Here is a 288,358-nt window from a genome sequence, read left to right as displayed (position 1 = left end):
TTAACTGTTCGTGGTGGGGTCATAGGGCATTTTGTCTATTTATGTGTCCGTCAGTTTTTCCATTTCCTTCAGTGCTTTCTCTCCCTCATAATAATAATGAAGAGTATGATAAGAAAATGTTACAGACGTAAATTTAGTAGTATAAGCAGATGAAAACTTACTTTATCGGTAAGACCATGCTGAAAATCAGCTTCAAAACACACACACACACACACACAAATACGTTTTAGATGATTCAAGTGATGAATGAAGGAGATTCTTTAGGACAGTTGTTATCATCTTTTATGTTCTTTAACCCTAAAAAGACTGGGGAGGGACTGTTTGGGCCCCCCTCGACATTTTTCACGATAAATCTGTAACGTAAAAATCTCGCGCCGCGGCGTTTTATGACTTTTTAAAAAAGTCTTGCGCAACTTTTGAGACCAAATTCGCGACGCCCGGGTATGCGGTTATGAAGTTACGCAATATTTTGTAGTGCATGTCAGACCCAAAATTGCTCAAAAACGTGATTTCTTGTATAATAAATACACTCAAATCCAATGCAAATTCCGTTTCTGACCAAAATTCATAAATGTATCATTATTTTTACTTTTATTTATCAAAATCAATTAATTTCATGCTGTTTATGATCGGAATAGTGTCGCCGATGATTTCCATCGAAAAGTCAAAAACGATGAAATGCATAAGAAATTAAAAAAACAATAAAGAACACAAGAAAAAAACTGATACCGCCGTTTTTTTGATGTACATTCAATAAGAATCCTACAAAGAGTACCTAGACCAAAAATTGGCAGTTTTGGGCCTTTAATTACAGATTTACAGCCAATTTTTAATTTTAATGCATAAATTAGCATAATTGATTTATTGAAAATAAATGTGAATAATTGTGAAATAATTAGTTATTCAGTTTTGTAGATTACCGTGTGGGTGACACGCGTGCCAATTTTCCTTGCAATCACGCGGTCAACGGCCAAGATCTTGCCCCTCCCCCCCCCCCAAGTCTTGCGAGGCATCAAAGTAGCCCAGTCTTTTTAGGGTTAATGTTTCATAGAGAGGGTTCAGACGTTCATTCGACTCTCTCGCCCGTTTTCCACCATTCGCTTGTTTCGAATGTGTACACGAAATCGTGTCTTTGTATTCCGTCGTGTCTGTTGGCCTCCCGTGAAGCGTGTATTCACGGTTCACACTGTGCGCCGTACCCGCCAGTGCCAAGTCAATGCAGTTATGTTTTGATATTGAAAAGGCATTGATAATCGTCTTTTTGCAATCTTTTCAAGCACGAATGCTTTCAGGATTTGTATAATGCGCCCCTTGCCCTCATGCTTTCCTGCGGTGATCGCGTGAATTTTAATGGGGAAGATATTCAAACCAAAACGTGCGTGACACATGCGATTAAAATGGGTAACCTTCTGCCAATTTCAAGTGTCTTCGAGTGATATATTATACATCTCAATTCACATTCACATTAAAAAAAAAAGTCCGACCGTCTCTTGGCATAATTTATTATCTAGTTTAACAGCGCTCCTTCGAAGTTTTTCAAACGCTGTCCATATCAAGCTTCTATTCTCAAATGTATAATCTGAGAATTGTGTCTTTTTTTCTTTCTATGTCGTTTCTTCCCTGATATATTCATATCTACAGAACCCTTCAAAGTAATGACATTGAGTATATAGAAACAGACGCATTCGATGGACTAATCAGCCTTAGAATACTGTAAGTATCAGCATTGTATAAGTCTTGATATATTCCTATATTTCTACTCTTATTCTGAAACGTTTTCCAGCTTTCCTATGCATCTTGTCTGTCAATTCATTCATGAACCTTTCATTGTTTATCATTGTCTATTATGATGCATTTCTTTGTTTTTGATGCGGAATACAGTCTCTAAAATGCTAAATGTAATTCCATTATTCTTCGATTAGCAACATGTTCAAGAAGCTTTAAGTCTCAGTACATCTCTCAAGTTGCCAAGTATTAAAACGAAAAAGTCTATATTTGTGAAATTTTAGCAAATCATAGTGAAATTCTACCAATGTTTCTCCCATATTGATATTTGGAAAAGATTAACAATAATCAAGATTAGTCAATTTATGATGATACTATAATTTCTACAACAAAATCCCACAAGTATTTCTTGGTTCTAACTTGTAAACTACTGTCTCCTCATGCGCTAGTGACCTCGGAGGCAACGAAATCTCCCGAATCGACTCGGGAGCGTTCTATTCCCTGATTCGAGTCGACGCAATGTAAGTTATGACGAGAAGCATGCAGTTCGAAATTACTACAAATGTTTGCTTCTCATCCTTGTGTATCGAAAATGTAGTAGGCCTACAAGAGCTTGCATCTTGCAAGATCATGTGGCAGACAAATGCTACAAAGATTTGGACAAAGTGTATCGGTAACTTCAGTTCGCCCAGTTGCCTATAACTAGAGGACAGAATGTTGAGCACTCTTCGAAAAGACTTCCCGAAGTTAAACTCTGTAAAGACTTCCCTAAGTTAAACTGCGCAAAGACTTCCCCAAGTTAAACTTCGTGAAGACTTCCCAAAGTTAATCTTCGCAAAGACTTCCCGAAGTTAAACTTCGCAAAGACTTCCCGAAGTTAAATTTCGTAAAGACTTTCCGAAGTTAAACTTTTGCCAATGTGACCGCGGATATTGAAAATGACCATTATCAGACATGGCACTATCTGCATGCTATACAACTAGCATGCCACTTTTGTCACATACAGTTATGGTTCCCTTTCCACTTAAGTCTTTCATCGACCTGCACACAAAATCCGACCTAATGTTTCGTGAAAACCAAACAAAAGAATGGATGTGTCACACTTATGTGATTGGTAACAATTTTGCAAAGATGATTTTTGATAGGAGGGATTGAAAATGCTTACTTACCGAATCAAGAACGTCAGTTGTTTTTTGCATGGTACAAACCGAACGTGAAAGTAACTTAGTAAAGGAATCAATGCTCCATTTAGCTATTTTTGATGACCTTAAAGGTCCAGTTTACCTTTGGGAGCAGTTATTTGAAAGATGTTCAGGATATCACATTTGACGCATATGTGTATGTCTGTTTATAACAAAATATCCTGCCTTATAAATTTTTGCAATAAAGCCTGAAATATAAGGAGATATCAATATTTTTCTCAATAAACCTAACAGTAGAAGGTGTAGTCTAGAAACATTTCTATTATAGCTATTGTTCACATTTTATGTATTTGACACTGCTGTATATCGATTAAACGGACTCAAATTTTTTCAGCGGTTGTTTCTATCCCTAACTCACATTTTGGAACTATTTCAAAGCACTATATAATGGGTTTTCGTTTCATAAGCGAATGATAAATTATGTCTTAAACCTTGCTAAATATAGCCAATATTACTATCTTTATCATATTTATTATCTGATTATCTTTCCCAAGAGTGTTGACAGAGGCTGAGCTGATCGAGCTTCCTGTCGATATTTTCGAAGGACTGGATGGACTCCGAGACCTGTAAGCATAACTTACTCTGTATTCATTTGATTAATGATTACAACACCTCAAAGCTTCACTTCTATTTAATTTCTTGGCTGAATGATAATCTCCTTGTGAATGAAGCAATAGTCTCAGTTTAAAAAAAAAGGAAAGGAAACGAACAAACCCAAACAACCTGAGCTGCATGGGCCCTTATGCTGGCAATGTAGGTCTCAATGATTCAGTAAAAAAAAAAATAGGCCATTAAAATTATTTGCAGCTAGATATCATTATTAAATGCTTAAACGAGTACATATCTATGAGGAATGGGGTATACCATACATATATATCAAAGTTGTTACGACCTTATCGATGTAAAGGTTCACAAGCAAAGCATCCCGTCCTTCTTATGTAAGATTTTCTAAATACCCTGCCATCTCTATGACTTTGCCTGTTGGATTATTACGACTATTACTTTTTCTTTACTTACCTACGACAGTAATCAATGGGCAGTAATACTACTTGAAGATGAAGAATTTGAATGACAGTTTTAATTTTTCCCCAGTCCTGATAATTAAATGTTCACAGTGGAAACCGTGAGACATTCTACGTCGGTGTACGTCGCTCTTCGGTGTGAGGAGTACGTGTTCAACCTAATCAAGTATTATACATGATGTTTGTATGCGTTTTTATAGATTCTACCTAATCTATGATTGTCATCATTTTCGTCTGTTTGGATTCCACAGATACGTAAGCGATTTCCGTCTCTGCTGTCGGGTTACGAATCTAGAGAACTGCAATGACTACGCACAGACCCGCTTCTCAACCTGCACAGGAGGTCTCCTCCAGTACCAGGTCTTGAGCGTCTTCATGTGGATCCTAGGCTTCAGCGCCCTGCTCGGTAACGCCTTCGTCTTGGTGATGCGTCTGCGTGAAAAGGGCGGCCGCAGCGAGAAGGCCCTGATCCAAGCCATAATGATCATGAATCTGGCGGCCGCCGACTTTCTCACCGGCGTCTACATGATCTTTCTGGCGTCCGCTGACGCGGCGTACGGGAGTAATTACTTCGTGCATGCCCACATTTGGCGTAAAGGTCCGCTGTGTAAGGTAGTCGGAGTCATCGCGGTGTTGTCGAGCGAGGCCTCAGTGCTGATGATCACCCTTATCAGTCTAGATCGACTCCAGGGCGTGGTCTTTCCGTTTTCCCGGTTTCACCTCACTAAGAAGTCGGTGAAGATCTCTGCGGCTGTTATTTGGATTGTGTCGGTGATAATGAGCCTCATCCCTCCCATTGTCACTCACGTCCTTTCCAACGGGGACAGCTTTTATATCTACTCTGACGTGTGCCTCGGACTTCCCCTGATTCGTAGCACAGAAGTAGAATTCACCTTTCAAAATTTTGACAGTACTGCCAATGAGAACAATCAGCCGGTTGTGTCAAGTGCGGCAGTGGGAAATTACATGTACTACAGTATCATTGTCTTCATTGGAGTCAATCTTCTTAGTTTCCTGATAATTCTGTTTATTTACGTCACTATATTTGTGTACGCCCGGAGGTCTGCGCGGAAGGCTCAGCGCACGCCCGAGCGAGACCAGGAACTTCGTCTCGCCGCACGCATGGCGCTGATTATCGGCACAGATTTCTGTTGTTGGATGCCCATCATAATAATGGGGATTCTAGCGCAGTCCGGCACGTTCGTGATACCGACAGAGCTGTATGCATGGTGCGTGGTGTTCATCCTCCCCATCAACTCGGCAGTCAATCCACACCTTTACACGCTTGGAGATCTGTACACTCGCAGACGTGAAGAGCGAGAGAGTCGAAAAACCTCGTCATCAAACTCTGGTGTTGAATATTTTCCAAAAGAGAAAAAGCCACCACAAGCTTCTAAGGAGTCAAACTTTTAATACATTCTTTAAAGTGATAGAGGCTAAATGGTGACACTGTCACTTACACCACTGTCACTTTTTGCCAGAAAAGTTCCTCTGAAATGTAGTTGAAACACACAAAAGATATGAGAATAGAATGGATGACGTGGACCCATGCGACTTTATAAAAATGTTGCATGGATTCCAGTTTATCAATGCATAGGCCCAACCTGTACGTGTGCTTATTAGTGTACATCCTATGTCCTAGTGATCAGCGTTAGCTGGATACAAACTCTCCATTCCATTCTTGTAAGACACTTTCATCTTTCATTGTATATACGAATATATATTTATGGGCAGCAAATTCATCTTTGCAAAATACTTGTGACACGACTAAGACAGTAGATGGAAGGGGGTTATCCCGTTCAGAGACGATTAGCTGTTAATCTTCATATAGAACAACGATCTTTTATCAAGATTCTGTGGAATAGAAAAAAAAATGAAGCTGAAGTGGAAACCTTTCAACAAGATCATTTCCGGCACGAAAGGTCTTGGATTAGATATCCTTATCCTTCATTGGTAATGGTATCATTATGATTATCACAATTCAAGGAAACAAAAATAGAGTGTGTGTGCATTCTGTAGTAATTTCATTGGTAATACCCCTGACGCCCTCTACGAACTGCGGAGACAGAGAAAAGAGAACATGTATTTAGTGCCTATGAGGATAGTGTTGACATACTAGTGATTAGTTTAATAATAGAAATTCTATTTTATGTCACTGATAACAGGGTACTACCTGTAGTCTAGCATTGAAGACAAGAATGCTGAAATCCTCTATGACGCTGTATACGTTACAGATCATAAAAACATGAATCACAAGGTAACACCCATATAGAGAAATCACTAAGAATGTAGTTAACGTCACAGAACACCGATGCAACTGTTTTCAACTGCAGCGGATCCAGGCAATTACCCCCGGCTAAATACTGGTTAATGGTAAAGTTAGAGTAAAGATTAGGGTTAGGGTAAGGATTAGGGTTCGATTAGGTTCAGGATTAGGATTAGGATTAGGGCCACATGGAAGGTCCGGGGTAATTGCCCTAGACCCCAACTGCAGACTGCTGGTGGGTGCTAACTTTGATGAATAACCGCTGGAGTCTCTGGCAGTTACAATGATCTATGCAAATATACGACACTATATACATATCAGCAAATAATGCCATCTTCACCTTGTACCATTGATTGTCAATAATTGTTTGCTCTCTCTCTCTCTCGCTCTCTTAATACTCGCCGCACACTACGATTCACGACCGTACGACTGACAGACTTTGAATCCGAAATAAATCACAATAGCTTCACAATACAAACGCGTATTTTTTCAGATCCAAGGTCGTGAGTTGTAGAGTGTGCGGCCGGCTTTATTCTCACCATTTTTCTCTGTCTGTATGTGTGCGTATGTTGGGGTGTGTCTGGTGTGTGTGTGTGTGTGTGTGTGTGTGTGAAAGTTTTCTTATGCAAAGTTTGTGTTGTAATTTTGCTGTACCATTTTTATTCATTTGTTTTAATGAAAAATGAAATGTGTGTTTCAGTCATTCTATACCTTAACCCAGTTAATTGTTTATTTCCAAGTGCGACTTCGTCGCACCGGTGGGCGCATTTTGTAAAAGAAGTCCAGTTGGCCAAGGGTCTGGAAACCAGACTACTGTAAACAGGGTCATCCCACAAGCCCGACACCCACGAGTCATACGGCCCACGAGTTCGACATTGAAAAAAAAGTCCATGAGTCATACAGCCCATGAGCTCGACACTACGCTGGGCAAATAATAATAAGATCCCTGAGCTTAACACTGGGCAAACAAGGTCCATAAGCCCGACACCATAGGCAAAGAAGGCACACGAGACCAACACTTCATACGTACATTAAGTCCCATGATGTAATGTCTGTCTCGTGGGCCTTTTTTGTCTCGTGCAAAACTCATTGGCCTTGTTTACCTAGTGTCGGACTCATGGGCCTGTTGATATTTGCCTAGTGTGGAGATGGTGGACTATATAGTCAGTCGTGGGTCGTATGGACTATCATTTTACACAGTGTCAAGCTCGTCTGCTGGACTCGTAGGCTGTATGACTTGTGGATGTCAGACTCGTGACATGTGCTCCAGTGTACACCAACTGAACCAATAAAGAATGTAGCAGTATGTTTATGACAACGTCTATACTCAGTTGGTCAATGGGATGAATAAAGTCAGTAGTGATGATATGATGTTCATAGAATCAATTTCTTGTACTGTGCATTATTTTCTTTTTATTTGAGATTGTGTAGAGGCAATAGCGTGCCCACGGTTTGGAAGTCCGAACTAACCAGCATCATGGAAGAAAAAGGTCATGCAACAATACTGGTCTGCTTATCCCTTCTTTCTGCAGAGATTCCAGAATCGGGTCATCCCAAGAGACCGACGCCCAGGAGTCGTACGGTCCAACGACATTTAAAAAAAAGGTCCATGAGTCATACAGCCAATGAGTTATACCAAGGAGGTACTAGCTTGCCTAGTACCTCCTTGGTTATACAGCTCAAGATTCTGACACTAGGCCAAAAAAAAAAAAAAGCCGATGAGTCCAACACTTGGCAAATTACAAGACCGATATCACGTCATGGGGCTTTTGATGAGTCGGTCTCTTGGGCCTCTTGCTTCTATGTCGAAATTGTGGGCTTTGTTAGTGTTGGAATCGTTGGCCTTATTTGCCTAGTGCCGGCCTCCTGGACCTTATTGACTATAGTGTCAAGCTATTGGGCTATATAACTCATGGGTGTCGAACTCGTGAGGTGCACCTGTTTCACCTATACCCTTCGTGCATTTTGTGCTTGAAGGGTACACCATGGTAGTAAACTTGTTTTACAGCATTCAAAGCATGAACGGATGAAAGCGATATCATTAATTCAAGATGTTAAAATCATCAATTTATGATGTTAACTCTATGTGAAAGAGGAAATCCTGTCCAAATATAAGTTAGTCTGATAAGAAAGAGTGAAATATTACGAGTTCAACGGTATAAATTCGATCGAAATCGGATGAAAAATAAGGAAGTTATGACATTTGGAAGTTTCGCTATTTGGGGGGAAACAATTCTTGAACAATCAATATGAATATGCAAATGGGAATGTGAGCATGTCATTCCCTCACAACTTACCATATAGTTTGTACATAAAATTTTGAAATTTCCAGTTTTTCATTCAAACACAATACATATTATGCCCGAGACTAAAATCCTCGCATGTCTAACTGATCACCAGGAATAACGTCATGTTTCAGACTTCACTGCCAGAAATATTGATTTTTTTTGGTCATTTTTTCTTGTACATTATGATCAATGGAAAATTGTGAGGGTATGACATGGTTAGCTCACTCATTTACATATTCATATCCACTGAACGAGAACTGTTTTGCAGAAATGAGCAAGACTTCAAAATGTCATAACTTCCTTATTTTTCATCCGATTTCAGTGATTTTTTTTTTTTACCGTTGAACTCGTGTAAGATTTTACTTTTTTTTATCAGACTAACTTTTATTTGGACTGGATTTCCTCTTTAGCAGTTTCAGGTCAAATTGTTTTGCAGGCAGCATTTTTCTCTTTTTCTGTTGATAGATCGTAATTTAGAGAAGAGTTGAGTGTGTAAAGGAAGCTTCTTCACGTTTAGCACAAAAATGCGTAAATGACAATTTAATTGACTAACTTAAATGACTATAGTTAAGGAAATGCTTCTGTAAACCATGTCATCAGAGTCTCTGTCTCTCTTTATCTCTATCTATCTATCTATCTATCTATCTCCATTCTATATCTATCTGTCTATCAATCTATCTATCTATCTATCTATCTATCTATCTTTCTTTTTATCAATCTATCTATCTATATCTACATATCTATCTATGTATATCTATTCATTCGTATCTATCTATGTAGGCTATCTATCTTTCTATCTATCTATCTTTCTATCTGTCTATCTATCTATCTATATATCTAGCTATTCATTTCTCTAACCACATACTGGAAGGTACTGTGGAGGTTGTAAATTTTAAAACCCTCAATTCCAGTTTTTCATTCAAACACAATACATATTATGCCCGAGACTAAAATCCTCGCATGTCTAACTGATCACCAGGAATAACGTCATGTTTCAGACGTCACTGCCAGAAATATTGATTTTTTTTGGGTCATTTTTTCTTGTACATTATGATCAATTGAAAATTGTGAGGGTATGACATGGTTAGCTCACTCATTTACATATTCATATCCACTGAACGAGAACTGTTTTGCAGAAATGAGCAAGACTTCAAAATGTCATAACTTCTTTATTTTTCATCCGATTTCAGTGAATTTTTTTTACCGTTGAACTCGTAAGATTTTACTCTTTTTTATCAGACTAACTTTTATTTGGACTGGATTTCCTCTTTAGCAGTTTCAGGTCAAATTGTTTTGCAGGCAGAATTTTTCTCTTTTTCTGTTGATAGATCGTAATTTAGAGAAGAGTTGAGTGTGTAAAGGAAGCTTCTTCACCACGTTTAGCACAAAAATGCGTAAATGACAATTTAACTGACTAACTTAAATGACTATAGTTACGGAAATGCTTCTTTAAACCATGTCATCAGAGTCTCTGTCTCTCTTTATCTCTATCTACCTATCTATCTATCTATCTATCTATCTCCATTCTATATCTATCTATCTATCTATCAATCTATCTATCTATCTATCTATCTCCACTCTATATCTATCTATCTATCTATCAATCTATCTATCTATCTATCTTTCTTTCTTTCTATCAATCTATCTATCTATATCTACATATCTATCAATATATATCTATTCATTCTTATCTATCTATGTAGGCTATCTATCTTTCTATCTATCTATCTTTCTATCTGTCTATCTATCTATCTATCTATCTAGCTAGCTATTTATTTCTCTAACCACATACTGGAAGGTACTGTGGAGGTTGTAAATTGTAAAACCCTCAATAAAGAAGTGATATAGTACAAATCGAAAATGTTTCCGCATGAAAAGTTAATGCTAATTGATTTGCTGTTGTTCGGTGAGTGTATCCCACTGCATGAACGGGAAAGCTATTGATCCCGTGCGTGTATGAAAGGAGCGCATTATCATGTTTATTCGAGTCTTACCAAGTGCATACGTCCTTAGACAAGATGTCTTTCAAATACGCGATATTATGCCTCCCTCGACCCAGGTGTATGTACCTGGCGATCGGATGCTGGGGCATGCAGTAATGGTAGGTCCCTCTGACAGAACAATGCTGAAGAGGCACCCCTGGGTAAAGAAGATCATCCTTCTATTTTCATCATAATATAGGCATACAGCGGTGATGTAGTTTCAGCCAATATCACTTTTCGATGAAGCATGACGGGGAAACTTTAAATCTTAGTAGTTCCTTCTTTTTTCGGAACTCCTATACAATCTATTCCTCTGATTTCACTCTCTTTACTGAAAATCAATTGGCTTATGTAACTTGATGCCATAGCGTAATATGCCGAGATATTCCAGTGCAGCACGTACACACTTGAAAAGCTAATTCGCTTTAAAGGGCCTAAGCAATTGCAAATGGATTCTGACATAATTGACGCATAGTACCTGATCATCACTTAAGTGGCCAAAAGAATATGTGACATATACAACGTACTAGTATGTTTTCCTTGCCGAATATCAATATTGATAGCATCTAGGGAATGTACATTCAGATGTCTTTTTGTTTATCTATAATGTCACTGGCAGAATCTGAAGACTAAATATTTCCTATATTAGAAAAAATATTACGAAATATGGCACGTAAGTAGATATGCACTTGTCCACATAAGTGACATTAAGTGCATACCGGATGAAGTCAGCAGATTTGCATTACATCATTCAGAGGGACTCCACTGGTGTTCATGCCTTTACAGCGTGCATTCGCTCCTTACAAGTTGTTTCCACATTTTTTCATAACAATGGGTATATTGAAGGCGACTGCAGCGAATTGTCTACATTTCCATTCAACAATTGAAAGCTGAATTTAAGACGAGAATGTGAATGAAAGGGAAAAACCCCCTCACGTGGCAGGAGGGTGTGGTCTGCTACTGTGCATAAACCCCCGCTCTCTGTCGAAAGAATAAAATCAAACTCATAGTTTAGTTATATAGCTTTATTGGAGTAAAATAAAAGATATGAATAAATGATGTAATCTTGCAGTTTCACTAGTTGTATTGAATGAATATCAGTCACAGTTTCATTGTCATGACGCAATGATGTCAGAATTCTCCCACGTGCCCCCATTTTTTTCTTTTTATACCTTTAGTTGATTCTGTTGATTCCTTTACAGAAGTAATGAAAGAAGTAGAATTTATTGGTGAAAATGCTGGCCCAAAAATTAATTGGTCAAAATCTCAGTTAATGAGATTGAATTTAGATATTCAAACTATTGGAGAATTAAATCTCACAGAAGACGCCATAAAATGTCTCGGTAAATATGTTGGGAGATGTTATAAAGAAGTTGAAAACCTTAAGTGGGAAGGCAAAATAGGGAAAATAAAAAATACACTATAGATTTATGGAGAATGAGAAATTTGACATTGTATGGAAAGGTGACCATTATCAAACCATTAGTTACATCTCAGTTAGTATACACAGCTACAGCAGTACCTGTGCCCTTAAAAATGATTAGGTCAGTAAATAGATTACTGTATTATTTTTTTGTGGAATTCTAAACGGGAAAAGGTAAAACGCACCGTATGCTGCAACCCACAAACAGGAGGAGGACTTAAAATGGTCGATTTGTTTTTAAAATGCTTATCTCTCCATTTATCATGGATTAAGAAGTATTTTTCTGGGGAGCAAATGTCATGGAAGATTTTGTTTCAATATTGGACCCAGAAAATTGGCGGAATGCATTTGTGTTGGAAATTTAATTGCAAGAAAAATGACATATGTGACCCGCTACAACAAAATGATCCTAAAGTCGGGCGAGGTCGATTATTTGAAAATTGCATGACACAATTCCCTAATCTTTCTGCTTTAAATTGATATGTAACACGTCTTATAAAAATAATCGGCTGCGGAGATATCGATGTTTAAAAGAGAGCATGTCAAGACGTCTGGGAAATCACTGTTTCAAGAAAAGCGCCCTAAAAGTTCTCCTTGCAACACAATCACAATCAAGAGACACGCAAGTCAGTATTCACCTCCGGACAATAGAAGTTAAGCCCTAGCAACCCCCTAAATGCTCATTCAAACACAGCGTCGGCGGTCTCCTCACCGACCAATCAGTGACCAGGATGTCAGGAGAAGCGGCTAGGCATAGCGCAACCCGCCTGCATGCACCAGTCGACTGGGCAGTGTGCGAGCTTCACACTTCGGTTAGCGGCAAGCAGCAAACTGACCAATGATATCACTCTGGTCGTTGTTAGGGGCGGAGCCTATGTGTGGCGCTCAATCCAAATGTTCGAACCAGTTTCTGCTTCGTTGAAACGCCAAAAAAACATGGCCCAGAAAAACGCTATTTTTTGGTCTTTCCTTTCATCATTTTGCTTCAAAATTTCGACAGATGATAGAAGACATGTCAGACTCTAAAAATATGTCAAATTCAGAAAATCATAAGTTTTGACCAATTTTGATGCTCTAACTTCAAACTCGATTTTCAAGGCTTCGACCGTGCGCGACTTTAGGACCATTTTGTTGTAGAATATTGTTTAAGAATATGCAGAACGAGAAAAATACCTGAGTTTTACATTGACCTTTTCTGTACATGGTCTGAGTTAAAGTACATAGATATGTTTAATGCTAATGATGTAAAGAAAGAAGTTGTTTGGAATAACAGTCATATTAGATATGAAAATGAAATGTTATGTTTCCAGAGTTGGATAAATGAAAATGTTATCACAGTGAAGCAGATTATAGAAGATGGGGAGTGGAAAGACGTTACATCCATAAATGAAACCTTCCGGGACAGGCAGCTGCTCGCCGCATTTGAATTGTCTAAGTTAAAAAAAGCATTTCCCAGGTTTTTGGTTGGACAAATTACGTAATAACAAACAGACTTCTGTGCTGCTGCACACAGAAGAATTTGATGCTATTGAGTTGTCAACAGGTGATAAAATCAGTGTACAGAAAACGTCAGCTAAACATTATTATAAGAAAAAACAAGAACCTTCATGTCTATACTTCTGGCAAGGTTATTTGAATTTACCCTGTGATTTTGATTGGAAAAAGGTATTGCAACATAAGTTTCATCAGATTAATGATAACGGAATAAAACAATTTAATTTCAAGCTTTTTCATCTAATACTGCCCAGTAAAGACAATTTGTTGAAATGGGAAATTTTGATTGATAATTTGTGTACTATATGTAATTGTAAAGAAACCACTTGTCATTTTTTGCTGAAATGCAAAAAAAAAAAAAAATCAAAATGTATTGGAAAGTGGTTTCGGTTTTAATGCGAAATATCTTTGACCTTGTAATAGATATCAATGAAAAAGTCATTATTCTCGGATATGATATAGGTAACAAAAAGATGAAATTATTAAACTTTTTTTTTAAAAATTATGTCCAATTCATTGTCTACAGAAATTATGTCAGAGAACGCAATGAAAGAAACAAATGTTTGTTCAATGTACACCATTTAGTATAAGATTTGAAAGCGGAATTAAGATTTTATATCAGTTTTAAGTGCAACCAAACAAGATTCGATGATATTGGATTAAGAAGAATACGTAATCATTTTGGTTGGTATCATTGATGTACCCTTTAATCATTTTTCCCCTGTCATAATGATTATGTTGAACGCCTTTGGATACTTGCAGATAAAGTGATTGTAAATATGCGAAGTTATGTGGAAAAATAAAGTACCGCGGGTGAGGAAAATAGAAAAAAACCTTTTGTTTTAACAAAAATTAAAGAGAGAGAGAGAGAGAGAAGGGGGGGGGGGGACGCCCAAAAGGTGGCGCGCGCCCTGTACGCCTCCTCTGGATCCGCCCCCTGGTGATGGTGAATATTTCGCTTTCCGTCGGTAGACCCTGATCATCATCTTATATACATTGTACATTGAGCTTCCTCCTATCTTCCCTGTGAAATAAGAACTGCTCAGCTTAACATTGATTACATTGATTTAAATCTAGAAAAATCGTCTTCTTGATAACAGTTCAAAACGAGAATACTCAAGCACAGATATAGTGTCATAACAATTGATTAAATTAGTGTATTTTGCATTAGTGCTTGTGAGATAATCTTATTCATATAATCTCTGTTTTATGTTAACATTTACATGTTTTAAATGAAACTGGAATGTTTGAATGAAACCGTTCCATTTACTTAATTCATATATTCCATTGTTGGTACTATTCTTATAATTCGCTCTAGGTTCTTATCATTATATTAGGTAGGCCATTATTCGATCATGGTATTCCACATTATGCTGCATGGAAACTTAGGTATGGACATGTAACTAATCCTGTTGGAATCCCATTTTCTTTTTACCAATAAATTTAAATGAGCTACTACTTCTCACTCTGTTAGTCATTGATGCAAAGGGGGCATAAAGTCGCTTTCTTTTCAATTACACCGAATCTAAGCTACTGTAAATTCTATATTTTGTATTTATTCTTTTTTTATAGAGACAAAAATGTGTACCAGCAGTCAGTTGCCTGGGCACTATACACTGCAAAAAAGTCCGGTGTTAAATAGTGAACACCGAGCTGGTGTTAAATTTTCGGTGCTCATCTATGGTGTTAAATTAACACCTCCGGGTGTCATTTCCAAATATAAAACTGTTTTTTGAAGAGTTTCTTAGTAACTGCACTTCTTGCTGATTTTTAATTTAAACAAGACGATCAAGAATTTTACATTAGAATACTAGATTTTTGAACAAATGTGAAAATAAATTTACACCACAGTAACACCAGCTGGTGTGGTCTCTTATTGAAGCTGGACGGCTGTTAAACCATTGATGTTAACACCAACAAATACCAAATCAACACCATGTGGTGTAATTAACACCAGTACAGTGTCAAAATAACACCAGGTACAGTGTCAAATTAACACCACGAAGTGTCAGGTGAGCACTTTTCAACACCATCACAGTGCATTTTCTACACCTGTAGGTGTGGTCCTCTGTTGAAGTTTGATCGGTGTTAGATTTAACACCCATGGTGTTAAATCTAACACCGATGTTTTTACAGTGTATGGTTTGGTGGATAAGATTCTAGACCAAGTTTGAAACGGAGGTTCCGAGTTCGAGTCTTGCCAAGTGCGTACGTCCTTGGGCAAGATCTTTTTACGCACGCACGATATTACGTTTCCCTCGACCTTGGCATCTGCCTGGTGTATACCTAGCGATCGGACGTTGGGGCATGCAGCAATGGTAACCTCTCACAGAACAATTCTGAAGAGGTATCCCGAGGTAAAGGGGATCATCCTGCTATTTTCATCATAATATGCTCTGCCAACAATGTGGTAATTTCAGCCAATAACACTTTTCAGATACGCATGATGTTACAACTTTAAATCTTCTTACTTCCTTCCTTCTCGGAACTCCTATACACTCTATTCCTCCGATTTCACTCTCTTGACTGAAAATCAATTAGATCATGCAACTTGAAGCCATATCAAAGAGCTGTGCTGAGATAATCCAGTTCAGCACGCACACACCTGCAAAACTAATGCGCTTTAAAGGGCCTATGCAATTGCAAATTGATGCTGGCATGTATTGATGCATAATACCTGACAATCACTTATGTGGCCAAAAGAATATGTGCCATACACAATGTACAAGTATGTTTTCCCTACCGTATAATGATATTGATAACATATGGAAACATGCAAGTTCATTCTCGGCAGTGGCGGATCTGGAGGGGGCGCACCGGGCGCGCGCCCCCTCTTTATTTGTTGATAAAACAAAAGAAATAAAAAGAAAAAAAATGAGATGAAACCCGGAAGTAGCACCAATAATATTGTTTGCGCCCCCCTTTACGGAATTCCTGGATCCGCCTCTGGTTTAGGGGATGTGCATTCCGATGTCTTTTGTTAATCTATATAATACGTCAGCAATGATTGGTATTAATGTCACTGGCAGAATATTGGTTTCAAATGTGTTTTTTTTAAAACCAAGTAATCTGAAGACTTTAATATTTTCTATATGAGAAATATCATTATGAAACATATGCTACACATTTATATATTCACTTGGCCACATATGTGTGACGTTAAGTGCATAACGAATCAATTCAGCAGATTTGCATTACATAGACCCTTTAAGAGGGAATCGACTGGTATTTAGGCCTTCACAGCGTGCATTCGCTCCTTCCAAGTTTTTACTGCATGTATATGATAACAATGGGTATTTGAAGGCGACTGCAGCGTATATTGTTTACATTTCCATTCAACAATTGAAAGCTGAAGTTAAAGGACAAGTTCACCTTCATAGACATGTGGGTTGAGTGAATGCAGCAATATTAGTAGAACACATCAGTGAGAGTTTGAGGAAAATCCGACAATCCGTTCAAAAGTTATGAATTTTTGAAGTTTCTGCTCAGTCGCGGCTGGATGAAAAGACTACTATAGCTTGTGATGTCACATGAGTACAACGATATAAAGACAGAATAAAGAAAATTCAACATATTTCCATTTTTCTCGCATAACAAAAGAACACTCGACTTTTCTCTTTCAGAAGGTAGGGGGAATAAAATTACCCTTAACATACGTCAGTAGCAAGTCGAAGAAATGTGCACTTTATTCAAAAAGCAACGTTTTTTGAAATTCTCTTTTTTATTTTCCTTATATAGTTGTACGCATGTGACATCATACACTGTAGTAGTCTTCTCTTCCAGCAGTGACTGCGCAGATACTTAAAATATTCGTAACTTTTGAACGGATTGTCCAATTTTCCTCAAACTTTCACTGATGTGTTCTACTAATATTGCTGCATTCTCTCAATCCTTATGTATATGAAGGTGGACTTGTCCTTTAAGACAAGAATGTGAATGAACGGGGAAAATCCCTAACGTGGCAGGAGGGTGTGGTCAGCTACTGTGCATAAAACCCGCTTTCTGTTCACTACATTGTCGATGGGGGTAAAATCAAACTCGAAGTTTAGTTATGTAGCTTTACTGGAGTCAGATAAAAGATATGAGAACATAATGGAATCATGCAGTTTCACAGCTTCCATTGAAAAAATATCAGTCACAGTTTCAGGGACATGACCCAAAAATGTCAGAATGCTCCTATTACAGAAAGGAGGGAAATCCTGATGAGGCAACAACATGTCACACATTCTGACACCAAAACAAATCACCACCACTCGGATATAAAACTTAAAGTAACGAAATCTTTATTCTTCCCTCGCCTCCTCAGACGGCATGGTCCCAGCCTCGAGCCATCATGTCTTCCACCGTGGGCCAAACAGGCCACACCCACTTTGTACCAACATGCATATTCATGACAGCTCCCATTACATTGTTCATGGTGAATATTTCGCCTTTCGGTCAGTAGGCCCTGATCATCATGTTATTATACATTGAGCTTCCTCCTGTCTTCCCTGTGAAATAAGAACTGCTCAACTTTACATCGATTACATTGATTTAAATCCAGAAAAATCGTCTTCTTGATAACAGTTCAAAACAAGAAAACTCAAGCACAGATATAGTGTCATAACAATTGATTAAATTAGTGTATTTTGCATTAGTGCTTGTGAGATGAATTTATTTATATAATCGTTGTTAATGTTAGTAATAATAGTAGACATTTATAGAGCACCTTTTCCACTGGATACAAAGCGCTATGACATGTCATACCTGGTCGCCACAGGAGATAAAATATATACAAAATACCAGGCAGCGACAGTCCAAGTCCAGTGCACACACGGACATCAAAATGAATAAGTCTTCAAGTTTGGTTTGAAATGATCAAGTGTTGGTGATGATTTGAGAAGAGGAAGGAGCTTATTCCACAGCCTAGGAGCAGAAGAAGAGAAAGCTGCATCGCCAGCTAGTTTTTTTCGTGTGTGGTTGAGTAAAGCCTAAAGGTAACGGATGATGAAAGACGAGTGCGCCTAGAGTGAGAGTGTCGTACCAGACACTCCCCAATGTACTCTGGAGCTTTATTGTTGACTACTTTGTAGACCAGTAGGAGAAGCCTGAATGATATTCTTATAGACTGGCAGCCAGTTGAGTTGACGTATCGGAGTGGCATGAGAACGTGAACGAACATGGTACACTAATCTAGAGGCAGCATTCTGAACTCTCTGTAAGCGATCCACATCAGCCTGACTGATGTTAACATGTACATGTTTTAACTGAAACTGGAAAGTTTGAAAACGGTTTTATTTATTCCATTTACTTACACTCTGGGTACTCTTGTACCTACAATTCACTCTAGGTTCTTGTCATTATAGGTAGGCCATTATTCGATCATGGTATTCGACATTATGCTACATCGAGACTTAGGTAATGTATACATGTAACAAATCCCGTTGGAATCTCATTTTACTTGCTCATTTTTCCACTAATGAATTACAATGTGTATATTCATTTCTGGTCAGTTTCCTTCTGTTTGCGCTTGTTACATACTCAAAAAGCTGCATCACTTCGGTGATCCCTCGCATTTATCTCCAAGTTGAATTATCCTTCGGGTTTACGTCAGGTTTAAATGTGTCACACACATACACACTGCTACAGCTTCTGACCATTCGAGCATTGAGAATTAAGGGTTTTTGTACTAGGGCTTGCTATAGCTCAGTGGGTAGAGTACCGGGCTAGCTATCCGGAAGTCTCGGGTTCGAATCCCGATGGAATCCCATCTTCTTTGCTCATTTTTCCACTAATAAATATTTATATAATATTGACTGGCCCTGAGGGAGGTTCCAGAAAATATTGCCCAAACTGAAAGCATATTCCCCGAGTCGAAGACGAGGGCAATATGTTTTCAGTGCGGGCAATATTTAACTGGTACCTCCCGAAAGAAAGGCCAGTCAATATCATAATTATTACCATCCCCTAGGTAAATTAAGAAAATATGTGAATACGGCTATACACTATGATACAGATCAAGCCATATTTGATTACCTGTAGACCATCAACATGTTGAATAATTGCAAAAATTGTTCATCAATGTATATCATTCAACTTCAACTTCAAAGATACATATGTAGTTGTAACAGGCAAACTTTAAACTTCTGATCGCTCTTACGCTTTATTTTTACTTCTCTGTTTAAAGTTGCAGAGTTGTTAAACTGAAGGTCACTGTGCAATTACTGAGCACAAATGGACTAGTCATTGCCTAACTACTGTGCTGCTGTAAAGGTGCGATCACACATCGCCGGTTTAGATGGCGGTTCATGGCGGTTCTCAAACCGCCGTGAACCGTGTCCCAATGATGGCGGAAAGCGATGCGACTACGTTCTCGACACGTTTTGATGAACACGGAGCAAACGCGGATCCATTCTTACTTCGTTCCTTCGGGTGTTCGCGTTCGCGTCGGGTGGTCGCGTTACCCGACATTTCGTAGATTAGGTGCCCTAATATACGAAGGGTCGGGTAAGGAGGGGTAAAATAATCACAATTTAATACAGATAATCCTTGACATAAGGCTAATCGTTTAACGCGACTATACGTAAAAAACTGTCATTCAAGTGACGAAGTATCGGGTGAATCAGGGACGGCGAAACCAGTGAATAAATCAAAGCACAAGACATCAAACAGGCCACAAAATAGCACAAAAATGGCAATAACAAATAAAAGAGTAATAAATATCTTCAGAAACATAATTCTATGGCTAAATAAAGCAATAGCATTACAGGATGGAAAATATGAATATTTCAACTTCCGATCAAACCAGCAAATCTGCCTAAGCGTTAACATAATTATGAAGAGTTTTATTGTAAACGCGCTAACTCTATTCTTGTTAATTTGATTGATCGATTGATAACATTGATTGACTAATTGATTGACTGATTTATAGCTCACTCTGGAAATTCTTTGTACATCGGATATCACAGCAAAATAAACATTAGATACATCACAGGTACACCACAGATATATCACAGAATGCGAATGAAACTAACTCATACTAACATACAATATGTAGCATATTCCATATGCAGGGCTCCACACTATAACTTTTATTTTTGGCGGCCCGATCGGATTGAATTTTTATTTTTTGGTGGCTCGAAAGTAAAATCTGGTGGCCCGAAAAAAAATCAAGAAAAACTAAATCGTTCCTACTAATTATATAGAAAAAGAAATATTAAGTATTACTGAAGTGATACAGGTACCCATGGCGTGTCTGAAATAAATGAATAAAAAATTAAATCATCTCACCGTTATTCTGAGTTCTAAGATTTAGCAAATGGGCTTATAGATTATTATAAAAGTTGATGCCTATGTTAAGTTGTCAAAACTTACATTTGAAATAATAAAGCGGGAACATTGAAGATATTGGTGAACATTCGACATTTTGTTTTGACATTGTAAAGAGCCGAAAGTTACCGTTATTCATTTCTGCTTGTAAAAGCAATCATCCAACATTTAGTAATATTTTAACACCTTACGGCAGCCGAATGCTGTACCGTTAATCATTTCAAATGTAAAAGCAAACAACTGATATTTCATTTTAGCATCATACGGGGCTGAATGTTATCCTTATTCATTTCCGAACGTGAACGGTGAAAGCAAATATCCGCTTTTTATTTTAGCATCTAACTGAGCCGATTGATACCGTTGATTATTTCGAGATGTAAAACCAACAATTTATTTATTCTAGCATCGTCCGAAGCAGAATATTATACCGTTATTCATTTCCAAATTTAAGAGCAAACATCCGACATTCATTTTACGGAGCCGAATGTTATTGCTGTCCACTTCCGAAAGTGAAATAATCATCTGACGATTATTTCAGCATCGTACGAAACCGAATGTTACTGTTTTTCATTTTTGAACGTCAAGGCAGATATCAGACATTTATTTTACCACCGAACGCCGCTGAATGTTACTGTTATTCATTTTGAAATGTAATACAAATATCCGATATTTATTTTAGCATCGTGCATATTGAGAAGAATATTACTGCTATTCACTTCCGAATAAAACGTCAAAGCAAACATTCGACATTAATTTCAGCATCATCCGGAGCCGAATGTTATCCTTATTCATTTCAAAACGCAAAATCAAATATCTGACATTAATTTTAGCACCCTACGGAGCTGACTCTTACCGTTACTCATTTCCAAAAGTATAAGCAAACATCCGTCATTTATATTAGTATCATCACGGAGTGGAATATTACCGTTATTCATTTCAAAATTAAAAGCAAGCATCTGACATTTATTTTTGCATCTTACAGAGCCGATTGTTACCGCTGTCCATTTTCAAAAGAAGAAGGCAAACATCCGATTTTTTTTTTCATCTCTGAAATTTTGGTGGCCCGACGTGCTTTTTTGGTGGCCCCGGGCCACTGGGCCACCGTGAATGTCGAGCCCTGGCATACAGCTGTATCTACCATAACACCATGATACATTAACCCGATCCACATTTACAACTATACAAAAACTATTAACATATATCATTTTTATACAATTATTCAACGCATAATCGTATATTCATTACTATCGTTTCCTGCATCATCATTATATTCACCAAACAGTATATCACCTACATATCGCAATGTATGTGTTTTTTTCTGATTCACTCCAAAAAAAAAAAATATTCCAATTATATTTATACCGCTGCCATGGCAGCGCCTTATGAAAATAACACAAAGTGTGTCTTACATAAGTACATATATAAATCATTGCGCATTCCAAATTTAAAGTAATATTACTTAAATACTGTGGAAATATTCACCACAAAAATATTTTAGGAAAAATGAAATTACCATGGCGATGGTTTCTCCAACAAACACACACGAGAACCATATCCTACAAATCTACACACGTCTCAATTTCATCATATACACTAAATTTAGATCCACTTACTTCAAACTTGTGAAAATAATCACTCAATATTACCATATACCCCAGATTTTATCATAATTAATTCAGAACTGATAAAAAAACCAAAAACATCGCGACGCAAACTTTGCGACGAACCGCCCGAACGCCCGACCAACCACTACACAGATTCAGGACTATAGTACCCTCTTATACACTTTGGGTATGCGGAAGTATAGTACAAAATAGGTACACATAGTAGTTTCACATTTCATTACATTTCCATGATATAAGAATTTGAGTTTGCAGATTGATATTATGATAGAGAGGTGATACTAGAGGCAAAACTTGTTTGAAGTTGGGTCAAAATGACGCAAAGTATGAGATGGTACATTTTTGAAAAATGTCGTTTTTTTCCAATTATCTCTAGACATCCATGGTTTGATGCTTACATGTATATCACAGAAAAAAAAATAAAGCAAATAATAAAAAAAAACATTTCAGGGCCATTAACGGCCGTATTTACTTACTATTTTGCTAATTAAGCACATTGCAGCCAAGAAACCCCCATTTCATCCTCTATTAGGTCCTATGGAACAGTACAGGCTAAAACGCGCAAAAACTTACAGACATGGTTGTCAGTGTACGCTCGCTATGGCAACCAGATACATGTATGGACATGGCTAAATTATGTTAAAATGTTTGCAACAAAATCACGTACCGGTACACAGGATCTATGCTCATTCAATCCCAAAGTTTGCAATTTGCACAGTCTATAGGGTCGACAAAACATAGAATATACATGGTAAAGCAGAGAACATGAACTGAACCAATTAATCAGAGTTCTGTGAGTCTACTTTGACCAACCAAACAAACTAAACAGTTTTGAATATATCAGAAAGGGATTAAAAAGTTTTCACAATCTTATCAAATTTTGAAGGGATTCTTTCATGCACCGGTAACTAGATTCTGATCATATCTGAAAAGAATTACAGTAAATCTTTTCAGTCAAACAACACAAGTATTCGCAGTGATCTGAAAGAATGTCTCCATAAATGATACTATGTGGTTTTGTACAATAAAGGACATTTTATCCTGAAATAGGTCCCCACTCCATTCACCGCCAATTCAGTTACACGTACTGTTACACAATTTGTATTTCGTCATAGTGCAGCCGGTGACTGCTATCAACCTCCATAGACTTTGCACATGGTAAAGACACACGCACCTAGAGGGGACCGATATCACGATTCAGCCCAATAAAGTCCATGGAGGTGGTATGAGCTAGCTGTCACCAGCAGTGAAGAAATGAGTGGAGACAGAAGCCACGATAGTATCAAGATGTTGTAATCCACGAGTCGAGACGACTAAAACCTTCGCCGCAAATACATGTACTGTACAATATGAATGGCCGTCCATTGAAACCTGCATCATCACTTAATCGCACGCGAGCGTATCGCTTTGCCATAGTTATGCACGGCGAGCGTTATGTGCTGCTAGCCTTGTATACAAACGCTTGTGATAATTTTTTCAGAGTAAAAACATAGGAATACAATCGCGTATTCGGAGATAAAACACGCGAACGTTCGTAAATTTGCACTGGCTTTTTCTCGAAGATTCGGGTAAGCTGTACCCGATACTTCGTAAATAATAGGGGTCTAATTCTCAAATGCTCCACCCAACCCTTCGTATATTAGGGCATATAATCTACGAAAGGTCATGTATCGCGACCACCCGACCCGAACGCGATCACCCGATGAAACGAAGTAAGCCCGGATTGACGCGGTAGGAACACGGATCTCCCCGGAAGGTGGAGGAGTCCATACCAAGCCCATGTAGTTGGATGCAATCAGAGCCCTTTCACTTGTCCTCAATGGCTTTCAACAAGGAGCGTTTTGCTTTGTTAGTTAAACACAATTTTAAAGAAATTATGAAACGTTGTAGCCCCCTGTGTTTTACAGATTGATATAAGTGATGCAACAATCAATTATCTTCAAGTTTCAACGTGCTCTTTCTCTCTTTTAATTTTTAAAATATCTGTATTAACTGTCATTAAATGACATACATATCAAAGCAGAATCCAACAAAGTTTTCAAAGATTCCTCTTCATTTGCAGGTTTATTTATCGAGTGATGTACAAGTACTTGCTTGTTTCAACATCTTTCTTTTTCTTTATTAAATTCTCACATAATTATTTCGCGTATTGAATTTAAGATCTTGTTGCTTGTTTATCCATGTTTTCACAAAATTGCTCTTTCTTACCTTTCAGAGCTCCTTGTGAAATGTGAGCCTATGAGAGTTCCTAAATCGTAAGGGGAATCTGTATGTGATACCCTCGATCCATTACAACAAACTACTATGACAAACGTAGTTTATGCCGCCCCATTCGGTCGCGTATTTACTGTGGAACAGCATCCGAAGTGATAAAACATGCAAGTTCCATCAATAAGTCCAAAATGTTTTTTTAAAAACTTATGTTAAAATAGTAACATAGTGATTGTAGATGATGATTAATGCAGCATGTTGCTGTTTCTGAAATTACCTTTTCCTGTTTATCTTCTTGTTCCCCCTCTTAAGCGCATAGAGACCTTGCCAAAGGTATTATGCGCTTTATAAGAACGGCAATGATGATAATATAATAATAATATCTTTAACAATAGTCAATAAAAAGACATAAGCATATACAGTATGTGTGCATAGTTTCCTCTTTACTTACAGGTTCACGTAACACAATAATGGTGATTTTTTTTTCAAGTTTCAACATTGCTTTTCCCTCTACTCTCTTAAGTTTCAACATAATATTGTCTGTATCAACATAACACATTTACATAAGTCTTCTGTGTATAACTGTAAGCTGTTAAGCTTTAATAAAAGTTATGAACTTACCTTTTAATGTGAATGATGGTTTTAATGTAAATGAGGTAATTCAACATACCTAACAACTTTTTGAACATTAAACTTTATTTCTTACTGTATATGTGTTAAAGAAGTAAGGAAACTATAGCATTCAATATATTTACTCGATCTTGGATTATTGGTTCATCTTTGCTTCTTTTTCCTTCATTTTTTATTGCTCCGCCACGAAGTGTCGCCGGAGCCATTATTCTCTTTTAAGTTCATTGTTTCTTTTCGCTTGAAAATTATGGCGGTGTTAACACGGTATTATCACGGATCTTGCGGTGCAAACACGGAGGATGCCGTTCTTTACACGATGAACGGCGATGTGAACACGGTCCATTTCAAACCGCCAAGACCGCCACGAAAAATTAAACATGTTTAATTTTTCTGGCGGTTCCCTGCGGTTCCTCGCGGTTCTCGGGGTTCATGGCGGATGAGTGACGGATGACCACGGTTTGTGTACGGTGTAAACACGGTCTTTGGCGGAGCACGGCGATTTGCTGAACTGCCATGAACCGCCATCTAAACCGGCGATGTGTGATTGCACCTTTAGTGGTCGACCTTGTATGAGTTGATTTATCAGCGTTCTTCTGCAGTGCGTGTAACTGACACCCCGGACGTCCTGGAATGTTTTCTTTCCGTGGTCGATCGGAATGTTTACGTTTAAAGCAGGGAGGTGGGGAGAGAGATTCCACTCTTTCTCTTCCCACCTCCCCAAACCGGAAGATTGCACTGCTTGCTCGTATAAATTGTTTTGTGTACGGTACGGTGTGTGTAACCAAGGAGGTACTAGGCAACGTACCTCCTTGGTGTAACCACACGCAGCGACGTGGAGAAACGAATATTGACTGCTGACCTCTATGTAACCCTGCAAAATAACAACTGCTGACCTTTAACCCTGCAAAATAACAACTGGAATTCCCTCGCAAAATTACCTCGTATAGGTAATAATATGGGTTATTGGAGTTAGACTTTGAAGTTAATCGTGATTATGGCGATTGATCATCATTATTTTGTCCAATTATTATCACCTCCTGGTTGACATCTCTGTATATCATATCTCTTCTTGTTTCCTGAGCTACAAAAAGAAATCTAAAGGCTGTTTTTTGACATTGATTGTTCTATCTTATGAACAACAATTTCTACACAGAACAGAAAAGTCGACAAACAATGTTGGATCAACAAATCTCTCATCCTTTTTCTGTTACTATAAGATCCTAGCCATGATACGTAAAGTTTGGTCTTCATTTTCCCCTTTTCGTCTGTTTTTTTTTTATCATTTGGTTTCTCTCCCCTTCTCCGTTCCTATTCTGTTGTGCTTATTTCATATTTGACGCCAAAGAAAGTTCGCCTGCATGTGTATATCATGAATCCTGCTGAATTACGAGTCTGATGATATTCTACCTATAGCGACACATTCAATGTACTTTGACCTTGATCTAGACGTAGTCTCTTGGACATTTAGGCGAATAAATACTGAAAAACGCAAATTCATCGCCGTTAAAGGACCTGTTTACCTTTTGGAGCAGTGATTTAATAAATGTTCAAGATATCACAAGTGACAAGATATAAGTGTGGGTCAGTTGTCTCACAAAACATCCTACCGTATAAGATTTTTTTTTTTTTGTGCAATAAATCCTAAGATATACGGAGATATCACTATTTTTTTTCATTAAACCACAACTGTAGACGGTTTAGTCTGGAAACATTTTTAATATAACTATTGTTCACATTTTGTATATTAACAAGACATTATATCGATTATAACTGGTTCAAATTTTTACATTGGTTGTTTCTATCCCTAAATCACATCTTAGAATTATTTTAAAGCAATGATGTTGGGGTTTTGTTTCATCTTCAAATGGTAAATTATGCCTTTAAAAATTACCTACGCAAAAGCCTAGACCCCCTTCCTATAAACATGTTCTCATCATGATTTCAGCGAGAAGTATATATGCCTAATCAAACTAACTTACCCAGCATTTGAAGTTTATAGAAACTCAAATTTGCCGTTGATATAGACAAATTTGGAAAGAGGTTTATGTCCTCCACTTTTTTTTTTGTCAGCAGAACAGTGTAAACAACCCACGGACGTGACGGAAGTGCAAACACACTCTGCTAGTTTACATAGTTTGTGTGTGTATGTTTTCATGTTAATATGAAGAGGAAAACTTGGGTTGAAGCAGCAGTAACAACAACAACAACAACAACAACAACAACAACAACAACAACAACAACAACAGAAAACAAAGAGCTGAAAGTTGATCCATACAGGCATGGTAAAAACACGTGGGAAAATGCCTTAAGGATTAACTTCCGCGTTCGACATTAATGATTAAGTCAACGTCCATGTATTTTGTAAGGCTTCAAACGCTAGGCAGCAATGAAACGGCATTATAACAAACATATCGCAATGATATCTTCTCTACATAGGCAGGTTTATAAATGTCTTTGCCTGCTGCACTCTGTATGGAACCAATGTTTGTCTCAAGTAAGGCAGGTACCAAGTATGTAAAGTGAGACGTACCAAAGGGAACCGCAGGGCCTATACCACTACACGTGCAGTTAACAGTGGCTGAAATAATAATTGTTCTGGCACGCTTCGCTCATACGAGCAATGTTTTGTAATAGCTCATTGAACATCGATGAAAAGAGGGGGAGATTAGCATGTTTTGTATAGAATTCAATTACCACATTTCATTTGCTGAATCCAACTTGCAGTATCAAGATTTTTTTTTTTGTCAATCAAGGTGCTCTAATCATGTTTTGTTTTGTTCTTTAACTCAGTACCTTACCTGCAACTGAGAGCGAATTCGCGTTTGCCCAATATCTGTGATGAGTTATTTAGGTGTCAATTGCCCCAAAAAAGAAAAATGCTCTGAAAATAGTATGCTAATGACAAACTGCTTTCGGAGCTATCATAGATACGCTCCCTTATGTATTCCTTTATTGTCTGTTTTGACGAGAAATGAAAAGTACTCATGAGGTAAAACAGTTGACATTGATTGTCAATTTTCAAGAGCAGGAGGCAGGGAGCTAAGTTTTGTATTTTAGATAGGTTTGATCAATGCTTCCACAGAACAATATTTGTCGCATATAGGTATGTTCTTATTCAAACTGAAATTGAGATAATCTAACTAACGATGTCTTTTAATTTGTATATCAATGTAATGCAATTTTTGGACCATGAGAATTGTGGTCTTATATTAAAGTATACACTGTTGAAAAGCATTCGCAACATCTATGTATGTCTACATCGATATATTGTGTAGGTCCCTCGAAAGGAATGAATTGGATGAACAGAAAATGTGAAAAGTATTACTTTGGTTAGAGTTAACATCTGCAGAGTGAAAGTAAATTCAACTGCGATTTATTCCAATAGACTTGAGAATCATTTTACTTGATGTCAGTCTTTATGTTTTCTATCTAACTCGTCAGACCTCTCAGCTATAAGATATAACTTCGCATTTGATTTGAAAAAGGAATCATTAGGTAAATTAATGTCATTAGAAATACAAAGTTTTCTTCTCTGACACATTGTCGTCCGAAGGCATGGCATACTCGACAGACCTGGAAGACAGCATACATTGTTTGGCGACTCATTTCGGGGGCTGCGCAATCGCGCGGAAAAAAGAGAAACTTCGTTTAGAGAAATAGGCTGGTGTTTGATTTCTCTTCTTATGCTCACATACACACACACAACACACACACACAACACACACACACACACACAACACACACACACACGCACAAACAGACAGACAATAACAAAGCATGTCGCAGCTAGAAAGGCAGGGGTTCGCTACTGAAGAAAACATTAATCGTAACATGTTCGCCGATCGGGACACGCATCACAAAATGCAGTGGGTGTTCAGGTCTACTCCTTCAGCAACGCATCCGGGAATTTCGAGCTCTTTCCAATTTGGCCGCGTTGTTATTGTGAGCGCCGAGACCAATCGTCAGAATTTCTGCCTTGACTGGAAGACACAATTCGGCCACCTTCATTTCTTCATTCCATCGATTAACGACCAGAGGTTTGCAGGGTGTCTCGGGCGTCGTGCATGTTACAATTAGGCGGCTATGGATTGATGTAACAACTCTTCCGATTAATGTATTTGTCTGGTAAATCCTTCCGGATTAAGAGGACTTTTGCCGGGTGAACACCAGTATTTCAAGCAATCATTTACACTGATATTACGGAGAGGAACTCATGCACCGAGTGTACGCAACTGGGTAAGTTGTACTTACAGTGTGTGATGTCTCTACTTACATGAAAAAGAAATAAAGATTAGAATGTCAACTTCATTTTGATACAAATGTTATTTTGTTCTAAAAATGCAAGAAATTTGTCACTTTGACACAGTGGGTGCGAATATTGGAGTGTCGCGCCCTTCCTTTTCTTTGTTAACCTTACATCTACTTCAATTGATGGACAACATTATAGTCATTGTATGAAGGCTGTTAACGTGGAACTTAATTATCACCTTGATATAGACATGCACATGTAGTTTATATACCATTCCGGGATAGTATGAATGCAAAGAAATAAAAAAAAAAAAAAAAACAAAAAAAAAAAAAACCAGATCAAATCGAAAATTTTCAAAACTTACGCATATCTTAGCCAACTGTAAACCAGAACGTATGACAGACACTAATCAAGCCTAACTTTGGTGTTTAAAACATAGTGTGTTTATCATTAATGATCTTGAACTAGTGAAAATTCATTTTCAGTCACTATGACTTGACGTAATTATCATATACATCAAGTTGAGTGGCACATCAGTTTAGTACGGTATGCATCAGTACGTTAGAGGGATCGTACAGTTTTGGTTGAGACCTAATTTCAGGTTTCTAACATTTTTTGGTGAAATAAGGAGAAACCTCTTATGAAATATGAAAGAGCACGTAATTCTATGAGGAATTCAACGTTTATTTGATAAAAATTGGTTTTGAAATGGCTGAGATATCCAAAATAGAGCGATTCTGATAAAGTGTGGGACCCACACTTTATTACAATCGCTTTGTTTTACTTTGTTTTTGGATGTTTCAGTCATTCCAAACCCGATTTTCATCAAATAAATTTTGAATTCCTCTTAAAATGGTATGCTCTGTACTATATCATAAGTGTTTTCTCGGTATCTCGCAAAAAGTTGAAAGCCCAATTCTCATCTCCACCAATACTGTACCATCCCTTTAACCTAAGAAATAATCATTTGATAATCTTATGTTCGGCTGGCCTATGACATAAAAGGCGTAGCTTGTGCCGTGGGTAATACAGGTTTAAAGGCACCGGTAAACGAGCAGGATATCATTGTAATTACAAAAAGAAATACGTTCATGCACCTGTGCAAATATTCCGTAAAATGAGCTTTAATTCCTCTCGACACGAAGATATCCTTGAATAATATGACATATTTGCATTTTCTGTCTGTTTACTAATTTGGTTTTCATCATGTTCATACGGTAGACTTTTACCGTCAATATTCATCAACCGCTACCATAGTGGCTTTTTAAAGGTTCTCTGAAATACAAATGCATGTTGATTTGTTTCGATTTATTACACCCTCAACATCACTTTCGCGGTGAAACGAATATCTAAAAACATTACATATATTTTTAATTAACTTTTCTTCTATATGTCTTCAGATTACTTGGATATGCTCATAAAAAATCCTTCCAAACCAATATTCCTGTTGTGACCTCATCTGTCAATCATTGCTAAGTACTGATGTGTTTAACAAAAGACATTGGAACGCACCTTCCCCTCGACTCAACATAACTTGCATGTTCCCTCGCCAAGTCTTTCGCTAGTCACATTAATTTCACAGAAACATGCAAGTTATGCATTTGTATTTCAGAGAACCCTTGAGTCTATTCTCATTCATTATCTTATTTTACTATAGCCCGCTAATTCCTAAGCATTCAAAGAGGGATGAATCAGTTAGTTAAAATCATTATTTTGTTAGAAGGATCACGTAATTGATATATTGTTGATTTATTTCGTGTTTTTTTTTTAATTTGTACAAGGGCACAGATAAAACTAAAGAGTTATTGAACTAGACTGTAGTTTAAAAACAACAACTAATGGTCTTTTTTTGGGGTTCAGTTCCAGATGATTATGCTATCTCACAAAAATGTAAAATTACAAATATAACATCCTGCGACGTATGAACATTTAAAAGGAATGGCATTTCGGTTAACCATGATTATGTGAACGTGATTATACAATGTTTGACAAGTTTGCAAGGTGTACTCCCTGTGGGCGGACGTCCACTTGGGCGCGGACAAGCCCCGGAAGGGTTGCGGAAGCAAATTTTGTTATTTCGGCATCCTGTCCGCGACAGACGCGGAATAACTTTGTGAATCGGCTTGTCCTGGGACATTCCTAGGACTGTCCGCGGACTGTCCGCGGACTGTCCGCGGACTGACTGCGGACATTCCTAGGAATCTCTCCGGAAGAGCGCGAAATACCTCGGAATATGCTAATCGTAGCCGGGCAGCGCGGAAACATCTAGGATTACACCAGGAATGAACGCGGACAATCAGGATGCCTTCCGGACAACACAAGTTAGGCATGCGGACAAACTGCGGACAATACCAGGAAAATGGAAAGGTATAAATTTGGCGCTGACTTTGACTTTTCTTCATTTGACTGCTAGCCGTCGTTGATGCTCCTTGTTGTGCTTCCGCAGTAGCGGCTGATATTATATTAATATGATTGGTCAATATCATTTGATAAATGTGACCACCAAAAGTCGAAGAATAGGATTGTCTGCATGTCGGCTGACGACTCATTTTTTTTTTTTTTTGTCTCATCTGGGAGAACAATTTTTTCTCTGCCTACAGTCACATGGATGATATTCGCAAACTTTTTGAACCATATATATATATATATAGGGCTATATATATATATATATATATATATATATATATACATAAAAATGTAAATGTATATACATATATATATATGTATATATAATCATGCTGATAAGGTAGTCCACGTGTGGGCAAGATAAAAAGATAAGTAACAAAACTGCAACAAAGTTCATGCTGTATTCACCAACGATGTATTTCTTCACAAGAAATAAACCGTTGGTGAATACAGCATGAACTTTGTTGCAGTTTTGTTACTTATTATATATATATATATATTCTTTATTCCCTTTTTTTAAGACATGTGCTTTATCCATCGTGAGGTATACACATGTTTTGTCTGATACTTCTGTAGAGCATGCCAAAATGATCCTAATCATTACATTTTTTTCTTTCTCTGATATTTACCCTTGTGCATCTCTAACCCTCTCTTATTTTGATCACTTTTGAACATTTTCAAGTCCGAGAATTTTTTTTTCATGCTTAGAGCTTACTTGCCTATTGTCAATGAAGTGTAAAAATAGGGAAATATTTTTAACCTACTTTAATTTACTTTTTTTTTTTTGGGGGGGGGGGGTTCAGCTGGGCTGTCAAATTGGACAATCGAGTTTATTTGCAACTAAAACAAAAAGAGAAGAAAAAATATTAGATAATAACAACTACGAAAATCATTCAGGTAAAGAATATTTCTGAAATGATTTGTGATGCCTAATGTGTACTTAAATATGTACACTCAGCAAAAAAAAAATAAGACAGACATTTAACACTTTTTCGAGTTCATGATTTATTGCTTTTTCTCTCATTTCACTTGAATTTTGAAGTGACAGAAAATTCTTCATCTTCCTCAATCATCTTTATCTGTCATTGTTATTTTGGGCTTCAAAGATATTACATTGTAATGAGACCACAGGTATATCTTTGCAACTGAATTCATGCTTTTCAGTGTGATGAATTTGTCTTTTGTTCTAATATGTTGTATCATTAGAAAGCATTTACGTATGAATAACAACTTGTTCATTCAAATTCATGATTTTCTTCCGTCGAGATGTTTTCATTGCAATTGATTGACAAATTGCCCTACATCGACGTATATAATACATTAACATTTGGCCAAAAATTCTATGCTTTTTTTCTGAGTGTACTTCCACCTACTTTTGTGATTTTTCAGCTGGGCTGTCACATGGGACAACCTAGTTTGTTTGCAAATAAGATACGAAAACAACATAAAGGAAAATGTACTATAGTAAGTAATAGGAACCAGGAAAGTCACCCAGATGAAAAATAATGTCTGAAAAGATCAAATCAAAACAAACTTACTAGGAAGTTAGGGGGCTGATTTCACTTCTTTCTGGTTGCTTTTGGCACAGTCTCTACTACCTTATTCTTTGCCTTCTGGGACCGGAAATTCCTTAGATTTAACTGTTCTTCATCACTAGACGAAAGGTGTGCCTGTGATGGGGATATTTGCATGGGGGCCTCGCCTCCCTTCTTACTCATTTTACGTTTCATTGGCATGACGCTCGCGGAAAGTGTCGACATTTTCGAGTCTTGATCACAAAATTTCCGCATCGGTTCCGGACACTTGCATATATAGATCCGCATCGGCTCCGCGCTGTCCTAAAACATTCCTGGTGTCTTCCGCTTTCATTCGGGAAGCTTCCCCACACCGCGGGATTCTTTCCGGAGCGTGTGCGGAAGGAGCGGAAGGGTTCCGGACAAGCGGGACATCCTCAGGACATCGTCAGGACAAGTCGCCGAAGGTGTCAGGAAGTTCATTTCCGCGTCCAAATTTTGGTCTCGATCAAAATTTGGACGCGGAAATTTTTCTCTCTCCCGAAGGTGCGGAAACGCCCGGACATGTTTAGGACAGTGATCGGACACGTTCAGGAACGTGCGGACAGGTTCCCGAAGGAGTGCGGAATACCAAATTTGCATTCCGGAGCTTGTCCGCGTCTTGTCCGCGCCCTAGTGGACGCCTGGTCTTAAGTGACGCGTAAGAGAAATAATCTACTTTTCGACAGAGACACAAAAGGAATATTTGTTAGATTTGTTTTACTTTAGATTTGCCTGTAATTGTATTTTCTGTATACTTCAAAATGATTACGGTTTGAATAATATATATAACTTATCATGTTTTGAGTGATCCAAGTATTACAAGAATATTTAGTGGATCATTCTTTTTCCATACCTACTCTACTGTTATCCTTCAAAGCATGCGTAGGTGCTCTAGTTATACTATACTTATCATCTTAATATTATGCGATTCACTTTTCGTTTTGTATTTCTTTTTTCTTGATTGTGATTAATCAAACAATGTGATTGTTTTACTCATGCTTTCATATCATATCATATTTTGTTTCACTCCTTGCTGGATGGAAAAATAAAAACTGAATTGAATTGAATTTTATTGAACTGAATTGAATTGAATTGAATTGAATTGAATTGAATGCATCCAAAAAGAAAAGAAAGAAAATCATGAAATAGAGACCCAAAATTTTCACTGGACATGACGGGGTGAAATTAATCTGATTGTGATTAATCAAACAATGTGATTGCTTTACTCATGCTTTATATTATATCATATTTTGCTTCACTCTTTGCTGGATTGAAAAATAAAAACTGAATTAAATTGTATTGAATTGAATTGAATTGGATTGGATTGAATTGAATTAAATTGAATTGAATTGAATGCATCCAAAAAGAAAAGAAAGAAAATCATGAAATAGAGACCCAAAATTCTCACTGGAAATGACGGGGTGAAATTAATTTGAGTTTGTGGCTCTCTGACTTCAAAGTAATTGTATTATGATACATGAAATACGAACAACTTCATATCTTAGAGAATTGTCTGTTTCCCCCATAAAAAAAAATGAATAAAAAATATTCAGAATTATATTAGTATATGCGTCTACTAACAGTGTTGACGTAGCTTTACAAAATAATGTTTATCATGTGCTTTGAACCCTTTTAAAGGGATCGTATGGCTTTGGTTGAGACCTAATTTCTAGTTTCTAACATTTTTGGTGAGATAATGAGAAACCTCTTATGAAATATGAAAGAGCATGTAATTCCATGAGGAATTCAACGTTTATTTGATGAAAATTGATTTTGAAATGGCTGAGATATCGAAAACAGAGCGATTCTGATAAATTGTGGCACCCATATTTTATTACGATCGCTTTGTTTTACTTTGTTTTTGGATGTTTCAGTCATTCCAAGCCCGCTTTTCATCAAATAAACTTTGAATTCCTCTTAAAATGGTATGCTGTGTACTATTTCATAAGTGTTTTCTTGATGTCTCGCAAAAAGTTAAAAGCCCAATTCTCATCTCCACCAATACTGTAACTGAAGCTTCAACATGTCAATAATGTGCCATTGTCTTTTGGTGTTTGTACAAGCAAAAAAAAAAATGATTGTATTCTGGCATTCACTGTAGTAATGAAGGCCAAAATTACATTTCTGTTCACACATGCACACACACAAAAAAGTTTGTGTGTTGCAGAAGTATATAACTAACATTGTAATCAATGTCATCATTATCATCATTGTTATCATTGTCAATGTTGTTATGATTATCCAAAGTGCTATGTTTATGTATAGATTCCATTCCCAAGAACTCCCCACCAACCAGTCAACCTGTTGAACATGTTTGATTTTAATTAGGCTACTAGTATTCGATAGTTATACAACTACCCTCGACGAACGTGCACCTAGAAAATCTGAAAACTGCCCTTGCTAATCGATCCATACGACATGCCGGTCCTGACATCTGGAGTTCTCGTTCTCATGAAAAACAACGGTGCCAGTCAGAGCATACATTTAGAAGACAAGTGAAAAATACCCTTCTTTGCAAATATGTAGGGGAGAGCGGGGTGAGTTGGGACGCGGGTCAAGTGGGACACGTTCTCTGAATCAAAAACTGTTCAACAAATCAGCGATTGGCTTATATCTACAATAAGCCCCTAGCAACCATACATCACACTAAGAAAGCCATGCAGTTCGGCAAATTCTAAGTATGTATAAATTGCTATTGAAAATTTTCCCCAAAATATAATGTTTTTTTAAAATCAAGTTAATTAACCTGTTGTCTTTGTGTTCATGATTTCAAGGGCACAATTGAAGCTGGTGGTGAGCCTTATTAATATGCAACTAATATAACTTGTTTTTGACAAATGCCTGCATGGTTACTGAGCAGTCGTACATATTTATGTATATGTCATGTGAGGGACAGTTGGGACAACGTGTCCCATTTGTCCCTCATAATAGCATTACATGTAAAGCAGTTCAGATTTTCAAACATGTTGTTCAAACTTGTTTTGTTGAAGTAAAGATCATTTTAAAGCATGTTTGACTGTTTTCATTACCAATGTTTCATTATGCCTTCCAACTTTGACATTTCTATAGACCATCTAGGATGTCACACTTTACCCCCACAGTCCCATTTCTCCCTTGCCGTTGTCCCACTTCACCCACGGGTGGGTCAACTTCTCCCCCAAAATAAGTTTTTTTCTTTTCATTAACTGCAGAAAATTGAGAACAGTGCTACCCCCAGCTTATAGCTCTTTATGTAACCTACCATATGAACCTTCATGCAAGCCCAACAGGAAATGTAATAATCTCTTCTATAAAAAGATATAAGAAGAAAATCGGCGAACTTGAAATAATGTCCCACTTCTCCCCGCTCTCCCCTAAGCAATAATATTTGTATGGTTCTTGCCTGCACCCCAGGTTCACAGGTTCATTTTGTCATACGTGCATCGCGTACATAAAAACAGCGAGTCTTTCTATGTCACCAGAATTATCAGTCTTGTCTACCCTTAACCACCATGATGTAGAGTACCCCTCTTCTAATTTTTCTCCTCTTTTTTTCTGTCTTTCTTATTTCATTGAATGTTCATGAAAATATTTTTTGAATGATGTTTATTTACATGACCATGTGTTAGTTATCCATACTTAATGTCTCAGTCAAGATTTTCATAGCTTATGACGATCCACACAACATGTATAATAACATATTTCATGTACAAACTATGTGCATATTCGTGAATAATGTATGTATAAATATGTATATATATATATATATATATATGCATTTTGTGAATAAATCAATTCAAATCAAATCAAAAAATGGTTCTGGTCATTACTATTTGGCTATATATCGATTTTACCGGGTTTGCAAGTGGGAATCTAAATGGATACGGGTGAAAGCCTTTTGGGATTCAGAGTATCATAAGAAATCATCTGTTGTCGTTGCTTTAAAATACATGTATTAGTAAAAATCATTATTATTTTAACAGATAATTACCAACATGGGAGGCCAGAAACTACGGAGGATTCTGTGTCTAGGGTTGCTGTACTTGCTTGGAGTTTTTGTCGGAGTTCACAGTGGTAAGTTGAATTATTACTTAGCAAAATTCTGATAGGCTCATTCATTTCATCAATCAGCCGTATTCTATTTTCGATACCTTTAATTTACAGACGTAACAAACTACGTAACTTATAGTGATGTGGCGGTTAATAATGTAGCGTAATTGTATAGGATGATATGTAACATTGCCTTCAAGTTATCTTCGATTGACGATTAACAAAATCTGTTTTTCCTCGCACACTGTATATATCTAATTCAACCGACTTTAATTACTGCTCTTAATAGAGCTATTAGTAAAATCTTACGCAAAAACAAAGCAAAACAAATGAAACCCATTCATCTTTACGAGTAAGATAAGAAACATTTGTTTTCATTCATAAAAGTTATAAAGTCTTTGCCGTTTAAACGATATTTCCCACAAGTCTCATCAAATTTTGACAAGACCGAGCAAAAGATTTTCTGCAAAGCTGACGAATTTCTAAGAAAACATAAATAGAAGATAATCCCGTTGAATTCGCTAATTCACCTTGTACAGGATTTATTCCGAGGGTCGATGTTCCGAAATAATCAAAGCCCCTACTCCGGTGTATACCTAGATACTTATTTATCCGAAAATGAAATAGGATTCGTTGTTAATTCGAAAAAAAGAGTACTGCGCACCTTTGGAATTACGAACCTTATTTCGTTTTCGGATTACCGATCCTCCGGAATAACGCACTGTAACCAGTGTAAATGATATTGACATCTGCAGACGGCTGTGCTATTTTGTCGAGCTGAGCTTAGCTGACTGTAGGTACCGTTTACGCCCATTTCAAAGCTACCCTTGCTGCTAGGCACTACATGTAGTAATCTTGTCTTGTACTGAAATTGACAGAGGAGAATTACCTTACTAACACTTCAGTTCGCGCACAGGATCTATAGATTGATTCTCACTCTCTTCCTGTATGACCACCCGCCAGAAAGTGTTTACTCTATTTCTACTGTTAACACTTTGGGGGAAAATATTAAAGGGCTTGTTAAGATCATGTTTGCGCGTCGTCTGAACGCTTGTTGCTAGGCGAGCGTACATTTAACTAATGAAAAAAAAATCGTTCAAAATGACATTTGGACTATGAAAAAGAGGAAGATAACACGTTGCTATATTTCTTTCGTTCATCTCATTCTCAGGGGTTGTTCATCAAAACATTGACAGGTATTTGAGCTTGATGTTTTTTATGTAGAAAGACTTTATTCAATTACTTAAAGGACAAGTCCACCTTCATAGACTTGTGAATTGAGTGAATGCAGCAATATTAGTAGAACACATCAGTGAAAGTTTGGAGAAATTAGGATAATACACTTTTAAAAAGTTATGAATATCTAAAGTATCTGCACAGTCACTGCATGCTGGTTGAGAAGACTACGACATGATGTCACATATGGTAGAACGACAAAAGTAAAATATAAAGAGAATTTCACAAAATTTTACTTTTTGAAAAAAAAAGTGCACATTTCCTCGAGTTGTCACTGACATATGTTAAGGGTAATGTTACTCCCCCTGCTTTCTGAAGATGGAAGTCAAGTGTACTTTATCATGCGAGGAAAGTGAAAATTTGTTTTATTTTCCTTTATGATAATTTCTTTATATCGTTGAACACGTGTGTGGCATCCCAAGCTGTTATAGTGGTCTTCTCATCCAACAGTGACTTAGCAGGAACTTCAAAAATCCACAACTTTTTAACAGATTGTCTGATTTTCCTTAAATTCTCACTGATGTGTTCTACGAGTATTGCTGCATTCACTCAATCCACGTGTCTATGAAGATGAGCTTGTCCTTTAATTTCGAGATTTTCTTCCTGACTTTGACTATGATGTACTTTGGTTAATCGTTGCAGTATTTTCGATGGTAAAATACGGTTTAAACAACTTCAATTACTTACAATAACAATATCTTACTCTTATAAAAAAAACCCTTCCATATCAAGCAGTGTAGCCTTTCAAGATCACACACAAACCTTATACAGTATAATAATTAGTAACACTTATAGTTACTGTTTCGAGTTCAGCAAAGAACGTTTTTCATTGTTTCACTTATAAGTATAATTATGTGAATGATATGATATGTTGGTCAATCATTCACGTCACATATCTCATTGTTCCGATGAATAGGATAGTTTACTCCTACCCAACATCTCAACCCTATTCATTTCACAATATTTATATTCATGCTATTTCATTTTTAAATCATTTCATGTAAAGCAAATTGAAATAAATAGCTCTGATATTTCTGAGACATATTGGTTCAGAGGACAGTATGAAAGTCATCTCGTGCTGATTATAGAACCTTTCAGTTTCCTTGATATTATACTGTTATGATTAATTATAATATCAAAGAAAAACGTTGAGCTCAGGTAAGAAATTTGTGACAAGCAGACATGATATCAATGTCGTCAATCTGGACAATATACCGTATGAAATAAATACTGCACGCAAGAACGCAAAGCTCCATTCAGAACTTTTATTTATTTTGGATTACTTACCGTATATAAAGAGAGTCTGGCCAACTCGCTTTTCGGCTGCAGTTTTGAAGCCTGTGATTGGTCAAAACTGGTTCCGTGTCGTTTCCAAAGTGCGCTCATACGCAGCGCCCACTGTTAACTACACCTTATTTGGCTTGGTCATGAAATTATTATTGTTACGTCTGAGCGTACACGCTAACCCGGTAAGGCATAATACGCGCGGTAACGACATGGCGTCCAATTTCGTAGTTGTTCAGACTCTCATTATATACGGCACTGAGCCAATAGTTTGTGCAGCGACCTCTGGTAGGAGTCATCGAGTCCTTTGGCATTCATGACATTTGAATGGATTGCGTGATTTCTCTCAAACTTCTCTGAAGTGTTCTAATGATATTGCGGCATTCATTTCAATCAATTTGGGAAACCCCTTTTATAGTACAATATATCGATAAACATACACCGGCGGTAGTGCTGTGGGCCTATGCTCTATTAATGTTGTTCGTCACATAACCACATGTTTCAGGATTAAGTTCATGTGATATTCGCAATCACATATTACTCTTTGAAAAAGACTTGTTTTAAGAAATCATTCCAATGAATAAAGTCGTTTTCGTTGGTGAAGATGCTGCAAACTATTCACTCCCTGATCGGTGTTTGTTTAGACTAGACTGCCAGGTCTATTTCCAAGACACAATGAGTGACACGCAGTATACTATACATTTTCAAAAACTTGCGTGTCTTTGCTTTCCTCTCAAAAATTGTTATGAGCCCATAAAGTCCCCAACCAGGTTGCATGCAAGTACACGAATATCATAGATATTCACAAAAGTATTTACACTTTTACATTGTTTCTCATTTAGGATATGTTTTATCTTTCATAGTGAAGTCGCAGTTCTAAAGTGTCCACTTTCAATCGTAGATGATAGGTCTTGAAAAGTCACAGCAATTATTTCGTGACATGCGATAAAATACCAGGCTAAAATTTCATACGGTCAAGTCCGAGGAGCGGAATGAAACATACTTCTTTTTCTTTTATCTATCTATTTTGTTTTTACACGACCAAAATGTAACCAAGCAACACCACCGTTACGGACAGGCTTGTATTTCCTTAATCGATAATAGTAACTTTTTAGAGTTCTTGAATTACTTCAACATAATGACGTTCACCGTCAATTTCCACTATTTTCTTGTGCATTGTCCGATTTAGATTGAACTTTTGATATTCTGTTAGTCTGAGTGACTCTATCCCGAACGACCAACTATATCTTATAGTCTATTTTCTATTTGCACATTTCGCTGAAGATTAATTTGCCTAATTCGGAAATGCCATATATGAAGTTACATCACCACGAATTTTGTCTACTAGTATTTTCAGTGATACCATCTTTTTCATTACGTCCTCTCCAGCTCATATTCTCTTCGTTGCCGACACATCAGCCGCGGCAATCGTAAAAATTGAGTCAAATGTTACCAGCTTTAGCCAGTCGCCGTTCGAGGTGCTACCCATCGCTGGACTAGCTTCGCCCGTAGGTATTGACTATGACTACCGAGATGAGATGATATACTGGTCGGATGAGGGCTCTCATACAATCAACAGAGCAAGCATACACGGAGGCTCCCAAATGGTCCTTGCTTCATCGGCCTCAAGTTTGTTTGTTAATTTTCTTCGAACTCAATTTCATGCATAAATCAAGATTCTATTCAGTAATATCACATAAGATACCAGTGTGCAGATACAATATACATGATGACTCGAAGAAGAAAAATACATGTGTGAGTTAATTCCATTAAAAAAACATATGTCGAATTAACATACTTCAAATAATTACCTGAGAAATTACAGGGAAGAAGGACTACCACTATATAATCAGCAAAAGCTTGAACACGTGGCAGCCCAGGAAACCTACCTACATTATACACATATTTTATTCAGCAGAATGGGGGAAATACTACTGAACATATAAATGCATCATGTTTTACATTCTAGTGCATAAATACGAATAGAAATAAGTATGTTCAGTCGTCAGAAGTATGTTCAGTCGAAAGTCAAGAGACAGGGAGAGAGGGGGAGGGGATCTATACGGTCATTTCAAAATAAATCAGAGAAGCAAAGATTTATATCAAAGGATAACATGAAAATAACAAAGATACTAAGAATCTTGCTTTAGGCAGAGAATCGTAGTGCAGCTGTAAATATTGTGTCATTATATAATAGCTTATTGCGAGAACGTGTCTCGATCTTAAAAAAAGGTCACAATGAATCCGAATGAATTAGTTCACGATAAACTATGATATATCCAGGGACGAAATGTTCTTTAATATCTCCTGAGACATTGGCAACCTGTATATCCTTATAACTGAAGGAAAATGTTTGGGTAAAGACAATGAAAAGGCTCTCTGGGATAGGGCCTAACAATGATTTTACCAAAGACAATCTTATTGCTATTCATTATTGTCACTTGTCCATGATTACATTTTATTATCAAATAGTACCTTCTTGCTTTTAAAATAAACTAACACATACACACACACAACAGCAACAACAGAACAACACAAAACAAGAATTCGTGATATCATTTTACCCTATGTTATTTATTGGTATACTATAATCATTCTGTCCTTAATGGTGCGCTGGAAAATGGAAAGAATCGCTTTTAGTAATACACATTTTTTTTTTTTTAGTTACTCTTATGACAAAGGCCGTTATACACACGTTGCCACTAAATTGAAAACTGCACTGCCCTGATGTGGTAACTGCTTGCTTTAATAGTTTGAACTTCCTTTTCCTCTTTCAGTTTTTGTTCATATTTGCACTAATTCATTGAGGCTTGCTATTAAGGTTCTCGAATAAAAGGTTCATTTTTTGTGTTACGTCATTTCTTAAACAATACAGCGCCACATGGCTTGGCACTGAATCTGGCAGACAACAAGATATACTGGGCATCAAGGTTAAGCGGGAACCTTGAATCGGCAAACTTGAACGGAAGTTCAAGGTCGACTCTTCTTTGTGGGATTTCAGAACCCCGTGCTGTGGCCTATTCATACAGCAGACGGTAATTGTTACAGCCGTTCTAATTTGACCCCGTCCGTTGCTGCATGCATTTTATCACTTATTGGTACATTGTATATATGCGCATGAAACTACTCAAGACTCATATGTTTAATACTGTTGTTGTGCAAAATAACTAGTATTTTCTGTCATACTGGTATCAAGTGTTCCTGTATTGAGATATTACGTATATTCCGAAATATATCAAATATTTCATATATCCTCATAATAATCATCAATGCGCTTAATACAATATTTCTAGGCGCAAGGGGAAGTGAAGATAGGAAAGGAAAGGAATAATGAGAGATACCTGGTAAACTTATATAAAGAAAAAAATGCTAAATTACACCAAACAAAAGAAGACCAGTGAAGAATATGACATATAATTATACCAGGTGATGATACGCCAACATGTATCAGTAAACCGCCAGGTGGTATGATTAGACCTAACATGAATATATTGACCATCCGTAGGGGGCGGGAGTATTCAATTCTGATCAAATATGATTTTATATAGTGCAGAATCTTATAAGATGTATGTACATGACGTTGAAATTGCCGATATGACACGTTATATATAAGACTTATAATGGCCATTATAATTTTCATTATTACAACCTAAGTATTTGCCCTTTCATTCATTTTTTGTGTCTTGTTTCCACACAGAAAATTATTCTTCACAACAGCTGGTAACTCACCGAGCATCGAAAGTGTTGATCTGAATGGACAGAATCAAGAAACACTAGTTGACACTGACGTCATAGCCCCGAATGGGTTAGCTTTTGATTTCACAGGTAGATTCCTTAAATTACCTTTAGATCATGAAATAGACAAACAGCACCGAATCGTATAGACCAAAACAGAAAAAAAAAGAGAGAAAAGATACAGAAACAGATGGATAAGCTGGGCTTATACATGGATTGGGAAGTAAAACAAAACTCCCTTTTTGTTAAATTTCATTCGAATTTGGATGACTAATAAGTACGAGATATTTCGGAAAATGCTGTTCGGAGAAGAAAATATCGGGACTAGCGATCACTTACACCAAATAGAAAGGAATCGTCTTTTTTGAAACTTTATACTAAGACAGAATTTTCACTACCAGCTTCTTTCCAAATCATTAGAGTGCCTACACAAGAACACTGTGAAGATTGTGCCAATCAGAAATGAATACTAGTATACTATTGTAAAGTTGAGTAAACTAGTAAATTTTGTCCCGATTATGTATCATACAGCTATAGTAAATTTCATGTTTTTGTTTGTTTTGCAATACGACAGAAAAATGTAAGTTATTTAGTCCTTAAAGCCGGTCTGCACTAGCCATTATTTTGATGCCAGAACTTTTTTTGCAAAGAGCGCCATCTATCAAAACTTCCGGTGGCCGGGTTACATCGTTATTTTATCCTGTGGCTAATCGCCGCCTGCCGGTCAGCGCACGATCTCACAGCAGCTGTGCGCAGAGCCGAGAGAACAGACACAAGCAGTGCATAATGGTGGGGTACCGAGAGCCCAGCCCGGCCCGCCCGGCGCGGCCTCGATCTTTCGGCCGGATCGCGAGGGAACGGGTTACTTGTCGCGAGAGAGATCCACGACAATCCACTCACTCAGCCCAGATACTCGCTATACACCAGCGCAGCTCGCATCTCCTCCCACTGGATCCAGCATTTACCAAGTTGTATCCGCGACATAATCGCAGATTGAAGTTCGACACAACGATCAGAATAAACGATATGAGTGTTGAAGACAGTGTTTGAAAGCACTGAACAGATCGCGAAGTGATAAGTGACAACGTATAATGGTACGTACCATGGTATATACTATGGTACGTGGTATACATACGTATACACTGGACTGCGCAAGATAGTGCGGGATCGAAGCGAGCCGCTGCGCTGCTAGGCCATCCCCTACGTTTACGGGAACCTGGTGATCTGTGTGTTAAGTCTATGGGGATATCAGAATTCAATATGGAACGGGTTAATTGCTGCACGCCGCTTGGCATTATGGGAGAAATGCTGGGCACCACAGAGAAAAATGAGCCTTATGATGGCGCTGGACATGTTTCTTTCCAGTGCAGACCCACTTTAAAGTAAGAAAATATTACATGTTAATTATGCAGATACCGTTTCATCTGTCATGCTAGAATATCGACTGTATTGGACGGACACTTCTCGTGACGTCATCGAATCCATGACGCCCGATAATCCAAGCCTACGTTCCGTCATCTTTTGGCTTGAGGCCACCTCCACACTGGACATCTACTCTCTGGGAATTGACATCTTTTATTCTGATATCTACTTCTCCGACAACACCACAAATAGAGTGCACAGGATAGACAGCGCCACAGAGTCTGTAGACGCCCTTCAAATAAATTTCCCGTCGCCGGCCATGATACACGTATATACGGGTTAGTGTGTCAGATCACTGTAGTGAAAACAAACAAACAAATAAACAAACAGAACAAAGCAGAACAGAACATATCAACCGATCGTTGAAGGCTTAGTTTGAAGATGAAAAAAGAAAGAAAGCAAAGGTCTTAACCCTTCAGTTCAAGTAACGTCCTCTTTAAACGTTTCAGAATTAATTCATAAAATAATACGTCTTGCTTTGCTGATGTTAGCAGGAGAACTCATTTTTCACGTATTTCATCTTTTTATATCTTACTGTAGCGATGAATTTTGCTGCACATAAGTGATTTTTCTTTAGAAAATTTTGGATCTCATTATTTTCACTACAGATTGAGTAAAGACTTATGTTGCTGTCAAGGGACGAAAGTGTTCAGTTCCAAAAAGTATTTGTTTAATAATAAGAAAGTACACAAATAAACATCCAATCACACCCTAACATGCAAAATAGAAAGTAACAACATCAAGAGAAGGAATATGACACAAAAACATACTCTTTAGATTCACTTTATAAAGAAATAAAAAGATGCACAACATTCTTATTTTCTTACCAGTCTTTCCCCATCTGTGAGTTTTTGTTTTCCTATTTTTCACATAGGCACCAAAAAAATGCATGTAAAATGCTGTGAAATAGAAAGTTTGTTAGTAAAATGCACTGGGAAGTTGTTACACTGACAATCATGATAATGATCTCTATCGAACACTTCATTGACGGTTGGGGGTTTCCCTTTTCAGATGTGTGCTTGCAACGATGTCAAAATGGTGGTGTCTGCACGAGATCGTTCGCATCTGTGACCTGTACGTGTCCACTGGGATATGATGGCGAATTCTGTGAGACAGGTAGGAGATTTGTAGCAAGCAAAATGATCAACGAAAACAAACAAACAAACAAACAAACAAACAAACAAACAAGCGAACAAACAGAAAAGAAACAAAACTTCCGTAATGAATTAATTTGCCCTATGTCTTAAGAGAAGTATAATTTAGGGAGAAGAATTTACTCTTTTAATGGGCTCCTATATAGGTTGATAAGAAAAAAGATTCCAAAACAACCCATCAAACTTACAACGCAATGTCACGAACGGCATGCAGATTAGTGATCCATTAGATTTTGGGTTCGGCAGTGTCGTAACAAAATATTCATTGTCACGTAGACTTTGGTAGAGGAAGAATTAACTTCTGGTATACATCGTTTGAATGGTGTGTGTGTTTTATTTGTCTCCAGCAAAATTGCCGGACCCGAATAAACTAAATTTTCTGTTTCCTACAACATGTAGCCAAAATCGCACTTCGCTATGTTAATTTGTTGACATCTCGGCTTTGCTAAATTACAATAGGGTTTTACATGTCATGCATAACTAGACAACCACACGTATTTTATACGTATGACGAAAATATTTCTTGCCTTAAATTCAACTTTACGTGCTGCTTACCACCGTAACTATACCTGCTTCAGGAGCCTTTGACATGACGATTTCTTTTTTCTTTTAAACACACGCAAAGACGCAAAGTGATGACTGAGTCCTATTTCATTTGTTTTATGACAGATGTATGTGCTGACAGGTGTGTGAATGGCGGGACGTGTTTTCGTATTACTCAAGGAGCGACGTGTCTTTGTCCCGATGACTACGAGGGAGCAACTTGCGAAATTCGTAAGAATACAGCACCTTTTGTTTTAAATGATTTTGATGTCAAATCATTTTCATATTTGTCAGGAAAATGTCCTTCATCTGAATGTACAATGTATTGTGTCAATATGAAAATTAACATGATGTTCTGTTCACATTAGACTAAAATCTTGAAACTCAAAGTAGGAGGAATATGATGGGGCCTATGATAAAAGCATGCTCCTCAGTCGTTGGTTCAAGAATAAAATCACGTATAGATTCAAAAACTATAGACAAGGCATATAACTTTTTGAATCGGCACGTGTGACTTTTCATGAATTTACGTAATCCCATTCCTTTCTGCTTCACGCCTGCCCGATTGGGCATTTTGGATGAGGTAGCGATGTCATGAATACGAACGTCCTCGTATTTCGTCCACAACGTCTTCCCTCGGACCCCCTTTCTCTCTTGTTTGTTTGTTCATTTCCATCATTTTCAGCTACGCTAAGCTGGTCTTCAATGGGGTCTAGTTGGATGTGAGGTGGGACCACTTCACCTTGTTACACACCCTGCTCTTTGCGATGAATAATTGAACAAATGAAGCGGGATCTTTTACTTGCATGAGTTGTGACTCCCTCACACACGGGACCTCCATGTTATGTCCTATCCGAGGGACAGCGTGTTTTGCCTCTTGCTAGAGGGGTCGAGGGGACGGTATGTTTACACACAACATTGCTCAGTCCAGACTCGAGCCCGGGTCGTGTATAGGATCGTGAGACATACGCGCTACCGAATGAGCCAACTCACCGCCAGCTTTGTTTTGAGAACATCTACCTCTCCTCCTCCCGCACATCAATTTCAAAGCTTTGCTGGTGTGTATGGGTGATGTTCGTTATTCCGAGGGTTTTTCATCCTTTGTTTCGTTAATCCGAACATACAATTCCGCTTACCTAGATTTTTGTTAGTCCGAAAATGAAACGGGGTTCGTTAATCCGAAAATTCGTGGCTTGATAACGATTCATTATTGCGAGGATTCCTAAGTCAAATATGACATGATGTTCAGTTACCCGAAAATGGACAAAAATGCGTACTATCGAATCTTCGGAATTACGAACCTTTTCTTATTTTCGTCTTAACAAGCTTTGAAAATGACATTTTTTTTTTTTTACATTCGCGGACTAACGAGCGTAAGGAATGATGAACCATCGGAATAGCGAACTACAAATGCGTACATTCTCTTCATGTCTTCTTTCTACATGTCCAGCCCTCGCACTGCCGTGCCTGCTTTAGCTTTTATATTTCCAAGTCAACACTCTCAGTAATGCAACCACATAAATTAGTGTCGTGTGGCACCTTGAAATATCAAATATCTGCAAACATCAAATATCTGCAAAAGCATGTGTGCAATGGTTTTTTTTTTCTCAATCAGTCACGATTGTTTTCTCTTAGTAATTCGGCCGACTTCGTGAATACATCAACAAGTTCGGTGCTAGTGCAATGCTGGTGTTAACCCTCAAATAACAGCCTTAAATCGAGCTCCAACACCGACAGTCAGATTACCGAGGCGATACAGATCAAAATTATCGTTCACCAGCAATTGGTGTTGGAATCGTATCAACGTGTAGTCCCCGGCGTGTTTTTTTTAGACGGCACAGATTGGGGACCCTAACCCTAACCCTAGCTCTAACCCTAACCATCAAACCCTAACCCTAACCCTAAACCTAAACCCAACCCTAACCCTAAACCTAAACCCTAACCCTAACCCAACGTGTTTCCCATAGGTTTCATACGTGCCATGCCCCAATCTGTGCCGTCTATAAAAAAAAAAAAAAAACGCCCCCGGGAATAGGGCGACGAAAAAAAATTGATGGCGTATATAGTTAAAGTCAAATATAAAAAGATGTAGCGGTGGCTGCTTAGTTTTAGACATGTAACGAGGAAGACTGATTAAAACGGCACAAATTTCACCCCTTCTACAAAGCACAATTATCCTAATTTTGCTTTTAGGCTCAGATTTATGAAACCATGTCGAGAGTGTTCGTGTACGTTACGTGGGATACCACTGCATTGGCATAGACTTTGCACGTAACGTGCATCTATTATGGACGTGAATATGAGTCTCGCACGGCAACGCTAACACCAGCACCGAACTTGAAATGACGAAAATGATAATCCCTAGGGGCTAGTGTTAGTCAATGGGGAAAAAGCACGTAAATCGCTTACACAAACGGCGGAGCTCGGTTCAGCAGACAACATTCAACACCGAGCCCAGCACCAGCAACCGAAAATACGTCATAATTTTGAGGTCAACTCCCAACACCGACGTGATTTCAAGTTCGGTTTTATCGCCGGTGATGGTGCTGAGATAGCACTAGCACTAGCACTAGCACTATGTATAAGAGTATGAATAACATGGCCCCCGAATATATGAAAGATATTTTTAAGTACAAGACATCACCATACTCTCTCCGTAATCAAAACGATTTACAGTTACCTCGGCCAAAAACTAATTATTGTAAGAGATCTTTTTCATACAGAGGTGCATCAGCGTATAACAACTTACCCAATGATTTGCGTCAAATTTCCTCTTTACCCGTTTTTAAGTTCAATTTAGTTAAAACCGAAATCCTTTCTATTTGATCTTTTTTGTGCTTCAAACCTTTGAACAATGTGTGATAATATGGTATATATGTAGTTACAATGTAGTAATGTATGTACCGTTCTATTTGTGTTTGTGTATATTTTATTCTATCATCATCAGTCCCTGATTGTATGAAAAATTTGTGTACAGGGCCCCATGGAAGACCAGAAGTGACTGTCATTGTCACTACTGAAAATGGGCTACCCTCCGTATGTGTTTTTTTTTCTTTACTGACCTTTATGTATGAAATGTGTTGATTTTTTTAGTACGGAAATAAAACAACAACAACAACTAGCACCGAACTTGAAATCACCAATTTACATTCTTCTACAGACGCACGCCACCCACCAAGGATCTTTGTTTGTGACGAGGACAGGGGACTGATATACGAAGGTAGTCTCGATTCGCTCCAGTTCAATCCAATACCTCTTTCAAATGTCAGTCGCCCTATTGATGTCGGGTACAGTGCGGACAAAGACGTCATTTTCTGGATCGACGCTACCTTCCAGACCGTAAACCGAGCGTTCAAAAATGGCTCCGGTACAACCGTTCTTCTAACGGGACGAGGTAAGTTTAAACATGTAGTACACACTTTTTTTTTGTTGCTGATGAATGGAAATTTGCTCCATAAGCTGTCTACATGAGACATGCACCATGGCAAGGTGGATAAGACTCCTTACTTTCACTCGGAGTACGAATCCACCCAACTGCCAAAATCCTTAGGCGAGATGTTTTAAAACGCTATGCATATGTCCATTTCAAACCAGTTGAATAAACGGGCAGCTGCACGGCAACGTTAGGGTAATAACAACAGGGCCCTGCGATAGAGCAGTTGCAACACTGAAGAGGCTACCCTGGATAAAGAAGACCTATAATCATTGTTATCAGCATTATAACTTTAAAGTGACTGAATGCTCATTGTGCTCTTAGTGAGAATACTCATTCAGCTTCACGTATAAATCTTTCTTTTTGTCCTCTGCCACCTTTCTTCCTTTTATCTTAATACCGTCGTCTACCGTAGTCCTTGCAATAATCATTTTTCATCTTCGAATATAAATACACTACAGAGAATGAAATTGACAATTTAGAAAATTGCTTTTCGATGGTAATGGTAATGGGGCAGTATTAGATGAATTAATTGAAAACAATGATCTCTAATCGATCTCATTTTTAGGCCTTTCCTGCATTAATACTTCAATTCTTTTATCATTGAGTGAGTTACGGTAATTTTGATCTTAGATAAACCTAGGAATATACACGAGCTTCTGTTCTTTTGATATTTGAACCAGACTACAGGGGATTAATCGTGACTGCTACGCCTCCATTTATAGTGGTAATAGCCTCGGATGGATTTGTTGGACGGCTTGACTCCTCATCTGGCGCACTATCACAATTTGTCTACCAGACTAGCAACCTGCAAGACATCATAGAATACCAATATTTCGGGTAGGTACGCTCCCTATGACAACGATGAGTATGAGCAGGTACTATAATCGATGAAAGTTCATACTGTGTGATTGTCGGTAACAGGATCATAACGTCAACATACTTTCCAAGAGTATCAAACATAGCACCAAGACAGTTATGGATCAATACTGTACTCTTTATGTTCTCCTTAAGCATTTGAGTATTCAATGTAAATCGTTCCGATACTTGTTTTTCTATCTTTATGCATTTATCTCAATTGAGCAAGAAAGAATGAAAGACTGAATAAACAGCTATCCATGTCGAAGTCGATTGCAAGGACGATGTGGCATTACAAGGATAATGAAAATGAGATCGTGAAGATTTTTTTTTTTTTGCTGTTCGGCAGTTCGGTGTTTGCAGTATTAGGTAATGTATTCGCGCTAACATCACGCCAGACCTACCTTCGAATATGAAAGTAAAGACCTACTTGTCAAAGCTGTGTGTTAATCTGATCCTCAGGCAGTTCTACTACGCTTTAAAATCTCCGGACGAGATGATAGTTTTGGATGGAAATCTGAATCGAGTGCTGGGATCAAGTTTGTCTTCTTCGATGGCCACCATGTCATTGAATCGACAAGGTTTGTAATCATTTACCCTCGTATAATAAAAACAGGTAAAGGATCATTGAGATTCGGCCACTCATACACATACAACCATCATGACCATCGACAATTAACGGGCCACCAAACCACGAAATTTGCCAAAAAATCGGGGACTTTAGTCAACAGATAAGTTACAGACACGTTCCTGACTTGCTGACGAAGCGCATTGCAACCGTTTTTTTTTAGCTCATTAAAACCTTGTCTATTGTCTATAGACATACGACCACTCGCACAAGGATTGGCATATAAAGTCGACAACTGTTTGACAACTTTCTATAAATGAAGACCACTATGGCAAAGATGCTGAGTGTCACAGGTTGTAAAAAAAAATTGTTTGTTTGCTTGTTTTTAAATCGGCAAATGGTTGTCACCGGTCCGCGACCAATTGTCAACCGGTTTTGGTCGGCTAGAGGTTTTGATGCTGCATCGAAAACCTTTTGCCGAACAAGCTGGTAGGTGACAGTTTTTATCTAATTTGACATGAAAAGGCGGGGAACTTGTCCGTCAGGGAGGTCTAGCCCTTTCCTAATAGCATGACGATTTTTGGACAGCAACTGCAATGACTAGTCACGACAAGTAACCGACCGAGTTAAGACTGATCGTTGGTTAATTGATCTGATATGATTTGATATGATTTCTTGGTTACTGATTTATTGCTGCTCACAAAGCGTACTCACGTTTTTTGTTTTTTTTTCTAGGAGATGAACTTCTCATCGCCGATCGCACCACCAACGTTCTCAGATCCTGTATTCTTTTTGGCTTTAGTTTCTCATGCGACGAGATCTTAGCCTCGAACAACACTCACCAACTGCAGACTGTCTCCTGGTACAGGGGACTACCTGTGTGGACAGACACAGTATGGGATGGTTTCGGATATCTGGACGAACGTAGAGGACTTTCACCAGCAATCACAGGAAGAAATGTGTTCAGCAATCCAACGGGTTTACACATATACCCTGGTAAAAAGTAGCAAATTCCGAGACTTGAGCATATATATCTTATACTGCAGTATACTTTAGAGTATAATTATATAATCTATCCTGGCGTTTGTATTTTAAATGTGTTTTTGCTTGCGTGTGTGTAAATGCTTTTATTTGCAAGACTTTATCCATTTTGTCGTAAGTTTCATCCTTTTTGTACAATTATGAAATGTGCATGAGGAATGTTGAATGTGAGTTATCAAAACTATCACTACCAGTATATTGTTGTAAGGGCTGCAAGCACCTTCAAGCCCTGTTTAGGTTGTATCACCTTAGTGATAAAAGTACAGAAATTATCAATTGATTATCAATTGAAATTATTGTCATATGCTCAGGGAATTTTTATTGCAATTCCTCACACAAAAACAAGAAATGAATGAGTCTGTATTGATGGCGTAACAATGTTCACTTGTTTTTTTATTTGCGCACAGGTAAAGCGTACAGCTGTTCCCCAGGACAGGCATGTTTAGGGGACGAGTTTCAGTGTCATGGCCAAATCTGTCTCCCGTTGTCATGGAAATGTGATGGTGTTCAAGACTGTCCCTCAGGGGAAGACGAGAATGACTGTGACCCTGAGATTCCAGGTTTCTAGAATGACCATAGCAGTAACAGCAATTAATCTGCCGTATATCCCATCATTGCCGCACGTATTGCATCAAAGATGCATTGGATATATCTTATTACATACATTGTACGCATGACTAGTTCTTGAATGAAAGATATTGACACATATAGGCCCTACATAACTTGACTATACATCTGTAGGTGTATTCCAGGGATGCCAAGTTCAAAAAATTTCTATGAGTGAGATTTTCATAACTCGGCATCTAAGCGCACGAATGTGCGCGCGACCGAGGGTAGGAGGGGTTTTTTACCCCTTCCAAGGTATTGAGCTTTTTCAATCTTTAGCTCTTATGGTGCGATCAGGTGCATATATACTTAAGTGACTTTTTTTACTTATTTTGAAAGACAAAAGGGAAATATACCTTCAATTGCAATTATCACTTTAATCCTTTGGGCTATATAGGTCCAAGTTGCAGACTTTGCCCAATACGTGAGAAAAATGGATGCCATGCGTGAGATCGTGAGATGCCCCCTAAATGCTTGAGTCTCACTCAGAATGCGTGAGACTTGGTAGCTCTGTGTATTCATATGTGTACATTTGCATAATCATATTCATATTGTACATAGGCCTATCCTACAGCTATAATGACAAGTATGCGCATATGAATTGCAATTGACTTACATTTGTCTTTGGTTAACACCATAAACTACTGCTTTTGATAATTTTGTCTGTTTTTACTGTCACCAGTTCTTTCTTTTTTTATACACTGCATGATCAAAAATTAATCTTGAAAAGAGAGTGTCGTTTCAATGCATATCAATGTGATGTAGATTCGTTGCTGCTCATTGCGGACATTGGTGCCGGTGCCTTATACATGGCGAACTTTGCCAACTTGACGTTTACCGAGCTACCCTTCAATGGCCTGCAAAGGCCAGTAGCCGTTGGTTTCGATCCGGTGGAAGGTTTGGTCTACTGGTCCGACATTCGTGGAGGTACTATCAGCGCAGCGTCAATAAACGGGACCAATCAACGCATTATTGTGGATAATTTGGGAAGTAAGCTTAATTTCACAAACTTATCATTGTTTTTCAATAGAACACTCCTACCAAATATAATGATAACCGTGACTACGAATATGAAAACATTCATGGAAATATACAGGATATATATGCTGCTCAACAATCAAAGTTGTGTGAACATCAGCGTCGACACATCAACATTTCCATTCAATTCATTCTATAGCTCCAGATGGCTTGTTTGTGGACAGCGAATCTTACACATTGTTCTGGACGGATACAGCTACTGATGAGATTGGGGCTGTACACCTCAATGGTAGCGACCGAAGGATCATTGTGAACGCGACCTTGGACGAACCACGGGACATCATAGTCCTACCGCGGAGAAGGTAACAATGCAATTAATAGCAAGTCATTATGATAAAAACAGAATAGAGACCCCAAGCAGCTTATATGTTCCCATTTATCCTCTGTTGCTTCGTCAGTATAAGCACTGGTTCCATGATATAACTACTCCATCACAAGCCGAATTCCCATATTTACATCCTGGTCCAGAAGGACCAAGTAGATAAAACTGTTGTAACAGGATATTTGCTGCTTGAAGGATCCGCATTCGGGACGTCATGTACTCACGTCCACATCCTTGACCCCTTTGCCACTGTGCTCTGAACATGTAAAAGTCACAAATACGAAAGCAAGCATTTTAATACTGTGCCAGAGTCGACAGAGGGTATTATCCTTTCGGGTTGTCCATTCGTCCGTCCGTAATGTTGTGGATGACGTACATAACTTAAGGTGCTGAAATGAAACTTGGCATATGGGTATATATTGTATGGTAGTCACAGCTGCGCCCGTCATCTTATTGGTAAACGAGCTCGAGGTGAAGGTCATGGATGATGATCAAATTCTAAAGTTTCAATATTTCCTCCGCAGTGCCTTAAGGCATTTTCTAGAAATTTTCTTGGGAAAGCTTTTGCCGGTCTATTTGATCCAGCTATTTAAATGACGGGTTCAGGGAGAAAGGTGACATACTTTCCCAAACCCTTCACGCTCGGAAACCTATAGAGATGTCGTACGATTTTTTTTTTAGGTTGACAATTTCAAAATATTTTTAGATAATCATCTACGAGTGTGCTCCACGCGGATCGATGAATTGAACTTCTAACATTGCACAAGACCCCTTGTGCAAGAGGAGGATGTTTCCTCCTACACTATAGCTCGGTCTCCCTCCATGGATTTGGTATACGCTAGCCATTTGCAAATTTTCCAAGTACACCAAATTTCACCAAATAGTTGAATTTCTGTTCTAAAAATGCAAATGCTCCCTCATACGACATGTCGTACTCTCTCCCATACCCTCTCCTTCGGGGGGGGGGGGGGGACCCTTCCAACAGTATACAAGACGTAGTAGAAAATCGAAATACGATGATGCGAACATTTTATTCTAACCTACTGTAAACTAGAAAAAGTAACTACAATATAAAAATATGGAATTTCCCCCTTAGATGGTTGTATTGGACGGATTGGGGTGCGACGGCCAAAATCGAAATGTCAGATCTCTCAGGTAATGGTCGACAGACGATTGTAGAAACGGACCTCGTTTGGCCCAATGGACTAACCAGCGACACAGAAGGTAACTATTGTCGGACTCGCATATCGGACTGCTTTTGCCTTGTCTTGAAGTATCAAGAAAATAGATAAAAGTCTTAATGACATGATCCACCTGGTAGACATTTCGGAGAAGGTTTACTATTGAGAATGATTATTGCTGTATGAAGTCTGTTATTGCACTATTATTTGCATTTGAGTTGGTGACAATCACCAATCAACAAAGAATTCACCGCACTTCCGATATGGAAAATGAATTTCTGTTTCAGTTTGCAAAACGGAATCAAATTCTGATGAAACTTGAACATAACTGTCTACTTTTCTTTTCAAACCATTGTAACCACATGCATGGCACATGACGGTTTACATTGGCATCTTCGTCAAGATGAAAAGTCGGTTTTAGGACGACTACCCCCTGGTAAATGATCCAAGACCCTTCCTCTGAACCTTTGAATCTTACTCTTATCCTGATCCTGAACCTAGTCCTGACCCCAACTCCAATTCAAGCCCAACCCTCACCCTTACTCGAATCTTTACTGTAATCCTATTATTAACCGTCGTTTAACAGGATCGAGGTGATTCCCCCCCCCCCCCCCCCGATTTTTCCTGATACGTTCGGGCAGGTCGTGTCTCCTTGCATTGAATCCGAAAGAGAAGTTTGTTTCCTATTAAAGAAATATCCTAGAATTTCTTAGATTTACACGGCACCAGCGAGATCTTTATGTCACCTTCTCGAGAATACTTTTCTAATTTTCCAAATTTCTCAATTTAAAGCTGGGTTATATGAGTCTTAATTTTAGTATTTTGCGTCTCTTCCTTGTTGACGCATAGGAAACCGGTTATACTGGTGCGACGCCAATCTCGACAAAATCGAAAGCTGTGATCCATTCGGACTCGATCGCAGAACCCTTTTGGATAGCAGCCATATCAGCATACACCCGTACGGACTCATATGGCATAGAGGCACTCTCATGTGGACCGACTGGGAGCTGGATGGTTTTGTGTCTATGCAACTAGACGGGCAAGACTGGCCAAACGAATTCGCCGTGATAAGGAGGTTTACAAGACCTACTGGTTTCCATGTATTTGACGGTAAATGGGCACTTTAACTGACGTCCCCATCTCTTTAATCTCTCTTTTAAATGGAATTGTGGATCTATTTACCTTTACCTTTGCTGTTTGCGTGGAATAGACTTATTCGTATGAACAGGTATGGCACCTAGCTGTTTGCATTTTACAATTTAAACTATCTAATACAAAGTCTCTCCACAATCATGACGATAAGGTACTTTTGAAGTTTTACGATCAAATTTGAAAAAAAAAAATGACCCTAATCAGACTTGGACCAAGACTATCATACGATCAGTGCCGAATTTGAAATTGTACGTTTTGCTGGAAATTTTATTTGAATTCCAAATTTACGTACAGCTACTGTTTTTCAACACTTACGATTTATTGTTTTAATTGGTTTATCGTCTTACCACTTAATTTGTAATTCATTACACTGATTAGTTTTCGAATCAAAGCGCATGTAAGATAATCATCCATGTCAAATCATTCTGTGTTTGTCCACATGATCTTTGACGAAAGACTCTTTTTTACCATAAAGCAATCCACATACATTTCCTTGTTGTTTGGTTGACGGAAGTAAGAAGATTACGTTATGATTGAGTCCTAGCTGTTAATTTCACAAAATAAAAGTGAAACATCTAAAAGCAGCAATACATTACAAATCTTAGTTTTGTATTTCACAGCGCAGTCACACCTTTGTAACAACAGCGGGATACGAGTGGGAGAACGATGTCTGTGTAACGCAGGATTCTTTGGCGACACATCTTGTGAAATAGGTAAGCCCTTTACGTCAACCGCACCGTCAACATCATGATTTCACTGGTTTGCTATTGGCTAATGGTTGATAGCCAGAACTGATAATGAATAAAGTGTGTAAGATTAGCATAAGTCTCATGGTCCAGTCACCTGACTGTTGTTATTGAATGTCGAATGCTTTAATAACAAAACAGTTCTTAGATATAAGATAAATAGGAACAGTCGTGGTCGCCATTCGAAGGAAAATAGTCATTAGAGGGCAAATAATGAGCCGGTCAGATGCGCGCTTCGTAATTACATAAACTATTTTTTTTTTCCATCGGCAAAGTTCAGGGGTACATTACGGTCAAGGAGACTGCAGTAATATCTCAATGATTTTCCAAGTGAAACATGCCATCCTTAATAAGACCAAATCTTGCCTAACCCCATAATGCATGAGTTGCCTAACACTAATACAGTGAAAGGTATAGAGCTGGAAGTTACGTGGCTATCATAGGCATTGATGGAATTAAGAATGAAATAGGGCTTTCGACAGGAATTGCCCCAACAACATCCACCTAGCTCACGCGTTAGACCTACAAACGAATATATTGTGAACATAGGCGTTTATCTGTGAAAGCATTGCACTATACAAAGAAGAGCACAATTTCTCCCTGTCGTGGTCATAATGTTTCGACCTACGACACAGCCTTTGAAAGAAAATGCAGCGTCTACAGTTAGCGCAAGGACTACCATTGTCATGATTGTTGTATTGTATTGTACTGAATTTCATTTTCCGTCAAAAAAGGTAATCAAACAAAGATATGTTAAATTAAAAAAATCAACAGAATAAACAGAAAAACAAAATAATGACGGATCTCACCTTACTGTACGATGAAAACTTGAACCTAACTCAGAAAGAAGTCATTCAACAGCAAATTTAAGTAACAATATTACTTGACATTGTCTTCTGTAGCGTTGCTTTTTATATCCTCATTGTGTGTGTGTCCTCAATCCTTCTGCACAGATTATTGTCAGCAGAATCACTGTCAAAATAACGAAAATTGCGTCGTAGGCAACGATTAGTGAAATCGCCTTCAGTCTTTTATTAGGTTGTACAAGCTTTATTGTAACTAGATGCAAGGGAATTCTAAAACTAATATGTAGGAATTTACACAAAAAAAAAAATGCCTGCCGAGAAAGTAACGTCAGATAACTGAGTACCAATAGCACAACAATTTTTACCGTATGGTGTGTATATTATTATGCTTGCTCACATTGTTGACATCTTTCCGATTAACACATTAAAGAACAACTTCACCTTCGTTAACATGTAAATTGAGAGAATGCAGCAATATCAATAGAACACATTCGTGAAAGTTTGAGGAAATCGGACACTCCGTTCAAACGTTGTGAATTTTTGTGAAGTTTCTGCGCAGGCACTACTGGATGAGAAGACTACTACAGCTTGTGATGTCACATGTGCAGAACGATATAAAGAAAATAAAAATAAAATTCAACATCTTTTCACTTTTCTTTCATAATAAAAGAGCACTTGACTTGCCTCTTTCAAAAGGCAGGGGAAATATCATTACGCTTGAACATACGTCAGTGACAATTTGAGGGAAAGTGTACATTCTTCAAAAAAATGAAATTTTATGAAATTCTCATTATATTTTCCTTATATCGTTCTACGCATGTGACATCGAAAACTGTAGTAGTCTTCTCATCCAGCAATGACTGCCTAGAAACTTTTAAAAAATCATAGCTTTTGAACGGATTGTCTTATTTTCCTCAAACTTTCATTGTTGTGTTCTACTAATATTGCTGCATTCACTCAATCCACATGTATATGAAGGTGAACTTGTCCGTTAAGACGTCATTTGAGTGTAGATGTTATAAAGTTTGAATAAAGTTTGAATAAAGTTTGAATTGAATTGAATTAAATTATGATTGCTGTGTGATTACTGTGATAGAGGCCTAATTGGTAGCGCTATAGATTGTATCACTGAACTTTGCATATTATTTAGGCTTTGATTTACAGCTGTTGTGTTAGTATTTTGGCTCTATTAAAGCATCTCATGTTATTTTGTCTGGTATCTCATCCCTATTTTAAATCTTTACCTCATGTTGCAAAGTTGCAATTCCTTCTGAAGAATGACAATCCAACGCTTTGATGAAATTTAAAAATCTATTGTAGCTTTATATTGATTTTCATATATTTTGAAACAATTTTTTTTTTTTGCTTTCTGTAGATATTACGATACCAGTGATTGAGGGTTGTCTGCTGTCTAGAGTGATAAGCACTTCTTCAACGGCCACTTGGACAGAACCAACCGCCTCGGATAACTTCGGACATGTTACCCTGACATCAACCCACCAGCCAGGTGATACGTTCCCGATCGGACGGACCACGGTGACTTACACGGCCGTCGACCCAGCTGGCAACGTAGCCAACTGCCACTTTTCAGTTGTTATCGGTACGAATAACTGGTCTCATCAAATTGTAGACACATTGCAATAAATTACCACCGAAAGTAAGTAGCCAAAATAGCAATGAATAATAATAATAATAATAATAATAATAATAATAATAATAATGATAATGATGGTAGTAATAAAAATAATAATGATAATAATAATCTACTGTCGGCAAGTCGCATCGACAAAACAAGTTGATTCAATGTACATGTATTATATTCGTTACACACGTGGAATGAACAGGTGTGTCTGGAGGATGTTCCAAAGATCGTTGAGAGGTTAAACGCCATAATTGATGCATTTACAATCTTGCACTGTGACCGGGGACGATGGAGTCAGTTTACCTGGGAAGCAGGGTTCTTTGACAAGGTGGACTCAGCATGTGTTATCACATCCGAAGACTTAAACCCATGCTTACTTCATTCTATATTGGATTTTATGAGATTGAAATGAGCTCCTGTCTCCTTGGAATGGTTGAAAGGGTTTCAACCAGGTGTCAACAATCGGATATCCTTTACCCAAAAAGAATAATCGAAGGAAAAAAATCTAAAACGATATGAAAGACATTTGAAAAAAGGTTATTATAACTAAAGCAGTGACGCTCGACCCTATAGAAATTTCAAACATGCTTTCTCAGTAATAACTTCCTCATCATTATTTGTCAATATTGATTATCATCAAAGGATTTTGTGAATTCAACGACAACCTATGTCTGTCGAGAGGAAATTGTTCATCCATATTGTCTGGGAACAGACATTACATCTGCTCGTGTCATCCTGGGTACCAAGGAGATCGCTGTCAAACAGGCAAGCTGTTTTTCGTTTGGTATTTCTAAAAGTTGTTAACCTACCTTGGACCAGGGAGGTCCCACTTTGCTGCTTGTACAAGTACATTTGAATCTTGCTTAATTCGAGTGGTGTTCTCGATGCATAATGGCACTCCAAGTTTGTCTGTCCAGCATTGCTGTCTTTATCTCTTTGAGTTTGCATCAATACAAACAATATATTTTGAAGACGTAAAGACTTTTGGACAGAAAAAAGAAAGATATACCCTATAAGGTGATAGTGACATTTTTATATATTAAGGAGAGAATTTGACATACCTTTCCAAAACAAGGACAGTTCACGGCCTAACATAATGTTTGCTGGTAAATGGATAAACGTTAAGAAATGATACAAAACTTTGTCGCATTGTTCTATCATAGTCTTTCACACTAATCACCACAGAAAAAAAAATATTGCTGACTTTAAGTTGACACGATATGTCTTCAAACATATTCGGTTCTACTTCTATCTTATTTCTTTAAATTTGTCTCGTTATTGTAATACATGCTAAACTCTCTTAACTAATGTAGATCTATGTCAGCCAAATCCATGCAAAAATGACGGCCTCTGTCTTCGAGGAGAGACTGTGAATGGTTTCACGTGTATCTGCAGTAGTGGCTGGGAAGGAGAAAACTGCACACATGGTAAGAAGGACCACCAGTTACAAAAGTGAAGTGAGGTTTCATGAATTTTAAACACACGTGATCCATCTTTCGATGGAAAAGCTGTACTTTGGACTTGGAAAAGGTAATTCATACGAAAAAAAACACACATAGGGAATTCACAATTCATTTTATTCTCTGCAAACAGAGATTTAATGTTCGTGTGCTCTTTTTCCTTCTCTCATTATGAGTTCAACAAATAACGTTTTTTTTTTCGGACTTTTTCTTTAACCTGTCAGAATGGGTTCAGCGGAGATCGTTGCTAAATAGGCAAGCTGATTCTCGTTTCGTTTACGTACACCACTTATTTCTGAAAGCTATTTTCTTATTCTTGTATTCTGTATTTCATGTAGGGTTGCCTACAGTGTTTCTGGCTTAACTTCAGAGTGTTTCTTGACCTGCTTCAGTCATAGGGAAAATACAAGTGTCTAGGGGAATTAACCCCTGTGCAATTACCCCGACCTTTCCCCTGACCCTAACCCTAATCTTAATCCTGAACCTAATCCTAACCTTAACCGAAACTCCCAACCCTAAACCTAACCCTAATCCTAGTCCTTACTCTAACCATATCACTAACCAGTGTTCAGCTGGGGGGGGGGGGGGGGGGGGACTGTTCGGGGGGGTGGGGGGGGGGGGGGGTAATTGCCCTGATACTGTACGAAATAAAAAGCGGATATAGATCTTTGCAACACTGTAATCTATCAATCCTAATTAGACATAGCACAATTCTGAAATATCATGAAGAGTAGGACTTGTGAAATATCGACGTACCAGTGGTTGAGGCTTGTCCCCTTCATGTGGAATACGTTTCGTCAACTACAACCCTGACCCTTCTGTATTTCCAATTGAACTTTCTTTAGTATATTCAGTGTCAGAGCTCTATTGGTATGTCTCATAATTTGCATTTCATGGGTTTTAATTTACATTTGACCTCCTGTTTCAAAGTCGCTAAATCAGTTTGAAGCAAAATCATATCCGACACTTTGTTCTAATTTGATATGTACTGTAACTTTAGAATGATTCTTGAATTGATACGGATGATACAGATATTGAGGTATCAGTGATCGGAGGCTGTTCCCGTGACGTGCGAAACATTTCTTCAACGGCTACATGGCCAGAACCAACCGCCTCGGATAACTCCGGACATGTTACCTTGACATCAACCCACCAGTCAGGTGATACGTTCCGATCGGACGGACCACGGTGACTTACACTGCCATCGACCTGGCTGGCAACGTAGCCAACTGTAGCTTTCTAGTTATTATCGGTACGAATAATAATGAATAGTCTGGTTAAATTGACGTGTGTTGCAGTCAACCAAAATTGAAACTCTTTATAGATGTAACAAAATATCGACGAATCATGTATGACTGGTGGGCTGTATGACTTGTGAGCTGTATGACCTGATGACTCTTGGGCTGTATGACTCGTGGGTGTCGGTCTCGTTACGTGCACCCGAAAAAGAAGCTGTATCTTTGCACTTGGAAAAGATCAACCTTTTAAAATCAAGAAAAAGGAACAGTTTTCTTTGCAAACGAAGAGCTGCCATATGTTCTCTTTATCAAACTCTTCTAAAAAGTGAATCGACAAGGGCTTATTTCAGGAATATTACAGATAAATGAATGTGTTTATATTGTTAAGAAGCCCTTGCCGCGATCTATGTATCGTAGGTTATGATTATGAAGAGCTTGTTCGCAAAAACCGACAAGTCCATATCTGCCAAATGGAGATATTTGCGATTAAAGGTCAAGAGAAATAAAGAGAATAATAAGAACATTTTTGCTTCTTTTGAAAGAATGTACCTTTATATGTAGTGACCAATATATCATTTAAAATGTATTAATTTGTACTTTATGACAGAGACCGTACTTCAAAATCTTCAAAAATGGACTTATCGGTTTTTGCGAACAAACTCTTCATAGATTATCATGTTCGAATGCAGTGTCTATTTAAAAATCCTGTAGGACAATATCTTGCATGTACAAGAAAGTATGTCATATCGCATTTCTCGGAATGTTTTCTTCCATGTCATCGCGATAATGAGGAGTTAGACGAACTAGTGATAATAATTATATTCTGCAGTTGCAGGAGAGGCAAAATGGCAAGAATGTATGTCCCCCCATTGATGCTAGAAGAAAATAAAGTTAATATTGGCCAGTTCATGTCTCTGTAGTGCTATAGACAGCTACTTCGGAAAGACTTATATTAGGTATTTCATGTAGGCCCGATTGTGTTCTGTTCCTCTTCTCAAGTTGCTCATTGATCTACTTCGTTCGAAAGGGGCATTACAAATCCGACAAGTTTACAAAGATCCTGAATAATAATCAAAATCTCTCATGCAGATATTGATGATCCAGTGTTGCACGGCTGTCCGCTTGTGGTGGAAAGCATTTATTCAACGGCCTCTTGGCCAGAACCAACGGCCTCGGATAACTCTGGAGTCCAAAGCTTGACATCAACCCACCAGCCAGGTGATATGTTCCCGATCGGACGGTCCACGGTGACTTACATGGCATTTGACCTAGCCGGCAACGTAGCCAATTGCACATTTACAGTTATTATTGGTAAGAACAGCCAGTCTGACTAAAATGAAGACATGTTGCAGTTAATAACAATTCAGATTCTCTTTAGAAGTAAAAGAAAAAATTACAACACACATATACATAAACACAAACACCGTGCTGACAACCAGAAGTACCTACGAAACAAAATGGAAGAAGTATTTTACGTGATCGTTATAGTTTATAATAGGAATATCCTAAGGGTATCGATAGCTGAACGATTTCACGTAATAACTGGTGGTTTACAAGAAAAGATCTTCTAACTGCAGTATAACAAGTATGATTCAATTTTGATAGGAGTGCTTTCACCCTGTTGTTATCTCGTAATCTTGTAAAGTCTTACAATCTCTGTTATCACATCCCAAATAAAACAATGCCATATCCAAGTCTATTTGATTTTAGGAGGTATTATGAGATCCAAATATTGATTACAAAAAAAATCAATGGAATACTTCATAATTATGAAAAAAAAGAAAAAATATGTTCCCTCAACGAAAACCAAAGGAAAATAATCAGGTAAGAAATATTCTTTTCTCAGAAATGACGTCCACATCAATGTTTTCCTTCATTAATCATCATCACAGGATATTGTGAGATCAACACCAACCCATGTCTCTTTGGAAATTGTTCCTCCCTGTTGTCTGGGAACAGACCGTATATCTGCTTATGTCAACCAGGGTTCCACGGAGAGCGCTGTGACAGTGGCAAGTTTCTTTCATTTTGTCTTCGTTCTGAAAGTTATTGCCTTCCCGTAGGTACTTACTTTAGTCGTGCATCCAAACCAGATTATATAGGAGTACATAGAATTGTGTCCGTAGACTTTCATTAGTACATGCAGGAAGATTACGGTTGTACAAAACGTTGGTGACATTTTCATTGAAAAACAAAACCACACAAGATAAGAACAGCACATTTCTTTTTAATATAATGTGAGAACCGTCAGACTGTGGTCTACATTCTTACTTGCAGGAAAATGAGCAGAAGCATATTTGGTTTATACCTTGAGTAGGCCCTACAGCTTATAGGGATATAGATATGGGTCTTACCATTGTATAGCTCTAACAGTCATCAAGATAACAGTTGACATTCAGTTGCATTTTATAAAGACAATAGAACTATTCTTGTTTTTTTTATTATAAGCTATAAGCCTCGGATTCAGATATTGTATTATCGGGTGCACTTTACGAGGCCGACACCCACGAGTCATACAGCCACGAATCATTCATTCCATGAGTCATACAGCCCACGAGTTATACAGCTCACGAGTTCAGCCCATGAATTCGACAATATGCTAACAACTCAACGAACAAGGCCGCGAGACCAACGCATTAAGACTCGTGTTGTATCTGTCGAACTCATGGGCTGTTTTTACCTATAGTGTGGAACTCATGGGCTTTATTTGCCTAGTGTCGAACTCATGGGCTGAAAGACTCGTGAGCTGTATGACACATGGACCTGTTTGTAACGTCGAACTCATGGGCTGTATTACTCGTGGGTGTCGGTCTCGTGGGATGACCCCATATTATCTGGTGTCAGTCAATTGACACACTACTTCTCGTGCACATGGCTGTGTTTCATCAAAAGAGCCTGCATATTCGTCATAGGACATTGCTATTGATGGAGAATCTATTCACAGCTACAGTAATAGCGTAGGCTGTAATAACGGAATTCATTGCCGGACTAATAGCAGGGATCCTTCTTTATTCACATTATGCAATATTTATCTGACCAGTATCTCTTTCTAGTATGTGATCTGTAGATATTACTTTTTTCTTTAATTTAGGAAATGTAGCACTTACACCAGGATGGACACGACCCTAGGAGAATTGTCCAAAAACAACACTAGTAATCTCCTTAAAATAATTAACATGTCATTGCATTTGTAGATATTCATGCACCAGTGATCGAGGGTTGTCCGCTTGGTGTGGAAAACATTTCGTCAACGGCCACATGGCGAGAACCAACCGCCTCGGATAACTCCGGATTTGTTACCTTGACATCAACCCACCAGTCAGGTGACACGTTCCCGATCGGACGGTCCGTGGTGACTTACACGGCCATCGACCCGACTGGCAACGTAGCCAACTGCAGCTTTCCAGTTATTATCGGTACGAATAACCAGTGTGGATAAAGTGAAGTCATGCTGTACACAAAAAAACGAAAACCTCATGATAATAAATTACAAATCACAGACGGTAAGTAAAGTTATGTGTACTGCTAGCAAGGTATGCGCACAAAGCAATGAGGAATTAATTGTTCCATTTTTTATTCAAGGGTATGTGAAGGTGCCGAATTGAGGTGTGTTTTATTATTGAAAACTTGAAATTGGATACGATGAAGTCATTTTCTCTTTGGTTGGGGGGGGGGGGGGGGAGTTCAACCTGTATATATTACAATCGAAAGAGATATACACTGCAAAACAAAACAAAAAAATCGGTGTTAGATTTCACGCCACAGATAATAGATAACACAAACCAGTGTCAATAGAGGACCACACAGACTGGTGTGTAAAGTATGGTGTGATGATGTTGAAAAGTTTTACCTGGCTCTTTGTGATGTTAATACACTTTATAAAATGGGTTCAAGAACGTAGCCAATAGGAAGCGCTGAAATGAGTCACGTGGGCTTTGATTACTTTACTACCATTGCACTGCAGTCAGTGGAGTATAGGGAAACCAGCGCCCGGGGTAAGCACGGAAATCTACGCCCCTAATTTCTGAAAAAGTGTTCAACCCCACTCCATCCGGTAGGGACTTTATGCTTTTTCATGAAATTATATGCTTTTTTCAAGCACTTAAAAGGGGTCTTTTTGAGAGTGATTTAAATGTAATAAATTGTGATAAACTTTGGCGAGCGAGCGCAGCGAGCGAGCCGAAAATGTTTGTATTTCAGATTACAAAAAATGGAATTCTTGTCATTTTTTTCTTACTAAATCTTACAATTCTAATCAAGATATAGTAACGGCCTTATAGAAAACGATTTATACCAACAAACTAAAATACTCAAACTTAGTAAATTTGTATATTTCCGCGTCATCATCACGTTTTGTTTTTATCTCTTTTTTTGTGACAAATTTTGGCGAGCGAGCGCAGCGAGCGAGCCGAAAATTTTTTGTATTTCAGCTTACAAAACATGAATTCTTGTTATTTTTTGCTTATTAATTCTTACAATTCTAATCAAGATATAGTGACGGCCTAATAGATAACAACGATTTATACCAACAAACTGAGGAGTTGAAAAATACTCTAAATTACTACGCGCAAGTGTGCGAAATTTGTATATTTCCGCGTCATCATCACGTTTTGTTTGTATCTTTTTTTTGTGACAAATTTTGGCGAGCGAGCGCAGCGAGCGAGCCGAAAATTTTTGTATTTCAGCTTACAAAACATGGAATTCTTGTTATTTTTTGCTTATTAATTCTTACAATTCTAATCAAGATATAGTGACGGCCTAATAGATAACAACGATTTATACCAACAAACTGAGGAGTTGAAAAAATACTCTAAATTACTACGCGCGAGTGTGCCGAAATTTGTATATTTCCGCGTCATCATCACGCTTTGTTCTTATTTTCTTCTTTTTGATAAATTTTGGCGAGCGCAGCGAGCGAGCCGAAAATTTTTGTATTTCAGCTTACAAAACATGCAAATCTTGTCATTTTTTTTTGTTTATTAAATCTTACAATTCTAATCAAGAATAGTGACGGCCTTATAGATAACGATTTATACCCAACAAACAGAGGACTTCAAAAATACTCTAAATTAGTACGAGCGAGTGAGCCGAAATTTGTATATTTCCGCGTCATCATCACATTTTCTTTTCGTTCTTTTTTCTTTGATAAATTTTGGCGAGCGAGCGCAGCGAGCGAGCCGAAAATTTTGTATTTCAGCTTACAAAACATGGAATTCTTGTCATTTTTTACTTATTAAATCTTACAATTCTAATCACGATATAGTGACGGCCTTGTAGATAACGATTTATACCCAACAAACAGAGGACTTGAAAAATACTCTAAATTAGTACGAGCGAGTGAGCCGAAATGTGTATATTTCCGCGTCATCATTACGTTTTGTTCTTATCTTGTTTGATTTTTTTTGCGCCCCCCCCCATGTTCGAAACCGTTGGCGCCCTCCTTTGATCTAATCGGCGATCGCTTCAGAACGAAAGAAATTGCAGCCGCTGCTCCGTGTAACATTTTGCCTGCTAAATATAAAATGACATGTGTGAACACAATATACATTGTCATTTTGTCCGCATCATCATCATGTTTTGTTTTTTTCTTTTTTTATTTGGTTTTCTGCAACCCCCCCCCCCCCCCCCCCCCCCCCGTCCGGGCGAGGGTTTTTTTTTTTTTTTTCTTCTTCTTCTTCTTCTTCTTCCTTTTCTTCCCCTTTTTTCTTTTTTTTCTTTTTCTTCTTGGTTTTTTTTTTCGTTTTTTTTTTTCGTTTTTGGCGCCCCCAAGGAGTGGCGCCCGGGGCACGTGCCCCCCTTGCCCCCCCCCCCCCCCCCCCAAGATACGCCACTGACTGCAGTACCAGTGCGCACTCAATCAGTTGTTACAAGTGCGTCGCGCGCTGCTATACGCGCTGTCAATCCTGTAAACAACTTCTAGTTCGGGCTGCCGGCCGGCCTTTCTTGTGTGCGTAACATATTATGTGGCCTACGTATACAGTATGGTTGGGTGTCCATAATACCGGACACCTAACGTTTTTCTATCGATAGAAACGTGAAAAATCTCACAATTGGCCTGAAATTTTACTCACGTGTGGAGAAAATACTCCGGATTCACAAGCGCGCACTGAAAATGCGATCTGAGGTACGCGCTCTTAGATGGCGGCTTCGAACGCGTGGGGTGTCATTTTTTCCGCACTCAGTTGCCCTGCTCATTTCCACCGACCACCCTGACAATACGTATAAAGGGCACTTAAATGCGTTTTTTCGACAGGCCGCTGTTTTTTTCTAGCCGTCATTTTTTTCCCAATAATATTTGAATATATTTTGAATCCTTCGATATTACTTTTGAAGGACTGTTTGATGAATTTGAATTGATTTTCATAAGGAAACTTTTCATCGTAATTGAAATAGATTAGATGAGTCGGTTTGTTTTTTCACATTCATTTCTCGTTTCTGCATCAACTCGTACGGTCGTAGCGGGCGACAAAATGTTTATGTCATGTGTATGTGTAACGTGTGTGCTCGATCGTACAAGCGGCGGTGACAATTTTGCGGTCAAAATCGTCAAATTTATTACGGAAGGATACTCTACATCTAACAACGAGTCAGCAAAGGTAGGCCTAGTTATAATATATGTAGTTACACGATAAACCTTATTCGATTTTGCTAAATTTCGGTAATTTAGAGGGAATACTTAGTTGTTTTCGCCACATTTTACTCGGTAGCGTAGCCAAGTAAATAATCGAACACCGTTGCGCGTAGTCCCATGCGTACATTTTCTTTCTGTACGCGCAATGCCATTATAATGCGCGGTCAGTCGTTATGGACCCGGTCGGTGGGTTGAACACCTACCATACTCTTATACGTACAGTACATGTGCGGGATTTCCGAGTGCAACGTGCTTGGGTGACTCGACTCTCTCGAGCGAGCGCTACATGTAGCTGACTGGTATTGACCCATATATTAGGTACGTGAAAAATGCTGTTAGTTTTTCGACCCATTTTATAAAACAAGTGATGCACAGGATTATTTCGTGGCGTTAGTGGAGATGCAGCTCACTCTCGGGTATTTACAATGTAGTGCAACATGCACTCGGTTTCGCCTCGTGCATGTTTCACAATTGTAAATACCCTCGAGTGCGCTACGCCTCCACTAACGCACTCTATCCTGTGCATCATTTGTATAGTAGCTTGTGATGGTTTTGACACTGCGCCGGTATTAATTCAACAATAACGCTATAGGTGTTGATTTGACATTACATGTTTGGCATTTACACTGGTGCTATTTCTAATGGTATTACACCCACCCACCCGGTGTAAATAGAAGACCCCACTGGTGTAACTGTGCTGTAAATGTGTTCTCGATTTTTCCCCAAAATGAGGTCTTTAACGGGGAGTTCTTGTTCGTCCTGTTGAAATTCAAAATGCACAAGAAAAACAGGAAATAACTACCTATCACAAAAAAAGAGTTCATATTTTGAAGTGACACCAGGAGATGTTAATCTTACGCCATAAATGAACACCGGAAATTTAAAACCCGCTCGATGTTTCATATCTAACACCCTACTTTTTGCAGTCTGGCAGTGTACCCATGCCAATTTAAATGTTTACGGTATTGTGAGATATAACAGTGAAATAATCTCTCCATTTGATGAAAGGGTGAAAACAGTCAGCGATCTTTTAAAGTGGGTCTGCACTGGAAAGAAACATGTCTAGCGCCATCATAAGGCTCATTTTTCTCTGTGGTGCCCAGCATTTCTCCCATAATGCCGAGCGGCGTGCAGCAATTAACCCGTTCCATACTGAATTCTGATATCCCCATAGACCTAACACACAGATCACCAGGGGTGGTATTCTGTAAGCGCGATCCTTATTTCGATCCTAGGAGCGCGCGTAGGACAGAAAATAGGATACCCTTAGGACAGGCAAAATCGGTATTCTGTAAGCCTGTCCTAAGCCTATCCTAGGACAGTCATTTATGAATAATGAATATTAATGAGGAAAGACAGGACACGCCCGGCGCTGTATCTATAAGCCGATCATCTGGCTAATTTTACGCAATGCGCGCCGCGCCCAACTACATTGCTCAAACATGCGCTTCACGCAGCTCTACTGTGCGCGATGCGAGGAGTTAAAATGTATTGCCAGTCTAATTTTACAGGTAAGAATACAATTTTGATTATCAAAGCTTTAGCACGCACTTACTAGTAGCCCACCATAATAAATGTGACCTTACGAATTCCATTAATTTGCATTTAAAGTTTTTGCAGAAATTAGCTCAAATTTTGAACTTTTGGAAGATGTTGGGGTAAACTGGGATATCATCACTGCATGCCAAACTTCGCCCTTGATTCAAAGTTATTATAAAATATATAAGATTTTCTTAAATATAAAGAATAATAATAATAATAGATGCACACACAGACACACACACACACATGCGCTCACATTATTCTATGATCAATATGCTTGTAATAATAATGTCTTGCTTATAGTTACTGTTTGTCCCACTTGAACCAAACCAATGTTCCACTTCTCCCAGGAAAAGAAAAAATCAATGATAACACAAATATGAGACTTCTAGGAATATAGCGTAGCAACCCCTTATATGGCTAGCATCAGAAGCGGGGTTCCCACTATCACGATTGGCGCCACGATTGAAATCGTGGTCTTAATCGTGCTGCAAGCGTGATGGTCTTATCAGATTGTATCAGATCTTAAGGTCAATCGTGGCAATCGCGTTAATCGTAGGAAAATTTTGGACGGTTCAAAAATTTTCTACGATTAACACGATTAGTTTTTGATCGTGATCATCGCATCAGATCGTCTAGGATCGTATCCAAACGCAGCAAATCTCTTCTAATCGTGCTTCTTAATCGTGTTGATCGGGATCGACTTTTTCACTTCACTTCCGCTTATAATTATTTTTTGCCCATTTGCCCTTATTTTACTCATAAATTGATTTATTTTTTATTCTGATAGGTGGTAGTCTACATCTTTAGATTATTATTTCCAAACGGTAAATTGTAGGACGGTGTGGGGTTTAATTGTCTTAATTTTTAAGGTGCATTATCAAAATAATTTTTTAAAATGATTTCATAAAGTGAAAGTTGTATTACAGATTTTTAGATGTTTTCATACATTATGTTAATGATGGTTTCATTAATGAGTTGCTATTACCATTATACAGACACACAAAACAGGATATGGGATAACTTTTGTAACGAAAACAAAAAATGAGCAAAAATAAAATGGCAATTGTATGTCTGCACGCACGTATTGACTAACGTCAGTACAAAGATGAGAATAATTTAATGAATCGTGTTTGAATGGGTACATATCAAAGGCAAATGGTCAATTTTTAAAAGTATATTACAGATTTTTTTTTTTTTGGGGGGGGGGTGCAGTATCCTGCTGTTTGTGTATTGTACATAGTAATGAAGAGTTGTTGTTTCATCAGCCATCGTTTGACCCCTTTACATCTATTTTGACACTTTTCAATGTCTTTTTTTTTGTATGTTTGGTAGAACATAATTTTAGAGAAAAATGGTTATTTTCAACTCTCATTATTACTGCAAATGTAAAAGTGACCATTGTCGTGGATGTGAGATCACTCGTATGATTATGACAATGAAGATCACTGGTATTAGCAATATACCCCTGCGAAATAATTTTGCGTAAAACCTCCTTTTTTGTTAAAAAATGACATCATTTTGATTAGGGAGTCACTTTTCTGTTATGTGTGTGTATCAGTTATGTTAAACATTGTTAAGTAAAACACTATTAAATCAAGCCGAATAAACCAAACTTTTAATAACTCATGAGATAACGACATTTTGAAATAAAAAGGCATATGATACATACACTTTGCGAATATGAAATCGAACACATAAGCAATCGGCCAACTTTCTTATATCGAGCGTATATAACACATAATACTATGTTACATAACATTCAAAATGATCCCATCCTCTTTCTTAGCTTCCATTTCATCATATAATTATTTTCTTCATGTATTGGAGAGAAAGGTCATTTTGTCTTGCTGGGTTTTTTTTTTCTGGGGAAGAGGGGCAAGTATTTGGGTTCGTTATTTCATTTTGTTGTTGTTGTGAGGGTGAGGGTGAGCATGTCGCTTTAATAATCTATTTATTTCTTTACGTTTAATATTAGACGAGGGAATATCTGAGGTTATGGCTGGCCTGGGTGCTGCTTTCTCTCTGATAACATAATCGTCATTAGCAATACTGCAAAGGTTACGTTGTCATCATCGTCAACCTGCCAAGCCTTATGCCATAAAATCATCAATGGTTGTGGATAAAATTAATAGGCCTAATCACTCTGCATAATTTAAGGGAAACAATGAAATCCATCGTCAGCCGGACTATAATATTCCCATTCGGGTCCAATCGCGCCTTAAATGGGGGTCGCTTCTGATCCCGATCGTAAAAGATATCGTATCTTATCTCAGCAGCCCGTATTGGTTCGCGGTATTCGTATTGGAACGTATCAGTACGTTGCTGCACGTACCAGATCGGGGATCCTGATCGTAATGGTCATGTTAGATCGGTACCAATCGTGAACGCAATCAGGACAATCCTGTCGGATCGTATTTGAACGGCAGGCCAGATCGTGACAGATCGTATCGCTTGAAATAGACCAATCGTGACCATATCGCATCCAAGCGTACCAACATGTATTGACTCGCATAACCTCGTATCCAAACGTGAAATTTCAGACGAGTTCAACAATTAATGTTCCACGATCAGTTACGAATGTCCAATCGTGGCGTTCGCAATGGATCGCACGATAGTGGGAACCCCGCTTTTAAAAAGTCTTTTGGTCCGATACATGTGTACCCCATTCTAAATATCAGAAAGTAATTCGAGAAACTTCATCAAATCACAATTTTTGTCCCACTTAATTCACCCCGCTAGCTCTCCCCTACCTTTATAGACTTACATGCAGGGCAATGATAACAGGATAAATAAAGGAGATTACTGATAGATTAGACAAAGATATAAACATGGAGCTAACTATAGCTCCATGATATCCTTGTATACGGGTGCTGTTCGTTATTCCGAAGGTTCGTTATTCCGAAGGTTCGTTAATCCAAAACACACAAATTCTCCATACCTAGATGTCCGTTAATCCGAAAATGGAAAAGGGTTCGTTAATCCGAAAATGAAAAAGGGTTCATTAATCCGAACATTTGTGGCGTAATTTCGAAGGTTCGTTATTCCGAAGTTTTGTTAATTCGAAAATGAAATTCGGAATAACGAACCTTCGGAATAACGAATCTTCGGACTGGAAGAGCCTTCGGAATAACGAACCTTCGGAATAACGAGCTGTAACCGTATAAACACGTAAGTTCACTACATTTTGAAAAAAAAGAATGTTAACCCATGCACATGGACTGTTAGGTCACCGGGTTGCGTCACACACTACGTACGTCTTAACAATAATGTGAGCGTATGGATCGTTGCGTTACTAGTACTTTATATGGTCGGCGGAACCGTGGGGGCCGTGGGGGCTCAGCCCCCCACACTTTTTGTGCACCATACAAAGAAAATATATAAGGTGTCATCACTTTGGGCCCCCACAGTTTTTTTTTTTAACCCGGAAGTACGTAAGTGCCACTAAATGGAAATAGATAAAGATCTTGAAGTGTGCGGATCGCGGTAAGGTTATGTTTTTCCAATGTAGACCTTTTTTCTTTTTTTTTATTCGCTTGTCAGCTGAAGAAACCCAGAAATGGAAAGGGTGAGAGGAGCTGAGGACTTTTTTTTTTCTTGTTAGCTCATGAAACCCGGAAGTAGGCCCCCACGCTTTTAAAAACGTTCCGCCGCCTCTACTTTATTCTTCATGCGACTTAGAAGCACACTGCGTACGTTTCTTTTTCTTTGGTTACTAGATCTTCATAGCAACGACTTCGAGGGTCACGTAATGTGGGCGGCGAAGGTAGGCTACTTGCACTGCGTCCGCATGACGTTCGGGTAGACGTTGAGCATAATAATAATGATAACAACAATAATGTCAATAATAATAATGATAATAATGATAATAATAATAACAATGATAATATTAATAATGATAATAATTATTATCATTATTACAATATTAATTATAATCATAATAATATCTTTTGTTGTTATTGTGTACATAATGTACTTTTTATTTATTTTGTGCCGCATAAATGAAGTGTGAATTGAATTGAAAATGGCGAACAATAAACAAATAAACACATACCGGCTAGATAAAGAATACAATTGTTTCGAATATTATAGACTGCAGTTTTAGAATCCTCATTATGAGAGGAACAGATAACTCTGTTATACGATTCATGTATTTATTTTCTTGCTCATGAACATACAAAATAAGAGACGGGGTGGGTCGTCAGTATGGCCTATATACGCAATAGCCCGGCATAAAGCGCCAGAGAAAGATTGCCTAGAGCTATCCTTATTTTTGCTCCTAAACTTGATCCTACCTGTGCTTACAGAATACCACTTATCTTAAGATCTCATTAACATCTAATTATATCTAATTAACATATCAAGTTACGCCCCTATCCTAAGCTGGGAGAGAAATAAGGATCCCTGACGTCACTATCCTATTTCTCCTCCTACGCGCGGTGTTACAGAATACCAATCGCGTATTTAGGAGCGAGAGCTGTCCTAGGATCCTTACAGAATACCACCCCTGGTTCCCGTAAACGTAGGGGATGGCCTAGCAGCGCAGCGGCTCGCTTCGATCTACTGTATTCTCATGGTCGGACATCCGATAATTTTGCGTGTCACGGGGTCATGGATAGCGTTGGAGTGAAAACAAACCACTCGCGTGAGCCTGGAGTGAACGCTGTACGTGTTTTCTGCCGGGGCGCCCCGCGAGCATAGCGCTATAGCGCAAGCTGGTAATGTAGCTGTGCGGGCGGCAGGATTAGGCCCTAGGCCTACTCTAAATTAGACCCTACCCTAAGTACTACAGTACTAACGTTAGACCTACCTGAAGTTTCTATGAGGTACTAAGTAAGCGTAGATATCGGGGTAGGGCCTACTCAAAGAGGTTCTACTGCACATCTGGCCATTTTGTCGGGTCGTTGATCCAGAGTCCTGCCGCTATTTCGGGCACAGGTCCAGTCCGGCCGCCTTTAAACTTGGCAAAATACCGGGACCGATCGATCGACAGGATCCAGATTTTTAGAATATTGCTGGCAAGACATGATGCATGTATCTCATGAATGATGGCACAAATGAGACAAAATGAATAATGAAAAACAGTCCCCATGTCTGAGCTGCGTAGAGTTGCACATAAATTATACGCGTCGCACATGCACAGCATGCAGTATGCGCATTTAATATGCAGGCTTAGCGCTTGCAAGCTGTTTGTTTTCACTCCAGTCGACCGGAAGTGACGTGTAGCCGACCGCAAGAATATCCCGCATTATATCCCTCACAAATTGCTTCTCGTCCTCTGATTGGTCGAGAGCACTGTAAACAACAAAACATAATTCTACCATACAAATACGCGTATGACTATTCTCCCTAGGGAAAATGGTAAAAACTATACCACGCTGGTGATTTTCGCGCCTTTTTTGCTTCGCGTCGCGACGCGAAATATTTCACGTGTAAATGAATGGGTATCGCAGCACCTTCGCTTCGCGAGAGATTTCATGTACAAATGAATGGGTATCGCGGCGCCTTCACTTCGCGAGAACCACAAGGCACGCATACACTCAATACGTGTATCGTTAGAGAGACTCAGAGAGACTCTTATAAAGCCCTCCTCATTCTACCTAAAAAGGTGATCATGGCATTGTATTACGTTACAACAGAGTAGGCGATATCGTCGATCTATAATTAGAAAACAACAATAAGCAACTTCGACGTACCGTAGGCCTAGATCTGTTCTAATATCTAACGTACGTTGGTTAGGCCTCATTTGGCCCTGGTTTTGAAGATGCATGTCGTGACTCGTAGAGATATATGCCAATAGAAGATCGTTCAAAGGATTTGGTGTAATGTATGAGAAAGTATGATCCCCTAACTACGGTATGCTAGATTTGAGGTAGTGTCTATGCCTATATCCCAGTGTAGGACTGTCTAATTTTGGGGAGTTCATGCTTCGCCGTTTGAAAGTTGGTCTCGCAGTTCACTAAACTCGAGCGACCCACCCAAAAGATGTTGACAAACTGCAGTAATGCCTGCTTATGCCATGATTTCTAACGTTAGCGCAAGTTAGATCTAGTTAAACCTAACGTTAGTTCTACCTGTTTAATAATCAATCTCATCCTAATAATTATTTTTTAGAGTGTCTAAACGAGTTAGAGTCTAATGTTAACTGTTTACGTTAGAACACGAATTTACAGTGGCACTCGATGCTTTAACTGCTATGGTTTTCTAGTGCCAAATCTAACCTTAGACTCGCTGTTACTGAATGCTACCCAAATTTACATTTTTAACAGGAAATTATAGTCCATATTCATGTACAGACAGCTAGAAAGACGACAGAAAACACAATCAACTGCAGCTCACAGTCACATCGTTGATCAGCTCGAGCACGCACATCACCGCACCAACGTACTTGTTGACAGATCGGATACTAGTAGGCGTATTGCATGTATGAAGCGCGTAGTGAGTTTGCAGTTTGCGCATGTTTACCAGTAGGTATAGGACGTTGTACAGCAATGCACCGAGTACACGTTAGCGGCTGAGCGCGCAGTTGTCTCTTCATAGTACGCGTACGCGCTGCCCTCCTGCTGAACTACTTTCCCGAGCGTGAATGAGTTGTCAATCTTCTTGAATAGAGTAAAGCAAGATGCCCTAAAAAAGGGGGTAAATTACAGAATACCAGCAGTCGAATACTCTTAAATTCATTGGGAGGGATATAAAACAAATATACCAGGCCATTTTTTCAAGGCACCGGTTGAAACTATGTGCCTTCGGTGACTTCAGTAGCACTATTTTCTTCGGGGCTGCGCCCCTCAGAAAATAGTGCTACTGAAGTCACCTCATGCGCATAGTCTCAACCAGAGCCTCACAGGCCTGGTATATTTGTATATTATATTTTGGATCAAAAATTTGTCTTCCATTGATTGGTTAAAAGAGCTTCACGTGATTATAGGTATTTTGAACTATTTTAGAGTGTTGGTGTGTTTGACACTCCATGAAGTACTATTTGCAAAATGACGTCACTTTTATGACGACATTTTGCAAATAGTATACTATTTGCAAAATGATGTCACAATCACCTTTTTTTACAATCAAGTGTACCCGTCCGCGTCCGGTCCCGAATTCTAGTGTTCAGGTTTGCAGCGGCCATACGAGCGCTTGGATACATGCGACGGGCAACTCTGGCGGTGCCACGGCTACTACGTTTTTCAATTTCCGATCTCTCGCACTGTTGCGTGTTGCAGGCGCTGCGCTGCCGCCGCAGTGTGCGGCTAAGCCTATATAATGATTTTCACTTTTTATTCAAATTTTTGATCCAAAATATAAAACAAATATACTTTGCCTAGTTTCGAGTTTCTTGTTAAAACTATGGGCCTCGGTGACTCCAAACTAGTACTATTCACTTCGGGGCTGCGCCCCTCAGTGAATAGTACTAGTTTGGAGTCACCTCTGCCCATAGTTTTAACAAGAAACTCTCAAGGCCAAGTATATTTGTATACTTTCTTGCGCAGTCCAGTGTATACGTATATGTATACCACGTATACCATAGTACCATGGTACGTACCATTATACGTTGTCACTTATCACTTCGCGATCTGTTCAGTGCTTTCAAACACTGTCTTCAACACTCAGATCGTTTATTCTGATCGTTGTGTCGAACTTCAATCTGCGATTATGTCGCGGATACAACTTGGTAAATGCTGGATCCAGTGGGAGGAGATGCGAGCTGCGCTGGTGTATAGCGAGTAGGTCATTGGGCTGAGTGAGTGGATTGTCGTGGATCTCTCTCGCGACAAGTAACCCGTTCCCTCGCGATCGGCCGAAAGATCGAGGCCGCGCCGGGCGGGCCGGGCTGGGCTCTCGGTACCCCACCATTATGCACTGCTTGTGTGTGTTCTCTCGGCTGTGCGCACAGCTGCTGTGAGATCATGCGCTGACCGGCAGGCGGCGATCAGCCACAGTATAAAATAATGATGTAACCACAGAACTAGAGTTCTGTGGATACACCGGAAGTTTTGATAGATGGCGCTCTTTACAAAAAAGTTCTGGCATCAAAATAATGGCTAGTGCAGGGGCCTGTCTTATAAAGACTTGTGATAGAAATCAATCACAAGTTTCTTGTGAGCTGCAATGCAAGTTGGGATTGATTTGGGGACTTGTGATTGATTTGAAGGCTTTATAAGACGGGGCCCAGACCGGCCGGAGAAAACATTTTCTGCGATTGTGAGAAAACATAATTTCGTCGAAGAAACAAAGCGCGCGTGCGCACCGACACACACAAACACACACACACACACACACAACAACAACAACAACAACAACAAAAACAACAACCAACACCACCACTGGCCTCAAGCACACACTCACACGCATGATGCTCAGATATGGTTATTTCAGATATCTTGTGTTAGAAATGACTTGGGTATATGCCATCACAGGATATTGTGAGATCAACGCCAATCCGTGTCTCTCGGGAGGAAACTGCTCATCCATGTTGTCTGGGGACAGACCATTCATATGCCTATGCCAGCCAGGATATTACGGAGATCGCTGCGAGATAGGTAAGGTTTACTTCAATCCGATTCCTTCCATTCTCTCCCGTTCTTTTCTTTGACAAGGATTTTACAGGGACATTTATTTGCACATTGCATCTTTCGGTCAAGCGCATATATTACACCTAAAATATGCGCATTAGCATTTACTCTCTCCTATTGACCGATTCTGTGACGCGCTATGTGTATTTTTGGCATGGGCGCAGCCATAGTGGGTGTCTTAGCCGACCCCCCCCCCCCTTCCCATTCCCCACCCCTCTCCCTACATTAGCACGCGCGCAGAATGAAAAACTGCTTTAGCCAATGGGCGTGTCGTACTGAGTGCGCGAATGCTTGCTTAGTGCGCGAACCTTTGTTACAAGTGCGTGATAAACATGTTGCCCGGGGGTGGGGGAGAGCAGGGGGGGGGGGGGTGGTCGGCTCAGACACCTACTATGGCTGCGCCCAGTGCCATGAAATGTCTGCTGCCCTCAACGAACCCGAATCGGTCAATACACACACCTACACTTCAATTAACTAGTAGTCAATGGTGCTGCGTGTGTCTTTTTTTCTACTTCTTTAAAACGCACAGCCATGTTTTTTTCTTCGGAAAACGTGTTTGGTATACAACGTTTAGTTTAAATGTTTTATGTGTAGGTTTATCGATTGCAGCTGATTGACAAATTGCCCTAAATCGACGTAAATAAGCACTCAACTGATCAGTGTTTTAGAAGTAGCCATGATAACAAAAAAAAAAAAAAAATGGGCTTACGTACTCGAGCAGGATTCGAACCTAAGACCTCCAGATCTCCTGAAAAGCGTCATCTCTAGTAGACCACTGAGCTTTCGCCCGACAGCATGTGTTGGTTCTAATCCTTATAGCATGCAGCGGGTACTGCGTAATTATTCAAATTCATGATATTCTTTCTGAAGAATGACAATTCAACGCTTTGATGAAATTTGAAAATCTATTGTAGCTTTATATTGAATTTCATATTTTTTGAAACACTTTTTTGTTGTTGTTGCTTTCTGTAGATATTACGATACCAGTGATTGAGGGTTGTCTGCTGTCTAGAGTGATAAGCACTTCTTCAACGGCCACTTGGACAGAACCGACCGCCTCGGATAACTCCGGACATGTTACCCTGACATCAACCCACCAGCCAGGTGATACGTTCCCGATCGGACAGACCACGGTGACTTACACGGCCGTCGACCCAGCTGGCAACGTCGCCAACTGCAACTTTTCAGTTGTTATCGGTACGAATAACTAGTCTCATCAAATTCAAGACACATTGCAATAAATTACCACCGAAACTTTAATGAGAAGTAGCCAAAATAGCAATGAATGATAATAATAATAATAATGATAATGATGGTAATAATAAAAATGATAATGATAATAATAATCTACTGTCAACAATCGGATATCCTTTACCCAAAAAGAATAATCGAAGGAAAAAATCTAAAACGATATGAAAGACATTTGAAAAAAGGTTATTACAACTAAAGCAGTGACGCTCGACCCTATAGAAATTTCAAACATGCTTTCTCAGTAATAACTTCCTCATCATTGTTTGTCAATATTGATTATCGTCAAAGGAATTTGTGAATTCAACGACAACCTATGTCTGTCGAGAGGAAATTGTTCATCCATATTGTCTGGGAACAGACATTACATCTGCTCGTGTCATCCTGGGTACCAAGGAGATCGCTGTCAAACAGGCAAGCTGTTTTTCGTTTGGTATTTCTAAAAGTTGTTAACCTACCTTGGACCAGGGAGGTCCGACTTTGCTGCTTGTACAAGTACATTTGAATCTTGCTTAATTCGAGTGGTGTTCTCGATGCACAATGGCACTCCAAGTTTGTCTGTCCAGCATTGCTGTCATTATCTCTTTGAGTTTGCATCAATACAAACAATATATTTTGAAGACGTAAAGACTTTTGGACAGAAAAAAGAAAGATATACCCTATAAGGTGATAGTGACATTTTTATATATTCAGGAGAGAATTTGACATATCTTTCCAAAACAAGGACAGTTCACGGCCTAACAATGTTTGCTGGTAAATGGATAAACGTTAAGAAATGATACAAAACTTTGTCGCATTGTTCTATCATACTCTTTCACACTAATCACCACAGAAAAAAAAACAATATTGCTGACTTTAAGTTGACACGATATGTCTTCAAACATATTCGGTTCTACTTCTATCTTATTTCTTTAAATTTGTCTCGTTATTGTAATACATGCTAAACTCTCTTAACTAATGTAGATCTATGTCAGCCAAATCCATGCCAAAATAACGGCCTCTGTCTTCGAGGAGAGACTGTGAATGGTTTCACGTGTATCTGCAGTAGTGGTTGGGAAGGAGAAAACTGCACACATGGTAAGAAGGACCACCAGTTACAAAAGTGAAGTGAGGTTTCATGAATTTTAAGCACACGGTGATCCATCTTTCGATAGAAAAGCTGTACTTTGGACTTGGAAAAGGTAATTCATACGAAAAAAAAAAACACACAGGGAATTCACGGTTTTATTCTCTGCAAACAGAGATTTAATCTTCGTGTGCTCTTTTTCCTTCTCTCATTATGAGTTCAACAAATAACGGTTTTTTTCGGACTTTTTCTTTAACCTGTCAGAATGGGTTCAGCGGAGATCGTTGCTAAATAGGCAAGCTGATTCTCGTTTCGTTTACGTACACCACTTATTTCTGAAAGCTATTTTCTTATTCTTGTATTCTGTATTTCATGTAGGGTTCCCTACTGTATTTCTGACTACTTCAGAGTGTTTCTTGACCTGCTTCAGTCATAGGGAAAATACAAGTGTTTAGGGGAATTAACCCCTGTGCAATTACCCCGACCCTTCCCCTGACCCTAACCCTAATCTTAATCCTGAACCTAATCCTAACCTTAACCGAAACTCCCAACCCTAAACCTAACCCTAATCCTAGTCCTTACTGTAACCATATCACTAACCAGTATTCAGCTGGGGGGGGGGGGGGGGGGGAGGGGGAAGACAGTTCGGGGGGGGGGGTAATTGCCCTGATACTGTACGAAATAAAAAGCGGATGTGGATCTTTGCAACACTGTAATCTATCAATCCTAATTAGACATAGCACAATTCTGAAATATCATGAAGAGTAGGACTTGTGAAATATCGACGTACCAGTGGTTGAGGCTTGTCCCCTTCATGTGGAATACGTTTCGTCAACTACAACCCTGACCCTTCTGTACTTCCAATTGAACTTTCTTTAGTATATTCAGTGTCAGAGCTCTATTGGTATGTCTCATAATTTGCATTTCATGGGTTTTAATTTACATTTGACCTCCTGTTTCAAAGTCGCTAAATCAGTTTGAAGTAAAATCATATCCGACGCTTTGTTCTAATTTTATATGTACTGTAACTTTAGAATGATTCTTAAATTGATACGGATGATACAGATATTGAGGTACCAGTGATCGGAGGCTGTTCCCGTGACGTGCGAAACATTTCTTCAACGGCTACATGGCCAGAACCAACCGCCTCGGATAACTCCGGACATGTTACCTTGACATCAACCCACCAGTCAGGTGATACATTCCCGATCGGACGGACCACGGTGACTTACACTGCCATCGACCTGGCTGGCAACGTAGCCAACTGTAGCTTTCTAGTTATTATCGGTACGAATAAATATATAGTCTGGTTAAATTGACGTGTGTTGCAGTCAACCAAAATTTAGACTCTTTATAGATGTAACAAAATATCGACGAATCAAGTATAAACCATGATTTGTTACACGAGTGGTGTAGACACCAAGGAAGGACTTGAAGGACCGTTTGAGCTAGTATATACGCCATAGCCTTGATAGCTTGATAGCTGATACATTTACAATCTAATAAACTGTGTTTGGGAATGATAGAGTCACTTACGTGGGAAGCATGGTACTATGACTAGAAATATTTCTCACCTGCCCTGTCACACCCGAAAGACATACCCATACCTGCTCCGTTCTATATGGGATTTTGTGAGATGAAATAAACTCATATCTCTCTTGAATAGTTGAATTTCAGTCATCCGTCATGAATGTAATATACTTGAGATTGAATGCAGTTGATTTTGTGTCACGTATATGCTATCATAGTCTTTATATTCTTAACTTATAATTTATATGTCACTTTACATTGTCATGAATTGATGTTGCAAATAAAACACTGTATAATTTGTGTGGAAACTCAATAAATGAAATGAAATGAAAATAAATTGGAAGGGGTATACAGCGATCGGAGATTCCTTTCCTACAAACGCAGAATCGAAAAAAAAAATGAAGGATATTCAAAAAAGACAATAACAGCCAAAGCAATGACCATCAATCCTATTGTAATTTCAAGCATGCTGTCTCAGAGATGACTTCCGCATTATGACTGTTATTTTGTCCCCATTGCTCACCGTCAAAGGATACTGTGAGATCAACGGCAACCAATGTTTCTCAGGAGGAAATTGTTCATCCATCGCGTCTGTGGACAGAGCGTGGTTCATCTGCTCATGTCAACCAGGGTACCGCGGAAATCGCTGTGAAATAGGCAAGCTGTTTTCTGTTTTATTGGTTTATGTGTAAGCCACATTTCAAAAAGTTGTTATCTTACCTTGGACATCATTTTACATCAAATGTGCATACAAGCACTATCGTAGATACGTGAAGACTATGGTATGATGATAGGCTTCGATTTGGAGAGGAGAAAATATGTCCCACAAGATGATGGAAGCCTTTTCATCCCTTGACATAAGAAATTTATTTCATTATCGTTATATTTCCAAAACAGTGGCAAATCATGGCCTCGTATAATACTTTCTAGGAAATAGATAAACTCAAAAGTATGTCACATCCATCATACACCTCTACAGTGATCACCACACAAATTACCAATTACTCCCGACTTTCAGTTGTTGGAGAGTCTTCAGTTATATTTTGTTCTACTTGTATCGTCTATATTTATTTCTGTCTCGTCTCCTTGTACTTTTATTTTCCTCACTAATGTAGATCTATGTCAGCCAAATCCATGCCAAAATAATGGCCGCTGTCTAATAAGACAAGAGACTGCGGATGGCTTTACCTGTATCTGCGGTAGTGGTTGGGAAGGAGAAAATTGTACACGTGGTAAGAAATATTGCCCGGGTAATGTTTGCAATGGAAAAATAATGTGATGTCATAATACTTGAAAGAAAGGGTATCCCAACTGAAAAAGAGGGGTCATCCCATGAGACCGACACCCAGGAGTCATACAACCCACGAGTTCGACATTGAAAACAGGTTCATGAGTCATACAGCTCACGAGTCATACAGCCCATGAGTTCGACACTAGGCAAATAAAGCCCATGAGACCGACACTAAGTGAAAACAGCCCACGAGTTCGACAGATACAACACGGCGTGTAATGTGTCGGTCTCGTGGGCCTTGTTGGCTTAGTGTCGAACTGATGGGCTGTATGAGTTGTGAGCTGTATGACTGGTGGGCTGTATGACTTGTGAGCTGTATGACTCGTGGGTGTCGGTCTCGTTACGAGCACCCGAAAAAGAAGCTGTCAGGGGCGGATCTAGATTTTTATAAAGGGGGGAGGGGAATTAGGAGAATTAGGAATAGGGAGAATTTTTGAAAATCTGTGTGTGAAAATGGCGTTTTCTTGCATCTAAAACACCACTATTTTTGGTATAGAGGTCATTGCCAAATTAACCCCCCATGAAAATTTCTAAAATTAAGTTGCATTTTCCTGCAATGTAAAGCCAGTTGACAACACAGATACAAAGAATTGGGGACCTTGGAATAAGCACTGTCAGCCTTGTACAACACGTCCGTAACACCCCCATGTATGTTAATTTACCCTGTCATATGCCAACTGTTTTGCATGATTCAAACATACCTTCCAGTAAAGAAAGATGCGAGACTGGATTGCCGCAACCTCTTTGCCCTATTTGCAGGTTCCATAATGCTTGTCACTCAGACTGATAAAAAAAGTGAGCAACTTGAACAAGTAATCCAGGAAATGAGCAGCACAGCTCAGCGTTGCCAGGTCAAATCTTCACAAAATCCCCACCCAAACGACACTTCAAAAATCCCCAAAGTTGCCAAATTTTGACAGAAAATCCCCAAATTCGTTTTACATAAAACTCAATATTATTTTCATACCCAAATATTTATTTTTCATCCCCAAAGACTTCAAAAATTCCCATTTTTTTTTTTATTTGGGGATTTTTGGGATGAGAATCCCCACATGGCAACGCTGGCCTAGCTTGTCACTTCGGCGGTGGCCCGTGACGGTCCTCAAAAAAGCTGATGGGGGGGGGGGGGGGCAAGGCAAGGGACTCCGTGACATTTGTTCGCCCACCCCTTCCCCCCCCCAAAAAAAAAAATAATAATAATAATAAATAAAATAAATACATAAATAGAAAGAAAATAAAATTACAAGTTTAAAACAAAAAAGATTACAAAAATGGTCCCCGGATTTTTTTTTTTTTTTTGGGGGGGGGGGGGGGGGGGGTTGCAACCCCCCCCCCCTCTAGATCCGCTTGTGGCTGTATCTTTGCACTTGGAAAAGATTAACCTTTTAAAATCAAGAAAAAAGAACAGTTTTCTTTGCAAACGAAGAGCTGCCATATATTCTCTTTATCAAACTCTTATCGACAAGAGCTTATTTCAGGAATATTACAGATAAATGGATGTGTTTATATTGTTTAGAAGCCCTTGCCGCGATCTATGTATCGTAGGTTATAGTATGAAGAGCTTGTTGGCAAAAACCGACAAGTCCATATCTGCCAAGTGGAGATATTTGCGATTAAAGGTCAAGAAAAATAAAGAGAATAATAAGAACATTTTTGTTTCTTTTGAAAGAATGTACCTTTATATGTAGTGACCAATATATCATTTAAAATGTATTAATTTGTACTTTATGACAGAGACCGTACTTCAAAATCTTCAAAAATGGACTTATCGGTTTTTGCGAACAAATTCTTCATAGATTATCATGTTCGAATGCAGTGTCTATTTAAAAATCCTGTAGGACAATATCTTGCATGTACAACAAAGTATGTCATATCGCATTTCTCGGAATGTTTTCTTCCATGTCATCGCGATAATGAGGAGTTAAACGAACTAGTGATAATAATTATATTCTGCAGTTGCAGGAGAGGCAAAATGGCAAGAATGTATGCCCCCCTTTCTTTTTGATGCTAGAAGAAAATAAAGTTAATATTGGCCAATTCATGTCTCTGTAGTGCTACAGCTACTTCGGAAAGACTTATATTAGGTATTTCATGTACGCCCGATTGTGTTCTGTTCCTCTTCTCAAGTTGCTCATTGATCTGCTTCGTTCGAAAGGGGCATTACAAATCCGACAAGTTTACAAAGATCCTGAATAATAATCAAAATCCCTCATGCAGATATTGAGGATCCAGTGTTGCACGGCTGTCCGCTTGTGGTGGAAAGCATTTATTCAACGGCCTCTTGGCCAGAACCAACGGCCTCGGATAACTCTGGAGTCCAAAGCTTGACATCAACCCACCAGCCAGGTGATACGTTCCCGATCGGACGGTCCACGGTGACTTACATGGCATTTGACCTAGCCGGCAACGTAGCCAATTGCACATTTACAGTTATTATTGGTAAGAACAGGCAGTCTGACTAAAGTGAAGACATGTTGCAGTAAATAACTAGAAAAGCACTCCGAGAGCGCAGACCTCCGCCAAGCAGTTACTTTCCATCGATAATCTTGCTCTTCCATATGGAGATCAGTGATTTCCAACCACTGGAAAATATTATTGCCCGAGATACCCAATATAGAAGCCTTTGTTACGTCATAAACCCTCAGATGCGCGGCGCGCCTCACCCTAGCAGTAACTAGTGCACGCACTTTAGTGCGCGCATGCAAACCTCAATACACCCAGCCTGAACTCCCAAGTTCATTGACCCTACCTGCCAAAATATCAAAAATCCTTCATAAATTCCCCCAAAATTCTTGGATCATTACCAAAAGTTAATCGTTTGGTACTTGTGTCATTCTCAACCTTTCCTGCAAGTTTCATTCCAATCCGTTCAATACTTTTTGAGTTATTTTGCGCACAGACAAACGAACGAACGAACGAACAAACCAACGGTAACGAAAACATATAACCTCCTCCCTTGGCGGAGGTAACAATTCAGATTCTCTTTAGAAGTAAAAGAAAAAATTACAACACACATATACATAAACACAAACACCGTGCTGACAACCGAAGTACCTACGAAACAAAATGGAAGAAGTATTTTACGCGATCGTTATAGTTTTATAATATGAATATCCTAAGGGTATCGATAGCTGAACGATTTCACGTAATAATTGGTGGTTTACAAGAAAAGATCTTCTTACTGGGGTATAACAAGTATGATTCAATTTCAATAGGAGTGCTTTCACCCTGTTGTTATCTCATAATCTTGTAAAGTCTTACAATCTCTGTTATCACATCCCAAATAAAACAATGCCATATCCAAGTCTATTTGATTTTAGGAGGTATAGTGAGATCCAAATATTGATTACAAAAAAAGAATCAATGGAATACTTCATAATTATGAAAAAAAAAGAAAAAATATAATGTTCCCTCAACGAAAACCAAAGGAAAATAATGAGGTAAGAAATAACTTTTCTCAGAAATGACGTCCACATCAATGTTTTCCTTCTTTAATCATCATTACAGGATATTGCGAGATCAACACCAACCCATGTCTCTTTGGAAATTGTTCCTCCATGTTGTCTGGGAACAGACCGTACATGTGCTCATGTAAACCAGGGTCCCACGGAGAGCGCTGTGACAGTGGCAAGTTTCTTTCATTTTGTCTACGTTCTGAAAGTTATTGCCTTCCCGTAGGTACTTACTTTAGTCGTGCATCCAAACCAGATTATATAGGAGTACATAGAATTGTGTCCGTAGACTTTCATTAGTACATGCAGGAAGATTTACGGTTGTACAAAACGTTGGTGACATTTTCATTGAAAAACAAAACCACATAAGATAAGAACAGCACATTTCTTTTTAATATAATGTGAGAACCGTCAGACTGTGGTCTACATTCTTACTTGCAGGAAAATGAGCAGAAGCATATTTGGTTTATACCTTGAGTAGGCCCTACAGCTTATAGGGATATAGATATGGGTCTTACCATTGTATAGCTGTAACAGTCATCAAGATATACAGTTGACATTCAGTTGCATTTTATAAAGACAATAGAATTATTCTTGTTTTTTTTATTATAAGCTATAAGCCTCGGATTCAGATATTGTATTATCGGGTGCACTTTGCGAGGCCGACACCCACGAGTCATACAGCCCACGAGTTATACAGCTCACGAGTTCAGCCCATGAATTCGACAATACGCTAACAACACAACGAACAAGGCCACGAGACCGACTCATTAAGACTCGTGTTGTATCTGTCGAACTCATGGGCTGTTTTTACCTATAGTGTGGAAATCATGGTCTTTATTTGCCTAGTGTCGAACTCATGGGCTGAAAGACTCGTGAGCTGTATGACACATGGACCTGTTTGTAACGTCGAAACGATCATGGGCTGTATTACTCGTGGGTGTCGGTCTCGTGGGATGACCCAATATTATCTTGTGTCAGTCAATTGACACACTACTTCTCGTGCACATGGCTGTGTTTCATCAAAAGAGCCTGCATATTCGTCATAGGACATTGCTATTGATGGAGAATCTATTCACAGCTACAGTAATAGCGTAGGCTGTAATAACGGAATTCATTGCCGGACTAATAGCAGGGATCCTTCTTTATTCACATTATGCAATATTTATCTGACCAGTATCTCTTTCTAGTATGTGATCTGTAGATATTACTTTTTTCTTTAATTTAGGAAATGTAGCACTTACACCAGGATGGACACGACCCTAGGAGAATTGTCCAAAAACAACACTAGTAATCTCCTTAAAATAATTAACATGTCATTGCAATTGTAGATATTCATGCACCAGTGATCGAGGGTTGTCCGCTTGGTGTGGAAAACATTTCTTCAACGGCCACATGGCGAGAACCAACCACCTCGGATAACTCCGGATTTGTTACCTTGACATCAACCCACCAGTCAGGTGACACGTTCCCGATCGGACGGTCCGTGGTGACTTACACGGCCATCGACCCGGCTGGCAACGTAGCCAACTGCAGCTTTCCAGTTACTATCGGTACGAATAACCAGTCTGGATGAAGTGAAGTCATGCTGTATACAAAAAAAAAAAAAAGAAAAGAAAAGAAAGAGAAAAGCGAAAACCTCATGGTAATAAATCACAGATCACAGACGGTGAATTATATCTACTACTAGCAAGGTATGCGAACAAAGCAATGTGGAATTAATCGCTCCATTGTTGATGTGTAGGTGCCGAATTAAGGTGTGTTTTGTTATGGAAAACTTGAAATTGTATAGGATGAAGTCATTTTCTCTAAGCAGGCGTAGAGTACTTTGGGTGGGCGGATTTCAACCTGTGTTATTACAATCGAAAGAGATATACACTGCTGAAAATCGGTGTTAGATTTAACACCACAGATAATAGATATAACACAAACCAGCGTCAATAGAGGACCACACAGACAGGTGTAGAAAGTATATAGTGTGATGATGTTGAAAAGTTTTACCTGGCTCCTTGTGGTGTTAATTTGACACTGTAGCTGGTGATATCTTTGACACTGCGCCGGTATTGATTCAACAATAACACTACATGGTGTTGATTTGACATTACATGTTTGGCATTTACACTGTTGCTACAATGTATTTCTAATGGTATAACACCCGCCCGGTGTGAATAGAAGACCCCACTGGTGTTACTGTGGTGTAAATGTGTTCTCGATTTTTTCCCAAAATGAGGTCTTTAACGGGGAGTTCTTGTTCGTCCCGTAGAAATTCAAAATGCACAAGAAGAACATGAAATAACTCCAAATGTACCTATTAAAAAAAAAAATCATATTTTGAAGTGACACCAGGAGATGTTAATCTTACACCATAAATGAACACCGGAAATTTAAAACCCGCTCGATGTTTCATATTTAACACCCTATTTTTTGCAGTCTAGCAGTGTACCCATGCCAATTTAAATGTTTACGGTGTTGTGAACAGTGAAATAATCTTTCCATTTGATGAAAGGGTGAAAACAGTCAGCGATCTTTTAAGAAAAAATATTGACGGAGAAAACATTTTCTGCGATTGTGAGAAAACATAATTTCGTCGAAGAAACAGAGCGCGCGCGCGCACCGACACACACAAACACGCACACACCACCCACACACACACACACACACACACACACACACACACATCAACAACAACAACCAACACCACCACCACTGGCCTCAAGCACACACTCACACGCATGATGCTCAGATATGGTTATTTCAGATATCTTGTGTTCGAAATGACTTGGGGAATCGCGTCAATACTTGTATTATATGCCATCACAGGATATTGTGAGATCAACGCCAATCCGTGTCTTTCGGGAGGAAACTGCTCATCCATGTTGTCTGGGGACAGACCTTACATCTGCCTATGCCAGCCAGGATATTACGGATATCGCTGCGAGATAGGTAAGGTTTACTTCAGAGAAGATTCCTGACACTATTTCAAGAGAACGAAAAACAAACAAATTGTGCAGTTTTAGCTCAGAAACCAGTCAGACATTACCGTCTCGACGTTTGGAACAACCACCCTGGTCAACTAAAGCAGTGCACTTCACTTTTTTTTTTAAATTCTTCAAGGCTCATCTGAGAATGTATCTGTATGTTATCGAAATATGTTTCCAGCTAATATATTTGTCTTTGATATACATTGTATGTACTTATTTTCTTTTTTTTTTCAACTCTTGGTCAGCCTTGAACCATACAAAATGTTATCCGATTTCTTCCATTCTCTCCCGTTCTTTTCTTTGACAAGGATTTTACAGGGACATTTATTTACACATTACATTTTTCGGTCAAGCGCATATATTACGAGACGTCATGTCCTGAGATAGCAGAGCATGACTGTATTTACTTGTACCTTTTGTGCTACTGCACACATCCCAGATTGGTGCAACCCTAATCCTTGTCTGAACAACGGGACGTGTACGAGAAATAGACAAACTAACTACGGCTGTGTTTGCACCGACGAATGGGGCGGCAAGAACTGCTCATTTCGTAAGGACAATTCTATCTTGCTCTTATTCATTTTTTCCTCTCAGCAGAACAATATTATAATCAATTCAATTCAATTCAATCTTTATTTCCGAATCAATGTATAATATACAAAAATACATGTGAATATGAGCAAATTGTACAAAAAATGAGTTTAAAAACAATGGAAACGACAACAAAACAAGGTGAGATTATGATAAAGATAAAAGAAAAAAAAAACACATCGGGAAAACAGATATTACAGGTACATAGAAAACAGAAACTCATTAACATTATGTGTTTGGTTAATCGGAAAATGATATGCGCGTAGAAAGCCAGAATAGGCTTGTTATGTTGCACACACCCCGCGTTATAATCATTTGAAAATTACTTTAAAAAAATCAAATTAATCATAACAAAAAAGAGAAAAACATTAAAGGACAAGTTCACCTTCATAAACATAAGGATTGAATGAATGTAGCAATATTAGTAGAACACATCATTGAAAGTTTGAGGAAAATCGGACAATCCGTTCAAAAGTTATGAATTTTTGAAGTTTTTGTGCAGTAACCGCTGGATGAGAAGACTACTGCAGTGTGTGAATAACTTAGATGTCACATGCGTACAACAATATAAGGAAAATATAAAGAGAATTTCACAAAATTTCATCTTATGAAAAAAGTTCACATTCCCCCGACTCGTTACCGACAAATGTAATGGATAATATTATTCCCCCTGCCTTTGGAAAGAGCCAAGTCAAGTGCTCTTTTATTATGTGAAAAAAGTGAAAATATGTTGAATTTTCTTTATATTTTCTTTATACTGTTGTACGCATATGACTCACAAGCTGTAGTAGTCTCCTCATCCAGCGGTTCCAACACAAAAATTTTAAAAATTCATAACTTTTGCATCGATTGTCCAATTTTCCTCAAACTTTCACTGATGTGTTCTACTAACATTGTTGCATTCTCTAAGCAATCCTTATGTTTATGAAGGTGAACTTGTCCTTTAAACACCATAATACAAATAGAAGAAAGACCAATACATCAATACATATAATCCAATCAATACTTACTAATCAATAACTTCTTGTACTGCCTTTTGAACATATTATCAAACTGTATATTGAATTTGCTCAGTTCTAACGTATTCCATAAAACGGGACCAGTATGACGCAACGAATATTTAGATTTATCGGTTAAAAAACGCCATCGATGAAAATGATTTGACGATCTTGTATAATAACTATGTACATCAGAGTTCTCAGAAAACATTTTGTAAATAAGGTGAAAGAGTTTTAGCATGGAAACGTTGCATAAAAGAACATATTTGCATTTTATTCAAATCTTACAATTTAAGAGTGTGTAATGATTTAAAAAATTTAGATGTTGATGCTCTATAATCCTTACAATTTCTACCAAAATATCACGTAAAGGTAAATTCATTATAAGGAGTGAATGTAGGAAATGGAACACCCGTTGCAAGAATGAGGTTCCTTAACCCTTTTTTTTTCTGTAGATGCAAATGAACACGGCGCTGTGATTTCCGGTTGTTGTTTTTTTTAGCTTTATTTAGCTTATATTTTATTCGTAAAATTTAAAATTTAAAAAACGGTGAAATTAAGACGAGGGGAAAATAGACCCCAATTTAAAAATTAAATACCATAAACTCCCTTCATAACTACCTCGTCCAGTAAACTCTAGTCATCTGTATGAGAAAGTACTAACGCGACTTTTTCATGATTGAATAAACAAAATGTTCATGACGAAATCTTTGACCACCCGTGCATTTGATGTGTGTGAAATTTTACAGCATACGACCCATGCAGATATCCAAACAACTGTCCAAAGATCAGCACGTGCGTTTCAATCTCGCATGACCAATACTTCTGCGAGTGTCCGTCTGGGACTACACTGCAGGATGACGCATGCTCAAACATCAACGAGTGCGCGGACGCTGCGCTGAATTCTTGTCATCGAAACGCCTTGTGCCGAGACACCTTCGGATCTTATTTCTGCGTGTGTGACAACGGTTACTCTGGTAATGGTACCCACTGTGAAGGTAAGGGGATGTTGTGTTACTATACTTACACTGAATGCAGCACCCATTAAATAATCTTATTTTCTTTCCTTTTCTGGAGTTAATTTGCACCAGAGCCTCTTCACTCACCTCCCATACTTCCCCAGTGCCAAAATGTTTTCAAGGTTCCGATTCAATCATTATTTTTATTACTATATAGCACCCCGTATGATTTAATTCCATTCACACACTCACACACATACGCACACACATGAGTACATTGAAATATGATTAGAAGAGAAACAAAGTTACTTACCATAGTAGTACAATGTCAAAACTAAACATTCTATTGGAAATACAGGGTTACGAAACTTTCGTATTTTTGAATAGTCATCAGTATTGCCAAATAATGCATGTGTTTGACTAAGCAATTGTAAGTAAAGAAGAAAACAAGATATTATTTAAGTCAATAATTTTGACTCTTGACTTGATCAAATTAATTCCAAAAGGATGGCCACAGTCACAAATGAGTATGATGACCTTTGCTCGATTTCATATCAGAGTTTTTGTTTGTTTGTCTGTTTGTTTTCTTTATTAAGCGCTGCCAAGCCCCTGCTCATCGCGCCCCTGTCTTAATGGAGGGACGTGTTTTGAATCCACTGGCTTAACATACATATGTCAATGCCAGACTCCTTACGAAGGCATAGACTGCAGTGACGTTAACCTACGTAAGTATGCTGATTGACGTTTGCGTGCGTGAAACACACATTATTAATATCGAAACAAAACGAACCATACTTGATAGACTTAATGAGGTGAAATAAGATACACGAAACGCAGAGACGATCGAACGATTCGAATTAGGCTAAAAGATCGTGAGACAATAATTATTTTAAACGTTGATACGAGAGAATACATTTCTTGAAAAAAAAAATCACCCGACAAGAATAAACTCAAAAGATGTAACTGTTTGACCGCCAACAGAAGAGGAATAAGAATATATATATATACATATATGTGTGTGTTTTTTAATAATTATAAGTATATATATATATATACATACATACGCCTATATTACAGTATTATATGTATACATAAAACGAAGACCTATGTTTTATCAAAAAATGCTATTTGACTCTAGTTCTTAATCACCAGGAGTCTCGAAAGAGGACTTCCATGTAACTTAACCAAACCCGATTTCTACTGGGATCTACGCGTTACAATTTTGTTTCAATTCTTTCTTTTTCAAAGAAAGTCTGATCGAATATCTCTGCGTTTCATATTTTTATTAGATATATTCTAGTCTTAATAAATTGACGTTCAACCTCTATATTAATGATATATCACTGCACATCCAATCAACGTATCATGTATCATTTCATTCTTTTTTTAATTATTTAATGCATTTTTTATGTAGAAATATGAAAATAAGTTGAATTGAAATTTAAATGGAAAGAGGTATATCACTTTTGTTTCAATATGTGCTGCTTTCCTCACTTCATAATCAGATCTACACTATATCATTAATTTGACATGACAAAGATGATTATTTCATATGCACTTCGTCTTAAACTCAAAGCCCCTGTACAGGTCCGTCTGAGTCCCATGAGCCAGGAAGTCAGTCAGTTCATGAGAGTCGAATTGACGTGTGCCTTTAACCATGTATTAAGCTTTGACTGGCAGAAAGATACGTCACAATCAAGATGACGACAAACCGACAATCCTATGTCATCCCCGCCATGACGCCACAAGATATTGGGTATTACCGATGCGTTGGGCAAGGAAGAGAGGGACCAAGCGTGGCTACCGCTCAAGCAGCCGTCACCATTGAGAGTGAGAGAAGACAATAATCATTACGATAAGTTAATGCAATTAAGTCGTAGCGCAGTACGCTTAAAGTGCCTTTACGCCTGTGAATAATGATGAAAAAAAAGCTCCTTGCCATTATGTTTAATCTCATTATCTACTCTGTTGGTAGAAGTAGTTTTTTTGTCCCCCATTTCGCAAAAATGTAATTCTTAAAAGGTTACTCGGTCTCAGGACTATGACGTCATGTCGAATGTTTTTCACTTTTATTTCCTAACTTGTATTATCCAAGAAGTAATTCGACTCCATATGCCTATGGACATTAGCAAATAGATTGAAATCGTTTAGAATGACAAAACCTGCATAGAAATCAGCTCTTAGATAACAGAGTTATGAATTTGAAGTTCCATACGATTTTTTTAAATGAAGTATTGAAATTAATATTTAACATATTTCTTATCATATGACATGAAATTAGAATGATAAGAATGTTTATTCAAATTGATGAAATTTTTGCGTCGAGTAGCTTTTATTGCAACTGATTAACAAATTGCCCTACATCGACGTAAATAAGCATTGGTTCATAAGTGTTTTTGTAGTAGCTATGACAAAACAAATCATTGCCATACACAATCGAGCAGGATTCGAACCTACAACCATCTGCATCATCGAACAGACCGTCGAGCTTCCACGCGGCAGCCAATGCTGGTTCTAATCCTCATAGCATGCAGCGGGTACTGCGTAATTATTCATCTTGATGACAATTTCCGTCGATTTTTTTTTTCCCATTGCACCAGATTGACAAATTCATCAACATGAATAAGCAACTGAATCGATCAGTGCAATAATTATTCAGTTGAGTTGTTCAATCATGTATTTATAAATCCATGGTTTCTTTTGCCATGGCTACTACGACTAAAACACTGATCAATATCAATCTAATGTTAAGATTGATTTGATTTTTTCGAAAGTATTAAAAAAAGACATCAACAGACAATAGCACATCAATAAGTTTCATAGTTTTTTTTTTCTAATCTTTATTACGGTGTTGAGCACAAGGCAGTATGAGACTATGACCTGTAAACATGTCCTCTTCGGGATTTTCTCCTTCGCCTCCTTGTTCTTCTCCCTACCCCTCCTCATCGTCTCTTCGTCTTCTAATTCTTGTGATGTATGACACCCATTTGTTACCTCTGCAATGCTTATTGTGGAATAGGGCATGCTATGTATCGTCAATAATTCGGTATCCATGTGTACAAACATATCCGAGTAATTGTCAAATTGTTGAAGATCAAAAATCAATCTACATTAAGTATGCTCCTTTTGAGAAAAGTAAAACGGAACATGGACAGAAGTGACGTCACAGTCACATTGATAGTAACAATGAGAGGAGTCCTGCACTCACTGTCTTTTGTTTCCAGCTGTCGATGCAGTGATTATAATCGTAGACCTGTGTCGTACTTTCGCTGTTAACTACTATTCGTTATGAGTGGAATATTCTACTTTGAATCTTGTTATTGTTACCGGTATTTGTAAAACGTGTTCGTAAGGGGAAGAAATGATAAAATGAGGATACAACTTCAAATGCATTCTATTGTGTTTTGCCAAAGAAGGGATACATTTCTCTCTTTTCCCCCAAGACCTATCCAACGTGGCTGTCAACAATCTAGTGTTCAACCAACAAGTAGGGCGCCCTCAAGAGCTCTCCGACCAATTTTCCGACACCTACATGAATCACAGCCAGTTCATTAGCGACTTTGTAAGTGACGATAATTGTCTTTACTACAATGAAAAAGTGAAATTTGTACTTGAATATGACATTAATACTTAGATATGAAGAAAAAAAAAGGTGAAAGAGAGACTTACCGTGAACTATTGCGTGTACCTCATGGTTTCTCACAATGATGACGCTCTCGCAGACTTTTATGCTACGTCAACAGTAAGATAAAACATGCGATAATAGAATATCATACTCTCTCAGGAAAATACCCGCGTAACCTATGGTGGCCACCATCGATTATGCAAAACATTACATTCTTTTGCGTTGTTCAGGTGATAAACGGCCTCGTGAACAGTGACGATTTCGACAACGCTTCGCCCTCCGTGGTCGTCTCTAGTCTGCGACCAGGCAGTGTCGTAGCCGACGTGGTGATTTACGCCAGCAGCGATGACGGCATGTCAGCCACAGAGCTTCAGCGGCAAGTCAGCAGTGCTCTTATGGAAATCGCCCAGTCCTCCGACGGTCTCTTCGATGCATCACGTGCAACGGTTACAAGTACGGGTGAGTATAGATAGTCATCTTCTAATATTTTACTTATTGTCCATTGCCCATTTTGCTAATTGTATTCTTGATAATTCCTGTAAGTTAAACTCTTGGGTTCGAGCCATGGTTAGCAGCGATGAATTAGTCACTTTTGTCTACCTGAAACCTAAAGGCTTACCAAGAGATTCCATAGATAGTTCGTGAAGTTATGATTGCACAAAATGGGGATTATGAAGTCTTAGCACTGAAAAGGTTTCTATGTTTCTGTAATACGTTGGGAAAAGTTATAAATTTTATTTATTAATACACATATGTGTCATAATTATTGTCACTGTAATATTAGAATAGTTTATTTCTTGTTTTCCTATGATGTAGCTGAAATATTTAAAATTGCATTTTGATTGAACACATGTGTTTTGAAATGCAGTGATTTGTTACCCTTTAACTTGGACTTCGGAATACGGAGATGTGTCCTTCCCACAAGGAGAACTTGGCTTTATGACGTCATCCAACGAAACGTGTCCATTCTACACAACCAATGGTATGAATTATTATCTTAATACTGACAAGTCAAACTGTCACTGACAGACGAGGACAAAATCATTCAAGCTGCCACGAAGCCTCAAATCGTTTCGATTTCTATGGCATGAGTGACAAACATAAACAATGATGCCTCATGACAGTAACATTAAGCAATCTATCTCTATTTTTCCTAGATTATCTGTTGTGTTTATACATTCCCTTGTTATATTTTTAATCAGTCAGTCGGATCATTTAGCCAGTTTCTCATTCTAACACTTTGGCTTGTAACTTGCGGTCATCATATTTTGCCAAAACCTTACCGCCCATGATTGGCTTTCTTTGTGAACCACTGGCGTAGATAACTCTGTTGCTTGTTGTATATGCACGGGAAATATTAACGAAATATTGTTTTCAGTGTAGAAACGACGAGTACTAGGAATCTGTAAGTTATCTGGAATAAATTTAAACTTTGTTTGCATTTCACACCAAAATTACTCGAATGGATCCGTTATTTCAGCCGACCAGCCAATAGCTACAGCTGTCTGCACCGGAGACAAAATTTCTCAGGCGACATGGAAGCCGTCCGACAACTGCGGAGACGTCAGAAATGTTACAGAAGTTCTGACGGAAATCCAACAGGTAGTATCTGACTAACTAGGCCACCTATACCTTCCCCTGTGAATTGATGACTCACATTGTGTTCACACTGTTACAATGCTCGAATTTAACAGTGTGAAGGGATTTCACACTGTATTCACATTCACACTGTGCTTCTCACACTGTGTTCACACTGTGTTTCTCACACTATGGAACACTGTGTTCTTTCCAGCAGGGAATAAAGAAACACACAGCCTGAAAAGGTTAATAACTATGAGTTTTGCAAACCATTACCATTCATTTTTTTTTTTTGTCGTTATACATGAAGTATTCATCGTGAGTTTTTTTCGCACCTTCTAACAGCTTTGCATTGAAGTATAGTTCTGTTGCTGACTACTCCTCATGCTGTCTTTGTATGTTCTGGTGAAATAGAAGAAAACATTCAATGAGTATACTATATAATTTTCAATTCAATTCGTTTCTTTCCATTTCCATTTCAATCACAATAAAAACAACATGAAGCATTCAGTGTTACAGATGAACATAAAAACAATGACATATAAAAAAAACACAACAACGACATCAGAATTACAGTCATAAATTGTTCCAGATTACAAAAGGGAACAAGTAAATTGGAAAATGGTGTACACATAAAAAGCCAATAAGGCCTGTAGGCGCGCGTAAACCGTTGTTACAAATCATGTAGAATTGGAATCTAAGTTATTTTCAAAGATCATAAATCAGCTTTATACAGAAGATACACACAAAAATATCAAACAAAAAACAAAACAAAAGACGAAATGAACATAAAAGGGATTAATAAATACATCAATGTAATTCTAATAAAAAGACAAAAGATGTCTTTTATACTGCTTCTTAAATAAATTATTATGTTGCTTATCATAATTATCTGGGTTTATTGCATTCCAAAAAACTGGTCCTGTATGACGAAGAGTTTGTTTTAATTTCGTACTAGGACAATTCCATTGATGAACTTTATTGCAGCTCCGTGTGTTATGAGTGTGTATATTTGAATTTAATCTGAACATATTCATAATGTAAGGAGAGAGTGTATCTGTGTGGAAACGTTGCATCAAAGAAGTTATTTGAAGTTTATTTATATCATGCAACTTAAGTGTATTCAATCGTTTAAATAACTGAGAGGTGTGAGCTAAATGTGGAGATTTTGTAACATTACGAATTGCTTTCTTTTGTAATTTAAATAACTTATCAAGTCTGGAATTAAAAGTGTTTCCCCATACGACATTACAATACAACAAATGAGGTAATATAAAAAAATTGTAAAGAGAAAATAAAACAAAAGACGGTAATTCAAACTTCAAACTGCGCAACTTTTCTGCATACATTTTCTATATGTCCACGCCAGTCAATATTTTCATCCAGAATAATACCTAAAAACTGAACTGATTTACATTGAATTATTCCATATATTTTTATGTTATTTATGAATTGCACATTTCCCTTCTTCTTTTGAAATGACATATAATTAGTTTTATCTACATTTAATGACAGCTTATTGCACTGAAACCAATTCACATTTTTAAACACATTTATATTCATAATATCATATAAAGTATCTATATTACTATGTGAAGCAAGAATAGTGGTGTCATCAGCATACAAAATAATATCAAAATCAGGGCAAGAATTAACAATATTATTGATATAAAACAAAAAAGCAAAGGACCTAAAATCAACCCCTGTGGGACCCCGGTGCAAATCGTTTTAAAATCAGAAGAAACAGAATCAAAAACAGTATATTGCATTCTACCAGAGAGATAAGACATAAACCACTTCAAACAAATACCACTAATACTATAATACTCTAATTTCTTTAATAAAGTAAAATGAGAAAGAGAATCAAAAGCCTTTGAAAGGTCCATAAATATTCCAATTACACTTTTGTTAACTTTTATTTCTTTAATTATTCGGTCTTGTATTTCAGTAATAGCCATTTCAGTTGAAAACAATTTTCGGAAACCATACTGACTCGGACATAAAACAATTTTGGACAATAAAAACTTGTACAATCTAATAATATACATTATTCTTTCGAGGATTTTTAGAAAAACAAGGTAAAATTGAAATGGGTCGATGATTACTTAAAACTTGAGAATCACCTTTAAAAAAAAAAGGGAATCACTTTGGCTATTTTCATAGTGCCACAATGGGGGCACTGTGGCATAGTGGGTAAGACTCCCGACTCCCGATCGGAGGACCCGAGTTCGAATCCCGCCCAGTGCTTACGTCCTTGGACAAGATGTTTTTACCCACTGTGTCCCTCTCGACCCAGGTGTATAAATGGGTACCTGGCAACGCTAGGGTAATAATAATGGCAGGGCCCTCTGGTAGAGCAGTGCACCACTGAAGAGGCTACCCTGGGTAAATAAGACCTTATTATTATTATCATTAACATTATTACTTATCAGGTACAATACCGTTAGAAAAAGATTGATTTTAAAGCTATTTGCACAAAAGTGTCAGTGCGTCGAGGTCATAATCTACACCTTTTATGTGTAAGGAGGCCCTGCGCTTTTGTCACATAATCTCTACATCGGGAGATCGTGATTTTTAAAGGTATATACACGTATATACGCAGTGCATATAGAATGTCCCCGTGATGACTATTGAACTCTTCATTTATCTTACAGTTAGGCCTCCATTTCCCAATACAACAGATGTCATATCGATTAATCGTCAACAATTTGAAAACACAAAAACCATTTTAATTTTTTTTTCTAATAAATATGATTCCCTCTCTAATCATTATACGATATGAAAGGTGCCGACGTGCTATTAACCAATTCCATACTGAATTCTGAAATGCCTATAGATTTAATACGCAGGCCATCAGGTTTCCGTGCGGAAAGGATGAAGATGTGACATCGTTACGATTAGGTATCATTGTCATCATTCTTAGTAGGTGCCTATTATCGCCACCATCGTTATATTGTCGCCATTTTCTTAGGAGTTTATTGTGACATGAATACTAAAAATAATTTCATAGGTTAAATTCGCCTAAGCTTCAAATTTCCATTCTTTGACATAAAGGAAGATTTATTCATTTAAATCCAGGATGGTGTCACGGAAGACACAGCCGATGAAGTGAGCAGTCACGTGGCCATTGTAACAGCTGATTCGAGCACAATCACAGCCAAAGATGTGGCGGTGGTCGCAAATATCACCGCCGTCATCGCTAACTTGAGTACTGGAGAACCTCAGGTATGGAATTATACACAAACTAGAAAAGCACTCTGAGAGCGCAGACCTCCGCCAAGCATGCAGCTCATTTCCACCACTGATCTTGTTCTTCCAGTAGAGATATCAGTGATTTCCACCCATACGTACTTGGCACCATGCTGAAAGTGTTTATAGTGTGCTGAAAGTCGCCCAATTTCCCAATATAGAAGCCTTTGTTACGTCATAAACCCTCAACTACACGGCGCGCCACGCCCTAGCAGAAACTAGAGCACGCACTTTAGTGCGCGCATGCAAACCTCAAATACGCGCAGCCTGAACTCCCAAGTTCATTGACCCTACCTGCCAAAATATCAAAAATCCTTCATAAATTCCCCCCAAATTCTCGGATCACTACCAAAAGTTAATCGTTTGGTACTTGTGTCATTCTCAACCTTTCCTGCAAGTTTCATCCCAATCCGTTATCTACTTTTTGAGTTATTTTGCACACGGACAAACTAACTAACTCACTAACTAACGAACGAACGAACGAACGAACGAACACACAAACCAACGGTAACGAAAACATAACCTCCTCCCTTGGCGGAGGTAACAATGAATGTTTATGAGTGCAATTGACAGAATATTTCATGAGGTGAAAGATGAAATGATCCATTCAACGAGGTGAGCCGAGTTGAATGGATTGATAATTTAATCTTTCACCAAATGAAATATTCTGTCCATTGTACGAATGAAAAACGTATTATTTGTTTTGTATAACACCTACAATAGATCCTTGTCATTTGATGCTTTATGAATTTAGAAACAAAAGAGAATGTGCTGGATCTTAATGAGATCGAGAGAGTGCTCACTGAGCTGAGCGCTTTACGCTAGCGCGCTGTCTCGCATGAACACTGCAAACGCAAGCGTCTTACATGCGTAAGTGTACCGGGCTCTCGACGTTCTGGCAATGGAGCAAATCGTATGGATCCAAGATTGCACGGTAAATGGAGCAAAAATTGCACGAATGATGACATAATAGTAAAGTGGGACGAATGATCAATAGCAAGCAACCAATCAAATGACAAGAATCTATAGGTGTTGTATCACACGAACTCAAAGCATAACGTGAAATGTTGGTGTGTAAGACAGAACGTGCACTATCTTTTTTATTTTTTATTTTTTGAAGAAAATATAGAAGCTTTCAATTAAGTATTGACGACTGAGGAAGTTTAGAGAGGCAGGCTGGCAAAATAGGTACATTCTTTCAGATTTTCACTTCATTTCAGCAATTACTGAGCTGACGTATGAATGAATTCTCGATAGTTGATGTGATTGCAACATTGGCCAATTGGTACAATATGCTCAAAACAAAATATAATTCTCCCCGACAAATAGGCCTATGTCCTGACAATGCTAGATTCAAAATAAATCTAGTGAAATATCTGATTTATGTGTTACGAGAATATTGGATCACCTGTGCTAAATTTCTCGAACGTCTCGATGTACGCTATAAACTTAAATGACACACGCAGTAATAACTAATATATCCAAAATCTCCATCGATGATGATGATTCTAAACTCTTATGAAAACTTTTCAAATTATTGACGTTCTAAGGTGAAACTTTCTAAAATGAAGTTAATATGTATCAAAATTCATGATTCTACCATGCCATATTAACTGTTTTTCCCCATAAATTTGCACAGTACTTAGTTCTTGTGGTAATAATGTTAAAAGTGCAGGAAACTGCCCCTCCCCCCCCCCCCCCAGCCTGATGCGTGATGGTTCTAATATGGCGTCACCACGACCCAAGCTTACGTGGGTAATCAGCGAAATGCTCAAAAAGTCATTTTTCTCTCTCTTTCTAATCAAAATGATACCAAGGTGACCAGGGAAGTGGTAAGAATTGTCAGCAACATCGCCGCCGTGGAAAGCTCTCAGCTAGAGAACGCGGAAGAAGACAACCACGCCATCTCCGACATCGTCACCGCCTTCGAACAGCAGCTGAGGAACACGGAAGTTGAAGACGGAGAAGCCCTCAACGTTGCAGAGGAGAATGTCGTAGTTCAGGTATTTAAACAAAATAATACACACACACCTCTAGATGCACACACGCAGAGATACACAAATGTTTCATTTCATTTCATAATGATAATATGATAATTATAACGATGATAAAAAATTCATTTCATTTACTTATTTCCTCTTGTCTATGCATCATGAAGTAAGAATGACATAAACGTACTTCAAAACATAGTACATGTACATGAAAACAAATTATAAACCGTTAGGTACGAAAAGGGACCGTAGCAAATATGTAATCTGTTTATTGTCGTGTGTTTCATACTGATTATGGAGAATACAGCTCATAATAATACTGCTCATGTGGTTTAACCGTTTAACATTACAAAAAGATATTTCTGTCACCGAGTATTGAAGACATGTTTCCGGGACAAGTAAGCTAAACCTATGTTGATTAGCGAACGCAGAGAGATTGGTAAAACACTACTTGAAAATTTGAGGAAAAATCAGACAGTCAGTTCATAAGTTATGAATTATTCGCCGTTTTTTTCTTTTTAGCCATTGAGTCAAAGTCAACAAAACATAAATGGAGTGAGTAGTTTGTATTACGTCATCTACCTTGTAGTACATGTTGGCTGTACATCTATCATGTTGTTTTTGTTGAATTATTGTTTACCTGCTTGTGTACATAATGTATGTGTGTCTCCAGGTCGCTTCTGTTCGAGCCGAAACTTTGCAAGAGGGCGCTGTTTTGACAGTGACAGGAGACAGTGCTGCAGATTACAGCCAGTCTCGGATCATCTTGAACACTACAGCTGGCGGTGGAGATGACTTTGAAGAGATCGAAGACTTGATTGCGCAGGTGACGTCACTAGACGTAGGCAAATTATAGTGGTGATAAGGAGAACAAGGCACATCAGTTTTTCACTAAAGCGATCAAAACACAATAAGGTACCAAAGTAGATAATGACTATATGAATATGTGCAGTATAATTCTCTGCAGTTATGCGGTAGGACGCAAGGTACGTTGTACGTAGAGTAGTTTGATTGTCCTTTTTGTTGTTGTTGCTTGGTATAGGGGTAGGGGGCAACGTATTACCTCCTTTCTTTTTATTCATAGGACAATTTCTATTAGTGAAGACAATCTTGTGTTATATCTATCCCACAGAAAATTCTGAAAATTTCTGAAGGAACATCTGCCCCTACTGCCCTCTCCCTGATGCAAAAGATTCTGGTCTAGATGTATGATGCCAGACGTTTCAAGTTATATAATTCCCTCTTGTTCACTCAGCTTTATTCCTCAGTCTACATGTCTGCTGCACATGTATTGCTTTATTCGTCAAGATGTCATAGAGCAAAGGATTGAGATCTTCATTGAGCTACGCTATGTTATACCCAAGTGGGTGCATATTCATTTTTTTTGTGCTCTTTTTGTCGATAGGGAAATTCGTGGATGATAGCGAAGATGGTGCAGCAAGTAACACGGAAGACGTTCATACGTTCAAAAGTAAGGAACATACTATTATAACTCCCTTCATAAATCATGCACTTTTATTGTTCTGTTTATAGGTGGCCCTCCCTCCGGCAATTTCGAGTATTGCAGCCTCTTCGTCATCTGATACTAGTCAAGGCAATTCCAGCGGAGAGAACATCAAAATAATCATGAACGTGTTTTCTACCCCCCGGCTGTTCATTTCCAATTCGATCGTTGCTTTCAGCGAGAAAAACGCCACGGTGAATCGTACTGCGAATACGCCCGTGATTTCGTTGAGTGTCGGCGATGTCAAGTTGGAGAACCTTGCCCAGCCCATAAATTTAACATTCACCGCTATGGAGGTAAGAAAGCACATTCATTCTCCGGTAATTTAAACACTACTTGACCAAGTTTTCGGATAGACTAGTTAAGATGTACATAATAATATAAAAGCACTACGATTTTGATGGACCATTGATTTTTTTTTCCTCGGAACGTAAATACATCTTTGTAATGCAAAATTTGGTTTTAAACCCTGTATGCATTCATTCATATTATGTACCGCTTATTCAATAATTCATATTGCAGTCAAAGAATGTATACCCAAGATCATTGTTAATTTCCCTTACTCTTTGGAAAAAAGGAAAACAAATTAAGTTGAATTGAAATTAATTGAATATCATTAAAGTGCCGTGAAATTATTTCTACTTGATTCTGACTGCAGCCGGACTACGAGAACCAAACGTGCGTCTTTTGGAATTTCACCATCAGTGACTGGTCATCCAAAGGCTGTGAGTATGTACAACAGACAACAGATTTTGACACTGTGACCCAGGGCCCATCTTCGGAACCCTCAATACTGATCGCGGAAATTTGAGCAAACCGGAGTTCCACACCTGTTCCTGCAACCATCTCACAAATTTCGCAGTTTTGATGGTGAGTTAAAAGGATGAAAGGGGGGGGGGGGGGGGGGGGGGGGAGAGGAGGTAACCGGAAGTGGAATCAGAAATATATATATATATTATACATATATATCATTTGAACCCAAATGTGTAAAATAACGGAAGTGAACATACATGTAAACTCGAACTAAAAAGGCACACTTTTTCTGATTCTGAATCCTTCATTAAAAATCCTACTCTCTAAAAAAAAATCGAGTGAAAATATTCACTCTTAAAGGAGTGAATACAAAAAAGAGTGAAATTAGAGTGAAATTGGAGTGAATTTTGAGTGAAGATGTTCATTTTCACTCGTTTTAGTGACGTCAGGGATCACTCAAAAATCTTCCAGTGATCCCTGAGATCACTCCAAAATGAGTGAAAATGAACATTTTCACTCAAAATTCACTCCAATTTCACTCTAATTTCACTCTTTTTTGTATTCACTCCTTTAAAAGTGAATATTTTCACTCGATTTTTTTTTTAGAGAGTAGTTACGGGCCTGATCAAACTTAGAATTAGTTTCGCGCACATTCACACACATACTCATACACGCACACAAACATACACACTGGCAGAGACACACAGATATACACATCTTTAGTTCAGAGTGATGCCTCATATCTGGAATGGAACATCTCAAAAGCCATATGAGAAGGAAGATGAGTGCTTTGATGCCTTATATGAGAAGGTGGAGACAATAAAAGAGGCAGGGATTTATAATTTATCTAGGCTTATTGATATTTGGGGGGTATATCCTAACTATGAGTGCTTCGATTATTCTGGTATTACCAGATGAGGATTTTTTATCATCTGAATTTCACTGTTTTTTGGTTCTTAAAATCGTAGGACACCCGAGAGTCGTCTGGGCACCCAGCACTTCGCGCACTGAGTTACATTGGCTGTGTAGTATCTATCGTATGTCTGGTTGTGGCCTTGGCTACGTATCTCTCTAACAAGTAAGAATCAACTACAAGTAATGAACTAAAGGCATTTTCTTTTAGGATGACAGAACTCGCCATAGAAGCGTACTGTTAATATTACTCAACAACCATCTTTTTTTCTTTACATGGGACTGAAGTCAAATTGAGAAGAGCGATTTCATTACGATTTTGATCAGATTAAGACAAGAGGTTGTAAAGGCGTCAACCTTAGAAGACTTATGAATTTCTTGTTTTTGCAGCCATTTTCACACTATTTTGCCGAGTGCATGGTAAGCCAAATGTCGCATAAACTCGATTTTTTTTTTGGCCGGTAATGAACCAAGTTTATCTAGTGTTTTTGCCTGATAAATGTAGTTTTTCACCTAGTTTTTGAGACATTAGAATTCAGAAAATAAACCTAAAGTTCATCGGTCAATAAACCAAGCTTATTGATTCATTGGATATTTGGCTTGCCATACGATAATCCAAAAATCCCGGAGGTGATAAACTCGAAAAACTTATCGACAAACGAATTTTATGGATAAACTTACTTTTCGGTCGAGATACAAAGTTTCTCTCTCTCTCTCTCTCTCTCAAAAAAAAACCCCACCAAACGAACAAAAACCAACCAACCAAACAAACAAACAAAACTATAATGTGTTTCTGCGGCAAATTAAGTTTTTCGGCAATAAACTTTAAGTTTATTGGTCAACAAACCGAGTTTTTGAATTATGGGATATTTCGCTGGCCATAAGTGTCTTCATCTTTAGTATCCACATGTAACACTTTTCCGTAGCACCAGCATGATTTCCTTTTCTTCTATTTTTGGTTAGATAGCTACATACCACTGCAGTTCAATAAGCTAAAACCTTTATTTTTGAAACGCTTTTGTTTCTTTCATTCCTAGGAAGCTTAGAGAAAGGCAGTGCCATCAAGTGTTCATGTGCCTGTGCGTCACGTTGATTGGTCTTTACGTCACTTACCTCATCATGAGCTCTCTAGACTCTGAACAGAGCAGGGCAAATCCTACCGCTTGTGGCGCCCTAGCCGGACTGGTCCAATTCTTCATGTTGTCATCCATTGCTTGGATGGGCGTTGAGGGCTACAACACGTATCTCATCATTGTCCAAGTCTTCAACACCTACGTGCCAAATTTCCTGCAGAAGGCGGCTCTTGCAGCATGGGGTATGGCTATAGCAGAATCATAATTATGATACAAATTAGAATTTTGCTTGATATGTAGCCAATATCATAATGGTTAGCACATCAAAATTTCCTTGACGTTATTTTTACTTCAGTGTAGGCCGTAAGTTAAGTACACGATTCCATCAAAATTCTATTCAGAATTGACTGTTAGTTTGTCGGTTGGAGAAAAACCTTAAAAAAATTTCGCGGGGAAAAAAAAAGCAACGAATGTGTTCCTCGTGATTTCACGCTGTCATGGTTTTCATTTCCTTATTGCATTCGCATTTCTCTTATAATTTTCCTGTCCATCACATTTACACAGGTATCCCAGCTTTGGGAGTTATCATAAATGGGGCCATTGCAAGAGACAAATATACCAGGCGTACAGTGTAAGTATACAAATGATGTTAAGATTTTCTTGTTTTGCTTTATTGTGTCATGATCATTGGTCCGAGTATTCTTTATATTAAAGTAATAAAAACGCTTCATGACTCCGTAATCAACATTCCATAACATCGATACAGAAGGCACGGATGATGGGAAACGAGAACAAGAAGTCATCAATACATCACACAAAAATAACAAAAAGTCGTCACCGATACTATGTGGCCTTCAAGGACGCAGGTATGACCTTATACATTTTTCTTTAAATTGGACCCATTTCATCGATGTATTTTTCGCAGTTGTAGGGAAATATTATAAATGACACAAGCGGACTGCTATCCTATTCCAGTGGAAGTTGGAGGTAAGGAATGTGAGAGAGACAATATAGAAATCCTCCTGCCAGTGAAAAGAAGAGACAAAATACTCCCAACCTTGTCATATTTCATTGGACTTAAATGCTTTTCTTTGATACCTCGCTTATAGCAGATACAATATCCATCTGAAAGGTGTCTTAGTTAAAGGTCCTGTTTACCTTTGGGAACAGTGATTTAAAAACATCAAGATATGACATTTAATGCATATGTGTATGTCTGTTGTACCACGAAACATCCTATCACATAAAATTTTCACGATAAAGCCTAAAATATATGGAGATATCTTATTTTTCTCAATAAACTGTAACTGTAGACGGTTTAGTCTGGAAACATTTTTATTATAACTACTGTTCACATTTTGTATATTTAACAAATACATCTAACATCGATTCTACCGATTCAAATTTTTACAGTTGTTGTTTCTATTCCTAACCCACACTTTATAACTATTTTAAAGCACCAATGCTGGGTTTTTGTTAAAGGGCAAACCATAAATATATATGTATATAATTTCTTTCGTTTGCTTCAAGGATAGCTGTAGCACAAGCATTTGCGAACACACAGGCTAAATTTTTCTGATGATTTAGAAAAAAAAAATCGTCTCGGAAATATTTCTCTATTTGTGGCTCAAAAACCTACCGTTGTGGAATATGCCTCTGTTTGTCGTACAGTTGCTTTCCAGACCTGTGGTCGCAAGTAGGCGGTCTTCTCATCCCAGTAGCGGTCATCTTGCTAATCGACGTCATCATCTTCATCTTGGTCATCCGCCAGTTGGCGCTCTCCGCTAAGGTGGGCGGAAAGGTCAAGAAAGACAAGCAGGCTGAGTGTCGCGAAACCATCGAACGCGTTCAAAACGCAATCACCATTTTGGTGCTGCTGGGTCTCACCTGGATAACCGGATACCTTCTTCTGATTGACAGTATCAGCGACGTCGTCCAAACCCTGTTCATCGTGTTCAACTCTTTCCAGGGCCTTTTCATCTTCCTACTCTACTGCGTGCGCAAGCCGGTCGTGCGCAAACAGTGGGGGTTGGCTTGCGGCATTGGGAAGGACGCTTCCGTGGGCGGAAGTAGTTCCGGGTCACGCAAAATCAGCACGGTCTCTGCCTTGAGCTCTTCTCTTACAACTGGGCTTTTTAAAACTCACAAAAATGATAGCAAATATAGAGCTAGAGACAATACTCTCTCTGACTCTAGTCATATCGACGGTACGACACAGTCGACTAGCCAAAGTGAGTTACAATGGTATAACAATCCCATTATTACGCACGGCAAAGGAAACCACAAAGAATCAGATAATGTTTTTGTTTAGTAGGTCCGTTATCCTGGAAGACAGAAAATAATGAAGACATTGAAGACAACACATGAGTGTGTTCCGTGTTTACCTTGAATTGAGTTCCCCGCATCGTTGTTCCCCGTATCTTGATTCATTCAGATGTAGTTCTTTCTACATGTACTTTCAAGAATTGTTTGGAATTGTATGTGTTTGTGTGTGTGTGTGGGGGGGGGGGGGGGGATGGGGATTATTATCATATTGAATGACATGTGCAGATAAAACATACTGTGACGATATGACATAAGTCAGAGGTCCAAAATCCAGAGGGAACCTCGAACTTTCCAAAAAAAAAAATGAAATGTCTATTTGAAATCGTCTAAGTTAAAGAAACAGAATTCATTCTGGAACAAAAGTACTCTTTTTCTTTTTTCATTGGCATCATAGCCCATAGTAAACGTTGTCTCTATGGAATATTGACAGTTCATTTTGGAAAATAAAAGATTATTAATATTTTCTTTCATTTAGGAATGGTGATGGTAATGATATCGGAATAAAAAAAAACTTAGAAGAAGTACAGAGAAGGAAATGGTTGTGCAAGTTTCTGAGAATAATTAATTGGCACAATTGACGTTAACACTTGAAAATGTTTAATTGTATTCGTTATATGTTTCCTGAGAAAACACTTTGTGTTACCATAATATTTTCTGTATGTTTTGAGAAATATGAAAATAAACTGAACGGAAACTGAAACTGAAACTCACAATATAGAAGGGGCACCATGGTCACTGTTTCGTCGAGAATGGTTAGTATCGCTTTTTAGTTCTCCACAAAGGGCTAAGGCTCAAATTATTAAAGGAAACCAAAACCCAAAGAGAAATGTGGATGGAGTGAGAGCAGCAACATTAGTAGAACACATCAGTGAAAGTTTGAGGAAACTCGGACAATTCAAAAGTTTTGAATTTCTAAAGTTTTGGTGATGGAACCGCTGGATGAGGAGACTACTAGAGGTTATGACGTCATACATGTATGTGGACAACAATATAAAGAAAATAATAAAGAGAATTCGACACGCTTTCACTCTTCTAGCATAATGAATGAGCACTAAAGTTGACTAACCGCTTTCTGAAAGCAGGGGGAATAATTACTACCTAAATATATGTCAGTATCAAGCTGATGGAATGTGAAGTCTTCATGAAAAAAATGAGTTTTTGTGAACTTCCAGAAGAAAGATGCATCGTGGAGAAAAATCATTCACAATAACAAACTTTATTCCTAATCGGTTACCATGGCATAGTGCAAATATGACAGATGACGTTGGAAGAACGAATTATATACGGTTTGTTCAACGGCATTGTCAATTAGTGTAATAACATGCATATTTTCCTCAGTCGACGATCAAATGAACTTTATCTTCCATTGTTGAGAACAATGTATTCTTAGAAAACATTGTTTAAAGGGAATGGCTAGTAACTGATCAGTGGTAATCAATGGGAATGCTGGGCGATGATTGTTCTAATTCTTGTGGGATTCATTGAAGAGTACATTATATATCTATTGTGTGAAAATCATTTGCTTCAGAACGGTCTCATGTTCAAGTAATGTGCAGTTTAATGTCCCGTCATTGAACAGGCATGCTAACCTTGAAACATTAAACTGCACATTACTTGAATATGAGACCATTCTGAAGCAAATAATTTTCACACAACAAAATTATTATATAATGTACTCTTAAATGAATCCCACAGGGATCCCCAAGCATTCCTATTGATAATTGAAAATATAGTTGTGTACAGTATGATTTACGTTTAGTTTCATTTTGTTGTTGTTGGAATGATGTGAATAAATGCCAACTTAACTGAACTGAACTGAACCGAATATGTTCGAGTCGGGCCAACCTTTACGATGAGGACACTACTAGAGGTTATGACGTCATATGTGGACAACAATATTAAGAAAATATAAAGAAAATTCGACGCGCTTTCACTCTTCTGGCATAATGTAAGAGCACTTGAATAACCGCTTTCTGAAAGCAGGGGGAATAATTACTACCCAAACATAATATGTCAGTATCAAGCTAATGGAATGTGTAGTCTTCATGAAAACATGAATTTTTTGTGAACTTCCAGGACAAGGATGCATCGTGGAGAAAGTTCATTCACAATAAGAAACAATATTCCTAATCGGTTACCATGGCATAGTGTAAATATGACAGATGATGTTGGAAGAACGAAATATGTACGGTTTATTCAACGGCATTGTCAATTAGTGTAATAATCAACATGCACCAGTACCTAAATCGACGATCAATTGAATTTTATATTCCATTGTTGAGAACAATGTATCTTCAGAATACATTGTTTAAACTGGACTAAAACTAGTAGTAATTTAGCTACTAGTTAAAAGAATCTGTTTTATCTATTGCATTTGAATACTATCCTAGGAAATATTTGCTTTCTAGATGCAACATTAGCCAATCAAATGAATTATGCGTTAATAATTACTCGTGTTTTAACCTGTCCTGAAATAGAGTGGCATCTTCTATCATGCAGACTCACATAATTTTCTATAATCCTCTACGTTTTCTTCTCTCTCCTTCCTATCTCTTATTTTTTGTTGCTATGTAATGTGATAGTGCTTTCTTCCTTGTATGTCGTTGTGTCCTGTGTGTATCTATGTATGAAAGCGTTCATTATTCGTGCATGTGTGTTATTGTGTTTGTCTTTTCCGTGTAAACATGATCCAATTCCGTCTAAATTCGTGGTTTGTATCCCTTTAATAGTTAAACAAAAACTATTGTTTACAACTATGATATTTTTGTCGCCTAGACATGAATCAATTTTAGATGCTATTCAGTACATATCCCGTGTAAAGTGATCCACTTCCTACAAGCTTAGCTTTAAGGTGGATTATCTACATTATGTATACAGGTATGAGTATCTACTTTTTTAACAATCTTCTAAAGTGTACATTGCCAGCTGATTGCTGTTCGTGGATATTTCACGTAATTTGATATTTAGTTTATTCTATACTGTATAATCTTTGTCACAATAACAACAACTGTATAATCTTTCTTACAATAAAAATATAGCGATGTACTGTATCATTTACGTTTTGTTTCTTTTTTGGTTGTTGTTGGAATGATGTGAATAAATGCCAATTGAACTAAGCCGAACTGAACTAAAACCTTTATCACACGGTGCATCTCACGATAAGATGAGATGGAGAAAAGTGTTGGAAGTTTCATTTATGGTCGCCAAGGATCTCTACCAATACAAAAGAGTTACACAAGGTCAAGAAGCCATAGAAGTCAGTTTAAAACAAACAGCTTATTAATTTCAATATACATTTCATAATTTCTCTAATATCACAGTTGTCATTATTATATGTAACAATTATTACTTATCATATTACAAAAAACGCCTATTTTAACATTCGACCTCTTCCTCCTCTTCTTATTTTTCCTTCCTAGCCTTTACCCTTTTCTATCATTTCTCCTTCTTCAACCTCATCCGAATTTCCTACAACAGTACATGTTTTCAAATTACAACCACATTTTTCCATCATAAAAAAGGCCCTACAGTACACTATTACCACAACATAACATACTAGTAACATATTATGATATAACATAACATAACATAACATAACATGACATAACATAACATAACATAACATAACATAACACATTTCATAACATAACATAACATAACATAACATAACATAACATAACATAACATAACATAGCATAACATAACACAATATAACATAACATAACATAACAGCCGATAACATAACATAACAAAACATAAATAATGATAATAATAATACAATACATTTATAAGGCGCTTAATACAGATGTTTCTAAGCGCACAGTTAACCGGAAAAATTAATATTTATACCAGAATAATACCAAAATACCAAAATACAAGTACAAAAATACCACAAAAAATAAATAAATAAAAAATAGATACAGTGTATAATTACGATAAATAATGAAAATCAAAATCAGTGTGCACCTCCATCGACCGACCCACAACTGGACTATTCCAAAAGACTACCTACTAAAAAGATAAGTCTTCAGCAAAGTCTTAAACTGATTAACGGAAGTGGCTTGATGTATATAGGCGGGGAGAGAATTCCAGAGAGAAGGGGCAATTGTAGAAAAAGCACGATCACCGTATTTTGTGGAAGTACGTGGTCCAGGAGTCAAATGCATTGTAGAGGATGAACGGAGGGATCTTGAGGAAGTAATGGAACGTAAAGAAACAAGATCTGTGAGATACCTGGGGGCTTGCCCATTCAGAATTTTGTACGTAAGCAAAAGAACTTTAAAAGATATGCGGAGATGTATGGGAAGCCAGTGGAGAGAACGGAGGATTGGAGTTATGGGCTCGGATTTCCTGGAGAGGGAGACAAGTCTTGCGGCAGAATTTTGTACCCGCTGAAGTGGGAGTATATGTGTCTGAGGGAGGTTAGAAAATATGGAATTGCAATAATCTAGATGACAAGAAACAAATGCATGACTTAATTTGGCAGTTGTAGGTCGGTCAAGTAGTTTCCTCATCTTCCCAATTTTGAACAATCCAAAAGATGCTGCCTTACAAATGTGCTTAATGTGGTGTTGAAGGGTAAGATTTTTGTCAATGATCAAACCAAGATCGCGTACCCATTCACTACACTTGGTAGAAACATTATCAGAAACTAAATCTGGGAATGAATTGGTGTTTCTATGTTTGGAATATATACGGATCATCTCTGATTTTTGTTCATTGAGGCAAAGCTTATTGTTTGAGGACCAGATTTTGATATCCTCGAGACAGTTCTGAAGTTTTTGAGCTGCTTCAGCCGTCTCATTTGGTTTGAGTGTCACATAAATCTGTGTGTCATCAGCATACACCAAATGCTGAACGCCTTGATGGGATTCAATGACTTTGGACAATGGACTGGTATATAGAAGAAAAAGGAGTGGCCCAACCACAGAACCTTGCGGAACCCCGCAGGTCAGGGGGAATGGTGAAGACAGCGTGTCATTGATGATGACTCGTTGAGTACGGCTGTGAAGATATGAACGGATCCAGTCAAGAACAGTTCCGGATATCAGGAAGTCTTTTTCAAGGCGGCGAAGTAACACACTATGGTCAATAGTGTCAAAAGCAGCTGTGTAGTCCAGAAGTATTAACGCTGCTTCATTTCCCTTGTCTACGGCCAGTAGAAGATCATTGAAAAGTTTAACCAAGGCAGTTTCTGTCGAATGATGATTTCGATATGCGGATTGAAAAATAGGAAACATGCCGGATCTTTCAAGGTAATCTTTGAGTTGTGATGACACAATCCTCTCCAAAACCTTACCCAAAAATGGAAGATTAGCGATGGGTCTATAATTGTTGAGTTCATTTGGGTCAAGTGAAGACTTCTTCAGGAGAGGGAGGAGTAGAGATGACTTAAATGGTTCTGGGACGAGACCAGTGGACAGAGAGAGGTTGAACAACTTGGTAATGACAGGAAGAATATCATCCAGCGTGTCCTTCAACAACCAGGTAGGTATTGGGTCCAATTTACAGTACTTCGGTGGTAGTGATGCGATAAGTTCCTTAACTTCCAGATCAGATACAGGACAGAATTCTGAAAGTTGAAACTGAGATGGACCAACCAAGGCTGCGGTTGATGACACTGGAACAGAGTCGGGGAAGGCAGATATAACGTTGGATACCTTCTCAGCAAAAAACTTTGCAAATTTGTTTGCAAGTTCAGAGTCCGACGAGTGTTCAGGAAGGATCAGTGAGTGATTTGATGAGGAGAGTGATTTCACAAGACTCGTAACGATACTGTTCCCGATCAAAACAAAGTCCTGACTTGATCATTCGACGTTCTGCCCGGCGTCGTCTCCTCTTTGCCTCTCGAATCTCGTCATTGAACCATGGTGCTTGAGGTCTGATCGTTACAGTTCTCACCTGGAGAGGAGCGTACCTATCTAACAGAGAACGGAGACAGGTGTTGTATTGATTAGCAACTTCAGAAGGACAAGTCAGATCAAGAGAAGAACTGACTAAGAAGTCAATGTCACTACGTAGAGAGTCCGTGTCGATGTTGCGATATTTTCTGTAGCTCACTTGTTTCTTGGGATTCTGCGGCCTTGTGAGGTTTGCTGAGGCAACAATTGCAGAATGATCTGAAGGTAGCGAAGTTAACATGCTGACACGGTGGATGATATCAGAATCTGAGTCTCTAGTGAAGAGTAGGTCAAGAGTATGACCGGCGCGATGAGTGGCACCTTGGACATGCTGCTTGAACCCCAGAGAATCAACTCGATCCATGAAAAACTTTGCAAAATTATCATTGGGATCATCTACATGCACATTAAAATCACCTAAGAGTACAGGTAAGTAATCACTAACACTTGCGCCTTCAAGAAGAGTGAGGAACTCTTCCAAGAAGGTCAGACTTGAGAAACTGTTACTTGTAGAAGGAGGAGGACGATAGATACAATATAACCTAACTGCAGAGGATGAAGTAAGGTTCAGTGTTAGATCAAGCAGCTCAAATGAAGAAAAAGTGTGGTTTGTATTAACAGTGCACCGTACTGTCGATCTATAAGGTACAAAAATGCCACCACCTCTAGAAGACACACGGGGTTGATGAGTAAAATCATAATTTGGCAAAGATGATCTAAGATCTGCCAAAGTGTAAGCATCTCTACTGCTGTCCCCAGAGAGCCATGATTCAGTTATGACTACGACATCAAGCTTATTGTCTACAACTAAATCAGTAACTGCATGAATCTTATTGGTCAAGGACCGTGCATTCCACAGGCCGAGTTGGAGGCCCGTTGGAGGCACAATGGAAGATACCGGGGTTTGCGACCTTGGGATCCTACGCCTACGTCCGCGGTGAGTTGGACGCTGACAGCCGATACCAAGCTCGCAAATCCTATTCCACACAGGCTGAGGCAGCAGCTGGTAAGGCTGGCTGTTCAACTGATATAGGGTATTGACATTATAGCAATTTATACGATTTGAAGAAACATCAGTATGTGTATAATGAAACGTAGGGTCGTGGACAAGATCAGAACGATGAGCACTGGGTTGTTGTGGGCCTGGATTAGGTTCAATATCACCAGAAGTTAAAGAACATAGATGAAAACAAGCTGTTGTGTTGCTATAGTACAGTACTGGCTTACTACAAAACTTCAACCTGCTATTAGTAGCGGGCTGTGAGTTTAGCCACCATTCCTTACATACAAGAGACAGGTCAACATCACTGTCAACACTTAGAACGGATGAAACAAGTGTAATGCAAATGAGCACTTTCACAAGTCTAGTACCCAGCATTGTCATGATATGCCATGTCAGGCAAGCACAAAAGAAGCAGGAATGCCAAGCTGACAATTCAGCTGGTATACAAAGACCACAGAGTCAATGGAGTGATGGAGAGTGCAACAAGATTGACAACAGGGCCACTCATGTATGCACTGCATGTACAAAATGTATTGGCAGTGCAGAGCAAATCATATAAAACCAATGACAAAATCTAAAAACAATCTATGGAACGACTCTTTGTCATGCATGGGACCAGAAATTAGACGACTTGCTTAGCCGCTGGAAGTAGATGAAGTGACATACCATCTAACCAAGGGTGGCGCAGGTCCGAACGGACCATTTCCCCCAATCTCTAGACTAAGTATTCAGCGGTACCCGTGATACCTAATTATGTTCGCAATTGTCACGCATGACTGAGCACATGTATGCCGAACTTTAAAGACGATGACAAACTGTACTTTTTACAAGTTTGCGTGTCATCGTGAAGGAGCAATGCATGTCTCACTGCATGGATGAGATCTGTCAATGAAAGTTGCAAATTGGCCAGCCTATACAAATGTAGGTTTGTGTTTAGGATTTGTGTTTAGGTTTTCTCCTAACATCTTATGGTCCATAACCTTTAACATGGCCTTTTGTCCGATAACTTGGTCGCTCCCACAGAGATCAATCCACACAGTCCATTTTTCTCTGTTCATATTCAACAAATGGCTACTAATGACAAACCGTCTCTTGAATATGAAATGGATAATGAGTAAAATGGATAATGGTTTCGCCTTGAAGGGACATTTCAGACGATTTTCATAATTTCACATCATGTAGTATATAAATCGACATCTCCGTGTATAGATTTGTGGAATTTATTGTGGTTCTTGAGCAGAGAAACAATAGTTCGAAAAAACTTAAACAAATTTCACTGAACAAGGATGATGACATAGGTTCACATATTTCAGAAATGTAGCAGTGTAATGCCATTACAATACCGCTTGCTTTACACGAGTTCACCTGTGCATAATCTATGCATGCGTTCTTCTTTTGTTCTGCTTCCTTGAGTCCCAACTCATGCATTCTCATGGTGACTCCGCCATGTCATCATCCTTGTTCATTGCAATTTGTTCTAAAATTTGAAAATATTCTTATTCTTCATCCCAATTATCACAAATTCTGAAAATTTGTTCTCAGTATAAGTAAAGTCATAATTGTTCAAATGTAGAAATCTGAAAATCATCCGGAGGTCTCCTTTAATGGGAAGAACCAAGTTATCGACAACTGTTCAAGATTATCAACCATAAACCGTTACAGAAGAAACCTAAAGTATGGTGAACGAGAAAAAAGGACAATATTGATAAACAAGGTGATTTATACATTTCTAGAAAGCTCAAGTCTCTATGAATATGAATAATCAAGCACCACCAAGAAGTGATGGCGAGGAACAGCTTCAATTGCTTGACGAAGATTGTCATCGAAGTCAGTTTTGTCAGTGATAGCTGCATATTCACAAGGTGCATAATTGTATTGATGCATAATACCTGATCATCACTTATGTGGCCAAAAGAATATGTGCCATGCACAATGTACAAGTATGTTTTCCCTGCCGAATAATAATATTGATAACATATGGAAACATGCAAGTTCATTCTCGGCAGTGGCGGATCTAGAAGGGGCGCACCGGGCGCGCGCCCCCTCTTTATTTGTTGATAAACAAAAGAAATAAAAAGAAAAAAAATGAGATGAAACCCGGAAGTAGCACCAGTAATATTGTTTGCGCCCCCTTTACAGAATTCCTGGATCCGCCCCTGCTTTAGGGGATGTGCATTCCGATGTCTTTTGTTAATCTATATAATACGTCAGCAATGATTGGTATTAATGTCACAGGCAGAATATTGGTTTCGAAGGTGTTTTTTTTTAACCAAGTAATCTGAAGACTAAATATTTTCTATATTAGAAATATTAAAACGAAATATATGGCTCAAATTTAGATATTCAATTGGCCACATAAGTGACGTTAAGGGAATAACGAATCAAGTCGATGGATATGCATTACATAGACCCTTTAAGAGAGAATCGACTGGTATTTAGGCCTTCACAGCGTGCATTCGCTCCTTACAAGTTGTTATCGCATTTTTTCCTAACAATGGTTTTTTTGAAGGCGACTGCAGCGCATTGTCTATATTTCAATTCAGCAAATGAACGCTGAATGTAAGACGAGAATGTGAATGAATGGGGAAAACCCCTAACGTGGCAGGTGGGTATGGTCTGCTACTGTGCATAAAACCCTGCTCTCTGTTCACTACAATGTCGAAAGAGTCAGATAAAAGATACGAGAACATGATGAAGTCTTGCAGTTTCACAAGTTCCATTGGAAAAAAAAATATCAGTCACAGTTTCATTGTCATGACGCAATGATGTCAGACTTCTCCCACATTCCCCTATTTTTTTCCTTTTTATACCTTTTGTTTTAACAAAAATTAAAGGGGGGGGGGTGGAGGGGAGACGACCAAGAGGTGGCGCGCGCCCGGTACGCCCCCCTCTGGATCCGCCCCCCTGCATGGTGAATATTTCGTCTTTCCGTCGGTAGGCCCTGATCATCATGTTATATACATTGAGCTTCCTCCTATCTTCCCTGTGAAATAAGAACTGCTCAGCTTTACATCGATTACATTGATTCAAATCTAGAAAAATCGTCTTCTTGATAACAGTTCAAAACAAGAAAACTCAAGCACAGATATAGTGTCATAATAATTGATTAAAGTAGTGTATTTGAATTAGTTCTTATGAGATATATTCATGTAATCGCTATTTTATATATATCAACATGTACATGTTTTGAATGAAACCGTTCCATTTACTTAATTCATATATTTCACTGTAGGTACTCTTATACTACTACTATAATTCGCTCTAAGTTCTTCTTATTATATCAGGTAGGCCATTATTCGATCATGGTATTCCACATTATGCTGCATGGAGACTTAGGTATGGACACGTAACAAATCCCGTTGGAATCCCATTTTCTTTTTACCAAGAAATTTCCATGAGCTACTACATCTTACTCGGTTAGTCATTGATGCAAAGGGGGCTATAAAGTCGCTTTCTTTTCAATTACATTGAATCTAAGTTATTGTAAATTTTATATTTTTTATTTATCTGTTTTTTAGAGAGACAAAATTGTGTACCAGCAGTCGGTTGCCTGGGCACTATATGGCTTAGTGGATAAGACTCTAGACCAAGTTTGAAACGGAGGTTCCGAGTTCGAGTCTTGCCAAGTGCGTACGTCCTTGGACAAGATGTTTTTACCCATGCACGATATTATCAGGCAGAATCTTGGTTTGTATTTTTTTATTCAAATAATCTGAAGACTAAATATTTTCTTTATTAGAAACATTATTACGAAGTATATGGCTCAAATTTAGATATTGAATTGGCCACATAGGTGACGTTAAGTGCATAACGAATCAAGTCAACGCATTTGCATTACATAGACCCTTTAAGAGGGAATCGACTGGTATTTAGGCCTTCACAGCGTGCATTCGCTCCTTACAAGTTGTTACCGCATTTTTACATAACAATGGGTAGTTTAAAGGCGACTGCAGCGCATTGTCTACATTTCCATTCAACAATTGAAGGCTGAAGAATGTGAATGAACGGGGAAAATCCCTAACGTGGCAGGAGGGTGTGGTCTGCTACTGTGCGTAAAACCCCGCTCTCTGTCTACTACATTGTCGATGGGGGTAAAATAAAACTCGAAGTTTTGTTATAAAGCTTTACTGGAGTCTGACAAAAGGTATGAGAACATGATGGAATCATGCAGTTTCACAAGTTCCATTGAAAAAATATCAGTCACAATTTCAGGGACATGACCCAAAAATGTCAGAATGCTCCTATTACAGAAAGGAGGGAGATCCTGATGAGGCAACAACATGTCACACATTCTGACACCAAAACAAATCACCACCACTAGGAAATCAAACTTAAAGTAACGAAATCTTTATTCTTCCCTCGCCTCCTCAGACGGCATGGTCCCAGCTTCGAGCCATCATGTCTTCCACCGTGGGCCAAACAGGCCACACCCACTTTGTACCAACATGCATATTCATGACAGCTCCCATTACATAGTTCATGGTGAATATTTCGCCTTTCGGTCAGTTCTACTGATCATCATGTTATTATACATTGGGCTTCCTCCTATCTTCCCTGTGAAATAAGAACTGCTCAGCTTTACGTTCAATCTAGAAAAATCGTCTTCTCGTTAACAGTTCAAAACAAGAAAACTCAAGCACAGATATAGTGTCATAACAATTGATTAAAGTAGTGTATTTGCATTAGTGCTAGTGAGATAAATTTATTCATATAATCGTTGTTAATGATAGTAATAATAGTAGACATTTATAGAGCGCCTTTTCCACTGGATACAAAGCGCTATGACATGACATCCCTGGTCGCCACAGGAGATAAAATATACACAAAATACCAGGCAGCGACAGTCCAAGTCCAGTGCACATAGGGACATCAAAATAAATAAGTCTTCAAGTTTTGTTTGAAATGATCAAGTGTTGGTGATGATTTGAAAAGAGGAAGGAGCTTAACCCACAGCCTAGGAGCAGAAGAAGAGAAAGCTGCATCGCCAGCTAGTTTTTTTTTTGTGTGTGTGGTTGAGTAAAGGTAACGGATGATGAAAGACGAGTGCGCTTAGAGTGAGAGTGTCGTACCAGACACTCCCCAATGTACTCTGGAGCTTTATTGTTGACTACTTTGTAGACCAGTAGGAGAAGCTTGAAGGATATTCTTGCTTTGACTGGCAGCCAGTGGAGTTGACGAATAAGAGGAGTGGCATGAGAACGTGAACGAACATGGTACACTAGTCTAGAGGCAGCATTCTGAACTCTCTGTAAGCGATCCACATCAGCCTGACTGATGTTAACATGTACATGTTTTAACTGAAACTGGAAAGTTTGAAAACAGTTTTATTAGTTCCATTTACTTACACTCTGGGTACTCTTGTACCTACAATTCACTCTAGGTTCCTGTCATTATAGGTAGGCCATTATTCAATCATGGTATTCGACATTATGCTACATCGAGACTTAGGTAATATATACATGTAACAAATCCCGTTGGAATCTCATTTTCCTTGCTCAATTTTCCACTAATAAATTATATTCATTTCTGGTCAGTTTCCTTCTGTTTGCGCTTGTTACATACTAAAAAAGCTGCATCACTTCGGTGATCCCTCGCATTTATCCCCAAGTTGAATTATCCTTCGGGTTTACGTCACGTTTAAGTGTGTCACACACATACACACTGCTATAGCTTCTGGCCATTCGAGCATTGAGAATTAAGGGTTTCTGTACTAGGGCTTTCTATAGCTCAGTGAGTACCGGGCTAGCTATCCGGAGGTCTCGGGTTCGAATCCCGATGGAATCCCATCTTCTTTGCTCATTTTTCCACTAATAAATATTATGGGTTATTGGAGTTAGACTTTGAAGTTAATCGTGATTATGGCGATTGATTATCAATCATTATTTTATCCAATTATTATCACCTCCTGGTTGACATCTCTGCATTATATCATATCTCTTCTTGTTTCCTGAGCTACAAAAAGAAATATAAAAGCTGTTTTTTGATATTGATTGTTCTATCTTATGAGTAACAATTTCTACACAGAACAGAAAAGTCGACAAACAATGTTGGATCAACAAATCTCTCATCCTTTTTCTGTTACTATAAGATCCTACCCATGATACGTAAAGTTCGGTCTTCATTTTCCCCTTTTCGTCTGTTTTTTTTAAAATCATTTGGTTTCTCTCCCCTTCTCCGTTCCTATTCTGTTGTGCTTCGTTCATATTTGACGCCAAAGAAAGTTCGCCTGCATGTGTATATCATGAATCCTGCTGAATTACGAGTCTGATGATATTCTACCTATAGCGACACATTCAATGTACTTTGACCTTGATCTAGACGTAGTCTTCTTGGACATTTAGGCGAATAAATACTGAAAAACGCAAATTCATCTCCGTTAAAGGACCTGTTTACCTTTGGGAGCAGTGATTTATGAAATGTTCAAGATATCACAAGATATAAGTGTGGGTCAGTTGTCTCACAAAACATCCTACCATATAAGATTTTTTTGTTGTTGCAATAAATCCTAAGATATAAGGAGATATCACTATTTTTCTCATTAAATCATAACTGTAGACGGTTTAGTCTGGAAACATTTTTAATATAACTATTGTTCACATTTTGTATATTTAACAAGACATTACATCGATTATAACTGGTTCAAATTTTTACATTGGTTGTTTCTATTCCTAAATCACATCTTAGATTATTTCAAAGCAATGATGTTGGGGGTTTTGTTTCATCTTCAAATGGTAAATTATGCCTTTAAAAACTACCTACGCAAAAGCCTAGACCCCCTTCCTATAAACATTTTCTCATCATGATTTCAGCGAGAAGTACATATGCCTAATTAAACTAACTTACTAAGCATTTGAAGTTTATAGAAACTCAAATTTGCCGTTGATACAGACAAATTTGGGAAGAGGTTTATGTCCTTCACTTTTTTTTTCTTTTGTCAGCAGAACAGTGTTAACAACCCACGGAAGTGCAAACACACTCTGCTAGTTTACACGAAATCTATACAGACTCCGCCATATTTTGTGTGTGTAGTTTTCATGTTAATATGAAGAGGAAAACTGAGGTTGAAGCAGCAGTAACAACAACAACAACAGCAGAAAACAAAGACGTGAAAGTTGATCCGTACAGGCATGGTAAAAACATGTGGGAAAATGCCTTAAGGATTAACTGCCGCGTTCGACATTAATGATAAAGTCAACGTCCATGTATCTTGTAACGCTTCAAACGCTTAGGAAGCTATGAAACGGCATTATAACAAACATATCGCAATGATCTCTTTTCTATATAGGCAGGTTTATAAATGTCTTTGCCTGCTGCACTCGGTATGGAACCAATGTAAGTCTCAACTAAGGCAGGTACCAAGTATGTAAAGTGAGACGTACCATAGGGAACCGTAGGGCCTACCACTACACAGTTAACAGTGGCTGAAATAATAACTGTTCTGGCACGCTTCACTCATACGAGCAATGTTTTGTAATAGCTCATTGAACATTGATGAAAAGAGGGGGAGATTAGAATGTTTTGTATAGAATTCAATTACCACATTTCATTTGCTGAATCCAACTTGTAGTATCAAGATTTTTTTGTCCCTCAAGGTGCTCTAATCATGTTTTGTTTTGTTCTTTTACTCAGTACCTTACCTGCAACTGAGAGTGAATTTCGCGTTTGCCCACTATCTGTGATGAGTTATTTAGGTGTCAACTGCCCCCCCCCCAAAAAAAAAAAAAAAATGCTCTGAAAATAGTATACTAATGACAAACTGCTTTCGGAGCTATCATAGATACGCTCCCTTCTATATTCCTTTATTGTCTGTTTTGACGAGAAGTGAAAAGTACTCATGAGGTAAAACAGTTGACACTGATTGTCAATTTTCAAGAGCAGGAGGCAGGGAGCTAAGTTTTGTATTTTAGATAGGTTTGATCAATGCTTCCACAGAACAATATTTGTCGCATACAGCTATATTCTTATTCAAACTGAAATTGAGATAATCTAACTAACGATGTCTTTTAATTTGTATATCAATGTAATGCAATTTTTGGACCATGAGAATTGTGGTCTTATATTAAAGTATACACTGTTGAAAAGCATTCGCAACATCTATGTATGTCTACATCGATATATTGTGTAGGTCCGTCGAAAGGAATGAACTGGATGAATAAAAAAAAGTGAAAAGTATTACTCTGGTCAGTCAGGACCACTTGTCGAAAACGGCAAGTCGCATATTTTGCCAGAAGTGGCAAGAATTTCGCACTGCTGCCGATAACGATACTACTGACGATACCACTGTCACGAATGTGCGTGCTTCGTCTATGGAAATAATTCTCCGGGAGGAGTCATAGTATATCGCTGAACAATGTGAGCAAAGTAACGGACTGTGCATTTCAAAATTCTGAACACAGTATGTTACATAAATAAACTCCTTTCTCAAGTATTTAGGGAAAAATTACCGCTGAACCTTCGGCGAAATCGTTTACAAAGCATAGCGATGTTGAGAAATTTTTTTTCGAAAACGAAACGGTCGTTTTCCGAATAGTCTTATTTGCCAGTCGTCTAATGAAAATATACGTGCGTCACTTCTTATCGTGTGTGTGGAGTGTGTGTGTGTACCACCACCACCGACCACTAACACACGTACACTCATGTATGAAACAACTGTTGTGCACTGGGTTCGCACCAAACGTTCGTGTAGGTGAATGCGTGTGTGATGCTTGGCTAGTCGACACGTTACAATGGGGGTGGTGCCTTCCCAGCGCGGTGCGGTGCGTGGAGGGACATTATTGTTTACCTAGTTTCCCACGTACGTAGTATGTTGTGTGTGTATGTGACAGAAATCTGGTCAAATTTGCAGTTTAGATGTAGTTCAAGACCTCATGATTACTTAACAACTTTACTTCATCGCTATCAAGCAGTTGATTACCTGTGCACAACACGTGTGTACAAGTGCAGGACTGCACGGCAGGTGGCAAGCGACCATTGCTCTCATTTACTAGTACATTATTCACCTACGAAGGAAATGCACCAGTCTGGCTGTAAGAAGAGACGGAAAGTGGAATTTCTGTGGTTGTTTCTGCTCCGAAATATAACAGTTATTTTGGTCATCGAGGCTAACTAAATAATGTCTCACATACATAAGTAGGTCCCTATCTGGACATTAACTCGAATGTGTATTGATAAGAAACAAAAGATTAAAAGAAATTCACACTGTTGACAGCGGCAAACCTAATTGTCAACGACTCAAATTTTCGTGATGGGCAGTCCCGTCGGGAGATAGTTATGTAGGCCCTCTGGTTGTACATATTTCCTATGCCAGCAATCGTGATTGGGAATTCTTACACTGTCAAGGGCGTCGGACTGCTCAACAAATGAAATTGATTTTTTTATCGGTATGTCACATAAAAGAAAAAGAAGAAGAGTAGAATCTATGCTTTCGTGCGACCTTAAGCTTCCAAACTATCCCATGCAAAAGAATTGGGCATGTTGGGAGACAGCAAAATGTGCTCAAATTTGGACTGCTTGCTATCTCTACAAATAAAATCATATAGAACCTAGGTACCTTGCTGATCAAAAAGTGCGTCACCGCTATATCTTACAATAATTACATGTACACTTAGGCCTAGATAATCCCTGAAGTGTACACTTTAAGAATCTGGGCACGGCAATTTTACCACTTGAATGGTATAAAAGTTATGGCAGATTTTGTGTGGAGAGATGCTTTGATTTTTCAACCATTTTATGTGTTCAACTATATTTCACTTATAGAATCTATAACGTGGCAATTGTAATGGGCATGATGCTAATGCAACCAAAGAATTTATTGCCACATTATGACATAATACATTATTGGATCATGGGACGTGGGAGCAAGTTGAATCGAGCTACTCAGTATGGTAGGTCTAGACCCCCCCCCCCCCCCCCCCCGTTCCGTAGCCACTGAATATCACTTGCATGCAGTCTGCCATGACTGGCGATGATGATCATCGCACCCTCTGCAGCAGTTAAAGGCTGCAATCACTCAAAAGCACTTCTGTTGTTCTGAAAAGCAGGGCAACCTAAGCTGCAATAACTGGTACAGTATTATTAGCTCTTTAATTTTCTTGATAGTACAAGCGATAAATGAAAACGCTTATTGAGTATCAAGAATTGTTTAGGAATTTTTGATTTGCATCCAGAGTTTTGATTTTGTAGGATCACTTTCGGTTTGAAATATCACCTACTGATTCAACGTCATACTTTTCATTTGTAAATGAATGAACAATATGTATGATTAGCCCACCCAAATAGAACAAAAGTTGGCTTCCATACTAGTATGTCGATCATTAATGTCTTTAAATCAGGTGCGCTCTTTGATTCTGCAGCTCCAAATCCATATGTGATCAAAGCTATAGCTGTACAGTGTGTGTCTAGCAGATTTGATACGGCATGTGCATTTGCTGTAAACAAAAAGTCATTGGGGGAGCTGCCTTCACAGCCTACTTGCATGGTCAGCATCAGTGGTCAAGAGCTGATTATTGGTGGGGTCATGACACAAGTCGCTCTTCCCGCCCGCGCCCTTTTGGAGTTTCACCTTCAAGCCTACCACCGTGACCATATAACTGAAGTGAATCGCCTAGTATACATTCAGGTACAGACATACACATTATAGTTCATTGCATGGAAGTGTCTGGATATGCGGACAATCACTGATGATGCCGTCGTGTAGGATACAGAGATGATAGTTTTGTTTTGAATTGTTTGTTTGTCTGTTTTTTGTCCGTGGATTGATGTTATGTTGTCAGGAGTTCATCGGCATGATTCTCGGGAAAGTAGGAGGCAAACTTGGGGTACATGTGTCAGACTGACTGGACTTCCTCTGTTTTACACCGAGTGTTATATAATACGCCCTACTCCATCCACACTCCCTTCTCGACTGATCCTCTCCCATGCATTCGCACTCTCTTGGAAGATTTTTATGCGCGGGATGTTTACATGAAGTAGACTGACTGGAGCATCTTTGTTTTACATCTAGTGTTAATAGGAAGGGGTACTTATCCTCCTCTCCCATTCACGGAGGATACTTCGTAGTGTGATGTATTTAAACCTCCACATGGATTATAAAAGCTTCACGAACAAGCTCGATCGGATCACATGCACATCAGTTATCACTGTCAATGGGATAACACGTCACTTCGATTTTCTTTTATTTTTTCGCCCTGTGATCGCACTATTTTCTGTCATTAGTTTTGATGCTTCGCAAATACTTCGCAAATGATATTTGATGAGGACAAAGGCTTTGTTCCATCTCATCCTCAATTTAATTTAAGTATGATAACGAGAGATTTTGTATTGAGACAGATCGAGCTTCTTGGCATAGATAAAGCAACCGGAGAAGATCACATCGGCTGCAAACTTTTAAAGATGACAAAGAATGTTATTGCAGAATCTCTTTGCGATATTATCAACAAATCCCTGTCTACGGGAGTTGTTCCACGTGAATGGAAAAAGGCTCGGGTAGTACCGATATTTAAAGCAGGAGATATTTCTTCGTTGAATAACTACCGCCCCATCTCAATCTTACCAACAGTGAGTAAAATTATCGAAAGGGCCGTACATCAACAACTGAGCGAATTCATGAATGCGAATGATTTACTACACCCTAATCAATCTGGTTTTAGACCATTTCATTCCACATCAACTGCTCTTGCAAAACTTGTGAATCAGTGGTCTTTGAATATAGATAATAATCAAATTTCTGGAGTTGCCTTCATAGATCTTCGGAAGGCATTCGACACTGTAGATCATGACCTACTTTTACATAAATTAAAGTGTATAGGGTGTAGTAAGACGACTGTAGATTGGTTTAAATCCTATTTAAGTGACAGACAGCAAGTGACGCAATTCAAAGGAGCCAAGTCCCACCCTTCAACTATTAAATTGGGTGTACCTCAAGGGTCAATTCTTGGTCCCCTTTTATTTTCAATATATGTCAACAGTCTACCCGAGTGTACTTCAGAAGGTGTTATAGATATGTACGCTGACGATACGACCCTCACTGTCAGTGCTAATGACGCAACAGTTTTAGAAGAAAAGATAACTGTTGCACTAAATAAAGTAATGGGGTGGATTAAGAAAAATCGGCTCGTCCTTAACACTGACAAAACTTCTGTCATGATTATCGGCTCCCGTGCTAATCTCGGGAAAATTGAAAATTTCAGTATTTCATTAGATGGTAGTCGGATTAAAAGAGTTCAGTTCACTAAATGTTTAGGTGTTTTAATAGATGAAGAACTGAAATGGTCTAAACAAATCGAAAATGTATGTAAACGTACCCAAAAAAGTGTCTGCATGATAAAGAGAGCGAAGGCCTTTTTGCCCCAACAATCCCTAAAATTACTTTATAATAGTCTAGTGTTACCACAATTTGATTACTGTTCTGTTGTTTGGTCAAACAGATTTCAATACCATACAACTAAGCTAGAAAAAATTCAAAAGAGAGCAGCAAGAATAATTTTGGACAAAACATATGACACACCGTCGGCTGATTTATTCAAAAGTCTTAAATGGATGACACTAGACAAACGTTTTGATTTCAGCCGCGTTATGATGATATATAAATGCGTCCATAACTTAGCACCTTCGTACCTTCAGGTGCACTTAGTTAAGCCTAGTGATGTACATGAACATCATACAAGGCTAATAGACAGTGGAAATCTATGTGTGCCAAGATTTCGCTCTGATTGTCACAAGTGCAGCCCAATCGTATCCTCTGTACTTGAATGGAACAGGCTAGATCATTCAATTAGATCAGCTTCTTCCATATATTCATTTAAGAGATTGTTTAAGCAAAGTTGCTATTTGTAAGTAACACACGAAATTCATTCTGGGCTTTATCATTCCTGTATAATAGCGTTTTTAATTGTTATTTCGGCATTCTGGTGAACTCTTGCTGTGGCATGTACTTTTTATGTTACTTTGCAATGTACAGTATGCTGGTATGTATCTACACTGTATTATGTCATCTTCTGTATATACGTTTTGCTATCTAATGTACATATGTTCATCAATATTATTCAGGGCTCCATGGAAGACCACTATTTATTGGTGAATGGACTACCCTGACAAAAGATTAGAAATAAATAAATAAATAAATAAATAAATAAAATGCCTTCCACGATGAAGCCGAGCTCTTTGTCGAACCACGTTATGAACGAACAATTTTGTTTTCGAGGTTCAATGTCGCAAGTACTTTATGAATGGAAAATGTGCCGTGATACTATCATCCATAACAGTGCTGTGAACCGTGAGAAAACAGGTGCAAGGCTGTTCCATTGACCTGTTGATCATTATAGTGTTCAAGTATACACAGAGGAATCGTCCCATCATCATCGATCCCTGATATACACTGAGTGTTTGATCATCATGGATGCTCTAAGTCAAGGTAGGAAAGTCATTAGTATTTTGACTAATCCTCGTCTAATCTCATGTTAGTAACGGCAGACTCATCCTACCCGATACGATGACACTCGCAGGTGTAATGTACAGCGAATGGCTCGCACTGCGAAAAACCAAGCAGTGAGAAAGCCCGTCGTACGTTGTTGTTAATGAAACGACTGGATATTTGTTTCTGTTACGCAGCGATCGCCGATAGCTAAGCGATAGTTTTCCGCCAATCGTCGCATGATCGCACAGCGCCGCCAGCGGCAGAATCCATTTACTTGCCGATAATGGCAAGATTTTCACTTGCCGAAAACGACAAGTGGTCCTGACTGCTGGTTAAAGTTAAGATCTGCAGAGTGAAAGTAAATTCAACTGCGATTTATTCCAATAGACTTGAGAATCATTTTACTTGACGTCAGTCTTTATGTTTTCTATCTAACTCGTCAGACCTCTCAGCTATAAGATATAACTTCGCATTTGATTTGAAAAAGGAAATCATTAGGTAAATAATATTAAGTTTCATTGGAAATACAAAGTTTTCTTCTCTGACACATTGTCGTACGAAGTCATGGCATACTCGACAGACCTGAAAGACAGCACACATTGTTTGGCGACTCATTTCGGGGGCTGAGCAATCGGGCGGAAAAAAGAGGAACTTCGTTTAGAGAAATAGGCTGGTGTTTCTCTTCTTATGCTCACATAGACATACACACAATACACACACACACGCACAAACATATAGACAATAACAAAGCATGTCGAACGTCGCAGATAGAAAGGCAGGGGTTCGCTATTGAAGAAAACATTAATCGTGAAATGTTCACCGATCGGGACACGCATCACAAAATGCAGTGGGTGTTCAGGTCTACTCCTTCAGCAACGCATCCGGGAATTTCCAGCTCTTTCCAACTTTTGGACGCATTGTTATTGCATGGACCCAAGGTAGGGTCCATGGTTATTGTAAGCGCCGAGACGTAGCGTCAGAATTCTGCCTTGACTGAAAGACACAATTTGGTCACCTTCATTTGTTGATTCCATCGATTAACGACCAGAGGTGTGCAGGGTGTCTCGGGCGTCATGTATAGGTGACTATTGATAGATGTAACAACGCTTCCGATTAATATTTTGTCTGGTAAATTCTTCCGGATTAAGAGGACTTTTGCCGGGTGAACACCAGTATATCAAGCAATCATTTACACTGATATTACGGAGAGGAACTCATGCACCGAGTGTACGCAGCTGGGTAAGTTGTACTTACAGTGTGTGATGTCTCTACTTACATGAACAAGAAATAAAGATTAGAATATCAACTTCATTTTTATACAAATGTTATTTTGTTCTAAACGCAAGAAATTTGTCACTTTGACACAGTGGGTGCGAATATTGGAGTGTCGCGCCCTTCCTTTTCTTTGTTGACCTTACATCTACTTCAATTGATGGACAACATTATAGTCATTGTATGAAGGCTGTTGACGTGGAACTTGATTATCAATAGACATGCACATGTAGTTTATATACCATTGCGGGATAGTATGAATGCAAAGAAATGCAAAAAACAAAAAACAAAACAAAACAAAAACAAAACAAGATCAAATCGAAAATTTTCAAGACTAACGCATATCTTAGCCAACTGTAAACCAGAACGTACAGCAGACATTAATTAAGCCTAACTTTGGTGTTTAAAACATAGTGTGTTTATCAGTACTGATCTTTAACTATTGAAAATTCATTTTTAGGCATTATGACTTGACGTAATTATCATATACATCAAGTTAAGTGGCACATCAATATATATAGTACGGTATGCATCAGTACGTTAACCTAATAATATATAATTATTTGATAATCTTATGTTCGGCTGGCCCATAACATAAAAGGCGTACCTTGTGCCGTGGGTGATACAGGTTTCAAGGCACCGGTAAACGAGCAGGATACCATTGTAATTAAAAAGAAATATGTTCATGCACCTATGCAAATATTCGGTAAAATGAGCTTTGATTCCTTTCCACACGAAGATATCCTTAAATGATATGACATATTTGTATTTTCTGTCTTTGCTAATTTGGTTTTCATCATGTTCATACGGTAGACTTTTACCGTCAATATTCATCAACCGCTACCATAGTGGCTTTTTAACGGTTCTTTGAAATACAAATGCATGTTGATTTGTGTTGCTTTATGATACCCTCAACACCACTTTTGCGGTGAAACGAATATCTAGAAACATTCCATATATTTTTAACTATTTTTTTTCTATTTTTGTTCAGATTACTTGGGTACGCCCACAAAAAAAAAATCCTTCAAAACCAATATTCTTGTTGTGACCTCATCTGTCAATCATTGCTAAAGAACTGATAAAGCTTAAAATCATCCAATGTTTGACAAGTTTGCAAGGTGTACTCCCTGTCACGTGACGTGTGAGAGCAATAATTTACTTTTCGACAGACACACAAAAGGAAGATTTGTTAGATTTGTATTACTTTAGGTTTGCCTGTAATTGTATTTTCTGTATACTTCAATATGATTACGGTTTGAATAATGTATATAACTTATCATGTCTTGAGTGATTCAAGTATTACAAGAATATTTAGTGGACCACTCTTTTTCCATACCTACTTTATTGTTATCCTTCAAAGCATGCTTAGGTGTTCTTAGTTATACTACTTTATCTTCATACTACTTTATCTTAATACTATATGCGATTCACTTTTCGTTTTGTATTTCTTTTTCCTTGATTGTAATTAATCAAACAATGTGATTGTTCTACTCATGCTTTCATATCATATCATATTTTGATTCACTGCTGGATGGAAAAATAAAAACTGAATTGAATTGTATTGAATTGAAGTGAATTGAATTGAATTGAATTGAATTGAATTGAATTGAATTGTATTGAGTTGAATTGAATTGAATTAAATTGAATTGATTCATCCCCCTCAAAAAAGAAAGAACGACAGAAAATCATGAAATAGAGACCCAACATTCTCACTGAACACGACGGGGTGTAATTAGTTTTAGTTTGTGCCTCTCTGACTTCAAAGTAATTGTATTATTATACATGAAATACGAACTTCATATTTTAGAGAATTGTCTGATCCCCCATAAAAAATAAATAAAAAATATTCAGCTTTAAATTGGTATATGCGTCTGCTTACAGTGTTGACGTAGCTTTGCAAAATAATGTTTATTATGTGATTTAAACCCTTTGAAGCTTCAACATTTCAATAATGTGCCATTGTCTTTTGGTGTTTGTATAAGAAAAAAATATGAATGTATTCTGGTATTTACTTATAGTAATGAAGGCAATATTACGTTTCTGTTCAACAACAACAACAACAAAAAAGGTGGGTGTGTTGCAGTAGTGTAACTCAAATTGTTATCAATGTCATCATTATTAGCAATGTTATCATTATTAATGATGTTATGATTATCCAAAGTGCTGTGTTTATGTATAGATTCCATTCTCACGAACTTGCCACCAACCTGTTGAACATGTTTCGTTTTAATTCGGCTATTCATACCTATTCAACCAGAACCTCGACAAACATGCACCTAGAAAATCCCCCCAAAACTGCCCTTGCCCACCGATCCATACGACATGCTGGTCCCGACATCTGGAATTCTCTTTCTCATGAAATACGACGGTGCCAATCAAAGCATGCTTTTAAAAGACAAGTGAAGAATACCCTTCTTTGCAAATATGTTTGAGCATTACCATTGCATGGTTCTTACCTGCACCCCCAGGTTCACAGGCTTATTTTGTCGTACGTACATCACGTACATAATGGCAGCGAGTCTTTCTATGTCACCAGAATCATCAATCTTGTATACCTTTAACCACCATTATGTAGAGTACCCATCTTCTTATTTTTCCACTCCATCTTTCTTTCTTTCTTTCTCATTTCATTGAACGTGAATAATACCTTTTTTTAATGATGTTTATGTACATAATCATGTGCAAACTATCGCTACTGGACGTCCCAGTCAAGCTTTTCATAGCTTATGACGATCCACACAAATGTATGTATAATAACATATTTCATGTACAGTACAAACTATATGCATATTCATGAATAATGTATGTATGTATGTATGTATGTATGTTTGCATGCATTTTGTGAATAAATCAAATCAAATCAAATCAAATCGAATCAAAGATCGTTCTAGTAATTACTATTTGGCTATATAATTCTACCGGGTTTGCAAGTGGGAATCTAGATGGATACGGGTGAAAGCCTTTTGGGATTCAGAGTATCATAGGAAATGAGTTAAATCATCTGTTGTCGTTGCTTTAAAATATTTGTAAACATAATCATTGTTTTAACAGATAATCACCAACATGAGAGGCCAGGAACTACTGAGGATTCTGTGTCTAGGATTGCTGTACTTGCTCGGAGTTTGTGTCGGAGTTCAAAGTAGTAAGTTGAATTACTTAGCAACATTCTGATAGGCTCAATCATATGAGACATATTGTATTTTCGAAACCTTATAGAGACATAACAAACTACAACATAATGTAATCGATGCAGTGAATATTAGTGGTGTGGCGGTTGGTAATATAGCACAGTTTATATAGGATGAGATGTAAAATTGCTTTCAAGTTATCTTCGATTGACGATTAACAAAATCTGTTTTTCCACGCACACTGTACATATTCAACCCACTTTGATTACTCCTCTTAATAGAGCTAAATTTTATGCAAAAATAAAGCAAAACAATGACACCCATTTCTCTTTACGAGTAAGATAAGAAACAATTTGTTTTCATTCATAAAAGTTACACAGTCTTTGCCGCTTAAACGATATTTCCCACAAGTCTCATCAAATTTTGACAAGACCGTGCAAAAGATTTTCTACAAAACTGACGAATTTCTAAGAAAACTTAAATAGAAGATAATCCCGTTGAATTCGTTACTTCACCTTGTACAAGATTTATTCCGAGGGTCGATGTTCCGAAATAATCAAAGTCCCTACTCCGATGTATACCTAGATACTTGTTTATCCGAAAATGAAATAAGACTCGTTATTGATTCAAAAAAGAAAAGAGTACTGCGCACCTTTGGAATTACGAATCTTATTTCGTTTTCGGATTACCGAACCTCCGGAATAACGCACTGTAACCAGTGTAAATAATATGGACATCTGCAGACGGCTGTGCTGTTTTGTCGAGCTGAGCTTAGCTGACTGTAGGTACCGTTTACGCCCATTTCAAAGCTACACTTGCTGCCAGGCACTACATGTAGTAATCTTGTCTTGTGCTCAAATTGACAGAGGAGAATTACCTTACTAACACTTCAGTTGGCGCACAGGATCTATGGATTGATTCTCACTCTCTTCCTGGTATTCCTTCAATATCAAAACAAAAATCTACGCTGAGAAGGGTACTGAATTTAATGATAACAATCTTATAGCATGATCCGGATGTACATTTTTCCCCTGAGCCCTTTCGCCACTAAAAAAAAAAAAAAAGAAAAAAAAAGAAAGAAAGAAAAAAAAAAGGTCCTCATCCTGCTCATCTTTTCAAATGTTTTCTGACCACCCGCCAGCAGAAAGTGTTTACTCTATTTCTACTGTTAACACTTGGGGGGGGGGGGGGGATATTAAAGGGCGTGTTTAGATCATGTGTGCGCGTCGTCTGAACGCTTGTTGCTAGGAGAGCGTACATTTGACTAATAAAAAAATCGTTCAAAATGACATTTGGACTATGAAAAAGAGGAAGATAACACGTTGCTATATTTCTTTCATTCATCTTATTCTCAGGGGTTGTTCATCAAAACATTAACAGGTATTTCAGCTTGATTTTTTATGTAGAAAGACTTTATTCAATTACTCAAAGGACAAGTCCACCTTCATAGACAAGTGAATTGAGTGAATGCAGCAATATTAGTAGAACACATCAGTGAAAGTTTGGGGAAATTTGGATAATGCGCTTAAAAGTTATGAATATCTAAAGTATCTGCACAGTCACTGCATGCTGGTTGAGAAGACTACTACATGATGTCACATATGCTAGAACGATAAAAGTAAATTATAAAGAGAATTTCACAAAATTTTACTTTTAAAAAAAAAGTGCACATATCCTCGAGTTGTCAAGGCCTATGTTATAAAGGGTAATATTACTCCCCCTGCCTGATTGAACAATGATTAATAACACTTAAAGTTATAGTTTCAAGTTTAGCTAAGAACGTTTTTCATTGTTTCACCTATAAGTGTAATTATGTGAATGATATAATATGTCGGTCAATTATTCACATCACATATCTCATTGTTCCGATAAATAGGATAGTTTACTCCTACCCAACATCTCAACCCTATTAATTTCACAATATTTATATTCATGCTATTTCATTTTTTAAATCATTTCATGTAAAGCAAATTGAAATAGCTCTGATATTTCTGAGACATATTGGTTCAGAGGACAGCATGAAAGTCATCTCGTGCCGATTATAGAACCTTTCAGTTTAATTGATATTATACTGTTTTGATTAATTATAATATCAAAGAAAAACGTTGAGCTCAGGTAAGAAATTTGTGACAAGCAGACATGATATCAATGTCGCCAATCTGGACAATATACCGTATGAAATGAATACTGCGCGCAAGTACGCAAAGCTCCATTCAGAACTTTTATTTATTTTGAATTACTTACCGTATATAAAGAGAGTCTGGCCAACTCGCTTTTCGGCTGCAGTTTTGAAACCTGTGATTGGTCAAAACTGGTCCCGTGTCGTTTCCAAAGTGCGCTCATACGCAGCGCCCACTGTTACCTACACCTTATTTGGCTTGGTCATGAAATTGTTATTGTTACGTCTGAGCGTACAACCCGGTAACGCATAATACGCGCGGTAACGACATGGCGTCCAATTTCGTAGTTGTTCAGACTCTCATTATATACGGCACTGAGCCAATAGTTTGTGCAGCGACCTCTGGTAGGAGTCATCGAGTCCTTTAGCATTCATGACATTTGAATGGATTGCCTGATTTCTCTCAAACTTCTCTGATGTGTTCTAATGTTATTGCGGCATTCATTTCAATCAATTTGGGAAACCCCTTTTATAGTACAATATATCGACAAACATACACCGGCGGTAGTGCTGTGGGCCTATGCTCTATTAATGTTGTTCGTCACATAAACACATGTTTCAGGATTAAGTTCATGTGATATTCGCAATCACATATTACTCTTTAAAAAAGACTTGTTTTAAGAAATCATTCCAATGAATAAAGTCGTTTTCGTAGGTGAAGATGCTGCAAACTATTCACTCCCTGATCGGTGTTTGTTTAGACTAAACTGCCAGGTCTATTTCCAAGACACAATGAGTGACACGCAGTATTGCTATACATTTTCAAAAAACTTGCGTTTTTTTGCTTTGCTCTCAGAAATTGTTATGAGTCCATAAAGTCCTCTTGCATGCAAGGACACGAATTTCGTAGATTTTCACAAAAGTATTTACACTTTTACATTGTTTCTCATTTAGGCTATGTTTTATCTTTCATAGTGAAGTCGCAATTCTAAAGTGGCCACTTTCAATCGTAGATGATAGATCTTGAAAAGTCACAGCAATTATTTCGTGACATGCAATAAAATACCAGGCTAAAGTTGGCTTTTATACGGTCAAGTCGGAGGAGCGGAATGAAACATACTTCTTTTTCATTTATCTATCTATTTTGTTTTTACATGACCAAAATGCAACCCAGCAACACCACCGTTACGGACAGGCTTGTATAAATTTCCTTAATCAATAATAGTAACTTTTTAGAGTTCTTGAATTACTTCAAAATAATGAAGTTCACCTTTAATTTCCACTATTTTCTTGTGTATTGTCCGATTTAGATTGAACTTTTGATATTCTGTTAGTCTGAGTGACTCTATCCCGAACGACCAACTAGATCTTATAGTCTATTTTCTATTTGCACATTTCGCTGAAGATTAATTTGCCTAATTCGGAAAAGCCATGTCCGAAGTTACATCACCACGAATTTTGTCTATTTTCAGTGATACCATCTTTTTCATTACGTCCTCTCCAGCTCATATTCTCTTCGTTGCCGACACATCAGCTGCGGCAATCATAAAAATTGAGTCAAATGTTACCAGCTTTGGCCAGTCGCCGTTCGAGGTGCTACCCATCGCTGGACTAGCTTCGCCCGTAGGCATTGACTATGACTACCGAGATGAGATGATATACTGGTCGGATGAGGGCTCTCATACAATCAACAGAGCAAGCATACACGGAGGTTCCCAAATGGTCCTTGCTTCATCGGCCTCAAGTTTGTTTGTTTGTTTTCTTCGAACTCAATTTCATGCATAAATCAAGATTCTTTTCAGTAATATCACATAAGATACCAGTGTGCAGATACAATATACATGACTTGAAGAAGCAAAATACATGCGTGAGTTAATTCCAATAACAAATCATATGTCGAATTAACATACTTCAAATAATTACCTGAGAAATTATGGGGAAGAAGGACTACCACTATAATCAGCAAAAGCTTGAACACGTGGCAGCCCAGGAAATCTACCTATATACATTATACACATATTTTATTCAGCAGAATGGGGGAAATACTACTGAACATATAAATGCATAATGTTTTATATTCTAGTGCATAAATACGAATAGAAATAAGTATGTTCAGTCGTCAGAAGTATGTTCAGTCGTCAGAAGTATGTTCAGTCGTCAGAAGTATGTTCAGTCGTCAGAAGTATGTTCAGTCGTCAGAAGTATGTTCAGTCGAAAGTCAAGAGACGGGGAGAGACGGAGAGGGGGATCTATAGGGTCATTTCAAAATAAATCAGAGAAGCAAAGATTTATGTGAAAGGATAGCATGAAAATAAAACTCATTCTAAGAATCTTGTTTTAGGCAGAGAATCGTAGTGCAACAGTAAACATTGTGTCATTATAGAATAGCTTATAATGTGAGAACGTGTCTCCATCTTAAGAAAAGGTCACAATAAATCCGAATGAATTAGTTCACGATACACCATGATATATCCAGGGACGAAATGTTCTTTAATATATGTATCTCCTGAGACATTGGCAACCTGCATATCCTTATAACTGAAGGAAAATGTTTGGGTAAAGACAATGAAGAGGCTCTCTGGGATAAGACAATCTTACTGCTATTCATTTTTGTCTCTTGTCCATGAATACGTTCTTATTCTTAAATAATACCGTATTATCTTTAAAATAAACTAACACATACACACACACACGTGCGCATACAGACACACAAACACAACAGCAACAACAGAATAACACAAAACAAGAATCCGTGAACTCATTTTACCGTATGTTATTTATTGTTGCTGAATTCATTCTGTCCTGAATCGTGCGCTGGAGAATGGAAAGAATCACCATTAATAAGACACTTTTTTTTTTCGAGTTATTCTTATGACAAAGGCCGTTGTACCCAACTTGCCACAAAATTGAAAACTGCACTGTCCTGATGTGGTAACTGCTTGCTTTAATAGTTTGAACTTCCTTTTCCTCTTTCAGGTTTTGTTCATAATTATTTGCACTATCAAAATTCATTGAGGCTTGCTATCAAGGTTCTTAAACAAAAGGTTTGATTTGTTTAACGTCATTTCTTAAACCATATAGCACCACATGGCTTGGCACTGAATCTGGCAGACAATAAGATATACTGGGCATCAAGGTTAAGCGGGAACCTTGAATCGGCAAACTTGAACGGAAGTTCAAGGTCGACTCTACTTTCTGGGATTTCAGAACCCCGTGCTGTGGCCTTTTCATACACCAGACGGTAATTGTTACAGCCGTTCTAATTTGTCGCAATCCGTTGTTGCCTGCATTGTATCACTCATTTGTACATTGTTTAAATGCGCAAGACTTCATTAAAATACTCAAGACTCATTAATTGTGTGAAATAACTATAGTATCTTCTATCATACTGGTATTAAGTGTTTCTGTATTGAGATATCACGTATATTCCGAAATATATAAAATATTTCACGTATACTCATTATAATCGTCAACGTGCTTGATACATTATTTCTAGGCGTAAGGAGGAAGAGAAAGATAGTAAAAGAAAGGAATAATGAGAGATATCGAAGAAATATAATAAAAATGCTTAATTACACTAAACTAATGAAGAACAGTAAACGGCCAGGTGATTAACCATATGTTTACTGAAACAAACGTTCCTTTAATGTATATCAAAGATATCAAATTACGTGCTCCTCAACAGACCTGTATCTTAAGTAACAATGGGGAAATGTTAATTTACATTTTGTCTAGTAAAATCACATGCCATTTTAAATCATGCTAGTCTAAGTTTCAAATGACTTAACTCTTCCTCAGCGACTAATTGTCATTAATTTCATTTTCAGAGGATTTTGATGCACTGTTATACTTGCCCTTTCATTCACTTTTCTATCTTGTTTCCACACAGAAGATTATTCTTCACAACAGCTGGCAACTTGCCGAGCATCGAAAGTGTTGATCTAAATGGACAGAATCAAGAAACACTAGTCGACACTGACGTCATAGCCCCGAATGGGTTAGCTTTTGATTTCACAGGTAGATTCCTGCCTTTAGATCATGAAATGAACAAACAGCACTCAATCGAATAGACCCTCGCCCCCCCCCCCCAAAAAAAAAAAAAAAAAGAGCGGAAAGATAGAGAAACAGACAGGAAAGCTTGGCTAATACATGGATTGGGAAGTGAAATAAAACTACCTTTTTTTTGTTAAATTCTCATTTGGATGACTACTAAGCAAGAGATATTTCGTAAAATGCTGTTCGGAGAAGAAAATACCGGGACTAGCGATCACGGATACCAGATAGAACCGTCTTTTTTGAAACTTTAGATTAAGACAAACTTTTCGCTTACCAGCATCAATCCAAATCTTTAGAGTGCCTAGACAAGAGCACTGTGAAGATTGTGCCAATCAGAAATGAATATACTATAGTAAAGTTGAATATACTAGTAGATTATGTCCCGATTGTGTATCATACAGCTAAGTGAATATCATGTTACTTGCTTGTTTTCCAACATAACAAAATCATGTCATTTATTCAATCCCGAAAGTATAAACATATTAAATTCTTATTACGCATACACTTTCGTTTGTCCTGCTAGAATATCGACTGTATTGGACGGACACTTCCCTTGACGTCATCGAATCCATAACGCCCGATAACCCAAGCCTACGTTCCGTCATCTTTAGGCTTGAGGCCACCTCCACACTGGACATCTACTCTCTGGGAATTGACATCTTTTATTCTGATATCTACTTCTCCGAAGATACCACAAATAGAGTGTACTGGATAGACAGCGCCACAAACTCTGTTAACGACATTCCAATAAATTTTCCGTCGCCGGCCTTGATACACGTATATACGGGTTAGTGTGTCAGATCCCTGTAGTGATAAAAAAAACCAAACATAACAAACTAGAACAAAACAAAACAAAACAAAACAAAGCAAAACGTATACCGATCGTTGAGGGCTTATTTTGAAAGATGAAAAAAGAAAGAAAGCAAAGGTTTCAACCCTCCATTTTAAATTAAATGTCCTCTTTAAAAGTTTTCAGAATTGATTCACAAAATAATATGTCTTACATTGCCAAGTTTGCTGATGTTAGCAGGAGAACTCTTGTTCACGTATCTTATCTTTTTATATCTTACTGTGACGATGAATTTGCTGCAGATAATTGATTTGTCTTTAGAAAATGTTTTATCTTCTTTTTTTTCACTACAGATTGAGTAAAGACTTATGTTGCTGTCAAGGGGCGAAAGTGTTCAGTTCCAAAAAGTATTTAAAAAAAAGAAAGTACGCAAATAAACATCCAATCACACTCTAACATACAAAACCGAAAGTAGTAACATCAAGAGAAGGAATATCACACAAAGACATACTTTATAAGATCCCCTAAAAAAAAAGAAAAAAAAAGACGCACAACATTTTCTACACGGTCTTTCCCCATCTCTTCGCGTTTGTTACCCTATTTTTTACAGTGGCACCAAAGAAATGCATGTAAAATCTTGTAAAATAGAAAGTTTGTTAATAAAATGTACTGGGAAGTTGTTACACTGACAAGCATGATGATGATCTCTGTCGAACACTTCATTGACGGTTAGTAGTTTTCCTTTAACTTCAGATGCGTGCTTGCAACGATGTCAAAATGGCGGTGTCTGCACGAGATCGTTCGCATCTGTGTCCTGTACATGTCCACTGAGATATAGTGGCGAAGTCTGTGAGACAGGTAGGAGATTTGTAACAAGGAAAATGATCAACGAAAAATCAAACAAACAAACAGAAAAGAAACAAAACTTCCGTAGTGAATGACTTTCCCCTGACTTTGTCTTAAGAGAAGTATAATTCAGTGAGAAGACTCTAGGTTGATAAGAAAAAAGAATCCAAACAACCCATCAAACTTACAACGCAGTGTCACATACGAACGACATGCAGATTGGTGATATGATAAAAAATTATGAGATTGTGGGTTCGGCAGTGTCGTAACAAAACGTATGTTGTCACGTAGACATTAGTAGAGGAAGAATTAAGGTCGGGTAATATCATTTGAATGGTGTCTTTTTTTATGTCTCCAGCAATATTGCGGGACGCACATAAACTAAATTTTCTGTTTCCTACAACATGTAGCCAAAAGTGTACTTCGCTATGTTAATTTGTTGATATCTCGGCTCTGTAAAATTACAAGAGGTTCATTACACGTCATGCATGACTAGACAATCACACGTATGACAAAAATATTTCTTGCCTTAAATTCAACTTTACGCGCTGCTTACCACCGTAACTACGATATCTGCTTCAGGATCCTTTGACATATGACAATTTCTTTTTTTTTTTAACAGAAGCAATACTGCAAAGTGATGACTGAGTCCTGTTTCATTCGTTTTATGGCAGATGTATGTGCCGATAGGTGTGTGAATGGCGGGACGTGTCTTCGTACTACTCAAGGAGCGACGTGTGTCTGTCCCGATGACTACGACGGAACAACTTGCGAAATTCGTAAGAATACATCAGTTTATGTTTTAAATGTATTTGATGCCCATTCATTTTCATATTTCTCAGGAAAATGTTCTTCATCTGAATGTACAATTGTCTCTATATGAAAATGAACATGATGTTCTGTTCACAGTGGACTAAAATCTTGCAACTAAGTCGAAGAAATGTGATGGGGCACGTGATAAAAGTATGCTCCTCAGTCTTTGGTTTAACCCTATAAAGCCCAAGCTATTTTGACCCCTTCCAGGCCCAAGGGGGCCCTACATAACTTCTTTATTATATGATGTATGACCATCATATTTGGCACATGGGTAGAGCAACTCATGCTCTACATGACCCAACGTTTGAAATTTCTCAAGGTCACCCACTGAGGGCGCTATTTCTCAAAATATAAAGAAATACATAGAAAATACGCTAAAATCATGTTTTTTCTTTCAATTTCTTTAATCCCAGTATATATGTTTTTATTTTATATCAATCATTTTCATATTTACTACAAAGGAAAAGCAAGTCAACCTTCACTATTTGTTATGGTTGAAATTTCTCAAGGTCAACATGTGGGGGCGCAATTCATTACAATATAAAGAAATATATGAAACCTATAATGTATTGCTTGGAATGGTTACATATATTGGTATCACATTTCATGTTTCCAAAATATTGAAATTTTGAGTTTGCAGATTGATAATATGATAAACAAGTGATATTACAGGCAAAGCTTGTGTGAAGATAACACAAATTAAAAAGGTAGTCTCTGAAAAATGCTGTATTTTCGATTATTTCCATTATATCTTTTGTTTAATGCCTATGTCATAAAAAATAAAGGAAATAATAAGAAGACCATTTCAGGGTAATTCACAACCATAATTACTTCACATTTTGGTCCTTCAGCAAATTACAGCTGAGAAAACCCCCATTTCATCCATAATTATATTGTTAACTGAAATTTAAACAGAAAATCATGCAAAATCTGACTAACATGGTTGTAAGTTTACGGTTGCCGTGGCAACCAGGAATATTGGACATATCTAAATTATATATCAAAATGTTCGCAATAAGATTTCAGGAATAGTCACCAAATTTGGTTGAAATCGGGTAAAGGGTGTAGGAGTGGCAAACGAAAATATGGTAGGGGGACACAATGTGCCCCCCCCCCCCCTTGGGCTTTATAGGGTTAAGAATAAAATCACGTATGTACTCAAACACAGGCTATAGAAAAGGCATTTACATGTAGCCTTACGAATAGGCACATGTGGATTTTTTTTTTGAATTTATGTCTTTCAAAAAACAAGTAAACAAGTTTTAAGGGGAAATAGCAGAATCCCTTTCCTTTCGGCGTCACGCCCGTCCGATTAGGCATTTTGGATGAGGTTTCGATGCCATGAATACTAACGTCCTCGTATTTCGTCCGTCGTAGCCGTCCACAGCGTCTTTCCGCGGACCCCCTTTCTCTCTTGTTTGTTTGTTTATTCATTTCTATCTGAGAAGATGGCTGGATAGCCCATATTCAGCTATGCTAAGCTGGTCTTCCATGGGGTCCAGTTGGATGCGACGTGAGACCACTTCACCGGGTTACACACCCTGCTCTTTGCGATGGATAAATGAACAAATGAAGCGGGATCTTTTACTTGCATGAGTTGTGACTCCCTCACACACGGGACCTCCATTTTATGTCCTATCTGAGGGACAGCGTGTTTTGCCTCTTGCTGGAGGGGACGGTACGTTTACACACAACATTGATCAGTCCAGACTCGGGTTCGAACCCGGGTCCCTAGGATCGTGAGGCAGACGGGCTACCGACTGAGCCAACTCACTCCGCTTCGTTTTGAGAACATCTTGTATTTAAGGTCTTCCTTTCCTCCTCCCGCACATCCATTTCCAAGCTTTGCTGGTGTATATGAGTGATGTTCGTTATTCCGAGGGTTTCTTATTCCTTTGGTTCGTCAATCCGAGCATACAATTCCGTAAAAACGTACTTTTAAATGGGGTTCGTTAATCCGAATATTTGTGGCTTTATAACGATGATTCATTATTGCGAGGATTCCTAAGTCAAAAATGACATGCTGTTCGTTAACCTGAAAATGGGCAAAAATGCGTACTATCGAATCTTCGGAATGACAAACCTTTTCTTATTTTCGTATCAACATTCTCGGACTAACGAGCATTAGGAATAATGAACCATCGGAATAGCGAACTACAACTGCGTACATCCTCTTCATGTTTTCTTTCTACATGTCCAGCCCTCCCAACCGTGCCTGCTTTAGCTTTTATATTTCCGAGTCAACACTATCAGTAATCCAATCACATTAATTAGTGTCGTGTGGCACCTTAAGATCTGGAAATGCATGTGCGAAATGTTTTTTTTTTTTCAATCAGTCACGGTTGTTTTCTCTTCGTAATTCGGCCGACTTCGTGAATACATTGGGTGATTTCAAGTTCGGTACTAGTGCTAGTGCTAGCCCCCCAAATAACAGCCTTAAATCGACCTCCAACACCGACGGTCAGATTAATGAGGCGATACCGATCAAAATTATCGATCACCAGCACTAGGTGTTGGAATCACAGCACCGCGAGCTCCGCGGGAAATGCGCGACGAAAAAAGTGATGGCGCATAGTTAAAGTCAAATATAAAAAGATGTAGCAAAAACTGCTTGGTTTTAGACACGTAACGAGAAAGACTGATTAATATGCCACAAATTTCACCCCTTCTTCAAAACACAATTAACCTAATTTTGCTTTTAGGCTCAGATTTATAAAGCCATGTCAAGAGTGTTAGTGTACGTTATGTGGGCGACCACTGCATTTGCATAGACTTTGCACGTAACATGCATCTATTATGGACGTGAATATGAGTCTCGCATGGCAACGCTAACACCAGCACCGAACTTGAAATGACGAAAATGATAATCCCTAGGGGCTAATGTTAGTCAATGGGGAAAAAGCACGTAAATCGCTAACACAAACGGCGGAGCTCGGTTCAGCAGACGACATTCAACACCGAACCCAGCACCAGCAACCGGAAATACGTCATAATTTTGAGGTCAACTCCCAACACCGACGTGATTTCAAGTTCGGTTTTATCGCCGGCGCTAGTGCCGAGACTGCACTAGCACTAGCACTGAACTTGAAATCATTCATTGTACATTCTTCTACAGACGCACGCCACCCACCAAGGATATTTGTTTGTGACGAGGACAGGGGACTGATATACGAAGGGAGTCTCGAGTCGCTCCTCTTCAATCCGATACCTCTTTCAACTAATGTCAGCCGCCCTATTGATGTTGGGTACAATGCGGACGATGACGTCATTTTCTGGATCGACGCTACCTTCCAGACCGTAAACCGAGCGTTCAGAAATGGCTCCGATGCATCCGTTCTTCTAACGGGACGAGGTAAGTTTAAACATGTAGTGCACTCTATTTTTTTTTTTTTGGATGAATGAAAATCAACTCTACAAAGTGTCTACATTAGACATGCGCCGTGGCAAAGTGAATAAAACTCCTTTGTACTTTCACTCGGAGTTCGAATCCACCTAAGTGCCAAAATCCTCAGGAGAGATGTTTAAAACGCTATGTCCATTTCAAGTTTCAGTTAAATAAACGGGCAGCTGCACGGCAACCTAAGGGTAGTAACAACAGGGATCTCTGATAGAGCAGCGGCAAAACTGAAGAGGCTACCCAGGATAAAGAAAACCATATCATTGTTATTATCATTGTTACTAAGTGACTGGGTGAATACTCATTCAGTTCCACTTATAAATCTCTCTTTTTTTCTCCTCTGCCAACTTTCTTCCTTTTATCTTAATACTATCATCTACCGTAGTCCTTGCAATAATTATTTTTCATCTAGAAATATAAATGTATTCCAAAGAATGAAATTGACAATTTAGAAAATTTCTTTGATAAGCCATTATTGATGGCAATGTGGCAGTATTAGATGTATTAATTGCGAAAATAATGATATCTAATCGCTCTCAATTTTAGGCCTTTCCTGCGTTAATACTCCAATTCTATTATCATCGAGTGAGATACGGTAATTTTGATCTTATATATAAACCTAGGAATATACACGAGCTTCCGTTCTTTTGATATTTGAACCAGAATACAGGGGACTAAGCGTGACTGCTACGCCTCCATTTATAGTAGTCATAGCCTCGGATGGATTTGTTGGACGACTTGACTCATCTTCCGGCGTACTATTACAATTTGTCTACCAGACTAGCAACCTGCAAGACATCTTAGAATACCAATTTTTCGGGTAGGTACGCTCCCTATGCCCAACAACGATGAGTACGAGCACGTACTATAGTCGATGAAAGTTAATACTTTGTGATTGTCGGCAACGGGATCATGCCCTCAACATACTTTCCAAGAGTATCAAACATGGCTCCAAATGATGATTAATACCGCACTGTTTATGTTCTCCTTAAGCATTTGAGTATTCAATGTAATTCGTTCGTATAATTTTTCTGTCTTCATGCATTTATCTCAATTGAGCAAGAAAGAATGAAAGACTGAAGAAACAGCTATCCATTTCGAAGCTGATTGCAAGGACGATAGGGTTGGCATTACAAGGATGATGAAAATGAGATCGTGAAGATGGTTTTGCTGACAGGTGTTTGCATTATTAGGTAATGTATTCGCCTTCACTTCACATCAGACCTACCTTTGAATATGAAAGTAAAGACCTACTTGTCAAAGTTGTGCGTTGTTCTAATCCACAGGCAGTCCTACTACGTTATAAAATCTCCGGACGAGATAATAGTTTTGGATGGAAATCTGAATAGAGTGCTGGGATCAAGCTTGTCTTCTTCGATGGCTACCATGTCATTGAATCGACAAGGTTTGTAATTATTTACCGTTGTATAATAGAAATAGGTAAAGTATCCTTGAGCTTCGGCCACTCATACACTTGCGACTATCATGACTATCGACAATTACCGGGCCACCAAACCACGAAATTTGCCAAAAAAACCAAACAAAAAACAATCAAGGACTTTAGTTAGCAGATAGGTCACAGACCCGTTTCGAACCTGCTGACGAGCGCATTGTTGACGGTTTTTTTTTGAGCTCATTAAAACCTTGTCTATTGTCTATAGACATGCGGCCACTCGCACAATGATTGACATATAAAGTCGGCAACTGTTTGACAACATTCTATAAATGAAGACCACTATGGCGAAGTTGCCGAGTGTCAAAGGCTGTAAAAAAGTTTGGTTGTTTGCTTGTCTGTTTTTAAATCGGCAAATAGTTGTCACCAGTCCGCGACCAATTGTCGACATGTTTTGGTCGGCTAGAGGTTTTGATGCTGCATCAAAAACCTTTTACCGAAGAAACTGGTAGGTGACAGTTTTTATCTAATTTGTCATGAAAAGGCGGGGAACTTGTCCGTCAGGGGTGTCTAGCCCTTAGCATGAAGATTTTTGGACAGCAAATGCCATGACTAGTTACGACAAGTAACCGATCGATTTAAGACTGAACGTCGGCTATTTGATCTGATTTGATTTGATATGATTTCTTGGTTACTGATTTATTGCTGCTCACAAAGCGACTCGCGTTTTTTTTTTTCCAGGAGATGAACTTCTCATCGCTGATAGGGCTACCAACGTTCTCAGGTCCTGCATTCTTTTTGGCTTTAGTCTCTCATGCGACGAGATCTTAGCCTCGAACAACACTCACCAACTGCAGACTGTCTCCTGGTACAGGGGACTACCTGTGTGGACAGACACAGTAGGGGATGGTTTCGGATTTCTGGACGAACGTAGAGGACTTTCACCAGCAATCACGGGAAGAAATTTGTTCAGTAATCCAACGGGTTTACACATATACTCTGGTAAAAAAAAGTAGCAAATTCCGAGACTTGCATAGGATACTTTAGATTATGATTATACTGTATAATGTACCCTGGAGTTTGTATTTTAAATGTGTTTTTGCTTGCGTGTGTGTAAATGCAATTATTTGCAAAACTTTATCCATTTTGACATAAGTTTCATCCTTTCTGTACGATTATGAAATGTGCATGCTGAATGTTAGATGTGAGTTATCAAAATTATCATTATCAGTATGTTGTTTTAAGGGCTGCAAGCAGCATCAAGCCCTATTTAGGCTGTATCATCTTAGTGATGAACGTATAGAAATTATTAATTGATTATCAATTGAAATTATTGTCATATGCGTAGGGGATTTTTATTGCAATTCCTCACACAAAAACAAGAAATGAATGAGTTTGTGATTATGGCGTAACAAAGTTCACTTTTTTTTTCTTCAATTTGCGACTCAGGTAAAGCGTACAGCCGTCCCCAAGGAGAGGCATGTTTGGGAGATGAGTATGAGTGCCATGGCCAGATCTGTCTCCCGTTGTCATGGAAATGTGATCGTGTTCAAGACTGTCCCTCAGGGGAAGACGAGAACGATTGTGACCCTGAGATTCCAGGTTTTTAGAATGAAATAGCAGTAACAGCAATTAATCTGTCGTATATCCCATCATTGCCGCACGTATTGCTTCAAAGATACATTGAATATGTCTTATTACATACATTGCACGCATTACTAGTTGATGAATGAAAGATAGTAACACACATAGGCCCTGCATAACTTGACTATACATCTGTAAGTGTATTTATATGTGTACATCTGCATAATCATATTCATATTGTGCATAGGCCTATATCATACCACTATAATGACAAGCATGCGCATATGAATTGCAGTTGACTTGCAGTTGTCTTTGGTTAACATTTAACTTCTACTTTTGATGATTTTGTCTGTTTTTGCTGTCACCAGTTCTATCTTTTTTATGCACTACTTGACCAGAAATTAGCTTTGAAAAGTGAATGTCGTTCCAATGCATATCAATGTGTTGTAGATTCGTTGGTGCTCGTTGCCGACATTGATGCTGGTGCCTTATACATGGCGAACTTTGCCAACTTGATGTTTACCGAGCTACCCTTCAATGGCTTGCAAACGCCAGTAGCCGTTGGTTTCGATCCGGTGGAAGGTTTGGTCTACTGGTCCGACATTCGTGCACGTACTGTCAGCGCAGCGTCAATAAATGGGACCAATCAACGCGTTGTTCTGGATAATTTGGGCAGTAAGCATAATTTCACAAACTTATCATTGTTTTCAGTAGAACACTCCTACCAAATTATGATGATAATCATGACTACGAATATGAAAACATTCATGGAAAGAGGATATATGCTGCTCAATAATCAAAGTTTTGTGAACATCTCTGACGTCGACACGTCGATATTTCCATTCAATGTATTCTATAGCTCCAGATGGCTTGTTTGTGGACAGCGAATCTTACACATTGTTCTGGACGGATACAGCTAGTGATGAGATTGGGGCTGTACACCTGAATGGTAGCAACCGAAGGATCATTGTGAACACGACCTTGGATGAACCACGGGACATCATAGTTCTACCGCGGAGAAGGTAACAATGCAAGTTATAGGGCCATTCTCATTGCAGGTGAAAACTCACGATATTAGAAAAATCGCGAAGTTGCGGTAAAAGTTGCCTAGCAACTCTCACTAAACCATCGCCCGAAAAATCGCAAGACGGTGTGCGATTTTTCTAACTTCGAGCGAAACTTCGCAAGGAGGTTTGCAATAAGAACGCACGCAGCAGAAATATCGCGATATTACTCACGTGACTTCCGTATCCGCTTGACCCCAAACAAAGGCCGAGCACGCGATTGGAGTAAACTGGGTATGCTCAGTACGTCATGAAAGATCGCGATTGTTGGCACCGGAGCTAACTTCGCGATGTTTACCTGCCAATGTGGACACAAGGGTAAAACATCACGAGTTTTCATATCGCGATTTTTTGCAATGAGAATGGCCCTTATGATAAGCAGAATAGTGTCTCCAAGCATCTTTTTGTGGCCATTTATCCTCTGTTGCTTCTTCAGTGTAAGCAATGTCATTTCACCGGGTCCACAATACATTTACTCTAGTACAAGCTGCGTTCCCATAATACACCTCGGTCAAGATGGACCAAATGGATAGGACTGTTGTCACAGGATGTTTGCTGCTTAGAGGATCCGAATACGAGACCTCATGTACACACGTCCACATCCTTGACCCCTTTGCCACTGTGCTCCGACCATGTAGAAGTCACAAAATCAAGCAAAAGCAAGCATTTTTATGCTGCGTCAGAGTGTCGACAGAGGTATTATCCTATTGGGTTGTCCATCCGTCCGTCCGTAATTTTGTGAACGACGTATTATATAACTTAAAGAGGAAATCCAGTCCAAATATAAGCTAGTCTGATAAGAAAGAGTAAAATATTACGAGTTCAACGGTATAAATTTGATCGAAATCGGATGAAAAACAAGGAAGTTATGACATTTTGAAGTTTCGCTATTTTTTGGGGAACAATTCTTGAACAGTCAATATGAATATGCAAATGGCAAAGTGAGCATGTCATTCCCTCACAACTTACCATATGGTTTGTACATAATATTCTGAAATTTGCTGTGTTTCATTCAAACGCAATTATGCCCGAGGCTCAAATTCTCATATATCTTAACTGATCACTATTCTGAAGTTATTCAACCAAGAATAACGACATGTTTCAGACTTCAATGATAGAAACATTGAATTTTCGGCATTTTTTTTTTTTTTTGTACACGATCAATGGAAAATTGTGAGGGTATGACATGGTTAGCTCACTCATTTACATATTCATACTCACTGTACAAGAAGTGTTTTGGAGAAATTATCAAAACTTCAAAATTTCATAACTTCCTTATTTTTCATCCGATTTTAATCAATTTTTTACCGTTGAACTTGTAAAATTTTACTCTTTTTATCAGACTAACTTATATTTGGACTGGATTTCCTCTATAAGAACCGTTAAAGGTGCTCAAATGAAACTTTGCATATGGATATACAATATATGGGTAGACGAAGCTGCGCCCGTCATCATGTTGGTAAATGAGCTCGAGGTAAAGGTCATGGGTCGATCAAATTCTAAAATTGCAATATTTCGTTCGCAGTGCCTGAAGGTATTTTCTAGAAATTTTTAGGGAAAGTTCCTTTGGGTCTGTTTAACCCATCTGTGTATTTGACGGGTTCAGGGTGGAGGGGGAAATGCACATCTTAAATACTTCCCCGCTAAGAAACCATTCATAGATGAAACCTCCATAGATATCGTACGTTTTGTTTGTTTGTTTGTTTTTTTTTAGTTGACAATAATTTCCATGAAAAATATGGGCGAGATCATTTAATTTCAATTTAAGTAATCATACAATTCACCTATATCAAAGGGAGGATACACCTCCCTCACCCTCCCCTTTCTCTGTCGCCCTTCTTAGACTTAGCACTCTTTAGAATTGACAAATTTCCAGATATTCAACGAAAAGTGTGCACCAGATCGATGAATTTAACATCTAACAATGCAAAAGCTCCCTCGTGTGGGAGGGTGCCCCCATACACCTACACCACTATAGGGCTCACACGGGTAAATAATTCCCCATAGAGACGTGTGTTAAAATTCAAATTTCAAAAAAAATTCTGTAAAATACCTGGGAGAAATGAGGTGTTTCATCTTCACTAACCTGAATAAGTGAGATATACCCTTTCATCCATCCGATTTCCAGGATGGGTTGTTCTGCTTTAATTCTGTCCAAGGGTCCGCAAAGCCAGACTACGAGTTCTTGTCACTCAAAAAATCACCTATTTTCCGTACACGTACCCAATGAAATATAGTCCCCTCAAATTCCATCAGAGAAGCTTTCATCTTCCAACCAAAATGCAGTTTGTAGAGGAATCCATACTCAATGTCTACAGCTATTCAGTTTTTTTTTTGCCAAACTACGTCATTGATTTTTAATTAATTTTTTTTCTTCATTTATTTTGGTATCTTTGGTACGAATTTGTGAAGGGGTCTGGGACAGTCCATTTTATTTACAGGTGTGAGCCCTATAGTGAAGTTCATATTTCTTATTTGACTTTTTAACGTCATAAATGTGTTTTTGGTGATATTTGCCCCTACATCATATGAGAAATTACACATTCAAGGCTTATAAAGCTTCTCAAAGGGGACACTTTTGAAAATCATGGCCTTTGGGGTTTTTTTTAAAATAAATTCTTGCAGTGTTGATCAGTTCTTCATAAGATGAATACATAGATGCAGGCAGTTATCCTTGATTATGGGGGTGTCATCATCACCTTATTGCCTTCAAAGTACTTGAAGAGACTTTGTTTTCTCAAACAGACTAACTTTATGTATTTTGAGCTGTTTCAGTGGTAGCAAAAACAAAGAAATACATTAAAATAACACAGTCATTCCAAGTTGTGTGATACTGCTGACTGCTATGTACTAAGATCTAGTGCCAGGTACCACAAGAACATAATAAGAAAACAAATTGTAGCAAGGTAGATTGGGGGGGGGGGTAGAGGAGAGAGGTAGGGGGGGGGGGGGGGTGTAGAGGAGAAGGGGGAGGGAGGGAGGAAGAGATCTGACACAATACAAGACCAACATACACCAGCACAGCTTGTATGGGATACTTCCCATAGACTTGTATGTATTGTGTGCATTCTCTATGAAAAGGGCTCACACGCGTAAATAATTCCACATAGAAACGTGTGTTAAAATTCAAATTTCAAAAAATTCTGTAAAATACCTGGGAGAAATGAGGTGTTTCATCTTCACTAACCTGAATAAGTGAGATATACCCTTTCATCCATCAGATTTCCAGGGTGGGTTGTTCTGCTTTAATTCTGTCCAAGGGTCCGCAAAGCCAGACTACGAGTTCTTGTCACTCAAAAAATCACCTATTTTCCGTACACGTACCCAATGAAATATAGTCCCCTCAAATTCCATCAGAGAAGCTTTCATCTTCCAACCAAAATGCAGTTTGTAGAGGAATCCATACTCAAGGTCTACAGCTATTCAGTTTTTTTGCCAAACTACATCATTGATTTTTAATTGATTTTTTTCTTCATTTACTTTGGTATCTTTGGTACGAATTTGTGAAGGGGTCTGGGACAGTCCATTTTATTTACAGGTGTGAGCCCTATAGCTACCAACTTGGTCATCCTCAACGGACTTGGTATGCTGAGGGATTTGCAAATTTTCCGATATTCCACAAAAATTATGCATCAAATAGTTGAATTTCGATTCTAAAAATGCAAATTCTCCCTCATGCTCTCTCCCACACCCTCTCTTTCCGGGGGGGGGGGGGGGGGGGATGGGGACCCCCTCCAGCAGTATACATGACGTCGTAGAAAATAAAAATGCGATGATGATAATGATGATGATGATAATGATAATGATGATAATGATAATAATAATAATAGTAGTAATAATAATAGTAATAATAACTATTTCTTATTGAGCGCTTTTACAGGACCTGATCAACGCGCACTGTACATACATCAGCATACAACATTCACAAAGTATAGGAACAACATAATTGCAATCGAAACAGTTCAGTCTTGAGTTTCCTTCTAAACATTTCTTCTGAATCACATAGGCGGAGTTGTTTTGGTAGAGCGTTCCAGACAACAGATCCAGCATATAAAACTGTACGTTCGAAAACTTTGGTTTTTGCTCGTGGGATTTGATAACATGTAATTTTTAATATACGGTTAACTAGAAGGAGTAACTACAATGCAAGAAATATGGTCTTTCCTCCCTAGATGGTTGTATTGGACTGATTGGGGTGCAACGGCCAAAATCGAAATGTCAGATCTCTCGGGCAATGGTCGACAGACGATTGTAGAAACGGACCTCGTTTGGCCCAATGGACTAACCAGCGACACAGAAGGTAACTATTGTCGCACTCACATATCGGACTGCTTTTGCCTAGTCTATAAGTCTCAAAAGAATAAATACAGGTCTTAATGACGTGATCCACCTGGTAGACAATTCCGAGCAGGTGTACTATTGATAATGATTATTGTTGTATGAAGTCTGTCATTGCACTATTATCATGATTATTTGCATTTCAGTTGGTGACAATAAACACAGATTTCACTACACTGCCGATGATGGAAAGACTGAATTTCTGATTCAGTTTGGAGAATGGAATCATTTTTTTTTCTTTTCAAACCACTGTAACCAATGCATCACACGTGAAGGTTTCAGTGGCATTTTCGTCAAGATGACAAGTCGGTTCTAGGACAATTACCCCCTGCAAAGTCACCCCAGACCCTTCCTCTGAACCTTGCTCTAATCCTATAACCCTGAACCTAGTCCTTACCCTAACCCCAAATCAAACCCAACCCTCACCCTTACTCTAATCTTTACTCTAACCCTATCACTGACCGGTGTTTAACAGGGAGTGGTTGCACCCCTCCCCCCTCCCGTAATTTTCCTGATACGAGCAGGTCATGTGTCCTTGCGTTGAATCCGGAAGGGAAGTTGTTTCCTATTCAAAAGGAAACCAAAACCCAGAGCAATGTGGATTGAGTGAAAGCAGCAACATTAGAAGAACATATCAGTGAAAGTTTGAGGAAAATCGGACAATCTATGCAAAAGTTATCAATTCTTAAAGTTTAGGTGTTACAACACCAAAAATGTAAAAATAAATAAAACTTGCATCTATTGTTCGATCTTCCTCAAACTTTCACTGATGTGTTCTACTAATGATGCTGCTTTCACTCAATCCACATTGTTATCTGGGTTTTGGTTTCCTTTAAATGAATCCTAAGCCTAGTACTTCTTAGATTTACACAGCACCTGCGAGATCATTCTGTCTCATTCCTGAGCCCTATAAGAAGACTTTTTCTATTTTCAAACTTTCTCAATCTAAAGCTGGGTTTTGAGTCTTATTTTAGTATTTTGCGTCTTTTCCTCGCTGACGCATAGGAAACCGGTTATACTGGTGTGACGCCAGTCTCGACAAAATCGAAAGCTCTGATCCATTCGGACTCGATCGCAGAACCCTTTTGGATAGCAGCCGCACCAGCATACACCCCTACGGACTCATATGGCATAGAGGCACTCTCATGTGGACTGACTGGGAGCTAGATGGCTTTGCGTCCCTACAACTAGACGGGCAAGACTGGCCAAATGAATTCACCGTGATAAGGAGGTTTACAAGACCTGCTGGTTTCCATGTATTTGATGGTAAATGGGCACTTTGACTGACGTCCCCCTCTCTTTAATAATCTCTCTTTCAAATGGAATTATGGATCTATTTACCTTTAACTTTGCGTGAAATAGTATGAAAGGTATGATACCTAGCTCTTTTCACTTTACAATTTAAATTTAAACTATTTAATACAAAGTCTCCCCACGATCATGACGATAAGGTCCTTTTGAAGTTTTTCGATCAAATAAAAAAAAAAATCCTTAATCAGACTTAAACCCAGACTCATGCGATCGGTGCCGAATTTGAATTTTTTATTTTTTTGCTGAAAATTTTTATTTGATAGAATTGCAAATTTACGCATATCTCTTGTTTTTCAACACTTACGATTTACTGTTTCAATTGGTTTATCGTTATACCACTTAATTCCTAATTATTCATTACACTGATTAGTTCTCGAATCAAAAGGCATGTAAGATAATCATCCATTTCAAATTTTCCTGTATTTGTCCCCATGATCTTTGAAGAAAGACTCTTTTTGACCGTGAAGCAATCCACACAGATTTCCTTTTAGTTTGGTTGACGAAAGAAGAAGATTACGTTATGATTGAGTCCTAGCTGTTAATTTCACAAAGTAAAAGTGAAAAAAAGAAGCTATACATTACACATATTAGTTTTGTATTTCACAGCGCAGTCACATCTTTGCAACAACAGCGGGATACGAGTGGGAGAACGATGTCTGTGTAACGCAGGATTCTTTAGCGACACATCGTGCGAAATAGGTAAGCCCTTCACGTGAATCGCACCGTCAACATCATGCTTCACTGGTGTGCTATTGGCTAATGGTTGATAGCCAGAACTGATAATGAATAAAGTGTGTAAGGTTAGCATAAGTCCCATGGTCCAGCCACCTGAATATTGTTATGGAATGTCGAATGCTTTGATAACGGGTGCTGTTCGTTATTCCGAAGGTTTGTTATTCCGAAGATTCGTTATTCCGAAGGTTCGTTAATCCGAAACACACAAATTCCTTATACTTAGTGGTTCGTTAATAAAGGAGAAGTCCGGACGATTTTGATTAAATTTCACTATAATCTACATAAATCAAGGACCAAAATGACCAAGTTTCATTAAAAAATACCGTCCCAACTCGTCACGATCGATTTTTTTTTTCGCATCACTAATTTTGAATCGTAATTGTTCAATTTCTGTACGCCGGCTAGAAAGATCACGTGACGGCGTGACGTATTAGCCCCACATTGCTCTGTGTTTGGAGCGTCAGCTGGCTCGGGGAGCCCTGCATGAGCAACGGCGATACGGGTCGAGCAAGCGGTAGCGTACCGCGTAGTTCCGGCCATGCAGCGATCCGCGGATGATCTATGTTATTGCTTCACTTCGCACGCGAAAATGCCGATGTGTCAAGCGTTTGGCCAGAAGAAGAGTTTCTTTGCCATTCCAAACCCAAAAAAATGAGCGGGAAAGGCGCGCCAGATGGCTCTCCAATGTTAGAATTGACAAGTTTGACGTCAAAACTTACAAATACTACTCCATGCAGCCTCGTCATACTCCCCACCGGCGGCGGCGGTACTGGCGCTTGCGATTCTTCCGCGGTTCAAAGTTATACGGTCGTAATTTACCACCGTCAGACATACTCAACAGTCTCGGACAACAAGAGAGGCAATAATTCTGAAATTGACAGACTGAACTCAGATTGTTCACACTCAGAAGTCGAAAAAAAAAGAAAACCGGTCGTGGATTGTGATAGCATTTGGCAGTAGCAGACTTACTTCCGTAAATGTATGCCTGATCACTGTGATGGCAACAGTAGTCTAGTGGGATTTCTGAAAAAGGGCTCTCTAAAATGGTGTTAGAGGCATTTTTGAGTAAAAGTTGGGAACCGGTCTCTTTTACCTAATTTGAGTATGCTGAATCCGAAAATTCCGGTTCCCAAGCGAAATTCACCGATCTTGACCATCTAATTTGCATAAACAAAATGGCTGCCAAGCCACAGAAATTATCAGTTTCAGATATGCATTTTCTAGAAATTCTTTGCAAACGAGCTGGAAAAAAGTGATTTGAAATGTCTGTACAGAGAATAGAATTACCAATTTAACTGATACACGTTACTCAGGTGGTAAATAGTATATTTTATTCATAATTATGCAAATTAGGACTGAAATATGCAGATATATATATAATATGTATATATACATTAACACTGGAAGAGTAATTTTGACATTCTTTTTTTCTTGAGAGGCAAATTAAATACTAAATAATATGTAGACTTTAAGGTTTTGAGGGTTAGGAAAACTCCGGTTCCCAAGCGAAATTTACCGATCTTGACCATCTAATTTGCATAAACAAAATGGCTGCCCAGCAACAGAAATTGTGAGTTTCAGACACGCATTTTCTAGATTTTTTTTTTTTTTTTTTGTAAAAGAGCTGGAAAAAAAGGGATTTGAATTCTGTGTACATAGAATGGGATTAGCAACATGAGGGATAAACGTTTCTCAGGTGATAAATAGTATTTTCTTTCACAATTATGCAAATTAGTACTGGAATATGCAGATAAACATATATTAACACAGGAAGATTTTTTTATTTTTTTTTCTTGAGAGGGAAGTTAAAAACACTAGATATATAGATTTCAATTGTTTGAGGGTTAGATAAAAACCAGAATCCCTTCTCAGTGGTATCAAAATAAATGCAAATATTGAAATTGGTATGCAAATTATAAAGTATGTAGGCTTCATGAGTTTTATGTGCATGCAGTTCATTTAATAGCCTATATACCCTGGTGAAATGTTATATTTTCAAATCCTCTAAAAGGGTCCTTTTGGATTTTTTTTTAAAGAATTCAAGTTAGGAACCCGATTCTTAAGCAAAATTGATTGCGCTAGGGCAAAAAACAAAACAAAAAGCAAAACAAAACAAAACAAAAAACGGGTCTTTTTCAAGCAAATGAACTTTAACATCTAATTTGAATAATACCTACAAAATAGTTGCAATATTGCCATAGGATTGTTAATTCCATGAAAAATATTTTTAGTACATCGGCAATCGCAAAACGAATCGATGAAAACTCTCTCTACGCGGATCATGACTCAACTTTTTATGGGGGGGGGGGATGTCATCGATCAATGCCATTTTGTTCATATGCAGCGTCTATTATTTTATTGTTCCAATATGCAAATCTGTATCATTAGCACGTAAATTCAATTTCCCAGTTAACCAGAGCATGGCAATCATATATACGTGTATATATAAAATAATATATAAATGATTACATATGATTATATATAGCAAACATTCGTCTATAGGTTGAAATGGGTTAGGTGGTTTTATTCTATATTCTCTTGAAGCGTTTTTTTTTTTCTTGCAAGTCGACGAAAAATACCTTTAATGTCACATATACATACCTATATATATGTATATGTATATATATATATGTATGTATATATACATATATGTATATATATATGTATATATATATATATATATATATATGTATATATAAGACTGAAAGAAATTACACTGAGGCGGACGTTGCTCTCGATCTTGAGTCTCCCTTTTATTCAGTCAAGCTTTCGGCCAGTCATATTTAAGACTGGAGAAGGGTCCATTGGAAAGTTAAGCTTGTAGAATAGCCGTGATCACACACTGGCGATAGATCAAGAAGTTTGAGATCGCGATCTCCAAGATCTCAAAAGGCGCGTCCAAATTGGCAAATTATCGAAAAGTTTAAGATCGCAATCTTGAAGATCTTGAAGTTTTTCAAGTGCGTGTGACTGCAAACTTTCCGCGAAACTTCCCACTACAGCTAGGGAAATTTCATTTTATAATGCTGTCCTCGCCAAACTTCTCGATCTCTTGCCGGTGTGACCGGACAACAAAAGATCGTGAAGACTTCGCGATCTTAAACTTTGCGATCTTTTGCCACTCTGACCGCGCTTTATCATGATAAACTTAAATCGATGTAAATAACATTTGCCATGTGCACTCTGACTGCGCCTTATCATGATAAACTTAAATCGATGTAAATAACGATGTTAGAATAGCAGTGAGGGAAAAGAAATGGAAAAAAAAGACGTGTGGCACACATTTACCTATATTTGATCCTTCTACATCTGTTATAAGAATGTAACTTAGTCAACTCCAAGACAGTTCGAACTCTGAAATTGCCTTGGCCAGTGCAATCTGCCAAATAAGGGGTTTACACCTTCCTGTTCCTTTTTGTTTTTGTTTTCAATATAAGTGGATAACATGCCGCCAGTGATAACCACCAAGTACGATGCATTTCAATTTATTCTTAACTGGCATGACTGGACGACGCCACGCTCCCTTGTCTGTCTGACTTATGATATATCTCACCAGGTTTGATTCATATCATAGAAATGACATTCTTAGCAAACAGGCCTCTAGCTTTGGGGGCCAGTGGATTGTAAAAACTAAGGAATAATAAATACTCATTAGAAACTATATTACATACAGAAGATTCCACTTCATATCAGACGTAAATGGTCGCCATTTTGCCTCTCATTATATGCTTTATCAAGTATAGTTTTTGAATATCCACGTTGTTACTTGAATTTCTGCCCAAGAATTAGGATATGGATCTTTTCATGGAGGACCTGGGTTTTCCACCACCTAGCGAACATGAAGTTACTTCTGTTCCCTTGAGAGATAACATCGATCCGATAGCTACCTTAAAGAGGCCTTCTTCCGTAGATACTGGAGTTGTGCTTTTTCTGCCAGACTGATACTGACAGTAGCACTCTTATTAAAGCTATAGTGATCAATGACGCACAATCATCAAGGATGCTGCTTGTACGAGAGGAAAATTAAAAGGGTTCCAAGAACATGGTTGTTATCAGTCGTCTTTATAAAAATAAACTTATATTCGATTGAAAAGATGCATCACACAAGCTCGTTTGGCACAAAATATGTTCCGCCATTTTACAGACCAAAGTATACTGAACTCTCGCGGAAGCAGTTCAACGACAATACTCATGTATTAAAAAAAAGATTAAAAAAAGAAGAAAATCCTGCTCACTGTGCCAGACCTGATCTTTCTTCACCAGTAGACAATGGATGGGAACGTTTTGATCTGGTCTACAGCCTGTACAACTGATATATCTAGCTCCAATCTTGCAAAGTCGCCTTGAGATGATTTCATGTGCATGCGAAAGCAATGCAGAACATTTCGATGTAAATGTCACAAATCAGTCCTACGATGTACAGCGGTGTGTGCATGTTAGCAACAATGTGATGATGCAAACCTTGCATGAATGTAGATCAATTTATCTCGATTGAGAAATAGACTTTTCGACTCAGATTATGTTTCTTTACAGCCAAAATATAAAGATGTTGATGACTAGAATTACAAAGTTCATCCTTCGCTTCTGTTTCCGACACTTTCTGAGATACCAAGATTTTTCTTACAATTTTTTTTTTGCTTGAGCCTGCAGAGTGGGTGAAGAGATAGATTAAAAAAAACATAAATTTTGACGAGATTTATGAAAGTTGCCACTTGATTTTAGATTCAACAGATTGAAAATAATTATAAACCATTCTATCCAATGAAAACGACAAAATACAGGGAAGGACAAAGTGACCTTGCACTAATCCATAGAGTAATGTATAGTGATGTGATTGCCCGATAACTTTGATGGCAAGACTTTGTTTTGGTTGTAAATATGCATAGATAATGGGTGAACATTTGCATAACGTATTATGCAAATGAGATAATAGATGTGTGTTGTTTACTAGTTGCAGTTAATTTTTGCATCTCTTAATAACACCAGGAATCATTAACAGGTCTTGATGTTATAACTGTTATGAAACATATTCATATATTGCGGCAGTGCGTTGTAGAATCTCAAAACCTGCCTGGTCTACGGCCTCGAATATCAATTTGCAAACATATTTCCTTTTAGTTTCATTCAGTTCTCCTTTATTGATTGATTCCAGTACTTGATTTAGTTCGGACTCTGACGACATCATAATGTGCAACTTGTTTCCCCGATAACTTAGCTCAGTGTATTTTAGTACGCCAAGGTAAATTTTGATAGCAAGACTTTGTTTTAGGGAATATATCCATAGAAATGGCCAACTATTTGTAGAATTCATTATGCAAATTAGATTATTAGGGTATTTCTAATAGCTGTTTTTTTCTTGTATCTCCTTATCACAAAAGAATCATCAGCTTATGTCTTGATAATATTCATAACTATAATGATTCGATTCATATATCGCAGCAATGTGTTGTAGAATCTCGAAGCCTGTCGTAGTATCGCCTCTTCCATATTAATTTGCATACGTTATTGCAAATATTGTTATTCATTTTTTTTATAATTCTGAATTGGTTGATTCCAGTACTTGATTTTCCTCGGACTCAGATGACACCATGTACACTTTGTTTGACCGATAGCATATCTATTTTCACTACGCCAAGGTACATTTTTGTAGCAAAACTTTATTTGAGGGGAAATATGTTGAGAAAATGAAAAAAAATGTTTGCATAATCTATTATGCAAATGAGATGCAAGTTTTATTTTAATATTTAAAGTTGGTTCTTGTATCTCTTTATACACTAGGAATCGTGAACCGGTATTGATACAATGATAACTATCATCAGAATTATGATTCAGATCCATATATTGCGGCAATGCGTTGTAGAATCTAGAAACCTGCCAGTTATGTATCCTCTTGTATACCAATTTGCATAGATATTTGCATAAGTGTAATTCAATTCTTTTGAATTGATTGAAATCTTTTGAATTGATTAATTTTTATTCGATCCTGGCGAAACCAAGTAGTCTTTGTTTGCCCGATAACTTGTTAAAATGATTAAAAACAGAAGTGAACACGTAAGTACTATACATGTGCATATATTATAATGCATTGCTGTATCAGCGGCAACTCCTAATTTGCATATTTCACTTCTTAATTTGCATATATTAAAGTGAAAGTTATGAACAATTGATGACCTAGCTATTGTCTTTGCACGTTAATTTCTAAAATGATTATTATTTCTACATGTCTACGAAGATTTTATGGAAATTAGATCATTGAAACACCTTAAAAAGCAATAAATTGGCGGCCATTTTGTTTATGCAAATTAGATGCTCTTAGACTCAAAATTCCGCTTGGGAACCGGAATTTTTGGATTCAGCGTACTTGAATTATACAAAATAGACCGGTTCCCAACTTTTACTAAAAAATGCCTCTAACAGTCATATTTTCCCCAAATCCCACTAGACTACAATAAGCCTTTTCGCAGTCTCGACTGCGCATGCGCGACATTTTCTTGTCTCCAATTTTTTGGAGATAAACAAGCCTGAGCGAGGCGACCTGACCGTGCGGATTGTGCATCTTCACTCGTACTCGTACTACTAGAATCGCTGGATTTCCGTCGTTTCTATCGCTATTTTGTTACTAACGAATGTCAGTAGTTTCATTGGCAAATATCTAAACCCCAATATGTATTGTTAGTCTCGTTTAAAATGTATTTTCAGGGGCGTCACCGGCTTTTTTTCAATGGGGGTGCGTTTTGACCCTAATGTAACGAGATTTTTTTGGGGGGACAGACGACAGACATTTGGAATATAGGAAGCTCTCAATCCCTATTGACAAGGATTTCATCTTGGGGGGGGGGTGTTAGTATGCGAGGGAGCGAGCAAGGGGGGGGGGAGAGGGTGTGGAAGTGCCTGTTGTCGCCCCCCCCCCCTCCCACGGTGAGAACTTTTTGCATTTTGATGTTGTATAAATGGTGCAATTTGATGCAGGTATTTTGCGTGTTTTATCGACTTGAAACAGTCCCACTTGTTTAAGGTATCAGTACATTTTGAAGTAAATTGTTATTGAACAATTTGCCTATGAATGGTATAATTCAAATAAACTTCTAGTAAAAATTCTTACACTGATGTCATGAACGCGACCGAGCCCGAACAAGCGGAACGAGCAAGGGGGGAGGTTGTGGGAGGGGGTTGTCCCCCTATAAATGGATTATGGAATGACGGTGTGAAACGACAAATTACTGGCAGCAATATCGGGAGAATGGCTTAACGATTACATGCGAGCGAGCGGAGCGAGCGAGCTTTAACATTTGACATTTTACAGTCCCAAAACTGCCGTTTGTAGCCATATTTTTTTGCTTTGGAAATTAAGGGGGGGGGGCGCACCGGGCGCAACTGCTGGCAATTACTGGCAGCAACATCAGGTGAATGGCACGATTAAATGCGAGTAAGCGAAGAGAGCGAGCTTGAAACTTGTGACATTTTACAGTCAAAAAAACTACCATTTGGAGCTATATTTTTTCGCTTTGGAAATAAAGGGGGAGGGAGAATGGCTTAACGATTACATGCGAGCGAGCGAGCTTTAAAATTTGACATTTTACAGTCCCAAAACTGCCGTTTGTAGCCATATTTTTTTGCTTTGGAAATTAAGGGGGCGCACCGGGCGCAACTGCCGGCAATTACTGGCAGCAACATCAGGAGAAAGGCATAACAATTAAATGCGAGCGAGCGGAGCGAGCGAGCTTGAATATTTTGACATTTTACAGTAAAAAAACAAAAACCTGACGTTTGTTGCTATATTTTTTCGCTTTGGAATTTAAGGGGGGCGCATCTGGCGCAACTCCTAGCAATTACTGGCAGCAATATCAGAGATATATACGATTACATGCGAGCGAGCTTGAAAATTGTACATTTTACAGTCCAAAAGCTGCCGTTCTTAGCCATATTTTTTCGCTTTGGAAATCAAGGGAGGGGGGCGCACCGGGCGGAACTGCTGGCAATTACTGGCAGCAACATCAGGTGAACTGCACAGCGATTAAATGCGAGCGAGCTTGAAAATTTTACATTTTACAGTCCAAAAACTGCCGTTCTCAGCCATAGTTTTTCGCTTTGGAAATTAAGGGGGGGGGGGGGGTGGAGCGCATGTCACCGGGCGCAACTGCTGGCAATTACTGGCAGCAACATCAGGTGAATTGCATAACGATTCAATGCGAGCGAGCGAGGAGAGCGAGCTTGAAAATTTTGACATTTTACAGTAGAAAAACTGCTGTTTGTAGCTATATTTTTTCGTTTTGGAAATTAAGGGGGAGGGGGAGGGGGCGCACCGGGCGCAACTGCAGACAATTACTGGCAGTAACATCAGGGGAACTGCGTAAAGATTAAATGCGAACGAGCTTGAAAATTTTGACATCTTACAGTCCCAAAACTGCCGTTTGAAGCTATATCTTTTTTGCTTTCGAAATTAAGGGGGGCGCACCGGGCGCAATTGCTGGCAATTACTGGCAGCAAAATCAGGAGAATTTAAATGCGAACGAGCTTGAAAATTGTGACATTTTACAGTCCAAAAACTGCCGTTTGTAGCTATATTTTTTTGCAGTAAGGGGGGGGGGGCGCACCGGGTAGAACTGCCGGCAATTATACTGGCAGCAACTTCGGGAGAATGGCATGTATTTACTATATGCCAGCGAGCGGAGCGAGCGAGCTTGAAAATTTTGACATTTTACAGTCCAAAAACTGCCGTTTGTAACTATACTTTTTCGCTTTGGAAATTAAGAGGGGGCGGGGGGGGGGGGGGGAACGCCCGGTGCGCCCCTCCCCCTGGATCCGCCACTGGTAGTCAAGGGTGTCGGTTTATGTTCATGACTGGGGGAGATATGACCAGCGAGGTGGCGTCGAAGTGACCAAACATGGGAAGGATGTCCAAAATCTATCTAAATAGTAAACACTGTATAGAATACACTTGTACTAGTAGATATGTATAAAATCAGTGCTGCCAGAACCAGGGGTGCGAATTGTTTTTGCCCACGATTTTTTTTTTTTTTTTTGGTCCCCGATGCAAAATGAAAAAAAAAGAAGATAAATAGATAAATAAAAACTATTTAGGGTCCGGTCTCGCAGACTGAAGTTTGTTTGTTTGTTTTTTTGTTTGTTTGTTTGTTTGGGTTTTTTTTTCTTTCTTTTTTTTTAGGGTCTGAAGGGGGGTGCGTTCGCACCCAACGCACCCCCCCCCCCCCCCCCGGTGACGCCCATGCAATACAAATGTTAACTACCGAATTTCCGTTGTTGATGAGTTTGTAACAATACGCATTCTCCACTGCAGACACTTGCCCAAATATGCTAGGGACCCGTCCTCAACGGGATATGATGTCAGCTCTAAAGTTTTTGTCAGTAGAATGACCCGTCAGAAAAGAGGCGAAGCTGGAATGTCTGTGTTCAATGAATCTGTTCCTAATTGAAACCAACGTTCTGTTACACCAATAAACGATTCGTGGCATGCACCTTACTTCCTTTTTGAAGTAATCCCGTACAAGGGATCAGTGATATCTTTCTTCTCAGTTTTGACTTTCATCACTACGATGCACTGACAAAGTGTCCTAGTGGCAAGTGGGGTAAGGTTATTCCCCTTGTGCCAAACTTGTTAGGTATCCTCTAGAAAGCAACGGAATCCCCTTTCACGTGAGGCAGTATAATCTGTCCTTCTGATATAGTTGTGGAGTCTGTTATCATGTTGGACTATCTTTTTTGTAGGGCTGTGCGACCCTGAGGAATGCTCACTGAGCATAGCCGCAGTAATTCTGGAGAGCCTTTTTGATTTGTCAGCAGACGGTACTTACTATTTTAGCTCCATGAAGCACTCTATGTTTATACTCCATATACTCATCACCAATGCTCAAGAGAATGATAAGGTTAGAAAACGAGATGTTGGTCAGCGTGGGTTTGTTTGAATCAGACAAGTTGACATAAGGATACTTCGTCAGTGCTTCGAGGGGCCGATTGACACAACATAGAGGGCAACACAGGTCTTTTGTACAGGGTTACTTACCAAGTAAAACAAAACCAGGATGATTGTCAGGAATCGTCCATTAGTAAAACAGAACTCTCACTTAGGACTAGATTTCTTGAACACAGACGCCCTAGCACCTCCTCTAAACATAATAATCTCTGTCAAATCTCAAGACCACCTCATGGACCTAGATAATGTGCAAAGTTCTGGAGCGGGAAACTTTATACTTTGAAAGTGGAGCTCACAGAAGTAACCTACATCAGGACATACCAACTTTCCCTAAACAAAGACTCGAAATGGGAGGGGGGGGGGGGGTCTACAAAGTACAAACTACCATTGTCAATCCTATAAGCTTATCTACATTCTGATGATCAAGCCGAAGATGGGTCTGTTTCGTTAACACCTAAAAATATCAGAGTTTAAGTTTTCTGTTGTTGAAATTATAAGATTAACCCCAATTTTTGATGAATTTCCGAGAGAGAGAAGCTGTAAATCTTTTACGTGAAACATGATATATTTTATGGGTGAATTGTTATGGCAAATCAATATATACTGCTAACATATAAAGTCATGATAATTTTGATATCACAATGTAATGGATCGAGAAATGCATCATATGTGATACTATTTCTTGGTATTTATGGTATTGTACTTGTGATCCCCCCCCCTTTTTTTGTTGGACATGGCAGTCGCCCTACGCTCGGCGTGAACTCTAAATCTTACCGAACTAAAGCGTTAAAGTACCCGCGCAAAGGGAGAATGCAATGGTGATGAAATCAGACAAATTTCATATTTCACGATAGGTAAACATCTCTTGAACATGATTCTGACCATTTTTATCATGAAACTATCTTCATAAAGTAAAATAAGTGATATTTAAACAGACCCTCGTGAGCGCCTGAAGAGGAATTGCGAAACGAAAAATGTTGCGGTCCCTGGGCGCTGACGTAGGCGGTCCGTCGTGCTGCTCCAAGCTTTACAGCGCTCCAGCAGCGCTAGCGCAGAGAAAATAAGCGCACGCACCGTATACTCAGTACACATCAGTTTGCAAACGATGTTATTCCGTGCATGCATATTGTTTGTGTTTTCTCTGTTCTCTGCGATTCGCCGTTTGCACAACCTTTCTTTGTGAACGTTTTATATCGAGTGCATGTTGCCCGTCGATAAGTCTTTCTCAGTCTAGATTTACTTGTATTTTCTTAGTTGGTAAAAATGACATTTTCTCGAGTTAGTCGTGTAACTAATTTTTCTTACGATCGCCAAAAAAGTACCGGTATAAAACTTACCTATTCCGATCCAAGCCCAGGCCCGGCATAAATTCGGTCGAATGAAAATCGCTCAAATTCGTAGAACATGAATGATTTAAGACATATAATGACTTAAGAAAATGTCGGCCGAATCAAGCTGTTGAAAAGGGTGATATTGACATTGATCGGGACATTGTGATTCTTGATGTAACTGCGCCAAAACTTCCTCACACTCACTCTGTCGATATCAACTGCGGTAAGCTAGCCTAGCGCTTACTGCGCGACCAGCCCGCCCACGCAAGCGGGAGCGTCCCTTGACCCGGGGCGCGTGTTTTTTTTTAGACGGCGCAGATTGGGGACCCTAAAAATCTATTGGGGACCCTATCCCTAAACCTAACCCTAATCCTAATCCTAACCCTTACCATCAAACCCTAACCCTAACCCTAACCCCAACCCTAACCCTAACCCTAACCCTAACCAAAAACCCTAACCCAACGTTTTTCCCATAGGTTTAACACGCGCCATGCCCCAATCTGTGCCGTCTTTAAAAAAAAAACGCACCCGGGGCTAGCCTAGGCTACTAGTAGTATAATAGGCCGCGTGTAGCCCTATCTTCATATCGCGTCGAAAGACTACGGCTCATTTCAGGGCTGCCAACATTGGAAACTAGTTGAGAGTGAGACTCCCATAGGCCAATGCTATAATTCAGCAGTCAAAATGACTGAGATCAATAGAAATGCATGCAAACGAAATAAAGTTTTAGAGTGAGAAAGGACCAAAATGTCTCACTCTCAATGAGTGAGAGTTGGCAGCCCTGTCAACTGATGGATGGGTCTGGGACTGGTGCGTATGTGTTGTGAGTGTGAGGCTGTGTCTCACGGCCATGCGTCGTTACTGAGAGCCGATGTGTAATTGAAACGTGTTTAGTTTGGTTTGTTAGTTTGTTTTTGAGTTTGATTTTCCGTTCTTCGTTTTTATTGTTTTTATAGCAAATGACACTTAATCCCGCGCGTACCTTTTCGTTCTATACGCAAACAGCCATGATACGCAGGGTGCCGATGTCAAGGTACCCTGCCGATAGGTGGTACCCTTACCAATACCTTACTGTAGTCTGTACTAGCATGATAGCCCTACTACATATCGACCACCGTCTTTTAAACCGACCGCGTATTCATTGGCGCACTGAACGCTTGGTACGCACTTCACTGCGCGCAAAGCACATAAAAATGGAGTGGCTTTGAATATTCATGAGGATGGTGTGGGAAAAAGCGAAAATTCACTGTTCATTAATGGTTTTAATCAAGAACAAAATTTCGAATTAATATTTTCACCGAATCGTAATGACAGCACAATGTAAATGTCTATGGAAGTTTCTAAAAAGCTTCGTACAACACGGTGTTCAATACAACTCGGTTTGCGTGCATTGTCAATGCAAAAACAGCGGTCGATCCTAATAACGAGCGTTACCGCGGGGAGCTGAAACGAGGCCACGCAAGTTCGTCGGCGATATTTTTTGCACTGAAACTTCGAATCAAAAAGGGAACAACGGCATTTGATAGAGCTGGATTTTCTCAATCACGTAGGTCAATTTTTTACTTGAATTTCAGTGTTAATTATTCTTATCAAGCAAATAAACATTAGGCGGTCGATGAGTAGTAGGTCCAACCATACTATTGTCCGTGAAGTTCTCCAATTTCCCCGTCTCCTTCATCGCTGGTGTTTGAGTTCCAACTCCAAGAACACTTGTCCTCGATTTCAATGTCAATATCAGGTCCAACATCTTCGTCGAGCAATCCACGAGACATTTTTCCAATCAAAGTGAAATACCAATACTAATAACTAGCGCCGTGAGGAAAGCAGTAATACCTACTTTTTGTAGACCAATATGCGTTGTTTAAGTATACAGTACATGCTATGCAAGCCAGCTAGCATAGCTATCAAGAGCGCGCGCTCACTCCAAGCAAATTGGACTGACGGCCTACGTCACGCATGTCCCGGATGTAAAAAGTTATTTCGGGAAGGAGGCAAATTTCTTGCTTCGAATACCTCTTTTAAAACCAACATTTCCTAGTCGGGTGATCAGCTCTGGTTTATATTCTAGCATCATAGCATTCATGAGAGTTCCCTCTTTACATAGAGACCAAATTTAGCACACTTGTGGCCCATCTTACAATCTTCTCACAGGTACTTTAATGAAAGTTACATGGATAAAAAGAAAGTTTGAACTCTTTTTTTCTTTTGAGATTCTCGGGAAAAATAAAGAAATACGTTTGAGCACAGATCTCCTTATTTTGTTTTTTCCAGCGGTGAGATAGCATGCAGTCAAGGAGGAATTGTGTTAGAGACTAATTCTTCTTCTTTTTCGTGTACAAGTGCCAGCAGAGTATGAAGTTCGTCTTGTGGATGGAGGGAGTGCCAGCGAAGGACGAGTTGAGGTCCGGAACAACGGAGAGTGGGGTACCGTGTGTGACGACTCTTGGGGTCTAGAAGACGCTAACGTTGTGTGCAGAATGCTTGGTTACCAAGAGGCCTCGGAAGCTCCTTGCTGCGCGAGATTTGGACAGGGCTCTGGCGATATCTTACTGGATGATGTGAGCTGTTCCGGAAGCGAAGATAACCTAGCAGACTGTCAGCATCGTGAATTTGGAAGTCATAACTGCGGACATGGAGAAGACGCCGGAGTTGTCTGTAGTTCCGGAGGTATGGTGGAGTAGGCGAATATACAAGAAACCCGAAAATAGATCTAAACCTTCGATCTAAATAGAAACGTTAACCACCGAATTCCCGTTGTTGAAGGCAGGCTGATTTCGTAACAATACGCATTTCCCCTTGCAGACACTTGCCCAAATATACCAGGGACCCGTCCTCACCAGGATAAGATGTCAGCTCTACAGTCCCTATCCGTAGAATGACCCGTCAGAAAAGAAGCGGAGCTGGAACGTCTGTGTTCAATGAATCTGTTCCGAATTGAAACGAACGTTCTGTTTGACCAATGAACGATTCGTTACATGCACCTTTAATTATCTTCATTTTTGACATAATCCTGTACAAGGGATCAGTGATATCTTTCTTCTCAGTTTTGACTTTCGTCACTACTAGGCATTGACGAAGTGTCCTAGTGGCTAGAGGGGTAAGGTTATTCCCCTTGTATCAAACTTGTTAAGTTTCCTCCGCAAAGCATCGGTCCTTTTGATATAGTTGTGGAGTCTGTTATGATGTTGGACTATTTTCTTTGTAGGGCTGTGTGACCATGAGGAACTCCCAATTGAGCATAGCCTCAGTCCTGAAGAGCTTTATTGATTTGTCAGTAGTCGGTTCTTACCGTTTTAACCGAATTAAAGACAGTTTGTGAAATACACCATGTACTCATCACCAATGCTCAAGAGAATGATTAGATTAGAAAACGGGATGCTGGTCAATGTGGATTGGTTTGAATCAGACAAGTTGACATAAGAATACTTCGTCAGTGCTTCGAAGGGCCGATTGACACAACATAGAGGGCAACACAGGTCTCTTGTACAGGGTTACTTGCCAAGTAAAACAACACCAGGATGATTGTCAGGAATCGTCCATTAGTAAAACAGAACTCTCACTTAGGACTAGATTTCTTGAACACAGACGCCCTAGCACCTCCTCTAAACATAATAATCTCTGTCAAATCTCAAGACCACCTCATGGACCTAGATAATGTGCAAAGTTCCGGAGCGGGAAACTTTATACTTTGAAAGTGGAGCACAGAAGATTGAAGTAACCTACATCAGGACATAATCCCTCAACAAAGACGAGAAATGGGGGGGGGGGGGGGAGGGTCTACAAAGGCAAGCTACTATTAACTCCTATAAGCACATCTACATTTGGATGATTATGCCGAAGATGGGTCATTCCGTAAGGTTGACGAAGTCTGTTACGTTAACACCTAAAAATATCAGAGTTTAAGTTTTCTGTTGTTGAGATTAAAAGAGTAACCCTAATTTTTGATGAAATTCCAAGAGCGAGAAGCTGTAACTCTTTTACGTGAATTATGATGTATTTTATGGGTGAATTGTTATCGCAAATCAATATCTGCTGCTAATATATTAAGTCATGATAATTTTGATTTCACAATGTAATGGATCAAGAAATGAATCATATGTGGTACTCTTTCTTGGTATTTTGTGGTATTGTACTTGTGATCCCTTTTTTGTTGTTGTTGGACGTGACAGTCGCCCTACGCTCGGCGCGAAACTCTAAATCTTACCGAACTAAAGCATTAATGAAAGTTACGTGGCTAAAAAGAAAGTCTGAACTCTTTTTTTCTTTTGAGATTCTCGGGAAAAATAAAGAAATATGTTTGAGCACAGATCTCCTTATTTTGTTTTTTCCAGCGGTGAGATAGCATGCAGTCAAGGAGGAATTGTGTTAGAGACTAATTCTTCTTCTTTTTCGTGTACAAGTGCCAGCAGAGTATGAAGTTCGTCTTGTGGATGGAGGGAGTGCCAGCGAAGGACGAGTTGAGGTCCGGAACAACGGAGAGTGGGGTACCGTGTGTGACGACTCTTGGGGTCTAGAAGACGCTAACGTTGTGTGCAGAATGCTTGGTTACCAAGAGGCCTCGGAAGCTCCTTGCTGCGCGAGATTTGGACAGGGCTCTGGCGATATCTTACTGGATGATGTGAGCTGTTCCGGAAGCGAAGATAACCTAGCAGACTGTCAGCATCGTGAATTTGGAAGTCATAACTGCGGACATGGAGAAGACGCCGGAGTTGTCTGTAGTTCCGGAGGTATGGTGGAGTAGGCGAATATACAAGAAACCCGAAAATAGATCTAAACCTTCGATCTAAATAGAAACGTTAACCACCGAATTCCCGTTGTTGAAGGCAGGCTGATTTCGTAACAATACGCATTTCCCCTTGCAGACACTTGCCCAAATATACCAGGGACCCGTCCTCACCAGGATAAGATGTCAGCTCTACAGTCCCTATCCGTAGAATGACCCGTCAGAAAAGAAGCGGAGCTGGAACGTCTGTGTTCAATGAATCTGTTCCGAATTGAAACGAACGTTCTGTTTGACCAATGAACGATTCGTTACATGCACCTTTAATTATCTTCATTTTTGACATAATCCTGTACAAGGGATCAGTGATATCTTTCTTCTCAGTTTTGACTTTCGTCACTACTAGGCATTGACGAAGTGTCCTAGTGGCTAGAGGGGTAAGGTTATTCCCCTTGTATCAAACTTGTTAAGTTTCCTCCGCAAAGCATCGGTCCTTTTGATATAGTTGTGGAGTCTGTTATGATGTTGGACTATTTTCTTTGTAGGGCTGTGTGACCATGAGGAACTCCCAATTGAGCATAGCCTCAGTCCTGAAGAGCTTTATTGATTTGTCAGTAGTCGGTTCTTACCGTTTTAACCGAATTAAAGACAGTTTGTGAAATACACCATGTACTCATCACCAATGCTCAAGAGAATGATTAGATTAGAAAACGGGATGCTGGTCAATGTGGATTGGTTTGAATCAGACAAGTTGACATAAGAATACTTCGTCAGTGCTTCGAAGGGCCGATTGACACAACATAGAGGGCAACACAGGTCTCTTGTACAGGGTTACTTGCCAAGTAAAACAACACCAGGATGATTGTCAGGAATCGTCCATTAGTAAAACAGAACTCTCACTTAGGACTAGATTTCTTGAACACAGACGCCCTAGCACCTCCTCTAAACATAATAATCTCTGTCAAATCTCAAGACCACCTCATGGACCTAGATAATGTGCAAAGTTCCGGAGCGGGAAACTTTATACTTTGAAAGTGGAGCACAGAAGATTGAAGTAACCTACATCAGGACATAATCCCTCAACAAAGACGAGAAATGGGGGGGGGGGGGGGAGGGTCTACAAAGGCAAGCTACTATTAACTCCTATAAGCACATCTACATTTGGATGATTATGCCGAAGATGGGTCATTCCGTAAGGTTGACGAAGTCTGTTACGTTAACACCTAAAAATATCAGAGTTTAAGTTTTCTGTTGTTGAGATTAAAAGAGTAACCCTAATTTTTGATGAAATTCCAAGAGCGAGAAGCTGTAACTCTTTTACGTGAATTATGATGTATTTTATGGGTGAATTGTTATCGCAAATCAATATCTGCTGCTAATATATTAAGTCATGATAATTTTGATTTCACAATGTAATGGATCAAGAAATGAATCATATGTGGTACTCTTTCTTGGTATTTTGTGGTATTGTACTTGTGATCCCTTTTTTGTTGTTGTTGGACGTGACAGTCGCCCTACGCTCGGCGCGAAACTCTAAATCTTACCGAACTAAAGCATTAATGAAAGTTACGTGGCTAAAAAGAAAGTCTGAACTCTTTATTTCTTTTGAGATTCTCGGGAAAAATAAGGAAATATGTATGAGCACAGATCTCCTTATTTTGTTTTTTCCAGCGGTGACATAGCATGCAGTCAAGGAGGAGTTGCGTTAAATACTAATTCTCCTTCTTTTTCGTGTACAAGTGACAGCAGAGTATGAAGTTCGTCTTGTGGGTGGAGGGAGTGCCAGTGAGGGACGAGTTGAGGTCCGGAACAACGGAGAGTGGGGCACCGTGTGTGACGACGCCTGGGGTATAGATGACGCTAACGTTGTGTGTAGAATGCTTGGTTACCAAGAGGCCTTGGAAGCTCATTGCTGCGCGAGATTTGGACAGGGCTCTGGCGAAATCTTACTGGATGATGTGAGCTGTTCTGGAAGCGAAGACAACCTAGCAGACTGTCAGCATCGTGAATTTGGAACTCATAACTGCAGACATCGAGAAGACGCCGGAGTTGTTTGTAGTTCCGGAGGTATGATGTAGTAGGCGAACATACAAGAAACCCGAAAACAGTTCTAAACCTTCGATCTCAATTTTTTCCTACGTTGCTCTCAACGAAATTCCACCAGTTAGTTAAAACATAACACATTTTATCACAAGTGGGACTGTGATATAACTACGATTAAAATATTTCCGAGCCGTGCCGTGTGACAAAACACAACTGAAATCGTGATTGAAATACCGAAATCTTATTCCATATTTACCATCCGAACTACTTAGGTAGTGCAGACAAATTTTTAACGGGAAAATGCCATTCAATTGTAATGAAAAATTGTTCAAAATGAAAAAAAAAATCTTGTAAATTTGCTCTCTGCTCGTAATCCTGTCTTGAGCTTGGTACGCTGGTACATAAAGCATCGTTCAGTAGCCATTCAACAATCTCAAAATAGCTCACTGGCGGCCAAAATCGTACACCTTCTTTTTCTGAAATCCAGTTATCAATCTCAACAAGGGGATCTGGAATTTTTTTCCCCTCCAATGTTCAAAAATTCTGCGTACTGCTCCAATCTCAATCTGTCTTCTTCCACTTCTGTCTGTTTCACTTTGAATCCAAGTTGTATGGTAAGGGTACCACCTATCGGCAGGGTACCTTGGCATCGGCACCCCCTGCGTATCATGGCTGTTTGCGTGTATAGTAGTAGCTATGAAAACAATAAAAACGAAGAAACGAAAATCAAACTCATAAACAACTAAAAAACCAAACTAAACACGTTTCAATTACACATCCGCTCAGTAACGACGCACGGCTCTGAAATTCACGTGTATTACCTATGGAGGGAGGGGGTGCCGATCGCTAGGTACCCTTTTAAGCTGCGCAAAGAAAACGGACTGCATGCACTAAAATTGCGCTATTTTATAACAGAGATTCATAATCAACGACATTCAAAACTGCAGTATTTATGGCATATTTGAGGTAAGAATTAGGCGAATTTGTTTTATATTTTTGGAATAAACAAGCTACAAGTCCTTAGGGTGACGATAGGTAGTACCCTCAATCATACAGCACTGAATACGAGAGCCTGTAGTTCGGCTATTCTACCCACGGTTTTCAGTCCTCTTTCGCGAAGAAATATCTGTAATTCCTTCACAGTGAACTGTTGAATTTGTTCAAGACTAAACTGAACATCGTCTCCAGCCATTTTGAATCATATAAAGGGGTCTAATATCCAATATTTTGCGAGTTTAATGAGCAAAACAATCAGGGCAGCGTGACTCGGTACACTCGGTCAGTGTGTATTGCACTCCGTTACGCATGGCAACGCTCTTTGTTTATCTCCAGCGATCCGCGAGTCTATCCCACAATGCACCGCGGCGCTGAGATAGCGAAATGGCTTACACAGTAGCCGATGAATGTACATGTAAATGATGGGATGGACACAAATAAGTACGGCAATATTACAATACGTATACTATTTCAATAAAATGAAAATGTCATAAAATTGCGACTATTTTACATTAATCTTTGACGGATTTTATATATATATATATATATATATATATATATATATACATATATATATTGAAAATGATTTGAATAAAGGAATACAGCGCTTGGCAACATTACTCCTAAACGGTGTACGGACTCCAGCGGTAGCGCCAACTAGGCAGCCCTTGGCAGGCATGCAGATACCGCGCCGCAGTCAGCAGTGCAATTAGTCCATGGGCCAGGTCAGATATTGGTACCACCAAAAGGGACAAAACCTTTGTGGTGCCGTTTTGTTTGTTAGGGATATATAAGTGTATCAAACTATGATAGCAATTCCAAATGAGTAGCTTAGTCATGAAAAATGTAGTCTTTAATCAATGCATTCTGGGCTGTAGTAATCAGCCCGCGCGTCTGAACCGAGACTATACACAGAACGATAAAGCACGGTCTCTACGGAGTGCGCTGATTTGAACGCGGTGTATCTCTCCGTGGAGTGATAGTCTACGTTCAAGACAGCCGCGGCCATATCCAAATGCTTTTCTACATGGTACCTCTCTTTATGTAGGAAAAATTGTATGGAATGGGAGACGTTACCGCAAAACGGTATTTTTACGCTAAAATACTCAAGGAAATTTATTTCTACGATAAATTGCTACATTTCACTGTGCATATTTTCATATTTTTTGCCGAGCAAGAAATAACAATTTAAGGTTGTTTTCATACAGTTTTATAGCCAATTCGAGGGCTTCATCTGGATGAGAGACTATTGTATCAATAAATATTTAAGACATAGCTTAATCAAGGCTTACATATCATTATGATAAGATAAGTGATAATAATTTTCCTGTGTGAAAGAACAATGAAAATTGGAATTATGGAGTAATCACAATAAAGATGGCAGTTCAAAATGACAAGATTATACAGAGCGGAAGAGAGTACTGATGTAATTTTTATTACATATAAAGTTAGATAACAGCGTCAAACAAGGTATTTGCAGATCTTGATACCAGCAAATGACCGCGGTCGTACCCCAAGGGTTGTATACAGCAAGGGAATTGGAGGGTTTTGCCCATTCCCATACCCAGACTTTTACCCCCAAACCAGACTTTTTTTTACTTGGACATCACATTTTCAAATGATTTATCACTTATTGAGTGAGTCATTCAACAATTAAAGAAATTATCCTTTTTTGGGGGGAGGGGTTGCTAATTGTGCTTCTCGCAACTTGGTTATTCTAGCATGACGCATAGCAAGGAGCAAAGTAATTTCGATTTAGCAATTCTATTTGTTTCTCGATATCTACTTGGATTTTTTTAAACCTTGTGTCAGAGGGGATCGTTATGATAATTCTTCCCTGTTCCAGACGTACGAAACTCCACCAAAATGCAATTGCTCTGAAAATTCTGACAAATACTCTGCAACAAACACTAATTTGCTCCGTCGACATAGCTCTATTTGCATTTGCGGATATTTGCTACTCCCCAGTTATATCGAGGCTTGCTGACTTTCTGAAGTTGCATGGCGGTGACCAATAAAAACAAAACAGAAGAACAAAGCCGCCTCAAAACTCTCTCTTTTCGATTAACGCCCATGATATACATCTGCGTGCCTATTTTGTGTTTGCTCATTATAGTTTGTTGGAATTAGAATTAATGTTCGTTTTTCGTATATCTTTTGGTATGATTATCATGGCACTATCTATCCTATTTTCTGTCACTTTATCCTTTCCATTAAGTGTCGAAGTAAATTTGCTCTGAAGAGTGTTTCGTATATTTAGTAACATTAACTCACCCGCTTTGCAGAATTATTAGTATTAAGAAGGATGTCTTGCTATCTCTCGTTGCGCTCTTAAGTTTGCTGAATATGTAGATATCTCACTATTGGCGTGTTTGTACTTGGGAGTTGTTTGTTGAGGTGTCTATGTCAAAATGACATCGAAATGTTGGTGATGATAGTGGCTCTGATTATTTGGAGTAGTACAGAAATATTTGATTACGAATATAGAAATCATGATTTTAACAAAAGGTGACAGATATAATTTCACCATTGTTAGTGTCCTTTGAAATGCCGTTTTTTCACTATTTTCCCCTAAATATTCCCCAAAGTGTTGATCGCATATATAGTTGAATAACAACTCTAAGAACACAAAGAATGCAACAGCTCGCGTGTGTGGAATGGGGATGCCCTCGCATTTGTTTATGTGACAGTGGATGAATTGTTATTATCTCCAAAATAGCAAAAATTTGGAGAGGAAGGTGCTAAGCTGATACTTAAAATTAAATTTTGCTCACTATAAGTTTGATATCTTGTCTGATCACCTCCAAATTTGATGTCGTTTCCCGAAACTTATTACGCATATACGTTTTATAAGATATGTTTAATTAGTTTTAAAGTATTTTGGTTACCATGGCAACAAATAAACATAAGCAAGTTCCGTTTCACATTTTGACCCTTTTTTTAGCTTCTTGTTACTTATTATTTTATGTATTCACAACATAAAATAATACAATTTAATACTTTTAAAGGAAGTATTCAATTATGTTTGAAAAAGCTACAGCGCCCTCTTGTGTTTTGTCTTGATTTTTTTTCTGTGGTAAACACCATTTTCTTAAGATTTGGACCTGTAAATGCTCCGAAAAGGTTAAAATGAAGTTCAAATGTGTCTTAATATGTCTAGATAGAAATCAACAGCCAAAAATAGTTGCAATTTTGCCTTAACTGCCCGACATATGTCTTAAAATTAGTTAATTTGATATTATTTAATGGAATTCTCTTTGTTTCCTTTGTATTTTGACAAATTGCTCCCCCTTTGTGGTTTCAAAGAAAAGTTTTGATGGTGCTATTTTGTAGAGTATGTCCTGATTTACATTTGTGCCACATTTCAGAGCAATTGATAGAAAAATATTGAAATTATAGAGGGAGCGGATTGTGCCCTCCATGGTTTACCGAGCTTAAAGGGGAAGGCTAGTAACTGATCAGTTGGAATCAGTGGAAATGCTGGGAGATGATTGTTCCAATCCTTATGGGATTCATTCAAGAGTTCATTGTATATCTATTGTTGTGTGAAAATGATTTGCTTCAGAATGGTCTCATATTCAAGTAATGTGCAGTTTAATGCTTCCAGGTTAGCGTCCCTGGTCAGTGACGGAGCATTAATCTGCACATTACTTGAATATGAGACCGTTCTGAAGCAAATCATTTTCACACAACAATAGATATACAATGAACTCTTGAATGAATCCCATAAGGATTGGAACAATCATCTCCCAGCATTTCCACTGATTCCCACTGATCAGTTACTAGCCTTCCCCTTTAAAAGAGGTATTTGGAGTTATGAGGGTTAACGGCTGATACTGAGACTAAGCTACTTCTCTGGAATTGCTATCATATCAAAATATCATCTACAGATACATACCATTTTAAAATGCATAAGCAGAATTTGTCCCTTTAAGTGGTACCAATATCGTAAAAATCTGGTCTTGGCCCATGAACTAAATGGAAGATCAATGCGTAGCTGGGCTGCGCTCGCTCGCGGTGCTCTCAGCTGAGGAAACTGAGCCTGATACGTCACGCGCAATGCATCCTGGGACAGATAGTACGAAGGGCTGCTCGCGACGGATTCGAACATGAAGAATTACCTTATTTTTTCAAAAAATCATAGTAAATGTTTCTGATGGTCTTTTCTCATCGGGAAAAAGGCAATAGGTTCATTAAATATTGTTCTTTACACGGGAAACGGCTGATAATCGTCCGGACTTCCCCTTTAATCCGAAAATGAAAAAGGGTTCGTTAATCCGAACATTTGTGGCGTTATTCCGAAGGCTCGTTATTCCGAAGGTTCGTTAATCCGAAAATGAAATAAGGTTCGCTATTCCGAAGGCTCGTTTATCCGAAAACGAACTAGAGTTCGTAATTCCGAAGGTTCGTTAATCTGAAAATGAACTAGGGTTCGTTATTCCGAAGGTTCGTTGATCCGAAATGAATAGGGTCCGTAACGAACCTTCGGAATAACGAGCTTGTTTCATTTTCGGATTAACGAACCTTCGGAATAACGAATCTTCGGAATAACGAACCTTCGGAATAACGAACCTTCGAACCTTCGACATGCTTTATGGGGTTAGGCAAGATTTGATCTTGTTAATAATGACATGTTTCACTTGGGAACTCATCGAGATATTACTGCAGTCTCCTTGACTGTGATGTACCCCTGAGCTTTGCCGATGGAAAAAAAAATATCGTTCATGTAATTATACTATGAAAGGCGCATATGACCGGCTCATTATTTGCCCACACTGCTTTGTTATTAAGGTTACAGCTCGTTATTCCGAAGGTTCGTTATTCCAAAGGTTCTTAATCCGAAGGTTCGTCATTCCGAAGGTTCGTTATTCCGAAGATTCGTTATTCCGAAGGTTCGTTAATCCGAAAATGAAACAAGCTCGTTATTCCGAAGGTTCGTTACGGACCCTATTTCATTTCGGATCAACGAACCTTCGGAATAACGAACCCTATTTGATTTTCGGATAAACGAGCCTTTGGAATAATGAACCTTAGGAATAACGAGCTGTAACCTTAATAACAAAGCAGTTTTGAGATTCAAGGTAAACAGAAACAGTCACCGTCGCAATTAAGGAAGGAGAAGGTGTTGTCAAAATGTGGGCAAATAATGAGCCGGTCATATGCGCTTTTCATAGTATAATTATACATGAACGATTTTTTTTTTTCCATTGGCAAAGCTCAGGGGTACATCACAGTCAAGGAGACTGCAGTAATATTTCGATGAGTTCCCAAGTGAAACATATCATTATTAACAAGATCAAATCTTGCCTAACCCCATAAAGCATGAGTTTCCTAACACTAATACGGTAAAAAATGTAGGCCTATCAATGCCTATAGCTGGAAGTTTGCGCGGTTATCATAGGCATTGGTGGAATTAAGAGTGAAATAGGGCTTTCAACAGGAATTGTTCCATCAACATCCACCTAGCTCACGCGTTAGACCTACAAACGAATATATTGTGAACATAGGCGTTTATCTTTGATTACAATAAAAGTTGAAAACATTGCACTAAAAAAAGAAGAGCATAATATCTCCCTTTCGTGGTTACAGTGTTTCAACCTACGACACCGTCTTTAAAAGAAAATGCAGCGTCTACAGTTAGCGCAAGGACTACCACTGTCATGATTGTTGTATTGTATTGTATTATATTCTATTGTATTTTCCGTCATAAAAAAAACACAACATTACATCTGCTCGTGGCAACCTGGGTACCAAGAAGATCGCTGTCAAACAGGCAAGCTATTTTTCGTTTGGTATTTCTAAAAGTTATTACCCTACCTTGGACCAGGGAGGTCCCACCTTCCTGCTTGTATACATTTGCATCAATACAAACATTATAATTATTGTGAAGACGTAAAGACTATTTTGGACTGGAAAAAAGAAAAAATATACCCTATAAGGTGATGGTGACATTTCTATCTATTAAGGAGAGAAATTGACCTGTCTTTCCAAAATAGTGACATTCACGGCCTAACATAATGCTTGCTGGTAAATGGATAAACGTAAAGGAATAATGCAAAACTATGTCTCATTAGTCTATCATACTCTTTCACATTGATCACCATACAAATGAATAATTACTGCTAACTTTCACCTGATACGATATGTCGTCAAACATATTCTGTTCTACTTTTATCGTATTTCTTTATATCTGTCTCGTTATTATAATACATGCTACTCTCTTAACTAATGTAGATCTTTGTCAGCCAAATCCATGCCAAAATAACGGCCGCTGTCTTCGAGGAGAGACTGTTAATGGTTTCACGTGTTTCTGCAGTAGTGGTTGGGAAGGAGAAAACTGCACACATGGTAAGAAAGACTACCCGTTACAGAAGTAAAGTGAGATTTCATGAACTTCACACACATGGCGATCCATCTTTTGATAGGAAGCTGTATAATTTTGACTAGGAAAAGATAATGCATACCATAAAAGAAAAGCATGGAACGGTTTCTTCTTTGCAAACAAAGATTTAATCTTCTATGTCCTCTTTTTCATTCTCTCATATGGGTTCAACAAATGACAACTTATTTCGGACCTTTTTTTTTCCTGTCAGCATGGGTTCAGCGGATATCGCTGCTAAATAGGCAAGCTGATTCTCTTTTTGTCTACGCGTACACCACTTATTTCTGAATGCTATTTACTTATTCTTGTATTCTGTATTTCATGTAGGATGGCCTAAAGTGTTTCTGGCTTATCTTCAGGGTGTTAACCTACGTCATTCGAGAGGGAAATACAATTCGAACGTGGATCTTTGCAACACTGTAATTTATTAAAGTTAATATAAACATAACACAATCCTAAGTATCCCAAAGAGAATGACTTGTAAAGATATTTAGGTATCAGTGGTTGAGGTTTGTCCTCTTGATGTGAAAAATGTTTCGTCAATGACAACCCTTGGCCTTCTGTATTATCCATTGAACTAACTAGCTTCAGTATTCTAAGTACCTTTGCTTTAATGGAATATCTCATATTATATCGTATTTAATAATCTCATATGCAAAGTAACTATTTCAGTTGGAAGAAAAATCATATCCGATACTTTGCTATTACTTGATATCAAATGTAGCTTTAAAACGATTCTTGAAACATGGCTTGCACAGATATCGAGGCACCAGTGATCGAGGGCTGTCCACTTGTAGTGGAAAACATTTCTTCAATTGCCTGATACGAAATAAAAAGCGGAAGTGGATCTTTGCAGCACTGCAATTTATCAATCCTAATTTAGACATAGCACAATTCTCCAATGTCCTAAAGAATAGGACTTGTGAAATGTTGAGGTACCAGTGGTTGTGGCTTGTCCCCTTCATGTAGAAAACGTTCCGTCAACTACAACCCTGACCCTTCTATATTTTCAATTTAACTTTCTTTAATGTCTTCAGTGTCAGAGCTCTATTGAAATGTCTCATATTTGGCATTTCATGGGTTTTAATTTACATTGACCTCCTGTTTCAAAGTCGCTAAATCAGTTGGAAGTACAATCATATCCGACATTTTGATATGTACTGTAGTTTTAGAATGATTCTTGAACTGATACGGATGATACAGATATTGAGGTACCAGTGATCGAAGGCTGTCCCCGTGACGTGCGAAACATTTCTTCAACGGCTACATGGCCAGAACCAACCGCCACGGATAACTCCGGACATGTTACCTTGACATCAACCCACCCGTCAGGTGATACATTCCCGATCGGACGGTCCGTAGTGACTTACACGGCCATCGACCCGGCTGGCAACGAAGCCAACTGTAGCTTTCTAGTTATTATCGGTACGAATAACTATATAGTCTGGTTAAATTGACGTTTGCTGCAGTCAACCAAAATTTAGACTCTTTATAGATGTAACAAAATATCTTCTGTCCTTAAGACGCACCGACGAATCAAGTATAAACCATGATTTGTTACACGCGTGGTGTAGAAAGGTGTGTCTGAAGGACTTGAAGGACCATTTGAGCTGTTATATACGCCATAGCCTTGATAGCTGATACATTTGCAATGTAATAAACTGTGTTAAGGAATGATGGAGTCACTTACGTGGGAAGCATGGTACTATGACTAGAAATATTTCTCACCTGCCCTGTCACACCCGAAAGACATACCCATACCTGCTCCGTTCTATATGGGATTTTGTGAGATGAAATAAACTCATATCTCTCTTGAATAGTTGAATTTTATTCATCCGTCATGAATGTAATGTACTTGAGATTGATTTCAGTTGATTTTGTGTCATGTAAATGCTATTATAGTGTTCATATACTGAACTTATAATTTATATGTCACTTTACATTGTCATGAATTGATGTTGCAAATAAAACACTGTATAATTTGTGTGGAAACTCAATTAATGAAATGAAAATAAAATGGAAGGGGTAAAGCGATCGGAGATTCCTTTCCTACAAACGAAGAATCGAAAAAAAAAATGAAGGATATTCAAAAAAGACAATTAACAGCCAAAGCAATGACCATCACTCCTATTGTAATTTCAAACATGCTGTCTTAGAAATGACTTCTGCATTATGATTATTTATTTGTCCCCATTGCTTACCGTCAAAGGATACTGTGAGATCAACGGCAACCAATGTTTCTCAGGAGGAAATTGTTCATCCATCGCGTCTGTGGACAGAGCGTGGTTCATCTGCTCATGTCAACCAGGGTACCGCGGAAATCGCTGTGAAATAGGCGAGCTGTTTTCTGTTTTATTGGTTTATGTGTAAGCCACATTTCAGAAAGTTGTTATCTTGCCTTGGACATTAACATCAAATGTGCATACAAACACTATCGTAAAGACGTGAAGACTATGGTATGATGGACAGGAGAAAATATGTCCCACAAGATGATGGAAACCTTTTAATCCCTTGACATATCAATTGATTTCATTATCGTTATATTTCCAAAACAGTGGCAAATCATGGCCTCGTATAATACTTTCTGGTAAATAGATAAATTCAAAAGTATGTCACATCCATCCAGTGGCGTATCTAGGGGGGGGGGGGGGCAAGGGGGGCACGTGCCCCGGGCGCCACTCTTTGGGGGCGCAAAAAAAAAAACGAAGAAGAAGAAGAAAAAAAAAGAAAAAACGAAGAAAAAAAGAAAAAAGAAAAGAAGAAGAAGAAGAAGAAACTCACCGGAAAGGGGGGAGGGAGAGAATGGTGGGGGGGGGGGGGGGCAGAAAAGCAAATAAAAAAAGATAAAAACAAAACATAACAATGACTCGGACAAAATGACAATGTTTAGTGTGTTCACACAAGAATTCCATGTTATGTAAGGTGAAATACAACAATTTTCGGCTCGCTCGCTGCGCTCGCTCTCTAAATTTTATATAGAAGAAGAAGGTAAGAACAAAATGTGATGATGACGCGGACAAAATGACAATGTCTATTGTGTTCACACATGTCATTTTATATTTAGCAGGCAAAATGTTTCACGGAGCAGCGGCTGCAATTTCTTTCGTTCTGAAGCGATCGCCAATTGGATCAAAAGAAGGCGCCAACGGTTTCGAACATACGGGAGGGGGGGGGGGCGCCAAAAAAATCAAACAAGATAAGAACAAAACGTAATGATGACGTGGAAATATACAAATTTCGGCTCACTCGCTCGTACTAATTTAGAGTATTTCTTCAAGAACTCAGTTTCTTGGTAATAATCGTTATCTATAAGGCCGTCACTATATATCTTGATTAGAATTGTAAGATTTGATAAGCAAAAAATGACAAGAGTTCCATGTTTTGTAAGCTGATATACAAAAATTTTCGACTCGCTCGCTGCGCTCCCTCGCCAAAATTTATCAAAACAAAAAGGAGATAAGAACAAAACATGATGATAACGCGGAAATATACAAATTTTGGCTCACTCGCGCGTACTAATTTAGAGTATTTCTTCAAGAACTCAGTTTGTTGGTAAAAAATCGTTATCTATAAGGCCGTCACTATATCTTGATTAGAATTGTAAGATTTGATAAGCAAAAAATGACAAGCGTTCCATGTTTTGTAAGCTGAAATACAAAATTTTTCGGCTCGCTCGCTGCGCTCGCTCTTCAAAATTTATCAAAACAAAAAGGAGATAAGAACAAAACGTGATAATGACGCGGAAATATACAAATTTCGGCTCACTCGCTCGTACTAATTTATAGTATTTTTCAAGTCTTCAGTTTGTTGGTAAAAATCATTATCTATAAGGCCGTCACAATACATTGTATCTTGATTAGAATTGTAAAATATGATAAGCAAAATGACAAGAGTTCCATGTTTTGTAAGCTGAAATACAAAAACTTTCGGCTCGCTCGCTACGCTCGCTCGCCAAAATTGATCAAAACAAAAAGGAGATAAGAACAAAACGTGATGATAACGCGGAAATATACAAATTTCGACTCACTCGCGCGTACATGGGGGACATTTCATGAAGCAATTTGTCAGGTATTTGGTCTGACAAACTGTTAAAAGCTACTGAAATCCTTGCTTCTGATTGGCTGAAAGCAAATTTTGTCCGACAAGTTGTCGGACAAAATGCTTCATGAAATGCCCTCCTGATTTAGAATATTTTTTCAAGTACTCAGTTTGTTGGTTTATATAGATAAATCGTTATCTATAAGACCGTCATTATCTTGATTAGAATTGTAAGATTTGATAAGCAAAAAATGACAAGAATTCCATGTTTTGTCAGCTGAAATACACAAATTTTCGGCTCGCTCGCTGCGCTCGCTCGCCAAAATTTATCAAAACTCATTTCATTTAAATCACCCTCAAAAGACCCCCTTTAAGGGCTTGAAAAGCATATCATGTGGACTATGCTTAAAGTCCCTACCGGGATGGGGTTGGGGTTGAAGACTAGTCTTTTTCAGAAATTAGGGGCGCAATTTTCGCGCTTGCCCCGGGCGCCGTTTTCCCTAGATACGCCACTGCATCCATCATACACCTCTATACAATGATCATCATACAAATTATCAATTACTCCCGACTTTCAGTTGTGATATGTCTTCAGTTATATTTTGTTCTACTTGTATCGTCGTTCTTTATTTCTGTCTCGTCTCCTTGTACTTTTATTTTCCTCACTAATGTAGATCTATGTCAGCCAAATCCATGCCAAAATAACGGCCGCTGTCTAAGACAAGAGACTGCGGATGGCTTTACCTGTATCTGCGGTAGTGGTTGGGAAGGAGAAAATTGTACACGTGGTAAGAAATATTGCCCGGGTAATGTTTGCAATGGAAAAATAATGTGATGTCATGATACATGAAAGAAAGGGTATCCCAACTGAAAAAGAAGCTGTATCTTTGCACTTGAAAAAGATCAACCTTTTAAAATCAAGAAAAAGGAACAGTTTTCTTTGCAAACGAAGAGCTACCATATATTTTCTGTATCAAACTCTTCTAAAAAGTGAATCGACAAGAGCTAATTTCAGGAATATTACGGATAAATGAATGTGTTTATAGTGTGTAAAAGCCCTTTGCCGCGATCCGTATTTCGTAGGTTATGATAATCATGTTCTAATGCAGTGTCAATTTAAAAAGCCAGTAGGACAATATCTTGCATGTACTACAAAGTATGTCAAATCGCATTTCCCGGAATGTTTTCGTCCATGTTATCGCGATAATGAGGAGTTAAACGTATTCCTCTGCAGTTGCAGGAAAGGCAAAATGGCAAGAATGTATAATGTAACTCCCCCTACTTTTTGATGCTAGAAGAGAATAAAGATAATATTGGCCAGTTTGCAGTGAAAGACTTATAGTAGGTATTTCATGTAGGACCCATTGTGTTCTGTTCATCTTCAAGTTGCTCATTGATCTGCTAATTCGTTCGAAAGGGGAAAGACAAATCCGACGAGTTTACAAATATCCTAGATAGTAATCAAAATGGCTCATTATACAGATATTGAGGATCCAGTGTTCCATGGCTGTCCGCTTGTGGTGGAAAGCATTTTTTCAACGGCCTCTTGGCCAGAACCAACGGCCTCGGATAACTCCGGAGTCCAAAGCTTGACATCAACCCACCAGCCAGGTGATACGTTCCCGATCGGACGGTCCACGGTGACTTACGTAGCATTTGACCTAGCCGGCAACGTTGCCAATTGCACCTTTACAGTTATTATCGGTAAGAATAACCAGTCTGACTAAATTGAAGACATGTTGCAGTTAATCATAATTCAGATTGTCTTTAGAAGTAACCAAAATAAATAAATAAACAAATTAATCAGAACACACTTATACATAGACGCAAACACCGTGCTGACAACCAGAAGTACCTACGAAACTAAATTAAGTTTTTGACATGATTGTTATAAATAGAAATATCTTAAGGGTATCGATAGCTGAACGATTCCACGTATTAATTGATGGTTTACAATTGAATGTCGTGTAACTGCGGTAATATGGGCGATCGAGTCACTTTTGATAAGAGTGCTTTCACCCAGGTGTTATCTCATAATCTTGTAATGTCTGACAATTTGTGTTTTTCACATCTGGGCTATTGTGAGATTAAAATATTGATTACAAAGAACATTTAATGGAATAGCATAATACAAAAAAAATAGAATGTAATGTTCTCTCAAAGAAAACCAAAGAGTTTAGAAGAAAAATAATAAGGTCACAAAATATCCTTTCTCAGAAATGACTTCCACATCAATGTTTTCCTTCATCAATCATCATCACAGGATATTGTGAGATCAACACCAACCCATGTCTCTTTGGAAATTGTTCCTCCCTGTTGTTTGGGAACAGACCGTACATCTGCTCCTGTCAACCAGGATTCCATGGAGAGCGCTGTGACAGTGGCAAGTTTCTTTCATTTTGTCTACGTTCTGAAAGTTATTACCTTCCCGTAAGTACTTAATTTAGTCGTGCATCCCAACCAGATTATACAGGACTACATAAAATTGTATCCATAGACTTTCATTAGTACAAGCAGGAAGATTACGGTTGTACCAAACGTTGGTGACATTTTCATTGAAAAACAAAAACACACAAGATAAGAACAGCACATTTCTTTTTAATATAATGTGAGAACCGTCAGACTGTGGTCTACATTCTTACTTGCAGGAAAGTGAGTAGAAGCATTTGGTTACCTTAAGGATTAGGCCCTACAGCTTATAGGGATGTAAATATGGGTCTTACCTTTGTATAGCTCTAACAGTCATCATTCCATCATTCCATTTTATAAAGACAATAGAACTATTCTTGTTTTTTTTATTATAAGCTATAAGCCTCGGATTCAGATATTGTATTATCGGGTGCACTTTACAAGGCCGACACCCACAAGTCATACAGCCCACGAATCATTCATTCCATGAGTCATACAGCCCACGAGTCATACAGCTCACGAGTTCAGCCCATGAATTCGACAATACGCTAACAACACAACGAACAAGGCCGCGAGACCGACGCATTAAGACTCGTGTTGTATCTGTCGAACTCATGGGCTGTTTTTACCTATAGTGTGGAACTCATGGGCTTTATTTGCCTAGTGTCGAACTCATGGGCTGAAAGAGTCGTGAGCTGTATGACACATGGACCTGTTTGTAACGTCGAACTCGTGGGCTGTATTACTCGTGGGTGTCGGTCTCGTGGGATGACCCCATATTATCTGGTGTCAGTCAATTGACACACTACTTCTCGTGCACATGGCTGTGTTTCATCAAAAGAGCCTGCATATTCGTCATAGGACATTGCTATTGATGGAGAATCTATTCAGAGCTACAGTAATAGCGTAGGCTGTAATAACGGAATTCATTGCCGGACTAAAGCAGGGATCCTTCTTTATTCACATTATGCAATATTTATCTGACCAGTATCTCTTTCTAGTATGTGATCTGTAGATATTGTTTTTTTCTTTAATTTAGGAAATGTAGCACTTACACCAGGATGGACACGACCCTAGGAGAATTGTCCAAAAACAATACTAGTAATCTCCTTAAAATAATTAACATGTCATTGCAATTGTAGATATTCATGCACCAGTGATCGAGGGTTGTCCGCTTGGTGTAGAAAACATTTCTCCAACGGCCACATGGCGAGAACCAACCGCCTCGGATAACTCCGGATTTGTTACCTTGACATCAACCCACCAGTCAGGTGATACGTTCCCGATCGGACGGTCCGTGGTGACTTACACGGCCATCGACCCGGCTGGCAACGTAGCCAACTGCAGCTTTCCAGTTATTATCGGTACGAATAACCAGTCTGGATGAAGTGAAGTCATGCTGTATACAAAAAAAAAAAAAAAGCACAGATCACAGATCACAGACGGTGCATTATATCTACTACTAGCAAGGTATGCGAACAAAGCAATGAGTAATCAATCGCTCCATTTTTGATGTGTAGGTGCCGAATTGAGGTGTGTTTTGTTATGGAAAACTTGAAATTGTATAGGATGAAGTCATTTTCTCTTAGCAGGCGTAGAGTACTTTGGGTGGGCGGATTTCAACCTGTGTTATTACAATCGAAAGAGATATACACTGCTGAAAATCGGTGTTAGATTTAACACCACAGATAATAGATATAACACAAACCAGTGTCAATAGAGGACCACACAGACAGGTGTAGAAAGTATATAGTGTGATGATGTTGAAAAGTTTTACCTGGCTCCTTTTGGTGTTAATTTGACAATGTAGCTGGTGATATCTTTGACACTGCGCCGGTATTGATTTAACAATAACACTACATGGTGTTGATTTGACATTACATGTTTGGCATTTACACTGGTGCTACAATGTATTTCTAATGGCATAAACCCGCCCGGTGTGAATAGAAGACCCCACTGGTGTTACTGTGGTGTAAATGTGTTCTCGATTTTTTTTTCCCAAAATGAGGTCTTTAACGGGGAGTTCTTGTTCGTCCCGTTGAAATTCAAAATGCACAAGAAGAACAGGAAATAACTACCTATAAAAAAAAAAGATTCATATTTTGAAGTGACACCAGGACACGTTAATCTTACACCATAAATGAACACCGGAAATTTAAAACCCGCTCGATGTTTCATATTTAACACCCTATTTTTTGCAGTCTGGCAGTGTACCCATGCCAATTTAAATGTTTACGGTGTTGTGATGTATAACAGTGAAATAATCTTTCCATTTGATGAAAGGATGAAAACAGTCAGCGATCTTTTAAGAAAAAATATTGACGGAGAAAACATTTTCTGCGATTGTGAGAAAACATAATTTCGTCGAAGAAACAGAGCGCGCGCGCGCACCCACACACACACACACACACACACCCCCACACACCCACACACACACATCAACAACAACAACAACAACAACAACAGCAACAACAACAACCAACACCACCACCACTGCCCTCAAGCACACACTCACACGCATGAATCTCAGATATGGTTATTTCAGATATCTTGTGTTCGAAATGACTTGGGGAATCGCGTCAATACTTGTATTATATGCCATCACAGGATATTGTGAGACCAACGCCAATCCGTGTCTCTCGGGAGGAAACTGCTCATCCATGTTGTCTGGGGACAGACCTTACATCTGCCTATGCCAGCCAGGATATTACGGATATCGCTGCGAGATAGGTAAGGTTTACTTCAGAGAAGATTCCTGACACTATTTCAAGAGAACGAAAAACAAACAATTGTGCAGTACATACGCACACATATCCAACTCGTCGCTCGACAGATTATCACCCTGTGAACCCCAAAACTGTTTTAGCTCAGAAACCAGTCAGACATTACCGTCTCGATGTTTGGAACAACCGCCCTGGTCAACTAAAGCAGTGCACTTCACTTTTTTTTTAATTCTTTAAGGCTCATCTGAGAATGTATCTGTATGTTATCGAAATATGTTTCCAGCTAATATATTTGTCTTTGATATACATTGTATGTACTTATTTTCTCTTTTTTCAACTCTTGGTCAGCCCTGAACCATATAAAATGTTATCCGATTTCTTCCATTCTCTCCCGTTCTTTTCTTTGACAAGGATTTTACAGGGACATTTATTTGCACATTACATCTTTCGGTCAAGCGCATATATTACGAGACGTCATGTCATGAGATAGCAGAGCATGTCGATTTGTACATGTAATTACTTGTACCTTTTGTGTTACTGCACGCAACCCAGATTGGTGCAACCCTAATCCTTGTCTGAACAACGGGACGTGTACGAGAAATAGACAAACTAACTACGACTGTGTTTGCACCGACGAATGGGACGGCAAGAACTGCTCATTTCGTAAGGACAATTCTATCTTGCTCTTATTCATTTTTCCCTCTCAGCAGAACAATATGTGACCCTGCACCTCAAAACAAACAAAAAGTCGCCAGACATGAATTTTCAGTTAAGACCATATTCTGAAAGAGCAGACTTTAAGCTTTAAAATGATGTATAACTCAAATCAAGTGGACTCTCCTAACCTATCTAAATATTGGGAAAAAAAGCGCAAACTCAGGAAAAGTGTGAACTGAGAAAAGAGGCTCTGAAGTACAGTGTCTATTCAAGCGCTTAATCTTTACCAAACCGTGCTGGCTGTGCGATGAATGGGACAAAAAACAGGAAGTAAACCACCAGAGTAACAACAATGAAGAAATTATCAGATTAAGCTGAAAGTAATCATGTCTCATTAACACATTCTGTCCATAAATAATGACAACTTTCAAAGCAGTAGCACTATCCTTTCAAAAGTTATTAGAGTTGAAAGTGAAGAGAGTGGACAAGGTTTTTCGGAAATGAAAAAGGGGCTCTAAAGACGCACCTAATCACAAAAATGTTCGAGATAAACTGCTAAAAAACACACTTTTCTGCCCGTTTTATTATACCAAATTTTAGTATAATGTAAAAGAAGACCCGCTCTTTCAGAAAATATGAAAAAGTCAAGTTCGGCTAGGTTGACCCATTTTACTTATTTTCAGTCCTCACGCAAAATCAGTGTGTGTGACTTTATGTTCGTTTTGAGGTGCACGGTCACATATTATAATCAATTCAATTCAATTCAATCTTTATTTCCGATTCAATGTATAATATACAAAAATACATGTGAATATGAGCAAATTGTACAAAAATGAGTTTAAAAACAATGGAAACGACAACAAAACAAGGTGAGATTATGATAAAGACAAAAGAAAAAAAAAAACACATCGGGAAAACAGATACTACAGGTACATAGAAAACAGAAACTCATTAACATTATGCGTTTGGTTGATCGGAAAATGGTATGCGCGTAGAAAGCCAGAATAGGCTTGTTATGTTGCACATACCCCGCGTTATAATCATTTGAAAATTACTTTAAAAAAATCAAATTAATCATAATAAAAAATAGAAAAACATTAAACACCATAATACAAATAGAAGAAAGACCAACACATCCATACATATAATCCAATCAATACTTACTAATCAATAACTTCTTATTATTATTAAACTGTATATTGAATTTGCTCAGTTCTAACGTATTCCATAAAACGGGACCAGTATGACGCAACGAATATTTAGATTTATCGGTTAAAAAACGCCATCGATGAAAATGATTTGACGATCTTGTATAATAATTATGTACATCAGAGTTCTCAGAAAACATATTTTGTAAATAAGGTGAAAGAGTTTTAGCATGGAAACGTTGCATAAAAGAACATATTTGCATTTTATTCAAATCTTGCAATTTAAGAGTGTGTAATGATTTAAAAAGTTTAGATGCTGTTGCTCTATAATCCTTACAATTTCCACCAAAATATCACGTAAAGGTAAATTCATTATAAGGAGTGAATGTAGGAAATGGAACATCCGTTGCAAGAATGAGGTTCCTTAACCTTTTTTTTTTCTGTAGATGCAAATGAACACGGCGCTGTGATTTCCGGTTGTTTTTTTAGCTTTATTTTCTAGAGCCCCACAAAATTAAGTGTACAGATAGATGGTTTTGTCGTAAAATTTAAAAAAACGGTGAAATTAAGACGAGGGGAAAATAGACCCCAACTTAAAAATTAAATACCATAAACTCCCTTCATAACTACCTCGTCCAGTAAACTCTAGTCATCTGTATGAGAAAGTACTAACGCGACTTTTTCATGATTGAATAAACATAATGTTCATGACGAAATCTTTGACCACCCGTGCATTTGATGTGTGTGAAATTTTACAGCATACGACCCATGCAGATATCCAAACAACTGTCCAAAGATCAGCACGTGCGTTTCAATCTCGCATGACCAATACTTCTGCGAGTGTCCGTCTGGGACTACACTGCAAGACGACGCATGCTCAAACATCAACGAATGCGCGGACGCTGCGCTGAATTCTTGTCATCGAAACGCCTTGTGTCGAGACACCTTCGGATCTTATTTCTGCGTGTGTGTCGACGGTTACTCTGGTAACGGTACTCACTGTGAAGGTAAGGAAATAGTGTTACTACACTTACGCTGAATGCAGCACCCATTAAATAATCTTATTTTCTTTCCTTTTCTGGAGTTAATTTGCACCAAATCCTCTTCACTCACCTCCCATCCTTCCCCAGTGCCAAAATGTTTCCAAGGTTTCCGATTTAGTCATTGTTGTTATTACTGTGTAACGCCCTGTATCATTTAATTCAGTTTTGGTTGCTTCTGCACTTTTAAGATAGAGATATCAATAACAACTACCATCATCAAAATTTCTCATGCCCCGATCTGTAATATAAAGGAAAGTACAACCATAATTTCGTCTTTAACACTATGGTTTAGTGGTAACTTAACGTCCCTATCATTCTCAAACGACGATTTGATCTCTCTCTTTTTCCATCTGTTTGTGTGCGTGCGCGCGCATACTCACACGCTTACACACACACGCACACATACGTGCATAAAATATTATTAGAATAGAAACAAATTTACTTACCATGGTGCAATTTCAACACTTTTTTAATAGTCATCGGTACATTACTGATGACATACTGGACTATGAAATGTATAATGCCGCGTAATCCACACGTCATCAATATTGACAAATAATGCATGTCTCACTTATGGAGCAATTGCAAGTAAAGAAGAAAACAGGATATTGTTTAGGTCAATACTTTTGACTATCAACTTGATCAAATTGATTCCAGAAGGATGGCCACAGTCACAGATAAGTGTGGTGGCCTTTGCTCAATTTCATTTAAGAGTTTTTGTTTGTTTGTTTTCTTTATTAAGCACTGCCAAGCCCCTGCTCATCGCGCCCCTGTCTTAATGGAGGAACGTGTATTGAATCCACTGGCTTAACACACATTTGTCAATGCCAGCCTCCTTACGAAGGCCTAGACTGCAGTGACGTTAACCTACGTAAGTATGCTGATTGACATTTACGTGAGTGAAACACACATTTATCAAAACAAAACGAATCATACTTTATAAAATTAATGAGGTAGAATAAGATATACGAAACGCAGAGACGATCGAACGATTCGAATTAGGCTAAAAGATCGTGAGACGATATAAAAAACGCTGATAAGAGAGAATACATTTCTTTAAAAACCCGACAACAATAAACCCAAAAGGTCTAACTGTTGGACTGCCAAAAGAAGAAGAAGAAGAAGAAGAAAAACAATAATAATAATAAGAATATATATATATATATATATATATATATATATATATAATTTATGTATATTATATTATTTCATATACATGAAACGAACGAAGACCTATGTTGTATCCAAAAATGCTATTTGACCGTAGTTCAAGGACAAGTTCACCTTCATAGACATGTGGGTTGAGTGAATGCAGCAATATTAGTAGAACACATCAGTGAGAGTTTGAGGAAAATCAGACAATCCGTTCAAAAGTTATGAATATTTGAAGTTTCTGCTCGGTCACGGCTGGATGAAAAGACTACTATAGCTTGTGATGTCACATGAGTACAACGATATAAAGAAAGAATAAAGAAAATTCAACATATTTCCATTTTTCTCGCATAAGAAAAGAACACTTGACTTCTCTCTTTCAGAAGGCAGGGGGAATAATATTACCCTTAACATATATCAGTAGCAAGTCGAAGAAATGTGCACTTTATTCAAAAAGTAAAGTTTTGTGAAATTCTCTTTTTATTTTCCTTATATAGTTGTACGCATGTGACATCATACTTTGTAGTAGTCTTCTCTTCCAGCAGTGACTGCGCAGATACTTAAAATATTCATAACTTTTGAACGGATTGTCCAAGTTTCCTCAAAGTTTCACTGATGTGTTCTACTAATATTGCTGCATTCTCTCAATCCTTATGTATATGAAGGTGGACTTGTCCTTTAATCACCAGAAATCTCGAAAGAGGACTTCCATAAAACTTAACCAAACTCGATTTCTACAGGGATCTTTCGTTACAATCTTGTTTTAATTCTTTCTTTTTCAAAGAACGTCTGATCAAATATCTCTACGCTTCATTTTAGATATGTTCTAATCTTAATAAATTACGTTCACCCTTTATGTTGATAATATTTCACTGCACATCCAAGCAACGTATCATGTATCATTTTATTCTTTTAATGCATTTTTATGTAGATATTTTTATGAAAATAAGTTGTAATTGAAAATGAAATGTAAACAAGTATATCACTTCTGCTTTAATACGTGCTGCTTTCATTACTTCATAATGAGATTTATATATCATTAATTGGACCTGTCAGAGATGATTACTTTTTGTGCGCTTTGTCTTAAATTCAAAGAACCTGTACAGGTCCGTCTGAATCCGTTAAGCCAGGAAGTCAGTCAGTTCATGAGAGTCGAATTGACGTGTGCCTTTGACCATGTGTTAAGCTTTGACTGGCAGAAAGATAACGTCACAATCGAGATGACGACAAACCGACAATCCTTTGTCATCCCCGCCATGACGCCACAAGATATTGGTTATTACCGATGCGTTGGGCAAGGAAGAGAGGGACTAAGCGTGGCTACCACTCAAGCAGCGGTCACCATTGAAAGTGAGAGAAAACAATAGTACGATAAGTTAATGCAATTAAGTCGTTCTGTGAATACTGATAAAAAAAAATCATTGATAATCCCATTGTCCTCTCTTTTGGTAGAAGCAGTTTCTTTGTCCCCCATTTCGCGAAAATGTCATTCTTAAAAGCTTTGTCTGTCACAGGAATACGACGTTACGTCGAATGTTGTTCACTTTTATTTCCCAACTTGTATTATCCAAGAAGTAATTCGACTCCATATACCAATCGACTTACGTAGATTGAATTCGTTTAGAATGATAAAACGTGCATGGAAATCAGCTCTTAGATAACAGAGTTATGAATTTGAAGTTCCATACGAATTTTTTTAACGAAGTAGTGAAATTGATAACTGCCGTATCTTGATGACGGCATTGTCTTACAATCTCCCTTTGCATTTGACGTGCATGAGGATCTTTAACATATTAATTATCATATGACTTGAAATTAAATAGATGAGAATGTTTATTCAAATTGATAAAAATTCTTCATTGCATCGAGTGGGTTGGGTTTTTTTTTTTTTTGCAACTGATTGACAAATTGCCCTATATCGACTTAAATAAGCGCTGGGTTCATAAGTGTTTTTGTAGTATGTGACAAAGAAAATCGTGGCCATACATTATCGAGCAGGATTCGAACCTACAACCACCTGCATCACAGAACAGACCATCGAGCTTCCACCCGGCAGCCAATGCTGGTTCTAATCCTCATAGCTTGTAGCGGGTATTGCGTAATTAATCATCTTGATGAAAATTTTCCGTCGAGGTATTGTTGTTGTTTTATAAATAAGCAACTGAATTGATCAGCGGTCATGATGTGTAAATTATTCAGAATTGAGGTATTCGATCATATATTTTATGCGCCCACGGTTTCTTTTGTCATGGCTACTACCACTAAAACACTGATTAATATTAATTTAATTTCAAGATTGATTTGATACAGTTTCTCTCCTTTCCCACAGACCTATCCAACGTGGCCGTCAACAACCTAGTGTTCATACAACAAGTAGGGCGCCCTCAAGATCTTTCCGACCAATCTTCCGAGACCTATATGAATCACAGCCAATTCATTAGCGACTTTGTAAGTGACAACTGTCTTTACTATAATGAAAAGTGAAATCTATACCTGGATATGACATTAAAGGGATGGTACAGTATTGGTGGAGATGAGAATTGGGCTTTTAACTTTTTGCGAGATACCAAGAAAACACTTATGATATAGTACAGAGCATACCATTTTAAGAGGAATTCAAACTTTACTTGATGAAAATCGGGTTTAGAATGACTGAAACATCCAAAAACAAAGTAAAACAAAGCGATTGTAGTAAAGTGTGGGTCCCACACTTTATCAGAATCGCTCTTTTTTGGATATATCAGCCATTCCAAAACCAATTTTCATCAAATAAACGTTGAATTCCTCATAGAATTACATGCTCTTTCATATTTCATAAGAGGTTGCTCATTATTTCACCCAAAAATGTTAGAAACCTGAAATTAGGTCTCAACCAAAACTGTACGATCCCTTTAATACTTAGACAAGAAGGGGGAAAAGGTGAAAGAGAGACTTACCCTGGACTACTGGGTGTATCTCACGGTTTCTCACAATGATGACGATCTCACAGACTTTTATGATATGTCAACAATAAGATACAACATGCAATGAAAGAATACAATTTTCTTTCAGGAAAACATCCGGGTAACCTATGGTAATGTTGGCCATCATCGATTATACAACACATTACATTCTTTTGCGTTGTTCAGGTGATAAACGGCCTGGTGAACAGTGACGATTTCGACAACGCTTCGCCCTCCGTGGTCGTCTCTAGTCTGCGGTCAGGCAGTGTCGTAGCCGACGTGGTGATTTACGCCAGCAACGATGACGGCGTGTCAGCCACAGAGCTTCAGCGACAAGTCAGCAGCGCTCTCATAGACATCGCCCAGTCCTCCGACGGTCTCTTCGATGCTTCACGAGTGACGATTACTAGTACGGGTGAGTATAGATGTCATCTTCTAGTATTTTACTTATTTTCCATAGCCTATTTTGCTAACTGTATTCTTGGTGATACCTGTAGGTTAAACTCTTGGGTTCGAGTAATGGTTAGCATGACTTAGTTACTTTTATCCACCTGAAACATAAAGGCTTCCCAAGAGATCCCATAGAGAGTTCGAAAAGTTATGATTGCAAAATATTGGGGTTTGAGGTTTTCGCACTGGAAAAGGCTACTATGTTTCTGTAGTAGGTTGGGAAAAGTTGTTAATATCATTTATTGATATACATATGTATCAAAATTAGGCCTATTATCATTCTAATATTAGAATAGTTTATTATTTCTTGTTTTTCTGTAATGTAAATGAAATATTTAGAATTGCATTTTGATTGAACACATCTGCTTTGAAATACAGTGATTTGTTACCCTTTAACTTGGACTTCGGAATACGGAGATGTGTCCTTCCCACAAGGAGAGCTTGGCTTTATGACGTCATCCAACGAAACCTGTCCATTCTACACAACTAATGGTATGAATTATTATCTTTATACTGACAAGTCAAATTGCCAATGACAGACGAGAAAAAAAATCATTTAAGCGATCACGAAGCCTCTGATCGATGTAATTTTTATGGCATGAGAGACAAAAATAAACAAGTATACCTCATGACAGTAATTGCCCGTTAAGGAATCGATTTCTTTTTCTCCTAGATTATCCGTTGTGTTTATAATGCTCGTCATATATTTTAATCAGTCAGTCGGATTATTTTAGCCAGTTTCTCATTTCTAAAACTTTGGCTTGTCACTTGCGATCAACATATTTTCCCAAAACCTTAGTACTGCTCGTGATCGGTTCTCTTTGTGAACCACTGGCGTAGATAACTCTGTTGCTTGTTTGACTGAGGTGCAGCTAGTATATGCATGGGAAATGAGTGAAACATTGCTTTCAGTGTATAACAACGACGATTACTAGGAATCTGTAAGTTATCTGGAATAAATTTAAACTTTGATTGTATTTCATTACCAAAATGTTAATTTTCGAATGGATCCGTTTTTTTCAGCCGACAAGCCAATAGCTACAGCTGTCTGCACCGGAGACAAAATTTCTCAGGCGACATGGATACCGTCCGAGAACTGCGGAGACGTTAGGAATGTTACAGAAGTTCTGACGGAAATCCAACAGGTAGTACCTCTGTCTGACTATAGGCCACCTATACCCTCCCCTGCCGTCTGTAATAGCAGAGCGGTATACAGCATCAAAAGAACAAACAGTGATTATAGCTGTGGATTGAATTTAGATAAGAGCTCTTGGATATAAGAGAGGACAAGAATTGGCATGTGTTTAGGTCCGACATGTCTCGTAAACACATTTCATTGGCAATAATCATAATCATGATTTAGCTCACCACGGAATCGCTGGAAAGGGAATGAAAAGAAGCTATGTGCAATCAGAATTTTTTTAAAGGATCATGTCAATCAACAAAACGAACAGCATTTATTTCACCTGAATGCATGTCTGACCTGAATACGAGGAACAGAAAAACCCCACTGGAAAGAACACATTGTCCCACAGTGTGTTCACAGTGTGTTCACATATCCACAGTCGACTATGGGAAAACGCTCGAATTTAACAATGTGAGGATGACTCCACACTGTGGTGTGGTTTTCACAGAATGTTCACATAGTAATGTTTTGTTTCACACTGTGAATTGATGACTCACATTGTGTTCACACAGTTACAATGTCCGAATTTAGTGTTAAACAGTGGGAATAGATTTCACACTGTATTCACACTGAGTTTCTCACACTATGGAATACTGTATTTTTTCCGACAGGGAAAGAAGAAAAACCACAAAACACACATCATGAAAAAGGTCAATAACCATGGTTTTTGCAAATCATTTCCTTTCATATTTTTTCTTGTACATGAAATAGTTAATTCTAAATATTATTTCCTAAGCTTTGAATTTCCATTTAAGGAAAATCTATTCATTTAACTCCAGGACGGTGTCACGGGAGACACAGCCGATGAGGTGAGCAGTCACGTGGCCATTGTAACAGCTGATTCGAGCACGATCACGGCCAAGGATGTGGCGGTGGTCGCAAATATCACCGCCGTCATCGCCAACTTGAATACTGGAGAACCTCAGGTAGGAATAATATACAAATAATGAATGTTTATGAGTGCAATGGCCAGAATTTTTCAGGAGGTGAAAGATCCATTCAACTCGGCTGCGCCTCGTTGAATGGATCAATAATCTAATCTTTCACCGAATGAAATATTCCGTCCATTGTACAAAAGAAAAACATTTATCATTTGTTATTTGCGACACCTGACAAAGAACCTTGTCATTTGATGTTTTATGAATTTAGAAACAAAAGAGAATGTGCGAGATCGAGAGAGTGCTCACTGAGGTGAGCGCTTTACGCTAGCGCGCTGTCTCGCATACAAATTGCAAACGCAAGCGTTTTACATTCGTAGTGTGCCAAGCTCTCGGCGTGCGTGCAATGGATGAATCATAATATGGATCCCAGATTGCACGGTAAATGCAGCCACCATCGCACCAATGATGACGTAATAGTAAAATGGAACGAATGATCAATAGCAAACAACCAATCAAATGACAAGGATCTATTTAGGTGTCACCACGAAATAAAGCATAACGTGAAATGTTGGTTGGTATACAAATAATGAATGTTTATGAGTGCAATGGACAGAATATTACATGAGGTGAAAGATGAAATGATCCATTCAACGAGGAGCAACCGAGTTGAATGGATCAAACATTTCATCTTTCACCGAATGAAATATTCTGTCCATCGCACGAATGAAAAACATTTATTATTTGTTTCATATGACGCCTAAAATATATACTTGTCAATTGATGTTTTATTACTTTAGAAACAAAGAGAGAGTGCTCGCTGAGCGCTTTACGCTAGCGCGCTGTCGCATACACACAGTGCAAACGAAAGCTTCTAGCGCGCTGTCGCATACTACACACACTGCAAACGCAAGCGTTTTACACGCGTGTGTGCTGGGCTCTCGGCGAGCGTGCAATGGACCAAATCGTATGGATCCAAATTTACACGGATGATGATGTCATAGTGAAATAGGCCGAATGATCAATGTCAAACAACCAATCAAATGACAAGGATCTCTCCAGGCGTTATCAGTCAGACCGCAGCACCCGATAATTCGCTCGTATTTATTCAACTCGTATGCAAGCCCGCTCGAGGCTTGCATACGTAATGAGCTGCGGAAGGGGATTTTGTCCTTGGGCTTTCGGCAACAAAAATGCACCTTATATTCACAAATTTGGTATCAAATTCAAGGAAAATATGTAAGCTATCGTCACATGTTACTCAAATTAATGTAAATGAAAAATATCATAGCGTAATTTGAGCTTGAAAAATGATGAAAAAAGTAATTCGTGTAGTACACGTTCAAGACGTCAAAAGAATACCAAATTCACCTTGCGTCTCAATGAAAATGCATTATTTGGTAGTCCATCTCTTAATCTTTGTATCTATGTAAATATCTTGACAATTTGTTGCTTAATCCGGTCAGGAACCAGTAAAATTTACATCGATATCAGTGTTGGTCAGCTTGAAACCGTGCAATCTCAAGAGTAAGCTCTCTCATTGGACAGCGCTTGCATTCAGCACTTGCATTACGCCATTACGCTGCTACGGTTTCATGCCACGTGCGTGCATAGCGCGCATGCTTGCATACAGGCACGCGTGTAGTTCAAGCCAAGTTCAAGCACAGAATGCAAGCAATGTCCAATGAGAGAGCTCTTTCGCGCCACTGTACACTTTGTGTGGAGCATACTTCTGGCTTAAGAGTGAATTTTACAGACATTTCAAAACGGAAAAACTAGTATAAATCATGCTTGCGTCTCCTTGACTCAAATATATTGTTTGTTTGTTTTTTTGTTTGAAAAGATTTTATTTTCTGCATTTCATATTTTCTTTCAGAATACAAAAATAACAAAGGCAGGTTCAATTACACAAATACAATTCTGAAAATTATTGACATATTACATAGTAAGTCATATTTTGTATATAAAGACAAATGAAACGTTAAATAACATACAAAATGTTTATATGGCCAATAATGACTTGATTCACAGTACAATATATAATATATACATATAATGCAGAGGGCCGCCGTTATAAGCCGTGCTTGAACAGACGGACAGCCAGAGTTAAATTACCATTTTTTATTGTAGTACTTGAACACTAATACGGATGGGCCATGTTAAAATGCATGTAAATCCAGTTTTATACAATTACTTGGTAAACAGGAGTGGTGCCTGTGAGTGCGTGTGCAGGTGATGAAGCGCGAAAGTGTTGATGGTCAGCACTTCTAAGAAAATGATTGAATATGTTATAATATGGGCGAAGGGTCAAGCAACAAAGTAAAAGAAAGGGAAAAGGGGGTGGACCAAAATATTGCCTTGTTGTTGAGTATAAGAGGTACATGTTTAATGATTACTGTACCGTATGATATTGTGCCAAGAAATATTTCTTTGTATTTGCCTTAAAGGAATAGAGAGATGTGCACTGTTTTATGTGGAGAGGGAGTGAATTCCAAATATCAGGCCCGTTATGCCGAATTGATTTTTGAGCTAATAGGAGTTTAGGGTTATTCAAATGGAAATCATTACGATGGCGCGTGGGGTAAGCATGGACATCCCTGTTAAGGGAAAATGCGTTGTGGAAGAGTGGGAGTAGATTTTGCGTGTATTTGAACATAAATATTGCTGTTTGAAATTTGTGTATATCGTCAACTTTAAGAACTTTTAGTCTAAGGAATAATGGATCAGTATGTTCTAAATAATGTGAGTTAGTACATATTCTTATTGCCTTTTTCTGTAAAAGAAAAATAACATTTACTTTGGTTTTATTACAGTTTCCCCAGACAACATTACAATAATTAATATACGGTAAGATTAATGCATTGTATAACATAGTGAGTACTTTTTCCGTTACAAAATATTTTAATCTCCGAAGTATTGATGAGCATCTAAGCTTCCTCTCTACGAAAAAGCCAAAATCAGAAACAACAGTTTCTTAATCCGGTCAGCAACCAAAAACGAACTTTAGACGACAAAATCTTCCGTGAAAAGTAGGTAAAATTTACACAAATTCAACTGATTAAATCGTCATGATAAGAACCGATATTATACGCAAATTTAGTATCAAAATAAAGATCAAAGTCTAGAGAACAATTTACTGTGACTTGTAGCCATGATGAATGTATGTACAAGTCGCTACACTGTGAAAACCATAGCCCTGTCAAACTCTCGCAAAATCTCGCACGTACGAGACACCTTTCGAACGCAAAGATCGTCAACGAGAGTGTTGAATAAATCTTGCCGGATCGGCTCACTAGCATACGTGCTGCGGTCTGACTGTGAATGCAAGCACTGTCCAATGAGAGAGCTCTTCCGCGCCACTGTACACTTTGTGTGGAGCATACTTCTGGCTTAAGAGCGAATTTTACAGACATTTCAAAACGGAAAAACTAGTATAAATCATGCTTGCGCCTCCTTGACTCAAATATATGATGAGCATCTAAGCTTCCTCTCTACGAAAAAGCCAAAATCAGAAACAACAGTTTCTTAATCCGGTCAGGAACCAAAAACGAACTTTAGACGACAAAATCTTCCGTGAAAAGTAGGTAAAATTTACACAAATTCAACTGATTAAATCGTCATGATAAGAACCGATATTATACGCAAATTTAGTATCAAAATAAAGATCAAAGTCTAGAGAACAATTTACTGTGACTTGTAGCCATGATGAATGTATGTACAAGTCGCTACACTGTGAAAACCATAGCCCTGTCAAACTCTCGCAAAATCTCGCACGTACGAGACATCTTTCGAACGCAAAGATCGTCAACGAGAGTGCTGAATAAATCTTGCCGGATCGGCTCATTAGCATACGTGCTGCGGTCTGACTGTGAATGCAAGCACTGTCCAATGAGAGAGCTCTTCCGCGCAACTGTACACTTTGTGTGGAGCATACTTCTGGCTTAAGAGCGAATTTTACAGACATTTCAAAACGGAAAAACTAGTATAAATCATGCTTGCGTCTCCTTGACTCAAATATATGATGAGCATCTAAGTTTCCTCTCTACGAAAAAGCCAAAATCAGAAACAACAGTTTCTTAATCCGGTCAGCAACCAAAAACGAACTTTAGACGACAAAATCTTCCGTGAAAAGTAGGTAAAATTTACACAAATTCAACTGATTATATCGTCATGATAAGAACCGATATTATACGCAAATTTAGTATCAAAATAAAGATCAAAGTCTGGAGAACAATTTACTGTGACTTGTAGCCATGATGAATGTATGTACAAGTCGCTACACTGTGAAAACCATAGCCCTGTCAAACTCTCACAAAATCTCGCACGTACGAGACACCTTTCGAACGCAAAGATCGTCAACGAGAGTGCTGAATAAATCTTGCCGGATCGGCTCATTAGCATACGTGCTGCGGTCTGACTGTGAATGCAAGCACTGTCCAATGAAAGAGCTCTTCCGCGCCACTGTACACTTTGTGTGGAGGATATTTCCGGCTTAGGAGTGAATTTTACAGACATTTCAAAACGGAAAAACTAGTATAAATCATGCTTGCGTCTCCTTGACTCCAGTATATGATGAGCATCTAAGTTTCCTCTCTACGAAAAAGCCAAAATCAGAAACAACAGTTTTTTAATCCGGTCAGGAACCAAAAACGAACTTTAGACGACAAAATCTTCCGTGAAAAGCAGGTAAAATTTACGCAAATTCAACTGATTATATCGTCATGATAAGAACCGATATTATACGCAAATTTAGTATCAAAATAATGATCAACGTCTGGAGAACAATTTACCGTGACTTGTAGCCATGATGAATGTATGTACAAGTCGCTACACTGTGAAAACCATAGCCCTGTCAAACTCTCGCAAAATCTCGCACGTACGAGACACCTTTCGAACGCAAAGATCGTCAACGAGAGTGCTGAATAAATCTTGCCGGATCGGCTCATGAGCATACGTGCTGCGGTCTGACTGTGAATGCAAGCACTGTCCAATGAGAGAGCTCTTCCGCGCCACTGTACACTTTGTGTGGAGCATACTTCTGGCTTAAGAGTGAATTTTACAGACATTTCAAAACGGAAAAACTAGTATAAATCATGCTTGCGTCTCCTTGACTCAAATATATGATGAGCATCTAAGTTTCCTCTCTACGAAAAAGCCAAAATCAGAAACAACAGTTTCTTAATCCGGTCAGGAACCAAAAACGAACTTTAGACGACAAAATCTTCCGTGAAAAGTAGGTAAAATGTACACAAATTCAACTGATTAAATCGTCATGATAAGAACCGATATTATACGCAAATTTAGTATCAAAATAAAGATCAAAGTCTGGAGAACAATTTACTGTTACTTGTAACCATGATGAATGTATGTACAAGTCGCTACACTGTGAAAACCATAGCCCTGTCAAACTCTCGCAAAATCTCGCACGTATACGAGACACCTTTCGAACGCAAAGATCGTCAACGAGAGTGCTGAATAAATCTTGCCGGATCGGCTCATTAGCATACGTGCTGCGGTCTGACTGTGAATGCAAGCACTGTCCAATGAGAGAGCTCTTCCGCGCCACTGTACACTTTGTGTGGAGCATACTTCTGGCTTAAGAGCGAATTTTACAGACATTTCAAAACGGAAAAACTAGTATAAATCATGCTTGCGTCTCCTTGACTCCAATATATGATGAGCATCTAAGTTTCCTCTCTACGAAAAAGCCAAAATTAGAAACAACAGTTTTTTAATCCGGTCAGGAACCAAAAACGAACTTTAGACGACAAAATCTTCCGTGAAAAGCAGGTAAAATGTACGCAAATTCAACTGATTATATCGTCATGATAAGAACCGATATTATACGCAAATTTAGTATCAAAATAATGATCAACGTCTGGAGAACAATTTACCGTGACTTGTAGCCATGATGAATGTATGTACAAGTCGCTACACTGTGAAAACCATAGCCCTGTCAAACTCTCGCAAAATCTCGCACGTACGAGACACCTTTCGAACGCAAAGATCGTCAACGAGAGTGCTGAATAAATCTTGCCGGATCGGCTCATTAGCATACGTGCTGCGGTCTGACTGTGAATGCAAGCACTGTCCAATGAAAGAGCTCTTCCGCGCCACTGTACACTTTGTGTGGAGGATATTTCCGTCTTAGGAGTGAATTTTACAGACATTTCAAAACGGAAAAAGTAGTATAAATCATGCTTGCGTCTCCTTGACTCCAATATATGATGAGCATCTAAGTTTCCTCTCTACGAAAAAGCCAAAATCAGAAACAACAGTTTTTTAATCCGGTCAGGAACCAAAAACGAACTTTAGACGACAAAATCTTCCGTGAAAAGCAGGTAAAATTTACGCAAATTCAACTGATTATATCGTCATGATAAGAACCGATATTATACGCAAATTTAGTATCAAAATAATGATCAACGTCTGGAGAACAATTTACCGTGACTTGTAGCCATGATGAATGTATGTACAAGTCGCTACACTGTGAAAACCATAGCCCTGTCAAACTCTCGCAAAATCTCGCACGTACGAGACACCTTTCGAACGCAAAGATCGTCAACGAGAGTGCTGAATAAATCTTGCCGGATCGGCTCATGAGCATTGCAAGCACTGTCCAATGAGAGAGCTCTTCCGCGCCACTGTACACTTTGTGTGGAGCATACTTCTGGCTTAAGAGTGAATTTTACAGACATTTCAAAACGGAAAAACTAGTATAAATCATGCTTGCGTCTCCTTGACTCAAATATATGATGAGCATCTAAGTTTCCTCTCTACGAAAAAGCCAAAATCAGAAACAACAGTTTCTTAATCCGGTCAGGAACCAAAAACGAACTTTAGACGACAAAATCTTCCGTGAAAAGTCGGTAAAATTTACACAAATTCAACTGATTAAATCGTCATGATAAGAACCGATATTATACGCAAATTTAGTATCAAAATAAAGATCAAAGTCTGGAGAACAATTTACTGTTACTTGTAACCATGATGAATGTATGTACAAGTCGCTACACTGTGAAAACCATAGCCCTGTCAAACTCTCGCAAAATCTCGCACGTATACGAGACACCTTTCGAACGCAAAGATCGTCAACGAGAGTGTTGAATAAATCTTGCCGGATCGGCTCATTAGCATACGTGCTGCGGTCTGACTGTGAATGCAAGCACTGTCCAATGAGAGAGCTCTTCCGCGCCACTGTACACTTTGTGTGGAGCATACTTCTGGCTTAAGAGCGAATTTTACAGACATTTCAAAACGGAAAAACTAGTATAAATCATGCTTGCGTCTCCTCGACTCAAATATATGATGAGCATCTAAGTTTCCAATCTACGAAAAAGCCAAAATCAGAAACAACAGTTTCTTAATCCGGTCAGGAACCAAAAACGAACTTTAGACGACAAAATCTTCCGTGAAAAGTAGGTAAAATTTACACAAATTCAACTGATTAAATCGTCATGATAAGAACCGATATTATACGCAAATTTATTATCAAAATAAAGATCAAAGTCTGGAGAACAATTTACCGTGACTTGTAGCCATGATGAATGTATGTACAAGTCGCTACACTGTGAAAACCATAGCCCTGTCAAACTCTCGCAAAATCTCGCACGTACGAGACACCTTTCGAACGCAAAGATCGTCAACGAGAGTGCTGAATAAATCTTGCCGGATCGGCTCATTAGCATACGTGCTGCGGTCTGACTGTGAATGCAAGCACTGTCCAATGAGAGAGCTCTTCCGCGCCACTGTACACTTTGTGTGGAGCATACTTCTGGCTTAAGAGCGAATTTTACAGACATTTCAAAACGGAAAAACTAGTATAAATCATGCTTGCCTCTCCTTGACTCCAATATATGATGAGCATCTACGTTTCCTCTCTACGAAAAAGCCAAAATCAGAAACAACAGTTTTTTAATCCGGTCAGCAACCAAAAACGAACTTTAGACGACAAAATCTTCCGTGAAAAGCAGGTAAAATTTACGCAAATTCAACTGATTATATCGTCATGATAAGAACCGATATTATACGCAAATTTAGTATCAAAATAATGATCAACGTCTGGAGAACAATTTACCGTGACTTGTAGCCATGATGAATGTATGTACAAGTCGCTACACTGTGAAAACCATAGCCCTGTCAAACTCTCGCAAAATCTCGCACGTACGAGACACCTTTCGAACGCAAAGATCGTCAACGAGAGTGCTGAATAAATCTTGCCGGATCGGCTCATTAGCATACGTGCTGCGGTCTAACTGTGAATGCAAGCACTGTCCAATGAGAGAGCTCTTCCGCGCCACTGTACACTTTGTGTGGAGCATACTTCTGGCTTAAGAGTGAATTTTACAGACATTTCAAAACGGAAAAACTAGTATAAATCATGCTTGCGTCTCCTTGACTCAAATATATCATGAGCATCTAAGTTTCCTCTCTACGAAAAAGCCAAAATCAGAAACAACAGTTTCTTAATCCGGTCAGGAACCAAAAACGAACTTTAGACGACAAAATCTTCCGTGAAAAGTCGGTAAAATTTACACAAATTCAACTGATTAAATCGTCATGATAAGAACCGATATTATACGCAAATTTAGTATCAAAATAAAGATCAAAGTCTGGAGAACAATTTACTGTTACTTGTAACCATGATGAATGTATGTACAAGTCGCTACACTGTGAAAACCATAGCCCTGTCAAACTCTCGCAAAATCTCGCACGTATACGAGACACCTTTCGAACGCAAAGATCGTCAACGAGAGTGTTGAATAAATCTTGCCGGATCGGCTCATTAGCATACGTGCTGCGGTCTGACTGTGAATGCAAGCACTGTCCAATGACAGAGCTCTTCCGCGCCACTGTACACTTTGTGTGGAGCATACTTCTGGCTTAAGAGCGAATTTTACAGACATTTCAAAACGGAAAAACTAGTATAAATCATGCTTGCGTCTCCTTGACTCAAATATATGATGAGCATCTAAGTTTCCTCTCTACGAAAAAGCCAAAATCAGAAACAACAGTTTCTAAATCCGGTCAGCAACCAAAAACGAACTTTAGACGACAAAATCTTCCGTGAAAAGTAGGTAAAATTTACACAAATTCAACTGATTAAATCGTCATGATAAGAACCGATATTATACGCAAATTTATTATCAAAATAAAGATCAAAGTCTGGAGAACAATTTACTGTGACTTGTAGCCATGATGAATGTATGTACAAGTCGCTACACTGTGAAAACCATAGCCCTGTCAAACTCTCGCAAAATCTCGCACGTACGAGACACCTTTCGAACGCAAAGATCGTCAACGAGAGTGCTGAATAAATCTTGCCGGATCGGCTCATTAGCATACGTGCTGCGGTCTGACTGTGAATGCAAGCACTGTCCAATGAGAGAGCTCTTCCGCGCCACTGTACACTTTGTGTGGAGCATACTTCTGGCTTAAGAGCGAATTTTACAGACATTTCAAAACGGAAAAACTAGTATAAATCATGCTTGCGTCTCCTTGACTCAAATATATGATGAGCATCTAAGTTTCCTCTCTACGAAAAAGCAAAAATCAGAAACAACAGTTTCTTAATCCGGTCAGGAACCAAAAACGAACTTTAGACGACAAAATCTTCCGTGAAAAGTAGGTAAAATTTACACAAATTCAACTGATTATATCGTCATGATAAGAACCGATATTATACGCAAATTTAGTATCAAAATAAAGATTAAAGTCTGGAGAACAATTTACCGTGACTTGTAGCCATGATGAATGTATGTACAAGTCGCTACACTGTGAAAACCATAGCCCTGTCAAACTCTCGCAAAATCTCGCACGTACGAGACACCTTTCGAACGCAAAGATCGTCAACGAGAGTGCTGAATAAATCTTGCCGGATCGGCTCATTAGCATACGTGCTGCGGTCTGACTATGAATGCAAGCACTGTCCAATGAAAGAGCTCTTCCGTGCCACTGTACACTTTGTGTGGAGGATATTTCCGGCTTAGGAGTGAATTTTACAGACATTTCAAAACGGAAAAACTAGTATAAATCATGCTTGCGTCTCCTTGACTCCAATATATGATGAGCATCTAAGTTTCCTCTCTACGAAAAAGCCAAAATCAGAAACAACAGTTTTTTAATCCGGTCAGGAACCAAAAACGAACTTTAGACGACAAAATCTTCCGTGAAAAGCAGGTAAAATTTACGCAAATTCAACTGATTATATCGTCATGATAAGAACCGATATTATACGCAAATTTAGTATCAAAATAAAGATCAACGTCTGGAGAACAATTTACCGTGACTTGTAGCCATGATGAATGTATGTACAAGTCGCTACACTGTGAAAACCATAGCCCTGTCAAACTCTCGCAAAATCTCGCACGTACGAGACACCTTTCGAACGCAAAGATCGTCAACGAGAGTGCTGAATAAATCTTGCCGGATCGGCTCATTAGCATACGTGCTGCGGTCTGACTGTGAATGCAAGCACTGTCCAATGAGAGAGCTCTTCCGCGCCACTGTACACTTTGTGTGGAGCATACTTCTGGCTTAAGAGCGAATTTTACAGACATTTCAAAACGGAAAAACTAGTATAAATCATGCTTGCGTCTCCTTGACTCAAATATATGATGAGCATCTAAGTTTCCTCTCTACGAAAAAGCCAAAATCAGAAACAACAGTTTCTTAATCCGGTCAGCAACTAAAAACGAACTTTAGACGACAAAATCTTCCGTGAAGAGTAGGTAAAATTTACACAAATTCAACTGATTAAATCGTCATGATAAGAACCGATATTATACGCAAATTTAGTATCAAAATAAAGATCAAAGTCTGGAGAACAATTTACTGTGACTTGTAGCCATAATGAATGTATGTACAAGTCGCTACATTGTGAAAACCATAGCCCTGTCAAACTCTCGCAAAATCTCGCACGTACGAGACACCTTTCGAACGCAAAGATCGTCAACGAGAGTGCTGAATAAATCTTGCCGGATCGGCTCATTAGCATACGTGCTGCGGTCTGACTGTGAATGCAAGCACTGTCCAATGAAAGAGCTCTTCCGCGCCACTGTACACTTTGTGTGGAGGATATTTCCGGCTTAGGAGTGAATTTTACAGACATTTCAAAACGGAAAAACTAGTATAAATCATGCTTGCGTCTCCTTGACTCAAATATATGATGAGCATCTAAGTTTCCTCTCTACGAAAAAGCCAAAATCAGAAACAACAGTTTTTTAATCCGGTCAGGAACCAAAAACGAACTTTAGACGACAAAATCTTCCGTGAAAAGTCGGTAAAATTTACACAAATTCAACTGATTATATCGTCATGATAAGAACCGATATTATACGCAAATTTAGTATCAAAATAAAGATCAACGTCTGGAGAACAATTTACCGTGACTTGTAGCCATGATGAATGTATGTACAAGTCGCTACACTGTGAAAACCATAGCCCTGTCAAACTCTCGCAAAATCTCGCACGTACGAGACACCTTTCGAACGCAAAGATCGTCAACGAGAGTGCTGAATAAATCTTGCCGGATCGGCTCATTAGCATACGTGCTGCGGTCTGACTGTGAATGCAAGCACTGTCCAATGAGAGAGCTCTTCCGCGCCACTGTACACTTTGTGTGGAGCATACTTCTGGCTTAAGAGCGAATTTTACGGACATTTCAAAGCGGAAAAACTAGTATAAATCATGCTTGCGTCTCCTTGACTCCAATATATGATGAGCATCTAAGTTTCCTCTCTACGAAAAAGCCAAAATCAGAAACAACAGTTTCTTAATCCGGTCAGCAACCAAAAACGAACTTTAGACGACAAAATCTTCCGTGAAAAGTAGGTAAAATTTACACAAATTCAACTTATTAAATCGTCATGATAAGAACCGATATTATACGCAAATTTAGTATCAAAATAAAGATCAAAGTCTGGAGAACAATTTACTGTGACTTGTAGCCATAATGAATGTATGTACAAGTCGCTACACTGTGAAAACCATAGCCCTGTCAAACTCTCGCAAAATCTCGCACGTACGAGACACCTTTCGAACGCAAAGATCGTCAACGAGAGTGCTGAATAAATCTTGCCGGATCGGCTCATTAGCATACGTGCTGCGGTCTGACTGTGAATGCAAGCACTGTCCAATGAAAGAGCTCTTCCGCGCCACTGTACACTTTGTGTGGAGGATATTTCCGGCTTAGGAGTGAATTTTACAGACATTTCAAAACGGAAAAACTAGTATAAATCATGCTTGCGTCTCCTTGACTCCAATATATGATGAGCATCTAAGTTTCCTCTCTACGAAAAAGCCAAAATCAGAAACAACAGTTTTTTAATCCGGTCAGGAACCAAAAACGAACTTTAGACGACAAAATCTTCCGTGAAAAGCAGGTAAAATTTACGCAAATTCAACTGATTATATCGTCATGATAAGAACCGATATTATACTCAAATTTGGTATAAAAATAAAGATCAAAGTCTGGAGAACAATTTACCGTGACTTGTAGCCATGATGAATGTATGTACAATTCGCTAAATTGTGAAAACCATCGCCCTGTCAAACTCTCGCAAAATCTCGCACGTACGAGACACCTTTCGAACGCAAAGATCGTCAACGAGAGTGCTGAATAAATCTTGTCGGATCTGCTCATTAGCATACGTGCTGCGGTCTGACTGTTATATAATGTGTAATACAGAACGTGCACTTTCTTTTTTTAGTTTTTGAAGAAAATGTAGAAGCTAAGTATTAAGTATTGACGACTGAGAAAATTTGGAGAGGCAGGATGGCAAAATAGGTACATTCTTTCAGATTTTCACTTCATTTCAGCAATTGTTGAGCTGACGTATGAGTGATTGTCGGTAGTTAATTAGATTGATTGCAAATATTGGCTAATTGGTATAATATGTTCAAAGCAGAATATAATTCTCCCCGGCGAATATGTCCAGACAAAGTTAGAGTCAAAATGAATCTATATAAAATATGTGTGTTACGAGTATATTGTATCAACCGAGCTAAATTTGTCGAACGTCTCGATGTACGCTATAAACGTAAATGGCAAACGCTGCCATGTACTATACTAATAAATCCATAATTGCAACCGATGATGAATATCCTAAACTCTTGTGAAAACTTTCACATTCTTGACATTCTAAGGTGAAACTTTCTAAAATGAAGTAAAGATGTATCAGAATTCATGATTCTACTATGCCACATTGGGACCGCCTCTCCTGCCCCCCCCCCCCCCACCCTGAGCCTGATGCATGATAGTCCTAATTGAATAAATGACGTCACCACGTCCCAGCTTACGTGGGTGATCAACGCAATGCTCAAAAAATCATTATTCTCTCACTTTCTGATCAAAATGATACCAAGGTGACCAGGGAAGTGGTAAGAATAGTCAGCAACATCGCAGCCGTGGAAAGCTCTCAGCTAGAGAGCGCAGAAGAAGACAACCACGCCATCTCCGACATCGTCACCGCCTTCGAACAGCAGCTGAGGAACACGGAAGTTGAAGACGGAGAAGCCCTCAATGTTGCAGAGGAGAATGTCGTAGTTCAGGTATTTAAACAAAATAATGGCACACACACCTCTAGTTGCATAAACGCAGAGATACACACGCGTTTCATTTCATGTCATAATGACAATGTGGTAATCATGATATTATTGTGATAAAAAATCAATTTCATGTATATATTTCCTCATATCCTTGCATAATGAGGCATAGTACATGTAAATAAAAACATAAAATATATGATATATGATTAGAGCTCATAATAATACTTCCTATGTGGTTTTAATGTTTACATTAGAAATGATAATAATTCTGTCAAGGCGTATTGGAACGAGGTTTCCAGGACAAGTAATCTAAACCTATGGTGATTAGCGAACGCAGAGAGATTGGTAAAACATTAACTTCCTTGAAAACTTGAGGAAAAATCAGACAGTCAGTTCAAAAGTTATGAATTATGCGCCTTTTTTTCTTTTTAGCCATTTAGTCAAAGTCATCAAAACATAAATGGAGTGAGTAGTTTGTATATATACGTCATCTACCTTGTAGTAGCTGTTGGCTGTACATCTCTTTTGTTGTTTTTGTTCAATTGTTTAGTTATTTACCTACGCATGTAAATGTGTCCCTTCAGGTCGCCTCCGTTCGCTCTGACACTTTACAAGAAGGCGCTGTCCTGACAGTGACAGGGGGCAGTGCGGTAGATTACAGCCAGTCTCGGATTATCTTGAACACTACAGCTGGCAGTGGAGATGAATTTGAAGAGATCGACGACTTGATTGCACAGGTGACGTCACTAGACTAGGCAAATTATAGTGGTGACAAGGAGAGCAAGGCATATCAGTGATTCACTAAAGACATCAAAACGCAATAAGGTACCAAAGTTGATAATTACTGTATGTCTATGTGCCGTATAATTCTCTGCAGTTCTACGGAAGGACGCAAGGTACGTTGTACAGAGAGTAGTTGATTGTCTTTTCTTTTGCTTGGTATAGGGGTAGGGGACAACGTATTACCTCCTTTCTTTTTATTCATTGTGCAATGTCAGTCAGTGGAGACAATCTTGTGTTATACATATCCCACAGAAAATTCAGAAAGTTTCACAAGGAACATCTGCCCCTACTACCTCATGTTCTCTCAGCTTTATTCCTCAGTTGACATTTCTGCTGTATTGCTTTCTTCGCCAAGATGTCATAAAGCAAAGGACAGGGATCCTCATTTTTTTTTCACGCTATGCTGTACCAACTTGGGTTCATATTCATCAATTTTGTGCTCTTTTTATTGATAGGGAAATTCGTGGATGATAGTTAAGATGGTGCAGCAAGTGATACGTAAGACCATTCATACGTTCAAAAGTAAAGAACATACTACTATCATAACTCCTTGATAAATTATGCACTTTTCTTGTTTTGTTAATAGGTGGCACTCCCTCCGGGAATTTCGAGTATAGCAGCTTCCTCTTCATCTAATACCAGTCAAGGCAATTCCAGTGGAGAGAACATCAAGATTATCATGAATGTGTTCTCTACCCCCCGGCTGTTCATTTCCGATTCGATCGTTGCCTTCAGCGAGCAAAACGCCACGGTGAATCGTACTGCGAATACGCCCGTGATTTCATTGAGTGTCGGCGATGTCAAGTTGGAGAACCTTGCCCAACCCATAAATTTAACATTCACCGCTCTGGAGGTAAGAAAGCACATTCGTTATTCGTCGGTGATTTAAACACTATACTTGACCAAGTTTATGGATAGACCATTTAAGATGTACATAATATACAAGCACTGCGTTTTGATGGACCATTGTTTGATGGACCATTTTTTTCTTCTCAGAACGTCAATACATCTTTGTTATGTTAAATTTGGTTTGAAACTCTGTATACATTCATTTAGATTATGTACCGCTTGTTCTCTTAATTCATATTGCAATTAAAGAATGTATACCAAGGATCATTATTTATTCCCTTATTTTCATACTCTGGAAAGAGTTGGATGGAAATTGATTTCTAAGATATTCCTGTTCTGTTATTATAAAGTGAAAAGATAACAATCGCAGTAAAGTGCCGTGATATTATTTCTAATTGATTCTGACTGCAGCCGGACTACGAGAACCAGACGTGCGTGTTTTGGAATTTCACCATCAGTGACTGGTCATCCCAAGGCTGTGAGTATGTACAACGGACCACAGATTTTGACGCTGTGACCCAGGACCCATCTTCGGAACCCTCGACCGATCGCGGAAATTTGAGCAAACCGGAGTTCCACACCTGTTCCTGCACCCATCTCACAAATTTCGCAGTTTTGATGGTGAGTTGAAAGGATGAAACGGGGGGGGGGGGGGGGGGGGGGGGGGGGGAGGAGGTAACCGGAAGTGGCACCAGAAGTATATATATATATATATATATATATATATATATACATATTTATTTATCATTTACACCTGAATGTGTAGAACACCAGAAGGGAACATAAACTTCAACTAAAGAGTACACTTTTTTTTTTTATTCTGAATCCTCCCGTATAAAAATTCCAGTTTCAGGCCTGATCAAACATTTACACACATACACGCACACACACACACACACACACACACACGCTCCCAGAGACACACACATAATATACACAGCTTACAGTTCAGAAAGATGCCTCATATCTGGAATGGAATATCTTAAAAGCCATATGGAAAGAAAGATGAGTGTTTTGATGCCTTGTATGAGAAGGTGGAGGCAATAAAAGATAAAGGCATTTATATTTTTCTAGGCTTATTGATATTTTATGGTATATTGATCTAACTATGAGTGCTTCAATTGTTCTGGCATTACAAGACAATGACCATCTGAATTTTACTGTACGAAGTGGAAAACAATAAAGAGACAGGGTGATAAAACTTCGATCTACGTTTAATGCTGTTTTCAAGCATGGAGATTTAACTACGAGTATTTTGCCTTCTTCCATTTCAAAATAAAGATGTTTAATCATCTGAATTCTAATGGGTTTTTTTTTTTTTGGTTCTATAAATCGTAGGACACCCGAGGGTCGTCGGGGCCCCCAGCACTTCGTGCACTGAGTTACATTGGCTGCGTAGTGTCCATCGTATGTCTGGTTGTGGCCTTGGCTACGTATCTTTGCAACAAGTAAGAGTCAACTACGAGTAATCAACAAATAAGGCATTTCCTTCCAAGATGACAGAACTCGCCATAGAAGCGTACCAATAAAGGTCCTGTTTACCTTTGGGAGCAGTGATTTTAAAGATTTTTAAGATCTCACATTTGATGCATATGCGTAGATCTGTTGTATCACAAAACAACCTACCATGTAGAAATTATTTGCAATAAAGCCTAAAAGATATGGAGATATTAGTATTTTTCTCAATAAACCATAAATGTAGACGGTTTAGTCTGGAAACATTTTAATTATAACCATTGTTACCATTTTGTGCATTTAACAATATTTAACATCGATTATACAGATTCAAATATTTATAGTGGTTGTTTCCATCCCTTACTCACATATTAGAACTATTTAAAGGGGATGGCTAGTAACTGGTCAGTGGGATTCAGTTGGAATGCTAGGGGATGATTGTTCCAATCCTTGTTGGATTCATTTAAGAGCACATTATATATCTGTTGTTGTGTGAAGATTCAGAATGGTCTCATATTCAAGTAATGTGCAGTTCAATGTTTCCAGGTTATCATGCCAGTACAGTGACGGGGCAATCGTGAACGGCCCGTTAACGGAAAATACGTTTCTGCGGCAAATAAATATTTTCGGCAATAAACTAAAAGTTTATTAGTCAACAAACCGAGTTTTTGAATTATGGGATATTTGACTGACCGTGAGTGTCTTCATCTTTAGTATCCACTCGTGACCATTTTCCGTAGCACTTGCATGATTTCCCTTTTCTTCTATTTTTGGTTAGATAGCTACATTCCACTGAAGTTGAATAGGCTAAAACCTTTATTTTCTTGATCGGTTTGTTTCCTTTATTCCTAGGAAGCTACGCGAGAGGCAGACCCACCGTGTGTTCATGTGCCTTTGCGGCACGTTGATTGGCCTCTACGCCACTTACCTCATCATGAGCTCGCTAGACTTGGAACAGAGCAGGGCAAATCCTGTCGCTTGTGGCGCCCTAGCCGGACTGGTCCAATTCTTCATGTTGTCATCCATTGCTTGGATGGGCGTTGAGGGCTACAACACGTACCTTATCATTGTTCAAGTTTTCAACACCTACGTGCCGAATTTCCTGCAGAAAGCGGCTCTTGCAGCATGGGGTAGGGCTACAGCAACATCATAATTAAGATATGAATTAGAATTTTGCTTGAAATTTAGGCAATATCATGTTGGTTACCACATCAAAGTTTCCTTGATGTTATTTTTGCTTCAGTATAGGCCCTAAGTGAAAGTACACTATCTCTTCAAAGTTTTATTCAGAATTGACTGTTAGTTCGTCGGTTGGAGAAAAGCCTTAAAAAATGTTAGCAGAAAAAGAAACGAATGTGTTCCTCGTGAGTTAACGCTGTCATGGTTTTCATTTCCTTATTGCATTCAGTTCAGTTCGATTTTATTTTTGCATTTTTTTCAAGGTAATCAAATATTGAAAAAAAAAAGGCCAACACTTGTATCTGACAACAGAATAGCCAAAAAAAAAAAACAACAACAACAACAAACAAAACAAAAAACAAAAAACAAACCATTACATTCATAGTATCATAATCACAATCTTTAAGGTATAAACATAACAGTATATCAAAGGAATCGAGGATACACTTGTTTCAAAATAAAGAGGAAGAAAAAACATGAAGGAGCCTGCCGTCTTTAAGCACATACTTGATAGTGATGGCAGCCTCAGAAACTCAAAAAGGAAATAAGAAACATGATAATGCATTTACAAAATGGGTAATTTGCCATTGAAATGCTTTGTGCTAATTTTGTGGCGTCCGCAAGGGGACGCCAGTGGGATGAAAAAAAAAGAAGAAAAAGCAACATGTGCAGAGTAGTGAATAAAAAGCAGTAAGTGCAGTGAAATGTGCTATTCTTATTACTATAAATCAACTAAAACAAATTCTATGGATGTGAGTACGTATAACATGGTTTTGGGCATGCATGTGTTTATGTTAAATGTATTTGTGTGTGTGTTTGTGTGAGCGCGTCACGTGTGTGTGTGTGTGCACGTATTATGCGTGTGGGTTAATACATATATACTGATTAGTTTGAAAATTTGAAGAAAACCTGTGTTCGTTTATTACTAAATAAATTATGTTTATACAAAATAAGTAAATGAATAATAAAAAAGAATCAACTTGATAAGTCCAAATTTAAAGAAAAAAAAACCATTTCATATCTTTTAAGATGCCTGATATTTTAAAATAAGATATTTCTTAAATGATATCTTAAAGGAATTTAGAGAGGAACATGACTTTAAATAATTGGTAAAGCGTTCCATACGTCCGGTCTGTGATGCCTGATTGATCTTTGAACTAAAATAAGTTTGGGATTGTTTAAATGATAATCTGGTGAATGACGCGTCGGGTAATTATGTATATTTGAATTAACATTATACCTATCTTGAAACAAAACGGGAGTTGATTGGTTTTATATTTAAACATAAGTATACCTGTTTGTAAAATGTGAATATCTGTATTCTTAGAGTGTTTAGATGATTGAACAATGGTTCTGTATGAGACATACGAATAGCTCGGGTTTTTTTTAGTAATAACAAAGGGGTTATTTTTGATGTACTGCAATTTCCCAAAACGATATTACAATATGAAATATACGACAAAACTAATGAATTATATGAAATCAAAAGAGATCTTTCAGTAAGAAGACATTCGCATTTTTCTTATAATTTTCCCATCCATCACATTTACACAGGGATCCCAGCATTGGTTGTCATTATAAACGGGGCCATTGCAAGAGACGAATATACCAGGCGTACAGTGTAAGTATACGATTTTCTTGTTTTGCTTTATTGTGTCGTGATCATTGATCCGAGTATTCTTTATATTAAAGTAATAAAAAGGCTTTATGACTCCGTAATCAACATTCCATGACATCGATGCAGGAGGCACGTATGATGGAAAACGAGAACAAATAATCAATTCATCATAAAAATAGCAAAAAAAAAATCGTCACCGGACTTTGTGACCTTCAAGGTCGCAGGTATGACCTCCTTAAACATTTTCTTTAAATTGGACTCATTTCATCAATGTAATTTTCGCAGTTGTAGGAAAATATCATAAATGACACAAGCGGACTCCTATCGTATTTCAGTGGAAGTTTGAGGTAAGGAATGTGACAGAGATAATTATGGAAATGATCCTTCCAGTGAAAAGAAGAGACAAATACTCCACACCTTGTTATATTTCATTGGACTTGCAAATGTTTTTCTTTGATACCTCGGTTTTTCGCACTTATATACACTCTCCATCTGAAAGGTGTCTTAGTTAAGGGCAAACTTGTTTTTTTTTTTCGTTTGCGTCAACGATAGCTTTTGCACAAACATCTGCGAACACACAGGCTAAATTTTGCTGCTGATTTAGAAAAAAAAAAATCGTCTTGGAAATATGTCTCTATTTGTGGCTCGAACACCCATCAATGTGGAATATGCCTCTGCTTGTCGTACAGTTGCTTTCCAGACCTGTGGTCGCAAGTCGGCGGTCTTCTCATCCCAGTGGCGGTCATCTTACTAATTAACGTCATCATCTTCATCCTGGTCATCCGCCAGTTGGCGCTCTCCGCCAAGGTGGGCGGAAAGGTCAAAAAAGACAAACACGCTGAGCGTCGCGAAACCATCGAACGCGTTCAGAACGCAGTCACCATTTTGGTGCTGCTCGGTCTCACCTGGGTCACTGGATACCTTCTTCTGATCGACGGTATCAGTGACGTCGTCCAAGCCTTGTTCATTGTGTTCAACTCTTTCCAGGGCCTCTTCATCTTCCTACTCTACTGCGTGCGCAAGCCGGTCGTGCGCAAACAGTGGGGGTTGGCTTGCGGCATTGGCAGGGAAGCTTCCGTGGACGGAAGTAGTTCCGGGTCACGCAAAGTCAGCACGGTCTCTGCCTTGAGCTCTTCTCTTACAAGTGGCCTTTTCAAAACTCACAAAAATGATCGCAAATATAGAGAGAGTACTCTCTCTGAGTCTAGTCATATTGACGGTATGACACAGTCGATTAGCGGAAGTGAGTTACAATGGTATAACAATCCCATTTTTACGCACGACAAAGGAAACGACAAAGAATCAGATAACGTTTTTGTTTAGTAGGTCCGTTATCCTGGAAGACAAAATGATTAAGACATTGAAGAGAATACATGAGTGTATTCCGTGTTTACCTTGAAATGAGTTCCCCGCATTGTTGTACCCCATAGGTGTATTCATTCGGAGGTAGTTCTTTCTACATGTACTTTCAAGAATTGTTTGGAATTGTGCGTGTGTGTATTTGTGTGTGTGTATGTGTGTTTGTGTGTGTGGATGGGGGTGGGGATTATTATCATTTTTAATAACATGTGCAGATTAAATATACTGTGACGATAAATGACATGAAGTCAAAGGTCCAACATCCAGAGGGAAGATCGAACTTTCCAAAAATTGAAATGTTTATAGTATAAGTTAAAGAAACAGAATTCATTCTGGAACAAAAGTACTCTTTTTCTTTTTATATTGGCATCATAGCCTATAAAGTAGTAAAAGTTGTCTCTATGAAGTTTTGACAGTTCATTTGGGAAAATAAGAGTATTATTTTTTTTTCTTTGATAAATGGTGATAATGATATTGGGAGGAAAAACTGAGGAAGAAGTATAGGGTAGGAAAGGGTGATGCAAGTTTCTAAGAATAATTCATTAGCACAATTGACGTTAACTTACACTTGGTTATATTGGTTATATGTTTCCTCAGAAAATACTTTGTGTTACCACAGATAGATTATTCTTTATGTTTTGAGAAAAATGAAAATAAACTAAACGGAAACTGAAACTGAAACTCACGAAAGGGTCACCATGATCACTGTTTCGTCGAGAATGGTTAGTATTGATTTTTATTTCTCGACCAAAGGCTCAGGCTCAAACTATTAATGATTAAAGAAAACCAAAACCCCAAGAGAGATGTTGATTGAGTGAAAGCAGTAACATTAGTAAAACACATCAGTGAAAGTTTGAGGAAAATCGGACAATCGATGCAAAAGTTTTGAATTTTTAAAGTTTAAGTGTTGAAACCGCTGGATGAGGAGACTACTAGAGGTTATGACGTCATGTGTGGATAAGAATATAAAGAAAATATAAAGAAAATTCGACATGCTTTCACTTTTCTAGCATAATGAAAGAGCAGTTGACTAACCGCTTTCTTAAAGCAGGGGGGGGGGGGGGTGATAATTACTACCCTTAACATAAAAATATGTCAGTATCAACTTGATGAAATATGTAGACTTCATGAACAATGAATTTTTTTTGTGGAATTCCCTTCGTATTTTCTTTATGTTGTCCACACATGCCGTCATGAACTGTAGTAGTCTCCCCATCTAGCGGTTCCAACACCAGAACTTGTGCATCGATTGTCTGATTATCCTCAAACTTTCACTGATGCGTTTGGGTTTGGGTTGGGTTTGGGTTTCCTTGAATAATACGTTTTGCAACACTCGTGTGGTTGAGGATCAAGGGGAAAAGATGTATCGTGGAGAAAGTTCATTCACAATAAGAAACTATATTCCTAATCGGTTACCATGGCATAGTGCAAATATGCCAGATGACGTTGGGAGAACAAATTATGTACGGTTTATTCAACGGCATTGTTAATTAGTGCAATCATTAACGTGCATAATTACATACCGCGACGATCAAACAAATTTAATCTTCCATTGTTGAGAACAATGAATTCTCAAAATACATTTTTTTTTAAACTAGATCAAAACTAGGAGTGATATTTAGCTACAAGTTAAAAGAATCTGCTTTATCCATTGCATTTGAATACAATTCTGGGAAGCATTTGCTTTTTTAGATGCAACATTGCCAATCAAATGAATTATGTGTTAATAACTGTTTGTGTTTTCCCCTGTTCTGAAATTGAGTGGAATCTTGTATCATATAGACCCTCCTACTTATCTATATAAAATTATTCCTCTACTTTTTCTTCTCTTTTCCGTCGTATCTCTTCTCTTTTTTTTTGTTGCTATGTAATGTGATAGTGCTCTCTTCCTTGTATGTCGTCGTGTCCTGTGTGTATCTATGTATAAAAGCGTTCATTATTCGTGCATGTGTGTTATTGCCGGGTAAACACGACTCAATATTCCTAGTATTTGTAGGTTGTAGTGTCTAAATTCGTGGTTTGTATCTTTGTTAGTTAAAAATAGCTATTGTTTATAACTATGATGTTTTTGTTGCCTGCTGTACATGAATCAATTTTGGATGTTATTCAGCACATATCACGTGTAAGATGATCCACGTCCTACAAGCTTTGCTTTTCGGTGGATTACTTTTTATCTACATTACGTATACATGTGTATCTACTTTTTTAAACAATCTTCCAAAATGTACATTGCCAGCTGATTGCTGTTCTTGGATATTTTACCTAATTTGACATATAGTTTATTCTATACTTTATAATCTTTGTCCCTACTATGTATTCTTACGATAATAAATGATGAAACAATAGTTGTGTACTGCATGATTTCTGTTTTGTTTCATTTTTTTGTTGGAGTGATGTGAATAAATGCCAATTGTACCGAACTGAACTGAACTTAAAGCTTTATTACACGGCGCATCTCACGATAAGATGAGATGGAGAAAAGTGTTGGAAGTTTCATTAATGGTCGCCAAGGATCTCTACCAATACAAAAGATTTACACAAGGTCAAGAAGCCATAGAAGTCAGTTTAAAACAAAAAGCTTATCAACTAATGTCAATATACATTCCATATATAAAGAGAATTTCATAAAATGTATTTTTTTTAGAGTACGCATTCCCTCGACTTATACACTGTCGTAATATATGTATTATATAGACGTATATATACATATTTAGGTAATATTTCCCCCTGCCTTCTGTTATAAAAGAGGCAAGTCAAATGGTCTTTTTTATGCGTGATAAGTGAAAATTTATGTTGAACTTTCTTCTTGATATCGTTCTATGCTTGTTGAATCGGGTCTTCTCATCCAGCGATGGTGGCACTGAAGTACTGCAGGCACATGCACCAAAGAAACACCTTTTTTTTTTTTCAAAACCTCGCTAACAGAATACAGAATTAAACTTCAAGTTTAGCTAAACCACGAATGAGTCTAAATCGGGTTTTAACCTTGGCGCAATGCAACTGGAAAATTGTGTGACATTGAAGTAATGTACGTCATCAAATGATGAGAGTGCATAAGCTAATGTTTCTGATACATACAATTCCTTGGTTCATGTGAACAAGTAAAACTTTGCATATTAATTTTATCATTATACAGTAGCGGATCCAGAGGGGGCGCACCGGGCACGCGCCCCCTCTTTATTTTTGGTTGAAACAAAAGAAAAAAAAAGAAAAAAAAGGGGATGCGTGCGCCCCCTTTAGCTTTGCAAAGGCGCCTCGCCTCAATTCCCATATACATTTGCTTTAAACGAAACTTGACTGCTTGAATAAAATCTTTCTGTTTATTCAATTAACTCTAGATTTTCAATCATCTTAAAAATGGATTGGTGTTCCCTGCATATTCTTTGTTATTATTCACGTGGATCTTTCGATTATCATATCTCATGCTACAGAGACTTAAATGTAACAACAAAATTATTTTGACATAAGAGTTGGATTTTGCAGAAGATGGTTCCATTGTGATTATAGTGATTGGTAATCATTTGCTATCATACATATCCCCTATTGTTTCCCGAGTAAAAAAGAAAAGAAATGCAAGAACAAACTTTGACAGATTGTTCTGTCTTTGATCAACACACATCCACACTACAGACAAGTACCCCCCTCCCCATGACAACCTCATTGTCAATAAGTTCCCCCCCCCCTCCCGCTGGAAAGACACTTTGTGTCACAATGTGTTGTGTTCACAATGTAGGTGTTCATAGAGTCGACTACGTGAAAACGCTCGAATTTAACAGTGTGAAGATTATTTTTACACTGTGGTGCGTTTCTTCGACAGTGTTCACATAGTAATGTTGTTTCACACTGTGAATTGACGATTCACAATTTGTTCACATTGTAAGAAAGCGCTCGAATTTAATAGTGTGAAAAGATTTCACACTGTGTTTGCATTTTTTTTCACACAGTGTTTCACATTGTATTTCACACTATGGGACACTTTGTTCTTTCCAGCAGGAAAGGTTACCTGAATCAACTGTATCTACCATGGACCATTATCACTGCCGAAATAGTTGTTTAAACCTATTCATGATATAAACTTGACAATCTTCTACCGATGAAGACACACTCTACGTGCTTTGACCTTTATCTCTACGTAGTCTTTTTCAAGGAAATGAATGCGATACAGAAGAGAGCAAAATTAAATGCATTGCCCTCAACAATTGCCTGCGGCAAAACTTAAGTCAACTATATTTGTACATAGCGTATTTAGCGGTACACACGAAACTAGATAAAATGTATCTTTGTATCATGATTTCAGCGTGAAGTATCAAACTGAATTATATCATTGACAACTTTTTTGTTGCATATGCTCCTTGTAGGAATTACTGATTTCCGTTGATACAGACATAGTATTTTGGAAGAGGTTTATATCCTTCACTTTTTGTTGAATATCAAAACAGCTTTTAATAACGATGGCCTATCGAACGGGAAGTAGACAACCCATGGAAGTGCTATACATACTTTACGTGTTTATACGAAATTTATACAAACTCTGCCAATTTTAGTGCGTGTTACATTCACTAAGAGAAGAATCAGATGAAACAATATACCACCAACGACAACAAAATACAAAGACGAGAACGTTGATCCTTGATACAGGAATGGCAAGAAATGTGAGAAAATGCGTTCAGGGATCTTCCGCGTTTGAACAAAAAGCCATGCACTCTACTGTTTCTCTTTTGTAAAGGCATGTTCACGAACAGGGGAGAATCCAGGAATTCTGTAAAAAAAAAAGGGGGGGGGGCAACTAATATTTCTGGTGGCACTTCCGTGTTTTATTTCATTGTTTTCTTTTTATTTCTTTCGTTTTTAACAAAAAATAAGGGGGGGCGTGCGCCGGTTGCGCCCCCCTCTGGATCCGCCACTGATGAATGTCTGCTGTGGTTAAGAAGTAACCACTGCCAGTCTCAAATGAAGTGAACCGTGATGGCAAGGCAAGCCGTACCATGGCACAGTCAACTAGTGTCTCAGCTCGGGGTTATTCTAGTCTCCTCTTCAGCACACGTCGTCTGAGGCATGGCCGTTTTGGCACCCTTCGCTGATACGAGCGAAGTTCTGTAATATTTTCTTGAACGCTGATGAGAAGAGGGGAAATTAGCATATTATGTTATGTGGTATTTAATCATCACATTTCATCTTTCAAATCCTGGTAAGATTTTTTTTTTCTGCTTGTAATGGATTACCCCCTTTATACTTGCTGTTAACTTTGTTTTGACAAAAGCAAAAAGTACGTATAAGGCAAAATCCCAGTTGACTACTTGAGAAGAAGCACACACAAGGCAGGAAACTAATGTAAGCAATATTTTCACAGACCGATATTTGTCTCATGCAGTTGATATGCTCTGGTTGTGATTGAAACGAGGAAGTCGAAGTGATGTTCTCTCTAAATTTGTATTCACTTTAAAGGACAAGTCCACCTTCATATACATAAGGATTGAAAGAATGCAGCAATATTAGTGGAACACGTCAGTGAAAGTTTGAGGAAAATTGGACAATCCGTTCAAAAGTTACGAATATTTTAAGTATCTGCGCAGTCACTGCTGGAAGAGAAGACTACTACAGTGTATGATGTCAAATGCGTACAACTATATAAGGAAAATAAAAAGAGAATTTCACAAATCTTTAATTTCTGAATAAAGTGCACATTTCTTCGACTTGCTACTGACGTATGTTAAGGGTAATATTATTCCCCCTGCCTTCTGAAAGAGAGAAGTCGAGTGTTCTTTTGTCGTGCGAGAAAAATGGAAATATGTTGAGTTTTCTTTATTCTTTATTTATGTTGTACTCATGTGACATGACAAGCTGTAGTAGTCTTTTCATCCAGCCGTGACTGAGCAGAAACTTCAAAAATTCATAACGTTTTAACGGATTGTCCGATTTTGCTCAAACTCTCACTGATGTGTTTTACTAATATTGCTGCATTCACTAAACCCACATGTCTAACAAGGTGAACTTGTCCTTTAAAAGTAGATGTAATGCTGGAACGGAGAGACTAAAACATAAATATCACATCTTGCTTGCTAGAATTTGGAATCCAGTTGTTTACGGTCACAGAAGAAGGACACTCAAGGCAGGAAACTAATGTAAGCAATATTTTCACAGACCGATATTTGTCTCATGCAGTTGATATGCTCTGGTTGTGATTGAAACGAGGAAGTCGAAGTGATGTTCTCTCTAAATTTGTATTCACTTTAAAGGACAAGTCCACCTTCATATACATAAGGATTGAAAGAATGCAGCAATATTAGTGGAACACGTCAGTGAAAGTTTGAGGAAAATTGGACAATCCGTTCAAAAGTTACGAATATTTTAAGTATCTGCGCAGTCACTGCTGGAAGAGAAGACTACTACAGTGTATGATGTCAAATGCGTACAACTATATAAGGAAAATAAAAAGAGAATTTCACAAATCTTTAATTTCTGAATAAAGTGCACATTTCTTCGACTTGCTACTGACGTATGTTAAGGGTAATATTATTCCCCCTGCCTTCTGAAAGAGAGAAGTCGAGTGTTCTTTTGTCGTGCGAGAAAAATGGAAATATGTTGAGTTTTCTTTATTCTTTATTTATGTTGTACTCATGTGACATGACAAGCTGTAGTAGTCTTTTCATCCAGCCGTGACTGAGCAGAAACTTCAAAAATTCATAACGTTTTAACGGATTGTCCGATTTTGCTCAAACTCTCACTGATGTGTTTTACTAATATTGCTGCATTCACTAAACCCACATGTCTAACAAGGTGAACTTGTCCTTTAAAAGTAGATGTAATGCTGGAACGGAGAGACTAAAACATAAATATCACATCTTGCTTGCTAGAATTTGGAATCCAGTTGTTTACGGTCACAGAAGAAGGACACTCAAGGCAGGAAACTAATGTAAGCAATATTTTCACAGACCGATATTTGTCTCATGCAGTTGATATGCTCTGGTTGTGATTGAAACGAGGAAATCGAAGTGATGTTCTCTCTAAATTTGTATTCACCTAAATCAATAGATGCAATGTTGGGACGGAGAGACTAAAACATAAATATCACATCTTGCTTCTCTTGCTAGAATTTGGAATCCAGTTGTTTACGGTCACAGAAGAAGCACACACAAGGCAGGAAACTAATGTAAGCAATATTTTCACAGACCGATATTTGTCTCATGCAGTCGATATGCTCTAGTTGTGATTGAAACGAGGAAGTCGAAGTGATGTTCTCTCTAAATTTGTATTCACCTAAATTAATAGATGCAATGTTGGGACGGAGAGACTTAAACATAAAATATCACATCTTGCTTGTCTTGCTAGCATTTGGAATCCAGTTGTTTATGGTCACAGATGAATTGCAATCACTAGGACCTCCCTGATTAATATAATGACTTGAACAACCTTATTAGGGCGCACCAGCAATCCTAGATGTGGAATGCATTTCACACTCATTTCCGTATTTCACACTAGGACATAACGTAAACTGGACACATGCACTTGTTCAAAACAACAATTAATTCATTCATTTATTCATTAATTTATTTATTCCTTCCTTCTTTCTTTCTTTCCTTCCTCCCTTCCTTCATTCATTCATTCAGTCAGTCGTTCATTTGTTCGTTCATGCATTAATTGACATTTTTCCACTTTCAGTATGGAGACGGCGAAAAATTAACAAAATGAAGTTTGAAACAATTGGTGACGATTAAAACACAGTAACATACACCTGAAAACAAGAAAATTACCAGAAGGGATTATCAGTTTCAAATCAATGCAATAATAACCTATTACACTGTACATGCAATCTGAGGTTCGTCGTTGAATGTGACATAACAATGCTGGGAAAGATACAAATTAAAGTATCTAATCAGTAAGAGAAATTTTACTAATCTTACTTGGGTAAAACTATGGCGAATTTGCATTATAGAATAGGCCCGCGGGAAAATGACAATTTGCAATAGGCCCTATATAGATAAGAATATGAGGAAGTAAAGAGCGATATAAAACATGGGAGGGTCGGTGGAAATAGAAGAATAAATAAATTCTGATGACTACAGTAATGAAGGTACATGCAATTAAAGTAACATAAGCGAGGAAGAAGAAATAATAAAATGTGTATGTATTTCGATAGAACTTAATGATCTTCCAAGGAGAAACCTACTTATATTTGTTGAAAGTTATTGTGTAGGAAGGTATCTCAGGAGAGAAAGGAATTGGAGCAACAAAAGTAATAACGAAAATATGTTGTATTTGCAAAAGATAAGATCTGCACACAGATTGATTTGAAATGAATATAGATTGGACTAAGGATTATTCTATTACATTTGAGAGGTATCGTATCTGACGTTATTCTTTAATATGGTGACTCCATCACATTGTTCTGGGGGTGTTTCATAAAGCTGTTCGTAAAGTTACGAACAACTTACGAGCGACTGGTGATCAGTTCTGATGTGCTATACTTACATAATTCAGCACAAGAACTGATCACCAGTCGCTCGTAAGTCGTTCGTAACTTTACGAGCAGCTTTATGAAACACCCCCAGATCTCTAAGCACTGACCTTGCACTTGGTTAGAAAACGAAGAACATGAGGGTACGTGTTACTGGAAATTCGAAGATTTGCTTTCTTCAGACTTCAAATGGCGTATTAATTGTGATACCTCACGACGCCCAACGTTTCCTTTAAAGGTACATGGTCGCGGTGTTTTAGTCAAATGCGTACGCGGGCGCACGGCGCAAGTTTCCTATAGAGACCTACGCTATCGACTCCTCTTTAGCGCTGTGGCCCACTTCCCCGAGTCCGAAGAAGTCCGATTCACTGTAGTCAGTGGTCCGACCACAGTTCGGCTTATGATTCGGCTGAGGGGGATGACAGCTTTAGAAAACTTCTTTTATGATGTCGTAATAACAACTAGAAAAGCACTCTGAGAGCGCAGACCTCCGCCAAGCATGCAGCTTATTTCCACCACTGATCTTGTTCTTCTATATAGAGATATCATACGTACACACTGGTGCAGAAAGTCGCCCGATTTCCCAATATAGAAGCCTTTGTTACGTCATAAACCCTCAGCTGCACGGCGCGCCTCGCCCCAGCAGAAACTAGAGCACGCACCTTAGTGCGCCCAGGCAAACCTCAAATACGCGCAGCCTGAACTCCCAAGTTCATTGACCCTACCTGCCAAAATATGAAAAATCCTTCATAAATTCCCCCAAAATTCTCGGATCATTACCAAAAGTTAATCGTTTGTTACTTGTGTCATTTTCAACCTTTCCTGCAAGTTTCATCCCAATCCGTTAAAAGCTTTTGAGTTATTTTGCACACAGACGAACGAACGAACGAACGAACGAACGAACAAACCAACGGTAACGAAAACATAACCTCCTCCCTTGGCGGAGGTAATAAGCACATATGCACACACCCTGGCATTACCACAGACTCCGCGATGCGCAGAGAAAACAACGAAGGCAACGTTACTTCGCAACACCTACGCACTTTACTCTTAATGACAGCTCAACTTCGGTAATCTTCGTATCAATGCTAACGGTGATCGGCAGTATCATCAAAAGCGCCCTTTACATTACCGGGACTATGCGCCTTTAAAGACTCGTAGACTGAGCAAGACAAGGAATTTGAGCATTTTCACTTTAACCAATCTATTTTTATGAGAATACTTTGAGCGGTCATTTTAAAAATATGGGAAAAATCCTGTCATTTTAGTATTTCACTTGACTTTTGATCATCACAGCCAAAATCTTTCCCTACGCGTCATTGTGGAGTAATGGTGGCATGCAAATATACCGGCGTGTTTTTTTTTTTTTTATGTATTGGGTAATCTCCAAGGTATGGAGGAACTGTGTAATAATATATCAACAATAGATAGTAGAATTTCAACATTTTACCTGACATTCAACTTCAACTTCATTTTCATTTCCATTAGATAAACAGGGAAAGTTATATACAATGCATTAACAGAATTTGTAATAATTTTAAAAACGTACATTAACAAAACATGTCATTATGAGTAACACCATAATTGCATTTATAAGGTATATACATATGCATAGTACAAAGATGGAAATGGAAATGGAGGGTCCCACTAAAAAGCCAAGCTTGTACGATATGGGACCCTCAGGAATACATAAGAGAACGAATTATGACATCATGAAGCTACAAACAAATATATGAAACAAAATTAAAGAAACCAATGTCAACTGACGTAAAATGAAATAACAGGAAGAAACGAAAAAAAAAGGAAAAACGAAAAAGAAAGGAAAAAGAATGAAACTGCAACACACGCCATCGTGGTCACAAGCAAACTGAATTCCAGGATGTAGGAGTAATAAGACGCACCCTGGAATGATATTGAGAGGAATTGGGTACATAGGCCTATACCAGAAAGAATTCTGCAGAAGAGCAGACATATTAAAAGGAGAAAATAGACACAACGATACACTGCTCAAAAACAGTAACATCTGAGGTGGAAATTTGACCGAGTATTTTACTCTAATAATAGAAAATAATTAATATGTAACTGATTCATGCATATATGATTAATGATGATGACTTCATTGAGATAATGAAAACAAACGTAATTCGGTTGCATGTCATAAGATTTCAATAAAAATGAATTCAATTTATTCTTGAAAGAATTCAAAGTTCTTGCTGTTACAATAATCATTAGGAAGTGAGTTCCAATACTTTGGTCCATCGTAAATGAAGGTGTTCTGAGCCAGCAGAGTTCTTAAAAAGGGCAAATGAGATAATTCGTACGCCTCGTTGGGTAATTGTGAACGGATTTATTTCTTGGAAACATTGTTTCAAATATATTTGGGAGATTATTTCTATCATAATTAAACATAAATTGTCCTAAATTATACAAATACAAATCCTTCATTTTCAATATTTTGTTTTCAAAAAACAACGGGTCAGTATGAGCCAGAAATGCAGTATGACATATAATACGTAGTGACTTCTTTTGTAATAGAAGTAATTTATCTAAGAATGTTTGATTTGTATTTCCCCACGCAAGAATACCATAATCTAAGTATGGCAATATGAGAGATGAATCTAATGTAAACAGGGACGACAAAGGAAGACAAAGTTTAATCTTGTTAATTATAGCAATATTTTGTTGACCTTTAACCTGTATAATGAATCTCACCTTGCCCAGAACCGAGTTGGTACTCGCTGACCAGTCTTCTGGTCGCACTCTAATTTCCCACCTTTTCTTTCCTTTTGGATCTGCTTTCTCGTCGCACTCTAATTTCTCATTTTTTCCTTCTTTTTTGATCTCTCGGAAAGCGGTGCGTCATTACACTTGAGCCTGGTTGTTTATCGCACTCTAATTTCACACATTTTACTTCCTTTTTGGATCTGCTTTCTCGTCGCACTCTGATTTCTCATTTTTTCCTTTCTTTTTGATCTGTTGGAAAGCGGCGCGTCATTACACTTGAGCCAGGTCGTTTATCGCACTCTAATGTCCCACCTTTTCCTTCCTTTTTGATTTCTCGGAAAGCGGTGCGTCATTACACTTGAGCCAGATTGTTTATCGCGAATACATATCAAAATATCTCTTTCGTATACCTTCTACTTCAATAAAGTAGACAACGGCAATCATCCCCGAAGGCAAGCAATATTAGCGCGTAGCTGTGCATAATGAACAAAGGGCACCGCGTGTGAGCTGTGCTCGCGCCCGCGTAATTGACTTTGGTAAGGACATGGCGCCTGTAGATCACGGGACCAGCCTTTGACCAAATCACAGGCTTCAAATATCATAAGCCGAAAACAGAGTTGGTCAGACTCTCTTTATACACGGCACTGGTCACAGTTATGGACCGAGTTGATACAACGCGCGCATCAAAGAACCTCTTTGGCGCGCCTACAAAATGAACGTGCGCCTATGTATAGAATATGGCAATCACGAACTGCGTATAAATTGTCTGAAATATGGCCGAGTTCTCTCTGAGACCGAGTTAACCAGGACCCTTCTGGATTAAAAAGTCGGTAAACCGACTTCTATTTTTTATCTCAAAATACTCAGAAACAACTCATCATCCTTGAAAATCGCGTCAGCCAGGTAAGTTTCTGAGTAGACTCTTTTTATATATTGCAAGCAAATGGTGCAAGACGGATTCTCAAACCCGTACCAGAACTATGGTTTCACTTTAATTTCACCATCCACGTACTCGCACATTTTTGGCTCAGAAAACATTTATTTTCACCGGACCATAATTCTAGAATGATCTTCCCGGAGATTTAATCAAACGTTCTTCCTCTGCTAATTTTGAAACAAAAATTCAAATCAATGTTACTCAATGACTATAAATCAAAAGTGTTTGCATAAATGTCCATATCTTGATTTTGTTGATCTGAACCATTTTGCTTTTATCATTTTAATTCATTTGCCATTATCTGTTCAAGTTTGAAACACACACAAAAAAGAGAGATTGCATTTTGGTTTTCATTGGCAATATTGAAGACCGAACTACGTTTCTGTTACATAACGAACAGTGTGTTCCTAAAGCGTTATCATCATTTTCAAGATGATGATGACGGTTATTATCATTATTATTGTTGTTACTATCATTTGGTTCTCTTATACCCACTGATAATGGAAAACTATAGATGGAAACAGTGCAAGGCATTTTAGGATGCCAGAGTCTAGTAAGAAAAGAGTTCATTCATCTGTTGAAGACGTTGCTTTATAGTAGACTTGTTAAGGGGGTAAACGCTGCATGTTTTGGTACAAATGTCCTACTTTGCACTGATGTTCTCTCGGGCAATTAATTTTTTTTTAATCTAAAGGGTCACACTGTATCTGTGCAAATAAGCCTTAATTTGCATAATTTATGCAAAGATATATATATAAATTATTTAAAAATATATGTGCATCCAGTAGAATTACCTAATTTGGTAGAAGTATTCTATAGAGTAAGTGGAAACAATTTCTGCAAAAATTGATTTCATACCTTTGTAAGTAACATAAAATTTGTATGATTATGCAAGAATATCTAATCTATTAAGCACTGAATCTTGTAGGACAAAGTATGAACCCTGGACGGAAGTTCATTGATTCATTTAAAGAGACTAACTGTCTCTATGCAAACAAGCTGTTATTTGCGTAAAAATATGCATATCAACACCTGTACATAGATAATCGGAACAAACAAAAAGCAATCATGTGACAATGTCTTAAATCGCTTTGAACTTAATATCTAAAAAGCTAATAGAATAAGACAATATTCTCGCAGCAACACTCTTCAGTTGTTTAAATTGTTTCCATATTGAGAGTCATTTTATGCATAAATTATGTAAATAAGTATATAAGACGTGAAATTTCGACACATATTGATCTTTAAAACCATTTTCACTATCAATTTTCCCTCATTGCATAAAATGATGTTTTGCAGGTTGAAAAAATAGCCTTCTAGTGACACTTTTTAAATATGATCATGCAAATATAACAGTCGGGCCTACATAGGGACAGCTCTGATATATGCAAATCGGAACAGTATTGTTTACAAAAGGATTTTTTCCTTGCAAGCAGTATACAAGTGAGGTCATGGTTAGAAAATCATTACAAAAACATTACCATAGTGAAAGTGAGAATTCTGATTTTCATTGTATTTTGTAGGCAACCAAGCGAATAAGAGGATTTTTACATCAAACTGACTATAAACTTGAGCAAAGTATGTGGATGCAAGCGTATCTGCACACATTAAGAACTTACAAGCTTGAGTTAGAAACAAAGTCTGTTTCTGAAAAAAAAAAGTTCCCTCAGTATACTATGAGCTGCTATGGCATGGAAACTATGCTAGGAAATTTATACACAAAAACATTGTGATGAGGCAATAATTTCTGCAAAAATTGTTATGTGAACAATATAGTATACTCGTTATACTTAATGTCAAATAATCTTAGTCAATTTCAACAATAAATCAAGGCAGAAATAATATGTTCATAGCCATAAAAGATTATATTAGATGGCCTTTACAATTACTAGGATGTGATTTGTCAACTTATCGTGACATGCTATATTGTTTGCGAGGATCCTAAATGTCATATTCTCCCTGGTTGTAATTGTTTTCCCTTGGGATAGCGTAACTCCCTGGCTGTCCAAAGAATGTTATATTCCACGACATGCCAGATAATACTAATGATATAGCCCCAATGTATTTGAATTCATGTATTAGTAAACGACCAGTATATTATTTTACGCGATATGCTATTGATAGTCCCTTATTTATTCCAAGATGTAAGACAGATTTTAAGGTTCGCACCTTAGCAGTTACCGGAGCAAAACTGTTCAACAAACTACCGTTATTCATTCAAAACTGTAAATCTTTGCAGTGTTTTAAACAGCAACTTCGAATTTTATTATTTTTGCTTTAAGGTCCAGGGTAAGATGGCATGGAAATCGCACATACCATATTTGGCATATAAGTTATTTCTGTGACCCTGCACGGGAAGGAGTGTGGGTACCTCTTTTGTTAGTTAGTTTGTTTGTTTGTTTATTTTGTCTGTAGCGGTGCCTTGATCATTTTGTTTTACCCGTATTTGCATGCTGAAGGTGATTTCCCCATACCACTTTGTTTTATGAAATACCCAAATAATTCTTCATTTCATTTCATTAATGAAATGAAATGAAATGAAGAATTATTTGGGTTTGGTGAGTCGTTTTGTTCCTGGGTAAAAATCATGTATAATGGAATTAGTAGTTGTGTTATGAATGGAGGTGTTTCGACAGGTTATTTTTATATAAAGCGAGGGATGAGGCAAGGCGACCCATTATCACCATATTTGTTTCAATTGGTAATGGAAATTCTGGCGCAGGCGGTGAGAAGGGATAATGGGATTACAGGTATTCAGTTTGAGAATTTTGAGGTTCGACAAGTTTTATATGCTGATGACATGACTTTATTTGTTAGACATAGGTCATCAATTATTAGAATACAGGAAATATTCAAGGATTTTTATGAATTATGTGGCTTGAAGTTTAATATTGATAAAACAAAGGTAATGAGTATAGGGAAGAAAAAGGGAGAATATGAAAGGTTACCCATGGGCAATGTTGTAACTGAAATAAAGATTAGGAGTGTATTTTGCATTGGATATTAAGGTCAGAGAAGAATTGAATTATAAAGAGATATTGAGTAAGATTAAAAGACTTTTGGGATGGTGGAGACAAAGAGATTTGACTGTAGTGGGAAAAATATATTTGCTTAAAACATATGCTTTGTCTAAATTATATTATGTTTCTTCATCGATATAGGTTCCAAAGTGGGTAGTGGCAGATATTAATAACATTTGTTTTAAATCTATATGGAATGGCAAAGATCGAATTAAAAGGGTTATTTGTTATCAGGATTATAGTGAGGGCGGTCTAAGAATGACAAATTTTGAATTATTTGTTAAGAGTCAACGAATTATGTGGTTGAAGCGATTAGCGATTGTTGTCCCCGCCGAACGAGTTCGAGCAGGGGACTATGAAACGGGCTCCGTATGTGTATGTGTCTGTGTGTCCGTCCGTCTGTGCGTCCGTGTGTGATCAAAATGTTCAATTTGCTACTTCTCTGTCATTTATGAGCCAATTTTGATTCTGTTTGCTTTATATGATAGCACTACATGGGAGCTTTGAAACTTCTACACAGAATTTCAGTTGTGACCTTTAACCTTGACCTTTGACCTATATTGTACATTTTGCTTCAAAATGCTACTCCTTCGCCATTTCTAACCTGATTTTGATTCTGTTTGCTTTATATGATAGCACTACATGGGAGCTTTGAAACTTCTACACAGAATTTCAGTTGTGACCTTTGACCTTGACCTTGAACTTTGACCTATATTGTACATTTTGCTTCAAAATGCTACTCCTTCGCCATTTCTAACCCGATTTTGATTCCGATTGCTTTATGTGATAGCACTAGGTGAGGGCTTCAAAACTTCTACACAGAATTTTGACCTTTGGCTTCTTTGACCTCTGACCTTGATTTTTTACCTATGTTGTACATTGGCTACAAAATGCTACTCCTTCGCCATTTCTAACCCGATTTTGATTCCGTTTGCTTTATGTGATGGCACTAGGTGAGGGCTTCAAAACTTCTACACAGAATTTTGACCTTTGACTTCTTTGACCTTTGATCTTGATTTTTTACCTATATTGTACATTTTGCTACAAAATGCTACTCCTTCGCCATTTGTAACCCGATTTCAATTCCGTTTGCTTTAAGTGATGGCATTAGGTGAGGGCTTCAAAACTTCTACACAGAATTTTGACCTTTGACTTCTTTGACCTCTGACCTTGATTTTTGACCTGTATTGTATATTTTGCTACCAAATGCTACTCCTTCGCCATTTCTAACCCGATTTCGATTCCGTTTGCTTTATGTGATGGCACTAGGTGAGAGCTTCAAAACTTCTACACAGAATTTTGACCTTTGACTTCTTTGACCTTTGACCTTGATTTTTTACCTATATTGTACATTGGCTGCAAAATGCTACTCCTTCGCAATTTGTAACCCGATTTCAATTCCGTTTGCTTTATGTGATGGCACTAGGTGAGGACTTCAAAACTTCTACACAGAATTTTGACCTTTGACTTCTTTGACCTTTGACCCTGATCTTTTTACCTATATTGTACATTTTGCTACTAAATGCTACTTCCGGCGGGGACATATATTACGCACCGCGTAATTTCTACTTTTCCTTGTTATATGTGAGAAGCTTATTGGATGGAAACTTTTTTTTTATTATATTTTTAGGACTGCGGGGGGAAGATTCATATTTTTGTGTAATTATGATCTACGATTATTATAGCTTGATGGACCATTGCATTATATAGAAATTTTGAGGGCATGGCAAGAAATGGAGAATAACCGGAATTATCATGAAGGCAAGATTAATCCAATTCTTTTGATAACAAGGATTATTTGTGTAAAGGGAAAATGATTTTTTTTTTTGGTGAAAATTTATATAGGAAGAATATTCATTTAGTGAAGCAAATTTTGGAGAAAGATTGTATGAGATCAGCAGTATATTTTCACAGGTTAGGATTAGATAGTGAAAATATAGTTAAAGTTTGGAAAATAGGGGAGGTTGTTGTAAGAAGCCAGAAACTTGAGGGAAATATATATGATTTTTATTCTGTTGATAAAGAGGAATATAATATTTCTTTGAAAATTTTTGAAAATGTAATTTCATATAAAGATGTTTCATTTAGAAAGGTGTATGAACTCTTTGTTACAAATTTACAGCGATTGTTTTTTTTACGAAGGAAAGATGGCCAAAATGATTGTTTTCGAAAAAGGAAATTACACATATATTTTTAAGACCAAGAATGACAACACTTTTAACAAAACTTAGGGAATTTCAGTATGAATTATTACATAGAGTTGTTTATACAAAGGAAAATCTTTTTGAGTTTGGTTTCGTTGCAAATAACCGGTGTTCTTTTTGTGAGCAATCGGTAGAAACATATAAACATTTATTTTGGGATTGTGTGTATGTTAAGAATTTGTGGCAGGAAGTGATAGATAGGTTTGAGATGGCAGATCTTCGAAATATAGAGTGGAGAGATGCTCATTTTGGCGTTATGGGAAGGGATCCAAAAGCAAAATTTTATAATACAATAATTTTTATTCTGAAATATATCATTTTTAGATCTAGGTCGGAGGGAAAAATTCTTACTTTTGAGGAAATTTGTAAAAGAATAATAAGTTTTCGGGATGAAGAAAAAGAAATTGCTTTAAAAAGAAATAAGTTGGGATTACATTTGTTGAAATGGGAAAATGTTTCTGAAAAGAGAGCTTAAGTATTGTTTTGTTTTGTTTTGTTTTTGTTTGTTTTTTTTTTAGTACAGTGTAGTTATCAGTGGTGAAGGCAATATAATGTGTCATTGGCCGCGCGCGGGGAGGGGTAAGTTTTGTTTGTTTTTTTGGCATAAAGGTTATAGGATTCTATCAGCAGTTAGGAGTCTGATGAGTTTTGTTTGATGAATTTGAACGTGTATTTGGAGCGGTATTTGGGTGCGGGCGGACGATGCTTTTCTACATACGGTCCATTACACGCTTGTATGTTTTACATATCAATCAATATTTGGAAGTCGTTTTCATTAGGAAGGAAGGTGGTATCGCTTCGGGTGCGTTTGTGTGTGGGGTGTATGTGTGTATGTGTGTTTGGTGTTTGGTGTGTATGTGTTGGTGTTTGGGGTGTGGTGTGTATGTGTGTTTGGTGTTTGGTGTGTATGTGTGTTGGTGTTTGGGTTGTATGTGTGTGGTGGTTGTGGATGTATGTGTTTGGGGTTGTGGGTGTGGGTGTGGGGTAGGTTTGAGTGAATCGGGGTTGGTGGGGATGGGGATTTGATTTCCAATGAAATGATTTCATTCTAGTTTTGTATAACGTATTTTTGTTGCTTTTTGATGTATATACCCTTGTGAGTGTGAGTAACATGATTAAGTATAGTCAAAGAATATATATATATATATATATATATATATATATATATATACTGCGTACATGTCAATACTTTCTCGTGAAGAAATGGTCAGTAGGATTGATTTATAATCGAGTTGTTATGTTGAAGAGAGATGATTGTCAGTATAAGTACACACTTACGTATACGCACAGTATAAGTTGATAATGGACTTGTGTTTTGAATGGCATTTGTACCGTTTTATGTTCATGTTACACCCAGAATGGGTTGATTTATGAATGGTTTGAATGAAATAAAAACAATATCATTGAAAAACAAAAAAAAAGTGTGTGTGTGTGTGTGTGTGTGTGTGTATGCATGTGTGTGTGCGCGGATGTGTGTGTGCATGTGTGTGTGTGTAACGGCATACATGTGTGCGTGCGTGCGTGTGTGCGTGCGTGGGAGTAATGGCAGGGTTAGATTTTCGGGTTGGTGCACCAACGTGTCTGCGCCAAGTGGCCTGCATTGTGTGTATGTACGTAGACGTGTGGGTTTGTAATTATTATTTTCTTGGGGGGGGGGGGGAGGGGGATGGGTCATTTCTTTTTTATTCTATGTAAAGACATATATTTATTGGGATGATTTTATTTCATTCTGATTGTTTGTATTATGATAAGTATTCATGTGTGTAGATTTTAATGTTTTACTGTTCAATAATGTATGAAGGTTAATTTTGTGTTATGATGAATGTTTATGTATTTTTATCATGGGCAGGGCTCTCTGGAAGAGCAGGACCTGCTGGTCTTGATGAGACTACCCTGTGGAAATAGAACTGAAATAATAAATAAATAAATAAATAAATAAATAATAATACCTGTATAGATGATCATGACCAACATGATCATGAAGCTTTTTCCAAAAATAATTATGTTAACTGGTTTTGTGTAAAGATGTCAAAGGTTAGAATAAAAAAAAAGATACACAGGAAAAAAAGTAAAGGTGAACTAATTAAGAATGTCAGAGGTTATACATGTGTGCATCAAAATTAACTTTCATTCTACCAGGTGCTGTTCGTTATTCCGAAGGTTCGCTATTCCGAAGGTTCGTTATTCCGAAGGTTTGTTAATCCAAAACACGCAAATTCCCTATACCTAGAGGTTCATTAATCCGGAAATGAAAAAGGGTTCGTTAATCCGAATTTTTGTGGCGTTATTCTGAAGGTTCGTTATTTAGAAGGTTCGGTAACCCGAAAATGAAATAGGGTTCGCTATTCCGAAGGCTCGTTTATCCGAAAATGAAATATGGTGCGTTATCAAATGAAATAGGGTTTGTTATTCCGAAGGTTCGTTGATCCAAAGTGATATAGGGTCCGTGACGAACCTTCGAAACAACGAGTTTTGTTTTATTTTCAGATTAACGAACCTTTGGAACAACGAACCTTATTTCATTTTCGGGTTATTGAACTCTCGAAATAACAAACCTCATCAAATTTTCGGATTAACAAACCTTCGGAAAAACGAATCTTCGGAATAACGAAACTTCGGAATAACGAAGCTTCGGATTAAAGAACCGTCGGAATAACGAACCTTCGGAATAACGAGCTGTAACGCATGCGACCCATACATTAAATGCAATGACGGTGATGACTATACCATGTCAATGACTTCCATGTCCTTTCCTACTTATCAAGAGGAAACAAAAAAAAACTTTAAGAGAGGGGAAGGCTTAACATTTATTCGACAATCAACAAGGGAATCACTGTCAGGTAGAACATGATTTCATAATGCCTTGATTCACATTCAAGATATGGAAGAATAAGTGAAATATGGCTCTTTCATCAGAGCTTTGACCTTTTGGCAGGGAATTTCCCAGAGAATCTCCATTAGGTAATACATGTTTATATTAAATTTCAAGAAAAATCCTACAAGCATTGCAAAAATATGAGGGAAATAGTGAAATCTTGAGGGCCAAATTGACCTTGATCTTTGACTCCTGACCTTTTACAAATGACCCCTATATTCCCCAGAAAATCCCTGCTAGTACCAAGGTCATGAAGAATAAGCATTTGCGTGATGCGGAGATAAAAGGCAAAATGTTAACGTTTTCATCTGACCTTTGACATCTTGACCTGAAACTCTCTGGAGAATCTTATTTTTGGTAGTACGTGTATCCAGTCACTATTTTCCAAGAAAATACCTCCAGGCATTGCATAGATGCGGGGGAAATAATGAAATTTTGATCATTGACCTTGAAGTTTTTGCCCTTTGACCTCTTGCTGATTTTACTTAAAACTGCTTGATTAATTGCCTATCATAATTATACGTCATCCTTGGACCAAGTGTGGTGAAATTTGCTTTATCCAATCAAACTGATACAGTTTCTTAAGTCGACCTTTACCATTCTGGTACATTCGGGTATTAATATGCACAATATGTTAATTAGGTAGTATTTGCATAGAGATATAGTGTTTTGATATAAGAAACCATTTCCCTTTGACTAAATGATATGCATACTACTTTGGTATTTTTTTATCACAAAATTCGAAGTTCCTAGACTGTAAGAAAAACTTTAAGAAATATGTTTTTACTTCACTTTCTTTTGTAATTATGTAAATTAGCTGGTAATGATGGATCAATTATTCAAATTATTTTCTCATTTTGTTTCATAGAGTGTTTCTTACGGATTATATTTATCTAAAGTGAGATTTTAGAGTGATTTCATTTTTTAAAAATCAATTTGCATAGCTTGCATAATTATGCAAATTTTATGTTTATTTACATAGGTTTTGAAATCAGTTTTGACAGGAATTGTTTCCACTTACTCTATATATAGAATACTTCTACCAAATTAGGTATTTCTGCTGGATGCACGTATATTTTATAAAGTAATTTTCATATGTATTTTTGCATAATTAAGGCTTATTTGCATAGATACAGATTGTCTCTTTAGATGAAAAAATTCCAATTGTACCGAGGAACATGTGTGCCAAATAGGACATTTGTACTGTAAAATGCAGTGATTGCCCCTTTTTTCGCCATTAGCAAGCCTATGATGGGAATAGTAAAAATCATTATTATTTGAACAGGTAATCACCAACATGGGAGGCCAGAAACTACTGAGGGTGATGTGCGTAGGATTGCTGTACTTTCTCCGAGATTGTGTAGGAGTTCAAAGTTGTAAGTTTAATGACAGTTTATGTGATATCCGCAACGAGATATTCATAACTAAACACTAAACAAAAAAGTAAGTTCCCCCGAGAACAAACCTCTATATTCTATGAATCAGGACACTTTGAGGAAATCTGAATACAGGAACTTGTAGCTGTATTTCTCGGCTACCTTTCATGTGAAATTCAGTGGACATCACTAGGTCACGCTTGAGAGAGAATGACTTAAAGTCAAAATGGTCACTTTTTGAGTTCACAAGCCCAATTTTGCAACTTTGATGTGGTGATATCGGAACAAATTTCAATTTTCCAGGATAAAAATTCATGCTTTATCATTCGCATTATTTACATTCACGTTCACGTTCACATTCACATTCACATTCACATTTACATTCATATTCACATTCACATTCACATTCACATTCACATTCACATTCACATTCACATTCACATTCACATTCACGTGCACATTCACATTCACATTCACATTCACATTCACGTGCACATTCACATTCACATTCACATTCACATTCACATTCACATTCACGTGCACATTCACATTTACATTCATATTCACATTCACATTCACATCCACATTTACATTCATATTCACATTCACATTTACATCCACATCCACATTCACATTCACATTTACATTCACATTCACATTCACATTCACATCCACATTCACATCCACATCAACATACACATCCACATCCACATCCACATTCACATTCACATTCAAATTTACATTTACATCCACATCCACATTCACATTCACATTTACATTCACATTCACATTCACACTTTACCATTTTTACTACTAAATTACATTTTACGTAAAAGTTGGCAGAAATGACCAAATGTAAGTTCTGAAAGTACTGTTAAGTGAGTAATTCATGAATAGTTAATTTGAAAAAAAAAGAATAAACGTTATTTATATAGATAAATATCATTAATTCATTATTATAAGTAGAGTGTTTACCACTGCAGCTAACCCCAATCCATAGTCTCCCGAAGATATTGTCCCTTCGGAGCTTTCCGAGCAAATTTGAAAACTTAATAGCCTCCCGTCCATAACCATTTTGAATTACTTTTGTATCATTTGGTAGGTTGACTTTCAGGCAAGCTCTTACTCGGTTTGTTCTTGCAGGACATCCTTCTTTGTTGTGTGAGAAATCACGGCTAATTACGCTCATAACAATTACTATAATAATTACATTTTGTTACAATTGTACCGATTAGTGATAGGGTGAGAGTAAGGATTGGGGTTAGGCAGGGCTCCACAGCAAATTTAATTTTTTGTGGTCCAAAGGCAAACATCCGACCTTATTTTGTTGGCCCGATCAGCCATCAAATTCTTCATTTCTGAAATTTTGGTGGCCCGACGTGCGTTTTTGGTGGCCCCGGGCCACCGGGCCACCGTTAGTGTCGAGCCCTGGGTTAGGGTTAGGATTAAGCAGGGAGACCACCTCCCTGGGTTAAGATTTAGATTTAGGTTAGGGTCAGGGGAAGGGTCCGGGGTTATATGTGACCGTGCATCACAAAACGAACAAAAAGTCGCACCCCCTGATTTTACATGAGGACTCAGAAAAGGTGAAATGGGTCAACTGAGTCAATCTTGAGTTTATCATATTTTCTGAAAGAGCTATCCTTCTTCTACATTATTCTTCAGTTTGGAATCTTAACATGAATGGGAAAGTGTGTTTTAAGCGGGTTTTTTACAACCCTTTTGGGGGAAGAGTAGAATGATCAGGTATGTCTTAGAGGCCATTTTCATGTCTTGAAATCTTTTACAACTCTTCACTTTCAAGTCTAATTACTTTTGAAAGGATGAGGCTACTGATTTGAAAGTCAGCACTGATCATGGGAAGAATGTGTTGATAGAACGTGCTCAATTTCAGCTTAAGCTGATAATCCCTTCATTGTTGTTGATCCAGTGGTTTATATCCTGTGTTTTGTACCTTTCATGACACAGCTACCATGTTTCAAGTTTCAATAGTTTCAATAGTTTATTTATTTCCATCATCACAAAGAAAAGAAAAGAAAAAGTTGACATAATCCAAAGTGATACAATTTTTTTTCATTTCTCTTACACTCGTCCGATAAAGGATTTTTTCAATACAATATAAAGCATATTATACACGAATGATGTCGTAAAAAAGAAACAATGCACTTTGTCACAATGATGGAAAACATGGTTTGGTAAAGATTAAGCGCTTGAATAGACCGGTACTTCAAAGCCTCTTTTCTCAGTTCACACTTTTCCAGAGTGTGCGCTTTCTTTCCAGTATTTAGGTGGGTTAGCGGAGTCCATTTGAATTGAGTTATACATCATTTTAAAGCTGAGAGTCTGTTCGTTCAGAATCTGCCCCTTAACTAAATATCCATGTCTGGCGACTTTTTGTTGGTTTTGTGGTGCAGGGTCACGTAATATGTCCAGGGGTTATTTTCCTAAAACCGTTCTCGAAAATGTGATTTTATTTGTTAATTTACCAACTTTGGACTCCTGTGCGTAACAGTTACCATCTGTTTTATACGCTTTATGACCATACCATTATTTTCCTATTTAGCCTACATTGATTAGCGTTCGGATCAGATTGTTTCAGAACAGTAATCATCCTTTTCACATCTTCCTGTGTTTGTTCGCATGACCTCATAGCAGAAGACTCTTTCTGACCATTATTATAAGCGATCCACTCTGAAAGTAGGAAGATTACGTCATGAATTAGCCTCGCTGACGGTCACTTTCAGTTTCTCTTTCCTAGCTGTTAATTTCATCAAGTAGTAGCAGTAAGCTTAGGAAAATTCCAACATTACATATTTGAGTTTTGGGTTTTACAGCACGATTACATCGTTGTAACGGCGAAGGGTTCCGACTGGGAGAACAATGCTTCTGTAACCCGGGATTCTTCGGCAACACATGCGAAAAAGGTATGCTATGTATTGTAAGCCACATCGGCTGCATTACTATCTCACTGTTTATTGATGACCAATGGTCGGTACCTGAAACTTCATCATGAATTATCAGGTGATGTTCGTTATTCCGAATGTTTGTTAATATGAAAATTAAATAAATGTATCATTTGGTAGGTTGACTTTCAGGCAAGCTTTTACTCGGTTTGTTCTTGCAGGACATCCTTCTTTGTTGTGTGTGAAATCACAACTAATTACGCTCATAACAATTACTATAATAATTACATTTTGTTACAATTGTACCGATTAGTGATAGGGTGAGAATAAAGATTGGGGTTAGGGTTAGGGTTAAGCAGGGAGACCACCTCCGTGGGTTAAGATTAAGATTTAGCTTAGGATCAGCAGAAGGGTCTTGGGTTATTATGTCCAGGGGTTATTTTCCTAAAACCGTTCTCGAAAATGCGATTTTATTTGTTAATTTACCAACTTTGGACTCCTCTCCGTAACCGTTACCAACTGTTTTATTCGCTTTATCGCCATAACAATAATTAAAATTCCTAATTTAGCCAACAATGATAAGCTTTCGAATCAGAACGCGATTAATCATCCGTTTCACATCTTCATGTGTTTGTCCGCATGACCTCATAGCATAAAGACTCTTTCTGACCATAAGCAATCCACTCAGATAGTAGGAAATTTATGTCATGAATTAACCTCACTCACGGTCACTTTCAGTTTCTCTATTCTAGCTGTTAATCTCAACGAGAAGTAGCAGTGAACTTAAGAAAACCCCAACTTTACATATTTGAGTTTTAGTTTTGGGTTTTACAGCACGATCACATCTTTGTAACAACAACGGATTCCGACTTGGAGAACAATGCCTCTGTAACCCTGGATTCTTGGGCGACACATGCGAAATAGGTATGCTATGTATTGTAAGCCATATCGGCAGCATTATGATCTGACCATGCTCACTGTTTATTGATGACCAATCATGCCAATGGTCGGTACCTGAAACTTCATCATGAATTATCAGGTGATGTTCGTTATTCCGAATATTTATTAATCTGAAAATGAAATAAGGTTTGTTATTTCCGACGTTTCGCTTTTCCAAAGTACTCAAATTGCGTATACTTGCACATCTGTAGATGTCCATTAATCCGAAATTAAACAGGGTTCGTTCATCTAACAATTTTGCGGCAAGAATTCCAAAGGTTCTCTATTCCGATAGTTCTGATACACAATTCCGAGGGTTCGTTTATCGAAAAACAGAAATCATGTTTGTCACTCAGAAAATGAAAAAAAAAGGTGCATGCTAGCGAACCTTCGGAATTCTCCTCTGGATTGTAAACTTCTGCGTCTAAAAATTAGCTAAGATCTTGCATGACTCGCAGATCTTTGTGATGCAGGAATCATGATGACGTACATAATTTAACCTTTTTCATTGCTATAGTTATGTTGTGTGTTGTATTGTTCTGTATCCGTTGAATAGATTTGCTCCGAACAGGCAGACCTATAATAAGTATTTGTTCCATAACAAACTAATCATGTATTGAGAGGTTCCACTCGAAATCATGAATTCTGAGGTGACTGATGAAGGACTCTTTGATGAGGGGCGCAGCCCCGAAAAAAATAACGACTATGAAAGCCACCGGAGAATCCATAATTTCAGTGGTACCTCGAAAGAGTACCAGATCAAGATAGATGATAATGATAATGATAAGTTACATAGCACATTTCTATAGCACATAAGGGCCCGCAGAATGTTTATTTGTTGTTTGTTTGTTGTTGTTGTTGTAGTTATTGTGGGGTGGTTTTTTTTTTTTGGGGGGGGGGAGACTGCGAGCCGGAGGATTTGTCAAGATTAAAAGAAAAAAAAAAAGAATTGTCCATGACGAAATCTTTTGGCACCAGTGCATCTGTGTGTGAATGTGTGAATATTTTGCAGCACACGACCCATGCAGTTATCCAAACAACTGTCCGAAGATCAGCACGTGTATTTCAATCTCGCATGACCAATACTCATGCGAGTGTCCATCTGGGACTACACTGCAAGACTACGCATGCTCAAACATCAACGAGTGCGCGGACGCTGCGCTGAATTCTTGTCATCGAAATGCCTTGTGCCGAGACACCTTCGGATCTTATTTCTGCGTGTGTGACGACGGTTACTCTGGTAACGGTACCCACTGTGAAGGTAGGGGAATATTGTGTTACTATACCCACAATTAATGCAGCATCCACTGAATGGTCTAATCCTTCTTTTTTCAATATTCCGGAAGTAAATGTTACCAGAACCTATATAGTTCTTTTGAGCGTTAACATGTTTTCAAGGGTTCTGATTCAATCATCAGTATGTTAGTGCAGCAAAACAAAATAACGTAGTATATCCTAATACACAATTCCAAAGAGAGTAGGTCCTACAAAGTATGATTTAATACCATATGTTACAGCACAGTCAAAGACAATTTGAAGCAAATTCAGATACATATGTTAGATCTATCTGTCTATCTAAATATATATCAATATATTTACATAAATTTTGAATCAATAATGTGTTATAGAATAATACAATGTCTGTTAACTCTATGCACTCAAATGAAACATTTCAATTCTTTTGCAAACAGAACGTGCTTTCCATGTATCTAACTTATGAAGCATCTGGAAGTGAGGATAAAAATAAATGTTATTTACTGCAGTATACTAGAATTGCTAAACTGAAATAAATCCTTTATTGACTTTTGTAACCCATTCCAAAAGGCTAGCCGCAAATGTTGCACATTTCGTCTTTCGGTCTATCACATTTTTACAGTTTTTGTTTGCTTGCTTTTTGTTTTCTTTATTAAGCGCTGCCAAGCCCCTGCTCATCGCGCCCCTGTCTTAATGGAGGGACGTGTTTTGAATCCACTGGTTTATCATACATTTGTCAATGCCAGCCTCCTTACGAAGGCATAGACTGCAGTGACGTTAACCTACGTAAGTGTGCTGATTGACGTTTGCGCTCGTCAATCTACATTTATCGCAACAAAAAGAATCATGTTGTATGGTACTATTGAGAACAATGGAAAACACGGATAGCTATAAATCGAATTAGGACAAGATATCGTAAGGCAATCTAGACAATATACTTGGATCAATGCTTAACGATTTTGCTTTTAAATAAGTCCCATCATATTCTTTTACACTGAAATTTTCATAAAATGTCAATTTCATGTTACAGCCAAACTGCATATTACATTCTATAGATGGTGACTGGCGGGGGAGGGAACATACAGAATGTGCCACCCGAAGGGTATGGAATGCTATTGAGGGACTTATCTTCAAACCCTGAGGTTGGAACGTTTGGTACATGTTCCCGACAACAAAAGTCATCTGTTATATTATATGGGTTTAATAGTCAAATACGTCAAATACGTCAACGTCAACCACCACCAGCACAACGCGATTGCTCGTTCGCGATCGCGTGTTGCAGAATCAAATTTACTGTGCGCGCGCGGTCCTACTTCTGTCATGTGAAAATGTTTTCCCATGGGAGAACATTACAAAAATGTTCGCCTATGGGCGAACATAACCAATTTGCTTCCATCACGTGAATATGCTTAGCTAATCACTAACCGGTATTTGACTAACCCATTTAATATTATCATTCTATGTATCTTTTCATCGAGAACTTTGAACATGAATTAAAGGTGAAATAGAAACAGGTATATCACTTTTACGTAATGCTTTCATTATTATTGGGATATAACAGAGATAATCATTTTGTGTGCCTTTCTGATCGTTTTAAACTCAAAGTTCCTGTACAGGTCCGTCTGAGTCCCTTGAGCCAGGAAGTCAGTCAGTTCGAGAGAGTCGAATTGACGTGTGCCTTCAACCATGTTGTAAGCTTTGACTGGCAGAAAGATAACGTCACAATCGAGATGACGACAAACCGACAATCGTATGTCATCCCCGCCATGACGTCACAAGATATTGGATATTACCGATGCGTTGGGCAAGGAAGAGAGGGACCAAGCGTAGCTACCACTCAAGCAGCCGTCACCATTGCAAGTGAGAGTAAACGATATTACAATAGATTGAAGCAAACGTAGCGCAGTACGTTTTCTTGTGCAATCGCCTGTGATTTCTGATACAAAAAAAAAAATGCTTACCTCGTAATCTCATCATCTACATTGTCAGTAGGTACAGTTTCTTTGTTTCCCTTTCACGGGAATGTCATTCTTAAAAGCTTCCTCGGGGTCAGTAAGTGCCATCATGTCTTGTATTTTTCATGAAATTTCCCAATTTCTTCTCAATATCTTTAATTATAGTTGAGCACCATGCACATATTGGCTTAAGTAAAGAGAATGAAATCACAAGGAAAGAATGGTATACATCTCCCATGGCAATCGGTACTAAAATATAAGAGTTATGAAATTTGCAGTTCCATATGACTTTTTGTGTTCTTTGAAATAATTGGGCAGTAACAACTTCTAGGAGGAAGAAATTAAAGGGTTGTAGTTGCTCAATGAACAACCCAGAGAAATATGTGAATACATGAAAACACCACGGCAGCTAACTTCTTTACTCGGTGGTGACCTGTATCAGCTTTCCCTTAACGCGTGTGGATAATATTTTCATGATTTCTGCAAGTCAGTTAATGATAAAAATGATGAGACTATCCGTTAGCGGTGAAATATTTCATTTTGTTTTGAATGTTGTTATTGTTACGGTTGCTGGAAGACGTAATTTGATCTTGAAGTGAATGATGAAATGGGTTCTAATACTTAAATGTTCAGGAATTAACACACTCCATCTCACCCTTTTTCCCAGACTTGTCCAACGTGGCCATCAGCAACCTTGTTTTTAACCAGCAAGTAGGGCGCCCTCAAGACCTCTCCGACTCATCCTCCGAGACCTATATGAATCACAGCCAATTCATCACTGACTTCGTAAGCCGAAATAACCATCTTTACTATTAGGCAAAATGCAATTTATGATGGGATATGATATTGATACCTACATGAGGTCGGAAAGAAGTTGAGAAATATACTTGTCCTGGACTACTTCACCTCCAGATTTGTTATTATGATGGTGCTCCAATCTTTCACATTTTTTTCCTTTTTAACTGTACGATAAAACATGCATATTGGGCGTGCACACTCGCTCAACACACCTCATAAGATCGCCATCGACTATATACAACACATCACATTGTCTTGCATTATACAGGTGATAAATGGTCTTGTGAACAGTGACGATTTCGACAACACTTCGCCCTCCGTGGTCGTCTCTAGTCTGCGACCAGGCAGTGTCGTAGCCGACGTGGCGATTTACGCCAGCAACGATGACGGCGTGTCAGCCACAGAGGTTCAGCGACAAGTCAGCAGCTCTCTCACCAACATCGCCCAGTCCTCCGACGGTCTCCTTGATGCAACACGAGCGACGATTACCAGTACGAGTGAGTAGATCAGTCGCGGATCTACAGGGGGGTGGGTGGGTTCGGGGGTTTAAACCCCCTCCTTGGGCTGCCAAGTAAAAAAAAACAAACCTCACAAACAACAAATAATTAATCAATTAATCAATTATTTTAAGACCAAAATGAACATAAAGGCACTTTTCTTGTCTAAAAGTTGTCAATTTCATAACTGAAATGATTCACCCCGTTATGACATAACGGGGCGAAAATTATAATACACTGACAATATACATTGTCATATCTATACACTAATATTACTAAATTTTACTTATGAGTAAATTTAGTTTATATCAAGATGTAGCCTCGCGTCCTCGAGCGTGCCCCTTGGAACATAACTTTAGTAAACCCTACACTTTTCCTTTTCTTCTCTGCTTTCTAGTAATATGAGAATAATTCTTATTGCTCGAACAATGCGATTACGTCTTAGCTTTTAATGAATACATTTCAGACGAATGGCAAAGTGAGAGTGGCTCGCTCGTTCTGTCCGTACTTATACCGTAGTAAAATGAATAGTTTGCATAAGTTATGATCAAAGTCCTTCACAGTGATTTTTTATTACTATGTTTAATTCCCTAGAAATTTGACTTAAATACTCTGTAAACGCGACTTTTATTCTGTGTTTTACAAAAAGTCCCTACCGTGGGAAGGGGTATTCCCCTTCCACACCCTCCAACGCTCGGTCGCTTCACTCCCTCGCCGAGGATCTCACACCGTCACATAAAATAATGTACTCCGGTATGTTATAATCATAGTCATTTACAATGATTATTTCAACTTTTTAATTCCCTAGAAATTTGCTTTCGAATGCTCTATAAACGCGACTTTTGTACTCCGTTTCTACAAAAAGTTCCTAACGCGGGAGGGGGTATCCCCCAACCCCCTACCCTACCCTCCCCCCCCCCCCCCCCCGGGGCTCGGTCGCTTCGCTCCCTCACCGAGGATCTATCACTGACACATGAATGTGCCCCGTCGAGATTTTGCCCCCCCCCCAAAAAAAAAAAGTGTTCTGGTGTGCAGCCCCCCCCCCCCCAATTTTTGGGGCTAAAAAAGAGAGAAAAAATAGAGCATGCAAGCATGCTTAAAATGGCAAGCTGGCAACCCTAAAAATGAAAAATCTCCCTGCTGTGGGAGGGGGGATACCTCCCTAAAATCGCAACCTGTCGCAACCTGGCAACCTTGAAAATTAAAAATCTCCTTACTGTGGCCCACCCCCCCCCCCCCCCCCCCCCCGCCTCGCTCGCTTCGCCTTGCTCGGGCTCGGTTGTTACGCTCCCTCGCAATACCCAGCTCAGACCCTAAAACCCCCTCCTAGGAAAAAACTAGATCCGCCCCTGTAGTATTTTAATGACTGTCTATTGCATTTTGTGCTTGTGGTATCCTGTGTAAATCCTGTAGGTTAGACATTTAGGTTCGAGTTACTGTTCGAAGCGATGAATTAACCACTTTATCCATCAGACAAATTGATCCCTGATAAAGCTTGAGCGGTATACTGAAGTGTAATGGTAAAGTCCTCCCAATGAAGAGGCTAATGTGAGCATAGGCGCCGGAAGTGGGGGGGCAGGGGGGGCGGCCGCCCCCCCAATCCAAAAAGTGGGGGGGCAAAACGCATTTTTGCCCCCCCAAAAAGCCCCCCCAAAAAAAAAAAAATAAATAAATAAACAAATAGAAATAATGATAATAAAAATAAATGAATAAACAAAGAAAATAAAATAAATATGTAGATCTATATGAATAAAAGGGAAAAAATAAAGCTACAAACGGCAGCTTTTGGACTGTAAAATGTCAAAATTTTCAAGCTCGCTCGCTTCTCTCGCTCGCATCCAGCAGTTGAGCCCGGTGCGCCTCCCCCTTAATTTCTAAAGCGAAAAACATAGCTACGACGGCAGTTGTTGGACTCTAGAATGTCAAAATTTTCAAGCTCGCTCGCTTCGCTCGCTCTCGTTATGCCATTCTCCTAATGTTGCTGACAGTAATTGCCAGTAGTTGCGCCCGATGCCCCCACCCCTTAATTTCCAAAGCGAAAGATAAATATAGCTACAAACGGGAGTTTGGGGACTGTAAAATGTCAAAATTTTCAAGCTCGCTCGCTTCGCTCGCTCGCATTGAATCGTTATGCCACTCTCCTAATGTTGCTGCCAGTAATTGCCAGCAGTTGCGTCCGATGCCCCCCCCCCCTTAATTTCCAAAGCGAAAGATATAGCTACAAACGGGAGTTTTGGGACTGTAAAATGTCAAAATTCTCAAGCTCGCTCGCTTTGCTCGCTTGCATTGAATCGTTATGCCATTCTCCTAATGTTGCTGCCAGTAATTGCCAGCAGTTGCGCCCGATGCGCCGCCCCATTTATTTCCAAAGTGAAAGATAAAGCTACAAACCCCAGTTTTGGGACTGTAGAATGTCAAAATTTTCAAGCTTGCTCGCTTCGCTCGCTCGCATTGAATCGTTATGCCATTCTCCTAGTGTTGCTGCCAATAATTGCCAGCAGTTGCGCCCGATGCGCCCCCATTTATTTCAAAGCGATCGAAATATGTATATAGCTACAATTAAAACTCCAGTTTTGGAACTGTAGAATATCAAAATTTTCAAGCTCGCTCGCTTCGCTCGCTCGCATTTTATTGTTATGCCATTCACCTTATGTTGCTGACAGTATCTAATTTGTCGATCGTTTCACACCATCATTCCATAATCCATGTAAGGAAAACTTAAAATGTTCCTCAATGACTGCGTTGTTGAATGTATCACATTCCGTAATGTATTGTAGTCCCATTATTGCTCACGCACACACGCACAAGCATACAGACCGTCAAAATTACTTTATGGTTCCCCCCATGTTTCGACCCACCGTACGCCACTTTACATTATATATATATATAATAGATGTGTGTGTGTGTGTGTGTGTGTATGTGTATATTGTGTAACATATGCATGGTCTAATCTTGAGCCCCCTCCAATGTTTGCCCCCCCCCCCCCCCCCAATCCAAAACTGCTTCCGGCGCGCCTGAATGTGAGTAGATGGGGCAAAATCATTAATATCACTACATATGAATCATTATAATTATCATTATCAAATTAGTTATTTTTTTCCTAATGCAGCAAAAAGCAATAAGAATTGTATTTCTATTTAACACCTGTTCTTTGAAATACAGTGATTTGTTACCCTTCAACCTGGACTTCAGAGTATGGAGATGCGTCCTTCCCACAAGGAGAGCTTGGCTTTATGACGTCATCCAACGAAACGTGCCCGTTCTACACAACTAATGGTTATAGATATTTGCCTTTATACTGATAAGCCTTACTGTTACCGAAGGATTAGATGAAAATCACTAGAGTGTTCACGAAACTTCTAATCGATACTTTATCTACGGCATAAATGACACTACAGATGCATTTTGGCCGTAATCGTCTACCAAGTAATGTTTCGCTATTTCTCCTAATAATCTGTTGTTTTTACCGATATCCATTCTTGTCTCAGATTCAAATGGATTAGTAGCATAACTGGAAAATTCTACCCACGCATTTTGGCTTGTAACTTTGATCTTCCTATTTTTTTTTAATATCTACAGTATCTTCAGACCAATGGCGTCGATAATTTTGTTTGTACGTGTGTATGTCTATGTGCGTATGTGTGTGCGTGTGTGTGTGTGTTTTGCCTGAAGAGCACCTGTATTGTATATTCATGGAAAGTGAATTAAATATTGCCGTCACTGTAACAGCGGTGATTGCTTGGAATTTGTTAGTTATCTGGAACAACTTTGATCCTTGTTTGTACATTTCATTGCCTATTTCACTCGAATGGATCCGTTATTTTAGCCGACCAGCCAATAGCTACAGCTGTCTGCACCGGAGACAAAATTTCTCAGGCAACATGGAAACCGTCCGAAAACTGCGGAGACGTTAGAAATGTTACAAAAGTTCTTACAGAAATCCAACAGGTAACTGTCTCTATCTGACGTACGCTCCGTTTTTTTCTAACCAGTTATCGCGACAACGTCCGGGCAGCCTCTTTTAAAACGGTCCCTGCAAAATGTTGCTAGGACATTATTTGCGAAAATTTTATCCTAGCGAGCTAGGGCGATTACCCCGACGCTACTTCGACATTACCGCGACATTACCCCGATAACCATTCTGTTAAACACTCTTGTAGTAACATTTATTTGATACATTCAACATGCATGCGACATAGTCCAAAATTCCTCAAAAGTAGACCTACAAGCACACATCCCTTCCACTTGTAACTGACATAATGTCGAAGGTAATACCACCTCCCCGCCTTCTGAAAGCGGTAAACAAAGTGCTCTGCCACCGTGTCCTAGAAAACAAAATATGTTCCATATATGTTTTTACTCATATTATTGCCTTGTGTGACGTCACGAATTGCTCTAGTCTAGTTATCCCGCAGTGGCTTTATTTTAAGCTTTAAAAAGTCATAACTTTTGAACTGATCACCCAATCTTCCTCAAACTTCAGTGATGTGTTCTACCACTATTTTCTGCATTCACTTTATCGACATAAATGTTTGGTTTCGATCGCTTTAAAATCTGCAAAACTTGAAATTTCTATTAATTTACCTTAATCAAGGGAAATCTTTATTTACCCCTAGATTGGTGTCACTGGAGACACTGTAGATGAAGTGAGCAGTCACGTGGCCATTGTAACAGCTGATTCGAGCACGATCACAGCCAAGGATGTGGCGGTGGTCGCAAATATCATCGCCGACATCGCCAACTTGAATACTGGAGAGCCTCAGGTGTGAATGATACGAAATCATAGCAAATACATCAAACGCAAAGCATTATCCCCTCCTCCCCATCTCCGCCAAAAAAGAAGGAAATCAACTGCGATATTTTCTCGGATGTCTCAATATGCACACTACTGCGTATTTATGACGGGCAGTAAATATCTATCCAAAATCACCATGACGACGGTCCTTTACGCTTTATGGAAGATGCTAATGAAATAATGGTCAATTCGTTATGACACTTTAAGACTGTACGTCTACAATTACTGTATGCCAGTATAAACAGTTCCTTAGACGTTTTAAGGTCATAATTTCTCTGATAAAGTGTTGATGTATCATGATTCATGTTGACGTGGGTAATCAGCGCAACTCTAATAGAAAAGTCGTGTTTCTCTCTCTTCCTAATCGAATGGACACCAAGGTGACCAGGAAAGTAGTAAGAATAGTCAGCAACATCGCCTACGTGGAAAGCTCTGAGCTAGAGAACGCAGAGGAAGACAACCACGCCATCTCCGACATTGTCACCGCCTTCGAACAGCTGCTGAGGAACACGGAGCTTGCTGAAGGAGAAGCACTGAACGTTGCAGAGGAAAATATTGTAGTTCAGGTATTATTGTAAACAAAATATAGTATAATGTATCTAATGCACACAGTAGCGCACACGCAGAACTACACGAACGCGTACCTATAACGTGTATAAGTCGGGTATCTCTATCGCTCCCCGCCTATCAACTATGGAACTCCCTCCCATCTTTTCTCCGTGAAATTGACAAACTGGATCACTTCAAAAGTCTCACTCAGAACTCACATTTTTCACCAGGCATTCAATTCCGTACTCTCTCGGAGGAGTCTGCGCCTTTGAATGTTTCTATAACAGATATATGGCGCTATATGCTTTGGATCATCATCATCATCATCATCATCATCATCTCACTGAGTAGCGAATGTTAGCGAGCGTTGCGAATTATAAGGAATTTCAGGTTTCGTGAACAGTTGCAATCAAATTCGTAAACAATTGCAAATGTTAAAAATTTCTTTGCGACAAGAAAAACTGTTGACGACACTGAAAACTGCTTGCAAATTTGTTTACAATTGTTCTATCTGAATGTAGAAATATTTGAAAGATTTTGTTTTCATGTGAACACGCATAGAGATTAGCCGATGGTATTTTGCGTTGTAAGAAATGTTGTTATTATTATCATTATTATTATTATTGTTATTATTACTGGTTTCCCAGTTTCATAAGATTTGCATTCGAATTAATGAAAAGGCGTTCAACTTCAAACAATTACGGTCACTGCTCTATTCTCACCATGCTCACGGTTCATTTTAATTCTTTGAATATTCAATTTCATTTTTATGTCATTCCTTTTAGATTTTATTTCATTCAGTTGAGAAAGAAATTCATTCAATATTAACTGCTCGAAGTTGGCATTCAATTTCGCTCCAGCTAAATAGACGTTCGAATTCGTGCCAAAATACCAGTTTCAATTTCATTGACATGAACAGAACTTCGCACTTCGAACATTCGAATTCGATCAACATACACATCTTCTCCGGGCTTTTTTTTCAATGCATAGTATTGGATGTACTTCTTTCCTGTCCACCTTTCTGTCACTTTCAATTTATCCCTTACAGTATGGATGTAACATTTAGGAAAAAGCCATATCCCAGAATATTTTAGGGGTCCTATACGTCCAAATCCATATTGATACATTTTGTTTCTTGTCCTTAGTTCCCTGTATCCATATCATATGCAAGTTGCCGCAATCGGATCAGCTGTAAATAGACCTATAGTTCACCATAGGGGTATATCGCCACTTTTGCTGGCTGTCAAGGCCATGCTTCATCCACTAATTCTGTTCGTATTATTTTGATCAAGATGTTCACGCATACTCTGTAATGTAGCAGGGGCTAAATCGTGTATATGAATAAAGTGTAAATGTTTGTGTTTGAAAGTGGGGTTATATGGGTTATGAGCTAGTGTGATTCAAAAATTACATTTCAAGGTATATCAAGTTTGCATAAACAGCTGAGTAACTAAGGAGAATAAAAGCAACGACGAAAAGGACTGCCCATACTCTGTAGTTGTTTGCCTTATCGTGAATTTGAATTCCTTAACGCTCTCCACGGCAGTGCTGATGCGAATTTGAATGCGTTGCACTTGCATTTTTTAATTTGAATGCCCTTTTTAAACCCTTGTGTGAGAAACTAATGAAATCGCATGATGATGAAATTAAACTGAATGAACTAGTTACCTTTTTGAATGTCGATCTCGGTGGTAATTCAAATTCACTCGAACTTGAATGACCACATCGTTAAATTGAATGCAAATCAGATGAAATTGGGCTGGAAAATCTATATTATTATTATTTACTTATATGACTTGTGTATGCATGTACGTGTGTTTCCAGGTCGCTTCCGTTCGCTCTGATACTTTGCAAGAGGGTGCTGTTTTGACAGTGACAGGGGACAGTGTGGCAGATTACAGCCAGACTCGGATCATCTTGAACACTACAGCTGAAACTGACAATAACTACGCAGACATCGCTGACTTGATTGCACAGGTGATGTAGGCCACTGAATGGTGGGGAAGAGAATGAGGCATAACCATGACTAACTGAAAGGACCGAAACACCTTGAAGGTGCAATTTAAGGTAGCAAAGTTCATAATTATGTCTATGTGGACAAGTCTCTTCAGTCCCGAAGGACGTACGGTCGAGTATAGTATAGTTTCATCTGTTTTCTTATGCTTGGTAGGGGTAGGGGCAACGTAGTATTTCCATGGTTTGTAGTCAAAGTATTTATTCTTCCATCATTGAAAACAATCTCATATTTATTCTAGAGAATGTTCTTTAAATTTATCAAGCGGCAGATGCCCCTTTTGTCCTCTACCTACTGGAAAAGCTATTGATAGGTGTATGATGTCAGACATTCTAAGTGACATCGCTTAATGTTAACTCAGCTCTATTTTTCCAGGGGTACTTATTTCTGGTGTTTCCCTTTCTTTGCCAAACTTCGCTAATGTCCTGAAGCTACGGATTGGGTTCTTCGTTGTGTTAAAGGGACATTTCAGACGATTTTCATAATTTCACATCATGTAGCACATAAATCGACAACTCCATGTATAGATTTGTGGAATTTATTATGGTTCTTGAGCAGAGAAACAATACTTTGAAAAACCTTAAACAAATTGCACTGAACAAGGATGATGACATAAGGGGTTCACAATTAATATTTCAGAAATGTAGCATTGTAATTCCATTACAATACCACTTGCTTGCGAGTTCACCTGTGTAAATTTTGAAAATATTCTTATGCTTTATCCAATTATCACAAATTCTTAAACTCTGTCCTCAATAAAACTAATTTATAGTTGTTCAAATGTGAAAATCTGAAAATCTCCTTTAAATTGTGTTACACCCAAGTAGGTACGTTTCCATCAAGATACGTCTCTGCTACTATTATTTCATCTGCTCTCGTTGATTGGGAATTAAGAGGATGCAAATAAGACGGATTAGTAAGTGAAACGAAAAGCATACGTCATACGTTCATACGTTAAATAGTAGGGAACATAATACTGAACTTGTTGGTAGATTATGCATGTTTATTGTTTCGTTTGCAGGTGGCCCTCCCTCCGGAAATTTTGAGTATTGCAACCTCCTCTTCATCTAATACCAGTCAAGGCAATTCTAGCGGAGAGAACATCAAGATAATCACGAATGTGTTCTCTACCCCCCGGCTGTTCATTTCCGATTCGATCGTCGCCTTCAGCGAGCAAAACGCCACGGTGAATCGTACTGCGAATACGCCTGTGATTTCATTGAGCGTTGGCGATGTCAAATTGGAGAACCTTGCCCAGCCCATAAATCTAACGTTCACCGCTCTAGAGGTATAGGAAAGCATAGTCATGCTTGAGTTTTTGCATAGATTGCTTACAATCTTCACAATAAACAAGCCCTGAATTTAGTGGACCACTCATTTTCTTCCACAACGTGAATATACGTCTTTGTAATGCCAAATTTGGTTTGAAACCTTGTAAACGTACATTGCATTTTTAATTGTCACTTATTCTATAATTCCTTTCAACTTCAACAAATGTACACCCAAGATCATTTGCAATTTTCCTATTTTATACTATGTAGATAAATATGAAAATGAATTGCAATTGATTTTCGAGATTCTGGTTTTGTCGAGTTAGTGAAAAGATCAAAATCAGACTATGTAGTGCCGTGAAAATTCTTATTGATTCTGACTGCAGCCGGACTACGCGAACCAGACGTGCGTGTTTTGGAATTTCACCATCAGTGACTGGTCATCCAAAGGCTGTGAGTATATACAACAGACAACAGATTTTGACGCTGTGACCCAGCTAGGCCCATCTGCGGAACCTTCGACCGATCGCGGAAATTTGAGCAAACCGGAGTTCCACACCTGTTCCTGCCACCATCTCACAAATTTCGCAATTTTGATGGTGAGTTTCTGGAGGATGAGATGTAATCAAGCATATTAGCTTCATGTGCGTTCACACACACACATACGCACATACACACAAGTAGTCCAGGCTAGAAGGCACCCAACCTTGTTTTTTGATATATACAATGTTTTTTGATGGTTTCTTGTCAATTCGAGGGTGCTGATTCCAAATCCGATTGATGCCACTCGCGTAACCTTGAGCATTTTCGGCAAAATGCAAAAATCCAAAATGGCCGCCAGATATGCTAATTCGGCCGTGATAAACATAATAATGTGCATTTTTTATGACAAATTATTCCACCAAACTTTGTACATTTCTGTTCCTAGAGTTACTCCATCTGCACTTGCAAGATAATTTTCATTTCATATAGGTTCATGTAGTATTTGAAGCTCTTTTTTTTATTCAAAATGGCCGCCATTCCTATGCTTATGTACTATATGAATGGCAAAACATAATGCATGGAATATAGAACAAATTTACTGTATTTCCAGTCCCGTACCTACGCTGTCATAAAGTGTTGCCTGTGTAATACAAATATGTTTTGTGTCACTTACAATATACAGGGTCTACATGTATATTTGAGCATTTAGCATTCATAAACCTTACTATGTTTAACACAATTTCTTATCTATTTCATTTTGTCTCAGTAACGAATATAAGTTCACTGAACGTCTCGCAAGAAATAAATATACCATCATATTCTACACGCAGGTTGAATATAAAAATGAAATACTAACACAATATATCAAGAAGCCTAGATGCATGGTACTAGTATTTATCAAATAGTGTTGAAAATGGAGGGGAAGCTAGAAAGCAAAGCTTTTCATAATCAATACATTCCCCTAAAACCATAAACAAAGTACAGAAAAATCCTATACAGGAAGTGCAGAGATACATAGTTTCAGACAAAAACATACCGGACATTAATGACACAACTAAAAACCCTTCACATTGTAGATTTTTTTTTCCAACAAGGAGTTGGGGGGGGGGGGCGAGTTTGAAATGGATCATAACCTCCATCACTTTGGTATGATATAATTTAGAAGTACCGCCTTGATATTATAGAGCAAACTTGATTTTCTTCTTGAATCAAAACAACGACAAAAACTGCTGAAGGCATAAACGAAACTGTCTAAACGCAATACCGTACAAATTATTCATTAAAGGACAAGTTCACCTTCATAAACATAAGGATTGAGAGAATGTAGCAATATTAGTAGAACACATCATTGAAAGTTTGAGGAAAATCAGACAATCCGTTCAAAAGTTATGAATTTTTGAAGTTTTTGTGCAGTACCCGCTGGATGAGAAGACTACTGCAGTGTATGAATAACTTAGATGTCACATGCGTACAACAATATAAGGAAAATATAAAGAGAATTTCACAAAATTCCATCTTTTGAAAAAAGTACACATTCCCCTGACTCGTTACCGACAAATAATGTTATGGGTAATATTATTCCCCCTGCCTTTAGAAAGAGGCAAGTCAAGTGCTCTTTAATTATGCGAAAAAAGTGAAAATATGTTGAATTTTCTTTTACATTTTCTTTATACTGTTGTACGCATATGACTCACAAGCTGTAGTAGTCTCCTCATCCAGCGGTTCCAACACAAAACTTTTAAAAATTCATAACTTTTGCATCGATTGTCCAATTTTCCTCAAACTTTCACTGATGTGTTCTACTAATATTGTTGCATTTTCTCAATCCTTATGTTTATGAAGGTGAACTTGTCCTTTAAACATCAACCAAGGAGCAATGTGAGATACTCTTTCAGTTCTCTCACAGTTCCCAAGTGTTGATAATATATACACTTTGACATCATGATCTCATTCAGTCTTGTCTTAAAACTAAAACTGTCATTTTTATTGTCTTTAAAGAACCCTTTAATTGGATGTTTGGCAGCAGGTGACATCAGCCCCAAATTTGCAGAATTCTCAGGCTAAAGACGCATATTAGTCCTGCAATTGCTTTAATTGCAACCACATCTGGTGATGTTCAGCACTTCCTCAGGGGTCAGAGGGCGATTATTTGCCATAGAAACAGAATGAAGACATGAAGACTAATCGCTTGATCACCACCAGTTGAAGCCCTATGGCTTTGTTGCCAGGACAGTGTTGTAGGTAACTTAGGTGGTGTCAGAGATGACATCAGACCAGCATCTTCACCAACCGGTTTTGGGGTGAAAGCTTTCTAGTTACGGGAGGGAATATAGGCTTGTGGGATTTCAGACGCATTGATGGCAGATTGTTCAATGGGGCATTTCATGAAGCGTTTTGTCAGATCTTTTCTTTTTGACTAACTGTTATAAGCTACTAAAATCCTTGCATCTGATTGGTTGAGAGCAAATTTGTCAGACAAATTTATCAGACAAAACGCTTCAAGAAATGCCCCCATTCTATCGCGTTTGGAAGGTCAGGATATGCGTTGACAGCACTGGTGACACTTGCCATCCTTTCCTTCCAGCGCGAGGGAGAGTGATCGGGTACCAGTGAAGGAGGATAAACTTCCTTACCCTATGCTTGGAAGGCTTGCCACAGAGGGCTACCTTGAACATAGCATTGGCAAGGTGGTTACTAAGATGGAAGGCATGGGTCGGATGATAATCTTATAAAGGTTGGGGCAAAGTCTCCAGAACGCGAAGAACTCCTCTATTGTCTTAAGATGGGTCAGTACTCGGCTCATGCCATCTAAGGACTTTCTATGAGACGCAAAGGCAAGATCATCTGGAAACTTCCTACGTGAAGGGAATGTTATGTCACCATGTATATTGTAAAAGAGCTCTACGAGGAGTTAGTTTACAGCCACCATTAAGGAGGCCATCATTCAGAGTCCTAACACTGCTGGTCTGGTTACCTAGAGCAATCCTGAATCTGCAAGTGCTCAGAGACTCCAACCCTAAGTAGTACCTTCTGATCTGGAGATTCTCCCGCCTGAAACCCCTAGCAAACGGGAGACTCCAACTTGATGTGCGCGAAGTTCCCTGCGGCCGGGGTCCAGGGCCCGCTTGAGCTCTGGAAGCTCTAATAGGGTTCTTAATGTTCTCTTGTGCTATATCTAAGGCTTATTTTTCAACATACGAACACACAAAGTAAGAAATCATTTCAAGTGGGAGACACAGAGCCAGGGCAGGAGAAATTAAATCTCAAGCGGGAGAACGAGAGATTTTGCAAAACGGGGGCGGGAGATCTCCCGTTGAAAGCTGGAGAGTTGGAGTCTCTGAGTGCTGAAGATTAAAGACAAGCAGTGTGAAGTTGTTATAACACTGCTTTCAGAATGAGGCAGCATTCTACAGATCTCAGAGTCTCCCTTGACATCATTATGCGCAAACACATTCACTCAGAAAAAAAAAAAATGGTGGTAGAATTCATCTACCATATATCTGGGTTAACATGAAAAACTTTTGGGCATTGCTTTCATTTCAGAGATTTCACAACAGGAAGTGAGGTGGTCCCTTTTTTCCACTTTCGCCTGCCTCATGTTTTTTCTCGGGTGAGGGGACTGAAAAGTTTGTATAATATCGCTTTTAGATAATGTAGAACAGGACAGGTAATTGGAAATTTCATTGTGTCATCATCTAGAATTCAGCCTTTTAATTCAGTAAATCAGCGTGAATATTATGATGTTGAACATCTCAAGGCAAGTAAGTATCAAATTGTTCATGTTATTGTCTAATAATTCCTGATAAACGATCTTGATCTTGGCGTCAATTCAAGCTTTGGTGGGTTTTTCCAAATTTTTTGGGAAGAAGTCAGATTGAGGTAGCAAATCTGGATGTTTGCATCAAAGAATAAAACAGCTTTTGTTAGTAACAATCCTCTGATATATAATCAGCACACAAATTGATAAACAGTGTACCCGGGTGACAGAATTTTTTTTTTCCATGTACACTTTGGCGTTCATAATTATTGTGCATGGGTATATGAGTGGCATCCATTTTGAATTTTTGTATTAAGAAGAATATAATAATCCTAAAAACAATACATTTTCTGTTTGTTTGCTTGTTTGTTTGCTTGTTTTGCTAGTGGCACTCATCAGATTTGCATGGCACATGCAAAATTTGATAAAAGCGTAGGTATGTGACTGAAAATTCGCCTTCTATTTCTATGCATATTTTTTGCCGTTCATATAGTACATGAGTACAGGAGTGGCGGCCATTTTGGATTGAAAATAAGCTTAAAATACTTAATGAACCTCTTCAAATGAAAAATTTCTTGCAAATGCAAGTAGAATTACTCAAGGAATAAAAATTTTAAAAACTTTGATGGAATAATTGGTCATAAAATTGACATAACTGGGATTATCATGGCCAAATTAGCAGATCAGGCGGCCATTTTGGATTTTTGCATTTTGGAGAAAATGCTCAGGGTTACGCGAGTGGCATCAATCGGATTTGGAATCAGCACCCTCGAATTGACAAGAAACCATCCAAAAACATTGTATATATCAAAAAACAAGGTTAGGTGCACTTTCTATGGAGCCTAGCCTGGACTAAAGCGCGCGCAAGCACGCACACACACATACACACACTTCTTAAAGGACAAGTTCACCTTCATAAACATAAGGATTGAGAAAATGCAACAATATTAGTAGAACACATCAGTGAAAGTTTGAGGAAAATTGGACAATCGATGGAAAAGTTATGAATTTTTTAAATTTTTGTTTTGGAACCGCTGGATGAGGAGACTACTACAGCTTGTGAGTCATATGCGTACAACAGTATAAAGAAAATGTAAAAGAAAATTCAACATATTTTCACTTTTTCGCATAATAAAAGAGCACTTGACTTGCCTCTTTCTAAAGGCAGGGGGAATGATATTACCCATAACATTTGTCGGTAACGAGTCAAAGGAATGTGTACTTTTTTCAAAAGATGGAATTTTGTGAAATTCTCTTTATATTTTCCTTATATTGTTGTACGCATGTGACATCTAAGTTATTCATACACTGCAGTAGTCTTCTCATCCAGCGGGTACTGCACAAAAACCTCAAAAATTCATAACTTTTGAACGGATTGTCTGATTTTCCTCAAACTTTCAATGATGTGTTGTACGGTTCTAGGAACAGTACCCCCTGGAAAACCACCCTCCGGATAACTACCACCTGGATAATTACCCCCCAGGACAATTCCCCCCTAGGGCAACTACCCCCCGGACAACTACCCTCCAAGGGCAATCACCCCCCAGGGCAATTCCCCCTTAGGAAAACTACCCCCTGGATAACTACCCCTCGGATAACTACCCCTGGATAACTACCCCCTCGGATAACTACCCCCTGGATAACTACCACCCGGATAACTACCCCCTGGATAACTACCCCCCGGAGAACTACCCCCTGGATAACTACCCCCCGGAGAACTACCCCCTGGGTAATTCCCCCCCGGAGAACTACCCCCTGGGTAACTACCCCCAGGATAACTACCCCCCGGATAACTACCCCCCGGATAATTACCCCTCGGATAATTACCCCCCGGATAATTACCCCCCGGATAATCACCCCCCCCCCCCCGGATAATTACCCTCCGGATAACTACCCCCCCCCCCCGATAATTACCACCAGGATAATTATCCCCAGGTTAATTACCCCCTCCTCCGATAACTAGACCCCAGATAACTTCCACCCGATAACTACACCCTCCGATAACTTCCCGAGGATGATTACCCCGGATAAGCAAGCCTACAACTCCCCCTCCCCTATAACTATCAAGACGAAAATTACCCCAGGACAGTGCACCACGCCAATTACCCCCTGGGTAACTACCTCCCGGGTCATTGCCCCCCCCCCCCCCCCATCTTACCTTTAATAAAAAGAATATCATTACTACAGGAAACGAAGTTCTTTGTATTATTTGCCAGGAATCACGGAGATGCCATACTGATACATCATTTTATGAAAACAACATCTTAAAGATTTACGATTTGTATCGTTTGCACTTAGGACAATTTATGTAAAAGCTTAATTTCTCCCTCTGTATTTTGACTCTATGTTCATAAAAAACGAAGCTGCCCCTTCATATCCTATCCGGTAATCCAGTAAATGTCAATGCCTTTAACCAAACTATTTTCGCTAAATCTGTATTTTCTTTTACTGTTCCGAAATTTCGGATTTCTCTTGATAGTATAGTATAAAAGAAGTTTTAAGTTTGAATGCCTTTACCATTGAACTAAAGACATTTTGAAGAAATGTTACACTTCAGAATGAGTTAAACTTTTTGCAATATTTTTTTAACCACAATCGTCTATCGTTTACCACAACTCCATGTAACACTTCTTTATTTTGAGGAGCTTATATCTCATGCCTCACGTGCCCTGGTTTTGACCCATCATCTTCCTCTTCCCTCTCGCTTTTCTCTGTCCACTGTGAAGGTAGTCTATTCCTGTCATTCATAACTCACCTTTCCTCTTTCTCTCATTACAAGGGATTTATCTCGTGTGTGTTCATGTGCAGTGCACTCCCGTTAAAACGAAATGCTCAGGACCGGCAGTTTTTTTTTTCGTTTTAACGAAATTTCGTTGTAACCGAACAAATATAATATGCAATGTATAACGAAAAGAAGGAAACCACGCATAAAAAAATTTTGTTTGTTGAATCCTCATCATACGCTGGAAAGCTATGTGAAATGGGAGAATACCTTTTTAATTTCGTTTAAATATTACATTTTAAAAAGAGCATAAAGTTGTTTGTGTTGTCACACATGTGTAGAAAATGACGGTGTAGGATTTGGTTACAGTTCGCTATTCCAAAGGTTCTTTTCTTACTAAAGTACGTTACTCCGAAGACTCCTTATTCCGAAGTTTCGCCATTCCCGGGATTCCGATGGTTTGTTTATGTTAAGGTTCGCATTTCCGCAGAATCATTATTCCGAAAGTTCATAATCTAGATCAAAATAATATATTGTTCATTTTCCGAAGGTTCGTTGATCTGAAAATGAAATGAGGTTCGTCATTCTGAAGGTTTATAAATAATAAAAAAAAAAAAGGTTCACTAGTCAGAAAGTCCGTTGTTCCGAAGGCTTTTTCATCCGAAAATGAAATAAGGTTCGTTATTCCGAAGAAATTTTGTTAATGAAAAAAAAATGAGAAAGGTTAGTTATTTCGAAGATTTATTTATCTTAAGACGATTATAAAGATTGCAATTCTTAAGTTTTGTTAGTGTACTCTCCTTTTTCCACCATGGATTAACGATACTTTTTGTAATGTTCCGATTAACGAACGTTTTGAATTCCTATCATTTTCGGACTAACGAACCGTATAAGAATAAGAATAAGGACCATATTTTATTATCGAATTAACGAACCTTTGGAATAACGCCAAAATGTGCTTAATAACAAACCCTCTTTCATTTCCGAACTAACGGACATTTAGTTGTATCAGAATCTGTGTGTTTTGTATTAAAGGACTTCGGAACAATGAAACAAACCTTATCTGAATTCAAATTATTTTATTACAACAACGCAAGTTCCCCTCGGAAACTGTGCGTGAAACACGGAGTGAACATTTAATGATGCGTTCGCTCATGCAGAGACGCTTTAATAATGCTTGTTCCGCTACGCATTTTCGAATGCGATCCGCATTTCGTTATAACGGAGCGCATTTCTTTTGTTTTTCTTTGTCAGTGGCGCTCAGAAAAGACTTCGTGATAACGAAAATTTTGTTATAACCGTCTTCGTTATAAGCGAATTTTGTACCATAGACTTTAATGGCGATAATTTTGGGACCAGAAGTTTTGCTTCGTTATAACGAAATTTCGTTATAACCGTGTTCGTTGTAACGGGAGTGCACTGTATCTTTATTTGTGTACTTCGTCTCTGTCTTAATTTGCTTTCTTTGCATTGTTTCATCAATTTTGTAACTATTTTACTGTTATACCGTTAACGCTCATTTCAGAATTGCCCTACTGCATTATTGGGCATATTAACAACTAGTATATCAAGGATGTGGGAAGAGATTGTCACATCCTTGGTATGATCACTGCAGAACATTACCTCCCTTGACAATTACTCCTTATTAAAATTAGGCTCCAAACAATCACCCCTCTTACAATAACTCTCCCCCAGAAAATTACGTCTCTCATTGTTATTTTCGAACACATTAGCTATTTGAATTGAAAAAAAAACCCAACATTTTTTCATATCGTCTGGTTTTGGTCGAGACCTAACTTCAGGTTTTAAACATCTTTTGGGTGAGATAATTAGAAACCCCTTACGAAATATTAAAGAGCATGTTATTCCAAGAAGGATTCAATTTTTTGAGAAAAAAAAAATACTCTTGAAATGGCCGGGATAAAACAGAGCAGCCCTATAATGTAAAAAGGATTCTGTCAACTACAACTTTCCCTAGATCTATTCAAAAAGAGGGTGCAAGACAAAAGACTTCGTTAACAACTAGGGGTGTTTTGTAAAAAAAAAAAAAAAATACCGTTAAACTCGTAATATTTGACTCTTTCTAATGAGACTAACTTATATTTGAACTGGATTTCCTCTTAAAGTGTCGAGAACATTTAATTTGAAAACTAGCACAATTCTACTTGTATGTAAAACAAGCTGTAATTTTACTCTCATGACAGATTAGGGCACCTTTTGATAAAAGTTGCCAGTTATGACATCTTGTTAGTATCTAATAATTTCAATAAAACCATGGGTTCTGCTTGATTGATAAGCTCGAGTCACTGACTTGTTACCATGGACCTGCTTTGATCGACCTACAACGATTGGTAATTGTGTGGAACTGACAGCTTGTCAGGACTGATAACTTTCATAAAACCGTGCCCGGATCCTATCAGAAATTATGGCTTTATATCGAAGAGTCCCTCGCTAATGTTAAGGGAATATGAATTGCAGTGAAATCAACTCTCCTTTTCTTATGTTTATCGTCTATCATGTGTTATAACGGTAGAAAATAAATGACAAGCCAAAAGAGTGATGACAGTGTAAGAGAAAGGTGCATCTTCTGATATGGTGTTATGAACTTATGGAAAACATACGACGGGTGGTAACTTTCGGGGGGCGGGGAGGGAGGGTTGTCCAGTAGGTAAGTATCAGGAGGGGGCGGGGGGGGGGGGAGGGGGTTCGGGGTATTGTTAATGGGGGGGGGGGTAGTAATCCGGGTGGTAGTTATCCTGGGGGTAGTTATCCGGGGAGTAATTATCCGGGTGGTAGTTATCCTGGGGGTAGTTATCCGGGGGGTAGTTATCCGGGGGGTAGTTATCCGGGGGGTAGTTCTCCGGGGGGTAGTTATCCAGGGGGTAGTTATCCGGGGGGTAGTTATCCAGGGGGTAGTTATCCGGGTGGTAGTTATCTGGGGGGTAGTTATCCGGGGGGTAGTCATCCAGGGGGTAGTTACCCAGGGGGTAGTTATCCGGGGGTAGATGTCCTAGGGGTAATTGCCCTTGGGGGTAGTTGCCCTAGGAGGGTAGATGACCGGGTGGTAGTTTTCCTAGGGGGTAATGGCCCTGGAGGGTGATTGCCCTAGGAGGGTAGTTGTCCGGGGGGTAGTTGCCCTAAGGGGGAATAGACCTGGGGGGTAATTATCCGGGTGGTAGTTATCCGGAGGGTAGTTGCCCAGGGGGTAAGTGCCCGGATACGGTGTTGTACTAATATTGCTACATTCTCTCAATCCTTATGTTTATGAAGGTGAACTTGTCCTTTAAAGAGTGGAATGCTGCCTCTTATCTCTGGAATGGGATATTGAATAATTATGTTAAGCAAACTGTTGGTCGAGTGCTTCGACGCCTCGTACGAAGTGGAAAACAATAAAGAGACGGGGTGATAAAGATTTTATCTACACTGCAAAAAGTCCGGTATTAAATAGTGAACACCGAGCTGGTGTTAAATTTTCGGTGCTCATTTATGGTGTTAAATTAACACCTACGGGTGTCATTTCCAAATTTTAAACTGTTTTTTGAAGAGTTTCTTAGTAACTGCACTTCTTGTTGATTTTTAATTCAAACAAGACGATCAAGAATTTTACATTAAATTTTTGAAAAAATGTGAAAATAAATTTACACCAAAGTAACACCAGCTGGTGTGGTCTCTTATTGAAGCTGGACGGGTGTTAAACCATTGATATTAACACCAACAAATATCAAATCAACACCATGTGGTGTCATTTTTGAATTAACACCAGTACAGTGTCAAAATAACACCAGGTACAGTGTCAAATTAACACCACGAAGTGTCAGGTGAACACTTTTCAACACCATCACAGTGCATTTTTAACACCTGTGGGTGTGGTCCTTTATTGAAGTTTGATCGGTGTTAGATTTAACACCCGTGGTGTTAAATCTAACACCGATGATTTTACAGTGTAGGTTTAATGATGTTTTCAAGCATGAGGATTTAACTACAAATATTTTCCCTTCCATTTCAAAATGAGGATGTTTAATCATCTAATTTTTTTTTGTTCATTCTAATGTTTGCTGGTGTGTGTGTGTGTGTGTGTGTGTGTGTGTGTTATTTTTTTGTTTTTTGTTTTCGTTTTTTGTCTGGTTCTTCAAATCGTAGGACATTCGAGAGTCGTCGGGGCCGGGGCACCCAGCACTTCGCGCACTGAGTTACATTGGCTGCGTAGTGTCCATTGTATGTCTGGTTGTGGCCTTGGCTACGTATCTCGCCAACAAGTAAGAATCAAGTATAAAACTTTGTAGGCCTTTCAGATGACAGAACTTGTACCACTTATATCACTTGGTAACTCTTTTTTTTTCATATCGGGTTGTCGTCAAGGTCAACACGAGGTTCGAACAGGCTGTTAAAATATCAAACTTTGATATATGTATAGATATCGGTATCCCGTATTATGGCCGCCAATCCACATTTTTATTCACTTTTTCATCTCCAGCAAGTCAGTGTCCATTTTGAAGCCTTTTTCCATAGCACCTGCCTTGAATAGTTTCACGGTAGGACCTATTATGGTTCGTTTTTCCCCTTCTCATAGCAGGTAGGTAGTTCAATTCAATTGTTCAATTCAATAGTTCAATTGTTTATGTACATTTGTTTAGGTATCCACATTACATGGCTTTCTAGGCTAAAACCTTTATTTAAACTATGTTTTCTCATTCCCAGAGAGCTTCGAGGAAAGCAGTCCCATCGTGTGTTCATGTGCCTGTGCGTCACGTTGATTGGACTTTACGTCACTTACCTCATCATGAGCTCTCTAGACTCTAAACAGAGCAGGGCAAATCCTACCGCTTGTGGCGCCCTAGCCGGACTGGTCCAATTCTTCATGTTGTCATCCATTGCTTGGATGGGCGTTGAGGGCTACAACACGTATCTCATCATTGTCCAAGTCTTCAACACCTACGTGCCAAATTTCCTGCAGAAGGCGGCTCTAGCAGCATGGGGTACAGAGTCATTATACAGTCAGGAAGGATTTTCCTTCTTAATCTTGACAAAATATTTCAGCACATAAGGATTTCCTTAGGGTTATTTTCTGTTTCTTTCAGTAAAATTCGTACGGAAGTTTTACCAAAATTTGAACAGAATCGACTATAAGTTTGTCGATCGGAGTAAAACCTTTGGGACTTCGGAGTAAAACCTTTGGGACTTTGATGGGAGAGAGCAACGAGTGTGTGCCTGGGCCCCGTTTCATACAGAGTTAATATGATATTGATAGCAACTCTTGCTGGAATGGCAATTGTCATGACAACGACAAGAATCCAGCTTCCTGATTGGCTGTTGCTATTGGAAGTTGCCACTCCAGCAAGAGTTGCCATCCTAACCATCTTTTATGAAATGTGGCCCTTATGTGTTAGGTGGTTTTCATTCCACTTAATTGCATTACCTTTTCTCGTATAGTTCTATGTCTCCACCACGAAGTGTCGCACGTTGCATTAGGTTTTCGGGGTTTGTCGGTATAACTCCGTCTGTCCTTTCCGTCCGTAATTGATTTTGTGAACAGCGTTGAGGAATGGTCATAAGGTCAAATTCTAACATTTTATTTCCCTCTACTTCTACAATGCCTGAAGATTTTTCTAAATGAAGTTTTGCGTATGTATGAATTACCAGGTAAACATTCTCTAGAGAAAGTTTAAGCAATGGAATCAGATGTCAAAGGTCAAGTAAAAATGCTACAATTTATTTTTTTTTCCAAATCTTGGAAATGGCTAAATGTATCTTCGTGTAAGAAACTCATATGTATTGACTCTCTTGGGAAGTTTTGCGCGATGACATCAAAGGTCAAGGGTCAAAGGTCGTTCTAAAATACTAAAAATTCGCTACTTACTGGTGAACTTACAGTATTTTCGTAATACAGTTTAATGCACCTTAAAACAATATTCAACGTATACGCCCAATTAAATTTGGTATTAACATGCAATAGTACTGCATAATGATTTTAGGAAAATATTTGTTTCATGGGATCAATGAAGTGTAAAAGAAAATGTTAGTATGTCACTAAAATTACGTTAAAAAGGAAAAGCAAAAAAATGAGAAAGTGCTAGAATGTCAATATTCTTTTGTCCATGTTATGAAGACAGCTCAAAGTATTTGCCAATCATGTAAAACCATCGTCTCATATTGACAAGATATTCTATAGACCTAATTAGGAAAATAATGCGATATAGCGGAAGCAAACCAGTCGCATAGAGACATTTTTAGTTTTTTGTTCCATCACATTTACACAGGGATTCCAGCGTTGGTAGTCATCGTAAATGGCGCAATTGCAAGAGACAAATACACCAGGCATACAGTGTAAGTACATAAAAGATGTTGAGATTTTTGTATTTTGCTTTATATTTTCATGATCGTGGGCCCGAGAATTCTTAATAGGTAATAGAATTGCTCCATAATTCCGCCACTCAGTTCAACAGACCATGACATTGATACAGAAGACATATTGTGTAATGGAAAACGAGGACATCCAATCAAATCATCACTCAAACTGCAAAAAAAAAAAAAGCGTCATCCATATACCAGGAGACCTTCAAGGACGCAGATAATGACCTTATTATACATTTTCTTTATGTCGTTTGTGCCCATAAGATAATAAAATGAATAAAGGCCTGTAAGGGAGGCAATTTGGCAATACTTTGGTTAAAGGAAACAAGAGCGAAATTTTCCAAACCTCAGTAAAGGATACAGAAGGTTTAGCTATAACAATATTCTCCCAGTGAGAGTTAGTGTAAGGCATTTTTTGTTTTGTTCTTTGGCTTCAGTGGAAGCTGCAGTATCAGACGTTCGCCAGTACAGAGGTTAGATTTGCAGATGAGATTTGCATAAGAAAAATCACGACTAACATATCGCTCGTTGACGCACGGTTCGAAAACATAGCAATACAAAAATGTCTTCTTTATTCTGGTCATTCAGATGCTTTCCAGACCTGTGGTCGCAAGTAGGCGGTCTTCTCATCCAAGTGGCGGTCATCTTGCTTATCAACGTCATCATCTTCATCCTGGTCATCCGCCAGTTGGCGCTCTCCGCCAATGTGGGCGGAAAGGTCAAGAAAGACAAGCAGGCTGAGCGTCGCGAAACCATCGAACGCGTTCAGAACGCAATCACCATTTTGGTGCTGCTCGGTCTCACCTGGGTAACTGGATACCTTCTTCTGATTGACGGTATCCGTGACGTCGTCCAAGCCTTGTTCATTTTGTTCAACTCTTTCCAGGGCCTCTTCATCTTTCTAGTCTACTGCGTGCGCAAGCCGGTCGTGCGCAAACAGTGGGGATTGGCTTGCGGCATTGGCAGGGACGCTTCCGTGGACGGAAGTAGTCCCGGGTCACGCAAAGTCAGCACGGCCTCTGCCTTGAGCTCTTCTCTTACAACTGGGCTTTTCAAAACTCGCAAAAATGATGGCAAATATAAAGGACACAGTGCTCTTTCAGATTCTAGTCACAAAGAAGGTATGACACAGTCAACCAGTGAAAATGTGTTACAATGGTATAACAATCCCATTGTTATGCACAAGGGAAAAGACCCAAAATATGAGAACGTTAATGTTTAGTGTGTCCGTACTCTCTAAAAAAAATCGAGTGAAAATTTTCACTCTAAAAAGAGTGAATACAAAAAAGAGTGAATTTCGAGTGAAATTGGAGTGAATTTTGAGTGAAAATGCTCATTTTCACTCATTTTGGAGTGACGTCAGGGATCACTCGAAGATTTTGGAGTGATCCCTGACGTCACTCCAAAATGAGTGAAAATGAGCATTTTCACTCAAAATCCACTCCAATTTCACTCGAAATTCACTCTTTTTTGTATTCACTCTTTTTAGAGTGAAAATTTTCACTCGATTTTTTTTAGAGAGTACTTCTTAAAGACAACCTATTGAAACCATTAAGATCCATAGATGAGTCTATGCCGTGATTGTCTTGAAAGAATTTCTTTGCGTAGCTGTACTCCTATAGGTCTTGGTCCTTTAGTATTAATAGAGATATCTTTCTACTTTCACGAATTGCTTTGATGGGGGCGGGGGTGGAGAAGGAAATTGTTATACACTGTACTGCATTTTCATGACATGTGGAGATAGGACATACTTTGACGACGATCGAGGTGAATTCTGGAACCTTCAAAAATTGATTTTTTTTTAAAGATTCTAGAATCATCTTTATTTGATTTGATTCAATTCAATTGACATTTATTTGCATTTATTCAACAAAAATTGAAACAAAATAAAAAGTATGCAGTACTCAATTATCATGTAAGCACTTTGTAAGAAATACAATAAGGCAGAATTCAATGAAACATACATGTAATTCATTCTGCAACAACAGAATATATACTTTCTACAGCCTGGCCTAGGTATAGTAATAGAGCTTGCGTCTAGGAATTTTGAAAGTACATAATGGGGAAAAAAGAGTGTAAGGAAATAAATATGCAAATGTTTGTTCTGTTAGATTAAAATTAGATAACAATTTAGGAACACATTTAAAAGTACATCTTGTGTAGTATACTAAGCTTTTAAGATGATTACAAAACAAGATGAGTGAAAAGAGATGATTATATAAATTTTCAATTGATATCGTTATCACATGAAGTCATGAGTTATAACACTTCTCCGTACATCGTAACTGGGTGTTTGTAAATTGGTACAATGTATTACTGATTAGATCGTTATTGAAAGACTCTAAGAGGACTAAATGACTGCAGAATTAAAGTTCTTCTGGGGCCCGTTTCATAAAACTTGTCATCAGTGACAACTGCCACATTATTATGACAATTTTGCTCTCAGCCAATCAGATGCAAGGATTTCAGTGGCTTGTCACAACTTGTCACTGATGACAAGTTTTATGAAACGGGCCCCAGGTCTTCCATCGAAAATATTTTCAAGTATGTCAAGTATGGCGTTTGTGATGAGTTCGATGCCACCTGTACATAATGATATGAATGTATTGTATTATATTCTCTGCTGGAAAGAACACAGTGTCCCACAATGTGTTCACAGTGTGTTTACAGTGGGTTCTCGACTACGTGCAAATGCTCGAATTTAATAGTGTAAAAATGATTTCACATTGTGTTGTGGTTTTTCACAGGGAGTTCACATAAAATGTTCTGTTTCACACTGTGAATTAATGATTCATAATTTGTTCAAAATGTTAAAAACGCTCGAATCTAACAGTGTGAAGGTATTTCACACTGTGTTTGCAGTGTTTTCCCACCGTGTTTCACATTATGTTTGCCATAATGGAACACTGTGTTCTTTCCACCAGGATTATACAGAATGTGTATAGATACCTCTCGGTGCAGAAGGCTCGCGGGCGCCGCGGCGTCGTGTACCGGAGATTAAACGTTGGCCTTTTTACTTGAATTGAATTATTGTTATATGTATGTATGTTAGTTTTTCTTTTGTTTTTCTTTTTACTGGCTTAATGTACAAAGCTTATTGGCTACTTTGTTGCTGCTGATATGGTAACTACATGTAGTTCACAATTGCTGTAAGAAATAATCCAGGATGACGGGAAGTAAGATGAATCATTGTAGTCTACAAAAACAACAACAACAACAACCTTGCGTATTAATGCATAATTACCTAAATTGAGAACAATGAATTCCCAAAATCCTTTTTTTTTCAAACTAGATCAAAACTAGGAGTGATATTTAGCTACAAGTTAAAACAATCTGCGTTATCCATTGCATTTGAATACAATTCTAGGAAATGTTTGCTTTTTAGATCGAGATTAGCCAGTGAAAATTAATGCATTATGTGTTAATATTCGTGTTTTCACATGTCCTGAAATTGAGTGGAGTCTTCTATCATACAGACCTTTCTAATTTTCTATATTTCTCTACTTTTTCTTCTCTCTCTTTCCTATCTCTTCTTATTTTTGTTGCTTTGCAATGTTATTTTGCTCCCTTCCTTGTATCTAATGTCGTCGTGTCCTTTGTGTATCTATGTTTATGTACACTTCCGTAGATGTTTAGAGATGCGTTTATACACAGTTTCTTATAGTTTCGTACAAAAACCGCAAGTCTTCTCTGCAACGCACTTGCGTTTAAATACAGCGTTACGTGTGATATGATGGATTTGCATTTGAATTTTAGAGTTGCGTTTAAACGCAATCGAGTTTAAAAAGTTCCCTACAATTTTCTAGTATGAAAGCGTTCATTATGCGTGCATGTGTGTTATTATGTTTATCTTTTTCCGGGTAAGCACGACTCAATTCTTATTAAGCGGTATCTGTTGGTTGCAGTGTCTTAATTTACGGTTTGTATCTTCTTCTTTTTTTTTAAAGTTTACAATAGCTATTACTTATAAATGATGTTTGTGTTGCCTGCTGTATACATGAATTAATTTTAGATGCTATTCAGTACATATCACGTGTAAAGGGATCCACGTCCTATAAGCTTTGCTTTTTTTTGTTATGTATAATTATGTATATCTACTTTTCTAACAATTTTTCAAAGTGTGTATTGCTGTTCTGGGTTATTTTATACGTAATTTAAAGTAATATAAAGTTTATTCTATACCTCATGATCTTTGTTCCTATTCATATTATGTATTATTACAATAATAAATGACAATGCGATATTAGTTGTGTACAGTACGATTGCGTTTTGTTTCATTTGTTTGTTGGAATAATGTGAATAAATGCCAGCTGAACTGAACTGAACTGAACCCTATATCGCACGGTGCATCTTGCGATTAGAAATTTAAGAGATGAAGAGAAATGTTGAAAGTCGTCAATAATTGCCAAGGAGCTCTATCCATACAAATAGGTAACACACTGGCTCAAGAAGTCATATAGAAATTAATTAAAACAATCATCTTTTCAATTTCAATATACAATCTATAAGTTCCAAACCTGATATAATACAAATGATAAAAATCGCCATTCACACTATTACCATAACAAAAATCAATATCATATTCACCTAATGACTATCATCACGACACAAAATATTGGATTATAACAATTATTCAAGTTTTCAAACAAACAAAAATCAAATCGAAACTTCATATTGAACAAGGCACAGAGCCTATCCCCTTCTTCTCCTCCCTCTTTTCTGTTCCCTTTTTTCACACTTTTGCTTTTTTTTCTATTCCCGACTTTTCCAGTTTCCCGCACTCTTTGTATTTGCAAGCTACTCACCCCCCTTTATTTCCCCCTTTCTCTCAGAGGTGCCCACATGTTACAAGCATAATCTTTTTAGTGATTACCTCAACTTATTTTCACAGAGTACTAAACAGAGTGTATGTTTCTTTTTGTACTAAACATGTAGACATGAACATGTTGTTGTCCCTGTCTGGTCATGTATATTATCATCGACTCGCATGTCAAATTCATCATATTGTTCCTTGCACATTCTGTTGAAAAAAAAAAAGTGAAAATAATGTTTGAATTGAATTTGACTGAATAAAGCCAGATCTTGCAGTCAAACTAAGATCGGAATAGTTTACTCGAAACTAAAACAAGGATTCTAACAGATGTAAAAGACCCTCAAAATTATGAAATAGAATTGAAAGTATTTCATTATGAATCATGTTTCACGGTCACTAGCACTCGACAATGGTCGACGATGCAAGGTGATTTAGCGGTATATCCTGGGTGTATACATCATGATCTCCTTAAAGGGAATGGCTAGTAACTGATCAGTGGGATTCGTGGGAATGCTGGGGGATGATTGTTCTAATCCTTGTGGGATTCGATACCAGTAGCATGCCTGTATATGGGTCAGAATTTTGAACGATGTACAATTGAGCCAAAACAAGGCAAAATTTAAAAAGTAGGAAATCCTCCAAATTATTCATCTTACCTGAAAGAGTATAACTCAAGCTTTAATATGAACCCAATTATACTAGGATTTTCCCAGAGGAACAAGTTTTTATTCACCGTTGAAGTTTACCATGTCCAGAGCAGCGAACGTCCGTGAGGAATAGTTCTGCACATACACTTGAATACCATTTAACATAGTTTGCAAAGATCTGATTCAGTTCAAAATCCTAACGAAATATCTTAAGGGACATGCGTACGTGCTTGCAGAATATTAAGCTTGTACTCTTAACCTGTACGTAATGGTAGACAACTGATGATCTTACTAAATTCGTCGTTTCTGTTGAAATATTGCTCTTCCGCTAAACACTTTCTCCACTTTACGCGCATTTTGCAGAAACTCAATATTTTGACCTCTTATTTCACTATCCCATACTTTAATCCTCACTCCCAAATAATAACATACTTTTTTAAGATGTATCTGATCTAGGCAGTCTCTATAACCCAACAAACATAGCATAGTTGTCATCACGGAGGTTCGCATGTAGCTCACGGACGTTCGGAACAAACAAGATGCAGCTCTCTTGAGTTGGAAACGCATTCTACTCACAACAAACAGCAATTTCATGTCGAGAACAAACTCCTCTGCAAAATCCTGAATAGATATCACCAATTCTCAATTATATAAGCTTGTTTATCTTCTCATACTGAGGAATCAAAGAAAACAACTTTCCATCTCTCGTAAATGAACGTACAAACGTACGTGTAATCTCAGTGACGTAGTCCATCCTCGAGAACGAATGATTTATCAAAATTTCGTTATCATGAAGTAAAGATTCAGGTCCTAAATTTGTTATCAAAGTCTACAATGCAAAATTTGCTTATAACGAACATGGTCACAGCTAAAATTATGACAAAGAATTAACATAGAAAGACAACAGAAATGTGCTCCGTTATAGAAATACGAAGTTTAGCTGAGGAGGGCAAACGAATACGTTGGGAAGAAATCCCTCTATGTTTGCTCCTTGTGTTACACACTGTTACCGAGGAGAATTTGCATTATTATTTTAGTCAGAAATGATAAAAGGTTCGATACTGCGAAGTTTCGTCATAACAAGACAAAATAAGTCCATATAACTTGGATGGATGTTTGTGACTTCGATATTATACAATATGGTTTGTTATAACAAACATTTTGTGGCGCGTCATTTCGGAGGCTCGTTATTCATACAGTTTGTCAATACGAAAATTGATAGGGTTCCTATAATTATGAAGCTTTTTTATTCGGTAAATAATAGGAATCTCCGAAGGTTAATCGAAAGGTTTATTAATTGGAACATGAAAAATCATGTTCGCTTATCCAAATTTGGAGAAACAAGTTAACAACTAAAATCCTCCAAATTTCAAAACCTCATAATAACCGTTTTCACCTAAACGAATATCAGGCCCTTTCCACTTTTAGAAGAACGGACCTAAAAATAATGATCCTTAACATTTATTTTTCGGACTAACAAACTGTCGGAATAAGGAAAGTTTTAATATCAAACCTCCTTAATTAACTACAAACTTTTTTTTTCCATTTTCGGAATAACAAACCTTTGGACATCGGAGTAACGAATCTTAGGAAGGGCGAACATATCAAAGTGCAACCTTAAACCTATTCTTAATCATTACTTTTTTAACATGTGTTTTCAAAGTAAGCACAAAAGCACAAACAAATTGACGATCTCTCTGTCTCTTAAATGTAAAATGAAAAAAAAAAATCTTGGAAAGAATTAAAAATGAACATTGCTTTTCATTGATGAGTATAAAACAACACCATGTGATGATAAGCGGAGGATTTGTTTGTTTTCATCAGACAATAATTGTATACTGCATTATTTTTGTTCGCTTGTGACGGCATTTCAATGAATAAAAAACATAAACAAACAAACAAAAACTTCTCCAGAGGAATTTGGTACAACGGGAATGCACTGGCAATTCTCTTCTCTGAGTGTTGGAGCTCGATCCCTTCTCTGTTTCTCAGTCATTTTCATTCAACTGCTTCCACGTCCTTTTGAAACTTTTCAATTTTTTAATTCAATACATGCCCATTACAGACTTCTTCCGTCATTATCCTGCATGTGATTATATAGCACTTTTCGGATTTGTTTTTGTTTGTTTTGTTTTGTTTCTGTTTTCTGTTCGGTCGCAGCATGTCCAGGCTATTGAGGGAATGAGAGAAAAATCGTCATGAAGAGAAAAATAAGAATGAATTAAGGCATTTAATATCATGACAATTACAGCGAACGTCCGTTATGGAGACCAAAACTAGATGTGTTCTGTTTGAGACGGCAGCTACCATACTCAAAAGATAAACACTTGGAGCACCTGTCACTAAAAAGTGGCACTGATATTCTTTCTCCTACTATGTAATCCACTGATTTATTCTACCAACGAACATCCGTGACCAAAACGTTTTCCTTTTGTTATTACAAGTAAATTGAGTGCTGAACATTATTCACTTTTGGGTATGAGAGGCTCGGTGATTTGGTAATATTTTCAACTAACATTAACTTTATGTGCAGTGATATATTTGTAATTATCAGAAATTTCCTTTCTCGGACAGAACGTCCGTGAGCGAAACTTTCAGAACCTGTAACAGTACAAATTGTCTCCAGAACCTCATTAGAAAGACATTTAAATGCACAGAAATTACAGATTACGCAAAATTCCATTTTCCTATAATTTTGTTTTCAGTGTTTAGCTGTTTTTGTATAATTAGAGGGAAAACAAGCGTAAAATTGTGAGTAAATTTTCAACTGTTTGTTCATCATGGTCACATAATGCCTTAAAAATTCTGAAACTACTGCTCTAAACTCATTGTTTACTTTGTAAAACTTTATTTGTGGCTATAGGACCTAAAAGCTTTAAAGAATACAGGACACTTTCGGGACAAGTTATCCCTATCGGAGGGATTGCATACGTCACGGACGTTCGCTGGAATTGTCACGGACGTTCGTTCTACTGACAGGGTCATGTTCCAGGACGGATAACTAATCGGCAGAGAGTACCTAGCATTCCTAACTCTTTCAAAAATGTGAAAAGGTATTGTCAATGCAAATTATAAGAAATTTGACATCCTTACAACATATGTATTGCTCAGAGGGGGATCAGGAGGTGAATTTTCAGAGAAAATATTAATTATTTGCTTGGTTTTCGGTGAATTGCATGGTCCAAAAACTGCGGACAAGCCTCAGTCCGCTCCAAAAATAACATGCAGCTCCTCGGCTAGAGAGCCAAAGGTAAAATGCACCTTCGTCATCAAAACAAGATGGTGTCCCACTCGAAAACGTTTTAATCATCACGGACGTTCTTTTTTTCTCGGAGGTTCGTCTAAAAATATAATTTCGGTTCCTATTTGACAAAGGATGGACAGAAACTCAAAACAAACATATTATCGTGTGGCTAGATCTTAGTTGATTACGACTCAGAACAATATCGCCAATAACGTTTAATGGGATACGATCTTTATTAGAAAATAGCAGAAGCACGTCCGTGACGAAAACTGAGTATAATTTTGCACAAAAGAATATTACGTCCCATGTACAGCCAGCAGACGTACAATTTTTGCAGGATATGTTCATTAGGTGGAACACCAAATTTTCGTATACATTACAGTTGGGACAACAAAGTAGAATTTGCAGCAGCGACAGAAATAAAAGCATTACGGACGTTCGTCTGTTTAGGACTTTGATATTTCAATTGTTCTCTGTGATTGTATACGTGCTCGTAAAGTTCTTATAATTTTGTGGTTCATACCCATGATATGTCAGATCCAGAACATGGTCAGATATTAGATGCCACGTACGCTTAAAAATGCACATCATTAGTTTGAAAAAAAAAAATATTGTGAAAATAGCGTTTTTACCGTATTTTTACGCTTTAAGTCCTTGTCAAATGAAAAATATCAGGCAAAAGTCAACCAAACCATATATTTCCTGAAAGGAAATTTACCAATCTTTGAGATGACATGAAAAGATCTGGTTTCTTAGGTCATCCTGGAGTGTTCTAAGGGAAAGAATGTCATAAGGTGCGAAAATTGGCAATTGTACATCGTTCAAAATTCTCACCCATATAGTGACGGGGCATTAAACTGCGCATTACCGTACTTGAACATGAGACCGTTCTGAAGCAAATAATTTTCACTCAACAATAGATATATAATGTACTCTTAAATGAATCCGACAAGGATTGGAACAATCATCCCCCAGCATTTCCACTGATTCCCACTGATCGGTTACTAGCCATCCCCTTTAAAATCGAACTTGCTCTCCTCTGAATCAGATTATCAAAATATTACAAAATTTTTGTCATATTGCTATGCAGGCCTACCCATAATGCTCTTTGTTAATGGAAATCATTGAACAAAATGAATAATTATACCACATGATTCCAAATCAAAAAAGCTTAATCGTAATAACAGATCAAGGTACATGAAGGAATATGTTATCAGCTAAAATCCCCACCCAAATCAACACCCAGGGAAGTGCGCGACTATTCAAGTTCAAGTTCAAGTAGATTTATTTCATTTCCAACAAACAAATAATTGGGAATACAATAAATGTTCGTATATACAGATGTCAGGAAATCAGTAGGCCTACAAAAATGCGATGCAACATAAGAGCATGTGATAAAGACAAAGGTAAATTATCAACAAAGATACAAATAAGTGTTATATCATTATGGTAAAGGCAGAAACGAAATTGCTGGAAATGGAGGGGACTGCTAAAAAACGGAGTTTGTAGTATGCAGTCCCCTCATGAAAAAAAAATGGGAAAAAATCCAATCGCAAAAAAAGAATTACATCTTTCCCCCTTACCATTAACAAACACTCCCAACAGTCATGAATCCACGCCTACACACACTCTACGCTCCCCCCCCCCCATGAAAAAAATAATACACATGTAATAATAATGATAAAAAGAGAGGGAGAGAAAATAACTCACAAACACCGTCAAACACACACGCAAAATAGAATTGATATATTCGCCTGCAATTTTCAGCGTATTACTGGTCATGCTGGTTGCGAGTGCTCCGTTTTTCACGGTCTTACCTGCCTATCCCTGGAAAGATCAGGTGACCTCCTATCCGGAGTCACGCGATACATGATCTGTCTGGCACTGACTGACTGATGAGCTTCTGCTGCACCCTGAATGTTGTAATTGTTAGTGCGCTGACACGGCGAACAATTAGGACAATATTTCACTAGCGTGAAAATGAAGCAAGAGTTGATTTTCTGTTTTATTGCTGCATTCTTCGTAAACATCAGGTGTGGAAAATGTCTATCTATTGGACATATGAAAATACCTTTCTGGAACGATTCTTTGCCATGGGACCAGAGATTAGACGACTTGCTTAGCCGCTTGAGAGTAGATGAAATGACATACCAGCTAACTAAGGGTGGCGCAGGCTCGAACGGGCCATCTCCCCCGATCTCTCGGCTAAGGATCCAGCGGTACCCGTGGAACACCGAATGCCTGCATGGAGATGCGGAGGCGACTGGAAATGCGACAGCATTTCCACAAGCCATCGGATTAGCAGCAGCTTTTAGGTATGATTACTTAGGTGATTACTATTCCGTTCTCTCTGTGCAAAGTTGAACTTTAACTAAATCGTAGATCTATTTAGGAATGCATTTGTCTTAGAAACCCACAACTCATGTCACTCTTTTTTGAACACTCGACGAGTGTAATTTACTCGTCATTTATCATAACAACCTGTCTCCTCAAAAGAAAAGAAAATCAGCCGTCAATTACATGAGAACATCGTCAGAGATACCTTGCAAAGTAGATCATGAAACATCTATATACAATAGTCAGAAGGTAAGGATCTTTCTTTTTTTTTACAGACATGTGCCTCTTTTATGGTTATTGTGTATTTGTTTTGGTTTGACTTCACTGTCTTCCTCTGTTTTCTTCCTTCTTTGATCTTTTATTTTTTGAATATTTTATGAAGTGATAAGAAAAGCAGACTGATTGATGTGTTAAACATCTAATTTGATGCATGTGCTTTAAGCAGTGTCACCATCAAGATGTGAAATGTGACAATATTTCTCCTAAGAGTCCTAAGTTATTTTGCACATATTCCTTGAACTGCATTGCTTCCAAATGTCATGTGTGTGCTCATTTCCCATCTGTCAGACTGTGTTTATGCTGCTTGTTATCTTTTTTTTTGTTGCTTTTAAATGCAATTCAATGCAATGCAATTCAAGTCAATTTCCATTCGACATAAAACCATTAAACAATTCATACCATGAGAACAACTAGATACAAATATAATGATATCAAACTAAATACACTCACATACACAAAACAACAACAAGAACAAAAACCGATGCCTACATTCATGTGAATGGGGGGTCAGCAGAGAAGAGCAATAAGCATTGTGAGTCGCTTACCCCTAGAAAACATAAATACTGTGTACAATACATATTTAGGTGCAATTAGAATAATCATTTTAAATGAGAATATGAATTCAAAAGTAAAAATGTATAATTTCTTTTAAAACTATTCAATGACGGTTTCCTTTTCAAATCGAATTGGTATTTCGGTCCATATTAAAGGACCTTTATAAAAGACTGTACGTATTCTTTAATCTGTAATATATTTGTTCTCACATAACATAAATACATCATTAGAATAGAAGACTTCACAGTGAACACTGACATCATGCAGTGAATGAACCAGTGACTTTATTGCTGCTTTCCTTTTTTCTTTTGACCTGTCGATTCTTCATGAACTTATTAAAAATAGAAGTTTAAGTACACCTGTAAGTTGCCATGCCATGGTTAGCTTATATATATTCAAGTGACTTTCAAGGAATATCAGTAAATGGTACACAGCTAGCAGCAAGTGTATTATTTTGTATTTAACAGTATGATCATGTTGAAATTGAAAACCAGGCCCGTAGCCAGGATTTTTCAAGGGGGGGGGGGGGGGGGGGGGGTGCGGTCGCTAAAAAAACGGACCTTCGGTACCAATACCAATGATGACACACACACACACACACACACACACAATTATATATATATATATATATATATATATATATTCCTTGGACGACCGAACTACAAAAGTTGTACAAGAATTTGCGCGCGAAGCGCGTCGCAAATCATGAATTTTGACTGTTTTAATGACGTTTTAAAGTCTCGAGGAAATTTGTATTTTTGTCTGTTGCATGCAATCGCGTTACGGTATTTCATCTAGGAAATAGTAAAAACTCATTTTGCCAGGAAGTTACAAAGTTTAATTGTGTTCGAGACTCTGCGCGCGTAGCGCGCCGCAAAATTGAGAATAGTGATTTTCCTGGTGTTGTTTTAACTTTTATTTTTTTCTATTGGCTATTGCCTGAAGCCAGGATTTTTAAAGGAAGAGGGGAATTGCGTTAATTAACAAAACGGCCCTTTGATACTGTCCGGGAGGGGTAGCGACAATTAAAAGGTGGACACCATGCTCATACATGGACTTTCAAAATGGCCCCTAAACGAGTCATGATCATATGATTTTTTCGGGCCTTAAAAACAAGTATTCCTTAAATGTTTCCTGCACCCTCAAGAAGTACTTCATCATGATTGAACAATATACCATTTTCCAAAATTTCGGCCTTTTTGATACCCTTTGATTATATACGCTCGTACATCACACTTTCCATCTAATCCGTGAGAAAAAACGACCCCTATTACGCGTTTTTCTTTAGCGAGTATGGCCACGGTGTCCACCTTTCAGTTGGAGTTTTCCATCCCATTGGATGCTGTTTGGAAGATGAAACATTCACTTTACTATACAGTATATCAGCCGTTGGTATGCGAGTTTGTCAAAAACGAAAATAAATAAGAAAATTTTTAAAACAAAATGAATTGTAAATGTGAACCATTTATATTTTGCCTCCTTGTGGTAGGATATTTCCAGCACTTCCGAACTTTCAAATAATCATTTTAGATTTAATAACATTAAAGGTAGTAGATCCGATTCGCAAACATCTCCAATATCAGTCAAATGTCATATCAACCATCATGCTAAGAAGGTTTTCTTTGTGAAATTTGAAGGTCAGTGAAATTCAAGAATTAAACATCCGTTAGCCATTGGAAGAAGTTGAGTGCAAATTCAGACCTCAGGCTTAGTGCTCAGATGTTTTCCTATTTGATTTGATCTGTCTTACTGTGCACACTAAGATACATACTGGAATGGTTATTTCGTATTTATTAAATTATAGTAGCATATTTGTTTACTAGCTGTCTCTAGGCATTTTCGAATTTGGGCTGCAAAGAGATCCACTACCT

General features: G+C 38.3%; 7 protein-coding genes, 1 long non-coding RNA gene and 1 pseudogene across 8 annotated transcripts in view; all 9 read left to right on the top strand.

Moving 5' to 3' along the window:
- The window catches only part of LOC139729180 (G-protein coupled receptor GRL101-like), a 25,007-nt gene extending 19,645 nt beyond the window's left edge, over nucleotides 1–5,362 (top strand). The window contains exons 3-6 of the mRNA XM_071640112.1: nucleotides 1,642–1,713; nucleotides 2,175–2,246; nucleotides 3,422–3,493; nucleotides 4,201–5,362. Coding sequence (XP_071496213.1) covers nucleotides 1,642–1,713; nucleotides 2,175–2,246; nucleotides 3,422–3,493; nucleotides 4,201–5,362 — 1,378 coding nt within the window. The remainder of the gene's footprint in view (nucleotides 1–1,641; nucleotides 1,714–2,174; nucleotides 2,247–3,421; nucleotides 3,494–4,200) is intronic.
- A 31,996-nt stretch (nucleotides 5,363–37,358) lies between these two features.
- On the top strand, nucleotides 37,359–50,130 carry LOC139729179 (low-density lipoprotein receptor-related protein 2-like). The gene is made up of 9 exons (XM_071640111.1): nucleotides 37,359–37,437; nucleotides 41,323–41,562; nucleotides 42,809–42,968; nucleotides 43,631–43,758; nucleotides 45,105–45,368; nucleotides 46,102–46,206; nucleotides 46,914–47,018; nucleotides 49,948–50,074; nucleotides 50,124–50,130. The coding sequence occupies exons 1-9, from the start codon at nucleotides 37,359–37,361 to the stop codon at nucleotides 50,128–50,130; spliced, it is 1,215 nt and encodes a 404-aa protein (XP_071496212.1).
- A 33-nt stretch (nucleotides 50,131–50,163) lies between these two features.
- On the top strand, nucleotides 50,164–60,974 carry LOC139729178 (low-density lipoprotein receptor-related protein 5-like). Its single transcript, XM_071640109.1, has 12 exons — nucleotides 50,164–50,181; nucleotides 50,904–51,060; nucleotides 51,541–51,659; nucleotides 52,382–52,642; nucleotides 53,095–53,247; nucleotides 54,059–54,283; nucleotides 54,471–54,633; nucleotides 55,750–55,877; nucleotides 56,684–56,944; nucleotides 57,607–57,699; nucleotides 59,914–60,138; nucleotides 60,823–60,974. The coding sequence occupies exons 3-12, from the start codon at nucleotides 51,575–51,577 to the stop codon at nucleotides 60,972–60,974; spliced, it is 1,746 nt and encodes a 581-aa protein (XP_071496210.1). The 5' UTR covers nucleotides 50,164–50,181; nucleotides 50,904–51,060; nucleotides 51,541–51,574.
- An 18,466-nt stretch (nucleotides 60,975–79,440) lies between these two features.
- On the top strand, nucleotides 79,441–94,658 carry LOC139729177 (uncharacterized). The gene is made up of 10 exons (XM_071640108.1): nucleotides 79,441–79,588; nucleotides 80,594–80,818; nucleotides 83,997–84,122; nucleotides 86,974–87,195; nucleotides 88,264–88,383; nucleotides 89,540–89,761; nucleotides 91,029–91,151; nucleotides 91,629–91,739; nucleotides 93,528–93,776; nucleotides 94,334–94,658. The coding sequence occupies exons 1-10, from the start codon at nucleotides 79,441–79,443 to the stop codon at nucleotides 94,477–94,479; spliced, it is 1,692 nt and encodes a 563-aa protein (XP_071496209.1). The 3' UTR covers nucleotides 94,480–94,658.
- A 524-nt stretch (nucleotides 94,659–95,182) lies between these two features.
- Nucleotides 95,183–117,688, top strand: LOC139729176 (adhesion G-protein coupled receptor G7-like). The gene is given in 17 exon segments (XM_071640107.1): nucleotides 95,183–95,421; nucleotides 95,424–95,567; nucleotides 97,181–97,299; nucleotides 97,593–97,821; nucleotides 98,231–98,344; nucleotides 98,843–98,964; nucleotides 102,019–102,165; nucleotides 104,007–104,192; nucleotides 104,854–105,006; nucleotides 105,714–105,980; nucleotides 106,343–106,472; nucleotides 106,475–106,554; nucleotides 107,406–107,515; nucleotides 108,387–108,664; nucleotides 108,987–109,053; nucleotides 110,094–110,491; nucleotides 117,507–117,688. Coding segments are annotated over 17 exon segments (2,808 nt in total). The 5' UTR covers nucleotides 95,183–95,339.
- Nucleotides 117,689–131,931: 14,243 nt separating this feature from the next.
- Nucleotides 131,932–139,457, top strand: LOC139729189 (uncharacterized). Its single transcript, XR_011710855.1, has 3 exons — nucleotides 131,932–132,303; nucleotides 135,388–135,478; nucleotides 139,088–139,457. It is a non-coding gene; the product is annotated as an uncharacterized lncRNA (long non-coding RNA).
- Nucleotides 139,458–141,511: 2,054 nt separating this feature from the next.
- Nucleotides 141,512–157,150, top strand: LOC139729174 (uncharacterized). Its single transcript, XM_071640106.1, has 12 exons — nucleotides 141,512–141,580; nucleotides 142,163–142,426; nucleotides 143,183–143,287; nucleotides 143,950–144,054; nucleotides 147,207–147,443; nucleotides 148,152–148,308; nucleotides 148,775–148,893; nucleotides 149,623–149,811; nucleotides 150,916–151,140; nucleotides 151,325–151,487; nucleotides 155,702–155,829; nucleotides 156,873–157,150. The coding sequence occupies exons 1-12, from the start codon at nucleotides 141,577–141,579 to the stop codon at nucleotides 157,148–157,150; spliced, it is 1,974 nt and encodes a 657-aa protein (XP_071496207.1). The 5' UTR covers nucleotides 141,512–141,576.
- An 11,668-nt stretch (nucleotides 157,151–168,818) lies between these two features.
- On the top strand, nucleotides 168,819–223,230 carry LOC139729173 (uncharacterized). The gene is made up of 23 exons (XM_071640105.1): nucleotides 168,819–168,842; nucleotides 171,485–171,842; nucleotides 173,576–173,902; nucleotides 175,645–175,962; nucleotides 190,906–191,127; nucleotides 192,371–192,493; nucleotides 193,039–193,149; nucleotides 195,050–195,298; nucleotides 196,077–196,205; nucleotides 197,582–197,836; nucleotides 198,816–198,934; nucleotides 199,615–199,843; nucleotides 200,257–200,370; nucleotides 200,902–201,023; nucleotides 201,844–201,990; nucleotides 215,308–215,493; nucleotides 216,075–216,227; nucleotides 216,860–217,126; nucleotides 217,534–217,743; nucleotides 218,461–218,570; nucleotides 219,430–219,707; nucleotides 221,311–221,377; nucleotides 222,064–223,230. The coding sequence occupies exons 1-23, from the start codon at nucleotides 168,819–168,821 to the stop codon at nucleotides 222,695–222,697; spliced, it is 4,752 nt and encodes a 1,583-aa protein (XP_071496206.1). The 3' UTR covers nucleotides 222,698–223,230.
- Nucleotides 223,231–251,150: 27,920 nt separating this feature from the next.
- LOC139729190 (adhesion G-protein coupled receptor G7-like) lies at nucleotides 251,151–285,631 on the top strand (annotated as a pseudogene).
- The last annotated feature ends 2,727 nt before the right edge of the window (nucleotides 285,632–288,358 follow it).

Source organism: Diadema antillarum, unplaced genomic scaffold (assembly GCF_040938485.1).
Source record: "Diadema antillarum isolate AM-2024a unplaced genomic scaffold, OU_Dant_1.0 seq00000222_RagTag, whole genome shotgun sequence".
NCBI classification, from domain to species: domain Eukaryota; kingdom Metazoa; phylum Echinodermata; class Echinoidea; order Diadematoida; family Diadematidae; genus Diadema; species Diadema antillarum.
The sequence above is the reverse complement of the archived record's forward strand: the minus strand, read 5'-3'. Positions and strand labels throughout refer to the sequence as shown.

Coding starts and splice junctions, on each gene's coding strand:
- LOC139729179 (XM_071640111.1), top strand. CDS start 37,359: ATGGGAGGCCAGAAACTACGGAGGATTCTGTGTCTAGGGTTGCTGTAC. Junction 42,969..43,630: donor GCCTATTCATACAGCAGACG/GTAATTGTTACA, acceptor GTTTCCACACAG/AAAATTATTCTTCACAACAG. Junction 45,369..46,101: donor CATGATACACGTATATACGG/GTTAGTGTGTCA, acceptor TTCCCTTTTCAG/ATGTGTGCTTGCAACGATGT.
- LOC139729178 (XM_071640109.1), top strand. CDS start 51,575: ATGATAGTTTTGGATGGAAATCTGAATCGAGTGCTGGGATCAAGTTTG. Junction 53,248..54,058: donor CTGTGACCCTGAGATTCCAG/GTTTCTAGAATG, acceptor AATGTGATGTAG/ATTCGTTGCTGCTCATTGCG. Junction 55,878..56,683: donor ACTAACCAGCGACACAGAAG/GTAACTATTGTC, acceptor GTTGACGCATAG/GAAACCGGTTATACTGGTGC.
- LOC139729177 (XM_071640108.1), top strand. CDS start 79,441: ATGACTTGGGTATATGCCATCACAGGATATTGTGAGATCAACGCCAAT. Junction 79,589..80,593: donor CGGAGATCGCTGCGAGATAG/GTAAGGTTTACT, acceptor TGCTTTCTGTAG/ATATTACGATACCAGTGATT. Junction 87,196..88,263: donor CACATTTACAGTTATTATTG/GTAAGAACAGGC, acceptor TCATCATTACAG/GATATTGCGAGATCAACACC.
- LOC139729174 (XM_071640106.1), top strand. Junction 147,444..148,151: donor CGTTCTTCTAACGGGACGAG/GTAAGTTTAAAC, acceptor TATTTGAACCAG/AATACAGGGGACTAAGCGTG. Junction 151,488..155,701: donor ATAGTTCTACCGCGGAGAAG/GTAACAATGCAA, acceptor TTTCCTCCCTAG/ATGGTTGTATTGGACTGATT.
- LOC139729173 (XM_071640105.1), top strand. CDS start 168,819: ATGTTGCGGTCCCTGGGCGCTGAC. Junction 201,024..201,843: donor TTCTGACGGAAATCCAACAG/GTAGTACCTCTG, acceptor ATTTAACTCCAG/GACGGTGTCACGGGAGACAC. Junction 218,571..219,429: donor GCTACGTATCTTTGCAACAA/GTAAGAGTCAAC, acceptor CTTTATTCCTAG/GAAGCTACGCGAGAGGCAGA.